This window comes from Astatotilapia calliptera, chromosome 22 (assembly GCF_964374335.1).
Source record: "Astatotilapia calliptera chromosome 22, fAstCal68.1, whole genome shotgun sequence".
In the NCBI taxonomy this organism is placed as follows: domain Eukaryota; kingdom Metazoa; phylum Chordata; class Actinopteri; order Cichliformes; family Cichlidae; genus Astatotilapia; species Astatotilapia calliptera.
In genome coordinates, this window is record NC_137442.1 from 32,632,863 (window position 1) to 32,870,496 (window position 237,634).

At 42.7% G+C, this 237,634-nt stretch overlaps 8 protein-coding genes and 2 long non-coding RNA genes across 12 annotated transcripts; 5 read left to right on the top strand and 5 right to left on the bottom strand.

Annotated features, from left to right (window-relative positions):
- Window positions 1-11,586: 11,586 nt before the first annotated feature.
- On the bottom strand, window positions 11,587-14,456 carry med10 (mediator complex subunit 10). The gene is made up of 4 exons (XM_026156167.2): window positions 14,157-14,456; window positions 13,986-14,069; window positions 12,704-12,806; window positions 11,587-12,295 (listed from the first exon to the last, which is right to left on the bottom strand). Exons 1-4 carry the CDS (start codon window positions 14,276-14,278, stop codon window positions 12,200-12,202), a joined length of 405 nt encoding a protein of 134 aa, XP_026011952.1. The 5' UTR covers window positions 14,279-14,456; the 3' UTR covers window positions 11,587-12,199.
- A 2,470-nt stretch (window positions 14,457-16,926) lies between these two features.
- Window positions 16,927-33,758, top strand: ube2ql1 (ubiquitin conjugating enzyme E2 QL1). The gene is made up of 3 exons (XM_026156968.2): window positions 16,927-17,176; window positions 17,918-18,881; window positions 30,303-33,758. The coding sequence occupies exons 2-3, from the start codon at window positions 18,135-18,137 to the stop codon at window positions 30,432-30,434; spliced, it is 879 nt and encodes a 292-aa protein (XP_026012753.1). The 5' UTR covers window positions 16,927-17,176; window positions 17,918-18,134; the 3' UTR covers window positions 30,435-33,758.
- Window positions 33,759-47,165: 13,407 nt separating this feature from the next.
- LOC145423715 (uncharacterized) lies at window positions 47,166-50,495 on the top strand. The gene is made up of 2 exons (XR_013904760.1): window positions 47,166-48,412; window positions 48,596-50,495. It is a non-coding gene; the product is annotated as an uncharacterized LOC145423715 (long non-coding RNA).
- A 6,747-nt stretch (window positions 50,496-57,242) lies between these two features.
- LOC145423707 (uncharacterized) lies at window positions 57,243-59,039 on the bottom strand. The gene has a single exon (XM_080296463.1). The coding sequence runs from the start codon at window positions 58,758-58,760 to the stop codon at window positions 57,243-57,245; it is 1,518 nt and encodes a 505-aa protein (XP_080152589.1). The 5' UTR covers window positions 58,761-59,039.
- Window positions 59,040-67,503: 8,464 nt separating this feature from the next.
- nsun2 (NOP2/Sun RNA methyltransferase 2) lies at window positions 67,504-81,671 on the bottom strand. The gene is made up of 19 exons (XM_026156967.2): window positions 81,447-81,671; window positions 80,859-81,016; window positions 80,545-80,649; window positions 80,360-80,465; window positions 80,160-80,231; window positions 77,674-77,758; window positions 77,369-77,561; window positions 76,746-76,820; window positions 76,453-76,583; window positions 74,812-74,885; window positions 74,583-74,713; window positions 73,964-74,060; window positions 73,602-73,819; window positions 73,360-73,452; window positions 73,139-73,274; window positions 69,589-69,669; window positions 69,028-69,166; window positions 68,341-68,380; window positions 67,504-68,232 (listed from the first exon to the last, which is right to left on the bottom strand). The coding sequence occupies exons 1-19, from the start codon at window positions 81,510-81,512 to the stop codon at window positions 67,911-67,913; spliced, it is 2,322 nt and encodes a 773-aa protein (XP_026012752.1). The 5' UTR covers window positions 81,513-81,671; the 3' UTR covers window positions 67,504-67,910.
- Window positions 81,672-85,044: 3,373 nt separating this feature from the next.
- On the top strand, window positions 85,045-96,673 carry srd5a1 (steroid-5-alpha-reductase, alpha polypeptide 1 (3-oxo-5 alpha-steroid delta 4-dehydrogenase alpha 1)). Its single transcript, XM_080295710.1, has 5 exons — window positions 85,045-86,098; window positions 86,328-86,494; window positions 88,645-88,746; window positions 96,261-96,411; window positions 96,540-96,673. Exons 1-5 carry the CDS (start codon window positions 85,788-85,790, stop codon window positions 96,604-96,606), a joined length of 798 nt encoding a protein of 265 aa, XP_080151836.1. The 5' UTR covers window positions 85,045-85,787; the 3' UTR covers window positions 96,607-96,673.
- A 5,533-nt stretch (window positions 96,674-102,206) lies between these two features.
- On the top strand, window positions 102,207-122,645 carry tent4a (terminal nucleotidyltransferase 4A). 2 transcript variants are annotated; one of them, XM_026156965.2, is made up of 13 exons: window positions 102,207-103,253; window positions 107,518-107,641; window positions 109,239-109,285; window positions 109,423-109,543; window positions 112,365-112,472; window positions 117,180-117,308; window positions 117,514-117,727; window positions 118,960-119,086; window positions 119,176-119,279; window positions 119,421-119,602; window positions 119,873-120,031; window positions 120,269-120,442; window positions 122,437-122,645. In XM_026156965.2, the coding sequence occupies exons 1-13, from the start codon at window positions 102,436-102,438 to the stop codon at window positions 122,581-122,583; spliced, it is 2,454 nt and encodes an 817-aa protein (XP_026012750.1). In that variant the 5' UTR covers window positions 102,207-102,435; the 3' UTR covers window positions 122,584-122,645. The 2 variants fall into 2 exon arrangements, with proteins under 2 accessions (XP_026012750.1, XP_026012751.1); XM_026156966.2 differs by having other exon boundaries at window positions 120,269-120,322.
- A 17,065-nt stretch (window positions 122,646-139,710) lies between these two features.
- Window positions 139,711-142,424, bottom strand: LOC145423714 (uncharacterized). Its single transcript, XR_013904759.1, has 2 exons — window positions 142,299-142,424; window positions 139,711-140,659 (listed from the first exon to the last, which is right to left on the bottom strand). It is a non-coding gene; the product is annotated as an uncharacterized LOC145423714 (long non-coding RNA).
- adcy2b (adenylate cyclase 2b (brain)) lies at window positions 141,193-223,728 on the top strand. 2 transcript variants are annotated; one of them, XM_026155644.2, is made up of 25 exons: window positions 141,193-142,930; window positions 157,227-157,424; window positions 168,172-168,336; window positions 169,169-169,318; window positions 174,348-174,496; window positions 177,442-177,553; window positions 178,333-178,460; window positions 180,140-180,298; window positions 180,890-181,022; window positions 189,992-190,168; window positions 190,244-190,287; window positions 190,415-190,495; window positions 191,656-191,725; window positions 192,207-192,304; window positions 192,947-193,031; window positions 197,737-197,877; window positions 211,463-211,582; window positions 211,946-212,130; window positions 216,114-216,198; window positions 218,204-218,362; window positions 220,676-220,822; window positions 221,064-221,171; window positions 222,372-222,486; window positions 222,586-222,710; window positions 222,799-223,728. In XM_026155644.2, exons 1-25 carry the CDS (start codon window positions 142,667-142,669, stop codon window positions 222,949-222,951), a joined length of 3,351 nt encoding a protein of 1,116 aa, XP_026011429.1. In that variant the 5' UTR covers window positions 141,193-142,666; the 3' UTR covers window positions 222,952-223,728. The 2 variants fall into 2 exon arrangements, with proteins under 2 accessions (XP_026011429.1, XP_080152599.1); XM_080296473.1 differs by having other exon boundaries at window positions 197,740-197,877.
- Window positions 223,729-224,710: 982 nt separating this feature from the next.
- cfap90 (cilia and flagella associated protein 90) lies at window positions 224,711-228,450 on the bottom strand. The gene is made up of 3 exons (XM_026155645.2): window positions 228,219-228,450; window positions 227,673-227,789; window positions 224,711-226,125 (listed from the first exon to the last, which is right to left on the bottom strand). Exons 1-3 carry the CDS (start codon window positions 228,333-228,335, stop codon window positions 225,946-225,948), a joined length of 414 nt encoding a protein of 137 aa, XP_026011430.1. The 5' UTR covers window positions 228,336-228,450; the 3' UTR covers window positions 224,711-225,945.
- Window positions 228,451-237,634: the final 9,184 nt, after the last annotated feature.

A 237,634-nucleotide genomic window follows, 5' to 3' on the forward strand; every position in this document is an offset into this window, starting at 1 on the left:
AATACAAACATACAAGGAAACTAAGAACACTGTGCCAACATGGCCCAGGACCATGACAGTACCCCCCCCTCAAGGGCTGGCTCCAGACAGCCCAAACACAGAAAAACAAAACCAAACAGAAAACAACCCAGGGCGGGCGGCGGGGGCCCAGGACGGAGGGCTCGGAACAGAAAACAAAAGAGGAGCACAGCAAACACCGGAGCCCAAGAAAACAACCCAAACACAGAGTAGTTCAGGGGGCCGACCGTGCGGAAGGCAACGGCGGCGACGAAGGAGACAACGGAGCAGTTCAGGGGGCCGACCGCGCGGAAGGCAGCGGCGGCGGCGAAGGAGACGACGGAGCAGTTCAGGGGGCCGACCGCGCGGAAGGCAGCGGCGGCGGCGAAGGAGACGGCGGAGCAGTTCAGGGGGCCGACCGCGCGGAAGGCAGCGGCGGCGGCGAAGGAGACGGCGGAGCAGTTCAGGGGGCCGACCGCGCGGAAGGCAGCGGCGGCGGCGAAGGAGACGGCGGAGCAGTTCAGGGGGCCGACCGCGCGGAAGGCAGCGGCGGCGGCGAAGGAGACGGCGGAGCAGTTCAGGGGGCCGACCGCGCGGAAGGCAGCGGCGGCGGCGGCCCTCCAGTCTCAGGCGTGCTGGCCATGGCCTGGTGGGCGCAGGGCCAGACGAGGCAGAAGCGGAGGCTGGACCAGACGAGGCAGCTGATGCGGAGGCTGGACCAGACGAAGCAGCTGATGCGGAGGCTGGACCAGACGAAGCAGCTGATGCGGAGGCTGGACCAGACGAAGCAGCTGATGCGGAGGCTGGACCAGACGAAGCAGCTGATGCGGAGGCTGGACCAGACGAAGCAGCTGATGCGGAGGCTGGACCAGACGAAGCAGCTGATGCGGAGGCTGGACCAGACGAAGCAGCTGATGCGGAGGCTGCAGCGGACGAAGCAGCTGATGCGGAGGCTGCAGCGGACGAAGCAGCTGATGCGGAGGCTGCAGCGGACGAAGCAGCTGATGAGGAGGCTGCAGCGGACGAAGCAGCTGATGAGGAGGCTGCAGCGGACGAAGCAGCTGATGAGGAGGCTGCAGCGGACGAAGCAGCTGATGAGGAGGCTGCAGCGGACGAAGCAGCTGATGAGGAGGCTGCAGCGGACGAAGCAGCTGATGAGGAGGCTGCAGCGGACGAAGCAGCTGATGAGGAGGCTGCGGCAGACGAAGCAGCTGATGAGGAGGCTGCAGCGGACGAAGGCTCTGAAGAGGAGGCTGCGGCAGACGAAGGCTCTGAAGAGGAGGCTGCGGCAGACGAAGGCTCTGAAGAGGAGGCTGCGGCAGACGAAGGCTCTGAAGAGGAGGCTGCGGCAGACGAAGGCTCTGAAGAGGAGGCTGCGGCAGACGAAGGCTCTGAAGAGGAGGCTGCGGCAGACGAAGGCTCTGAAGAGGAGGCTGCGGCAGACGAAGGCTCTGAAGAGGAGGCTGCGGCAGACGAAGGCTCTGAAGAGGAGGCTGCGGCAGACGAAGGCTCTGAAGAGGAGGCTGCGGCAGACGAAGGCTCTGAAGAGGAGGCTGCGGCAGACGAAGGCTCTGAAGAGGAGGCTGCGGCAGACGAAGGCTCTGAAGAGGAGGCTGCGGCAGACGAAGGCTCTGAAGAGGAGGCTGCGGCAGACGAAGGCTCGGAGGCCGGGCCAGGCGAGGTTGCAGAGGCTGAGGCCGGGCCAGGCGAGGTTGCAGAGGCTGAGGCCGGGCCAGGCGAGGTTGCAGAGGCTGAGGCCGGGCCAGGCGAGGTTGCAGAGGCTGAGGCCGGGCCAGGCGAGGTTGCAGAGGCTGAGGCCGGGCCAGGCGAGGTTGCAGGTGGCGGCTGAACGGGCCCCTCGGGCCCTCCAGCTGATGCGGCGTGAGGCTGAACGGGCCCCTCGGACCCTCCAGCTGATGCGGCGTGAGGCTGAACGGGCCCCTCGGACCCTCCAGCGGAGACAGGAGGCTGAACGGGCCCCTCGGACCCTCCAGCGGAGACAGGAGGCTGAACGGGCCCCTCGGACCCTCCAGCGGAGACAGGAGGCTGAACGGGCCCCTCGGACCCTCCAGCGGAGACAGGAGGCTGAACGGGCCTCTCGGACCCTCCAGCGGAGACAGGAGGCTGAACGGGCCTCTCGGACCCTCCAGCGGAGACAGGAGGCTGAACGGGCCTCTCGGACCCTCCAGCGGAGACAGGAGGCTGAACGGGCCTCTCGGACCCTCCAGCGGAGACAGGAGGCTGAACGGGCCTCTCGGACCCTTCAGCGGAGACGAGGAGGTGCTGGCCGGGCTCACTGGAACCCCCAGCGGACGAGGTAGATGGCGGCGTGGGAGCCGCGGAGTCCTGGATGAGCTCATCCGAGCTTCCAGCAGGAGCTGATGTAGAGCCAGAGAGGTTTGGGACCCCTGGCTGAATGTTAAGCCGAACAGAAGACCGTATTGCTATCGGGGACTGGGCCAATGGTTCAGGTGCGAGCTGAGCTACTGGAGATGCGGATGAGAGTGGGAGCTGAGCTACTGATGGTGGTGAAGTAGATAACTGCACGGGAGACTGAACTGAGGGTGTCCGCACTGGCACAGGGGACTGAACTGATGTCTGTTGTAACGGAGGTGGTGAGAGTGGAGTAGGTGGTGGAGTTAATGACTTCACAGGGGAACGAACTAGAGGTAGTGACGGTTGTGGTGCTGGTGGTTGAGTGGGTGACTGTGCTAAAGGAGGCTGCACTGGGGACACCGGAGACTGCACTGGGGACACCGGAGACTGCACTGGGGACACCGGAGACTGCACTGGGGACACCGGAGACTGCACTGGGGACACCGGAGACTGCACTGGGGACACCGGAGACTGCACTGGGGACACCGGAGACTGCACTGGGGACACTGGAGACTGCACTGGGGACACTGGAGACTGCACTGGGGACACTGGAGACTGCACTGGGGACACTGGAGACTGCACTGGGGACACTGGAGACTGCACTGGGGACACTGGAGACTGCACTGGGGACACTGGAGACTGCACTGATGGTTGTAGTGGAGGTGTAACGGGTGAAGGAGTGGCTGAAGTGGCTGTGGGTCGGACGGCTAGTGGCTCAGCTACAGGGTATGGCAACGGCAGGGCTATGGGTTGAATGACTGGCTGAGTAGCAGCCTGAGTGGCTGGGTGTAGTGACGGTTGTGGTGGAAGAGAAACAGGTGGCAGTGTGGATGATGGAGCTAAGGGCGACTGAGTGGCAGACCAAACTGATGACTGAAGCGATGGTAGAGGTGAAAATGGAGCTTGTGGTGGAGTTAATGGCTGAGCTAACGGGGACACAGGAGACTGAACTGAGGGTGGCTGCGAGGGAGCCAACGGAGCTGTGAAGGACTGCGAGGGAGCTAACGGAGCTGTGAAGGACTGCGAGGGAGCTAACGGAGCTGTGAAGGACTGCGAGGGAGCTAACGGAGCTGTGAAGGACTGCGAGGGAGCTAACGGAGCTGTGAAGGGCTGCGAGGGAGCTAACGGAGCTGTGAAGGGCTGCGAGGGAGCCGACTGAGCTTCTGGTAGCACAACAGGTGAATTAGAAGGCTGAATGTCCGGCTGTGGGGTGGCGCGTCGGCGGCGTGAATGCCGTTTTCTTCGGGAAGCCGGAGGTGCGGTGATGGAGGAAACCGGCAACGACGGAGAGATCGCGGCCGGCTCCTCATCCTCCGACCACATTGCTGCGAGAAAAGCAGCGGGTGAGTGACAGTCAGAGTGGAGGGTGGATGGAGAGGAGTCCAGTGGCAGCAGCGTGGAAACGTTTCCTGATTGTGGCGGTCGCTGTTGCGGTATGACGAGCTCGCGAATTTGTACTGTCTCCTTGGCTTTCTGCAGGTTGGACAGTAGGCCCGAAAATCCTGAGAGCTCGTGGAGATGGGGATTCCCTTTGAGAATAGCCTCGATGGCGTTTATCCCAATGGACATGGCTTTAATGTCCGAGGCGTGGGAAACTCGCTCCCACAGGCCGAAGATGCGGGCCAAATCGCTTTCCCGGGAGGAGCCTGCTGGGTCCATGTCTGGTGACGTCGTACTGTCACGGAGCGCTGTGCGGCAGGCAGGAGTAGGACCCAAAATGCAGGACTCACAGGCACGAGGGAATGAACTCAAAACTCAGCTTTATTCGCTGGCAGAACAGACATATAAACTAAACCAGACTGGGAAACCATAAACTAAGAACTCACAGAGAGACACACAGGGAGATCCACACAGCAAGAGGGACGACGTCACGCTGAACAGAGGGAGACGCAGACAGAAATACACAGAGGGTTAACGAGGGAAGTGGGAACACACGGGGAACACAGGTGACACTGATAATCATAACGAGACAGGGCGGGGTGAACTGAACATGACATGTACGGGCGTGAGAGTCACAAGGTAAACAGGAAGTGCACAGAGGTTCAGACAGGAGGAGAGAGAGCACGGGGAAAACACAGACATAACGGGCTGGGAAAACATGAAACAACCACAAAGGGAGACGAGGGCTCATAAATACATAGAGGGCACACAGGGGGGAAGAGAGAGCACGGGGAGAACTTAGACATAATGGGCAGGGGAAACATGGAATAAAACATAAGGAGAGACGAGGGCTCACAGATACACAGAGGGGCACACAGGGGGTAAAAGCCATGAAGGGAAAACACTTAGGGAACAACACAACAGGGCAACTCAGAAAACACAACAGGGCAACTCAGAAAACATGGCCTAAGCAAGGAACAAAATACAAACATACAAGGAAACTAAGAACACTGTGCCAACATGGCCCAGGACCATGACAAACACAGTGAAGAGCTCCGCATCAGTGACCTGCGCTAATCGAGATGACTGTACAACATCCACCTTTAATGGCCTTTAATGGCTTAAAAAACATGAATTGGGTCAGTTTGAATTTATTTTAGATTTTCTCTCATTTACGCAGTAATGAAATGAGAACGTTCTTCTTCTTATATCTTCACTGGGTTCCTTGGACTTACCTGTTCTTCTGAGTATTGGTTAATCCAGTTAGTGCTGTCAAACAAATCGAAGTTTTTCATGCTTACAGAGAGAAACTGCCAGTCGTAGTCAATCATGATCCCCTTGACCTATGATAGCCTTGACCTTGTCAAGTAAAGATAGTGTAGAACTCTCAGCACCACTTACTCTCAGTGTATGTGTATAGCTGAGCCTGTAGGTATAGTTTGACCCTGTGTGGATAATAAAAAATCTTAAATAAATTAAATCTTGTACACCAAATTCTTCTTTTTTAAAGTCATTAAAGATGTATGTGGTACGATCACTCTTCAAATAGATTATTAAAGGCTCTAAATTACTATGATATTCACGCTCATGATGAGTGCATATAAGCCTCCGACCACAGCTGCAGACTTTAAGAAATTGTTGCTTTATCTTGTGATGATCACTGACTCTGCGTCATTATTTAACACCTTACTTTGACCAACATTCAGATTTTCAAGGAACCAAGTTAAGTATTTACAGACTGCAAAGGCCACAGAGAATGTGATATGCCAAACACCCTAACAATGTGATACCTGCAGGACTAAATCAAAGGCACGGAGCACTGACCTCTTAGCTTTTCGAAGGCAGTTTGTTGAGCATCCTATTTACACCATGAAATTGGAGAGCTGAGGGCTCTTCCAGGAGACAAAATAAAATATCACAGGCAATCACACTATTTACTCCACCCAGAGTGCTACATGAGCAATGTCCTCAGTGTTAAAGTACCATTTCAGGCTGTGAGATGACACATGGTAACGGAGGAAGAGGATCCACCTCCACATGAATCATTTCAATAAACCCCTCTCATACTCTTAAGACACACAGCTGCTCCTCTGCTAATTCAGAAAGTCAAGCCATCAAAAATACAAAAACTAGTGTCCGCTGAAAAAGAGGGAAGACCTTTGCAGGAGAAGACCTTGATGCAAGAAAAAGGAGAAAAAGTCAATTCCAGTGAGTCATCCAACACACATCAGTATTTCACAGAGACATATTTACAGTACAATAGTCTCTGCCTCTGCTTTTCCCCTTTTCTGGTTAGTCAAGCATCACGACACGCATACGCTCACACAGTGTCACCCAATGAAAGAGATGTCAAGGTGCACAGACACAAACACAAACTGGATTTTTTTTTAAAAAAACATTTAATTTAGTTTCTCGTCTCTCCAAACTGCCTCGTTATTGGATTGAAAAGGTGCCCTTGACCGCAGCCACTGCAGTGAGGATGTTCGTCATCTGTGCACACAGAGAGTGGGGTGGGAAAAAAGAAGAAGAAGCCTGAAGCAAAGAGGGGAGGAACACAGGCAGCTGAAGGCTGTTCAGTGATGATCAGCGTGCTTTGAGTGACACAGTTTGAACATCATTAACGTGACGCACCTGAGGTTGTTGCACTTGACAGATAGAGTTATGGCTTTTCTGTCTGCTCTAGTGACTTTGAGCATAAATAGAATTAATCAATAAACACTATATAAGTAGTGCTCCGATTACCTTTATGAATACTTAATTTGATTTGATTTGATTTATTGATTTATTGATTAGCATTTAAATATCTCAGTGAATACAGAATAAAGATTACCACAAAGCAAGAAAGCACAAGACAAGGCTAATCAAAAGGTATTGGCTGAAGCATTTGCTTATTACGCTTTAACAAAACATCTTTTAGCATGTAGCTCCTGTACACAGGGCTCGAAGCAAAGCATAAAACAAAGCAAAGCAAAAACAAACAAACAAACAAAAACTTTCCACCTTAGATAAGTAACTACATCAAAGAAAAACAATCAAGAGTTCCAGTATTATTATTTTTGCTCTTTTCATTCTTGATTTATATATTTTTCTAATACTTTATTTTTAAACTTGTTTTTAAACAAGGAAAATGAACTCCACCTTTTTAAATCCCTGTCATAACTATTCCACAGGTTAACTCCTCTAACAGAAACACATCTCTGCTTTATATTTGTCCTTATCTTGTTTTTTTTTAAGAAATCTGTTCCCCTTAAGTCACATTGACTCTCTCTGACTTTAAACAGCTTCTGAGTACTGTGGCAAAGCAAGTTATTTTGTGCTTTACACATTATCTGTGCCATTTTATATTCAACTAAATCATAAAATTTCAGGGTATTCAGATTAATAAACAAAATGTTAGTTTGTTCTATATAGTTTGATTGGTTTATAATTCTTATAGCTCTTTTTTGTAACTTGAAAATAGGAACAGTATTTGTTTTATATGCATTAGCCCACATCTCCAGACAATAAGTCATACATGGAAGCAACAGAGAACAATAAAGTGTGTATAATGATTTCTTGTTCAGGACATGCTTTGTTTTGTAGAGAAAATCAATGGTTATTGACATTTTTGTTTTCACATGGTTTATATGAGACTTCCAACTCAGCTTATCATCAATTATCACTCCAAGAAATTTATTCTTGTACAGTCTTTCAATTTCAATTCCATTAACCCTTATTTTAGATACATTTTTCATTTGTCTAGTGCCAAAAATAATCAATTTTGTTTTCTTTATATTTAACGATAACTTATTTACATCAAACCAGGTTTTTAATATATTTAACTCCTTTTCCGCTGTAGTCAGAAGCTGTTCTAGGTTTTTACCTGAGCAGTACAGAGTGGTGTCATCAGCAAACAATACACATTTTAACAGTTTGGAAACATTACATATGTCATTTATCTATAATATGAATAATTTAGGGCCCAGCACAGAGCCCTGAGGAACACCACAAGCTACCTTCAACTGCTTAGATTTTACATTATTGAATTCGACATATTGATATCTGTCATCCAGGTAACTTTTCATCCACTTGTCTGCTATCCCTCTTATGCCATATCTCTCTAGTTTATTCATTAATATAGAATGATCAATTGTATCAAACGCCTTTTTTAAGTCTATAAAAACACCAACAGTATATTCCTTATTATCTATAGCATTAGATATCCCTTCTACAAGTTCCATCACTGCCATCGAAGTGGACCTTTTCACTCTAAAGCCATATTGGTTATCACTTAGGAGATTATGCTTCTCGATCAAGTCTATTAACAAATAACTTTTGGGAGTAGTGATATTGGCCTATAATTGGTAAACTGACATCTCTCTCCGTTTTTATGGATTGGAATAACTTTTGCTATTTTCATTTGTGAGGGAAACACACCAGTTTGAAAGGACAGATTACAAATGTATGTGAAAGGTTGCACTATATATATTCTATAATACTTTTAACTAATATCATGTCAATACCATAACAGTCAGTGGACTTTTTATTTTTAAATGTCTTCACAATGTTAATTATTTCTCTATGAGTTACAGCACCAATAAACATGGAGGACACATTCTGAGTAATATGTTTATTTAGATCGTTATTATTTCTTGACTCTGGAATTTCTTTTGCTAAATTAAAGCCAACATTTACAAAGAAATCATTAAATCCATTTGCAATGTCTTTAGCTTTATCAAGCACAATATCTTCATCTTTTTTAAAATAATCTGGATAATTCTTATTTTTTGAGCCCTTTTTGATTATCCTCCATGTTTCTTGTGTGTTACTTCTGCTTTGCTCCAATAATGTGTTAATATTCTTTCTTACTTGTTCTTATAATATTTACTAATCTATTTTTATATAACTTGTGCTTTATTTCAGCATCTTTTGTCCTCTGTTTTATGAATCTCTTAAATAGATTTTTTTTTTCTTTGTACATGCATCTTCTATCCCCTTTGTGATCCATGGCTTATTTGATCTGTGATGCTTTCTAGTGATTTTCATTAAAGGACATGTTTTTCATATAGTGAAATTACAGTTGATAGGAATGCATCATATGCACCATTTGAATCTTCATTTGCAAAAACCTCCTTCCAATTGTGTTCCTTTAAGTCCATCTGGAGGGCAGCAATGGCTCTTGTTGTTCTATGTCGTATCATATCAAATATTTGATTCTTTTGTTTCGTTTTGATCCCAAAATAATTTTGAAAAATTGCAAAAACAGGAAGAAACAGGAAGATGATCGCTTATATCAGTTACACACTTATATCAGTCCACCTACTATTTCATAGTCAATTTTATTTGTGAATATATTATCTATCAATGTAGCTGTATCAATTGTTATTCTACTTGGTTTTATAATTACAGGGAAAAGGGAGTTACTATACATTGTATTGATGAAATCTGTTGTTTTCTGATGTCCATTTGGGTTACTGAGACAAAGCCTGGGGGATAAGCCAGGTTTGGGCCAAATTTCATTTTTGTCTTATCCTAAAGAAATGCAGTTTATGAATAAGGTCTCTGTTATGAGGAAGCAGTGCATGATGTGCAGGAGTGACAGGAGTGTGTGACTCGTATTTCACCACAAGTGGTTACTGGTGCAAAGGGCTTACACAGCCTTTTCCTAATCAAGTAGTTATTGGTGCTAAAACCTCAGGAGAGAATGAAAGCCAAACTGAAAAGCAAGTGAAAATGAAACAAAGCAGCAGGTTGGGGGGGAAAGTGAAAGCAAACAGAAGTGACCCCGCCAGGACCATCTGACAAAACTGCATTATGTGACATCCGGGGATGAGAAGGTGTTGCCTCGTTAGGATAGGCTGGGTCCTAGGACTTGCTTTCAGCATATCTCATAATATGAGAACAAGCTGTGATCATGTGGTGAGAAATATTCATTATTGGGAAGAAGACAGTGTGAACTGTGGAGAGGGACACGTTTCAGCTGTTTGGGTCTTTGGCTGCTCGCTGATTGGTGGCGTTCAAGTGGACTGTGTTTTGAATCTGGGCCTGTTTGGATAAACTCAATAGATGAACACTTTATAATACGGCCCTGATGTGGGGTGTAATTCCCTTATAATTAAATCAAATTTCACTGATTTTATTTGAAATTAAAATTTAACTATATTTACCTACAAAAGTACAGTAGTAGTACAGTAGAATAAGTAGGTAACACTTCAGGTTTTTACAAGAAACAAAAATAAAATTATGCTATAAGTACATTTAAGTAAATTTACTTACTAAATGGGTACTATAAAGTAGTAACGAGACTACCATTAAAGTAACGAATGTTAAATAATGATGTAAATGTGCGAGATTCATATTGCGGCGTACTTACCAGGTAAGATGGGGAAATGTTGTTTGTTTTTTCTTCAAAAATAGAAGAAATCAAGAATTTGTGTCTCCTTTCCTGTTAAATATCTTAAGTTATGCAAAACGTACTACTTATGCATGTATAGTAACTTAGACATTACTTAAAATTTTAACTAATATTAGTGATATGGCTGAGAGCAACCGACCCGCGGCATTTTGTTGCATGTCTTCCCCTTTCTCTCTCTGCCCCTGCTTTCCTGTCCTCTCTCCACTGTATCTATCAAATAAAATTGACAAAGGTCAAAAAAAAAAAAAAAGCATGTGTAGGTGAATGTAATTATACTTAAATTGCAAATAAAATGCCTTGAAATTCCATTTAATTACATGGGAATTAAGCCCTTAGCCACATTTTTTCTTTTATTTAAATGTAAAAAGTAAAAAAATAAAAGACCTGTAATAACAGTTTCTAACCTTGGACACATTCATTTCTCAATTATAAGTGGATCTGTTTAACAACACAGTTTACTATGTTATCATCTGTCTACTGTTGTGTTAATACTGGCTAAACAAGGCATAAAGTGACTAATGCTTTCCTTTGTATTCTCGTCGTATGTTACTGTTTTTACAATATCCTCAGCAAACGTGTGTGATCCTGGTTCTTGCCAGACATTTCTTCCTGTTAAAAGGGAGTTTTTCCTTCCTACTGTTGCCAAGTGTTAGATCACAGAGTTGTTGTGCTTTGGTGTTATATAAATAAAACTGAACTGAACTGAATTAACAATGATTATTTGCGATGAGAAAATTGCATTTTGCATAGTCATTCTTACAGTAAATACAACAATCTTAAGCTGAGAAACCAAACAGAAATGGGTTCTCAGCATAACAATACTGTCTGCCCTGAAAAGGTGGAGGCTGAGTAAATGAGACACGTGTTGAAAAATCTGCAGGGATGGCTGGCGAAGAAAGAGGGCTGGCAGTATTACCCCGCAGCATATATCACAAACCAATAGCAGAGCTCATTTCACTCCTTCAGCCTCAGAGTATTGGCCTCCAGGGGCACAAGGGTGTGACGCTGTGGTTAAGCCCCAGCAGGAGGAGGCGTGTCGGGCTGCGACCTGCCACATGACACACCCCGTCTGCTTCTACAGCATGTCTACGTGTGTCAGACACTCCTATCCAGGCCATGTAGTTGCACAAGATGCTCTGGAAGTGATACTTGATATGACTCCAAAGACATCACTGATACTTTAACAGGTGCACACACGTGTCCCACTGACACAATTGCTCACATTTTAGTACTTTATTGCAGTCCCAGGATTTTAAGACAAATTCCACAAAGCTGATTGATTACAGATTAATGAGAAAATTTCAATTAAAAAAAATGTATTCATGACACTTAAATTTATCAATAAAGATGGCTTTATTTCAAAGATAAAAACATAATTTGCTCCAACATTTTATAACCCAAAATGTCTCAAACTAACAAAACAGACAAAAGACGAAAAATCCAAAAGGATCATTTATTTACAAATGTTATTATACAAAGTTACAAATACAGAGCAGACTCATTTCTGACCATCCTAAGTGATCAGGCATAGAATAACCTTGCATTTGCATTCAGTTATCACGGCCAGTAGAAACCTGAGCTTAATACAAATCATCATGAACTGTGTGTGGTACAAAGAGATGTTGAACAACGTTTAGGATGCATTGTAAAACATAGAGAGTTGGAGTATAAATAGACCATATGTACATCTGATGGGATAAATTCCCTAAAGCAGAGTCAGGCAGGAGGTTTGGAAGTGTGTTTTTCCTGGAAAAATATTAGGCTTGAGAATAAATGTGTACCTTTGCAGCAACTGATTCTTTTCCCCTTGCCTTTGATTTGTAATGTGAAGTTTAAATGTAAGGAAAGGACGGGGAATGGCTGAATCAAGGTGCCGAGCAAAAATTACACCCTCTCCTTCGGGATCGGTGACAGCATCACATCATACATAAAGTAACAATTAGCATTCATGCGGGCAGCCACATCCTGCATGTTAAATCTTCACTCCGGCTTTTCATCTCAACAGTCACAGGTCGGAGGTCGGAGGAGGGGGTTGGCATGGTACAGTAGTCACTAGGAGGGGGCATCTTCTCCATGTATAGCCTTATACTTGGCCATCTCCTCTGGAAAAACTTTGCTGAGCTCGGAAACCAAAAGGCTCTTGAACTTCTGTAATAAAACAGAAATATGACAGTGGACGTTGCTTTAGTGTTGATGTATAAATACTTTATGTATAAAGAATAACTAGTGAGTTACGACCCAACAAGTACTGTCCAAAGTAAATCTGTCTCGTGTCTTTTTATGTGAACAAATAACTGGGACAGAGTTTTTACTGAAGCAGAAAAAAAAAATCTTTTAAGCACTTTGTCCAAGGATATCATTTTATCACGATCAGCAAGGCTGCCTTAACAGACAGCAGTATAACAAGTACAGGGTTGTTTGTACAATGAAATGGGACCTTTATCTTTAAAACACTCTAAACACACTTGTTTAATCAGTGAAACGTGCTGATGACTCTGCTTATTCTTGAAAAGTCATTGGCCGAGGAATCTCACTGCCCCTGGAACTATCTCTTACCGTCAAAGTGTCTATCTTCCCTTTGACCTGCTCGTTCCTCGCCAAGGCTCTCTCCAGACACTCCTTTGTGTACAGCTGAGGGTTCCGACCTTGGTCAATGTATCTGCAAATACAAATACAATATATCAGCCTTCTTTGATAAAACTCCAGGAACTTGCCAAATAAATGTGACACATTTTTAATGACGCAATGAGATGTTTTTGTTTATGTATTTACTTTAGTAATCAAAAATTCCTCGTTATTAGAGCGGCATCAAAACAAATGCATAGAACTGAAACGCTATAAGGACAAAGGTACTGGCCCACCTACACATTACACCTACAGGAGCTTTTATGACATCTCATTCTAAATCCACAGGTATTAATATGGAGGTGGTGCCCCTTTGCAGCTATGGATGCTTCCATTCCTCTGGGAAGGCTTCCATCAGGATTTTGGAGTGTGTCAGATTTGGATATTAGATGAGAGGGCCTGGCTTTGTGCACTGGGGCACAGACATGCTGGAACAGAAAAGGGACTTCTCCAAAAAATTTCACAAAGCTGGAAATGGAGAATTGTCCACAATATGCTGGTAAACTGAAGCACTTTGATTTCCTGTCACTTGAGCTAAGGGGTCCAGGCCGATCCAAGAAAAACAACCGCACAATCTTATCCCTCCTCCACTACACTTTACAATTGGCACGAAACAATCAGGCTGGGTATTGTTTTTCCGGCATTCACCAAAATCAGGATGTCTATACGACTGCAAGAAAGAAGCATGATTTGTTCCACAGAACATGTTTCCACTGCTACAGTGGAGTCCAGTGGCTAAGTGCTGTACACCAATTCACCTGATGTTTGTTATTGTGTTTGCTGATGTAAGGCCTGCATGCACCTGCTTGACCACGGAGACGTTTAATCTATCTATCTATTGAGAATGACAAATTTGTTCACAAATGTTTGTAAAGGCAGATTGCACAGCTGGTGCTTGACTTTATACACCTGTGGCAATGGGTCTGAAAAAATAATTTAAAGATTATGCCGAATGTAAAAGGGGCTCTCATCAATAACGAATTACTCATATGAAGCATGTAAGGCAAACCAAAATACAACCAATTGATTACATTTTAAAAATCAAGGACTTTTTAAATAGGGTTTGGCCCAGTTACAAAAACGGCGATATTAAAGCTCGGTGGTCGGCACCTAGTATGCACTGCACCGTAAGTAACATAAATATAACGAAAATACAGATATTTACGTAACAGAAGGTGACATACACAATAATATAGGCACACATTATACTCACTCAAAGACCTCCAGGGGTACGTTGATCTCATGAAGCTGCTGACGGCACTTCTCGATGTCCTGGAGCCCAGATATCATGAAATTTCTGCAGAGAAAAACGTCCGGACACGTAAACACGGGGCTTATTTGCGAAATCTTAGCGGTGGAAGCAGCAAAGTGAAACACATCTCACAGTTTTTGGTTGAGTCCTGCCTGGCTGCTAGGCTGAAAGTCGCTCACGATGATTCCCAGCTGTCGAATATTCTCGATAAACTTCTCCAGGTGTTCTTCGAGGTTATCGAACTTTTCCGCCATTGTAATTAATCGTTACCAAACCACCAAAATGTCACATAAAATGCCTCCGCTTAAATTACTGTCTTTATTAGATAACCTCTGTTTACTGTTAGCTACAACTCTACAACATCCTCAACGCTGAAGTGCTTTACGGCTGTATTTCAGCCAATCGCTGCGGCTATTGCTCCGTTACCTAGGTAACAACCAATGGCAGACTGTCGTTTAATGACGCTCAAAGCGTCAAAGTGTCGCGAGACTAGCTTCTTTGTCGAGGAAAACCAGATGAATTATCTTAGTGGAGTTTAAACAGTTTATACACTACTAGGTAAACACAACATTTACTCGGTGCATGTAGTGCTGTGTATTCTGTGATGTTTAATGTCCTCTGTTCATACTGTACCTGCCCAGCTCAGTGTATACTGAAATTGCTGTAGATTTTCTCAAATAATCAGGTGTACTTTTGCTGTGTCATATCATTCTGGTACTGAAAGTAACAAAAAAGATGCACCTTTTTTAAAACAACAATAGCTGACCCAAAGTACTTTATATTCAGGCAAACATACCAAAATCCCAGGTATCCAAAAATACAAAGTAAATAAATAATAATAATCAAATCAATCTACATATATATGACTTAGTATTCACAGCACAGGCTGGAAAAAGCAATTTAGCTCACTACTTTAATAACAGAGAACCGTCTTTAGGAACAACAAACTCTTAAAACATTTCCTGTTACTGCATAGGAGAGTTCCTTAATGGTAAGAAAGACTCACACTCAATTTTGTGCATTCTATTCCACTGTAAAATAGCCTGACACAGCAGTTAGCAGTGCTGCCTCACAGCAAGCCTTTCCTGGAGTCAGCTGGGGCCTTTCTGTGTGGAGCTTTCTGTCCCTGTGAATGCATGTGTTCCCCTGGGTACTCCAGCTTGCTTCCAAAAACATGCTTGTTAGTGATTCGAACTTTGCTGTAGGTGTGAGTAGTTATCTGTGTCTTTGTGTTAGCCCCATAATAAGCATTTAAAAAATGGCTATTACTTCTTGCAGATCTTCCTGAGATAGCAAAGCAGTTCAAATCACAATGCTACCTCCGCTATGCGTCACAGTGGTGATGAGGTTTTGGGGTAGGTGTTTTTTTTCCATGCAAACAAAGGGCTGTGCATTTTTTTCCAAACAAATAAAAACAAACTTTTGTCTCATCTGTAAACGGAATATTGTCACAGAAATTCTGTGGTTTGAGCCGATTTTCTTTTAAGCCGATTAAGTCTTTTAATGTCTTCATTTATGATGCACCTATAAAATTCATACTTCTGACTCCTCACAGTGATCCCAATAGTGGAACTGGGGATAATAGGGGATAATTTTCTTTGGAAAACTGACATGGTTTTGTCATGTGCAGAGGAAGGATTGTGGATATACTGGAGAACGGATGTTGAATATGGAGCTGCCAGGCAAGAGGAAAAGAGGAAAACCACAGAGGAGGTTCGTGGATTCAGTGAAGGAGGACATGCAGAGGGGTGGTGTGACAAAAAAAAGATGGTTGGGATGAGGTGAGATGGAGCCACATGATCCTCTGTGGTGACACCTAAAGGGAGCAGCCAAAAGAAGAAGAAGAAGACAGTGATCCCAACACCATTAACACCATTGAAAACAGCTCTGTTCTGTTTCACTGTAATAGTCTTTAATTTCATTTTACACTTGAGCTTCTCAAAAAAGCTCATCTCATCTTTCTAACTGGAACACCTGAGTTCAAGTTGCCTTGGGAGAAATCATTAGCACAGAGGTTCACTAATTTTTTCCAGAATCAGCTGTCACTGATCACTCAGGCGGTTTGTCTAAAACTAACCCTTACATAAAGATCTGACCACATTCAACAAATCGATGCAGAATCTGTGGTCCTAAAACTTTTGCGAAAGAACAAGAATCTTCTTGACCTCACTATGACCTCATGATCCAGATATTCCACACACACAAAAAAAGGAAGACAGCGAAAGAAAGCTGTTTAAAAACTCTCGTCTTCTCTGATTACACTCAGAAATAATACTGAGCTCCGCTTAGGGCAATTTTACCCAGAGTAAAAGTACCCTGGCGCTGACTTAGCTGGGGACAAAAGGCATCCATAAAGTGAAAGTAAAGGCCAGTGACGCAGCGCGTTACACCATCCTGGCATCTTCCTTCTCCTTAACCTCTCCTCTCTCAGCACCAACACCAAGTTAGCCAGAATAAACCAGGAAGTAATCCATTTTCCATCAAAATAGAAGCAATATTGTGATAACAAATACGGCGCATTGCATAACAGTGGCTAAATTTGGAATATAATAATAAAAATATGAATATTTAGTAACTTGAAAACTGTCCTCAAACCCCACCCTATATTTTTGTAACGGATTGCCACACACACACACACACACACACACACACACACACACACACACACACACACACACACACACACACACACACACACACACCTTATTCCCTTGCTTTTGAATTCCCCATGAAAAGCAGATAAGCTGGACTATAAGAAATCGAGGTTGTTCATCGGATTTCTTGTGTTGCACCTGGCACTCGTCAGCTGGAACACGGTGCCTTTACCCCTTCATACATGATCACACACGGTTTGCTTCAAGCTGGGCTTTTATTTTGAAATGTAACGTCGCCGGTGCAGAGCAGACCGGCTGAAGAAGGATTACCGGGGGCTGGCTCGTCCTCGGCTGCATTAAAGCCGAAGCTACCGCAGCTGCACACACACATACACACACACACATCAAAGGCTCTCCTTCTCCTCCTCGCTGCAGCTCTCGCAGACAGCGGATCAGCTGGATGGTATAACCCTCTCTCCTTTTTTTTGGTATTTTTGTTTCTTCCGTTTTTTTACGCACACAGAGCGGGACATTAAACGGAAATTTCAGCAGACCACGGTAAGAACAGGCTGAATTTTTGTGTGTATGTGTGTGTGTGCAGTGTCGGGTTTGTCTGTGGGCAGGAGTACACACATAAAGGAAAATTCGTTTTATTATGCATAGTGCGGGACTTTAAGTGTGCCCAGGTTCGGCTTTATGGAGACCTGTATCTGGTTGACATGGTAATTAGCCTGAGGGGTAACATATTCCACAGTGTTTATACCAGCTTGTGTGTCCCTATAGCGAAAATGTTACGTCAACATATATATATATATATATATATATATATATATATATATATATTTACTTATGTGTGTGTGTGTGTGTGTGTGTGTGTGTGTGTGTGTGTGTGTGTGTGTGTGTGTGTGTGTTGATCTTCCACAGTCGCTATTCTATATCATGTCCTGTGGGGATCCAGTGTGTCCATTACATCAGGTTATAGCAACCTTGAAATGCAATGGCGTGTTTTTTCTTTCTACCTCTGCTCTCTGCGGCTTTTTGATTTTCCTTATACAGCCTCTTGCTTTTGACATGGTAATATGGATACTATGCAGCTTTCTCTTAAAATATCCCACACGATCACATCTGTGCTTCTGCGTAACGCATCGTCCTATCACCGAACAACTGCAGTCACAGACGTGATGTCCGTCCACTTGTGGGAAACATGACTGGATTCCTCTGGTCTGTGTGAGGAAAGCTGTTTTATTCGATTATCCATCTGGACTCATTTGTTGTCTCTCTGTTTTTCTTTGCTTTTAGTCGAAGATGAAGCACTGAGGAGAGAACTGCACAGGCTCCCCCCGGTTGTGTTCATCCTGAGGCTGCAGTGAACGGAGGAGGGGGGATTGCGGTATAAGAAGGTTAATAATCGGCATCAATAAAGGTCGTCTCTTTTAGCCCGGAACACAATCGAAAGGGTGAATCTCGCCCCTGTGCGGGGGGATCGGCGGAGCAACGTGAGTGTGTAAAAAAAATTATGGCCACCCTACTGCGAAAGATCGGTCTGATCCGTCTGCACGACCGAGACACCGAGGACCCAAAGCACCACCAGGGCTCGTTAAAGGGGAGCAAAGGAAACCAGAAAAACAACACCAGCAAACACTGTCAGACCGCCAACGAGACCAACATCCTGAGCACTCCGGAGATTAAAGCGAGGAAGCTGGACCAGCACGGCAAGGACAAGCCGTCCGGCAAGGATAAGCAGGTCAAGGATGCGAAGGAAAAGCAGCAGACGGGAGGAGGTGGTGGCGGCGGTGGAGGAGGAGGAGGAGGCGTAGGAGGAGGCGGCAGTAAAGCTACCAGTGCCTCCTCGATACCACCGCTGCCGCCTCATCGGCAACACTGCACCCAGGTCCGGACGCGACGGCTGATGAAGGAGCTGCAGGAGATCAGGAGGTTAGGAGACAACTTCATCACGGTGGAGCTGGTGGAGGACAACCTGTACGACTGGAACGTCAAGCTGCATCAGGTGGACAAGGACTCGGCGCTGTGGCAGGACATGAAGGAGACCAGCACAGAGTTCATACTGCTCAACGTCACCTTTCCCGATAATTTCCCCTTCTCGCCGCCGTTCATGCGGGTCCTGACGCCCCGGTTGGAGAACGGCTACGTGCTGGACGGCGGGGCCATATGCATGGAGCTGTTGACCCCCCGCGGATGGTCCAGTGCCTACACGGTGGAGGCCGTCATGAGACAATTTGCTGCCAGCCTCGTAAAAGGACAGGTGAGGAGAAGCAGGGGCTGCTGGGTGAGGGTCCTTGCTTGGAATATCATCAACCATCTGTAGCAGATCTATTACTATTACTGATGCTGATGTTTCGTGCGTAATTGTGGCACTTTTACACGCAGGTACAGCAGCTTTTAGACTTAGAGAGAGTTTAAAATCTGTGTTCTTGGCCATTCTTTGTTTTCTAACGTAAAACAGCCTCCGCTTCAGCTTCTCGAGGCATGTTTGTCACAAAAATTGCTGAATTAGCACATTTGTCTTTTAATTGCGTCGTGGAACTACATCCCACCGAACTACAATATAATTCTATTTAAAAATAGTGTTCATTCTCTACATCCGGCCTATTTATAGCATGTTCTGTCATTTTCTGTCAATGCATGGCTGTGATGTCTTAGATCCTCACACCCCTCCTCTCTGCTGTGAGCAAACCCCTCATTGTCAATATTATTCATCTTTATGTGATTTTCCTGCGGCCATTTCACGCAGTCTCTCCTTTATGCATCAGCTCTCCGTCTGCAGTTGCGCCGTGCTCTCCCTTTTTCCTTTTCCTTTTTTTTATCACCTCCGTGATAGCACCCTTTGACAACAAAGACCCGCTCCCATGCGATGGAAAAGTCTCTTTGCATGCTCTAACGCGGTCTAACTCAACTCTGTAGTCCTGTTAGGCTTTTCTAATCTATCGTTCGCGATGGTGGGCAGGAAGATAAGTGGATGAACAAAACAGAGACGGCAGGTTGCCTGCCTAGTAGACCTGAGTGACTTAGAGTGTCTGGATTATGTAATCCTGTCAAATCTGGGGTTTTTTTTACATCCTCAGTGCACCGCAGCAGCAGCTCTTCAATTCCAGCGGAAATGGCTGCTTCTCTAAACGCATCTGCCTGCTCTAACCGTTTAGTTTGAGTAGATATTCTGTTCTCCTCCCAGATAAGATTCGGTTTTTTCTTTAATGCGTTTCAGCTCTTTCATCTGTACACTCTACCCCCCCTTCTCGCTGACTCGGGCTGTTTTGGAATCAGCAGTGGGGCATTGCTGATGTATTAAACCTTATGTAAACTGTCACTGCATTGGCCTGCCCTAACCCCTTTTTGATGACATAACAAAACGTCATTCCTGAGTCATTTGTGGTCATTTAGAATCTGTCATGAAGAGAGGTCGTGAGGTCAAAAAAAGGCCTGCAGTGTGTGTGTGTGTGTGTGTGTGTGTGTGTGTACATCTTGATTTACTGCTTGATGAGAGGAGGTTGCAGCTCTGCAGTGTCTCCTAATTATGGTGCAGTGTCTTCCTTATCTGGCTTGCTAATGGAAACAATATTGATTAATTATTCCTGTGTGTGTGTGTGTGTGTGTGTGTGTGTGTGTGTGTGTGTGTGTGTGTGTGTGTGTGTGTGTGTGTGTGTGTGTTCTCCTCTTTTGTACATCTCCACAGGCACTCGCATGTACCCCGTCCTAGTTTTCAGAGAGGTGTAATGGTCTCTTACTCATGACAGACAGAACACACGCACACGTGTCTATAAATAACTAAACACACAGGATATATTTATTTGTCCTTGGCCACCGGTTCCCTGTAACAACAGTGATGAGGCCAGTTTAGAAGCTTCCTCCCTATTTTTAGTGTTAGAGGATACACGAATGACACGGTGCTGAGCTGAGAGTCAACAGAGATACATGTGTCTCCACCTGCAGACGTGAGGAAGCATAGACACACACACGCACACACCATCACACCAGCTGGGATGGGGGGAAATCGAGCTTAATATAGGTGTTTTTGTAATGACATCCAATTTTGTAAATGATATGTTGCTGTTTGTGTAGTAGAGTTCAGGCAGTATACCGATAGTACTATAATCCATTCTCTTGCAAGTTCTCAAAGCAGACATGCCTTTACTCTTAATTTGCAAGAAAATCTGCAGTTCCACCAAATTTTCTCTTTCTCTGGGTCACTGTGCAAAATGTAAAGAAAAACCAAATGCAGCACACACAAAAATAAAAAGAGAACTTTGGGGTTTTTTTTTTAAATATGTCTCTTTTTAAAGCAAGCAGTAAGTTTTGAAAAAGTTTTTGCATCATGTCTTCTTTTAAAGCTGTGTAAGTGTTTGGGAACTGGGGAGAACAACTGCTGTGGTTTTGACAGTGAACCGTTGTTTTCCCATTCTTGGTTAAAGTGAAGATGTCAGCTCCTCTGCAGTTCATGGCCTCCTTATTTTTTTGTTGTATAATAAGCCTTGTCCTTTCAGCTGCTCCTTTATTTCCCAAGTGGTCCCTACAGCCGATGGATTTGCATGTTTGATTTAGCACAGTTTTTATGGCAAATGCATTTCCCGATGAAACCCTGCCATTTATCAAGACTTGGGACTGGGACGAGTAGTACACTAACCTGTGACCTCTTGGGTGTTTCCTCCCATTATTTAAAAAGGGGGCCTTTTACGTGGAAGGCAAATGTGTTAACCAACTACACCTACAGGCGTGGATTGGAGGCACGTTTAACCTTTCCTGAAAAAGGATGTAATCTGGACAACAACACATATGCTCCAACACCTGATTTTGTTCCATTGTCTATCAAGGTATACTTATACTGCACTGGCAGTGTGTTTGGGTCATTGTCAGGCTGAAAACTGAAGTCACTGCCAATCAGATGAAAGCCTGGCCATTGCAACGCAAATCAAAATCTCATTTGACTTTTCCACATTCATAATTCCACCAATTTTGACAAGATTCCCAACACACACTGACTGAAATGCAGCCCCCAAACCACAACAGAGCCTCCACAATTACACATGGCTGTAGACTCATTGTTGTCTCTCCTGACCTCTGTACATGTTGATGATGATTTGAACCAACATAGGACCTGCTCTCACTGATTTTCAGAACTGTTTTTGTGTATCATTTTAAAAAACCTCAAGACAGCCTAAACCTTCCACTTGGACCATTTCTGACCAGGCTTCAGTGAAGAGCAGATGGATGAATTGAATCCTCGTGTCCTGTGTCAGGTCTTTGCTGGATTTTTTTTTTCCAGTTTCTAAGGACATGACTTTCAGATACAGTTCATCTGCTGTAGATAGTCTTTTAGGCCCGTCACTTCTTCTTTTGTCCTCTACTTACGCAGTTTTCACAAGTTTTTTTTAAGGACAATACAAACTTTGTCAAGTTTTCAGCTAATAGATCTTTGGGAATCACCTTGTTGGTACAAAAATAGCATTTTATGCCTCTCAATCTGTGCTACCATTGGTTTTTTTTAATAGCATTAACTAAAAAAAATTGGTACAAATTGCTGTGTTTTTAATAGCAGCAAAGTGCCTAAGGACACAATTTAAAACTGGTTCTAGACACAACGACGGTGCATTTATATCGGCCAGTGTTAGATGTCTTAACAAACAAAAAAACAAACATTCCTCTGAAAATGGTCGGATATAAGAAGTGGACTGAAAATAAGTGAAAAAGCGGCCGATGTTCAAAGAAAAGCTTTAAACGAACTTCAGAAATCCTAGAGAACTATTGCTCAACAGCTCTTTAAAAACTTATAAGAAATTCTGGCTCGTTGGAAACAAAATAAAAAGGAACAAGGGGAACAAGGGGTGTCACAGTACTGGTCATACGTACTGGATACATTTTTAAAAGTTTAGAGAATTTCTTTGTTATTTTTCACCCTGGTTTTTCAGTTGAATGAAGGATTTACCTTTACACAGTTTCCATGCTCTTGAAAAGAGGATTGGTTATTTTGCTGCCAAATTTAGTTTTAACCTGCATTATTTTAACTAAATCAGTCAAGGTTGGACAATTAATTAATTGGACTGAAGCATAATTGATAAATGATAAGAGTCTTCACTTGCAGACCTTGATTAAAGGACTATTCCAACGGTTTCACTGTTAATGTCATTTTACTAGAGATGTGGGAACCACAGGATTTTACAAAAATGTATAATTTATGAAAAAGAACTCTCCAAGCAAGAGATATTTTACTCCGCTGTCCGTGTTAAGCTTATACAACCCTCAGATAGCACAGGTGACATCGCCAGGTTGTTTGTTTAGCCCTCTGGAATCTGAAAATGCTGTTTTCACAGAATCCGTCATCATCGCCGTGATGACAAAGCGTAACTTTGTGTGTAAAATCAGGGGAATTCCCCTTTAAAACATCCCGTCTTCTGTGATTTGCGCTCTTCCACTGCTGCCTGCATTACGTAGTGTGTGATTCTGTGCAGATTGAGGAACCCAGACTGGTGAAACTAGCAATCATTTACCCTTTACTGACCTCGCCATCAGTCCCACTGGGCTCCCCTTTGAGGATGATGTTGATGGCACTGATCCCCATTTGTTTATCCCAACACTTTTTAGCACATGTCTGTGTTATGTAATCCCCCCCCCCAGGCCTCAAAGCTGCTTCCCAACATCACTGGGGCCTTCCCTGGTCTGCCCATTGACTGATCTCTATTACGCGGCAGCCACTCTACACAAGTGTGTCTCTCTCAATGAGCGAGTGCTTAGCTGAAATAGATAAACACTGACATGGCGCTGCATAGGCCCGGGGCACTCACCCAGACAGGCACACACCCATTTGATTGCCCACTGGTTCTCTCACGAGCTGACTTTTCTTTACTTCCTCTCTCCGTCCATCGTTGCCTGTGTCACACTGTGACTTTCTCCCAGATGACTGCAAGCACAATAGAGGTAATTGATACTCAATTTCCGTTTCATACTGGAGTCAAAAACCTTTAATACAGGCTTGTGCACCAGTGTACATTTCACAGTCTCCCATTCACAGACTTCCTCTTTGCGCTTTGAGTATTTCAGGCTGGCGGCTGCAGACTTTCTTTATTTCGTCTCGCACAGACACACAAAAGCAGCTCACTTGCTCACAAATTCTTCCACATAACATCCAAGCCAATCAGTCCACTTTGGGATAGCTTCTGCTCTGCCATCGATCTCCATGGTAATCTCACCTCTTTAACAATAGCCGGTTTCCTTTAACATATCCATCCAAGGAAGTAACCCGCCATTTTGATGTGGTGACAGCAACTATATGGCGGGACGCATGGATAATGAGTCTGCATGTGATTTCAAAGAGAATAACACCTCTCACCTCCCTGACAGAAGCCAACCGGAACATTATTTGTGCTTGTCAGCCTGGGTAATCTGTGTTCAGGCCTCTGGCAGCAGAGGGAAGCTGAGCAGGTTTCAGGGAGAGCTGATCAGGTGAAACCCTGTCGGTTTGTTTTACATTTTAAAGGATGTGTTGATCCATTGTCTGAGAAAAGAAGAGAATGTCCTTTAAAGTGTGTTTTTTAGTAAAAGAGAAACAGAAAACAAATCCCAAGGCAACATTGCGTATAATATCTCATCTGAGTGAGTCACCCGGTGAGTCATGCATTCAGTTCTTCAAAACAAGTGGAATGAAAAAAAATTCACCGTGATGGTAAAGTTTCTTCTACCAAAGCACTAATCAGCTTTAAAACTCACGATTGTCTTCAATCTTCAGATGAGATCAGCCGCATTCTCCTTGGTTCCAGCTGTCTGACTTCATTTCAAGTGTTTCAATATGAGATTAAATGACTTGTCATAATGGACATTTCTAATTGGGATCGATGTCAAGACTGATGAAAGTAATCGGACGAGGTTTTTTTAAACGTGTCTGCTGGAGAGACAGAGTGACAAACGTAGAGGCAGAGTGAGTGTCGCTAAGCCTCGCAGTGAAATGAGGCCACTGTTGCTACATGAATGGAAACTCTAACCCTAATCTCCAGATCATTCAGCGTTACCACCTCACCTCCTTTTAGCTATTCTTTATTGACCCAGAATAGCCGAGCAAGTATGCATGGCGCACGGTTACGGTTCACCAGATGTCAGGGGAGCTGAGAATTAATGTTGGATTTGCAATTTAGAAGTGTAGTCCTAAATTCAGCATCTTGTTTAAGGACATGACCGTTTTCACAGGTTCCAAAGGTCCATTAGGTCCCCTTTAAATTTAAATGCTGGTGATGAGGCAGAAAAAGTAGCACGACCTGATATCTTTTGGCTCCTTGAGTAAGACGGTGCTACATGGGAACACGATGTCGAATGCAAGCTCCAAAAATGAATGCTTATCTTTCTCAATGTTTTTTGCTAACACACAAATGGTAAATGGTAAATGGCCTGTATTTTATATAGCGCTTTACTAGTCCCTAAGGACCCCAAAGCGCTTTACATATCCAGTCATCCACCCATTCACACACACATTCACACACTGGTGATGGCAAGCTACATTGTAGCCACAGCCACCCTGGGGCGCACTGACAGAGGCGAGGCTGCCGGACACTGGCGCCACCGGGCCCTCTGACCACCACCAGTAGGCAACGGGTGAAGTGTCTTGCCCAAGGACACAACGACCGAGACTGTCCAAGCCGGGGCTCGAACCTGCAACCTTCCGATTACAAGGCGAACTCCCAACTCTTGAGCCACGATCGCCCCTAACACAAGTTAAAAAAGCACCACAAGTACTAATCATGTAACTCATATTAACTGAAGCAACTCATAGAGGGTTTGTGTGTGTTTGTGTAGGTAAATTACTATGAAGTGTTGGCATAGTATGGCCCAACTCCTAACATATTCCCTAACAAAAATGACTGTTTATTGCAAGTACTAACTTCTAACTTCTGGTAATTTATTGCTCAGACTGTCCTGTAGTTATTATATTCACATTTATAATATATTTTTATTGTTTATATGTTGTGTAGTATGACTGGCAACGGGGTTGGGTGGGCAAGAAAATACAATTTCAAAAATCTATGCACGTCACATTTTCTTAAGCTGTCCACTGGGCTGGATTGGAGTGCTCACCAGGCTGATTCTGCCTCCGGGCTTTATGTTTGACACCCCTGCTATTAATGTTTTGTACCAATTAAAAGGAAGATAATTGGTGAGTTTCTGAGGTCTTAAAGATGCATGTTAGCATGTTTCAGTGTTTGTGCTAAGCTAAACTAGCTAGCCACTAGCTGTTGCTTCACAAACTGTATGCAGAGAAGTATTAATCTTCTTTTTTTACTGTTGGAAAGAACTCAAACGAGCCCAATTCCCAAAACTATTCAATTAAGCAGCAGACTGAAAAAGGAATACTGAAAAAAAAAGATAACGGCCACTTTGTTCAGGCTCTCAGATGTCATGTTCCTACAACAATGACAACCGTCCTTAACTGCAGAAAACTGACTCCACAGAAGCGTAGTATACCTGACGGATTAATGTTCCGGCTATGGGTGTATAATTTTTCTGCACTGCACTGCAGCATTCAGAGGCGCTCACCAAGTGAGGGAATTGTGTTAGTATTGGTTTCAGTGGAAAGCCTCGGTGCCTCCCTGCCAAGAACAATGCTACGGGTAAAGGGAAGTGGTGCAGTGTGTCATAGTGTGTAGAGTACCCAGTATTTTCCTGTGAATCACCACAAAATTTAACCTACAGTTTGACCAGTGTACATAGAGCCACTGTGCAGTCAAATTTGTGGTTCTCCCGTGTTTCTCAGGTGATTGTATTACATTAAAAAAAAAGCTAGTGACACTGGTATGAGTCACACCTTTGTCCAGGCTGTGGTGTCATGGCATTGAATGTCTCCCTATATATTTGTTTTTCAGCATTAAGTGAGTTGTTTCTTTTTCCATTCATCCTCCTACACAGCTTTCTTCAGGGAAGACTTACTGCCAGTAACAGAAAAGGCAGCTTTATCATTTCAGTTGACGCCTACTCTTCTTTCCTCCATATCCTCCCTTACACACACACACACACACACACACACACACACACACACACACACACACACACACACACACACACACACATTTATTATTAGTCGTGTGAAGGAGGAAGGGCCTCAGCAGCATGGTGCCTGGTGAAAATCCTTAAGTCAGATATCACAGTGCTTTTCATTGTGCACGAGGCAGTTAAATGGCTCTTCTGACGTATATACACACTTTTTCATCATTTAGTGCCATAGGTGCTTCTGCTCCTCACTTATCTCCTCATTTCTCCGAGTACCAGAGGGTGTATTTTTACTTCTGATTGAACCTGACGTCTTAAAAGCTTTTTTTTTGCACGCCTTTAAACATTGATCTGTTGTTGGTCAACCTGCTTTCAGACTATCTGTCTTGTCAACATCCCTCCTGCGGCTGTGCATTCACCATCAACTTCATCCATGTGCATGTGTGGGCTGCGTTTCTGTCTTTCTGTGTATGGTTTGGAAAGATTTCAAAAAACTGTTTTCATAAAACGTTTGACAAGATTGCTGACAATTATGAACCTTTTGATCTGACGTTGAATATTCAGACCACAAAGTATTGATATGTGCTTCCTTTTGAAGTTTTGCAAAATTATATTCTGCTTTTTAAAAATCAAAATGAATGTGCACAGGCAAAAATTATACCATAAATCAAGGATTTTTTCATCTGCAATGAATTGGACTTGCGATAATACCACAAACAGCTGGAGGGAAATAAACTGAAAGGTTTACGTCAGTTTTCACATAGATTTTTGTTGATATTCCTAAAAGTCCTTTTTTTCCTATGTGTATTATTTATTAGATGTTGAGTTTAGTTTGCTGACATATTAAACTGTTGCATTCTGCTAATCGCGGCTTTTTTAAATTTTCTGTCATCATAAACTGAAAATCTTTTAGCTTTAAATCATTTTTTTCTTTTAACTTTGTCAAAAAAAATATGTAAATGTCTATTATGTTACAACAATCTTCTGAATTTTATCGTCAGTGTCATCAAGGCTGGTTTTGTGGCACTACACTTGGCTTGCGCATGCTTATTAAAAATGTAATGTAGAACTTTTGTCATAAAAAAAGAACATGAAAATATTTTATTTAAAAAAATAGCAGCTATCAAAATACATTGAAAGAAGAAAGCCTCTGTCTCCGTAAGTTTTATACTGCGGGAAAAAAATAGATTTGCCACCTAATGGCAAAGATCCTAGATTTAGATCATGGCTGACGTCTAATCAATAGCTTTATAGCTCTGGATCTATCCAATTTAGTGAAAAGGAATTCATAATTTGGGTGTTTCCTCTAGACAGAGAGCCAGTCAAACAAATGTACTGCATGAAAGTAGTGTCTTTGGCAGAGGCTGCACTTTAGCCATCAGAAAGTGAATACATGAGTGCAACCTTTGCCAGCAGCTTGTAAATCAATATCGCTATTTAAAAAAATCACCACACTGCCAAATTTATAATTTCTTTACATTTGAAGACACACCTTTTTAATAGTCTACATTTATGACAAAATAATATCAGAAGCACATCTTGGCAGGTACCAATAAATATTTACTTTTTGGCATTGAGTGTGAAACGGGACACAAAATAACACGAACACGTTAAATACAGTGTGAGGCTGCAGCTTAGTTTAATATAAAATATCAAACAAAACAGCAGCAAGCCTGTTTCTGTTCACAATTATGGCTAAAATATGGCTCATATATCTTGTATATTAATGTTCTCATTCTGTGACAGGAAATACTGCTGCTGGCATCACAGAGATACACAGTAGTTTTCTTTTGAAGAGCGCCAAAGGCAGAGTTACACGGAAGAGGATTAGGACCATGGGGAAAAAAACAAAGTTGGCATGTCTTTTTTTTCTTCTTTTCCAGAATTCTGAGAAAAAAGTCCGAATTCAGAATTTGACCCTTTTTTCTGACTTTAATCTCAGAATTCTGGAAAAGAAAAAAAAAGATGTGCCCACTTTTCTTTGTTTTTCCCAGAGGCCCAAATCCTCTTCCGTTGAGTTACTTTAATTAGAGGAATGGTGAAGTCACAACTTTGCCTTCATTTATTGATTAAATTAGGTTTCACATGTTGGTAACATGTAGGCATAAAAAACTGCTTGATTAGATTTAGGAAAATGTTGTGATTTGGGTTCAAAATATGTAGTTGTTTTAATATCTGTTTTGTCCAATAAGTTATTTGAGTTTTTTGATATAAAATGCGACAGACGTGCATACCAACACTGTCAGTAAAACACATCAAATGTTTAAGGAGCTTGCAAAGAAAAGCGTCTGGACTTCTTTAAGTTGCTTGAAGACGTTTCACCTCTCATCCGAGAAGCTTCTTCAGTTCTAAGGTCAAATGGTGGAGAGTCCCAGATTTAAACCTAGTGGGAGTATCCCCCGACAAAGGGACAAAAGGACCCCCTGATGATCCTCTAATCGCCTGAGCCAAGGTGTGAAACTGGGTGTGGGTCCCAATCAGCCAGAGTTTCGCCTTGTCTCAGGCGATTAGAGGATTATCAGGGGGTCCTTTTGTCCCTCTGTGGGGGGATACTCCCACTAGGTTTAAATCTGGGACTCTCCACCATTTGACCTTAGAACTGAAGAAGCTTCTCGGATGAGAGGTGAAACGTCTTCAAGTAACTTAAAGAAGTCCAGACGCTTTTCTTTGCAAGCTCCTTTGACTACGATGACCTGGATGACTGAGAACCTTCACAGACACATCAAATGTTTCCATAAATTGTTGAAAATCACATCTGTTGCTGTCTACATGGACTTGTTACATTTGCACTGAGCAACCATCTGTTCTATAGGAATATAGACAGAATACAATGAGGTAACAGCTACTCAAGTCCCCTCGGTTGTGCTTATTGACAAAGACTCATTCAGACTGATGGCAACACGTTGGCTATCTGTCTGCATTTGAAAATCAGACAGCAATTATTTGCAAACCTTTGACAGTCTCTCAGAGGGTAATTGTAGTCACTCCAAGTCAACTGATTGCAGAATGGTTGTTTCCAATCAGATGACCTCTGCAATCGCCTGAGATCAAAAGTGGTCATAAGTGTGCAACACCCTCAAGCTCTAGGCAACCATTTACTTGAAGCTGCAACTGATACCAAAATGTGAAAATGTTCAATAAAATCACCAGTAGCCACCGGTTTGCTATTTTTGGTTTTTGTTTGGTTTGTTTTTTTTTTTTTCAATAATGTTGCTTTCCTGTTTTACTTGTGTGACTGAGCAATTAGCTCTAAACTAGGAGGTAATGTTTAAGCTAAGTGTGTCCCGTTTGGATGCTTTTTCGGTTAATTTTATTTAAATTTGGTGCATGACATGAGCCCTTGTTAGTAGTGTTCCCAGCATATTTTCATTTATTTATTAAAATGTCGATATTTGGTGTCTCAGTATACAAAATAGCCACACAAAATACTGTGTTATTATGCTATATCAAGTTTTTTTCCCCCCAGCTCTAATACCAAGACAATTTAAAGTTTTGCTACACCACTATCATGGTGTCGCTCACTGAAATTAAATTACACAACACTAATGTCTGTGTCCATCATGCCTGAAACGACAAACGTCATGTGTTCAGACTCCTCATTAGTCGGCTGTTTAATTGCTTCTGTATTTTACTAATCTTTTACACATGGAGCTAACCTTGTCCCCCACCCTTTCCTTTTCCTTTGTTTCTTTATCTGTCGCAGGGCCGTATATGTAGGAAAGCCGGAAAATCTAAGAAAGCTTTCAGCCGCAAGGAAGCCGAGGCTACCTTCAAATCCCTGGTGAAGACCCACGAGAAGTACGGCTGGGTGTCTCCGCCCGTCTCTGACGGCTGAATGCCCCGGCACCGTCCCTCCGACCCCCGCGCTAGCCGGACAAACCCAGCTAGCCCCGACACGCAAAACGACACACCACGCTAACTCAACAATCTCTCATTTTCACCTTTTGCTGTTTCACTCAAGATTTTATTTTATTTTTCTGGTTTTATGTGTTATTTAATTATTTTTGTTATTTTGGATTTTGATCACCATCTCCAGAAGAGCTGACATCCATTCATCGCCGTCACTCCACCTACACCTAGAAAACAACTTTTGCTTCACCTCCCTCTCACCCAGGGATTCTTTCCCCTGTTTAGGAAAGACCTGAGAGGGCAGTGTTTGCTTGCGAGTGTGTGGGTGGGTAGGTGTGTGTGTGTGTGTGTGTGTGTGTGTGTGTGTGTGTGTGTGTGTGTGTGTGTGTGTATGTCGCTGCATTGGACATCCGCTGGGAGTGTGTGCACGTGCATCGGAGTGTGCTCTACTGTGGGTGGATTTTTTTTCTTTTTTGAAATGCACACGCATGCATGTGCAGTGGGACAAATCGGACAGTGTGGACTTTTCCACCCATGTGAAAGACTACTGAATGAAGGAGACTCATCTCCCTCTCCTGTCCTTGCAATCCCGCCCCCATTCTCCCCTCCCTTTTCCATCCCTCATTCCTTTCTTCTCTTGAACTGGCATTACGTCCCGCCATCTCTCTCTCTGTAGCTGTCGGGTCATTTACATATAAATGAAGCTGTTAATGTTTTATAGAAGGGCAGCGCACTGACGTTTAAACTCACTCATTCGCACCTTCATTTCCCCTTTCTTTTGACTGTGCCGTTGCTCACAGTTCAACGCAACATGAAGATTGTAATTTACATGGAGCTGTGCTCTCTCTTTCTCTCTCGCTCTCTCTATCTGTTTCTTTCTTTAGCTCGCTTTGTTTCCTTCTCTCCATCTCTTGTGGCTAAATTTAGAGCTCACTGTTGCGTAGATGGATATTGATTTTTAATGGAGAAAAAGAGTCACATGCTGCTTTATGCAGTAACTACTGTATGTATGATAAATAGAATGACACTCAGTCACCTCTCTCTCTCTCATGTTCTTGTTAGTGTGTGTGTGTGTGTGTGTGTGTAGGAGAGGAATGAAGACTATAATTCTCGCGATTTAGATACCAGATGGTACAGCTGAAGGCTAGACCTCAGTACGTGTGTGTATGTGTGCGCGTTTGAGTAAGGGAGACAACACTTAACAGAGAAAAATATGATTTACTGTGAATGACACTAAGACTTGAAGGGAGTGCTGGCTTTTTGCTAGATTACCTGCCTTCTTGTCCCGCCGTCGACGTCAGCTCCCGATTGTTATTAGCGTAAAACACGCGTGTAGCTGTGACCAAATATCTGCGCGCACACAGCCTCGTCTCTCTATTGGATGCACGCGATGGAGAAAAGGTCGGCAGAAAATACGCTTTGCCTCGCCCAGACGTTTTGCACAGCTCACACACTTGGAGCGTACACCTGCGGCCTTCGGCGGTAACACCTAGAAATGAAGACAGACAGGATGGCGTGCTGGGGTGGTGCTTTAAATTGAGAGCCCGCCGGATTGATGTCTGCTGAAAGCAAGAGACCGAAGGCAGGAGAACAGAGGGATGGGAGGCAATCGCGAGAGCTTTGATCACCGCCGCCTGCTTCTTGGAAATGTCAGGTGGATTGAAAATGTCCGAAGACGGCCGTGATTACTTAAGAGGCATAGAGCTCCAACCTTTTTAAAAGGACTTAGTATATATCTACTGTTAACTGTACGGCTGCAACAGCGTCGGTCTCAATCAGCTGAGGGGGCCCGCTAGCCGCAGACTAGCTATCTCTCCATTCTGTCCAGTGAGCTCTGTTTGTTTTGCTTGCCGCCAGTTAAATGTCAGAGGGAAGGCTGCTAATTGGTCTGACATTTCAGCAGAGCGTCATTAGAGGAGACCGCGAGGGCACATGGATGGACGATGTCAGAGCTCCCGCTCGGCTCTGACATTTTGTCATTTTCTTCTCCTGCCTTAATTTTTGGAGGGATGGGGGTTTGGCAAGGTGAAGGCAGGCAGGTGAGGGGTACTGGAGCCAGCTCCCAGCTCAGCGGTCCTCGACCATGGGATTTTCAAAAATCGCAGAGCCATCTGCGATTCGGATCAGGTCATATCTCGTCCCGACGCTCCCTTCGAGTCGCGGTCGACAGCAAGTCTGGGTTTGAGTGCACGTGTGAGCACATATGTGTGTCACACTCCCATCATGAAAAAAAAAAATTAATAAAGAAACAGAAACATCACCATCACCATCTGGTATGTGATCATGTACGAAAGCGCGTTAGTCCTCTTTTGAATTTGGCTAGTCATTTCAGGGTCGGTCGTATAGTGATCTCTCGGCTTTGTCAGCAGAGAAAACTGTAAACTGAATTATTATGACAAAATATCTCAAACAGCTGAGTGTTTGCTGGTTTCAAGAGAATACTTTTGTGATATAGTTTAGATCGGTAGTTTGCAGACACTAACTGGGTGAACTGATTATGTTGTAATATATCTGCATGTGATGTGATTGGTAGCTAGCTACTGTATCTCTTTTTTTTTTCAAGAAAAGTGAGGAAAAATATGGGGAAAAAAACAAAAAAATGCAAATGCTTCTCTTTTCTTGGTATATATTTTTTCTCTCTCTCTTTTTGGTTCTGTACTGTATGTATTTTTCTTTTCTTTCTAAGCGTCCTAAAAATGTCACATTGTGTTATATGAATGTTTGTGTTTTAATTTATTTGTGGTTTGCCAAAATGAAGATTTGAAGCATGTTGCAGGTACTGTCACAAGAAAACGAGAAGAAAAAAAAAACCTACTAAGAATGATAGCCTATGTATTTGTGTGATCAGAGATTTGGGGAGGGGGCTGGGGTGGAGGGTACAGGCAGCAAAGAAGGACAGAAGGCAGTGAAGCCTCGAGATTATAAAGGGAGTATTTTTGGGAGTGTGTCAAAGTGGAGTCAAGAAAGTGACATGGTGCTCCCTTGAATACTTTCTGGTGCCCTCCATGATGTCACTACTGTCCCTTTCCCCATTGATCCTGCTCTCTAAACAGCGATTTGGTTTGTGGGTAATGCAGTCAACACAAACATCTGAAGTCCCACGAGTCACAGATCGGAGCTCAGTGTGACCTCCCTATGCTTCAAATCAAACTTCTTAAGGGAATCTGACCTGTGATGAGTTACCCTGGGTCACTTCGTCCCACTTCTGACTTGAGTGTTTAGTCCAGACCGAGGTCTTACAAGTTCAAAAAGGTGAAAGGTCATTGCAAGACCAAACAGGAATGTGCAATAAAAGTTACAGCTTATTCAACCTCTGCTGATTTGTTGGTTTGTTTTTTGAGCTAATGTCACATCTGGGAGCTTTCTTAATGTCCCTGCTATGCTCTCAAACATCCTAAAGACACACTTCCATCTGCTGTGTCCTCAGCCTGGCCCCTGCATTGGCCTACTTTCATTTACTGCAGCTGACATTCATGGTAAGGACAGACTGTAATCACCCATCCTTGTCTCCTCGGCTAGTTCCTAGACACAGTGTTCCCTCTGTATGGCCAAGTGTGGTTACCCGCATATGGCAGGTAGTGGACATCTGTAGATGGATGTGTTAAAGACAGTGCAAAGTTTGTTTAAGGTGAGATGGTTAAAAAAAATCTTTTTATTTATTTACTTTTTACACTGGATCTCATTCCTGATCATTAGTTGTGATAATGATCAGAAATTGCACTTCTGGGCTTATGACAGTAAGACCATAAAGCAGAAGTGTTAGCCAAATTCAAATTAACCGTAAAATCAGACCTAATTCGCTTATCATTACAATTTTGCTGCCTGGGTTTGACCTCTTGTACTCTACCTATCGTAGCTGTGCAGCCACGTTTTCTTAGCAGTGATAAAATAATAGCATTCCTATCTTTGGTGTGTTCACGTTTACTTTCTCTTACAAAGAACGTAGAAAGCACAGCTAAGCAGAGCAAAGACATTAATTAAAAAGAGTGAGTTAAAACCCCATGTAAAACAGCTGATCTATTGCAATAATCAATAACTAATACAGCACAACTAGTTCAAACAAACAGGAAATGTTACTCATTTTAGCTGATTTCAACTCTTTTTCAAAATATTTATTCCACAAATTTTATATAAATATTCATGGTGTATTTCAATTCAGATACTTATTTCAGTAGATTTTATGTACTACACCATGTATGGTGTATTTTGACTATGTAGAGCTTCAAATCAAACATAGCAAATTTTGCAATTACCAGAACTTTGACTGTCATGCTAGTTAGTTGATTTTCGGGAAAATTTGCAACTTGCCAAGCCTTTAACTGCACATGATGCTCACTTTGTCCACAATGAAGATGATAATTTTAATACAAAAACACCCAACCCAGTGTAATGTGTGGTTGTACCTTCAATAACAGAAAACAGGCTTGTCACTGTTAGCTTGCTAGCTAGCTTCGGTACCAGATGCAGCAGGAAGATGTTTCTTTCTGCTGCATCTGAAAATTGGTTGGCGGTCTCTCTATTTCCACTACGTAGACAAGATAGTAGCAGCTGAGGTTACCATTAAAAGTGTATAGCCTTTCACGCTTGGCTTTTTTACTGCATATTGTAGTAATCATACAGAGAGTAGCCATAGTCGTTAGCATTTATACATTTAGAAATATTATCTTAACTATGGAAGTATGTGAGTTCACACAGCTAACTAAACTATGGCTGTATCCCAATTCAGGGTCTGCAGCCTCAAAGTATGCAGCCTCAACGATCCTCAAGGGCCAACTTTGCAGACATGTGGCGAACAGTAATGTTTTAATGTTCTTCGTTATTAAACATTTGCACATAAATAAATGACATAATATTCAGTACTTACTTAAAGTTTACTCTTCGGGTGCCCCTCTTCCACCGTTTTTTTCAGCAAAATTATCCACACCCACCGCTGCGCTATGCATTCTGGGATATGTTGGGCCACGAAGTCTACACCGCCACGTCCTTGAAATTCAGGGAAATGAAGGACGCATTTGAGGGCCGCATTTCGAGCAGCCTTCAAATTGGGACAGCCTTCGTTGCGTCGCTGTGACGTAATCGGTCTTAAAATGCGGCCTTTAAGGCTGCAGACTAGGGCTGGGTATCGTCACTGATTTCTAGAATCGATTCAATTCCGATTCACAAGGTCCCGAATCGATTCGATCCACGATTCGATTTAATTCGATTTAATTCGATTCGATTCGATTTAAATCTGGGAAATTTTGACAGTCAGAAATATTATAATTCAGATCAGTACATTTACATATTTTTGTATCAATAAAAAGGAAGCTGACACTCGCAAGACTTTATCAAAGGTGTGAGCGTCACAGCAGATGCTTTTGTGTCAAAGCAGCTGAGGATAAAACACAGAAAAACATGAAGGTGATTTTCCTGGCCTGGGATTTTATAAAAATATTCTGCAGTACATCAAAAACAAAAGAAAACCATTAATCAACATATGAACATTACCTCTGAAGTTACAGCGGTTTTATTAGAGACACGGTTAAGCGTTTTGCATTTTGAATAATTTTAAAAAGTTTAAATTTGTTCAGTATTGAACAGCAGAAATGAGGTTTTCTTTTCGGAAGAATGTAAAAGGGAAAAAAACAGCGGCTGACAGCGCTGTAAACAACAGTAGACTTGTCAGTGTGCCTCAGGGTGGCTGTGGCTACAATGTAGCTTACCATCACCAGTGTGTGAATGTGTGCGTGAATGGGTGGATGACTGGATATGTAAAGCGCTTTGGGGTCCTTAGGGACTAGAAAAGCGCTATATAAATACAGGCCATTTACCATTTACCATTTGTGTAACAAGCAAGCGAATAATGAAGAAAGGGAAACTGTTCTTGAAGTACAGAGAGAGAGAGAGAGAGAGAGAGCTGTGCATCGCGGTGGAAGCAAAACAGTAAAAGTCAGAGTGAATTCATGACGATGTTTATGTGAAGCGTTTGGATCTTCTTCTGCTGCTGGTTCGGTCAATATTGTTTGGAGAGAGATCAAACTAACAGCTTTAGAATCGGCTCATAAAGGGCGTGAACACAAAGCGCGGACCCGCCGACAGATCAGAATCAGCGAGCTGTCGGCTTTCAGCCCCGACCGTGAGAAAGGCGACATCTCACTGATTCTGATCCGCGGGTCGCGCTGTGTGTTTAAGTCTATGTGCAGAATCCCTGTACCTGCTCTCATTTACTGTCTTAACTGTTTGGTGGTTCTTGAAATTTTGTGAGATGTCACCAGAGATTCTGGCATTTCGGGCAAAATAAATTTATATTAAAAAAATCGATTCAGGATTTTAATGAATCGATTTTACGTTATCCAAGCCAGAATCGATTTTAATCGATGAATCGATTATAAAAACCCACCCCTACTGCAGACCCTGAATTGGGATACAGCCAAGGTGACTTTCTTTTGATGTACCTGCACTAACTTTTCTCATGACAGACAGACCAGAGAAAGCACAGGTGTAAAATGTATGATTGTTGAATTCAAGTTAGCTTTTTGAGTTTGAGGATTCTGGATTCTTATGATAGATATAAGTGGAATCAGTCATATCAGCCAGTTATTTATTCCATATTTAGCAGTGAGTCTGTCACGGCTGCCGAGGCGAGCCGTGTGGATTTAGAAGGAGGACCCAAGATGCAGGCAGTGGATGAGATACCGGTGGTTTTATTTACAGAGGTGTAGTGGCAAACAAACAGTGGGGCATAACAAACAACTAAAGACACCTAAACTGGGAGAACTAAAAATAACAGACCTGGGAGCATATGACAACGGATGATGAATAGCAGAGAGACGCAGACGAGGAACAGGACACCGTGGAACACAGGGTAACAGACTGACACGGAGTTACACAGACTGACACGGAGGAACACAGACTGACACGGAGGAACACAGACGAACCGGCAACAGGCAGGAGAATACACAGGGCTTAAATACACACACCAGTAATCAGGGGATGAGAGACAGGAGGGCAACACAGCTGGGAGGAATCTGGGCTGACGGGACAGGGGAAACATAAACTGAACACTCACATATGACACGGACCTTCACAATAAAACAGGAAACTCAGATACATGGAACCAGACAAGACATTGAACTAAACAGACAGATTCACAAACAGATGGGGAGACACCATAGACAGACAGATACAGACGCAGACTCAGAGGCAGATCGAAAATAACACAGAACTTAAACAATCATCTAGAAAATGATAACAAACTAAAAGCGCTGGGTCACCGACCCAGGACCATGACAGTACCCCCCCCCCCTCAAGGGCTGGCACCAGACAGCCCAGCAGAAACGAAAAAACGGACCAAAATAAAACAGAAAACAACCCGACCAGGGCGGGCGGAGGGGGCCCAGGACGGAGGGACAGAGTCCAAAAAGGCCCAGATGGTCAAGTTCAGGAGGCCGACCATGCGAATGGCAACGGGGCAGGTCCGGATGCCGGCCACGCAGTAGGCAGTGGCGTGGAAACAGTTCTGGGGGCCGACCGTGCGGACGGCAACGGCGGCGTGGAAACAGTTCTGGGGGCCGACCGTGCGGACGGCAACGGCGGCGTGGAAACAAGTCCGGAGGCCGGCCACGCGGAAGGCAGTGGCGGCGTTCAGGAGGGCGTCCACGGTGGCGGAGATGCCCAACAAGCAGCCTGGCAGATGACCGACGATGGGGAGGTGGTAGTAGGGGACCTGAAGGCTGCGTGGCCCCTGCAGCCCCAGGCGAAGCGGAGGCTGGACCAGACGGGGCGGAAGCGGAGGCTGGACCAGACGAAGCTGATGAGGACGCTGAAGCGGAAGCTGGACCAGGCGATGCTGATGCTGAAGCTGAAGTTGGACCAGGCGACGCTGAAGAGGATGAAGACATGGAGGCTTGACCAGACGAGGATGATGAGGATGCGGAGGCTGGACCAGACGAGGATGATGAGGATGCTGGAGCCGGACCAGGCGATGCTGAAGCAGAAGCCGGACCAGGCGATGCTGATGAGGATGCTGGAACCGGACCAGGCGAGGCCGAAGACTCTGAGGCCGCAGCAAGCGAGGATGATGAAGCTGCAGCAGGCGAGGGTGATGAGGCTGCAGCAGGCGAGGGTGATGAGGCTGCAGCAGGCGAGGGTGATGAGGCTGCAGCAGGCGAGGGTGATGAGGCTGCAGCAGGCGAGGGTGATGAGGCTGCAGGCGAGGGTGATGAGGCTGCAGCTGGTGATGAGACTGCAGCTGATGGCTGGACGGGCTCCTCGGGCCCCCCAGCTGACGAGGCAGATGGCTGGGCGGGCTCCTCGGGCCCCCCAGCTGACGAGGCAGAAGGCTGGGCGGGCTCCTCGGGCCCCCCAGCAAAAACAGTCTCAGAACCAGTGGGCACTGGAGCCCCTGGCACACACAGAACAGAACCAGCAGGCACCCGGGCCTCTGGCAGGAACGCAACAGAACCAGCAGGCACACGGGCCTCTGGCAGGAACGCAACAGGACCAGCAGGCACACGGGCCTCTGGCAGGAACGCAACAGGACCAGCAGGCACACGGGCCTCTGGCAGGAACGCAACAGGACCAGCAGGCACACGGGCCTCTGGCAAACACATAGCGGCCTGCAGCTGCGCAGAGCATTGACCCTGCTCAGGCAGCGACAGCTGGGTGCAGTCCTCAGCTGGCTTCTTAAACTCCAGGGGTCCAGAGTCTGATGGGGGCTGAAACCCAGCCTCTGGGGAGGCCCTGGAGTGCATCTCAGTCTCAGAACTGGCCAGCCTTTGAGGAATGTTGACATTGTTCTTGGGTTTGTCTCTCTGCTTAGAGTACGGAGTTGTTGAACTGTCCGTTATGGGTTGGACTGACATGGCTTGCTGTACAGGAGGAGTAGGTGAAGGTGATGGCTGAACAGGTGGTGGAGCAACTGACACAGGATGCAGGGCTGGTGACTGCTGAACAGGAGGCTGAACTGAGGATAAAGCTAATGATTCTTCTGCTAACCGGGCTACTGACTGGGCCATGGATTGTAACAGGGTTTGTAATAAGTCTGGCTGTGACTGTAATTGAGCTATGGATTGTGAGGCTGAATGTGGCGGAGGTGGCGACTGGGCTTCTGGCCGGGCGGCTAACTGAGCTTCTGGCCGGGCGGCTAACTGAGCTTCTGGCGATAAACAGTTTTTGTCCTGTGCCGTACAGAACATCACCCCTGAGTAAACGGTCCCCACAGTTCAGACCAATAATACTGTCCTGTCCACTCACCACAGCTGGCTGCTCGGAAATCCCCAGGTCCGACTGTGGCGAGGAGCGTCGGCAGCGTGAGCGCCGTTTCCCCCTCGAAGGCTGGGTTGACGGGCCGGGCAGAACATCCTCTGTCGGACTGGGCAGTGAAGCATGAGCTGCAGGGTGGGTGGTAGCAGCCGGGGGGTGAAGACGGAGTCCATTCAGAATGAAATTCTGTGCGAGCGGGTGAAGTGAGCTGAGCAGCCAGGGGAGACCAGAAACCAAGCGCTGTAGCCGATTAGCCACGGCTTGGCGAAATTCTCTCCCCTCGTGCTCCAGCCACGCGTTGATTAATTTGTCCACGGAGTAAACAATGTCCTCCCGGAGCTCCTTGGGCGGGTTGAATGCTGCTGGGTCCATAGTGGCCGGTTCGTACTGTCACGGCTGCCGAGGCGAGCCGTGTGGATTTAGAAGGAGGACCCAAGATGCAGGCAGTGGATGAGATACCGGTGGTTTTATTTACAGAGGTGTAGTGGCAAACAAACAGTGGGGCATAACAAACAACTAAAGACACCTAAACTGGGAGAACTAAAAATAACAGACCTGGGAGCATATGACAACGGATGATGAATAGCAGAGAGACGCAGACGAGGAACAGGACACCGTGGAACACAGGGTAACAGACTGACACGGAGTTACACAGACTGACACGGAGGAACACAGACGAACCGGCAACAGGCAGGAGAACACACAGGGCTTAAATACACACACCAGTAATCAGGGGATGAGAGACAGGAGGGCAACACAGCTGGGAGGAATCTGGGCTGACGGGACAGGGGAAACATAAACTGAACACTCACATATGACACGGACCTTCACAATAAAACAGGAAACTCAGATACATGGAACCAGACAAGACATTGAACTAAACAGACAGATTCACAAACAGATGGGGAGACACCATAGACAGACAGATACAGACGCAGACTCAGAGGCAGATCGAAAATAACACAGAACTTAAACAATCATCTAGAAAATGATAACAAACTAAAAGCGCTGGGTCACCGACCCAGGACCATGACAGAGTCAAACAAAACTTTGTCATGTCATTAAGTTACGTGTGAGCTATTTACGTCAAATGACATGTGAAACAAATGCTGTGAACTAAACATAGCATTTGCAGAGGGATGATGAAATTAATGAAACATATGAAAATCAAAACAATTGTGATTTATGAAATGAAAAGACTGATATTTAATTTTCCTGAAACTATCTTTTTTCATGCGTATCTATATGTTTTTGTGTACAAGAAAAAGAACAGAGAGGTATCTGAGGAAATGAGGAGTAAGTTCAAGCTGAAGTATAAAAGGCCATTTCACGGATCTTAGTGAACCTGGATATAGCCATAAAATTAAAACTGACCCCAGACTGAGCAGGGTGAGAATTTGATTGGTGGAAAAAGAAAAAAACAAAAGATACAAAATAACTTCCAAGATCATGTTACAAATGCTTTCTCAATAAAAGTGGACAGCATAGAGGAAAAATGCACATTGACAAACAATGATGCTTCCAGAAACCACAATGCATTCCTGTGCGTTGAACACGGTGCCCTGAATAACTGCAGAGCACACTAAAATTTGTACATTATCAAGGTGATCTGTAGTGAAATACCCTAGATCTGTCTCAGCTGCAGGCCAATTCTCCATCAACAGAATAATGACGTAAAGTATGAATTTATAAAAACGCAACATTAGATTTCGAGTCCTGATTGTAATCGGACCAAACGTGTATGAAAAAAACTGAAACTTTTTTTTTTCCTTATTTCTTTCCTGTTTTTAGTTGAAGCTTAGAGGTTAGCTCCAAAACCAAATTAGACCCCATAGCTCCCTTTTTAAAATGCCCAACTTTACAATATTGCAAAACATGTTTAGAGGCCTGACACAAGCAAGATTTCATTTTTTATAATGTCTAATTTCACCCTTTGTAACAACTGCATATGGGTGCATTTCATTAAAACTCAGTATCGTGTGTCTGGATCTTGATAAGGCTTATATTTAGGGCCACTTTGATTGGCACCCTTGCCAAACAGCTGTCTGCCGGGTCTCACCTCAGCTCATTGAAGTCACTAAAGTGGACCTCTTGGTACCTTCTGGAGCATTTTAATGCAAGGTAATATTGCCTTCAGACCGTTCCACACATTTTCACAGAATTCTGGTAGTACTTTGATGCCAAACACTAATTAGCATGGATGTTTGTCTGTGTGATCTTTTCATCCAAATATGGCCACTTCTGGCTACAAAACACCAACATAAATCCAGACATACAGGAAACCAACAATCCACTGCTTGACCTGCCAACATGGGGTTTGCATTACACAAAACCCAAAGTGTCAAATTGTCACATGATGTGCAAGAGCACAAAAAATGAAATCACACCTGCTGATTTATGCAAATTGACAAGAACTAAATGAGCACATATATGCCTTATACTCACACACTGCTATCATCGTTACTGACATATAGTGGTTAATTGATCCCTCAGCTCTCTTGTTTTTGTCTGGTTGATATTTCCCCACTGCTCATTAGTCTGAGGGAAACACATTGGAGCGCACAGATCAGAGAGAGCTCGCACAATATTGATGACACGATGCTGAATACTCTGAGGACACAGAGGCGAGCAAAGGAGCTTAATTTTCTGATTAGTTAACACCGCGAACGTCCAAAATGTACGTGTATGTGTTTGAGCGCACTCCTGCTTGAGTGACAAAAACAAAAAGACAAAAACATTCATTATTCAGCCGCGAGACAAGAAGACTGAATCCCCTGAAGGTTACCTTGACACAGAAAACATTCAAAACAACCTCAGCCAAGCTCGGAGACAAAACAAAAAGGAGAAAGAGAGAGAGGGGTGTTTGTGTTATTTGTAAAGGCAGCGTGCAACAAGCTAAAGTAACACCATGAAAATCTGGACGCTGCAGCTGTTTTCATGGTTTAACTCGTCTGAATGAGATTTTAATAGGAGGAAGGACACAGTGATAAGCTGTTTTATATGGGTGGTGTCACAGCTTTGTTTAGGCTTATGGGTGCAGTGCAATGCGGTCAGCTCTTCATCTTTGACTGTATCAGCCAGTTTAGTGCTGCCGTCTTCACCATCATTATGACCTTACGGCAAGCTTTCGCCATTCTTCTCTCGTTTCTCTCGTGATGGTAACACTGCTGAAACAGTCCAGCCACATACTAGTTTACCTTGCTTTTCTGTGTGAACATAAATCTTTATGATAAAGTGGGAGAAGAGGATATATCGCTGCAATAAGGATAGTGGAATATAGTTATGTTAGAAAAAAAAAGTTTGCTTCTCAGTATGAAGAAGGCTTTTATCTGTTTTATTTAAAGCTCTTTTATGTATACTTCATGTATAAGTGTAACCTAAATATATACACGAAATCAATTTCCAGGCCAGTATAGGAATAGAAGTAGCAGCTATGCAAACTAAGCACAAAAAGTAAGGAAATTTGTGTTTGGTTGATATTTTCTGTGTTGCAAAAATGCTTCCTGGAAATAATCTTAAATAGAACTACAATTATGATCTGCTGTATCAGTTGAGGGTTATGAATTATGTGACTAATTTGAGAGAAAGAAAAAAGAAAGAAGATTAAGATTAATCTGATAGTCAAAGGAGCTTGCAAAGAGAAGCGTCTGGACTTCTTTAAGTTGCTTGAAGACGTTTCACCTCCCATCCGAGAAGCTGCCTTTCCTGGACTGCGCTGTGCACATTGAAGAGAATGGCAACCTCAACATCGAAGTTTACCGGAAGCCCACACAGTGCAGCGAGGAATGCCCAGACCTCTACATTGGAGAGACCAAACAGCCACTTCACAAGCACATGGCACAACACAGAAGAGCCACCTCCACAGGACAAGACTCAGCAGTCCATCTGCATCTAAAGGTCAAAGGTCACTCTTTTGAGGATGCCAATGTTCACATTTTGGACAGAGAGGACAGATGGTTTGAAAGAGGAGTGAAAGAAGCCATCTATGTCCACTGTGAGCGACCATCTTTGAACAGAGGCGGGGGTTTACGACACCAACTCTCTGCCATCTATAATCCAGTTTTGAGATCCCTTCCCAGACGCCTTAACGCCCACTCACATCCTGGGCCATCTGACCTCAGGAAATCGCATGATAAGGTGGGGCCAGGTTTCACAATGAACACACCCAAAACTCTGGCTGATTGGGACCCACACCCAGTTTCACACCTTGGCTCAGGCGATTAGAGGATCATCAGGGGGTCCTTTTGTCCCTCTGTGGGGGGAAACTCCCACTAGGTTTATATCTGGGACTCTCCACCATTTGACCTTAGAACTGAAGAAGCTTCTCAGATGAGAGGTGAAACGTCTTCAAGCAACTTAAAGAAGTCCAGATGCTTTTCTTTGCAAGCTCCTTTGACTATGATGACCTGGATGACTGAGAACCTTCACAGACATTAATCTGATAACTTCACTCCCATTATTAATGATAGGTTTGTAGCTTGAACCTATTCGCTGGAACGTTGAAGACAATCTAATTACACAGCAAAGCAAGACACGAAGTAGGCAAAGTTCTTCATGTTTCTCGTGCACGGGAGAGAACCGGACAAACGCTGTTCCTTCACTTGACCCCAGTTGCTCTCGTCCGCTCCCCCGTAACACTGCTCTTTTATTGAGGTTACATGAATATGCATAGGTTCATTAACATACGACGTATACATACACACAAAGAGTACCTTGCCTGTGCGTTGGGTAAGTGTGTATGTGTGGGGTCAGAGTGTGACCCCATAAATGACTTCCCTAAACCTGCTGGTCTGGAAGTCCAGCAGTTCATCTAAACAAAAGGCACTTAGACTAAAACAGATATAGATACGTTTATCCTACCATAAAACAATAAGAGAAGGTACGACCTCTCCCATGCTCCCAGAGTGCTCTGGAATGCACAAAGTTTACAGACTATTAAGGATCAAACCTCTACCAATCTACAACTAATTATAAAACTCTAAGCCTATATAAGTAGATATTTCTAAGCATAAATGACAATCAACAATACAAAACCTAACAAGTACCAGTAGACACTCCTGATGGTGTAACTGAAGAGGCTGTGTATACTCAGTAAACTGCACTTTCCTCGATCTCACACAGTCCTGACTTAGCCATCCCATCTGGAACTCTATCTTATGCTTGGGGTTAGCATCTTGCCCAAGAATATTTGGCATGCAGACTATATCAAACCACCAACCTTCCCATTAGTAGATGACCTGCTCTATCTTTTTAAGATACTGTTCACTGCTGTAGATAGTTTTTTTAGGCCTGCTACTCATTCTTCTTCTTTAGTCCATCTGGCTGTAGTTCAGGAGATATAACCAGTCATCTACTAAATGCATGGTTGGTTGTGTGATCCCTGCCTCTCCAGTCTGCCTGCCAAAGTATCCTTAAGCAAGACAAACCTATGTTTGAACCCTGTGTTGCTCTCAGATGTGTTTGTGGGACTGTGAATGCTAGATAGAAAGCACATAGGTGTAGAAAAAATGTCTTGTATGACTATGGGTGAATGAGGCATGTCAAGTGTATAAAGTGCTTTGAGTGCTTGAGTAGAAGAGCGTTACATAAGAACCAGTCCATTTACCATTTACAGTTCAATTTCCCCAAATTTTTAACGGACACATCATACACACCATATTTCAAGTTTTCAGCTAATAGATTTTTGGGAATCATCCTGCTGGCACAAGAATACCTGTTATGTTTTGTATTTTTCAAAGATTCATCTAAAGAAAAGGAAATGATTCAACAAACAAACAAAAATATTCACCTGGAAATGATCAGGTACAAGGACTGGACTGAAAATGGGGGAAGAAGCAGCCCATGTCCAAAGAAATTCTTCAGACCTTCAAGTCTTCAAAAAGCCCGGAAAACCATTGTTAAAGACTGCTTGGAAGTTGAATATAAAAAAATGAGGGTAGACTCAGGACTTTTGCAGAGTGTTTTAAGTCACTCTGTGTGGTCTGCAACTAACCTGATACCACATATTAAATTATTTAAATTACACTCATATGAAGTATCTGGATCATCTATTAAACATTTTTTTATCACCAGTTTACTTTGATCAAAGTGTGTTTGCCTCTAACTTTAACAACTTGATGACTCGTGTATGGTTTTGTTTTTTGGTTTTGATGATTTTCCAAGTTGTTCTGACTTGAGGGAAGCCAACATATTTTTTCAATTTTTTTTGACAAATACTCCTGTTAACAAACCATTAAAACTCTAAAAGATTGATTCTGTTCATCTGGACGAAGCGTTTTCAGTGGGAGAAACGTTTCGTCACTCATCCAAGTGACTTCTTCAGTCTCAGCTGACTGCAGGTTTCTCCAATCTTATAAACAGTACATTTGCATAATGACTGAAACCAGCCCACTGAGGAACAATGGGCTGGGAGGTCACCTTCATCATAATTATGCAAATTCTCATGACCATTGATCAACAACCACTGATCAAAGACCACTAATCAATGGCCATGAGTACCATTCACAGAGAGTTGGGGAATGGCTGCAATCACAGCATTGTACGATGGTGACAGATGTACCCTTAGGCCCCCTCCTCGATTCAGGGATGGTCTTTCCCTTTTCACGTAAACCATTAAAACATCTCCCTTTGTATAATCTGTGAATCTCTCTGATCTATAATTAAAACAGGGATAAAAGCCGACTGATAGCACAGTTGTCTCTTTATCCCAAGTGTGGCAGCAACCTCACAAAGTGACGGGTTACAAAAGTCAAGAGGTGCATGACCTGCAGAGTTTGCAAAGTACCACACAGGGTTTATATAATGGCACTAAGCTCACACTTCAGCCTCTACCTGCACCAACTCTCTGCCTCGGGCAAACTTTTATAGTATTTTTCCAAATTATTCAGTGGTGGAGTCAAGCTAAGAACTGGGTTAAAGGTCAACTTTAATTCATGGTCCAATAAAATAAACAGACATGAAAACATTTTTTCTTTAACTAGACACACTGATTTTAGACTGATCCATACTATAGATGGTATAAAAGATAGGCCTGGCTTCTGGGTCTGAGTAATGAAGCCCACACATTTGTTTTCATGCCCACTAGGGGGGCGATAGCTGTGGTTGCAAAAAGACTTCCAGTTATTTAGAAGTCTATGGGGACGGCCCTCATTCTTGACCTCTGTGAACACTTTTCTGATGAGTTTATGGACTCAGTCACTCATTTTGGGTTACACTAAAAAAACACTAACTTTATTCTGTATATTTTGATTATTCAAAGTAACAGAAAAGAGGATTATCCAGGGCAAATGACATAATGGCATGATTTAAAAAGGGGGGGGGGGCTTGCAAACAAGAAAGGAAGTAAGAGATATAAGAGAAGATGGGATGGCTATGCTGTCCAACCAAACCTACCCTAATTCTTACAATCAGTCGCCGCAGTCCCTAAGGCTGATCCGATCTAGCTAAGCAGTGATCCAAGGGCACCCAGCCAGGAGTGTAGGGGTTTGGCTTCTCATCTCTATCTCAATTATATTAGCATCATTAGATGAAATATGATTTGTGCCTCTTCCACTTCCTCTGCTCCATCCTCAGACGCACAGTACTGAGTAAATTTCCCAGAATGTGAGAGAGAACACAAATACACCCTATTAGGCACATGGGCAGTACATCAAACTCTATCAGCGTGCACAAAAACACTTGCTGCTGAAGTAGTGATGGCATTATTGTCAAGAGGATCCAGAGAGGCAGGGAAGGGCCTGAAATTAGAAGAATGAAAAGAGAAGAAGAGGAGCAGAAATCTGCGGGGAGATGCCATCAAAAAGCCTGTTTTGAATTATAGATCACCTCTGCCTCAACATACGTGAGTCAATCCATGATTTCAAAAAGTATGAACTATTGGAAGTGCATCAATGATTTACAGATCAAACACTATATATTATCTGTTGATCATGTTTCCCACAGGGTGTAATGATCTCTTGGGGAAAAAAGATGAAGAAGGCGTCTCCTCCACAGCAGGAGGAAAAATAGCAGGAGGTACAGCGAGATTCAGTGATGCTCAGCTCCATCCATGAAGCTTTACAGTGCCGAGACACTGGAGATCGGATTTTATTTGATGCAGGCTGCACACATTATCCTTCCATGTCCAACACACTGGTGTTTCACTTGGTAATGTGGTGTTAAATAATGGATTTGTTTCCCCTGTCAGTGTATCAGATGTATGGATAGGATTCTGCATTCTGCAGCCTGATTGACAAATCTGCTCCGTGTCGTGTCTCCTGTGCTTGCCAAATTTTTCACGTTTGGTTTTGATAACCATCACGTCCAATAGAAAAAACAGCACAAAAACACCCATAACTATGAGCCTCATTCGGAAATACACACCTGCACCGCGAGGGAAAAAGGCGCACGAAAGTGGCGGGCAGATGAAGACAAACCGCGGCATAATAATACTTTTACGTTTTGCAATCTACAAAGGTTTGCACTTTGAGAATCAATTGTGAGAACTGTGACCAATGTTCATGTGTGTAGGGAAAAAAGTGTATAAAGTGTGTGGCCAGGGGCTAGTTATTCTGAGAACCCCTGCTGCAATAAATGAGGGACAACTGTCTACTCTACGATTATTATATTCAACCTGTTAACATTTAATACTGTATTGATAGAGCCAACTGATTCTGCAGCAGAGCATCCCCTGTTGCTTCTCCTGGCTCCCCAGTCCCTGAGCTCCTGCTGCTGCACCCACAGGTATGTACAGCAAGCACTGATACCTTTTTAGTCGGTGGGATTGCCTTGTGATCACCTTTACTAAATATCTACAACCAATCTGATTATATCCTGTTATTGTTTTTTTTTTGTTTTTTTTTCAATGTTGAAATTAAAATCTAGTAGCAGCCTTCTCATTTCTTTGTGTTTTGTGCTGTTTTACAGGCCCACAGGGGAGGATGGCTCCGAGGCAGATGAGGGACGGGTCCCAGGACGGTCCATCGGCGGTGGAGCTGGCCATCCTGGTGTCCCTGAAGAGGCCACACCAGTCTCCAATGGAGCATTTCCTCCTCAGCCTTGTTCCTGCTCTGGAGAGCAGCTGGGTCCTTTTTATTCCTGTCTTATTCCTCCCACATTTCCGGTTCACGCGCGTCAAAATATCATATTTTGACGCGCGATGGATTTTTCTTGGACACGCGTTGAGATGCGAATGTGCACGCGTCAAATTAGGGGCGTTTGGGGCGTTTTATTCGCGTCCATCGCATTCGGTGTGAACACACGTTTAGTCATGGCATAAATGTTGTCCAAACTGAGACCATCTGCACAGACTGACATTGACAAGCGCAGGAGACAGCCGATATCAGTGTCAATTGTTTTACATAATTATGGCAGAGTATGAGAAGGACATTAGCAGAGATTGGATTGTTCTGAACTGACATCTGAAAAACACTTTTAGTCATTGATTCAGCTATTTTTGGCTCTTTGAGGCAGAAAGTCTCGACTTCTTCATGTTGTGCTTGTTTGTTTGTTCTGAAATAATTCAATACTTTTTAATGGAGAAAAGGGTTTTCTACTGTAAAGCTTTCTAGCTGCATACTGGTCTTTTATTTTAGATGAATTCCAGCATGTCAGGTTTCTGACGAGTAATCTTTCATGAGGCATGGGAGCCCATTATTGTCCAGACAATAGACACACTTAAGTAGATTGGTGTAAATCGTCAGGTAATTTTGTAGTGTTCTACCTTTCCTACCTTTAATTACAGTTAAATATTATAATTGCACATGCATCTGGAAGAACAAAAATATTAACAGTAACAATTTGTACAATTTTATTGAATGAAATAGAACCTGAGGAGCACAAATTATACAGTTTTGTCCTGGTGAGCATTCTAAAGAGTGTAAATGTTTCATGTTCAAATAACTAATTTAATAGCTGAGGCTGGTTCACTGTGAGAGGCAAAGCATGTTGTGTACTAATCAGAAGGTCAGTGTTTCGATCCACATCATGCCAAAGTGTTCTTGGGCAAGTTTGGAGAAAACCAAACACATCAGCTGTCAAGCGCGGCGGTGGTGGAGTGATGATTTCAGCTTGCTTTGTAGCTTGGATCCAGTTTGGATCTTACAACTGGACATCAATCTCAAGCACAGCGGCAAATCTACAAAAGAAATACTGAAAAAGAAAAAAGAATCGAGGTGCTACGATATAGCAGTCAACGTCAGATTGGAGGACCTTAAGAGAACTGTGCACAAACTAACGCCCACAAACCTCGACGAACTGAAGCAATGTCGTAAAGAAGAGTGGGCTAGAATTCCTCCACAATGATGTGAGAGACTGATACAAATGAAAACTTAAGATGAGCTGTGCATCATTGAATGTCTGTAAATAGAAAATCATTTCTATTGTTGAGTTCTTGCTGTTAAAGGTGATTCTGCAAGTTATTGAAACATAGTTTGTGCATCATCATTTTGACAGATACAGACTTAGTAAATGAATATCTTTTAAAGTATGTTTTATGTATTATTTACAATATTTTACTCTGAATACTGCATTTGCATTCCAGTGTAAGAGCAGCATATTCTGCTGTGCAGGGCTACAAGCTAGGACCTGGATTTGATGTTATCCATATGTAACAATGTAAATAATGTAGTAATAAGATAAGATAAGATAGAACTTTATTAATCCCTCGGGTGGGTTCCTCTGGGAAATTCGACTTCCAAAAAAAAGCACAGCAACGACCGAAGTTACAGTTACAGAATTGTTATATATATATATATATATACACACACACACACACACACACACACACACACACACACACACACACACACACACACACACACACACACACATATATAAATACAGAGACAAATATAAATAAAATATACAAAGGGGATAAATAGAATAAATAGGAATAAAAATAAAAATACAAGTGAATTGCACATTTCAAGTATTGAGTCTATTGCACTGTTGACTATTTACAAAAAGTATTGCACAAGGTATTGTACAGTGAGGTGAAGAGGCACTACAGCTTAGTTGTTCCCCCCTCCTTTGTCCTCCTGTTTCCTGTTTCCCCTCCCTCTCCCCTCCAGAGAGGAGTTAAACAGTCTGATGGCGTGTGGGACAAAGGAGTTTTTAAGTCTGTTAGTTCTTGTCTAATGACAAAGTCCAAGTTATGATTTTGGATGCTTCTCATACACGTTTCTCTTCCCTTGTTATATTTGGCCTTGGGTGACGAATTACGCCCACATACTGTAAGCTTGGCAAAATCAGGACGTGCATAGTAGTGTATAAAAAGGGATCTGACAAGAATAGATTCCTGTAGAAACAGATAGTAGAATCAGTCCTCTGCCTTCCTGTCTGTCTTTTTCAGTCACTCTCTGTTTAAACAAGTGTGTGTGTGTGTGTGTGTGTGTGTGTGTGTGTGTGTGTGTGTGTGTGTGTGTGTGTGTGTGTGTGTGTGTGTGTGTGTGTGTGTGTGTGTGTGTGTGTGTGTGTGTGTGTTAAATACAGATAGAGAGGGTAAAGCCTCTACTCCTCTCTTTCAAACTGCAGTTAGCTCTTATGTAAGCTCTGGCGCCGAGATGGAAGCTACAGCGAGCTTTGGCAGCTCCTCCCTCTCTTTCTGTGTAGCATCTCTGCCATACTTAGCAGACTAGGACTCACTATAAATATTTTATATGGCACAGTGCATGTGGGAAAAATGTATTTTTAGCCTCTTTCGGCGTATTCACAAGAAGCCAGCTTTTTGTGGAGCCAGACAGCTTTTTGGTGTGGATTCGTTTGACTCTGCACGCGTACGTGTATTTGCATCAAGGTCGAGCCTTGATTAATTCAATCAATCCTGACTGCTTTCCACTGGCGGTGGTTACATTGATTTTCAATTATGTCTTTTAGGGCGGGATGTGCCTGTGTGAGCTTTAAAGCAGATAAAGTTTGCGTTTTAAGGAGCTGTGTTTCAATACTTCAGGGATTTAACACAGGATGATGCCTCTGTCTTCAAGAGGACAATCAGAAAGACAGAGAAATGATAGCACACTGTGCATTTTGCACATGTCTGCAGTGAGCGGTGGGATGTTAAAATGCAAAGCACACTCTTCCCCTGCCACCAAGACATGCATGCATGAACATGAGCAGCAGACGGCAGTCAGACAGTCATAGAGGATGTAGCCTTTCGCTACATCTGAAAGACTGAAGTAATATTTAAAAAGAAAAAAAAGGATATTCTCATTAGTAGTCCAGACATTAGACTTATCCCTGGATCATTAAGCACATCACGGCTGCAATTTGTGTGTTTCTGAGCGTGATTTTTCAATTTAGACATAATCAGGAAACTTCTTTCAAATATGTGGCCACATTTCTGTGTGTGTGTCTTTGTGTGTGTGTGTGTGTACATTAAACACATTATACCTGATCAGCTTCGATTACAAGGCTACAGGTAGCTAGACTGGTCAAACCCTGATAAATAATTTGAAAGAGCCATGATTGGATGGAAGATCCAACTGCACATCGATCAGTCTACTGAGCTGCTTTCCTCGCTCGTTTTATTAGGTCTCCAGTACCATGCAGAATATAAAACAGACTCATTAAGACGCATCGTGCTGGATAGATATGACGAGTGTTTGAACTGAAGAACACCCATCTGAAACGCTCTTTCAAACAGCAAAATGAGGAACAGAGCAACAAATGCTATGGCAACAACCTTGATGAATGTGTGTGTGTGTGTGTGTCTGTGTGTGTGTGTGTTTTACACTGCATTTTCTTTCCTCTCTGTCTGTTTCTCCTTAATTCTCTCCTCCTGCCTCTCCTTGCCCTCCTTTCCTCGTCTTCTTTCGTGACAGGAGGACAGCAGCCATCCTGACTGCTAATGAGGGATAGGGCTTTTGCTGTGACAGTGTCTAAGGGAGAAAAACACATACACACAGAGAGCGACTGTGTGTCTTTGTTTGTGTGCGTGCCTGTGTTGGGGTTTTGGAACAGACTAAGGCCAGGAGCAGAAACAGAAAGAATGAAGAAGATAAAGGGAGGTGTGCTCTCCAGCTCTTCCCTCGATCTGTTTCCTCTCTGTTACTAGGCAACACCTGCAGGCATGCACTAAATAAAGCCTTGTACCCACTATTCACCCACCCCCCACCACTCCCCCCCCCCCATCCACCCACCCACCACCCACTCCCCCTGCCTCCAACTCTCACTCTGTCTCTCTCTTCATCAACCTCATTCATCTTGCCTTCTCTCATTTATCCCTTAACTCACCAGAACCCCTAACTTCCATCCCATCATCCCAGCGCCGATATATTTCAGCCCTTCTTGCACATGCCATTCTTTCTTATGTCATCCTCTTCCTCCTACATCACCTCCTGACTGTACTGGAGTTTGGGCTTTTTTCACCCTCTCACTGTCTCTCTGTGTCCTTTTTATTTTGACATTGAGCAGGAACAACAGAACTCCATGTTTCAAAGAAAATGAATAAATAAAAAAAGGTTAAGGACACAGATTGCAAGGGAATTATATGACTGGTGCTGGTGCTAGATTTTAAGAAATCCTCTTTCAGTGTTGAAATTAAGTTACTCATTCTTCAGCTGCAGGTGGTTAATCAAGAGGAACAAAATAACTCACCTTGTAAAAAAAATGCTTCTAAGATAAAGTTTGCATTTCCTTATTAAGGATCATTAAGGACCTGTCCTGTCTTCCTTCTCTCACCAGTTGCAGCAGATGGCCCCGCCCCTCCCTGAGCCTGGTTCTGCCAGAAGTTTCTTCCTGTTGAAAGGGAGTTTTTCCTTCCCACTGTTGCTAGAGTGCTTGCTTATTGGTGGGTTTTTCTTTGTATGTATTATTGTAGGATCTACCTTACAATACAAAGCGCCTAGAGGCGACTGCTGTTGCTATATAAATAAAATTGAATTGATCAATTAAACAATCAAGATCATTGTTGTTTTTCAAGAGCAATCTCACAAAAATTGCAAAAAAAAAAAAAACCCTGCAGTTCCTTCAATGCCCACTGGAGGCTGGCTTGAAAAGTGACTTCTTAAAAAGGCCAATTTCACTGATAAAATAAACATGTTTACAGCCTTATGCAAAAATTAATTTTGGTCTCTATAGCTAGTGTCACACCACTATATACGAATGGATGATTTAGTCAATAGTCACCTTGTTGGATTTTGTTTAGTTTTAAAGCAGGGGGTGTGGCCCCTTTGATTGGCATGTGTGCTAGCACAGAAGGCTACAGGCAGCAGTTGCCTGCTAGGCCTCAACTCCACCACTGGCTACAAAACACTAGTGTTAAGACTTCAAAGGTGTCAAACTCTAGTCCTCGTGGGCCTGCATCCTGCTTGTTTTTGAGATATCCCTGCCCTACCTGCTACTGATTACTTGGATCAGGTGTGCTTTGCCAATAACAAGCTACAAGGGCAGGTTAGTTGGAAAACAAGCAGGACAGCGGCCCTCGATGCCTGGAGTCTGACACCTGTGAGATAAATCCTTGCTATGTTGTAGCTAGCAGTAGCACCATGTGCACTAATTAAACATATTGGCTACATTTGCTAAGAAAAAACAGCTTAATTTAATAAGTTAATCTTTGTAACGGTGGACCCAAGAAATACCAGCCGGAGCGACTTTTGACAGTGCAGAACTTTTTATTAAGCTCGGGGTTGTAGTGGACACATATACTCCGCGCTCTCTTTCTCTGCTGTCACGTCCGTCTCCGTCTGTCACTGCCAACACATAAAGAGACACAATCACTGTCAGATCCCAGCACACCTGTTCACCCCGCCCCTGCACCGCCCCGGGAGCTCACTGCGTCACGCCTCCTCTGCAGCTGGCCAAGGACCACACCCACGCCACACATCCCCACCGCCCGACTGAGGCCGGGGCCCATCCGGCCGAACCTACTCCCCCCCCCGCGAGCGAGAGAGGAAATTGGCCACGACCATCTGCGCGCCCGGCCTATGGATCACCTTGAACTTAAAGGGCTGCATGGCCAGATACCACCGAGTGATCCGGGCGTTGGCATCCTTCATGCGGTGGAGCCACTGCAGCGGGGCGTGGTCCGAGCAGAGGGTGAACGGGCGGCCCAGGAGGTAGTAGCGAAGGGAGTCGACCGCCCACCGGATCGCCAGGCACTCCTTCTCTACGGTGCTGTACCGTGACTCGCGGTCCGTGAGCTTCCGGCTGATGTAAGCGACCGGCCGGTCAACTCCCCCCACCTGCTGGGACAAAACGGCCCCCAGCCCTCTGCTCGAGGCGTCAGTCTGCAGACAGAAAGGGAGGGAGAAGTTAGGTGTGAACAGCAGCGGCTCTCCACAGAGAGCCCGTTTCACCTGCACAAACGCCGCCTGGCACCGCTCCGTCCACTGGACCAGATCTGGGGCACCCTTGCGGGTGAGATCAGTCAGGGGGCTGGTCAGGTCCGCGAACCCTGGGACGAACCGCCGGTAATAGCCGGCCAGCCCCAGAAACCGTCTCACCTCTTTTTTCGTCTTGGGACGCGGGCAGGATGCAATCGCCGCCGTCTTCTCCACTTGAGGTCGCACCTGCCTGCTCCCCAAGTGGTACCCCAAATACTGTACCTCCCTCCGTCCAACCGCACACTTCTTCGGGTTGGCCGTGAGCCCCGCCTGCCTCAGGGACTCCAGCACCGCGGCCACACACCGCACATGCCCCGCCCACGTGTCACTGTAAATGATGACGTCGTCTAGGTAGGCGGCAGCATAGGCAGCGTGGGGCCGCAGCACCCGGTCCATGAGGCGCTGAAAAGTGGCAGGGGCGCCGAACAAGCCGAACGGAAGCGTCACGAATTAGTACAACCCATACGGAGTGGAGAAGGCCGTCTTTTCCCGGGACTCTGTAGACAAGGGAATCTGCCAGTAGCCCTTGGTTAAATCCAGAGTCGTAAAAAAGCGAGCGGGGCCCAACCGGTCCAGGAGCTCGTCGACCCGGGGCATGGGATAAGCATCAAAACGTGACACCTCATTCACTCTGCGATAATCGACACAGAACCGTATAGACCCATCCTTCTTTGCTACAAGGACGATGGGGCTACACCAAGCACTGTGTGATTCTTCTATTACTCCCAGCCTCAGCATTTCCTTCAATTCCCGGAAAACAATTTGCCTTCTATGTTCCGGCAGCCTGTAGGGCCGTGAACGCACCGTCACGCCAGGCCGCGTCTCAAAATGGTGCTCTATGAGAGAAGTACGGCCGGGCAAGGGGGAGAACACGTCGGCAAAGCGCTGTTGCAATGCAGCAACATCCGCCTTCTGGGCCTGTGTGAGATGGTCACTGCAATGGAGGGAGGCGGGGATGCTAGACTTTGGCGCCTCCGGCCCCAACTCATCTCTCCCTCTTACCAAGCTCACTAGAGAAGCGGTCTCCGCCTCCCTCCAGGCTTTGAGGAGGTTGAGGTGGTAAATCTGCGTGGCCCCGCCCCTGTCCGACCGTACCACTTCATAATCAACGTCCCCCACTCGCTGTGTGACCACGAAGGGTCCTTGCCACTTGGCGAGTAATTTAGAGCTGGAAGAAGGAAGTAACACAAGCACCTTATCTCCCGGTGAAAATTGCCTGAGTCTAGCCCCTCTGTCATACAGGCGTCGCTGCCGCTGCTGGGCCTGGAGCAAATTCTCCCGCGAGAGCCTCCCCAGTGTGTGCAGCTTTGCTCGCAGGTCCAGCACGTACTGAATTTCACTTTTCGCAGGGCTCGGACCTTCCTCCCAGTTTTCCTTAATCAGGTCGAGCACCCCCCGCGGCTTCCTGCCGTATAACAGCTCGAAGGGAGAAAATCCCGTGGAGGCCTGGGGCACCTCCCGCACTGCAAACAACAGAGGGTCTAACCAGCGATCCCAATTGCGTTCATCCTCGCGAATGAACTTACGAATCATGGATTTTAAAGTCTTATTCAGCCTCTCCACCAACCCATCAGTCTGAGGGTGGTAGACGCTGGTCCGAATAGATTTAATACCCAGTAATTCATACAGTTCCCGCAATGTGCGCGACATGAACGACGTGCCCTGGTCAGTCAGTATTTCTTTCGGAATACCGACTCGGGAGATGACCTGAAACAGTGCCTGCGCCACGCTCTTCGCTGAAATGGTGCGTAGCGGCACTGCTTCCGGGTACCGCGTTGCGTAGTCCACCAGGACCAGCACAAAGCGATAGCCGCGTGCACTCCGGTGCAATGGCCCGATGAGATCCATGCCAATACGCTCAAACGGGATCTCCATCAGCGGTAATGGGCGCAACGGCGCCTTTGGCACGGCCGGCTGGTTAACCAGCTGGCATTCGGGGCACGACGCACACCAACGGCGCACGTCGGCCCAATAGAATCGGGCCATTATGCGCTCCAGAGTTTTCTCGCCACCCAAGTGCCCTGCCATGGGGTTCGAATGAGCCGCCTGGAAAATCATTTCCCGGCGGCTTCGCGGCACCAACAACTGTGTGCGGATTTCATTAGTGTGAGTGTCACGGCTCACTCTATAAAGCCGATCGTTCCGCAATTGGAAATGAGGGTACGTTCGCGCAGCGTCGGGGCGCACCGAGCGACCATCAATATCCATCACTTGGTCATAGGCTGAGCGTAGGGTGTCGTCCTGAGACTGCTCTAGTGGAAAATCTTCCGTGGGGTACACAACGGGAGGCGGCGGGGCTTCCGTGGAAGTCCCCGCCTCCTCCTCCCCCCAGAGTCAGCGTCGGTCGACCCCGCGTCACCGCCGAGCGCCGCGCAAACGTCACACGAATTTACAGACCGCGATCGCATCCCCGCGTACTGCCCCAGTAAGCTGTGGAACCCCGGCCAATTCGTACCCAAAATAAGGGGATGCGACAGGCGCGGGCTAACCGCCGCCTTCACTCTATGCGTTTTGCCCCTGAATTTCAGCAACAGTGACACTACTGGGTACTTGTGAATATCCCCGTGCCCACATTTAACCTCCACCCAGTCAGCCTCCAACAATGCCCCGGGGCGAACCAAACTTTGGTGGACCAGAGTCTGCGTGCAGCCCGTGTCCACCAAAGCATGGCGAATACCCCCTTGACACCTTACCGGCACGCGGTACGTCACTCCTGGACCGGGGGCGGGCGCTGGAGCGCCGGCAACGCGGAACACCTGCCCCACCTCCATGAGCGGACAGTCTCGGCGCAGGTGCCCCGGCCGCCCACACTTCCAACAGTCCGGCCCCGGCGTCTGTGCGGCTCCCCGTGGCTCCGGGGCAACCTCGGCGGCCGCCGGGGTTCCGGCGGGAAGCAGCGGCCGGAACGGGTTCCTGGGGCTCGACCCTGCTGCCTGCTCCGTTCCCGCAGGGCCGCCGCCTCTCCTCTGCGACGCCGCCGCCGGTGGCCTGGGCGGCGGAACACGGGCGCCCCGCCGCGGCTCCTCACGGCCCGGTACCGGGTCGGCCGCCAGATGGTCCTCTGCCAGCGTCACCGCCGCCGTCAAATCCGCCGGGCGGTGGCAGCGAACCCAACGAGCCGTCGCCTCGGGCAGGCCTCCCACGAACTGCTCGAGGACGACCATGGTCAGCATCCGCGTCTCCCCAGCCGAGGGGCCCGGTCGCAGCCACCTCGCTGCCGCATCCTCCAGCTGCCGAGCCCAGGCAAACGGCCGCTCCCCCCCCGACATCCTGCTGGCCCGGAACTGACGGCGGTAATCCTCCGGGGAGAGCCCCAAACGATCCAGCACCGCCCGGCACACGTCCTCGAACACCCCCCGCGAGCCGGGGGGCAGGCTCAGCGCCGCCGTCTGGGCCTCACCCGACAGAAGCGGCAGCAGCCGGGCGGCCCACTCCTCCTCCGGCCACCGACAGGCCATCGCCGTGGCCTGGAAAGCCTCGATGAAAACCAGCGGGTCCTCCCCATCCCGCATCCGGTGCAACGTCACCGACAGCGGAGGGGCGGGAGCCGGCGCGGCCGCATTCCCCAGCAGCTGCCCCAGAGCCGCGGTCTGCTGCTCCGATTGCAAGCGAAGCAACGCCAACTGTTGGTCCTGCGTGGCCGCCTGACGAGCCGCCATCGCCGCCATGTCCACCATCATCTGGCCCAAGATCTGCAGCGGCTGGGCGGGCGGTGGGGCGGGCGGCGGCGCCGCCGGGGGAGCAGGGGGAGCCGGCAGGGGACCGGACATCACGCGTGGGTTTCGGCACCAGTGTAACGGTGGATCCAAGAAATACCAGCCGGAGCGACTTTTGACAGTGCAGAACTTTTTATTAAGCTCGGGGTTGTAGTGGACACATATACTCCGCGCTCTCTTTCTCTGCTGTCACGTCCGTCTCCGTCTGTCACTGCCAACACATAAAGAGACACAATCACTGTCAGATCCCAGCACACCTGTTCACCCCGCCCCTGCGCCGCCCCGGGAGCTCACTGCGTCACGCCTCCTCTGCAGCTGGCCAAGGACCACACCCACGCCACAATCTTTTATAATAAAAAAAAAAAATATATATATATATATATATATATATATATATATTGTGAAAGGTTTGTCACTGGGTCATTTAGCAAAATATCACAGTTTAATAACCTGAGGTGTGCTGTAACATTATGAAATATTGAATCTTTTCACATCACTTTTCAATCACTTTATCTAACATTCATATTTAATTTCTTTGAGTCTTCATTTTAAACGGTCTTTTTGGCATTCTCTGGATATTGTATAAATCCTCCTGGTTATAAGTAGGTCATGTTTGAACATGGAAAAATGCAACTGGCGCCAGGTCGATTGGTTCTAATCAGTTCTGATAATAATAGACATGGAACCTCCATGAAGACTTAATGAAAATCCCACAGTCTGTGACTCACATACGCACATTTAGATTGCCTCTGAGACGCTGCAGGAAGTGCTTCAAGGCACTTTTAAAGAAAAGCCATGAAATGCTTTATTGAATGGCCCGCACCAAAGAAAAACGATAGTGGCTGCAGTCGCAGAGAAGCCAACTATGAGGAAAAGAGTGCTGAGGTGGGCTGATTTTGAATTAAAGCCTACAAGTTGATCATTTGTAACACAGTGGAGGCTTTTTCTTTTTTCTTTTCTTGAATGCATATTATTTGCATACAAAGTGCATCAGACTCTGCAATACATTCCCTCCACTGACATCAACAGAAATGCTCTCGAGCTTTCTCTCTTTTAGCTATATATAGCATTTCATGCATTCTTAAAGGATTAAGTGATGGCAAAAGGCTGTATGTGCCTCTTTTTGCAAAGTTAAGAGTAGAAAAGTTAAGCTGTACCTGTTAGGAAAGATTAATCTGAATGGAGGCGTTTCTGCTAATTTAATTCTGGAGGATCCCATGAGCATGCACGGATTAAAAAGCATGCAGTTCACAGGTTCCCTGACCCTCACCTGCATTTTAATTCACTTTAACTCAGGGGTGGGGAGTTAATTTTACCAAGAGACCACATGAAAAACTGGGACTGTTGTGGAGGGCCGTATCAATAAGCTTATAAAGAGATGTGCAGCCCTTCACACTAGTCCCAGTTTCTCATGTGGTCCCCTTGGTAAAATGAACTGCCCACCCGTGTTCTAACTTGAGATTATGAGCAGTTCTCTTTTGGCGATTTATCAGCAGAGACGGGATGACGGCTCTGGGGCTCTGGAGATGAAGCAGGCTCACTTCAGGGGGTACCGACAGGTAAAAATTAACCCCAAACTGTCATCTTGACGTACTACCCCATCTTTCTCGCTGTACTGCTGAGAAGGATAAATCTTGGCACCATGTATAAGATCAGTCAACCTGACAGGCTTAGAAAAGATTTTGTAAGAAATGACCCCTGTTCGATTGACTCTTGGTTAGTTTTAGGAGAAGACTGTGCTCTGTGTAAAGTATCCAACGTGGCGTCACTTATTGAATTTGGATAAGCATTCTGAAACTTTGACAACCATGGAAAAACACGAATAAATAAATAAATAAAAACGTATGTAAAAAGTGTAATACAATGTGCAGATAACATACGTATGATATCAACAACTTACATGTATTGTAACATGCATAATATAATGTAGCATATGCATAACGTCAAACGCATACATGTAACACAACCTACTTAATATATCTAACATATATGTAAGGTAATGTACACGTAACATCAGCGACGTAGACGTGATTTTGCTGTTCGAGATCAGCTTCTAAACGTAATTACATTTATATGTTTTAAGGATTTGAATGTTATAAAATAAAAAATAATCGACGTTAATAATCCTGGTACCCTAGTTTATATATGTTTCATACATACTGATCAACACGTTTTGGGGAACTTAGGGAACAGACATTTGATTTACATAACATTTGGTAATCATCAACACAACAAACACAAAACATGATATCGAAAATGTTAAATGCAAAGTCAACAGATTTTTATTTTTATTTTCTCTCATCGATGAAACATTATAAACTACATAAACCAATATATAATTCATAAGAATATTTAAAGCCACAAACTAATGACATAACATGCATAATAATTATCGATTATTAGTGCATGTTATTATCAATATATACTGCTAAAAAACACTTAAACAACACAATTTAACTCCAAGTGTTCCCTTTATTATTTTGAGCAGTATATTTCTGATTATTATAACATGGTATTGTCTAACATTTGACGTTTTTGTTGCTACTTTTAGGAGCCTTGTATAGTGTTAGAAACATTGCGTGTGGGCTCTATTTAGCTGCTGGTTCCAGTAATTGTGGGGAGGACTTAAGTTTTCCTGCTACCCTGTGCAATGTGGATTTAGGTGAGATGAATTTAAGGCGATGCAGGGTTTAAACTGATATGGCAGCATTAATCGTGCCATATCAGAAATGTGCATACAAGGACATGCCCACATGCCCGTATGGGACAGAAACAGAGGATGAGGGAAGAAAAAAATGAAAGGATTAAAACCTGTGAAAGCTGCAGCATCATGCACTGAAGAACAGAGTGTGTATCAGAGATAGAAAGAAAATAGCACGGGACGGGCTCTGCCTCGTGTGCATGTGTGGAGTGGGACGAGAGCCTGCTGTGAAATTGTTGTATTTTGAGTGTGCACGTGCACACATGGACACAGTCACACTCCGGCTTTGCACAATAGCACTATCAGGCAGAGCCAACAGCCATAACCAGAGATTTACCAGCGGATTTTAAAAGGGCGAGCAGTTGTGTGTGCATGTGTGTGTGAGTTTGTGAGCTGAGTGGGATTTGGTTAAGCCAAACATGAAACTATATTCCCTCAACACACCAGCCCTCCTCCTCCTCCACCTCCTCTCTGTCATTCTCTCTCCTTCTAAGTGTGTGTGTGTGTGTGTGTGTGTGTGTGTGTGTGTGTGTGTGTGTGTGTGTGTGTGTGTGTGTGTGTGTGTGTGTGTGTATTTGCCTCCCTCAGTCCCTTTTAGTGTTGCATAACAGCTTGATTATATAATCCCAAACATATATGCATGGCCACAAGGTTGAGCGCTAGAGGGCACGAAGCATGCAAGAGCATCGAAATGAAGTGAGGGTGACATGCAGGAGGAGGTGGAGGAGGAAAGACAGAAAAGAAAGAGGTGAAGGAGGGACACTGTGAGCATACTTCCCATCTGGATTAGATTCTGACACCATCCCACATTTACTCCTGTAAATCCCTTCATGTTGATGTAAGCTCTCACTACATGTTGGCAGAGGAGCCGCCATGTTTTAAATCATTCATTTCTTTAATTAGTACAAGGTGACATGCAAAGGATTGTGTAACAGCCAAATGATGCAATAACCTGTTACAGCATCCTTCAAAATAAAACAACCCTTCAATCACTAACCGTGCCCGTGGAACAGATATAGGATTTATTTGTCCAATACCGAAATTTGTTGATTTAAAAATATGATATTTTGATAGATCAGTCGATATTTTATTATATTCCTCAGATGTAGTTTGATTAAATCATAACTAATTTTCTTTTTTTTACATTTTCATATATCAGCTGTTATAAATGATACCATTTATTGACTTATAACATCAGCTGGGCTCTAGTTTCAAGTGATTCATTTTTCAGTGTTGGGTGTAATGCATTACTGTAATCACATTGCATTTTTCAGTTGCACAGTAATGTGTTAATTACATTACAGTTATGTCGTTACTTGTGATACAAAGTTTCTTCAGTTATCTGTGCAGCTCAAAAGTTTGGGTTTGGTTTTTTTTTCTTTTTTTGGGGGGGGGGGGGGGGGGGGCTTATTTGGACATTTTACAGAGTGGCCATCTTTTGATCTGCTGAGCAACTGAGATGCAGGAGCGAATGTGGCAAAGTTGAAATCCTGTGTGAGCAGTTAATGGGGTAGCATGCCTTCAGATATTTGCATCTGAAGCTGACACATTCAGATACCATCAGATTATTAGAGAGGGGTGAGTAAGATGGCCCAGTATGCCCATGTGTCCTGGAGACAGGATCTATAGCAACACACATTATAATTTGAGGACTTACGTTACTGGTAGAGTAGCCAAAAATTAGACTCAAGTAACAATAGCACTACCTCAACTCAGTTTTACTCAAGCAAAAGTAAAAAGTAGCCAAGAAATTACTCGAGTAGCAAAGTATTTAGTAAAAAATGCTACTTGAGTACTGAGTAACTGATCATAACATCTGATTTAATGTTTAAAAATGAGATAATCAGACAGACAAAAACAAAGTTTAGCGCCAATTTTGGTATTTTAAAGACTGAAAAACAAAACCATGATTACAAAATAATAAATCTAAGCAGAAGAAACACTTTTCCACATCATTATTAAACTAATATTTCGAGTACATACACATTACCTACCAGTTCTACTCTACATCTCCAAATGGCACAACAGGTTCAGTGGCTAGAATAACATAAAAACAACAAACCTCATGTTCAAACAAGAAGTCTCACTTTAAGATAAACTGTAGGTTTGTGTCTGTCGCATGCAGTTTTGGTTAAAACACGTTTTTTTTATTCATTCACTGAAGTTACTCACACTAAGTAGAGTATCCAGAATTTTTTCTCAAGTAAGAGTAGCGATACTTTTTTCTAAAAGGTTAGTCAGGTGATTGTAACTGATTACATGTAATTAGTTACTACCCACCTCTGCTGGCCACTCACAGAAAGCCAAAGCCTAATATTCAAGCTTCTTGTTACCTCTGATAAAAACTGAAACAGAACAATGTCTCTGTAGCTGCTACAACTTTTCACATCCGATGCACTGCTGGTGCAGTTTTTCCACCACTTATCCTGCTTTTTGTATGGTTAAGAAATGACATCATTAATAAAGGATGAAGGGTTTCTTTACTCCTATGAGGACATTTTACTAAACCTTTTAATCTGCACCACAGTGCAGAAGGGAAGGGTTCACAGAACTATTCTAAACTAAAATGCTCCCTGAAAATACAAAAACTGTGGAGGACGAGAAACATCAGTCAGACAGTTGTTTCAAACCTGGAACCATCGACCTCTCTGACACAGAAACATGAGACAAAAGGGAGAGACTGGCAGAAAACAACCACAGAACTCGAGTGTTGGGTTACATTAAAGTCATCGCTAGAAAATCTCAGTGAATCACACACAAAAAAAAAAAAAAAACAAAGCACAACAGCGCTCCAGTAAAATTGGCGTTCTCAGGGAAAACCAAGAGCAGCAGCTTAAACTGAGTTGACAGTATGAGAACATTTTAGAGTGTGAGCTTTTGGGAGGCCGCGAGTGTTTTTACAAAGCTCCTCTGAGGGAGAAAGATAATCAAAATGGAAAGACATGGTTAGTGGTATGAATAAGGTTTGAGACAAGGACTAAATGGAAATTTAACTGCAAAGTAAAAGGCAAACAGGGAACAGTGGGGAGCTACAGTAGGAGAGGAAGGAAAAGACGATGTAAAGTTAATGTGTGTCCCTGAGCACAGCTGATGTTATTACCAGCATTATTAAGCTGGCAGTAAACGTCACAGCTAAAAGGCATCCCTCAAGCTGCCAAAACGCACACACAGGACTGTGACTCAGTAACGGCTTTTGCCTCATCTCCAAACCTTTCGCTATCGCTCCGATTCAATTTATTCGTCGCCACCTTTTCTCTAAACCTCCATCCATGCTCCCATCTCTCGTCATCCTCTCAAGGCTCTTATCATTTCCAAACTCTTTCCAATTTCACGTGCCATCCTGCCTCGGCCTGAAGAAAATGAAGCATTTTTCCTTCCCTTCTTTCATCCTTGACTGATAGCATTTTAATGAATACAAACATCTAACGCATTAAATTAAATGTCAGCACTTTACCCACACACACTGTTAATACTGTAGATCTGTGTCTGTGAAACTACCATAAAACATTTCATGTCCAACACACTGTATATAAAGGATGGAAGTGCAACTAATGCGACACTCGCTGATTTCTACACTCCATTGTGAAGACAGTGTTAGCGATTTGGCTGCTGCAATTCTGGCTCTTTGGAAGCAGAAGTGACCATATTTAGATAAGGTGGTGATGTGCTCGATTTTCAGCTACCAAGCTAGCTAGCATTACTGGCTAACAATCCCATTATGTGTTATTGTCGGTGGCCATTTTGTTTATTATTATTATTCCTCTGCTAACTAGTTTCACACCAGTTGCCATTCGTGCACTGCGTGCTTTTCTTCAGATTTGTGAAATTTTGTACAGTTCCTGAAATATTCTACTTTTTCTGTCGGTAGGTTGACATTGACTTTGAATAGAGAGACCAGCCTCTCTCAATTTTCTGCTGTGGGAGTAAATTGGGCCGATGTTCTCCCACACTGCTGACCCTACAGACACCGATGTCACACATCTTTTTTATTTTTCACTGTACTTTCTACTTTTTCTGTTATTTTTACTCAAATCTACAACCCTACAACCATTATTTTAGCCTCAAAATGTAGCTACAGTTGCCTTCTTTCACACAAACACTTCCTCAGAAATGTATACTTTTTGAACAGAGCCATTTGTTTCAGAGGAATACCATCCTGTGCTCCCATTCACTCCCTGTTTAATTTTTCCAACCAGTTTTGGAGAGAAAGAAAATAAACTCAGTTTTGAAGTTGCGCTCCTGACCTCAACTGAAGCACTAGACACACCAAAATCCACAGATGTGTAGAGCATCTTGTCAGGATGCTCACACCTTTTAAAACCCACCAGAATCACGTTCTGTTTGTAATAGGAGTGGAAAGCGCTTTTCTCATATATAAGTATTATTTGTGGATTGGTCGGCCTGTGTCTGGCCATAGTCCTACTGATATGAGTGGCTCGGTGGGTAAACTGCTACTTCCCTTCTATTGAACTGAAGGTTGTAGATTCAAGTATAGCATGAGCTGTTTTTCTTTTACTCGACATCGCACAATGTTCAGCATTTAAAAAAAAAAAAAAAAAAAAAAAAAAAAAATCATACTGCTTTTGCAATGTCATCCATTTACATTTATTGGGTACACCTGTTCTGTTTCTCATTATGAAATTACCTTATGATTAACAGAAACACATCCAAGAAAATCACAGTCTGCAAGTAGCAACAATCCCACTGCAATTTCTCCAGCAACCGCAAATTCTAGTTAATAAACTAAATAAATATTAGAAGTTCACATAACAAACATTTCAAACTTATGAAGAAGAGCATCTGCGACTGCATATATTGAACCTTAAAGCAGATGAGCTACAGCAGCAGAAGAGCATACCAAATACCACCAGACCCAAATTTACTAAGCCTGGTCTGATGAGTCTCAATTTCTGGTGCAACATTTGAAAGAATTTGGCGTAAACAACATGGTCAGACACGTGCAATCCTTTAGGACCACAATGTACCAGATAACCAGTACAAGGCTAAACATGTCCATCACTGATGTTCGGTACTTGAAAACAGGAGTCTGTGGGGACTGTTTCGCTTTGGCTGCCAATCTCAGTCGGCTACCCAGGAACGTGAGTGCATCAGTGTTTAGTTCTTAACATCTAACACCAACTCCTATCCCATACTTGTCCCCTTTTACCACTGCAAACACTGTTATTACATACCCACAGCTTTAGGAAGTGACATGAAAGCTGCTTTCCTGATAGGTAATACCCAGCGCTCTGCACTTCAGAGGTCACAGATGAAAAAGAAGGGAAGAACGGATTAAGGACAGTTTGGAGCAGAAAACAAGAAGAGCGGAGGAGTGCAGGATGCTCTCCGTGGTCCCTCTGTTCTATCACCAGACAGAGGTAAGGGGGCTGGTTGTCATGCCAGCTGTTGTCATGGCAGCTGGACTGAGTAATAAACATAAGGCGGAAATGTCCAGCCAGCCAGTGAAGTGAAGGCGCCGTGGCAACCGCTGCCTGAAATGTGGTTTGACCTTCGCTTTAAGAAGTGGACTTGTTGTTGAAACTCAGCATTGTGATGCATCAGTGTTTAAATACTTTTCTCAAATAATATTGAGACACATCTACAGGAGGCTTTTTGGTCATGTCATACACACTTTGTTTTTTTAACCATTTTGGACCAGAGTGAAATCCCACCCCCACCTAACTTTTAATCTTATATAACCTTAAGGATTCTTTTCTCCACTCCATAAAATAAATGAATGTGTAGCTATCACCAAGCTTGCCAGTATCAGATTTAATTTGGCACAGCAGCCTGTAATCCAAATGTGGCTCCTTAAAACCGACAAGGTGGATGTGGCCATCTTTTATTTACAGTCTATGCCCCAGCCTCTGCGCCCTGTGTTCTACAACCAGCTGGAAACTTGTTACTTGTTCATTTTTATTGTCTTTGATAGCTGGAAACCACAAGCATGTCACTGAAAGTAACTTACCTGCAAGAGTTTATTTAATATCCAACCTTCACCATCTACTTCTAACCAATCCCTGCTCAAGCGCCCTTTTGCAGATCAGCAGGGCCGCATTAATCTTAAAGTGAAATCACTTGACTAGTGACACAGTGAACCTTTTAAGCATTTAATCAGCTTCGTACTTCTGCTTAATTACAGGTGTAAAAAATAAAACAGCAATTAATAGAAACCTCCTGAAATGTGAGCAATTGAATGAAATGGATCTGTTCCACTTATCGGTGGACTATATTTGTTAAAATGCAAAAAAAAAAAGTTTATAAAATAATATAAGCCATTTAACTAAAATGCTGACTCCTAGAGAGGCTCCAATAAATGAAAAATCCCACGGGAGTGCATCTCTGGGAGGGAATCCTTGTGCACTGGCAGTGTGGTGAGCAGAGGAAGCCGTAGCGGTGCGTTACCCTCCTGTACCACGGCGTGTGGTTGTGGACCTGGTCAACAGCTCTTAAAGCTCCGATACGTCAGTCAGTCCTTTCTCATTACAATCACCTTCACACTCTCAGCTACTCGTCTCTTTGTCACCACAGTCGGTCTTTGATTCTGATGATCCATTTTCATTGCCGTTCTCCAAATCCACCTCTTTGTCTGCTGCTCTTTCCTCTTCCTGCTCTTCGTCCTTCTCTGCCGCATCCTCTGCTTCCTCCTTTCCGTCCTTTTCTCCATCACTCCGTTTCTGCCCGAGGCCCTGTTTGTCTCTGAAGACCTCCACACCTAACATTCGGAGGTAATGAAACCTCTCGTTGCGGGGGACGAATGCTCGGATGGACGTCTTTCCCCTCCAGCCACACAGCTGGATGGGACACTGAGGTTCCCCCGGGTTACTGAAAAATAAAGGACGATGGTGGGTCGCACAGTTTAACCAAACAAAAAACAGGCTGTCACTTCAAAATGCAAACATCAGAAACACTAAAAACATGTTACACGCTTACTTTGGGTTTGGGATGTACTTCAGCACAATGCTTCCCATTCCTGTGGAGAGAAAACTAAAGTTTTACAGGAAGTAGAAAGTGATACAACCTACCGTGACGTTAGGTTATACGGCAGGAAAACGTACATAAAATATGACCACTGACAGGTGACATGAGTAACACTGTGGGTGGGTGGGATATATTAGAGTGGGAGTGGGAATTTGGTCAAAGTTGATCTGTAAAAATATTTTTTTGATGAGAATTACAGATTCCATTTTCACTTTCATTCGTTGTCACTTATCTGCTGCTTCCTAACTTACATCATTTCCATTGGGAAGGGGAAAAAAAATTACATCATAAAAATCATACTTAAAGGTCGACAGTAAAACTCAGTTGTGAACTCAACAGGGTCAAAATGAACCAGTGAATCACTGTTTTCCTGCTGGTGTCGCCTCCTGAATCGGAGCATGGATGGGATTCTCGAGCACGACCCTAAAACTTCAGCCACGGCGAGTGACTTAAAATGTGTCGAGGAACAAAAATAACTGCGTTCTCAGAGTGATCCGACCCACCCAAACTGAATGTCCCGTGATTTAATACGCTGACGCCATAAATGTATATCTAAGACAATTTAAAGACCAGTGTGCACCCTGGATATATTTTCCCCGAACACACACAGTTGGAGAGCATATCTATATTTGACTGTACCAATTTTCTGGGCCTGTGCATGTGCTTCATCCTCCAGCTTGCTGAGGTAGGGGTTCTCCTGGGTCAGCAGCACTTTGATGTCCTCCACACTCACCCTAATGATCCTGGAGCGTATATATGGCTGCAGAGTGTAAATACCCTGGTAGGACAGAAAGTACATGTGGCTGACAATCGGCACAAAGAAACTCTTTCCAGTTACACGCAGCATATAAAATGAATTCATTATCAACTCGTTTGAGTGTGAAATCGGCCGTCTGGCTCACTTGTTATTCGGCTACAGCTCTGCGTTGGCAACAGTAAAGACAGCAGGAAGGATTTCTTGCATATTTGAACATTAAATTAAATGTATTATAACCTCAAAGTATATTTAAGTTGATAAAATAATAGAACTATAAAGTTTTTGTGCATCACGTCACTGATGAATGACTGAACAGTCTCCAAATCATGCAACTTTTAGTCAAGATGATAGCCAAAGAACAAATGGAAACACAGATTTATATACAGGACTGAACTGTGACTGCCTGAAAACTGTGTGTGTGTGTGTGTGTGTGTGTGTGTTACCTCCTGAGCCAGTCTAAAGGCACAGCCAAACTCCTCTCCTTCACTATTGCGAGACCACACCTTCACCCCTGTGTTTATGACCTGAGAGACAAAAAACAGAGTGTAATGAACCACGTCCATATAAAAACACCACACTGAAATAAACAGAAAAAAAGAGACAGGTTATTTAAATTCCAATCAGTGACTAATTATGTTTCTTGTAGCTTTCCTGGTGATGCAATTGTAATTACACTGAACTCTCTTCCTCCAGGCAACGACTGTACAAGACATCGGCACACAGCCCAGCCAGTCTCTGGGGTCCCAGCAGGTGTGGGAGCAACTGTGTCAGTGATTTGCATAGTAAAAACTCTACCACACACATGCTGTTCTTTTTATAAGGGAACTAAAGTCAATTTAATGAGACTACTAAGGTCAAGGTGATCCGCAAGGCTTCAATCATCAGGCCTAGAGACTGGTCGGCAACCCCTTGGCAACTGATTGACGAGTGGTTGCTGGAGGTTGCAAAGATGCTGGCGCACCAAAAACCTCATCATTGCTTTGATCACTAGCAGACTGCTGCTGTCACCTGTAGTTTGCATGGAAGACGCCAACTTGTATGCAAACACTCATGTTTTACTCTCAGAGGTGACGTGAAACTTGAACAAAACTGGAAACAGAAAATGTTGCCAGTGTCTAGGCTTGTTTCACCAAGGTGCAATCAGCGCTCAGGTTTTCCTGTGGTGCTGTTTACATGTCAGGATTATTTTGGTGTGAGCTGAACATTATTGGAGATGCCTGCTGTAGAAATGTTTGCCTTCTCTTGAACATAATGGAGCCAGAGGCCTGTATAGTAAAGCGAGGCTGTGAAGGTGATTCACCTCTCAGCAGGATATATCACGACCGTAACTTTATGTTCCAGATAAGAGGGCTGCAAGTACAAAATAACCATCTACTCCCTAATCGGTCCTCTAGAAAATAGTCCCCTCATTCCTGGAAGACTCCTCAGACTTCTGTGTACAGTGAGCCTAAAAGCCTAAAGACCCGATGCCAACACAGGTCCTACTTACCAATTAGAAACATGTTCTGATGTTTATTTTTTAATTTCTCAGACCATTTAGCGCCCGCTGAAAGAATGAGGCTGAATTTCTTTCAGCTGGTCTTACACACCATTACAATGCACTGAGCATCTCATTAACTCAGTGAAACACACAGCTGTAATTTTAGTCGGATACTTTGTGTCTTAATGATGGTGCTCTGAAATCTTTACATACACTTTTTCTCTTGTTGCCAGATTTAATTCCTGGTTTTAAACAGATACTTTATAATCATGCTTTTCTAGTTTTACTGACCACTCAAAGCCTTAAGTATACAAACACTAATACATGCTTTTAAAATGAAATAGGCCTACAGATTATGCATGTTTTTTTCCTACCACACATACACAAATGGCCTGGTATTTATTAGAGATGGCACGATACCACTTTTTTATGTCCGATACCGATATCATAAATTTGGATATCTGCCGATACCGATATGAATCCGATATAGTGTTTTTTAATCAACAAAACTGTTTTTTAAATATCTTGCTGCATTTTGTATAAGTTCATACTCAAGTTTAAAACAACAACTACACTAAAGCTATTCTGTTATACCTGTATACATAAAAAATATTTCATAGTTCAGCAATACTGATCAATCTAATAAACTTAAACCTACACCATCCTCCCTATTCTGGTATTTTAAAGAGTACCTAGCGTAAATATTAAGCAACCTAACTAATAGGGTTCCAACTCCCAGCAACAAAAATAAATAAATAAAAAATAAGGAACCACCCCTCATGTTCCACCTCATGATGCTTAATCGACGTAATCAACCTCAATTTGATGCAGTGTGAAAAAAAATGCACAGAGCTCAATTATCTTTCAAGAAATATTAAATAGATTCAACATCTTTCTTCAACAAAATTGCAGACTGCACAGATGGTACCTTCCCAAAGGAAAAAGTACTATAGCTTACTAGGGTATATATTAGACTTAATAGTCACTATATACAGTAATGGACTTCTATTCATTTTACATCAAATTAAAACTTTGGGTGTCAGATAATTATTTATTAAAAGCTCGACATTTTAAATGAGAATAAGAAAGAAAAGTATGTCTTTGTGCCCCCTTTTCCCTGTTAATGCCCTATCGGCCCCCCTGGCTAAACTTTGCTAGATCCGCCCCTGGACAGTTACCAGCCGTCAGCTGCGTAGAAAAAGATCCTCGAGTAGAAAGTAATATTAAATACATTCTAACAACAGCTTATCAAGCTTAAACGTGCTGCTGTTGTTCAGCTGCTGGTTTCCTCTTTCTGGTGCAAAGTGGGCCAAAAGCAAACAAGAGACACGGACTCGCGACAGAAAAGCCGATCAGCTGATCATTAAGCAGTTTCATGATTGAAGTAGCAGCCTGAGAGCGAGAGGCAGTCGCTCGTTAAGCTTAAGGCAGGAATGCTTTACAAACATTCAGAGATGGACTTACACACTTGCTTTACTTCTCTCGGGGATAACTTTGTCGGAGATGAAATGCTGGGTTGCTAGCGAAGCTCCAAATGCTATCCAGACCACCGACAGGTCCCGCATGCCACAGCCGCTCTATCACGTGATGCATACTGCTCCGACGTGCTAACGTTCTGAGGCGAGTTACGGCGTGTTGCAAGTTTTGTGAGGTGCTTTCGTGATATTTAATGGATCGGATTACATTTTTTATTTTTCTCCGATATCCGATCCAGTAATTTAGGTCAGTATCGGACCGATACCGATACGTAATATCGGATCGGTCCATCTCTAGTATTTATACAGTGCGTTTATCCATCACATACACACCAACACACCTGGATATCTGAATGACAACAATCTGGGTTTCAGCATCTTGTCCGACAACATCTAACCCGGCCTTCACGAGACACATTGACACAGCAATCAACAGACACCCTCCGCATTTTCACTGGTCATATACTGCACTACATGACAGGTTAGGTGAAGGCACTCCACACCACACACGGACTGTCATTTACTCCCACTATGTTAATGTAGACGTTTCTGCACACGATCGCTCCAGAACTGAGCAACTCGTAACACATTTAAATGGATAAACAGGACAACAAACCAGAGGAAAAATATGAAAATTAAGATCTTGAAGTTTCCGGTTCCTTTAAGACAAAGTGACTAAAAATTGAGAAACAACAAACACCGGGGAGAACAAAGAGCCCGAGTCCCCACAATGCCACCTGTGCAGGTCCTGCAGGGTGGAGGACCAGAGGGATTTGGGAAAGGAGAGGCTCCCATCTGTTTAAGCTGCTTCCCTCACACAGAGACAAACGCACAAAAAGAACGGAAAAATAACAACAACACAACCAACCAAACAAACGAATCAATGTAAAGCCCATAAATCAGCACTTAGGTAAACATAATGCTTCTTCCTCCAGAGGATCGATACAATGTCTCCAGGACATAACTGATTATGGATTGGCTGTATCAATTTTCAAAAACACAAATGTTTCATCTTCATTATCAAACACGTGTGCCTACCTTCATGCGTTCGCTGTTATTGAGCAGGACATTACGGAGCTCTTTGGACACCATGTACAAGTTCCTTTTCTTGCCCTCATGGGTCCGAGTCAGGACGTTGAGTTTGGGGAAGTCGGGAGACAGATCATAGAAAGACCTAGAGGAAAACAAGAAACACGCATTTATGCTGCAGAAAAATGTTGAAAACACCTATTTTACATTGAAGACAAGGGTGCACTTACTGTATGGTGGTGAAGACGGGGTCATCATCACTTAAGAACACAAAGGGGTCTTCTTTATATCCAAACAGCCTCATCTTCTTTGAGGGTGGAGGCCTGAAAAAGGACAGATACAAAATGTTTACTTACATTTTAAAGAGCTTGTTTGTGGGTCCAGAACTGCTTTTGTTTTTTTTATCTGTATTTATAACCAGTTAAGAGTCATAAGTTTCCATTTATTAGTTCATGAGCTCAGTGCGACTCACCCACACATCCCCTCTGGTTTAGCACCGGCATCCTGACCCACAGAAGCTCCTTCGGGCGTCTCATCTGCCTCCTTGTCCACTTTTCCCTCTTGGCTGTTCCTCTCCACCTTCTCAGTGGAACCTTCAGGGGGGAGATGTGGAGTGTCTCCTGGTGACGGAGCCTCCTTGGAGCTGCTGGTTTGGGCAGCTGAGCTCGACAGCTTGGAGTCTTTCCTCAGCTGGAGATGGAAGAGGAGGAGAGTGAACGGACAAAGAAAAAACAGCTCCAGGTGTGGTTAATAACCTGACCAGGTGGGCGAGGTTAGGTGAGGTGAGGCACGTGGGGTGGGGGGCATCGTGTGTGAGTGTTTAAGATGAAGTACCTTAGGATATCTTTTGTTCCAAGGCATCGGGGCTTTCTTCACCAGCACAGCCACAAAGAAACCTCCAGTGTTCTGGTGATGTGGCAGAATCCTCATACTGCCATAAAACACACACACAGAAAAAAATTAATTTAAAATAAATAAATAAATCACAGCTTGGGGTTTGATAGAGCCCCTGCTGTGAAGACAGCATGTGGGAAAAGAAAAAGCGCCTTAATCAACATGTGACAACAGCTCCCTCTGCTGCCAATATCAAGTCATTGTGAGCACTGACGCTTAAACATGACATCATCCTCCGTAATGTGAGGTTGGCAGGTGCGCCTGCATCTACTGCACACTGGATGTAAGTTCAAAAAGCACAGTTTACGGTGGTGAGAGGTGACGGTGTAGGATGCTCTCTACTGTACTCCAATTCTGTAAAATGAAATTCTGTATTTTAACGATTCTTGAAAGAAATCAGCCAAAACAAAGCAGGCTAACAGAAACGTTTTAAGGACACTTGTCATGCCAAGATTGAACACTTTAATAAGCTATTTCACACTATTTTTAAGAGAACACCTTCAATTCTAAAACGCATTAGCATGGACCTGCATCTGTTTGTCTGGGACTGCTCACTTACCATCTCTCCAGATGAAAGCTTGCCAGTTTCTCTGAGTCTTTTTGCGGGAACATGGTTGGTCGGATCTGCGTATGACGACTACTCGGGACCTCGGACCAGTCCGTGTACCACTGGCCTTCTTTAGTCATCAGCTACAAAGAAACAGAAATAGTCTGGATACAGATCTACAATTCAAAAGTAACGACTGGCATTAAATAAATAAATAAATAAATAAAATAAAATCCAGTACCTTCCAGGAAGTGACCCCAGGCATCCACTTCAGCCCCGGCAGGTCAGCTGAGCAGTCAGCCAGCTCCAACGCTCCTGGTAACATGAAGCAAGAGAGCAGCCAGTCTTTATAAGACATGACATTTACACATAACTTTCATAAAACACAAAGTGAAATATTTAGCCTGTTGAAAATTGAAGAGCTGAGGTGTAGCTGCTGACACGGACGGATCATTTCCTGTGGATCTGACATGGATGAACTTTAGGGAATGTCCACGCTCATGTATCATCTCAGGTTATGACAGCATAATTACACATTACCATGTCCAACACACAACTGAATGCAAGGTATCCTGTCATGTCAGACTGAATGCAAGAGAAAAACGGTAGTTTGATTACAGACTTTATTAAATGATGGACAAGCCACGGTGAAAAATTTGGTTTGTGGAACTGCGAGTTTGCCACTAAACCATCCCATCTTGGTGTTTGGATGGAGATGATCTGACTATGAATTGCTCTTACAGTAGCAACCACAGATGCCACCAGAACTGATATCTCGAACAGCCACTTGTCAATAACAAGGTAAACATAGTCTAAATGATCTCCTGCTCTTAATCTAAATTTGTCAAGTAAACTTTTTCATCTCTGCTATATACAGTACAGTATATAGAGAGCCGAGACGACAAGGCTTCAGCTGCATTCAGTGGAAAAGAACAAGAAATATAGGAAGAGTAAGAATAAATATACACTTTAGGACTAAGATAAGGAGAGTAAATATACACTTTGAGGTAAAAAGGCTTAATAACAGTCTAAAATTTACAACTGAAATTTAAAGTGACCTTGAAGTGGTTTAAAATGACCAACATAGCAGCTTTACAGTTTACAGTATGAATAAATAAAAGAATTCCTCGGTCGGGAAACCAAATAAAACATCTACGCCGTAGAAAAAAGAAAGAAAAAAAAAAAAGAAAAAACACTATTTTGCTGGAGCGCTATCAGCCGCTGCCTGCTCATGGCACCGCCGGAAGTACCATTTGACTTTAATTTACAAGATTCAGTTTAGAAAAAGAAATTAAAAGAAAGGGGGGGGGGGGGGCACACTGGATTTACAAAAATGAAAAATGTGCCACCTTAAACTTGGTCAAAATTGTCAATGCTTTCTAATATTCAAGGAAATCTTAGAGATAACTTTGCAAGAGGGACTGTAGTCTAAATCTGACTGTGTGTGTGAGCGGCTGACTTGGGTTTCAGTGTCTAAACACAATTTACGATGAATATTTGTCAATTTTTCTGTCACAAACCTAAGTACAAGTCATTGAGCCTCATTTACTATAAAAGTGTGTAAACAAATGTCTGTATCCACCCAAATTATATCATCACCAATTTCTCTTCTTCACCTGGATGTAAACGTGTTTCCTTAGTACGCAAATTGTATGAAGATCCACAAGGTTGTTGTTTCATATCGACTCAAATTTTGTGCACGAACTCATTTTTTGTCCACAGTAAGAACGATTCCACACAAATATTAGTAAATGAGGCCATTGTTTTATTATCAAACCCTGCTCCACAGCAACAGGAGTTCAAAGTAAGAAGCATGAAACAGCTAAAACATTAATATGAATGCTGACCTCTTACTGTGTGACCCAGAATGTGTGTTTGTTACCTTCACTTTTCTCCAGCAGTGCTGCTATGACAGCCTCGTCCTCTATGGGGTTGAGTGAACAGGTGGAGTAGACCATCCTCCCTCCCACAGCCAGCTGTTCCACACCACGCACAGCGATACGCAGCTGGAGCCTGGTGAAAACACACGTGTGCGCTCTGTAATCCTGCCAACGTTTTAAATTAAGACCAAAAGCGACACACTCCATTCCCTTGCTGTTTAGTCAATTTGGTGTACCACACGACTGCATTCCTGTGTTGTAGCTTAGGTGTGAGCGCGCACTCTCCTCCACTCACCCGTGGAGATGCAGGCTGTTGCTGGTCGTCCATTTCTTCCACACGTCTATGTTCTTCCTCATGGTGCCATCCCCACTGCAGAGCACAGAGCAGCAACAGTCAGAACACCCACCTCGTCTTGGCCCGAGGCGGTGAAACCTCCACGGAGCCTTTTTTCAACTTGTCATGGGGCAAATAAAATGTCTGCGAAGCACAAACGGTCTGCTTCTGTCTTCATTACTGCTTTTCCTCCCCTCCACGCCTCTCCCCTCCCTATGTTGTTTTTGGCAGGAGACTCCTGGCTTCAGCACTACAGCTGCCCAAACTCAGGCAGCATTTGCAAACCGGGGCAGTTCTGCTTTGGCCACAAAATGATGCTAAATTTCGAGAGATGAAAGATGTGGACAAATGTTTTACCACCCTACTGAAACCTGAAGGTCGCAAAGACACTAACAGCAACGTATGAGGACGGTGCATTTGATGGAGAGTGTGGTACGTCATCTACATCTGCCTCATAAAATCTGCTTTCCTGTCAAACACCCACACATAAATCAGAGCTTACTGATCATTCACTGTTTTAGCAGCTTCATAACCCCAACTCTCTGCATGAGCGATGCAGACATGTAGCAGATACGTCTGCTGACCTGCAGGGCACATCACACAGGATGCGGTCATAGAAGAGGACGTCCTTCTTGCCATTGGAGTTGATCTCCAGGGTGGGGATGCAGGAGGCGTCGTGGTTCACCACCATGATACAGGGGCTGTTGAGCCGCTTGGCTTGGTGCACGAGCAAGTAGCACCGCTTATTGTCCACGTCATTTGCAATGACAAAGCCCTCTGAAAGGTGGAGATCAGGTTTGAACTTATATACACTATTAATGCAAGAGAATCTTGGGTTTTTTTTTTTTCAATTTAAAGACAAAACATGGATTTCTTCCAGTTTTCCTACCTGGAAACGGCACATCCATGTCAGCATGAAGCATCTCGATCAGCTGGGCTGTCTTCGACCCTGGAGCTGCACACATGTCCAGGATCTGCATAGAAACTCTTTTTAAACTTTGATGCCACTTTATTGTTACCAACACAGACTCCTGTGGGAGGACAATAAGTTCACGGTCGCTGAAGGACATTTGGCAGAGTGTAGTCTCTGCTAATCAGTTGTTCCTGTCCTGTGTTTTCCCATCTGACTGGCTCCCTAGCAAAACTGCTTTTGTGGCAGAACTCAACACAGACTTCAGCTGCCTCGTCCCACAGAGGAACCGACTCCAACTCAGTTGTCTTGCTTTTCTGCTGGTAACAGTCAGCCTTCTACTCTGGAGATCCCCTGTGAGCAAGAGGACCAATGTAACCAGAACCCGGAGTGGGTGGAGAACTGGTTCGTGTGCCGACACACTGAGCTAATCGAGACTGTGGAACAAGGACAGAACAGCTCGATCTGACTGAGGATGAGAAATAGCTAACTATGTTGCAGTTATCGTAACACAAATTAACTGGGATATAAAATATTTGTCAGGAATAAACTGTCCTTCATCTCAGGACTTCACACCTCTCACCTCCCAGCCATCACACACACCCCCGGCTTCTGTGGACTCCAACATACACACCCCTCCCCCAAAATCCACTCTTTCTATCTCAGCACTTCAAGTGAGGAACGAGCTTCGCAAGATCAAGGTGCAGAAGGCTGCAGGTCCAGATGGCGTCAGCTCCAGGCTCCTGAGATGCTGCGCAGATGAACTGTGTGGCATCCTAGGATATCAGTTCAACCTGAGCCTGTCACTGGGGAAAGTACCACAGCTGTGGAAGACCTCCCGTGTGGTACCGGTACCAAAGACCTCCCATTCCAAGGACCTCAGCAGCTACAGGCCGGTAGCCCTGACATCGCATCTGATGAAGACCCACGAGAGGTTGGTTCTGAACCATCTGCGCCCCCTGGTGAGGTCTTCATTGGATCTGCTGCAGTTTGCTTACCATCGGGGTGGAGGACGCCATCATCTACCTCCTGCACCGAGCTCTGACTCACCTGGAGAAGCCTGGAAGCACTGTGAGGATCATGTTCTTTGATTTCTCCAGTGCTTTCAACACCATCCAGCCACGACTTCTGAGGGACAAGCTGGAGATATCGGGAGTGGACCACCACATGTCCCAGTGGATACTGGACTACCTCACAGAACGTCCACAGTATGTGAGGACACAGGGCTGTATCTCTGACACACTGGTCTGCAGTACGGGGGCCCCACAGGGAACTGTGCTGGCACCGTTCCTCTTCACCCTCTACACTGCAGACTTCTCCATCCACTCCCCACGCTGCCACCTACAGAAGTTCTCTGACGACTCTGCCATAGTCGCCTCATCACAGGTGAGGACGACTCAGAGCACAGACAGTGGACTCTGGACTTTGTTGACTGGTGTCAGCAGAACCACCTGCTGATCAACGCCGGGAAAACCAAGGAGTTGGTGGTGGACTTCCGGAGACGCAGACCCACCACACTGACAGCGGTGAACATCCAGGGAGTGGACATTGAGATAGTGGACTCTTATAGGTACCTGGGTGTTCACCTGAATAATAAACTGGACTGGAGCCACAACACTGATGCTCTTTACAGGAAGGGTCAGAGCAGACTCTACCTGCTGAGGCGGCTGAGGTCATTTGGAGTCCAGGGAGCGCTTTTAAAGACCTTCTATGACTCTGTGATGGCATCTGTCATTTTTTTACAGTGTTGTACGTTGGAGCAGCAGTTTATTGGCAGCTGAGAGGAAGAGGTTGGATAAACTCATCAGGAAGGCCAGCTCTGTTCTGGGATGCACCCTAGACCCAGTGCAGGTGGTGGGAGACAGAAGGACTCTGGCCAAAATAACATCTGATGGACAGAGTCTCCAACCCCATGCATATAAATGTTGCTGAACTGCAGAGCTCCTTCAGTGACAGACTGCTGCATCCTCGATGCATGAAGGAGCGTTTCTGCAGGTCCTTCCTCCCTGCAGCTGTCAGACTGCACAATCAGAACTGCTCCCAACAAACACAGATGTTTACATCTCCGCTATAACTGCAATAAGTTAATTAACTGATTCGCACTACAACCTGCTTTGCCTCTTATCTGTAGTTATTTTTATTTAATTTATATATAATTGTATATAGTAACCACTGTCCTTGATGTAAATATGTAAGAAAAATTGTGTATGTTTCTGTTCCATGTCCTGTGTACTGTTTGTTTGTATATGTGTCTTTTTGGCTGCTGTTACAACCAAATTTCCCCTTGTGGGACAATTAATTAAAGGATTATTCTAAACTCGTAAGGACCTAAGATTTTATTTATGAAACCATGTTCATCTGATTTATGCACACACCCCTCACCAGCACAGAGGGTAAATTTGCACACGAGTTTAAAACAGAGAAAAAGTTCAATTGCATTAAGTATAATAAAACTGTGCTTTTACCTTGTGATGGGGCTCAATCTTCAGAAGTAGAGGAGGGATCATGCTGACAGCTTCTTGTCGGCTGATGTTGCCCTGCGAGGACAAACAAAAGGAATGTCAGTCTCTCCACTTCTTTACCAACTTCCTGACATGTTTTGGGGTTTTTTAACCCCCTTCCACTGGTAACACAAATGTGATCTTTGGGATTGTGACTGACTCACCGACTCTGTCTCGCTGACCAAAAACTGGTGGAACTTCTCCAGCAGGGGAGACTTCCTTATGATCTTCCTGCTCATGTTGGTGTGCCAGGCCTGCTCATCAGGGTACCTGAAGAGGACAGTCCACAATCTGGTTTTAATTTGAATCAGTGCATCTTTTTAGTCTTGGGGAAAACATGATATATTACCAGCTGAGAGGCTGCGGAGCTTCGATCTTCTGACCATCGATTTCCAGCTCCTGAATATCCTTGAAATATTTTTCCTTCAGACAATGAAGGATCTCCTTGGCATGGCTGGAAAAGGAAATTAGTAGCATTTACATTAGGGATCTAATATTTCTCCTTATGAATGTAATTAATGATTAAGCATTTTCACCTTGTAATTAAAAGTGGAATTTCCATGAAAAAGTTCAGAACAACCTACAAAGGGGCACATACGTTCCAATGACAACCTCCTACATGGCGTTAAGCATGAGCCCAAGTTGTAGATCTGTCCAGCTCACCTCTTGTATCCAGTGATGCGGATGGTTGCTGGCAGAGGTTCCCTCATTGCTTCCATGAACTGTTCAAACTCCCCCTCAGGTACCAGACCTAGCTCCTTATAGTAGTTCTCAAACAGCTTGTTCTCCTTGATAATGTCAGCATACCCAGCTCCCCAACCCTGGGACAAACAAATATGTTCATGCAAACTAACAGGAGACAAAATTGCTACACTGAATGTCGTTTGATAAAATCAAATTTAAACTTTACTTGCTTATGAGTAACAGCCTGAACAACATACCATACGATCTGTTACATTTAACTCTGGTGTCGTGCTGAATTTGGCCTATAGTACAACAAGCTGTTCACATATATAAAGATATACAGATCTTTGTTCAAAAAAAAGGGGGGGGGGAATGGTGGTCACACATGGCTTTGAAAACAGCACGGTAACCAGCAGCAGTTTATATCTGCTACTTTCAGTAAAGGTAACAGATATAAATTATCCCTGCAGTCGCTTCCTTTCTGCAGTTACTTTATTTAAACATTCATGTGCGGCGTGGCTAAACACAAACACTAGCTAGTTTGTCTGGAGCAGGAGTTTTACTTACAGCGGTGTCTCTGTTGTCCCTGCCAGCATTCTGGTTTTTCTGCCGCTGTCTGCTTCTTTTCCCCATGTTGGAATAGCAGACAACTCTGGAGAAAAGTCTGCGGAACAACGTGGTGACTGGACGCGAGCAAAACAGAGCTGTTGCTCAGCTAAAGTGTAAACGTGCAAGGCGCCTGATGATGGACAGGCTGTGTATCCACGGAACGTGCTGCTCTGACGCACGTGAATGAGGACCCCTTGAGGTGGCCGCAAAATCTGCCTGAAAGAAAGCAGAAACGCTTCAACGAGCCGGGTGATGTGCCAAAAAGTGATTGTCTGCCAAAAACTGATTTCCAATGTTTCTGTGTATTTTTTATGTGTAATATCTTTACGTATGTTCGTAAATAGACTTCGGTGAACAGGGTTTACAAAGGGGTTATATAGAGAATTAAAACAATATCTGTTTTTCAAGTATCTTTACAACTCTCTGCTATTGTACTTACATTATAACCAATCCGGTCCTTTATCCCCACTTAAAATATTTTTACAGAAATATTGTAATATTTGCTGCCATTTCTGCTGTCCTCTTGGCCAACTTACTCTTACAAAAGACATTTTTAATGTTAATGAGATTTTTTTTTTAACTGGATAAATAAAGGTTATATAAAAGTCACTGCCAAAAACTGATTGCGGCTTCTACCTTGTTACACGAATGTTGTTTGTGGCTCAAGATGACTTTATGTCATCCATGAGGGATGCATTTGACATATGTTTCACCTATTATAGCCCAACAAGTTACTTATAGCAGTTTAAATACGAGCAATCAGTTTTTGGCAAATACCGGAAATCAGTTTTTGGCAGACAATCACTTTTTGGCACTTTTTGGCACAACACCGGTCTGCACTTTTCTGAAATATTATTATTACAAAAATAAAGTTTAAATTGTTTACGTGAAACTTTGCAACCATAAAAATTGAATTATATAAAATACATTGTTCTAATTTCTTGTTTACTATATACATTCCAGCTTGAATGACGATGACCGAATTTGTATAAATGTATGTTTTCCTAAATTAATGCCATTAAAGTTGTGCAAATTAAATAACTAATGTGATATTATTCTGTTATTATATGTTACCTTATAGATGTAATCAAAATAGTTGAATTATGATATTGTTGTAGATCATATTATACCCTTTAAAATAGAGTGTGTGATCTGTATGTAGTTTAGTTCTCATTATACTTTTGAGTTAACAGAACATATTCACATATTAGTTCATTAGATAAATGTGCATCACTCTGTATCCTTGATCTGCTGGGAATGTGTTACACTGTTTTCTTGACATGCTTAATTGTTGAAGCATGAAGAGAAGGTTGTAAGCAGGAGACTCTGTGTCTAAAGACAGGGGAGATAGATAGACCACATTCCACACCCCCACCTTACAGAAAGCAGAGAAACAACTGGCGAGGTCATAACATAGGCGCTGTAACAGAGAAAAAATGTGATGTTTTGGCTTTTACGACTAGCTGGGGGCCACTAGAGACTATAAAAAGCTGAGCAACCCGTCACCATTTTGAGACATGTGCCTGACCCTCTGGTAGCATCTCTCCCGTCCGGACGTTGTAATGCTCTTATTGTTGAATTGTATGCAAATAAATGATTGTTGATTGAGCATTTATACACCGAGTATTGTCCTTCCTTCAGCCCAAAGATTCAAAGAACTGCGTGTTTTCAACAACTTGGTGCCGTGTGACCCGGATCTTTGGTGTGCTGAGGAGGTGTAGATTTGGCCTTTGGTGAGATCGTGAGGCGAGGTGAACAGAGGACCGGTCCAAAAATAAAAAGGTAAGCACAGCCTGTTGTATTATAAATACCAAATGTGCATATTGGGCTTTCCAAATTAATCTGTTCACTGAGTCACATGTATTTTCACAGTAAATTTGTCGGTGTCTGGTTTTTGGCGCAAGATACTAACAACATAAGTTGAGGCTGAATTCCAGTGTGTTAAATAAACTGCTTCTACCGAGAAACTAATAAGATACTACGTTGAGCTAGTTGCAGCCACTTTACCTTCCACATTTAATTTTGTCTAATACTGGCTTCTGTAGCAATAATACGTTAGAATTTATTCTGAAGACGCGGCCATTAGTTCAGTACATTGAAGTCGAGGTTTGAAGTTTGTTTATGATGTCGGTTACGTCCTGGCTCTTGCCGGCTGTGAAATAGAAGTTGATTTAAGGAAAAGCAGATGCTGGCTTCACGGTGCGGTTAAACACTGGCAACGCGAGAGCGAAACACGTCCGTAGGTTTGGTTTATGATACGGCGTGTTCCGGTGATATGCGGCCGTGAAGTGCAGTAGTGGTTGGTGCTAATTTTAGTACATTGAACAGAGGTTTGACGGTGGTTTGTGGCGTCAGTCGAGTTTTTTTTTTAAGGGCTGCGGTCATAAAACAAAGTAAAATTTTACTTGCCAAAGAAGTACATAGAGCATATTTATTGTCGAAATCACAAACTTCACTTTTTTACACATTATTTAAAAAGTGTCCCAACTCGGTTTTTTTTTAATATAATCGTAATATGTGCCATTGTGGGATTTTATGCAAATCATTGTCTATGAAAATAACAAAGACTCCCTTAACATACATGTGTTCGTTATTTGGCCCTGAATGTTATATTAATCCTACTTCATCAAATTTCTGTTTTAAAAATAAATAAATAAATAAATAAATAAATAATAACCAGTGATCCTACACGATCAGGAGTTGATCAACCAAACGGGTCCCTTAAAGGTCCTATATTATGAATCATCATACTGCCTAGTAACCACCCAACAACCCGTTAAATTGACCTATTTTAGCAATTATGCACTTTTTGCACCTTAAAATGTTGCATCTTTTTTATTTCATCACAGCAATTTTATACACACAAAACACTAGTTAAATATATTATCTTCACGTTGCATGGCAACCAGCAAGCAAAGAGGTAAAATGATCTGTTTTTCTTTTCTTTCTTTTTTTATCCACCAACAACCCCCTATGAAAGCATCTTATTCTTTTATTTCCATAACAATAACATGTAATTTATATGGACAAACGCTGTATTAAACACAATATCATTGCCTAGCAACCACCTAGCAATGACCCATTTTTTGCAATAAGCCACCTACATCTTATGAAAGCATTGTTTCATTATAACTTCATGGCCGACAGCATGAAGCACTATACAAGCAGTTTGCCAAACATATGTTAGGAATTCTTTTTGGCCTATAGGGGGCTGCATAATATACTTTTATCGCTGACATCTTATCATCTTAGATATGCAGACACATAACAGACACAAATCTGTTACTATTATTGTTATGATATCGTTTGGTCCTTTGGCCTTTCTTCTCTCACACTTTCCATAATCTTCGCCTGCTGGTTGGTGAAGATGATGGCCATGTCCCCAAGTTTAACACTTCATGTTAATTTTAAAATGTAGTAAGTGTGTAAACATGACTGAAAACACAGCCACTCTTTGTGAAAAATATTGATGAACTGAAAATGCTTGTATTCTATATGAAACATTCTTTGTCTCTTTTTGTGTGTGTTTATATGTTAACAGCAATGAAAAGTAAAAACAATGTTTTATATAACAGTATTAAAGTGACCGTACAAGTTGCTATTTTCCACATTACTCCACATTATAGTTCAATTTTGAGAACGAGTCATTAAGAAAGATCGACTAACCATTTGTCATTAAAACTGAACAGTAGTGGCAGCCTGGAAAGAAGGAAAATATAAAACTGTAGCATAACCCTGGCTTGAAGTAAATAACACAACGTCACATTAACCCAGCAGAAAGTTATTACCCAAGAGATGGGTTAAATAGGCAACCTCATCTGGGAATTGCTGTGATTACAACAATAAACTGCAGCAACAATTTGCGTATGTTAAACCGAGAGATGTTTAACCAAGCTGAGTTTTGCACAAAGCAGTCGATATAAATGTTAATGTATAAATTTGGCAAGTAGGGGATGAGGAGAAGGTTAAATGACTTTTCCCCGATTGGACTTTTTATAAGCATTTTCATACACGAACAGCCGGCTCTCCGGCTGGGTTATGATCTCGCGAGAGTTTAGTCTGACGACTTTATGAACTCAGAAACCTATCGGATCCAATCTAACATGCTGATGCAAAGACCGAGCGCTTTCATTGGCTGAAAGGATCGGTTGCGTAATCGTTCAAGAACTCTTAATTGGTCCGAATCGGTCGCGAGCGTATGCGCTGTCCAGGCTCTTGTCTGCAAGCTAGGGAATAACCGGTATGTATAGTTAGCTAATTGCGAACGTTTTAGTTTTAAATATTAGCCCTCAGGTCGAAATGGATGCTCTCCTCTCCCTGCTCTTCTCCTCAGAGGAAGAGGAGCTGTACATGTTGGACCGCATGGCTTACTTCATGTTTTTAATGGCAGCCTGCACTTTTATTACTTTGCTGTTTGAAAATGTTCCTTACGGGCGGTATGCTACAAGCAAGTATGGATTTCCAGTTAACGCCAGGTTCGCCTGGTTCGTCCAGGAGCTGCCAGCCTTACTGCTCCCTATGTGTCTGCTACTCTGGACATCTTCTTCCAAGACGTCTTTACTACCTAATCAGCTCCTCATTGCCATGTATTTCCTTCACTATGTCCAGAGGTAAGCAACCGTGGGCAGTCACGTTTATTTATTTATACAGTGTTATAAGCAGGCTTGCGCAAGGAGCAGTGCTTAAGTACCCCTTCAACTGGGCAAAGAAACGCCTGATTGATTATGCAACTCAGATACAGGAGATGTCAAAATGTGCACAGATGAATACATTTCAGTATAAACATGCCATTACTCAAAATAATGTGTTCTTGTTGTGTTTTTTCTTCTTCTTCTGCAGAGCCTGCATTTATCCATTTTTAATCAGAGGAGGGAAACCGACACCGTTCGCTTCATTCGCTCTGGCCTTTGTGTTCTGCTGCTATAATGGCTTCATGCAGATCAGGTACCTGAGCCATTATGCTGAGTACCCAGCATACTGGGTTACACATCCATGCTTCCTCATTGGTAGGTGTCCTGTTCCCTGACTGTTTGCAACAGGAATGTGAATTATTTTGTTGTGTGCAGAAGTTAAAATGTTGTACTGAGTGTAATTAGTATTTTATAAGTGTACATAGGGATGGGAATTGATAAGAATTGAGCTAATATCCATATCACTTATCAATTCCATCCCTTATTCATTCTCTTACCGATTCTCACTGGATCTTCCTTGAGAATCACCCCCATCGCTAAGCAGCATATCAAAGACATTAAAGTCATGCAAATTAATTGCATGTTGTCTGGTCAAATGTTTGTCCATGTTGGAGGTATTTCCCCCTCTTTGTTGTGATCAGTGTTGGGGTCGTTACTCTAAAAAAATAATTATCACACATATTACAAATAAAACATTTATTAAAAGTAATGCAGTACGTTGATTAATTACTCCCAGGATTCAGTAATTTGTCTGAAGCAGAATCAGAATACTTTATTAATCCCCAAGGAAAATTCTGTATTTAAGTTAAAAGTAAAGGACATAGAAATAAATAAGAAAAAAAGTTAAACTAAAGAGAAAAGACAGGAGCAACTATAACAGGCTGCATGCATGGTTGACGCATGCGCACTCAAGATGATTTGTTATCCTACTTGTTACATTACTTTCATGTTACTCTGTAAAATGACCCGTAACACATTGTTTCATAATTACCATTTAACAATATAAACCTGTAAGCTATAGTTTCACCGACAAAAACCCCTGTCCTAATGACAGGGGTTTTTGTCCTTGGTATTGCACAAAACAAAGATAAAAACCAACACAGCGACTTCAAAGCGATCTCCACTGTGATTTTACTGTAGAAACAGCGACTGCAGCCTGACTGCTCATCAATTTGTTACCGGTTGAAGTTCAAGGTCTGGTTGATGGGCTGGCGTCGGCATTCACTCAGCTTTCACTGTGGTTCTTGGCTAGCCAAGCGTCCTGGATGTAGTTTCCACTTTACAATTGCACTCTCATCCTCTTGTGCAATTAAAAAATAACCACGCTGTAGACTGCATCAGTTGGATTACATAGTATCAGTTTTAAGTAGGGGAAGGTGAGGCTCTGCTGATTGCATAGTCCTCTACATGCACTGTGCTGTGCTGAAAACTGTCCAGCAGAGCATCTGCTGGACAGTTTTCAAAAACCCATATAAAGCAACATATACACATGTGGCAGTATATCTGGGATAAGTCCAGCCATGTATCTATCCACCCATTTTCTGCTGCTTATCCGGGTCATGGAGGCAGCAGCCTAAGCAGACGAGCTAAGACCTGACTCACCCCTTCCTCCAGCTCATCTGGGAAGACTGGAGGCATTACTGAGCCAAAAAAAAATATCTGTGTTATCTAGTAGAATGGTTACGAGCTGTTCTGTTTCGGTATACACTGGAAGCCCAGATGTTCTTGTTTTACATGTTGAATGCCCATGTGGGCATTCTATGTGATCTGTGGGTATCAGGTGATTCGTCCACATGTATTTGAGTTTTTCTAAGTGAGTGAGAAAGATGTTATGTATAGTTGTTGGTGTTTGTACACACATAAAGGTTTTTGAAAGGTAGAATTATCAGATTTGTCAGTGGGGTGGCTGCATGCCAAATAACCCCAGGTTCAGTCATCAACTCATCAACGAGACTCAGAGATACAAGGTTACAAAGGTGCACTTTGCCCACAACAAAGTGACCTGTTGTGGGCACTTTGCCCTCTTTCTGTCTGAGAACCACAGCCGGAGTGTGAGCTATTTTTGAAAAGTCAGGAAATGATAGATGTGGGTGGATATTTGGAGAGCTGTACCTCACAGATGACAGTGATTACACAGTTTAATACGTTCGCCAATTTGTGCACATTGTCTAAAGCATCATGTATGTATGTATTTTATTTATAACAACAGTTTCTCAACGCAGTTTTTCTTTTAAAACCTTCCCTTTTGTCCTGTTACAACTGGGAAAATATCGAGTCTGTATGTGACCCTAAGTTGGATTAGCAGGAAAACTTAAAATATGATATTTTAAGGTTGCTTTCGGAAGGAAACCAGGAGTATTCATCAAAATGTGGAAATGCTAAAAGAAAAAGAAAAGCAAAGGTTTGCTCTCTGGCTTTTTGTCAGTACAGTCACTTGCTGAAACAGCTTTTGCTTTTGTCTCCAGGCTCGGTACTGTGGTTCGTCGGCTGGTTTATAAATGTACAATCTGACCACATCCTTAGGAACCTGAGAAAGCCCGGAGAGACTGGTTACAAGGTTCCCAAAGGTAAGAGCTTCAGTCAGACTCTGACATTTTATTTAGACTTGGGATTTTAAACTCATTTTAATCTCCAGTGGGTCAAACCAGTGAAACTCTTTCTGTCAGCGTAAAGGAGTTTAGGTACACATTTTGTCCCTGAGATAACTTCATAGGAAAAAGTGGTGTCGTTTCAAGGTTGTCTCAGTTCTTCTATCTGTTCTAGAAATGCTGCTGTGTTGAAGAAATAATCTGTCAGCACTACTCAAGCTCAGTTTAAGCTGTAAGACATAAATGTTTAAAATTACATAAAGTTTGTCACCCAGACTGTCCTGTAATTGTACAGCAGAAAGTTTTGTTAATTCGCAATAAAATAGCCTTTTAAAAATTGTGGACTTGTTGTTAAAAAACAACCAAAAAAGTGTAGCGTCTGTGTTGAGGGGGAGAAAAAAAATGAAAATGCAGTTCAAAATGTGTGCACTCCTTCATATTGTCCAAAACTGTCCATTGGGCCTAATTGGAGTCTGTGCCGGGCTGATTCTGGGCCCCAGGCCTAATGTTTGACACCTTTGATTTAGACTATTTAATTTTCTGTTCAGAAATAAATTCAACAGCAGGTGTCCAGTAATTAAGGATAAATCATTTCTGTAAGTGTAGTCTTAAGTTTTTGCATACTCAGCCTAAAGTAAGCAATGCAACATTTTTGTTAGTAATTTGATCATTAAACGACGAAAGAAAACAATATATAATGAAATCATTTCATTAGGTTTTCATTGTACTCTGTAAAGTAAGCTATAAAGAATGGGGCAATGTAATTTCTCTCAGTCCTGGGCGAACTGTACATCGATTGTGCTGGTAAACTTTATTTATTTATTTATTTATTTATTTATTTATTTATTTATTTAAGAGCTTAACTCAGAACACTGTCACACCAAGTTTACCTTTTATACGTTGTGTATGCATGTAAAAACTGGCATATGCATACAGAATGTAGAGGGGGAAACTGATCAAATCGATTACGTATTTGTGAAACATAGTTTCAGGCAGAGGAGTAACTGAGGGGCCATGCTAAGATTAGTATAAAATAAATAAGCATGGTTTCCAATAAAGCTATTCTAGCAAATTCCAAAAATAAAAGTATACAGCTTGAAATAAGCATAAAATACTTTCATGAAATTCTGAGAATTCTTCAATTTTAGGATACAGTCCTTCCTTGTAAACGGTGCCGTTTTTACATTGTGGCGCTACTTATTCTTAGGTTTAGACTCTGAATGTTTTTGTTGCAGCACACGTGATGAGTGAGAAGGAAGTCACAAAACCTGCAATCACATAATGGCCCTCGACGCTGCGGTCTCTGTGTGCTAGATGCTAATTTTCCAGTGTGGTCTCATGATTATACAGATCACGCTAAGCAGAATCACAGGTTGTCACTAGCTGTCTTTGCCTGGGCCTCCGTGAGCCCTTACATTACTGTATAAACAGCTCTTGCTGCACATCCTCTAATACGGTCCAACTTGTAGGACTTTTAGTGTGTTTGCTTTCACTGACACAAACATGGAAATCTTTTAAACCACATAGAGTTGACAGTAATTGTTAGACAGTTAGCCAGGCGTACAGTGGAAGATGTGTGTAAATGTGAAACCCTCACTTATTCAGTATTCAGGCTGTGTACATAATTCATCTTTATGAAGTGTTCATGTTATTTGAGACTAATGTGCTTTCAGATTGATGTATTTATAGTATTTGTTTACATTTTTAACATTGGAGTGTTTTAAGCACAGAAGGGTCAGTTGACAACACTACAAAAGCAAAACAAAAAATCACATTTCACATGGGATTTCTGAAACAAGCTGTTGGTGTTTTCACTTATTACTTTCAAGTCTCATTGAATATAACATGTTCATTTTGTAAACCACTGCCCCAGTTGGTTAGAAGGGAGGCTTAAATGCAGAGCATGCCTCAGGCTGGGTCAACCATGTGACTGAAAAGTCCGTAATGTAAGAACATATGATGACCTTTGGTTTCTCAGTCAGAGTTGCCTCTTGATCTGTGACAGACCAAGTTGCCAACAGCCAAAATATTCTGCACGGCTCTTCACTAACCACGATAAAGAGGCTGCAAAGGAGAAAACTGTTCACTTGTCATTCTGCAGCTTTTTGCCATTCACTCTGCAGCCCGTCACCTCCCTCAGCTCCTCAGGCCCGATTCAGCTACTCTGATCTAGGGCTGCTCAATTATGGCAAAAATGATAATCACGATTATTTTTACTGAAATTGAGATCTCGATTATTTGACGATATTTATTTAACCCTTTAAGACCTACTATAGAACCAAGTCCGCCAGAGCTTATATTATTTTTTTACATGTTGTAGTGCCATTTGTGGGAGCATTTCAAGTTGCTATACAACTGTTATAGCCCATAAACGGGCGATCGTGGCTTAAGAGTTGGGAGTTCGCCTTGTAATCGGAAGGTTGCCGGTTCGAGCCCCGGCTTGGACAGTCTCGGTCGTTGTGTCCTTGGGCAAGACACTTCACCCGTTGCCTACTGGTGGTGGTCAGAGGGCCCGGTGGCGCCAGTGTCCGGCAGCCTCGCCTCTGTCAGTGCGCCCCAGGGTGGCTGTGGCTACAATGTAGCTTGCCATCACCAGTGTGTGAATGTGTGTGTGAATGGGTGGATGACTGGATATGTAAAGCGCTTTGGGGTCCTTAGGGACTAGAAAAGCGCTATATAAATACAGGCCATTTACCATTTACCATATTTTAATAATATGTATGCATTAAGTCCATAGTAACTACATTAATTGCAAAAAAGTGCAATAAACTACAAAAAAATTGAAAATCGTTTTTGTTTTGTTTACATATATTTCTACTTGGAGAAATTTAAGAGGTTTATCCCTCAAAACTTTAAATACAAAAAAGTTGCAAAAAATAGTTTACAACAACAGGAAATTTATTTTGAGTGTCTTCATAGTTTTATTTTGGAGATACACCAATTTTTATTGCAGGAAAAACGAAAAAACAATCCTATGATGCAAATTTGCAAAGAAAACAGCAGGTGCATCAAAATAAACTATTTCCAGCAGTGCAACTCGAGTTCTAAGCATCCCAGCAACTATTCAGAAAAGTCAAACATGACCAGTATAGGCTTTTAAGGCCTACAAGTAAAAAACTACATTTCCGCGAAAATGACGTCAGTTCCGGTTTCAGCCAGGAAATGGCGGACATGTGATAGTTCGCGCTGACGTCTGTTTCAATGTGGGAAGTGTTACGAACAGCTGATCGGATCGGCAAAGCGTGTTTCTGGAATATTATGTTTTTCTTCCTGCAAGCGCTTTTTATGCAATTTTTGTAAAGCTTTATGTGGAAGGAAACCGTGACCGAGGACAAGCTGATGGCATAAGATGTAAGTACAACTCCTCCGGTTTCATATGCAAAACAAATTATTGCGCTAGCTTACACGGTTCAGGTTCTACAGGGATTTAAAAATAGTTACACAAAACGGAGCGTGCTGCTCTGACTGGCTTTAAAGGGTTAACAATGACAATGTATTGAATAATGACTTTGAAAAATAATATAAAATAGTGTGCAACACCACTGAAGATTTTTTTTTTTTTTTTACCTCTCTTTTCAACCAACGGCAGTCACTCTCCTCTCCAAATAACTTCTGCTTAGCTTTCCGAGCTTCCCTCGGGTCCTCTTAATCAGCGGTCTCCAACCTTTTTTGCGCCACGGACCGGTTTATGCCCGACAATATTTTCACGGACCGGCCTTTAAGGTGTCGCGGATAAATGAGGGAGGGGCTAATAATCGGCTCAGTCATTTTTAATGATCGTTGAAAGCCCAGATCGTAATCGTGATTAAAATTCGATTAATTGAGCAGCCCTACTCTGATCTGGACTTCACTCTTTACTTTCTACAGCAGGGGTAGGCAACCTTTCTGATGGCAAGTGCCATTTAAAATTTCCTCAGAGGTCAGTGTGCCATCCATATGATTGCATTAGCAATAAATTGAATAACGCGCTATATGAACAGTTACACACTATATAGAGCCACTTTATAGGATTATATTTGTTCGTAGATGTTGGCAGCTGTCAGCGAATAGTTTTCAGCTATTTTGAAACAAAAAAAGACTTTTTATCCATAACAGCAAATGAACTGAACAACAGAAAATACAAATGCTATTTATGGTCTCCTCACAACAATGATAAGAAAAATAAACTGGGCCAATATGGCATGTTTGTTAATACAGAGTCACACATGTTAATGTGATCTCTGGTCTCCCACTCAGAGACTCGGGTCTCCGAGGGTCCAGCATTCAGACCTGAGGACTCTCTTCATGTGAGAGAAAATCTGCTCACACAGATATGTAGAGCCAAATACTGTCAATAAGGCCTCTGCAATGTTCTGAGGACAGTTAAACTTGTCAGATAGTGACGTCCAGCAGGTGAAAATGCAGCTCCATGAACACACACAGCTGTGGATTCCAGCTGCTTCGATGTTGCATTAACTGGCATTAACTCAGTTAATGTGAGACAAATCGAGCTGCTCATTAAAGATTTCTGGTTTGATCAGAAAATAAAACATTGGTCCAAACACCTGAAAGTCCCAAAAACGCATTGTGTCTCAAGTCTATGGATGTATCCATGTATTTCCGTGATGCTGTGCTGAGCAGACAGCTCCAGAAACCTTTGAAGTGTCGGAATGTGGAAAGCCAACAGCGTCCCTCTCACCAGTAGGCTAAGTTATTTTTAGCCAATTACAAGTTGAATCTGGTAGTTGGGTTTTTAGCTAAGATACCGTCATTAAGAAGAGGCACAACTAATGTGTCTATGCGAGCTGATTTGCGATGTGCACTGGTGGCGCGACCATTTATTTTTTTTGATGCACCTTCTCAGATTAACTCACTGCGTGTCGTGCCCAGGGCTGGACTGGGACAAAAAATTGACCCGGGCATTTTGACTAGAGACCGGCCCCCCAGGTATTAAAGCCATAAAGCCTTTGAATGAAAACAAACGCTGTTGTGACAGTGATGTACAGTCTTGTTGGTATATGTATGATTTCTATACATTTTACATCAGATAAAAACTTTCATTGTAAGCTTCAGATAATTTAATAACAGCCAGACATTTTAAATGAGAATAAGAAAGTATTTCTTTGTGCCCCCCTTTCCCTGTTAATGTCCTACCTGCCCTCCTGGCAAAACTTTGCTAGACCCGCCCCTGCACAGTTACCAGCTGTCAGCTACTTAGAAAAGGATCCTGGTGTTATTTGTCTCTCAGAAACAGTTCATAACTTCCCTTCAACTCATCCATGTCACCTAAAAGGTAAACCTGTTTCTCCATCACCTGTTCAGCTCTGATGATTCAGTAAGGACATCTCCTGGTTTCATCTTCATGTTTCCCTCTCACCAGATATCCAAACAGACATCATGACCAGCAGCTTTACAGCTGTGGCTCCAGCAAACATCAGCTGATACTAGAAGTTAATATTAAATAAATTCTAACAACAGCTGATCAAGCTTAAACGTGCTGCTGTTGTTTAGCGCGACATCCGCTGGTTTCCTCTTTCTGGCGCAAAGTGGGCGATAAACAAACAAGAGAGACGATCAGCTGATCATTGATCAGTTTCATGATTGAAGTAGAAACAGGAGAGAGAGGGGGGAGAATGAGAGAAGAAGAGGCAGCTGTGCAGCAAAGACAGAATAAATCCAGCTTTGTGTCTTTTTCCATCCTAGACATCTCAGCTCAACACGAAACACGTAATAATGTCTCTGAATACGGGATGATTCCGTTTGTACGGGGCGGGTGGCAACTCTACTAGCTGACCTTATGGATAAAATAAAGTTCACTATCAGTAACATCATAGCACCACCCAGCTGTATAGAAACTCCGTCATGCTAGTTAGCACGCAGTACGAGTTATTGTAACTGACTGTAAAAAGTCAGCATAACGAAAATAAACTCCACCTAAACTTGGTTTATATCTGACCCAGATGGACTGCAGGTCGTAACTACTTACCTGAAGTTCAGTTCACCTGACACTCGGACTGGCGGCCGCCTCGGGTCTCTCCTCCTCCTGTCTCCCCTCTCCCTCATCCACCTGCTGGCCTCCACCACTTGTTAATTTTACTGAATCTGCGGAAGCTCCGCCATAGCCACCACCAAACAACTGAGTTATTTTTACACACCGACCAGTATCTAGCCAATCCACCACCTTTCATTGTTTATACTGTTCCAAAAAAAATAAATCATCGGCCCACCGAGCAAATGTCTGGTATGCCCGTCCAGCTATGGTGCCATCAGTTAACCCTGCCTAGGGTTGCCGACCCCTGTTCTACAGACTCGACTCTGTTTAGTTCAGCTATGGTTCACTTGCTGCTCTACACAGGCAGCAACTCGTCTAATTCTCCACACATCTGTTATCCAACACCCTGGATCAGAATTCCATCCCAGATCCATTCAAACCCTGTGATAATTACTAATCTTTTATCTAACGACAGTGCCTTATATATTGAGCTATCTAGCTAGATCTGGGTCATGCTATACAGCCTTCATGTTGTTAGGCAGTCAGGACTGCAGCATTTAACACTGAGTGTCAAAATGATGGTTGGTGGTTCTCCGTACAAATGGTCGATAAATGTTTTGTTTGTTTCGGTGTTTTTGGGAGGGGAATGCAACACATCAACGTTCTCTGATGAGTAAACCCATTTTAGGAAGAGTTTGCTGTGCAGCCCGCCCCAGCTTGGCTAAAACAGACCTAACAACTGAAACATGAGTGGATTTATGGTTTGGTTTTGGTTTTTTTAAGTGTGTGTGTGACCTTGTACTGCATTTAACTGGCTGAGCACTGTATAAGATGTGACATGTAAGGAGGGGGTTGGGTAAACAAGGCATTGGTTCACGTCCAAATTCCTTTTGCAAAACAGGCTGTACGGTGGGTACATGGAATCAAACTGTTTTCTCTGAAAAATCCAAACCATAAGTTGGCTTCTACCTCTGTTAAATAAATCTGTAATCATAACGGGTTCACAAAGTGAGCGGCTCCCCTGACTGGGAGCGTAGTCACAACAAAAGCACCTTGAGCCTGAACTTGCACTGAACCTGTTGAAACAATCCTTCCCTGAACCTTAAAGAAAATAGAGCAGAGAAGGCGAGGTGTGAGGAAGCTGTGAGCTTTGTTGCTCCAGATCAACCTACAGGCACGTCTGGAATCCCCTCAGCCAAGAATCTGCTATTTTCACATAAAGGGTAGCAGCACTGCTGAGCACATAGCCTGCAGTCGCATACTGAGTGCTCAGCCATGTATGTGTGGTATGAAGCCAGCTCTGTGAATGCCCTTTGCATTTTGTAACTGCATGTTGCCTCCAAATAAGATTCACAGGCAGTGGAAATGTCACCACTTCTTCAGCTTAGTATCAAATTGTATTCTGCAAAAAGTCACTGGATTTTATTTCCCTCAACATGAAAATGTTTGGGTTATTTTTGCATCAGTGAGCACATCAAAGGAGAAACCCACCTGCTCTAATGTCGCTGTCTTCCACCCACAGGCGGCATGTTCGAGTACGTGTCTGGGGCCAACTTCTTGGGCGAGATAACAGAGTGGGCTGGCTTCACTCTGGCTGGTCACTCTGTTCACAGTGCAGCCTTCGCCATCTTCACCGCAGTGGTCCTCGCTAGCAGAGCTGTGGCCCACCACAAGTAAGAACAAAAACAGGCAGCGTTCTCACACTCGGAGCAATTTTCCTGGAGTGTGCACACTGTACATTTTAAACAAAATTCAGAATTAACACAGGAAAATTTCTTGTTCCTTTGTTCTTGCTCTGCAGATGGTACCTTGCCAAGTTTGAGGACTACCCTAAAAGCAGGAAGGTGTTGATTCCCTTTCTGTTCTAGAAAGCTGGACACCTCGAAAGGTAATGTGTTCTCCTGCAACGGCGAAGAACATTCCTGTGATCATTTGCCTAATTTAGAAATTCTCTAATGTAGCAACAAACCTTGAACACAGCTTATTTTTTTTCCACTGAAAACAAGCGCACTCTTGGTGTGACGAAGCAATTGTTAAAAGTCACCATCTCAGAAAGGTTTTTATCATTTGTTACGTTGGTAATAACATCACAAAGCACCAAGGAACCTCAACAAGCATGGACTGAATGTGCTGGAGGTGTTGCGTTTGCAGGAGAGGCGGCATTCAGCTCTCCTCCAGAGGAAATAAAGGTTGTGAATGGAGTACCTCCATGGTAATATACGGGATTTATGACAGTCTACATCAGCAGTAAACAGCTTTAAGACTCTCCTCCTGCTCTGCATATTCTCCCAGTTGGAACATAAAGTTGGAAATGCAAAGCAGACATTTAAAATGGTCATTTTATCCTCAAGATTCAGCTGTTGCAAATCTTTTTAATGTCGATTCACATCAAATAGACGAGTTCTGAATCACGTAGAACGTGTTTTCTACTGGATTTTGCTCTGGGTGTCATCTACTGACCTCGTCATCTCAAAGTCCTGAAAGAGAAGCAACTTTGTGAATATCTGCATATCTGGACTCAAAAAAAGACTGGTCTGCAAAATTAGAATAGGAATGAAACATTATATAAAGTGGGAATCTGAATTATGTCAGAGGATGACTGGCGATCCGTTTGTCTCTCATAGCATAATTCCACCAGCTCTAGACGATGGAGAGAATATGGCTGGAAAAATGTGATTAGGTTCTTTATTACACCTTATATCAAAAGCAAGCAGCTGAAAACACCCCAACAATGCTGGAGATTATGTGGAGACTGGGACGCCAATCATTCTCATGTGTTTTGGAAGTGTAAAAATAGAAAACCTTACTGGGAAAGCATGTCATGTGAGGCACGAGTATTGTATTTTGGAATATGGGAAAATGTAAGAAAGGAGGACCATTACTTGTTTAAAATTTGTTGTTGTCAAGCAAAAAGATAATAACAAAAAACTGGCTGAAAAGTGACCCTTTAAAATTGGAAGAATGGACTGATGTAATTGAGGATAGATATAGATAGATCTCTAGAGATAGAGATGACCTACACTTTGAGACTGAAATCTGATAAACTGTGGACAAAATGGATAGCCTATAAGACTCACTCAACCCTATAAGGCAGGGACCTCTCCTCTGAGGGTTGTTTTTTTTTTTTTTTTTTTTTTTTTTTTTTTTTCCTCTTCTTAATTCAAATAGCTTTTGGTTCTTGGTCCTTTGAGGCATAGGCGGACGGCCAGGCCCTGAGAGAATGGGGTCCTGCTAATACCCGCTCCGGGTTCAAATATGTTATGATTGTGAATGGAACTGGACCTGTCGGGGAGAGGACCAGACTTCGGGCCCTGTCTGGCAGCCTTCATATGGATGTAAGAGTCTGGGTGGATGGTGTTTTTGGGACGGGATTGATAAGACAGTACTTCTCTATACATATGTGTATAATTATTCTTTGTTTTCTTCACCCCACAGATTAGGTGCGCTTTATTCCTTTTAGTTTGTTTCTTTTGTGTTCTTTTTTTCGTATTTTTTGTTTGCATGTACTACAAAGTTGGAAAAATGTACAAAGTTAAAAAAAAAAAGACTGAGACTTGCATCAGGCCTGTCCCCCACTCATGGACTGCGGGGACAGAGAATGAAGATCAAGCACAGGCGTCAATAAGTCACCCATGCCTGAAATTAGAAAATAAGAGTTGCCCCAAAACATGCCCCATGCTGGGAGTTTCTCAGAGAGATGGTGAAGAAGTGGAGAAGAAATTAGAGAAAAATATTGGCCTGGTGAAAGCAGGAGGACAACGCGTGCTGAATGAATAAAGCTGTGCGAGATGTGTTTTTGAAGGGACGGAGAAAAACTGGAAGTAAAGACAGGAACAGGAAATATTGGACTTGTCTCTTTCGCTCCATTACGGTTTCATTTTTGTTACTGTGAGTCATAATCTTGTCAGTGTAAGTTAAGACTTTTCTTAAATCATGTCATGGTTTGTTGGTACTCAGGTGCCCTTTTTTTGGGTGGGTTTTAAAAATGACTTTTTATTCAAAAGAAGTGCAGTTATCTTTAAAGTTTGCTCACTCATTTTCTGATGAAGTCCTTTTCCTGTCACAACTGAGGTCATGTCTTTAGGAATTTGATAAAGGGATTTTTACACTTTGTCACCAATAAATACTTTGACTGCTGCGTCTGAGTGTGATGATAAATGATGGCTGCTTTGCAGAGAGACGTCCTTCGTGCCCCCACCTTCTCTCTTTTTTCCAGGGTGTTTTTTTTTTTTTTTTTTTTCTAGTTGTGCATCCTCTGTCTGGGCTCCTTGTAATTGCATCACTATATTACACAGACACTATTTACAACTGAGTGTGCCATTTGCCTGTAATACCATTCATCTTCATGCACTGTGTAATGGCTTGTTGGTCCCAAACTTAGACACACAGGCTCTGGATACAAGTAATATTTAATATACGCATGCTATATAATTTAATGTAACGTGGAAAAGCAACAACTAAGCAGCATTAACAACCTTCAGCCTTTAAGACTGCTGCATGCGAACAAACACACGTCTGTGGTAGGAAAGTAAAATAACAAGCCACTGCTGCATGTTCTGCCCGTCTTGCAAGCCATAGACTGTATATAAAAGATGGACACCGCTTTCCGATGTGAAAAGTAAAGCCAGCCTGGAAATCTACTTTCAAGATTTATTGAAAACAATAAGATGTTCATTTTGTAAACTGTGGACCCAATAAGAGGGAAATAAGGATAAAGCATGAAATGTTTATGACTGGATCAACCTTGTGATTGACAAGTCACTATTGTCGCCTCTGTCAGTGCACCCCAGGGTGGCTGTGGCTACAATGTAGCTTGCCATCACCAGTGTGTGAATGGGTGGATGACTGAACGTGTAAAGCGCTATACAAATACAGGCCATTTATTGTATGAGTGGCCATTGGAAGCAACAGTGAAAATGACGAAGGGTTCAAAACAGTCAAGTCCAGTTGATAAGTTAGCGATCCACCCTCTTCTTCAAATATGGCCACTGCTGGCTATAAAAGGGGGAAAACCAACATGGCAACATGGAGTCCTAAGCCAGCCGGTAATGTGATAGCTGCTTTAGTTATTTATTTGTTTATTTATGGCTCCAGTCTTGCCTCCCATGGATAGGACTAGACTTTGTACAAAATATTATCTCAAAAAGTCTGAAATTAAAGGAAACATGAAGTCCTAGTCTTAGATTCCGTGTAAAATTTCTGTGTAACAGTGCAGGTGAACTTTATAATATATAAAGTTTCTGTTTTATGTCAAATTGTTTAACATTAACTTTAACAGAAATATTCAGTTTATTGTCATGCATGAAGAAAAACAGCGTACTTGGTGTTGCACTGATTTCTGCCCTGTCATAACTATCAGTATGATCTCTTGGTCTTCCTTTGTGTTTACTGAGGTCTTAAAATCCCTTGGTTATGATTTTGTAAATGGTGCAGGATCCCTCCTTTGCACCCAGAATGCAGGCGATGGACAGCAGTTTGAAGATGTTCTCTTTACCTGTAGATGGCGCATATTAACACACCTACACCTCCTAGGTTTAAACTCTTTTAACCCCCCCATCTTGCATTCAGGTGGTACAGTTTGGACTGTAGGTTCAGACCACAGACTGCATATAAAGTCGATGGCCCAGATTTGCAGTTTTGAACCTGCTCTGCGGTTAGATGATAATCAGTGGGTTCATTCTAATGATGTCCTTGTTATTACTGTACCTAACTGCACAGTGGGGGCAACGCACCACAGGCAATATGCTCACATGTAGAAACAGTGTAATGGCTGCCGACATTGTAAGCGCAGCTTCCCACTAATGTGGGTTAAATATCTGGAACATACTGCAGCCTCATTACTATTCAAGCCACATGCAGCCTCAGACAACTGCCTGCTTCCTTAATATTATCTCCTATTACTGTTCTGCCTGTGAGCATATTAGTGGCTTCTCCAGCTTCTCCTGTGTTGTTGTTTCTGTGCGTGTGTGTGTTCGTGTGCATCTTTTAGGTGTCTGTCAGCTACGGTCCAGTCGTCACCAATGTTGTAATCCCATAAAAGCTGACAATGAGGCAAACCAGCCTTGAAATGACACGCACGCTGAGACATAGTCTGTGTCGGCGCTCGGCTCGAGCTGAGTCCGTGACATGAGAGATGAGAGGAATAACCTATTCAGTGTGCTTTGTCAGTGCCCGTGTTTCATGCAGTATAAAATGGAAAAGATAGGAAGAAGAGATTGGCTTTCTGCAGGCGTACAGTGGGAGTAAGCATCTGTGTGTGTGCCCGAGTGTGTTTTATGGCGAGCTGCATATCCTAGCCGACACATAGTTTGCTCTAGGGGGGAGTTTCTTTGGCTATGTCACATGCTGCACGTGAGTAGCAGAGGTTGGGGGCAGGCATTATGCAAGATACTCTTTAAAAAGAAATACATACACATCCCAGAAGGTGCTGGTTATCCTGCCTGCCACTCCTTCACCGTAGTGTTTAATGGCTTGGGAAATTGCTGTTACCGGTGGGGCCTGGGCAGTACTGAGATACTGGGATGATGAACACCACCTGCTGTGCTTCACTTCAAAATGAACATTTGGAATCCAGGTCCGCAGTGTGCATCTGAAATAATAAACGGGGGAAAAGGAGGCCCTTTTAAGCTTAGACGGGGGGGGGGGGGGGACCATGTTACTGTGTTGTTGTACTTAGATCGTATGAAAAGCCTCTATGTCCTTATATACAGTCTGTGTTTGCACTGCAGTGTAGGCTTACTGCTGTGTGTATGTGAGCAGCATTTCAAGGGCCAGAGTTTGTGGCCTCGAGCAAGTGTTTGGGATGCCGACAGTCTCATGGCCTGATCTTCTTTTGAAGTAAATTATACTTTCCTTAAAAGTTACATGGTTCCAGTTTTTGTCTTTCAGAGGAAGCTGCGGATCCATAGCTAGATCACCCACGGAAAAGGTCAGGTATTCTGCAGGGCCAAATCTGTTAATGTCCCCGAACTCTAGTCTAATGAGTATATAACATATAAATTGGGGAAATCTATATATCTGATTTCTCTTTAATCCGTGAATATTTCAAGACATGCATTCGTGTCCAGGACGTTAATAGTCAATCATTTGTGCAACAATAAGCTTCTGTCCGGCCTCGTGTTGATGGGGATCCCCTCTGAACCCACCCATCCATTCCTCCACCCACTGGTGAAAGCGGGGAAGTTGAAACTGAGCGCACAAGGATCTGCGGACTGCCAGGCCCTGCTTTATTTAAAAAATAAAAAAAATAGAAAGACCCCAGGTCATTTTATTCATTATCGACGTTTACCGTGTACCTCATTTGTTGTCCAGTGAATTATTTATCAAATAAAAATTCTAATATTTATTCCCTGCAAATCATCAGTCTCCCGGCTGAGGAGCGATAAAGGAGTGGGCGGATGGGGGGGGGGGCGCAGTAATCATTTAAGAAATCCCTGGTAGGACGCATGCGTGTGGATTTTGAAGAGCATACGCCATATTGAATTCCCGTAGGAATCGGCTAGCAAATTTTCGAGCTAGCGGTGTAAAAGGGGGCCACTTTATCAATGGTCCTAATTCGGTTTAATGTTCAAACGTGTCTGTTCTCGTAACCCCGGACAGCGTAGCGACCTTTGAAAGGTCCGAGAAGCGGCGCAGGTTCATCACGGGCTCGGAAGTGTTAGGGACTTGTCGGGGGGGTTACCAGAGAAAGAAGTTGAATGGATCCGAGGGTAGCTTGGATTCAGCCCGAACAGAAAGGACCTGCGAACGCCTTATGGATGCACGTCTGGGAGACCTCTCAGGGAGTACGGACTCTCTCCGCTCAGCAGCAGCTCCACAATCAAAACCACAACCAGTGTGTGAATTACGCGGTTTTAAAAAATGTGGCGACCGCCGTGGCTTCGAGCAAGAGCATCTGCAGCAGCAACGGTAACGTTACAGGAAGCCTGAGCAACGGCAGCAGCCATCGTAGCATCACGAACGGCGCTGCACACAGTAGTAGCGGTAACGGCAATGCGATTCCTCCGCTGGGGAGAGCACTGTCCAACAGGAACGTACACAACTCTTTAACCCCGTCGAACATCAGCGAGCCAGGTGAGGGGAAAACTGCGTCCCATAAAACGGGATCTGCCTCGTCGTCTTCGCAGGAATCCGGGACGGACAGTCCCCCCTCCAGCTGCTCACTCGAGAGGACTATGGATAGAAATGTTACCGGGAGTATTAATAATAACGTCGGGGGTGCCAACCTGCTCTTCAACTTGAGAGACAGCATGGACAATAATGTCAACCTTTACCATCACCGTCACCCGCAGGAGCACCAGGCTTTCAAGTTACAGCAGATTTGCGTGAACCAGCATCAGGTTCACCCCTCTGTACCTATTAATCAACCACACAGTCACCACCCGGGCCGAAGGAAAAGTGACAACAAGGCGAGCACTTATGGGATGAATTATTCGATTTCTAACTGCACTAATGGCAATTATGCGAGCACTTGCACGCCCTGGAAGACGAGGGAGTACAGCCCAGGGGTACTCGGGTGAGTGACTTAACCGCATCGCTGATTTGTGGTGAAATAAGCTGTAATAAGTTGACAAACGTCTCCTGACGCTGTCGTCTGTTTGGCAATATAAACAGTATAGTTATATATTATACTCTTGTTTTGCAATGCAGTTGGATTATGGCGGTACACTGAGTACTGGAGAGTAAGCTGGACATTTTTCTTCTTGCCGTTGGCTGATTAGCTAACCGTTACAGCTGCGTAAAGGCAGCCGCAGACGGCCAGAAAAAGACCGGAAGTGCCGTGATTTGGTATTCAGAAGGTTAAACTGGGCCGTTACCGAACACGATAATTCCAGCAAGCTGTCGAGCCCAACTATTAAGTAAAGCAATAAAATGTATTCTGAAGTGTTGAATAATGTGTTGGCGTGAAGCGAGTTTGAGTAGATTTTCTTAATGGTTTATTTATTTAGAAGGTGCCGACCGGATACGCTGCTTTTAAATGTAGTCCGTTAGTTAGCCTAAACGAGGAGCCTAAAGCTAATTTACCCAACGGTTTCCTATGCAGGCTGGACTTAACGGGAAAAACTGTTTAAAACAGAATTACAACCTTTTTATTCCTCCAGTGAAATGTAATTACACAGAACTAGAAATTAAATATGATAATCTATTTACAACATTTTTTTTTGTTGACGAGGTTGAAACCAGCTTAATTTGAACGATATGGACAACTGCACTTAACCTGTTAGCAATCTGCTGTGGTGAATCCGAAAAGTAATCTGGCAATCTGACAGTGAGCGTGGGAGGTGAAACCTGCGAGATTAATTCTCAATATTGACTGTTTTAAACATAATTCGATACAATTTGTGGGGGAAAGGACTAGTTATGTGCAAGGTACGTGCTTTAGTTCAGAATTAATTACCTTTGTGCCCAAGTTAATTTGGGTTCACTCCCTATTTGCAGAGATCTGCCAATATGACATAACATACAGGGTGGATCCCAGAGTACTGAAGTATGATTAAAATCAGTTTCCAGGAACTCGCTTTAGCCACAGATTAGCTATATTTTCTTAGTATTGAGTTCACCTAAAATTAATGTCTATAAATGGTAAATAAGGGTTGTTTAAATTTGCAATATCTGCATTGTTGGTGTAATAAAAACACTAACTGAATAGCTTTTGATTTTCAAGTATAACTGAGCACTAACCGAAGCCCTCCTGAAACAAATGAGCGAAGAATTTCTGAATGTGTTGCAGGAATTTGTGATATTTGTAATGGCTGCTTGCACCCATCTGGGACTCTTCTGTAACAACGAAACAGTGTTTGTCACGAAAGCAGTTCCACATGCGTGATGCAGAGTTTCCCAATTGCAGTGAAATCTAAGTGAGCTGAGAAATTTGAAGTTGTTAATGAATGTTTTCTTCTGAAACCACAGTGAATTTCATCTTGTAATTCGTGGTTCTACAAGTTTTCTGACACAAGTTTCAGCGTGTGTGCCGACTAGTGTTTCTTTGGTTTGCCTTCAGGGGTGCCCTTTAAAGTTCTGCACAGAGAGGGAGTTTCACTACAAACTGGAACAGTGTGAACATAAAAATACTTGTATGTTGTGGTGGAGTGTTTACTGTAAGATTGCTTGTCAGGGATGGCTCTGGTAATAGCTATTATTCTAACTGTGGGCTGTGTGGAGTGTAATCGTTGGACGGTTAGCATGGATACATGCTGGACTGACTGGTTTGCTGACAGAGTTTTCACCAAGGAGTGGGCCCATGGGGCTGAGTGCATTTTCTTCAGGGCTCTGGTAATTGATTGTGACAGTCCCCCCCCCCCCCCCCCTTCTGTATTTCACACTGGCATCGTGGCATGCATTCCTAGGAGAAAAAAAAATGAATGGGTCAAACAGACTTCCTCTGTTCGAAGGCATTTAACTGGTCAGAAATCTGTACATTATGTGTGCCCTGCTGTCAAACACAAATCCATATCAACAACGGGCCTGGGAGACTCCCAGGCCTACTCTGGCCCTCCAGTGTTTTGCTTAAACCTTGGTCAATTTCCACTCAAAACCTCAGGTGTGTGTTGTGCCGTTGTCTTTCCGTAAGCCAAATGTATTCAGTGAAGATGAGTATTCTGCAAAGCATAGCTCCTCTGCACGTTGACCACTTTAGTTCAGGCTTATTTTTGGCCTGGTGGTTACAATATGGGGCAGGGCTACAGTTAGCCGAATCTATGATGGTTAAATTGGTACTGATCTAAGAGACTTCTCATAAAGGCATAGAAAAACTTATGTTTTGTCTTTTTAACAAAAACCAAATATATCAAATTATTTCAGTTTGACTGTTACTGAAGCAGGCAGGTTTAGTAACGTGGTTTTACAAAGTTGCAATTTCAAAATATATTTATGCATTTTCAGACTTCACAATTAGACCAGATTTCCTAATTGAGTTTTCCATTATCACAGTATTGGGAATCTTCCAGTCAAATCCAATATTTATCTCCATTTTCCCAAGAAATCTGTTTAATATGCTGAAATAACAGCTGTAGCTTCTTGATCAAACGAGGGCACCAGTTCAAAATAAGACTGTTTGAAGTTTGTTATTACTATGATCTGAAACAGGGATGCAATGATTTTGAAATGACAACAGATCAATAAAATAACAAAGTAACATCTACGCAGCTTTTTTTTTTTTAATTTTTTTTTTTAGTTTTTTTATTTAAAAGAAGGAATCTTAAAATTTTTGCGACACAGCCAATTACAGGTGGTCAGATCAGTCTAAATGACCCAACCCCAACACTGGTATTGGATTGATACTAGTGGAATAGGATTGATCGTTTGTTTGTATTCTCCGAGTTCAGTATGTAGCCCACTGAACTGTGTTAACGTTTTACTTTTGGGGGAAATGTAAGAAACCCCCTCAAAAATCTCAAACATCCACTATGAAAAATTAAAATGTTCAGTTTACAAATTATTGATAATTAATCTCATAAGTCATGACACAGTGTTCTCCACTGCATAAGCCGTTTGATGCACTAAACGTATCAGTGTCTGCAATATGGCTGCATTTCCTCGGTATTGGATCATAACAAAATTTGCAGTATCGCACAGCACCACAGCTGATGCATATGGGCCAGCGACACTGGTTAATGGCATTTTATTTTCCAGTATGTTGATATCAGTCAACAGGGTCACTGCTAGCTAATGGATTCCTAATTTAAAGTGGGCCCATGCTAGTCTAATGTGCCGTCAGCGATTTCAAATAAAATTTGCCTAGATGTCCAAAGAACATAATATGCAACTGTTAAATGTAACTCTTACTCCACTGGAATATTACCCATTTTAATCACTTTAACAATATAATATAAAACTTACTGTCTGAAAATACTTGGAGACCTAAAATTCTTTTCTCATTGTCTCACATATGTAATGCTTCAATGATAGAAACGTTAAACAAAGTTTGAGGTCAGTTTATGTACCTCTGTGATCTGAAAGCTTGGCCTCAGATGGTTTTAAACACACTATTTTTTTTCTACTCCTGGCTCTCTATGATGTCAGTGAGAGCAGATATCCCCAATATGGTCATCTCCCAGCCCTCCCACCTGCTGTTCAAACCTTCTGTTCACCCTTCACCAGAGCATGAACTGGGGACCAGTGTAAGATGATTAAGGATTATATTGATGTGTGAATTGTGAAAAGCTAATCTGGAGTCTGAGAATAAGAATACAAAGCTGGAACTGAGTATAAGTCCCCTTACATGGCAGCTTATTTGGGATAATGCGCTTTCTCAAATGACACTGTGGTGCAGAGAAGAAGCATTACTCGTGATCTGGTTTTACCGGGATGTTACAGAGTGATGCTTTTTTTGGGGGTGGGGGCTGTCATCAATCACTTGTAGAGTTGAGGTTCATTAGCAACAGCTGATACAATCCACCACCTGCCGCATTTGTCATATTAAACACTGAACATGACGATCAGTACCTGCTAAAATGAGAAGCCACTTCCTGAAGGTTTTGAACCCTGTGACACTCTTGCAAGTCGAAGTTCATTTTCATTAGGGAAGCTTTCATTAGTGCTGTAACACTACCAGGCTGAGGTGCATATTCATTACACCTTGAGATCTGCTTGTGGCATCGATTATGTTTTAATAAGCTGTTGCAGTGTTTCTCAGTTTGCAGTGTCCATGTAATCATGAGCTTTGTTAGTACATGTATACATCGGCAGTAGCAGTGTGAACCTTTCCAGAGCAGTGACCACGTAGTTGGATTATTTTTAGTTCATTCTTGTACTTAACCCTTATTTGTCCTTTTGTCCAGACTCCACGAAGAGGTGATGGATTTCTACAAATACATATCTCCTCGGCCGGAGGAGGCAGCTATGAGGAAGGAGGTGGTGAACCGGATAGAGGTGGTCATCAAGGAGCTGTGGCCTACTGTTGATGTATGTTACGCATGCACACGCACACATGTTTGTTTGGATCAGCATAAATCAGAGACTTCACTGATATCCTGTCAGTGTTCCTAAATCATAGCTGAAACTATCAAATGTTTCAATACAGTACAGTGTCTCTCCCCCCCCCCCCCCCCCCCCCCTTTTATTTTTTATTTTTATTTTTTTTAAATAATTATTATTTTATTTTTTCTTTCTCTGTCTGGGAAAAAGACGCTACCTTTGATCTTTTTGGGCCGCAGCTGGCAGTCTTTGAAACTAACCTGGATCCACAGCAGGTGGAGCACCAACTGTTTGTTTTTTAACTGTGCACATCTATGCATACCAGCCTTGCTCTCACTACACCCTCCTTTAACAGCTGTACATTTTAATTCAATGATTTTATTATTTAAAGGAACATGCTTAAATTTTGAAAATTCAGCTAGTGCTTTTTAAAAACTATTTATTTTTGACTGAATAATTTCATTAGGCTACAACCCTTAAAAATGAGCTTAAATTAGGCACAAACATTTCAAAAACTATAAAGACAAAATGTATTAATATGACATTTGAAATATCACTGGACAAGAGATGACATCAGTTATTGCGATCAGGAAGTGTGATTGGGCGTGAGAGATTAGTCAGCTCGGATGTTTTTTGGCCAGGTTTAGTGACTTAATTACCTGGCAGCGTCACAGGACCGTAGGTGTGCACGTCCAAGTTTCAGTCTGGCACATGTCACCCCTCCTCCTGTTAAACCGCAAGCTAACAAACAGACTCCTAGTTTTAATTTTCTAAATAACAGACAGACGTGAGATTGGCATCGATCTCTTTTGACCAAACTGTTCCTCTTTAACAAAAGTACTATGTGTCAGACCCAACAAAAACTGACCTCATACTACCACTGTTTTGTAGTTTCCTTAGAAGGAATGAGAACATAATTAACTAACTGGAAAGCAGTTATGAGACACTCTTTAAAACAGAAAAATTAGTGTCTGTACTCGCACTTGAGAGGTGTAGAAATGGTGATGGAGGATCTTGCAGCTGGTTGAGAAGAGTACAGCGAGGCGCGGTTGATGCACCGCCTCTCTCGTTGCTTAATCATGTAAAACACGCGCAGCAGTGATTTGTTGGCTGCCAGTCTTCACCACTTCTGCTGTGAGCCACATTGTCAGGTAAATGGATCAAGCCTCAGATTGTCCCAGCCTCCCTTTTCATTTCCATGTATTTACCCTGGCCTGTCGTGGTGCTTTTGCCTTGATGGAAAAGGAAATGACTCCGCTTCCTTTGGAGAGCATTCACTTGCAGCCCTCAAGCACAGCATTTTTGTTCTTTGCTATTGTGTACTTAATTTGGCAGCGTACTTAACTTGGCAGTGTTTACAGTCTCTGAAGTAGGGAGCCGGAAATGCCTAAGTCCTGGTCGTTTGCAAACATTTGAACTGGATATATACAGCACCACCGCAAATGAGCTAGAAGTGTAGTTGTTGCAAGTTGCCAAGCCCTTTATGGTTAAAATGTGATGTGAAGAGCTGTAACACGTCAGCTTGTATGCCATGAATGACAGTGATTTCGGTCATTTTCACACTTCTGTAACCATGTTTTACCAGGTCCAAATATATGGCAGCTTCAGCACAGGGCTGTACCTTCCAACAAGGTAAGAGCAGGATTTAAATTTATTCAGTTTTTAAATAGCCAACTTAATTTTGTTTCTGATTTGTTTTGCTGCGAGGTCATTTAAATTTTAGGACTAATGTTTGTTTAAATTAGTTCATGTATGTTTTTTGCCCTTAGTGATATTGACCTGATGGTGACTGGGAAGTGGGAGCGCCCGCCACTGCAAGAGCTTGAACAAGCTCTTCGCAAGCATGAAGTTGCCGACCCTAACTCCATTAAAGTGCTGGACAAGGCTACAGTAAGTAGAGACAAGCAGGTCGTGCTTCTCCACTCTGTGCCTGTGTGCACCTATAGCATGTCATTGCATTTGGGCCATCACACTGGAGCACAGCTGATTTATTGGTGGGACAATACTATCAGCCAATATTGGCTATTTTCTGCGTTCAAAGCGGCCAGCAACTGATCCTTTATTGCAGCTGGTTGAGAAGACTTTAACGAGTTATTGGCTGGTATTTCTTAAAAAAAACAAAACAAAGAAAAACTAACACTTGACGGTGAAAAATGCTTTCTAATATATTAGTCCAAACTATCCCATAGGTTTAGTTGGATACCTGTTAGTCGAGTCGCACTGATTTATTGTTGGACCATAGATTGGCGACTTGCAAATCTAACTGTATTGTAGGGCTGCTCAATTAATCGAATTTTAATCACGATTACGATCTGGGCTTTCAACGATCATTAAAAATGACTGAGCCGATTATTAGCCCCTCCCTCATTTATCCGCGACACCTTAAAGGCCGGTCCGTGAAAATATTGTCGGGCATAAACCGGTCCGTGGCGCAAAAAAGGTTGGAGACCGCTGATTAAGAGGACCCGAGGGAAGCTCGGAAAGCTAAGCAGAAGTTATTTGGAGAGTGACTGCCGTTGGTTGAAAAGAGAGTTTAAAAAAAAAAAAAACTTCAGTGGTGTTGCACACTATTTTATATTATTTTTTTAAAGTCATTGTTAACCCTTTAAAGCCGGTCAGAGCTGCATGCTCCGTTTTGCGTAACTATTTTTAAATCCCTGTAGAACCTGAACCGTGTAAGCTAGCGCAATAATTTGTTTTGCATATGAAACCGGAGGAGTTGTACTTACATCTGATGCCATCAGCTTGTCCTCGGTCACGGTTTCGTTCCACATATAGCTTTGCAAAAATTGCATAAAAAGCGCTTGCAGGAACAAAAACATAATATTCCAGAAACAGGCTTTGCCGTTCCTGTCAGCTGTTCGTAACACTTCCCACAGTGAAATGATGCACATGCTGTTTTCTTTGCAAATTTGCATCATAGGATTGTTTTTTGTTTTTCCTGCAGTATATAAAAATTGCTGTATCTCCAAAATAAAACTATGAAGACACTCAAAATAAATTACCTGTGGTGGGAAACTATTTTTTGCAACTTTATTGTATTTAAAGTTTTGAGGGATAAACCTCTTAAATTTCTCCAAGTAGAAATATATGTAAACAAAACAAAAGCGATTTTCAATTTTTTTTTGTAGTTTATTGCACTTTTTTGCAATTTATGTAATTACTATGCACTTAATGCATACATATTATTAAAATATGGGCTATAACAGTTGAATTGATGTATAGCAACTTGAAATAATATAAAAAATAATATAAGCTCTGGTGGACTTGGTTCTATAGTAGGTCTTAAAGGGTTAAATAAATATTGTCAAATAATCGTGATCTCAATTTCAGTGAAAATAATCGTGATTATCATTTTTGCCATAATCGAGCAGCCCTACTGTATTGCCATTCACAGTGGCTGCTAAATGAAAAGCATGGTTTGTTGACACGATATCTGCAATTTCCTGGTTAGCAACAGAGTCCAGAGTAGCATAAAAGAGTATTTGAAGAAAATGGAAAACATAAATGAAACTCATAATAAACTTGATGGAAATCTGTTTTGTGGGCCTCAAAAAAAATCAGTTGTCAAATACGTCACATTGTTAAATCACCTGCTGTATCAGCTGGGCTCTACATGACATCTGTATCTTTATAGCTCAGTATTTTCTACAAAAGAAACTTGTGAAATGTTTCTACAGAAACAGACGGATTAATAAAGACAATTCAGAAAATTAACATAAATGTCAAAATTAAAAACTGCTTATTTCTCAGTAAGGAACTACATGATAAATTTCCACCCTGTGTATAAAATAGTAATTGATTGCTTTGGCCTAATGATAAAATGATAGTTCTTCACACTAACTAATAAATGCTTGTAGCTCCAGTAAAGAGAAATCAAGAGGAGAGCTGGAAGAAATCCAGGCAAACAAAATTTGCCACCAAAAAGCTCTTGTGCACTTCCAGTGCCCAGAAGTATAAAGCTTTGACTTATTCCCTTTAATGTCCACTTTAACCTGTGAGACACCGTCAGTGTCGTCCATCTGTTTGCCTCACAGGTGACACATTTCCTGAGTTGTGGTGGACTTTCTGTCAATTTCTTTCTTGATTAATAGTCTGCTGTTTTTTGGAAACCACTATGATGCGAACGCTGAAGTGCGTACTTTGTCTGCTCTTGTTCACCCAAAATGAAAACTTGCCGTCATCTGTTCAGCCGAGGTCAGTCATACTTTACTTATCGACTCATTTCGGTTCCACAGCAACTTCCCTTCATTGTGTCAAAGCCATCACTCTGCAGCTCGGGCTAATGTGTGCACCTACTTCGGAGGTGTTTATAGCTCCTATCCTGCAGGGATACATTTGAAAACAGCAACTCAGTGGCCCGCACAGTCGTCGTGTGGGCTGTGCACACAACCAGGCAAGCGACCACAGGCTTCAGTGCCTTCTTGACTGACATGATAATAAGTAGTTAATGGCTGAGTTTTCATTTTTGGATTAGCTTTTATTTCTAAAAGCTTGTCATTTGGGACAGTTGTTCCTTTTTCCCCCCCTTTGTGTTCCAGGACACAGTGAGCATGTTTTTACAGAAAGATCAAATCAAATCACTTTTATTGTCACATCACATGTGCAGGTACACTGGCACAGCACATGCGAGTGAAATTCTTGTGTGCGAGCCCCACAAGCAACAGAGATGACTGTAGTGTTTGTTGAGCCATTTCACTTCATCTTTCAGGTGCCAATCATCAAGCTGACCGACCAGAGGACTGACGTCAAGGTGGACATCAGTTTTAACGTAGAGACTGGAGTCAAGGCTGCAAGCTTCATTAAAGGCTACATGAAGGTGAGAGGTGCCTTCAGCGCTGGAGATTTTACATGGTTGGCGATACAGACGGGGTATTACTTCATATATGTTTGTGTGTCAGAAAGATTACACACAAAACTAAGCCGTTTTTCATCAAATTTGACGGAGAGCTGGAAGTTAGAACCCATGCCATTTTGGTTTAAACCAGATCACTGTCCCTAAAACTGCAAATTAGATCAACGGCTTTGGTTGAAGATGCATTTGTGATTTGCGGACAGAGCTGGGATTCTGAAGCAAAAACACATGAAAGTCACTGGAAACTGTTTGACCTTTCTTTGATGATCACCCCTCCATCTTAAAGCACTCTCACAGGGCTTCGCTGGCTGTGGATGTTTCTCCTATTTTTGCAGTAGCACAAATAACTACCCCACTCACACACTTCACCAGTCTGCTGCCTGGTTGTGGGCGCTGGCTTTATGGAGCTAGGAGTGGCCATGTTTGGTGTAGTGATGGACTGACAAGTTGTTAGCTAAATGAATTAGCTCACAGCAAGGCATATTATTTGCTGTTTTTAACATGGGGACTTGCATTGCTGCTGCTTACTTATGAGCAATGTGTTAAATCGTACCAGGCACAGAGGGGGGGACTTAGTTATTTCCTATAATTTGTTGTCTAAAGTCAAACTTCATGGCTATGTGTAGTTCTGGTACTGCTTTCTTTGTTGACTTAGACCAGAAGGCAACAGTGCACAGTAGAAGGAGTACACTCAGATGGAGGAAGAGAGCAGGAAAAGGTCATGTTTTCATATTTGAATTAAAAAAAAAAACACTGGAGGAGTCACATAATTGCTGTCTTGCAGTGAGGTGGAAATTGGAAATTCCCTCTTTGAATATAGCTTACCCAGCAGTTTAAACCATTACTCTTTACTTCACTCCAATCTTGTACCGGCTCATCTCATGTCCAAAGTGAAGCTGGAACAGAACCAGCAACATCGCTCCGTCAAGCCCCCATTTAACTCTGTCAGAGTCTGTGTCCTGCTGAAGCTCTTGTTGCTAAATCTGCACAGCAGAGGTGAGTTTCGCACAGAAATTCCTGCTCGAGTTTGATCCATGCCCACTTTAGTCACAGTTTTAGGAACTAATGCGGGAAAGGAATTCCAGGTGCCGCTGCTGCCGCGAGCTATCAGATTTTGTTGGGGCTTTTGTTTGCTGCCGTGGTTGCATGTTGGAACGGCGATCGCTGGGAATGCACGTCACAGCGAGAAAGCCTGCTGTTGACAACCACAAACTACACCAACCCAGAGAGCTGATGTTGTGAACATGTGGGTGTGACAGACTCGGTGCAGTCTTGTCATTGAAAGGTCACCTCAGAGTTGATTTTCACATGGTGGCCAGTAGGGGTGCAACGATACTCGTATCGATATTGAACCGTTCGATACAGTGCTTTCGGTTTGGTACGCATATGTATCGAACAATACAAAATTTTTCATTTATTTTATCAACTTTCCTTCTGACGATGCTGTCTGTGTTGAGCGCTCAGTGGATCTGAGGGCTTGCAATATCGCTAGCCCGACGTCCCGGGGCTAGCGATTTTTTTTCTGTCGCGCTACCAAAATCTATCTCTGCCCTGCCCGTCGGCCTATCGTAGGAAGGAAAAATATATGTCAATGCTTTTGCATTCTTTCAGAAATGTAGCTGGGTAATTATGTCATTGGCATCGGTGAGCCACTGTCAATATGTGACATATTGAAATCGCGTTTGAATTTGCGCTTGTTTTTTGCTTTCACTTTGCAATCGCGCGAACTGTGTATAGAGAGCGACAGCACTGATTGGTGAGTGATGATAATTTGTGCACCAATTCCTCTGACATCGTCTTATTAATCGTTAGCTTACTATGCAAACATGACAAGTGAAATCTCCCGCAGCTTAAACATGTGAGAGGTTGATCGCGCAGAGAATCGCTGACTGTTATGTGAGTGCATGTGTAAAAGTAGCAGGATATATATTTTAGTTCTGCTGAGCCAAATAAGACAGGTCAGGGTGAAGAAGTGACATCCAAAGAAAAGCTTACCACAAAACGGAAAAGTTATGACAAATCAGACTATAAGGCAAAAAGAAAGTGCAGCTTTATGGTTTCATGGACAAAAGAATTTCTGTGGCTGCAATATGACGAGCTAAATAACCAGGGCTGCACATAAGTGGTCCGCAGGTGCGCATTCGCTGTCAAAATAAAAAACACGCACAAGATAAGAAGTTGCAACGCGTGCTTGCGTACATAAGATTTTCAGGAGGAGGACAGACATTTGTTTAGAACTCTTAAAGATGTCGAAGAAGCTCCTTTAAGCAATTACTGTGATGTTCCTCCACCCCCAAAGAAATGTCAGGAGTCCGAACCACAAAAGCGTATTCTCGGAAAAGTAGTTGCAGGAGGTGAGCTGGCTTCAAACAAATGATGAACGCACAGAGATGTGGTGCAGAATGTGCCGTGAAAATTTAATAAATGACAAATTAAAAAGGCATGAACGTTTTTTTGTTTTTTTTTGTTTTTTGTTTTTTTTGTATCGAAAAAATATCGAACCGAACCGTGAATTTTGTGTATCGTTGCACCCCTAGTGGCCAGGTGCCTCAGTGCATCCCGCAGTCTTGTTCTTACTCCTTAAAAGGATATTTGAAAAGTTGACAGCGCTCTGCTGCTCCACTGGCACAGATACACACATTCTGCCAGGAGCTTGTGCTGCCTTTTCAATTGGAAAATCAAAAAACAGGTCCCTCTGGATTATCACACGCAGCTCATATTGATAGCTTTTTAGAAAGTTTGGCCCAGTTGGCAGCTTGACAGTTGGAAGTCGGGGTTGTAACAATTCGTACATTGAACGACTGAAAGTTTCTGTATTTAGCTTCGTTGACTTGCTAATAAAACATTACTTTCAGTAGTAATTAGGGCTGCACAATTTTGCATAAAATGAGAATCACGATTTTTTTTTTTTTTTTTTTTTTTTTGGCTTAGAATTGAGATCACGATTTTCTCACGATTCTCTTTTCCAGTATAAATATTTATTGCACTTATTAACTGCACATCAACTTCGTAACAGTTGAGACTGAACATAAAAACAATAAATCAAGGTTCTTTATTTGTCACATGCATAGTTATACAAGTATAACACACAGTGAAATGTAGCCTGACACGCTCCTCGACATGTGCAAAAATTGGGGGGGTGGGGTGGGGGTGTAGAGGAAGAACTATATATATATATATATATATATATATATACATACACACATACATACACACACACACACACACACAGGGTGAATGTGCAGTAGTAGCAGCAAGCAGGTGAATTCTGTACATTAATATGAATAGACATCTGACTATTTTACAGGATAGACAATATAAGCATATTTAAAGTTAAAGGAATTGAAATGTGCATTGTGCCTTGGTTTAGAGTGTCTGGAAGAGAGTCCTGTCTCAGTCAATTATAGATGATGTGAGAGGGCGGGTGTGTGTGTTTAGGGCACGGATGGCTTGGGGATAGAAGCTCCTCTTGAGTCTCTCTGTCCTTGCCCGGAAGATGCGGAACCTTCTACCAGATTGCAGAAGTTGGAACAGTTTGTTGCCAGGATGGGACGGGTCCTTCAGTATCTGCGCTGCTCTAGTCCGGCATCTCCTGGTGTAGGTGTCCTGAAGCGGGGGGAGAGCAATCCTGCAGCAGCGTTCTGCTGTACGGATCACTCTCTGGAGAGCTTTTTGGTCCTTCACACAGCTGTTCCCGAACCACGATGTCATGTTCTGTGTGAGGATGCTCTCCACAGCGCCTGTATAGAAAATCCTGAGGATCTTTGGAGAGACCCTGAACTTCCTCAGTTGTCGTAGGTGATACAGGCGCTGCCTAGCCTACATCAAAATAAATCAAATAAACATAAAAACAAAAAATGCGGTACAGTCGTCGTCTTTTTTTCTTTTCTTTTTTCTTTTTTTTTTTCTTTTAAATCATTGTCATTTGGAAATGAGATCGCACATAAGTATGAATCGAGATCGAGATTTTTTTTTTTCCTAACGATTAATCATGCAGCCCTAGTAGTAATCGTCTCTGTGTGCCTGCAGTGACTGTATAAGGATATCTGCTATTCTCAAATCAAATCACTTGGATCACTCAAATCATACAAAGCCAAGAACAAAAACGGGAAATAAAAAATTGACCATCCAAATTTTTAACAATATTTATGATGAATATAAGGAAAAGCATTATATAAGACACTTCTTATTTAAAGTTGACTTATTGATTTGTTGGATTCATTTGGGCTTGTGTTCTAAGTGTTTTTTGTTTTTGTTTTTTTTGGGTGGTTTCTGAATCGAGTTAGTTTACAAGATTAAACTGCGTCACGTTCAAAGTTGTTCACCGTCGCTTTGGATCAAAGCACCAGCCTGTCCCTGAGTCATGAATTACGCTGTTCTTTAGACAAAGATTCACACCCTTAATGAGATAATGATTGACGTGCTAGTCAGCCGCATCATTTCATCTCTTTACTTATAATGTAGTCTAGTCTCGTTTCTGACTCACAGTTCTACATATATCTCATTAGAAACCCTCTTTCTCCTGAGTGATTTATGTAGCTGGAGCCCAAGTCAATTTGTTTTTATCTGCGTTTACTCTTAAGATGCTGCGCTCTGGTGTTTTCTTACTTAATCTATAGTTTGAATCAGGCATTTTCATTCCACATCTGTCCCTTTTGCTTTTGCTTTCAGAAGTATCCAGTGCTGCCTTACCTGATCTTCGTGCTGAAGCAGTTTCTGCTGCAGAGGGATCTAAACGAAGTCTTCACCGGGGGCATCAGCTCCTACAGTCTCATCCTCATGGTCATCAGTTTCCTACAGGTACAGGGATGTCATGTCACAACAGTTGAAGCGGCTTATGTTGTAGTAGTGCTGCTTGATAATATCGTGTGCGTATGTATGTATTTATAGTGGCATAAGCAGAAGTAGTTTATTAGCTGTTGTAGGACAACATAAAATCGAATCTTTATTAGTGAAGCAGTTGTCTCAAATACACCCTAATCCAGTCTCTTTCCTTTCTCTTCAGCTCCATCCTCGTATCGATCCCACCAACCCCAGTGAGAACCTGGGAGTGTTACTCATCGAGTTCTTTGAGTTGTATGGCCGTAATTTCAACTACTTGAAAACAGGGATTCGCATTAAAAATGGAGGCGCATACATAGCCAAAGAGGAGATTATGAAGGGCATGACAAATGGATACAGGCCATCCATGCTCTACATAGAGGACCCTCTACTTCCAGGTGTGTGTGAAATACCATCTGTCTCTAAACAAATAAGACTTTAAGCTACATTTTCAGGTTGGCATTTATGATCCAAAGAGAGGTCATCAGTGTGTCATACTATGTTTGATTTTAATTTTTAGTATCATTTGGTCTTCGTCTTAAGACTGGCACAGCAGCTAAATGTTTAAACCAATTACCGGTACTGTAAAGGTTTAAACCTGGATGATTTGTTTAAAACAATAAAATGATTTTTAAAGATGCTGTATATATGTAAAACGGACATAAAATACAAACATTTGGAAAACTTTTTGAATACTTTAAGATATTTTTGCTATTGAAAGCTACACTTAGCCAGTTGGCTTTAATTTAGCTATGCTATGTTACTCTGGTAGTAGTTTGCAGTGTTAGATGATAAAGTAGCTTGAAAATAAAATGTTAATTCACTATCCTGATCAGCCCAGGGAGTGTATTAACTGGCCTTATGTTACTAAGCTGGATAGCTCACAGTGTTGGAGCTTAGCTTATATCTGTGTTAGAAGGCATGCTAGCATTAACCAGAACAGAGCTAGCTTATAGTCTAATTATATTCTCCAAATGAAATGAAAGTCAGTCAAGAAAATACCCTGCTGATGTTATCCCAAGTTTGTCCTTGTCTTGAATCATCTACGCATTTGGCCAGAAGGGGCTTTTTTTTTTTTTTTTTTTTTTTTTTTCTGGTTAGCATTGGCTAACAGTATACTACTCGCTAATTTAGACAATTTGCTAAATACCCACTAAAGCAGCTAGCTAGTGTGTACTCTTTGGGGAGAGTGCCATCTATTTTCGGTTTTGTCTTGTGTTGAGAGCTGATATTTGCTGGCTTTAGTGATTAGTGTTCTCCTTTGGCTAACGTTAGCTTATTGGGCTGCAGGGAAGCTGAAGAAAAGCGTTGAGGCATTTAGTGTAGGGCCCAAATATCCCATTTCGCATTTCACTCACTGACGGTTTATTTTTTTTAAAGCTTGTATTATACAAAATGCTGCATAGTGCACTTTTAATCACATGTATTTTTATATAGCTCACTCCAATACTCTGTCCATTGTGTGTTGAATAATACATTTTAAGATCAGTCATGCTTTGCACATTTTGCAATTAAGTAACAAGTAGTCTAACAGCCACTAACAATTTTAGAAAATGTAAAACTTGGTTAAAACCGGTTAAATTGGTCTTTTTTTTAAATTTTCCTCTCTTGTTTCCCCTCCACCTTGTAGGTAATGACGTGGGAAGGGGTTCCTACGGTGCCATGCAAGTCAAGGAGGTGTTTAATTATGCTTTCATTGTCCTGAGTCATGCTGTCTCCCCGCTTGCACAGTCATATCCCAACAAAGACTGTGAAAGGTTAGAATCAAAGCTATTTAAAAGTAATACTGACACCTTAGATAAGAGAAGAGCTTTTTTATTTAAATGTTTCTATCTTGTCCCTGCAGCACATTGGGGAGGATAATCAGGTTGACCAAGGAAGTGATCGACTACAGGGAATGGATCGTTAAGAAGTGGGGGGGCAGAGATTTGGTGCGACCGGACAACAGAGGTACAAATCATTGGGTTTCAAAACAAAATAGATGCAGTTTTCCCATTGATGCTATTAAATTGTCTCATTAAGCATCAGCTTTTTTTTTTTTTTTTTTTTAAAGCATGATATATATTCTTACCACTAATCCTATTTCTTTAGTGTCGCCTCCCAAAAAGCCTGTGTCGGAGCAAGAGAACTGTGTGCTGGGAGGTGGTGTTGGGTCAGATGAGCAGCAAAGGGATTCGGTGTCACCCCACAGCGCGGACTCTCCCATGTCCATCTCCAGCCCCCAGCAGCACTCGTCCGCCTCATCAGTGTCCTCACTGTCTGGGTCTGATAACGTAAGAAACCCCATGCAGGACGAGTAACAATGCACACGCTGCTTGTATTTCTGATGTAGTTCTTGAAAAATACCAAACAGTTTCTTCTGATTATGCACTTGACATCCAGCATAAAAGGATAATGTTGCCACACACATGACATAACTACATGCCTCTTATCCTTCTCATGGTAGTACAGCTTAATTTACTGTCATTTTATTCTAGTATTCAGATGGAAATCTGTTGGTTTTTTTTGTTTTTTAAACAATGTCCTCTGCTTTGATCCATCAGGACTCTGATTCAGCGTTGCCATGTCCCCTCCCTCCACCAACCCTGCCAGCTTACCCGCCTTTCCCACCACTCGGCCTAGCTTTAACTCCAGGCCTCAACATGAGCACCGGCAAACCTGGCATGGGGGGACACCATCTGCTCATGCCTCCAGGTTCCCAGGTAGGCACGCAGCCGTGGCGACAAGCAGCAGTGATTGCCTGAATTAGCCTGAATTTTACATGTAAAATGGGATTATATGGTGGTTAAAATTTGGACTACAAATGAAGCATATTAAATCAGTAGGGTAGAGAACAAGACATAAAATGTGCAGGTTTTTGCAGATTTTTATTGCAGTATTCGATTAAAAAAAACTAAACTACTAGATTTCCAATTTAAATTCTGCCTCTCTTTCCCCAGGCTCGCGTCTCACTGCCCGGTGGTCTAGCAATGCACTCCATGCCTGGCAGACAGGTGTGTATAGACACCGGGCTCCCCCCCTTCTTCCACATGCACCCCCCAGCCCATGCTCATGCCCCTGCCCCTTCCAGCCCCCAGCCTCCGCCCAGTCCCCACTCCAGCCACACACATAAGGTAGGCGCTGGATGCCACAACCACACTCAAATGCACTACTGAGACAACCTTGTCTCCCACACAGGGTTTCCACTCTGTCATTTCATTTCTTGTCTCTCTTCAGCGTCTTCATCCTATGTCACGTTTGTTATTTCTCATTTTATGCTGTCATTATTCTGTACAGGTTACATAAAAAATTCAATTGCTATTTGCGTTCCAATAACTAATGACATTGCTGCAGCTGTGATAGTGCTTAAAAACTGGTGATTTTCTTGTGCCCGCCTTTATGCTAAACCAAGCTAGCTTTCACCCATATGCACCGCATTGGTCGCTGCTGTTTATTGTAATGATTGGTCAATGTGGCCGCTGCATTACCCAGAGGGAGCCACGCCTCCTAATGCATGCACCATGAAGAGGTTTGGTTTTGATACAAATGCCAGACATCTATTTATGGAAATTAGTTTTCCATACCACATGCATAATATATCTAAAAAATCTGCAGCTGGCTTTTCATATGTTTTGGTGACGTTTAAAAAGTGGTGAGTGCTTTAAAAAACCGACTGCGAAATGTAAAAACTGAAGAGTTTACTTCAGCATTGAAATGACTCGTCTGTCCAATCCTGTGAGTCTTTATCGTTTGGAAACGTTCAATCAAAGAAGAGCACAAATAATACTGTGCGCTTTTTTTTGTTTGTTTGTTTGTTTGTTTGTTTTGTTTTTTTATTTTGTTTTGGGGGTTTTTCCCCCATATTTGTCACACTTAAATGTTTCAGATAACTGGAGTATTAAAGGGGAAAAACCCATCCAAACCTACCTAACATTATGTGGAAAAATGAATTTAGTTTCACTAGCCACACTCAGGTCTGATTACTGCACGACCTGATGAATCAAGATATCACTTAAAACATATCCTGTGTAACAAAGTGAAGTAGGCTAAACGATCTTAACAGGCAACATATCATCATGCCGTGAACTAAAGAAACTCAAAGGATGAAACGTGGAGTCGTTGCCGTCTATTATTTTGGGAAAGGTCACAAAGACATTTCCAAAGCTTTGTGAATCCAGCCAATTAACTGTCGACAAATGAAGAGAACTTGAAACACTGAACTTTTCCAGAATTGGCTGGTGTGCCAAAAAATAGTCTAAGAGCCTCAAAAACTCATCTAGGAGGTCTCAAAAGAACCCAGAACAACAAATACAGAACTGCTGGCCTTACTTGCCTCAGTAAGAGTTCCTTAGGAAAAACAAACGCTGCCAACTAAAAAAACAAAAACGTTTGTCCCACATTTTTGAAAATATTCTGTGGACTGACGAGACAAAAGTTTAACTTTTTGTAAAGTTTGAGCCCATCAAACATCAGCTGTGGAACTAACACAGAATGTTATAGAAAAGATCATCATTGCAACAATCAAAACATGATGGTGCTAATGGTGTGATGGTCTGCAGCTGCTTTACAGCTTCAGGACCTGGATGACTTGTTTTAACTGAGCACCATGAACTCTAGAAAATCCAGAAAAATGTCCAACCATCAGTTTGTCTTCTGAAGCTTAAACACACTGGGGTTATAACCAGTTTTTTTTTTTTTTTTTTAATGGTTTTGGAGTGGACTAGTCTAAGTCCAGACTTCAGTCTGATTGAGATGCTTTAGCGTGTCCTTAAACAGGCCAGTCATGGTGGAAAACCCTCCAATATGTCTGAATTTAATCCTGGAAAGAAGAGTGGGCCAAATATTATGTTTCTGTCTAATAAAAAAATTTATTTGATCTGAATCATGTGCATGTGACAAATATGCAAAACAAAAGAAACCAAGAAGGGGGCAAAGACTTCTTCACAGCAGTGGCAGCTTGTATATCGGTTCCTGCCTTCTAGCTCCAGCGTGCATTTATTTCTGTGTTGTGGTTTTGCTCATGTTTAAACACAGAGCAACCACAAAGACAAGTCCGCACACAAATCTGTTGGGATCACAGCCTTGATCCTTTTCCCTCAGTCTTCTTCTCGTCTCCATCTCTCTTCAGAACGGAGCCAAGTTCAACGGGAAGGGCTTCCACAATCCGCCACTGGTCAACAACGCTGTTATGGCTAACCGTGGATACGCGCAGCATCACCGCAACACTTGGCGACGCAGGAAGAGGGACAGCCTGCCGGTTAGCCTGAGCAGATAGAAACCTCTCCTCGCCGTTTCCTCTGTCTCCTCTCCGACTGCATGCCGTGGCTCTTCGTTCGTCTTGAAGGAGGATGGACAGGCAGACAAGAGGACCAGAGACCAGCAGTTTTTACTCCGAGGGCTCCTCAACATGGAACAGCAGCCCTCAGCTCTGCATCTTCCTCCTCTCTGTACCTTCCCTCCCCTTTTTCTTTTCTTTTTTTTGCATGACTTTAATTCCATTTTTTTTCAGTATTGTCTTCCTTCTCTGCGTTCAGGTCGGTTTACTTTTTTGGAACTTGGCATTGACAGTATTGCTAAGCTCACTTGACCTCATCTCGACCCTTGCAGCCAAGCTGCCCACGGTTTCCTTTTTACAGTTAATACACTTAAAAACAAACGTTTTTTTCTCCATTTTGTGCAATAATGTTATTTTTCTTTTTGAAACTAAAGTAAGAGCTTATTTAATTTCGTGTGTGTGTATATGTAAAGGCATTTTTATACTGTTATTTTATTTTTGTAGAGTTTTAAATTTTGTTTACGAAACCTTTCCCCAGGCAGCATCTCTAAAGTGTGCGTGTGTGTGCGCATCTCTCCATCAGGTTGAGATGGACCCAGGTTGAAATGACCCCTCCCCCCTCTTCTTCTCTCCTCTTTAAATGTGGTCTGCTCAAGGGAAGCCGTATCAGAAAAGCATCATCTTGGCATTTCTGATCATTTCTCTTCACATGTTTTCTGAAAATGGGCGAGGTGGGCAACAAAAGGGGGAAAAAAATTCCCTATGGAAGTTTTGTTCCTCGCTCCAGTTTTTCTAAGGCATGCTGAGGGGAAGTTGAGGGAATGAAACTCTGCCCTGGGATATCCTTGAAGCACAGGGAGAGGCTCAAGTTTTGTGGCCACCTGAGGATTGTGTGACTGCGCGTATCTGTTTGCGTCTCTTACGGGAATGTGTCGTTGTCTCATTTTGTCGTTTGGGGAGAGAAGGCTGGCAAAAGAAGGCTGGCCTGATAGCTTTGTCTTGGCCATATCTCTCTCCGCCCGGAGGATTTTCAGCCTGTTTTGTTTAGGCTTTGTGTTCATTTTTTCTTTTAAAGTTGTTGTTGTTGTTAATATTTTTTGTAGGAGCATTGGGGGCCACGAAGGCAACAGCTTATCTGACTTGAATTAGAAGATCAAGAATGGCGGGCAGAAAGTCACTGAGCTGTGTCAGAGGGGGCGTGGCTGTGGAAAATCTGATCCCAGGGCTGAGGTCAGCTCTCGCCCGCAGCTGTAAATTAGCACAGACCAACACTTTAGATGCTCAGCGATAAGGTTTCTCTCCTTTTTTTGTGGTCCTGGACAAAGGAGGAGGGAGCGAGGGTGGGGGCGTGGGGGGTTTCTTCCTGAACCAAGGACCCTGAGTGAAGGGAATTATATTTTGATTCCATTAAGGAATCTTGTGTGTATTCGATTGCCAGGTACTTCCGCTAATTGTTTGCAATGCCTTTCTTTGTGTTTACTCGGGGTGTGTATGTGTGTGTGTACCACGTTTTCCTGCGAGCACACCGCGCCACACAAATACACACGCTGTCGAAGGCTGTGACTCGCCCAGAAACACTACACATGCCGGTGTTATTACTATGCAAGTGGATTCTTCTAATTATTGTGTCAATTCTTGTATTTTATTTTTGGGGTTATTTTTTTCCCATTGACAAAAAAAGCAAAAAAAAATGTATCCCAAAAAAAAAAAAAAAAAAAAACACTCACTGCTTGTTGGACTAGAGTGATGTTACTGACTGTCAGACTTCTCAAGCCAACACATGTAAACTCTAGCCCCCATCCCCTGACCCCCACCCGTGCCACAACTCCCTTGTGTTTGTATGAAGGCCATAATGTGTTTTAGACCCAGTATTTCTGCATCTTGTCAGTCAAATGTAAGGAACAAGGGGGATGTTAATGTCAGTGGTCGGGTCTGAGTCTGTGTAGTGTGTGACATAGTGAAACGTGTGTGAGAAAGACTCGTGACTCGCCACCACAGTTGAATTTTTCTTTTTCTTTGGTAATCGTACGCCCGACCGTTCACGAACGAGCGCCACCCACAGAGCGACTTGCTCTCTGCAGGTGCTCTTCGCAAAGGGCCAAAGTGTCCGTCAACAATTCCTGACTTTTTCTTACTTGCACGCATTCACTGCTGTTGCACTGTTTTGTTTTGGGGTTTTTTTTGTTTTGTTTTTTGTTGTTGAACCATGGCAGCTCGGATCTGTCGGTCAGAACTGCACAGCAGGTTTGCTGTTTTGGCCGATAGGTCACAGGGCAGAGCTGATTACGAGCTAATCATAACCTCCAGCTTACAAATTCCTTTCATACTTAATAAATTTGACCAGAAAAATCAAAATCATTGACCAATGGAAAGGGTGAGAAGTTCTTGATGTTTTCTGGCGTATACACTCTCACCCTATTATTCCCTATTACATTTTTTTTTTTTTTTTTCATAGATAATTTTCCGTCTGTAGGGTAATAATCAGAATTGAACATTCAGCACTGACTTTCATGCAGTTGTAGGCCAATAGTAATTTGATAACAAGAGGAATGACGTTACCCTTTCAAACTGAGATTCTTACAGCCGCGTTTTGCTTCTAGAGCTCAGAACCAGCAATGATTTGAGACAAAAAAAATTAAATTGGGGATCGAAAGCTGTTGGCTCTGTTAGAGTTGCCTGCAATCTTAACAGCAAAGACTGACATGCAGTATCCAAGGAAGTCTATGGAATAAAGAATTGTGCATCTCAGCGGTCCGGTGTAGCCAACTCACCCTGTCTACTTTCCTTTGTTCCTTTTTCCTCACCAGAGGGTCAAAACAATTAGGTCAAAGCTTCAGTTGCGCTCTTCCACATTGTCCTGACTTCTCCCGATGGTTTTAAAAGTGAGGCGGAAAAGGAAGCGAGGAGAGTTGGATACTTGACTTGGACCGCTGAGATTTTGCCATACACATGTACATGTAGATGCAATGTAATATTAACACCCCCCCTCTTCATTGCAATACAATGAGGGATTTTAAACTGGTGGCTGCTGTTCAGAGAAAGATGGCAGCCCCTCAGTGTCCTGGCTGATTCATGTGAGCAGTGACCCTCGAAATGGACACCAGTGGCCAGAGGGAACCACTGCCCAGCTTTTCTTTTTTTCTTTTTGTTCTTTTTGACATTTTTATGTAAATATTTTTTTTCTATTTTATTTTTTAATAAACATTTTAAAACTGCCAGTCTGTGTGTGGGTTTGTCTATTTGATTTAAGTGTGAGTGACGGAGTCACACAAGCCTAGGAACTGGTTTGCAACCACCAGTTGCTAAGAAAACATAAATATTCCTCGATTTCTGCGAGTTTTCGAGTGGTTGCTGGGAGAAATTGGTTGAAAAGGTCACGCCTGGATTGAGTGGAAGATGTCTGCAAACACTAAATAATTGCAAAGTGGTAGTGAACCTGAAAAGTGCTACGTACACAGTCTATAGTGACCATTTGCCTTCCAAGTAAAAGTTGCCCCTTTTGAAACTGGTTTCTGCTGTAAGGCATAATTTGATTTTGAAGTCAAAATAAGTTTCCTGTTTTGTACTTTAAGTTTCTCTCCCTCTTTGTTAGTGAGTATATGCAGACAGGTCATCAAGCGCCTCAATTTGCTATTGACCAAAGCAGTCACAAGGTTTTTGGTGTAGCATCCTCTTTGTAACAGATTTCAGTGACAGCCAGCAACCAGTCTCTAACTGGTGGAGAACGGGGATCTTTCCAGGACCTTCCCATGGTGTTCCTGACACATTTATAGACCTGTGCAACTGAGGCCTAAGGTGATGGTGTAAAGAGATTACTCCATGTTTCACAAGGTGGTAAGAGCTATCTACAAAGTAACCCATTTGTAGCACCGTGGCAACCGTACAGTCTTTGGTTTGTGACTTGTGATTGACAATGACTTATTAGCCAATAAGCGAATGATTTCATAGCACAGAATATGAAACATGGTATGACCTACATTTACTAAACAGACTTTATTTTCATTCAATATTCCTTCAAACGAATGACTGAGCCCCGAAGCTCAGCAGAATAATGTTTACAGAGATAAAGTTGGAAAGCCAATTTCCCATAAACTTGTACAGGACTGGAGGTTTTTTTAGCAACCATAGATCTCCATCTGGCACCCTTTAGGTAGAATGCAGATTTAACGTATTTCTGGATTAATTTCTCTAACCCAGAATGTACAGTTGAGGCCAAAAGTTGATATACACCCCACATGGGCATCGGAGTGAAAGTAATTTAGAGCTTTTAACAATTTCTGTGATCAGTTCTTTTTCCAGAGTGGAACAATTGTACAGCATACATCTTTGCTCATTTTAAAAATGAAGACTTGGGTCCACAAATTTGACTTTATTTTGATTTTCTCTAATCCACACGAGGTCCCGGCTCAAAAGCCACAACATAAATATGGAGACGAACACCAGAATGTCAACGCCAAGATGTTTTATCTTAAATTACATAGCAAGTGGGCTGAAATACCTGGTACACCAAGGCAAAGACTAGTGAGCCTCCCTGAAAGCCTGTCTCAGGTGTGCCTTTACCCACACCTGACTAGGTGTGGTCAGTTAGCAACAGCTGGACACTCTTGCACTGCCGCTGCAGAGGGGCGTAACACCTCCACCCTCGAAAGGGTTCCACTAGGACCCCTGAATGAATTAAAAGCCCCTCTGAAGCCTTCTGGTTCTTGATCCCCCAAACCTGAAAGAACAGTAAAAGCTAGCAGAAGCAGAGTGTGTCCAATTTGGAGGTAGTTGGCCTCCATTATTTCATCCCCTTTGTTTGATGTACCTCTACCACTCGCAGCAAAACAGACCCAGAGCATGGTACTGCCACCACCATGCTTGACAGCTGATAGTGTTCTTAGATTCGAACGCCTCACCTTAGTCCTCTACGGATTCTGAGGCCAGATAGAACTTTTGCTTGCATACAGTTATTTGATCTGATAATCTTACTCTGTAGTTGTTTAAAAATGTCTGAAACAGACCCTCTAAACTTGTTTAAATCTCTAATTCTCCTCCTTAGTTCCTCCCTAAGCTACTGTTCTCAGTATTAATCCAGTTAGAGCCGTCAGATCCTCTTCACAGAGGCAAAGAGAATTTACCATTTGTAGTAAGAAGTTAATAGTTCTGGCCTTTTCAAGTTCAGTCATTGTAGAACCTTATTAAAAGATTTACGTGAGTGTATGTATTTATAAATTTGTATGTATAAATTTCACTTTGTGTGGATTAAAGAAAATCAAAATAAATTCAAACTTGTGCACCTAGTTCTTGTCTTTTTAAAGTTATAAAAGATCTATGCTGAGCAATTGTTCCACATTTCAACCAAAGCATTAAAATACCAAATTACCGTGGCATTCATGCCCATGATGAGTGGGTTTAAACTTCTAACCACAGCTGTAAATTTGTGGTTCTGAGGGAGAAATGTCAGCTAGCTGCTGCTTGGGCTGAAGAAGTAGAGTGTAACGTGTTTAAAAGCCTCTGGTGCTCATACAACACTGATGAGACTGGGTCAGTTGACCTTACATGTGACCCTTTGTTGATATAAAAACAGATTAGTGCACCTTGCCGTGTATCTCTTCACTTGCAGTTCCTTTCATCAACACTGGGTGGAGCACACTTACTGTTGTTTTTCAGAACTGGATTAAGCGAAGGTCTCCGAGGCATGGCTGCTTTGTGCCTCAGCTCCCAGGAGTCTTCAACATGCTTAAGCCCCAAACCAAAGGAAGGAGTGTTGATGCCGTATTATCAGCTTTTGTCAGCTTCACAGGGCCTTCAATAGAAACGTGTGTTTTTGCTCTGGATTAGGTGCCCTGTCTGTATCCACAGCAGTGCTTCCAGAAACAGAAAATCAGCCCAGGCAAATCTGAAATGCCTGCCGAGGAATGTTTATGACATTTTCCTTAACCTCCCCCATATGACCTCGATGTAGTAATAAAGCTGAACATAAGAGGACGCTTGAAAATAATTGACTTTTGAGCTCTGGTTGAAGAAGGTGAAAGAGGTCAAAATGTAGGAGCATTTCAATTGTAAAGAGAGGAGGTGAGACACTGGATTTAGTGTTCAAAAGCCATGAACAGCACAGACAAGGCTGAACAGACAAAAGAAGTGGAGAGGAGGTTAGGACAGAGCGCCCTTAAAACGACAAAGAATATGCCTATGCAGCCTAGAAAAGGCTGCATTCTCACAGGAAATAAACAGAAAACATTAAGAAATAACTCGGGTTGCTGGATGTGGTATATTCATTGCCAGCCAGCCAGAAGCCAAGGGTCTGTCCTCAGCCAGAGCTGAATTAAAACACTTTGACTGGAAAAGCTTCTTGCATAGCTGAATGAACAAGTCTTTCACAAGTCAGTGATTAGCTGCTTCCACACTTAGCCTGATTTTTTTTTTTTCTTTTTGGACAGAAATAGCAGGATAGAGAGAGAGAGGCTGGAGCATAAATTCACGATAAAGTTTCTTTGCTGGCTGTAAAAAGGTGTTTATTTGTAGGAAAAAATACCATAAGTTTAAAAAAAAAAAATTATCCTGTAGACTAAATCTTTTAGAATATTGCTCAAAACAAAGCATGTCTACATGTAGCCCACATCTTAACCTATAAGAACTCAAGACTGCTATTATCAGTATTTATTACACTGGATCAAATGACGGTGAAGTTTTCCTCATAAGGAGCATTACAGCATCTTTACAGTTATCGTGTTAATTTGAAGGCCCCAATTTTTGCACTTCTCTTTGCAGCTTTGTTAGAAGCAGCGTAATATGGCTGCTTTTCAACCTGACTGCACTATGACCTAGCACTGCTAGCAGAGGGTGAGCAATGCTAGCTCCAAGCACAGTTTGCTGCTAGCTTGTGTACATGATGGAGCCATTAGCTGGTTATGAGTCAAGTATCTTTGTAGGACAATTTGGCTGGCATAAAACATCCATCTGTAAAAAGATGGATGTTGCTTCTGGGTCTGAAAAGTGCAGAAAGTGCAGAAGCTAGCCTGCTGAGTGTTATCCTGCTGCTAACTTGATCTGTGGCCTCAGTGTACACTTTTCTGGCGGGTTCATGGTCTTACTTGCCATTCTCAAGTTTTGTAAATCACAGTCCCCATTAGAGTCAAAGGTGATAGTAAAATGGGGTATGCTTTATGAATGATAAGTTCAGACTGTATAATAATACGGTTGGCTATTTTCTGAGTCAGAGCTAAGCCTAGTTTTTTTTTTTTTTTTACCTTTTTCAGATTACTCAGATCATTTTGGGCGGCCAAAATGCTCAGCTCAAGGTTTCAAAACATGATTGGGGAATGACGTGGTGGTCTGTCTTTTGTATACAGCCTATGTACACTGGTGACATGCCCATTTAAATTTCAAAAATCAGTCCATTCACATGAATCTAGGTCAGACTTTGTCCCCACTATTCATATCATGAACATAACAAAAGTGACCTCAGTTGGATTTTAATGGAATATCAGCAAGCTCTTGTTTATCTTACCTCCTCAGCTAAGTTTCACTCCATGATTTCCCCCCCTGCAGTGGCTCTGTGGGACACTGTGGGAAGTGTCCACAGACTGAGGGACTGGTGGTCTAAAACTGGTAGTAGATGAGTGGTTTATCTGTTCTTTCTGTGGTTATCTGTTGATGAACTGGTGACCTATGCAGGGTGTAGGACACCTCTCGCCCTAGAATAGGGTCCAGTCTTATTCAGGAACCTGATTTTTAAAAGAAGTTGAAGATATTTTATGTGTGTATGTAATATTTTATTTTAATACTGGCTCCTAAATCCCTGGCTGGGAAGGAAAATTGAAACGTAATTAGTGCAAATTGTACACAGCTTGATAACCTGTTAAATTATATCACATATGCAGTTGAATATGTTTATTTTTTTTTGTTTATTGGAGGCTTTCTGATTAACGTTGTGCTGTTTTGCATTGTGATGGTTTTCAAACATAAGAGTGAAGCTTACACACATTGTATTCACTGTTAACTGTTTCCTACAGAGAGATCCCCGCCTATAGCATTTAATGATGCTGTGAAGCTTCTGTATTTAAAGACTCCTGGGAGCCTTTAAACTCCAAAATTACTCCACTTCTCTACATTCTCTACAGTGGGAAACTGAGCCAAACTGCATTTTAACAAGCCTCGTAAGAAACCCCAGAACAATAGCAATCAAATGCAATTAAAAGCCTGATTAGTTCAGTATTTTGCCAATTCCCAGAAATGCCGTGCGCCTCTCAGAAAAAAAAGCCATTTTTGTCGAGGGGATCAAATGCAAAACAGACTGTACAGGGTGCTTTAAATTACCGTGTTTGATTGAGGAAAGACTTTAATTGAGAAAATTGCATACGTGTGTACTTAATGAAGCCCACGGTCGTCTATTCTCCCTCCCTCACTCCCCATCACTCTTCTTCCCCGCCACCTTCCTGACTTGATTGCTGCTTATCTAGGTCATCTCAGTGTGTTTTAATCACCGCTGGGTTGAGCTAGACCCAGTTAGGTGATGAAGCCCACTTTTTCTTTTCATCAAGGTGGGAAACTTGGTTTATTTCTAGCGCAACATCATTGTTTGTGCTGAGCTCCATCTGGGATGACATCCAGTTTTATCAATAATTCAACATCCATGGCCTAGATTGTTTTTTTGCCTTTGATACTTTCAGATGCTTTACAGGAGATACACGAGCCAATTCTGTTTTGAGCCCTTTATGAATATGTGCTTCAGTCCACATGACAGGATTGACCTCTATCACTGTTGATTTCCCATGTGTGACTCCATGCAAGAACAAGTCACATCTATGAATGGATGTGTGCTTTTGCTGTTCTGCTGCTCTGCTTACAGTAGTGCTGTTCTCCAATAAAATAATTAATTTATGGCAACTTATTTAGGGCTACATACTGAACTTATATAGACAGAAAAAAGTATTGATCCAATACTAATACCAACATGGCTATCATTATTATCGATATTTGGATTGATCTGTCCACCTCTAGTTTACAGCTGTTACACACATATCCTCTTTGTTCTTCCTGAGGTCACACTGCTCTCAGTTTTTAGACGTGCTTCAGATTTCTCTCGGCAGGCACACTGTCTTCACGCATCCTAATTTTTCATTTGATTGCGAAAGATAAGCTAAAAAAGAAGACCGAGGATGTGTCTCCAGACCACCAATTAAAACTGCACAATAAGGCATGAGACACTGGATACAAAATTACCCAGAGATGTATGGTCACATGTTGAGCCCGCATTGGTTTTGGATCTCCAAGAACCCCCCCCCCCCAAAATAAATCTACCCTATCATTAATGCTGCACAGAGGAGAATCACTTGTTGGCTGAGGAGTGGTGTGTGCTCTATCACAGCCGCACAGCGTAAACACAGACAGCGCCACAGGGGGGAACGGAACGACGAACCACGGGAGTGCGAAACTGATCAGGAACAAAGGGCTGCTTTCAAAAAGCAGCATAAATTGATATTTAACAGTGACATCTGACATATGAGTAATAGAATGAGGGGGTTTGTGATGAAAGAATTATTTTCCAAATCTGAAGTTCATAATATATATATATATATATATATATATATATATATATATATATATATATATATATATAAATTTTTTTTTCTTTCATACTTTGTTACTTTTCTTAAATGTTTTGGCCTGTGGTAGACTGGTGGTGTTTGGTTTATGGTTTATTCTCCTGCCTTGTGTGTTCACTGGCCTTTTCATTATGTTCAGTTATTCAGTTGTTTGGACCACAAACAGGGCATATCATGTATGGTGGCATCCACAGATATAAACTTGAGTGTTGCTGGCACATTCAGGTTTGGAATGATTTGGAAAGGTTTTTGTTCAACCAATAAAATTTATGTTGAGCAGGAGTTAACCACAGCAGTTTCTCTTTAAAAAAATATTTTTATTACTGTTTATTTATTTAAATAAATACAAGATACCAAAGATCAGGGTGTTTCACATTAAACATGGGAACAAACATATAAAACCTGTACAGTAAAAAGAATAAATGGGTTGTATGTACCAGTCACGATGTCTTAGCATCTTGTCACATTTTTGTTATATGTACATGGCAGGTAGGATAAGAGGAATCTGCTATGGATGTAACATGTAACACCTTTTTTTTGGAATGGGGTCAAATTGTTCTTAAAGGTTGATTAAATAAACAAATATTAAACATGCAAACCTACCTTATCTGAACAGCTGACAATGAGCTGGCTAAACAACAGCAACAGCTGGTTATAAGATAAGGTCATGCCAGCTAATGTTAGGCTCAAATGTCCTAAAAATTCACATTCTCTTTGATAAACAGTTGTGAGAAACATCATGTGAGAGTTTATCACAAAGTATCTAAGTCCTACAACATCAGATCCACTTCAAAGAAAGTTTCACCAATGCTAGCAAACAGCAGCTAACAGAGGCTAATAGTAGCTAACAGAGGCTAACAGCAGCTAACTGTAGCTAACAGAGACAAACAGCAGCTAACAGTGGAGAACTGCACCTCACAGAGACGAACAGCAGCTAACAGAGGCTAACAGTGCTTACTGACAGTTCAGCTTATCCTCAACAACTCACCGCAGTATCGCTGTCACCAGTCAGATGTGAGATTCTATAAATTATTGAATCCTTTCCAGAGTAAACACAGTTGGATGCTTGTCACCTGGCACTGACATCTGAGGTAAGAAGTGGACTGACAGCCTTCCGCAGACAGGGAGAAACTTCAGACCCAGTCCAAACAGTAGTAGAAACACGCTGGCTGTCTACAACTATCATGGGCACATGCTACATTTAATTTTTTTGATCTCTCTTGGATGACTAAGATGTGCTGATCCTACGTCAGCCATCATAGCTAGGATTATGCACTTGAATTGGAAGGGGTAAAAAAACAGAGCTCAGTGGATTGCAATTTTCAATCTACTGACAAATACAGGTGATTTAGCATCATGTTTTAGAAAATTGAGCCACTGATTTATTCATAATTCAGTCTTTCCAATTAAGTTTAAAAAAATTGTGGCTATCAAGATAAAAGTCTTGAGGTGTTTGGTTAGGGTTGGTGAGAATAAGTCACCTAGGAGTAAAGTACAATGCTGGGCATCCTCTGCACACGGCCATAATCAACCAGAGGAGTCTGTTCAGTGACAGGTTGTTTCTCCCAAAGTCAAGAATCAACAGACTTAAAAACTCCTTTGTCCCACACGCCATCAAACTGTTTAACTCCTCTCCTGAGGGGAGAGAGAGGGGGACAACTAAGCTGCAGTGCCTTTTCACTGTGCAATAATTTTTGTTAATATCCAACAGTGCAATAGACTTCAGTACTTGAAATGTGCAATTCCCTTGTATTCTTATTCCTATTTATTCTATTTGTCCCTTTTGTATACTCTGTATTTATATATGTGGATATATGGTATATTTCTGCTCACATTCTGTAACTTCTATCGGTGCTGTGCTATTGGAAACTGAATTTCCCGGAGTTTTATCTAATCTAATCTAAGCGATGGTCTGGTCCTCACACATGCCAACATGGTCCAAAGTTCCCAAAGAAACTTCACAAGTCAATGGTTTGTCAGGTGTTGTGTTATGACCCTGTTCCCATGCAACTTAAAAAAGATCATCTTTAATGCTATCTCTTTTTTCACCATCCCCGCCAGCTGCGTTAAACAAGTCCTTCGGACTTTAACGCGAGCCTCTCGGTGAGACTACTAGACGTACACGCTCATCTCATAGTGGCAATATCTCCCACAGCACATGAAGGCAGCCGAGCCCTTTCGTCCTTTCTCCATCTGCTTGTGTTGCCTCGTCTTCTGTCCTGCCGCTGTGCCTTTGTCTGTATGTGGGAGGGTGTTGATGCAGAATTAGTGTGTTAAGGCCACTCTTCCTCAGTGTGCTCTCATTCTGTCAATGCCTTTGGCGCTTGATGAGTGCGTGTATGTGTGCATGTCTATGTTTGTGTGGAGTGGGTAGCAGGTGGTGAGCACAGCCACACCTGTTGTTAATGTGATGGGGAATAAAACCTTATATAGAAGACTCCATTTATAGCACAACAAACACATGTGGATCATGATTGTGAGGCAGTTTTATGACACAGGAAAATCAAGGATCATAGTAACGTCTGTGACGTGGCTTACACTCATAACTGCTGTGTGTGTGTGTGCACGTGTGCTTGACTTCATGTGTGCTGTTGTTTCCTTACATTTCTCCTCTTCCTCTCACACTTCACAGTTTAGTTTCTCCGTGGCCGGGAAAATAAATGCGAATCCCTTATTTGAGTAACTTGCTTAAGGGCGCACATGGAAAAGAAAAAAGCAAAAAACACAAAGTTCAAGTTTGATAAAAGAAAATAACACACAGTGCAAGCTGTCTCTCACTTGCACAACTGCACACGCTCTCCCAAACTGTCATGGGGGTTGCGTGCGCATCAGCGTGCGTGAAGCTCAGCTCAGCTCATTAATCTTGTCTTTGTTGTGCCAAGGAAGACCTAATTAGATTACATTGCACAGCTTAGTATAAGGGAGCTGAACAGGAAGTCTATCATATGTTGCAATATGGCATGTGCACGCACAACACACACACACACACACACACACAGACGGGGATAAAACAGATATGTCGCAGAGCAGAGAACGACTTCTTCACACGTTTTCCAAATCCTTCTGTTTCCACCAGACGGGAGAGTTCATGTGACAATGAAACACAGATTCACACCAATTTCTCCAGAGTCAAAAAGGACTTCAGGACAGAAACTCAGTCAGAGGAGGCAGGATGAGCAACTCTGAACGGCTGCAAATGCATCACACTTCATGTCATAGAGATATTGGCTTGTCAGGGGAAATCTGGGTTATTGCAGTGCTTGAGTGCTGGAGACTCCTGTTACTAAAATAAATATTTGGGTTTGTACCGCTGCAGAAGAAGGCCCGATCTTCTGCAGCCGCAGTAGCGCCCTGTTTTACATTCGGGAGGTTACTGACACAGAGAGCCTGATCCGCTTCATCCGGTCATTCGCCGGAGCATCTGATCTTAATAAAGTCAATTTGCCCAATTCTGTCATTTCTCAGACCTGGGGTTGAAGTTGAACTGGGGTGCACGATGTTAAAGCTTCAGTGGCTGCACATTTTGGAGTTGGACTTGTCTCCTTTATCTTGTACTGATGCTATAAGTGTTCTTGAGTTGAATCTTCATGCTTTGACTGAATTTGCTAATCCAGCCATCTTCAAATGCCGATATTGTCAAAAGTATTCATTCATTATTCTTAATCCAGAGGGTTAAAGCAGTGGTGTCCAAATCCAGGCCTCGAGGGCCGCTCACCTGCAGGTTTTAGATGTGTCCTTGATCCATCACAGCTGATTCAAATGGCTAAATTACCTCCTCGACATGTCTTGAAGTTCTCCAGAGGCCTGGTAATGAACTTATTTTTTTGATTCAGGTGTGTTGAAACAGGGTGATATCTAAAACCTGTAGGACACGAGGCCTGGAGTTGGCCAAGCCTGGTTTAAGGTGATGTCAGCCCACCTTTGCAGCTACAGTGGGGCAAAAAAGTATTTAGTCAGCCACCGATTGTGCAAGTTCCCCCACCTAAAATGATGACAGAGGTCAGTAATTTGCTCCAGAGGTACACTTCAACTGTGAGAGACAGAATGTGAAAAAAAAATCCATGAATCCACATGGTAGGATTTGTAAAGAATTTATTCGTAAATCAGGGTGGAAAATAAGTATTTGGTCAATAACAAAAATACAACTCAATACTTTGTAACATAACCTTTGTTGGCAATAACAGAGGTCAAACGTTTACTATAGGCCTTTACCAGGTTTGCACACACAGTAGCTGGTATTTTGGCCCATTCCTCCATGCAGATCTTCTCGAGAGCAGTGATGTTTTGGGGCTGTCGCCGAGCAACACGGACTTTCAACTCCCGCCACAGATTTTCTATGGGGTTGAGGTCTGGAGACTGGCTAGGCCACTCCAGGACTTTCAAATGCTTCTTACGGAGCCACTCCTTTGTTGCCCGGGCGGTGTGTTTTGGATCATTGTCATGTTGGAAGACCCAGCCTCGTTTCATCTTCAAAGTTCTCACTGATGGAAGGAGGTTTTGGCTCAAAATCTCACGATACATGGCCTCATTCATTCTGTCCTTAACACGGATCAGTCGTCCTGTCCCCTTGGCAGAAAAACAGCCCCATAGCATGATGTTTCCACCCCCATGCTTCACAGTAGGTATGGTGTTCTTGGGATGCAACTCAGTATTCTTCATCCTCCAAACACGACGAGTTGAGTTTATACCAAAAAGTTCTACTTTGGTTTCATCTGACCACATGACATTCTCCCAATCCTCTGCTGTATCATCCATGTGCTCTCTGGCAAACTTCAGACGGGCCTGGACATGCACTGGCTTCAGCAGCGGAACACGTCTGGCACTGCGGGATTTGATTCCCTGCCGTTGTAGTGTGTTACTGATGGTGACCTTTGTTACTTTGGTCCCAGCTCTCTGCAGGTCATTCACCAGGTCCCCCCGTGTGGTTCTGGGATCTTTGCTCACCGTTCTCATGATCATTTTGACCCCACGGGATGAGATCTTGCGTGGAGCCCCAGATCGAGGGAGATTATCAGTGGTCTTGTATGTCTTCCATTTTCTGATGATTGCTCCCACAGTTGATTTTTTTCACACCAAGCTGCTTGCCTATTGTAGATTCACTCTTCCCAGTCTGGTGCAGGTCTACAATACTTTTCCTGGTGTCCTTCGAAAGCTCTTTGGTCTTGGCCATGGCGGAGTTTGGAGTCTGACTGTTTGAGGCTGTGGACAGGTGTCTTTTATACAGATGATGAGTTCAAACAGGTGCCATTCATACAGGTAACGAGTGGGGGACAGAAAAGCTTCTTACAGAAGACGTTACAGGTCTGTGAGAGCCAGAGATTTTCCTTGTTTGAGGTGACCAAATACTTATTTTCCACCCTAATTTACAAATAAATTCTTTACAAATCCTACCATGTGAATTCATGGATTTTTTTTTCACATTCTGTCTCTCACAGTTGAAGTGTACCTCTGGTGCAAATTACTGACCTCTGTCATCATTTTAAGTGGGGGAACTTGCACAATCGGTGGCTGACTAAATACTTTTTTGCCCCACTGTATAACAGCTTAACTCCTCTGGGAAGTTTTCCACAAGGTTTAGGGGTTTGTTTACCATACCATCATTTATTTATATAGCACTTTTAAAACAACACATGGCCGACCAAAGTGTTGTACAGCAGAAATATCAAAAGTACAATAAGAATAACAAATACCATAAATGAATAACAGTGTCAGTTACCCACTGAGTACAAGGCCAGCCAATAAAAATGAGTTTTTAACCTGGATTTAAAGACCACCACTGAAGTAGGTTGCCTACTGTGAAGAGGAAGATCATTCCAAAGCTTCGGGGCCACAAAAGAGAATGTTCGGTCTCCTCTAAGTTTCAGATTTAGGGTCTGAGAGCAGCAGCTGCTCAGATGACCCGAGTGAACAAGGGGGGACATAGGGTTTCAGCAGATCGGACAAATATTCAGGCACCAGACCATTTAAGGATTTAAAAACCAGTAAAAGGATTTTTAAAATAGAGCCTAAATTCAATTGGAAGCCAGTGTGGGAGGCCAGAATCTCGTTACACTGATTGTGGGAATCATAATAATAAACAACGCAGCATTTTAATCATGGTTAATCAAAAATACCTCACAGCCCTGCATGCACTAAAAGAATCAGTTTATCTCTGATACTAGAATGCGATCCATTGTATGTGGTACTGGCTATTTGACAGTCAGACAACTGCAGTCTCTTCTTCAGAGCTCTGTCAGCTTTGCCTGACTTATCTGTGTGAACAAGCTGGATATTTGCGGCTTATGTGCAGAAGGACATGTTAGCACGGGTATCATTGTCACTGTCATTACCATCAATGCCAAACTGGATAGCAATTTTCTATAGATTTCCCCCATGTTGCTTTCTCCAGAGTGACTGATTTCCTCGCTCCATACCCCCTGCTGAAAATTGCTATAGAAATATTTCTTTCCTTTTCTTTCCTTTTTTTCCTGCAGCACTGAAGACGTCCTGCATCATCCTCTGCTTTGTTTGAGACGGTGCTATCGATGCTACAGGCTCTGCAGACTCCCGGACCAAGAAGCTACAAAGAGTCTTTAGAATCATTCGTCTGCTTGTTTATTTCTGTTCCAGATTTCAAAGACTTTGTTAATCAGATTTAGAGAGAGCAACACTTCTCATAGTCACATAGCTGCATTTCAGGATTTTCAAAGTGCTTCCACCGGGTGAAACTGATTTTTGGGGTAATCTGAATAGCATGAACCTGTTTGTTAATCATTCATTTCGTACATGTTCTGACCAAGTGTGCAATCAGTCAAAACAGGACAACAAACACTGTAAGGAGATGCATCTTGAGAATACAAATATCTCTTCGGTCCCATTCCGGTGCCCTTCGTTTTGAAATCTCAAAATCTTCTGCAGCGCATCCAAGTCTTTAATCACAGCTCTGATTATCAGAAAAGCTTGAGATGAAGCATTTCCTCCTTTTTTTGATCTCCAGACAATTTTCTTGTTGAGGCTGATTTTCCATCAGTAGCTTGATTATCAAACAGCTTTTTGCTGCTATAGTGATGAAGTATAAGACAAATTCAGGATCAAAAATAGATCTGAAAACATAGAACTTTCTTGTAACACACTTGCAGTGCCTTCGAGACCCACCAGGGGGCTTCAGCTCACACACTGGGAGTTGCTGATCTATGTAAATGGGACTACATTTACCTATGTACTGTAAATTGGACTAATGGCTTAAGAGTAATGATTTGTCTTTTTCACCAACATCTGAGGACTGTTTCAGTGGTCCACATTTCAGTGGTGGGCATAATATACAGGCAGCATCTGCCAATCACTGGTGAATGTCCTGTAGCCCCTCCCATAGAGGACAGGTGTGTGTGTGAAGTAGGTTTCAGATCAGGCAGCAGCACTGCATCAGTAGAAGTAGGGCACTGCTGATTAAAGTGAACTGTGCTGTATATTAAAGACGTTTTGAACGTGGGACAGCTGAGTTGCATTTGGAACAAAGTGATAGTTTTGTGTTCACATTAATAAACATATTTAAAAACTGTTTATATTTCATTTCAGTCTTTATTAATTGTTGAGTGCACCACAGGACGTTTGTCCTTACATTGCATTGAAGCTGGTAGCGTGTCCAGAGGGGAGGCATGGTGTGGCACTGCACCCAACACGCCCCACCCAATAATTTATATCAAATGATACAAATCCAGTTCCAAAAAAGTTCAAATGTAAATTGAATGCAGTGATTTACAAAATTCATAAACTCATACTTTATTCACAATGCAATATATAAAAACATATGTTTAAACTGAGACACTTGGCTCATTTTCTATTTATGCCAGCAATATGTCTCAGAGAAGCTGGAACGGGGGAACAAAACACTGAAAAAGTAAGCAGTACTAAACAAGAAATAGGATTGCAGCTAATTAGATTAACTAATTAGCAACAAGTCAGTAGCATGACTCGGTATAAAAAGAGCAACTTAGAGAGTTTCTCAGAAGTAAAGATGGGCAAGGGCTTGAGAATCTGTAAAATATGGCATCAAATTTTGGAAGAATCTCACAATAATTTTCCTGAGAGTCAAACTGCAAAGACTTTGAACACCTCATCACCTACATTGGAGGCAAAGTTCCTAAATATACTGCTTTTCTCCTCTACTCAAGCAAGCACTTTGTTCTACATCTAAGAGCTATCAAACATACACATGCAGATAAACGCATCAGTGGCAACTCTTCGCCATGCAGACTGGAGCAGCGGGGATTGAGCTGACAACCTTCCAGTTAGTAGATGACCCGTTCTACCTTCCGATGCACAGCCATCCCACTGGTACATAACTTAATCAAACCGAGAATCTGGAGAAATCTCTGTGCGCAACGGACAAGCTGAAAATGAATAATACATGCCAATGATTTTTATGCCCTCAGACTGCACTGCATTGAAAAGAAGCACGGCTCTGTCTTGGAAATCCCTGCATAGGCTCAGAATCCAGAAATCACCGTCTGTGAACACAGTTCAACAATAAATGCAGGTTAAAGCTCCATCATGCAAAGAAAAAGCCACATGTGAGTATAACGCAGAAACACTACTGTCTTCTCTGGACCACAGCTCATTTAAAATGGACTGAGGAAAAGTCAACAGCTGTTCTCGGGTCACATGAATTAAAATTTTAATTCTTTTTTCATGTTCTCATTTAAGCCATCATGAAATGAAAAATACCCCAAAGAAGACCGGGGACTGTTGAGCAACTAGAATCCAACGTGCCGCTGCCGTCTAGGTCAAAACGAGCCAGTATTTTTCTGAAAACTATAAATTTAATTGGTTTATGCAGTCTATATGTTTTCTATGTTCTGGGCGGAATCAAGTAATTAAGTCATGAGTTTTTCAAATCAAAGTTACCTTGCATATACTGATAGACAGCCTATCAGCTCAGTCTAGCCAAGCTGCGTTCAGGACTGTGCAGCCTTTTCAGGTTGAATAAGTTGTTACCAGGTTTCCACTGGGTGGGTTTATAGTGGATGATTTATTTGTTGCTTTTGGGTTTCTTTTTTCATTCTGTTACTTTTGCTTTTTTTATGATTTCTAAAAATAGCCCTGAGTTCTGTGCACTGCTGGGCTTGTGTTATTATCAGAATCTGCTTACACATGCTCTTTCTGTTTCTGGAAGCTGTGGATTTGACACATTGAAAAAAACTGCATTTTTCTCACCTCGCATGAGGCTCGGAGAAGAGATTAAGAGAGAGGAGAGGAGAATATTGGGATTTTGGCTCGTCACATCTCATTTTTACTCCCACTGACACTCGCCCCTCTCAAAACTTTCACTCATTACCAGCCCTCCTACCCCTCCCTCCCATTTGAAGCACTGATCTCTCTCTCTCTTCCTCCCACACACTCTCTGTCTCATGAGGTTTTTCCTTCCTGACTTTGTTTCTTCTTCCCGTTCCTCCCCCATTCTTTCCCCCCTCCGAGTGTTTGTCTTGCCTGTCCTTTTTATCTCTGTCACTGGCTGCTGGATGGTATTTTGTGCTTGTTCTCTCAACACTCCATCTCCTTGGTTTTGCACAGCTGTTACAACCCTTCTCACTTTCTCTGTCTCTCTCTCTCTCACACACACACACACACACACACACACACACACACACACACACACACACACACACACACACACACACACACACACACACACGCTGACACACTGTTTTTCTTCTTCTGCCAACTTCACAGTGTCTTCTTTTTTTCCTCTTATGTAAATGTCTTAAGTCTCTTTCCTTTTCTGTACCTTGTAAACAAAGACACACACACACACACACACACACAGTCTTGAGTCATATACCACTTCCCTCCACATTATCTAATCTCACACATCACTATTCTCACACTGCTCTGGTAGGTACAGCACACACACTTTTAGCTCTCTCTCTATCACACGCGTTGGAACACCCTCTCTCTTTCTCTCCCTCCCTCCCAGTTACACCCCCCTCTCTCTCTCTCTCAGTTCCCATCCGCACCTCAGCAGAGTAACATGCTGCTTCGGCACAACTACATCTCTAAGCAGTGAGAAGAGACTGCTGCCAGCTCCCCATCAGACTGACCAGACACAAAGAGCAAAGCCCGGAGGAGAGGCAAGAGGTGAGAACCTACCTCCCCTCGAGTCTTCCCTCTCCGGAGCCTCTGACGGGAGGAGGAGGGATAGAGGAGAGCGCTCGGTTTCTCACTGTCCTGACTCAGTTTGGCACCTCGGGGCTGAAGGAGCGGCAGAGGATGCAGAGGAAGCTGCAGGAGCTGGAAAGTTGGCTCTGCTTCACTCGGCAGTCGATCTGTCACTCTGCAGCTTAGCAAACTTTAAAATAAATAAATAAATAAAGCAGAAGAGGAGGCGGTGGACGCTGGAGAGTGAGGAGGAGGAGGGAGAGAGAAAGAGAGGAAGAGAGGAAGAAAGCACCCTTTTCCTTGCGCACGTGTTTTTTGGCAACGAGGAGGCATCACTATCCATCCAGAGGAGGCTACCCATGTGGCAGGACGCTCTGTGGACCCGCGGACGCTACCTGCTGGAGAAGAGCGATGGAGGCGAGGGGCCTGAGGGGCCTGAGAGCCTGGGGGACGGGTGCCCGGGGTTCCAGGGTGACGTGTGCGCGGAGGGCGAGAAGCCCCAGGACTGGCTGTACGAGTCGTACTACCGAATGAGCCAGCAGCACCCGCTGATCGTGTTCCTGCTGCTGATCGTCATGGGAACCTGCCTCGCACTGCTGGCGGTGTTCTTTGCTTCGGGACTGGTGAGAGTGTGTGTGCATGTGTCTGTGAGTGTGTGTGTTAACAGGCTGTCTATGTGTGTGTCCTGGGGGAAGTGTTTTGACAGGATTTTAGAGGTGTGGTGAATAATCCACACAGCAGTCCGAGGTTAGTTTGAGTCTAAAAATAAACGCTTACAGAGCGAAAATGTTGTCATTGTTGTGTTTGAACAATAGACACACGAGCACGTGCTCTGTGTTATCAGCACAAATTCCTGCTTTTGAGGGTTTTTTAGTCACCACAAGGACAGATTGCTTATTAACGGAGTAATTTCAGCCTTTAGCCTTCTTTTTAATAATGAAATGAGAAGATCCATACCACTCTTGCACACTTGCCGCTTATTATTTCTGCCATGTGGGAAAATGTTTCTCATGTCAAGTGAAAGACTGTTTCAATCAGCCATGGTGGCGATATGAGTCATTTAGTAAAAATATACTGAATAAATATTTCATATTATTGTGTTCAGAGAAACAAGCGGCAGCAGCAGAGGGTCAACGAAAAAGAGACAGGACAGACCGGAGGGTCCTCCCTGTCTGAGTAAAGTTGCGTAGAGCAGAGTTAGTTTTATTTCAGCATTTCCCTTTTGTTTCTCTCTCTCTTTTTTGCATTAGTGTGTTATTTCGATGGTAGGGTGGGTCCTGTGTTTGAATCCACCGGCTGAGCGGGAATTTTGTGTGTGGAGTGTATGTTCTTCCCGAGAGGAAAGGGCTCTCTCCAGGTACCCAAGCATCCTCCAAAGGTCTAGAGACATTCTTGTTAGGTTATCTGGCTATTCTAAGTTAGAAGTAACTATGGATGGCTGTTTCTGTGTGTTAGCCTTGCAGCAGACCGGTGAAGTGTGTGGGGTTTGCCACACTTTTAGCCCCATGAGAGCTCACAGCAGCCCCACTGTCAGTCTGAAGTGGATGAGCAGAAGAAGATTAATGGATGATTAGATTTTTTTTGCCTTTATTAGACATGACGGTACAGAGTAGGCGGATAGATCCAAGTATCGATAGTATCAATACCAATGTTGATATTGATATTGGATCAATACTTGATGATGATGATGACTCGTCTCATAAATCATGACAAACCGCTCTTCCCCTAGTAATGGTATCTGCATTACACAATACTGTAATTACTTAGTATTCGATCGATAACAGATAAGGTCAGTATCACACAGCATGAGGAAATCAGGAAACTGTTTTGAGACAGACTCGCACTCGGGCTCATTCAGTACCCCTCTCAAAGTGTGTCACCTGCTCAACCAGCGAGGTGCCCTTCCAGACCCAGTTTTGCTGCTGACTTCTTCACGTTTTCTTTCAAAATCTTCACACATCTTTCTTCCTTCATGATTCCTTCCACAGGTCCAGACACATTGAAGCGTCCGCACAGCAAAATACTTCCACCACCGTGTTTCACTGAGGGTACGGAGTTCTTTAGGTTATACACCTTCTTTACGCAAATATAAGCAGCATCTCTGTGGCTAAATAGTTCTATTTTCATCTCATCTGACCAAACTATGCGCTTCCAGTGTATTCCACTGTCGCATAATCTTTCTCCAGGTTGTATTTAGCTCACTTCAGTCTGGCTTGAAGGCGTTTCTTCTGCAGAAGTGAAGTTTTTCTTGTTCTGCAGCCTCGCAGGCCATTCCCGTCTTCTTCGAGATTACAATTCCCAACTTGGTTAAGTTGTTCACTCGTGTCTTGCCAGTTGTTCTGGGTTTTTAGGCAAATCTCTCACTAGTTTTGAGTCTTTGAAATCCTTCACTTCCTGCCTCTGCCAGGTTTGTCCTGCACGTCGTGGCTTTCTTTGAATTTCTTGATGTTACAGTTGGATATCCAGCTCCTGCTTTGTCAGCATCAATTATTGTTTTTCTCAAGTCCAAACTGATTTCTTTTGTTTTTAGCATGATGCTTTCACAAGTGACAGCTCAGACCCTTACTAAAGTATTTATACTGTTTGTTAATTGGAAGATAACAGTTTCTTTTCAATTTATTTGACAAGTTTTCACAATTACAAAGTTAAAGCACATCAAAGCACAGCAGTGCTTTGTGCTATGGGCCAATAAAAAGATCAGATTTTCAGAGGGGGTAATGATAGTAAAAACAACTGGTAGTTTTTGTTTTTTGTGCAAACAGAAATATTTTATCATGACTCTTGGTTTATTTGCACATAAGCTGACATCGTTATTTCAAACTTTAACCATGTTTAATATGGTCACCTACCACTGTAACAGTACATATACATATAGGGGAAAAATGTAGGAAACACATAAAAGGTCCCATTCAGGTGTGAAATTCATAGAATTTTAACATAAATTCAACTGAAAAATCAAATGTAGCTTGAGCTAAAGCTGCCACAAAAAAACACAGCAGTCCTGTTCTTCCTCTCCTCGCCCCCAACCGATTGTGGCTGAGCCTGGTTCTGCTGGAGGTTTCTTCCTGTTAAAAGGGAGTTGTGCTCACAGGGGCTCATCTGATTGTTGGGCTTTTCTCTACATTACTGTAGAGTCTTTACCTTATAATACAAAGCACCTTAAACAGACTGTTGTTGTGACTTGGCGCTGTATAAATAAAACTGCTGTATTTATAGAACAAGACACATCATTTCATCTTAATTATCTTGATATCATAATTGTTGAAATCAGAATGAAAATGCTATCACATTCCAAGTTCTAAGTCATTTATAATAAGAATAAAGAGTACCGTGGACTTTGGATTTCATTATGTTTCTCATTATCAAGAATCAGAAAGAAGCTTTATTCTCGGGATCATCGAAGAGCGCTGTGATCAGAAGAAGAGTTTTAGTTTTGGCATGAAACTGAATGAGACTGAGGTGGGGAGATGGGGAGCTGTGTGTGTGTGTGTGTGTGTGTGTGTGTGTGTGTGTGTGTGTGCGTGTGTGTGTGTGTGTGTGCGTGTGTGTGTGTGTGTGTGTGTGTGTGTGCGTGTGTGTGTGTGTGTGTGTGTGTGTGTGTGTGCGTGCGTGTGTGTGTGTGTATGATTACGTGTGGCAGCATAAGAGGCCGTGAAGCGGCACTTTAAATCTCAACGCTGGGTTTGCAGAGCGGATCAAGAGCACGATGACAGTTTAGTTCGCGGCTATGTGGGTGTTGGTGATTTTGTCAAGTGAAAAGTGTTGTTTTGGCCACAAACACTCAACCATAAACACAAGCTATTGTTTCGCCAGCGCTGCCTTTGTGTTTCATGGAATAGCCGTACAAAAGCAAGCCCACTCATTGCTATTGCTGTTGTTGTTTGATAAAGATTGTTTTGCTCTCATATGCCCAGGACGGTCTTTAGACATTTGTTTTGCTCTCTAAGTAGCACCTCGACTCAATAATTGTGGGGGTCATTCTCAGTAGCACCTCCACCTTTATTGATGCCTTCTATTTAAAACAAATCAATAGAATTTATTGCACTCCCCGCTGGTCGATCTAATCCTCCAAGTTTCCTTTCCTTCTTAGGCTCTGTGCTTCACTGGTTAAATTACAATCCCGCAGGTAATTTCCCATCATTCTCAATGCAAATTGAAATCATTCATTTCTTTCCCCCCAAGTTTGCTCCTATTAAATAACATCCAAGCCTGTCTATAGTGATGAAGCGGTTGCTCAGCGAGGCGTGTGTATTTATTACTGCTGGAGCAAGAAGAATGGCAGGAATAAATAGAGGCTGGGTCTGAAGCTAAGAGGCTGGGCAGCAGAGAGAGGGGAGGATGTTGTTGTAAGTGCCGAGGCTTTATCAGTGAGCCGACAGAAACCCAACCAAAGCAGCGTTAATGCTCCCAAAATTGCTGCCCACTTTTATCTGTCGCCACACATCATGGCTGGAGTGGCTCAAAGTGCTGTTTTAAGAAGCCGGCCCCTCCACCCAGTTTGCGCAGTACGTGTGTGTGTGCTGGTATGTGCATATCAGCGATTGTGCTGTTTGGGTGTGTTTGTCTGAGGAAGTCTTTTTTAATTTCTGTCCGAGTAATTTTGAGAGGAAAATCATTCTTGTTCTTTCTGCCTTGAGGTTGTATTTTCTGTGGTGTGTGTCCTCCGTGTTAACCTAAGGTCATTCAAAACATAATTTGACAGTTTAATCAAAATCAATATTCCGTCTGATTATAGAAGATTGGTAATCTGTGAACTGTAACCGCTCTCATTGCTGCCTTGGTGCTCATCACTGATTCCAGCACTGTTTCTGCCGGCTCGTGAGCAGTCTGTTGATATTTTAAGTAAAGCAACAACACAGATTTAGTTTCCTTCTCGTTGACAGTTTGATCGATGGGAGGCAGTGAGGGAAGGGTGTTTTTGTAATGATGGATCACCAGCTGTTACTGGGAGAGAAGTAAGGTGACCGAGTGGAATGAAATAGATGTTGTGACGTCACTGACTAGGTGTGGTTGGAGCTACACAGGGTAAAAATAATCCACTAGACACAGAGACCTCAAGCAACAATGCTGCGAAAAATTGACCTTTTCTGAACTATATTCAATTGCTTGTATATTCTTGATTAAAGTGCCTTAAAAAAGATATAATCACAGTTAGATATAATTACACAGTCGTGGTAAAAAAAAGAAAAGAAAAAAAAGGAAAACATGTCCCCCAGTCAGTTCTAAGGTTTTAAGTACCAAGACATCATAAAAACAATCTGGTCTTCAAATTAGGGAAATTAGATCTCCCAACAAAGTGAGTTCACATAAACTTAAAATAAATCCATTTGGTTTGTAGAAGCCACCATGTTCCCAGGCTATCTTGAATACAGTGACCGAGATAGATATCGCCATTCTGACTAATCATGTTTTATGTGTGTGGTTAGAGACCAGCTAAGTAGTATGCCAAAGGTGGAAGAGAAGAGAACTCATAGGCAATTGCATGGTGTTGTGTGTGCACTATCAGACGCTGATCATACCTACCCTTTATCTTCTCCTTTATCTTACCTTCACCAAAGAAGCAAAGACAAGAAGGAAAGAGACAATGTGCCCAACATCTGGATAAAATATCACCTTCTTCCTCCTCACTTTAAGCTGAATCTCCTGAGCTGAAGTCAGGGCTCTAATACACGAAAATATGCTTATTTATTTCAGATATTTCCGCAGTTACTTCTTGTCAGCAGATTAGACATGGAGGTCTTAGAAGTGAGAAGACCCTCCCATCTTCCAGCAGCTGGTGGCAAACTGGCTATACAACAAGAACAGCTGGTTATAAGCTAATATTACACCAGCTAATGTTAGGCTCAAGTATTCTAAAAATCACACTTTCCCTCTGATAAAGTTTGATTACATTCTCACATCGTATTAGAGTTTGTTGAGTGTCTGAGTCTAACAATGTTAGATCTGCAGTGGATGACAATAGCCAACACTAGCTAACAGTAGCTAACAGAGGCTAACAATATCTAACGGTGCGTTCACACCGAACGTGATAGACGCGACCAGAGCGTCAGGTTTACATGTAAAGTCAATGGAGGAGCGCGATGAAGCGCGACTGAGGATCCCGCGAAAATTCAGATTTGCATCACGGAAACGTGAAATCACGAAAATGCACCAGTTGCGCGACTGACGCGTTTGAAGCACGAATAAAAATACGCACGGCAGTTTGTGTGGTGCATTTTGCGCATTCGTGCGTATCGCGTCTACCACTCAAGTTGGAAAAATCTGAACTCAGCGTCAAGTCGCGCCGCGACAACCAATCAGGAGCCTGGTTACATGAGGAGCTTCTTCCCGCAGGCGATACGGTCTCTCAATCACACCACCACACAGTACTGACCCACACATACAGTTCTTACACACACACTGGACTTTCTGGACTTTGGTTTTGCACAACACTGGTCACTATATTCTTCATTTCCGGTTAATACTTGTACAGCTGCTGTTATTGTGTATATATTTATTTATATTTAGATTTCTTCATACATTCTTATATAGTTCTATATTGTGTATTGTGTATTTTGTTGTACAGTTATTTTATTTTCAACTTTAATTTATATATTTATCTTTATCTTATTCTTCCCAGTTAAATTTACCCTTCATTCTAATTTGTGTTGTACAGTTATTTCATTTTTAACCTTAATTTATATTCTATTCCTTCCTAGTTAAATTTACCCTTTTTAATTTTTCATATTTATTTCCTATCTTATTCATAGCCTTTTCCTTTTTTGTTCTCTTTAGGTCACGAGCAGTTGTCCAAGCATTTCACTACATATCGTACTGTGTATGACTGTGTACGTGACAAATAAAATTTGAATTTGAATTTGAAATTTGAATTTGATGCTCTGGCCTAGTTCAAATTGGCAGGTCCAGTCAAAGCCCCTCATTCTTCATTCAATATGGAGGAAAGGCTCATCAACGCCGTAGCAAACCACCCGGAGCTGTACAACACCAGCTGCTTTCTCTACCAAGAATTTTAATATTATTTCAAATAAATTTTTGTAATGACTAATGTCTCAGTTCTACTACACAGCAAATATTGGCACACAACTTGACACATGTAGAATTTATTTCATATTATACCAATGAAAAAATATACTACTATATAGGAACATAGTGAAGCCCAATTATTTAAGAGAGGTTAGTTTATTTTGGAGGCAAGCTCCATTTATTAAGAAATTTTTTAAAAAGGCAGGAACGCTTTTTAGAGGTTTGTGGGTGGCGGGAAGTCACTGGGACTTCAAATGAGCATATATTAGCACAGGTATCGATAAAGGACTACCATATTAAACACTTTTGCTAACCGCAGGCAGACGGACAGGCGCTCTGCAGGTGGGATTGAGCGCCTGTAGTTGGTGTTTAGGTGGGCAATGCTTGGACCGACGCGGGACAGCAGCTCCTCAAACTGGACGAGGGAAAGTCGGCGGTACCGCTGAAAGCAGCCGTCATCCAGACGCAGCTCCTGGAGCAAGTGGTGAAACTCACCAAACTGCTCACGTGTCTGGAGGACCTGATGGACCCAGGTATGGCAAGGACGTCCTTTACGCCGCTGCTCTGCTCTCCACAGTAAATAGAGAAAGGAGACTCTCTCTTCAAACGCTAGATCAACAGCTGCCATCTTGCAAACATACCATCTGGCACTACTTCATCCCACATGTCCGCTTCACGCGCGTGAAAATTGCAAATTGGTCGCGCGTTGAGGTGCGAATGTGCACGTGACCAGCTATGGGCGTCTGGTACTTTTTGGTCGCGTCTATCGCGTTCGGTGTGAACGCACCGTAAGAGAGGGTAGCAGTAGCTAAAAGAGGCTAACCACAGCTAATAGAAGGACAAAAAAAGAAAAAGAGCGATACTGATAGAAAAGTTCAGGATATCCCCAACAGCTAGGATTATGCACTTGAATTGGAAGGAAACAAAATTCAGTTGACTAGGATATGCAGTCTCCTGATATCTAGTGGTGAAATTTTTGATGCTGTACCCTTAACAAAAAAGTCAAAATGCACAAGCACTGTGTAAAAACCAACTAAACTATTAATGCTTGAGTGTGGGAAATATTCAAGACAGCTGCTATTATTCCTAGGAGAAGACAAAAGTGAGTGAATTCCCATAGACTTCCTCATCTAACTCGAGTTACTGACTGTGTTAGGGAAAATGTTCTAAAACACTTCTTCAGTAAAGACTCAGAGAAGAGAAACACACAGAACTTCTTGCTAGCAAGGGCAGCCTCCACTCTAAGAGACTCCAGTGAGAGAACTGCCCCGGTCTTTATTTTATACTCCATTGAGCGTATGTGTGTGTATGTGTGTGTGTGTGTGTGTGTGTGGGGTCAGAGTGTGGCCCCATAAACAACTTCCCTTAACCTGCTGGTCTGGAAAGTCCAACAGTTCATCTATATGTAAAGAAGCACTTAAACTAAAACAGACATAGCTACGTTAATCCTACCGTAAAGCAATAAGACAAGGTACGAGCTCTCATGCTCCCAGGATGTGGGGGTGCATTCCTGGGGTGCACACATCCTGTCACTACACAATTAATTATATGCTTCTAAGTATACATGGTTAAACATTTCCTAATACAAATAACTACAAACAGCATCCTACCATAAGCAAACTTATATCACTAAAAGATTATACTGACTACTAAATACAATTTTCCATTGACAGACTGACTGAACCTCTCCCCTGTGTTGTAGTGTTTGGCCCCTTTTTTCTGTCTTATTAGTGGAATTCTCTGATGCGACCTGCCATATAGCACAGATCGTCCAGAAGGCTATTAGGCTATTACTAAGCACTGATTAGCAAGTATGTGTGTCTGTGTGTTGTTTATGGATGTAGGTTGTTGGTGTTAGCTGACAGTGCTCCATCTTCAACTCTTGTTACTTCTGTCTCAAAATGACATCCACCCGACATGTCTCCCTCGTGATTGTGATAAATAAAGGAGTAATTCAGTTTGAGATACGATCTAGTCCTCATTAGCCCCTTGAGCCTTTAAACTAACATTAAATTTATCAGATTTATTTGAAATTCATAGTTCATCCATTTCCAGAGTTAAAGCAGAAATGCGACCAAGATTACCATTTCTTCATGGCTCATCTTTAAATAAGTGATCTTTTTTTACTCAGCTGCTGGGCCTCTTGAATCTGCAGAAGCATTTCAAACTGGTTTGATCCACTGAGCAGCACCGTCTCCCTGCTGTGGGCATCAGGCTTCTTTTTATTCTGCTGGCAAAATGACCATTTCTTCACTCGCCTCCGATGAATTCCTTCACCATGGTGCTGTGATGAACGGATGTAAGATCACACAGTTGAAGTAACGCAATCTCTGAAGATGAAATGAAAACAGTCATGACAGTTAAACACAACAAAAGCTGCTAAAGCGCCCATAAAACATCATTGCAGTGAGTTAGTGTCCTTTTCGTGATGGTAGGTCCTCCATTAAAGTGACTGTGACTTCACTCCAAACTAGCTTTAATAATGTGAACCATAAACTTTTAGGTTCAGCGCTGGATGTTCTGCAACCTTTGACCTGTTTGTGGAGAGCGCGTTAACATTTCTCTGTGCCGCAGATGGGCCTTCAAGGGAAAGGGTTGTTGATTATTGATGAATTTCATTACCAGGCTGAGAGCAAATTGAAGGAATATGCCACCAGTGCTGCTTCATCAGACAGTATAAATATTCAGCAGGCACAAGCACGTGGAAAGAACATACGCTGCCGCGATCGCAACACACCCTCTCTGGCCCCCATTTCTCCTCAGTTTCTTTATTTGGTGCGTTTTTGTCATTTTGCTGCTGAATAATTAGATTTTTGAATCTTTGCGTCTCTTTCTGCCAATGTTATGTCTCCCCATACCCCTCCCCAGCCTTTTTCCCCTCCCAGTATAATAGCTGGATGAGACAGACTGGGTTAAAAAAGGAAATTATTGTTCTGGGTGACAATGCTGCACAATATAGCAGGCAGACACACCCCACTCCCTCTGTGCTATGTCAAGGGAAAACGCTTTAACCAGTTTCAAAGGGGTTTTAACAGGATTAGATGGCCTACGATCAGAAATGTGCAAAGTGCAGATGCTTCTTTCTGTCGATGTGAACAGCTGCTTCACTCCAAATGCGCATGTAGCGAGAAAGGAGGTCCCTCCCTTTTCTTTCTCTGTATGTCTCTGACTTGTGTGCGCATGTGTGTTTTGCGTGTGTTTCTAACGCTAAAAGAACCTCTGCTGTTGTAAGAGTTTGTAGTCTTGCTTACATTCTCATTAGGATTCAATCTGTGCTCCGGGCTGACTGTATAGCTGCCGTGGCGTCAGCAGCTGGATCCCATGGGATCCCTTCACCAGACCCTGACTCATGCTACCGCTGCTGCACCATGTTGCCACATTAATGCTGCTATCTTGGATTTGTTCTGACCGAATAGCTTCTGCTGTATTTTAACAAGCAGCTCGAGTCAATAAACTGTCAAAACATCCCGTTACTGAAGGTTGAGGCTGTGACATCTTGTTTTTTCCTTCTCTCACAGAAATTGAATTGGACGCGGAGAGGATCCAATGCGTTTCTTTGCCCACACCGGCGTGCCTTTTACTGTAAAATGGCTGACAAGTTATCACAGAGAGTCTCGCTCAATTATCATGCCGGACCTGTCAGTGTAATCATGACTCGACTAGAATAAGTTTAAATGGTTTATGTGGGCACTGGCTTTAGGATGGAGCCTGTGAGGTGTTTCACATCCTGCTCTTTGGGTGAATGATGGTTATTTTGTTGCCTGTTTTCCCCTCAGAGTGTATAAATTCTGAAAAGATGTTGCGGAGTGCTTTATTTGCACATTAGTTGCAGAGTGCACAGGCGGATTAGTAGAATGAGCTCTAGGAGGCTATGCACTCCTTTTTTTGTGGACGTTCACTCAGCACAATCAGACCTGCTGAAAACACTACTGTCATTATTTCTTGGTGCAGAGGCTCAGCAGCTAATCAGATCATAAGTGGCAAGTGAAATTTTTAGCAAAATATTAACTTAATTAGTCATACCTCTTCTGTAGGTCCAGGCCAAATTAGCCAGTGATTTTTTACAGCTAGGAATCCGTGATACATCCAGCAGGGAAAAGGGACAACAATCTAACAACTGTCTCTTGGCTGTCATCAGTCTTTAATTAGCATGACTGTGGAATTGGTATTAAAGTGGGCCATACACTTAGTCAAATAATGAATTAAGTGTATGTGCAAGTAATCTCTATGAGCCAAAAGCACAGGCTCTGTATGATTTCAAAGAGAGGGGGAAACCTAAATCTGGTCATCTCATTCAACTATTAGCAATTCAATTTAAGCCTTCTGTTTGTGAGAGACAGCCAATCAGAAACATCCATCCATCAATTTCCGGATCACGGAGGCTGCAGCCTAAGCAGAGAAGCACAGACCTCCATCTCCCCGGCCTCTTCCTCCAGCTTGTCCAGGGGAAAACCAAAGCATTCCCTGGCCACCTGAGAGATATAATTCCTCCACCGTGTTCTGGGTCTGCCCTGGGGCCTTGTTCTGGTGGGACATGCCCGGAACACCTCACCCAGGAGGTCCCCAGCAGGCATCCTTGTCAGATGCCCAAACCACCTCAACTGGCTCCTTTCGATGTGGAGGAGTAGAGGCTCTACTCTGAGCCCCTCCTGGATGGCCGAACTCCTCACCCTATCCTATCTCTATAGGAGATGCCAGCCACCCTTCAGACAAATATAATTTCTACCACTTGTATCCGTGATCTCGTTCTTTCTTCACCCAAAGCTTGTGACCATAGGTGAGGGTAGGGATGATCGACCGGTAAATCAAGAGCTGTGCTTATGCAGCACCAATTCGTCTGTTGACCTCCCACTCTGCCACCCCCCACTAACCAGAAACATAATGATATAAAAGGAGGGTGACTTTAAAGGAACTTTATATCATGCAAAGTTACTGTAGTTCAAGTCCAGTCCTCTAGAGGCCATTTTCTTTCATCCATCTATCCATATCCATTGCAGTAAAGTTCGGAGCTGGACCACTGCTGTGTCACTGAGGACTTCTTAAAAGATGATAAAATGCAGGAAGTGAGCTCTGGCAGGTTGGCAGTGGATGGTGCAGCCAGTTACTATGTGGAGCTGGATGACTAGGTTGTGGATGTAGCAGCTGGAGGGTCAAGGGAGGCTAGTTCGTCATCCTCTGGTTGTGGTTGTTGGCCAGGTAGGTAGCAGGAACAAGTGACTGGAAATTGGATGAAGCAGATGGATTTAAGGAGTTAAGGAGACTCAGATACTACTTACATCTGAGCAACTGCAGTCATCTTTCCGCTTTGCAGTTATTGGGAAAACTGTCCGAACTTGTGGGAGACTGAAGGAATTGTGGATGTTTGTTGATCTCCCACCCACAGGGTTTTAATGTTTGTGGATCCAAGAATCCAGGTGGAAATCTTACAGCACCACACAAACTCGTCTTTAAGCTCCCCAGAATGTACATCAACGTCGGCTGGGTCCATCATTCTGTCATGTTTGAGGGAAATGTGGACCCAAAAGCAGACCTTTGAGGCAAAGTAAAAACAAACAAACAAACAAAAAAACAAAAGTCCATAGAGGTCCAAACAGGTAAACACTCTGGGAGACAGACGTGACAAGGTACTAAGGCAAGTTGCAGCTTTAAATACACTAAAGGCTAATTAGAAACACAAGAAATGATTGAAGGAAACAAGGTACTAGTGAAACTAATCACTGAGAATGAGACAGGAGATTAAAAGTAAGAAAGTCTGAGAATATAACATGAAAAAAACAAGCAGGAAGTATCTTGATTTTCTGTATAAGTGGGTCAAAGTGCTGGGACCATGACATCACTATCTTGCTGCAGGATTCAAACCCAGGATGTTCATGCTGTGAGAAGACAGAGCTGACCACCAGGCTGGCCCTTCTAGAGTGCAAGGGAAAAAAATATGGAGCAGGAAAATGAACATCATGAGTTCATCATCATGTTCATCACGTATTATTCTCCAAATAATGAATATTGTTGCAAAAAAAAGTGCACTTTTTTCCCCTGAACTCGTATGTAGAAGCCTCAATATAAGCAGCAAGTAGGTTTGGTGAACCCTGCAGACTCGTTCCATTACAGTTTTTGTTGGATTTGTTCTAGTCTGCTCATGTTAACAATTATAAAAATGATAAATAAGACGATTATGAATCTACCTTGAATCCCATAACTGCATTCGGGGTTTTTTGAGTCTCCATGCTGAGAACATTTGACCAGAAAGGTAAAGATTGCATAAAGAATAAGCAAAAGCTGCATAAGCTTTAATGAGTCTCATATGAAGCCATTTTTCTTGAACCAGTTGTATATATCTGGCAGTTATATGAGCTCATTTGCACTTGATTTCACAAGTTTCTACAAAGAAGAATCAATATATTAATAAGGCATGTAATTGCACAAAGCTAAATGAGAGAAAAAAGCTGAACCACTGTGTGGGGGAGAAACAAAAGAAATTACGACTTGACGGGATGGACAGTTTTTGTTGCCTTTAACGTCTTGACCTGCATATATGCCAAATGAGGACGAGAGAGTGTTCTGTCTGTGTGGTGACAGCTTCTAAATGCTGACTTTGATAGTGTGAGCGTGGAAGTGATGCTGTAGCACATTCCCTGGGCTCAGACTGTCTGCCTGCCGATCTGTGCCGTCTGCTCGTCTGTTTGTGCGTGCACGCTGTGTAGTACCGCCATCCTTTTGAGGACCTAACATCATCACTAGCAAAAAAAAAAAATGAGCAAACATTTTGTCAATTTGGAGTTAAGGTTGAAGCTTTTAGACATGAGTGTCTAAAACAATATCAGAACTCATCTGTGTGGTCTGGCAGGTGCTTCTTTGCCTTCAGGCTGTGCTCTGGTTAAGGGACATGAATTGAGAGGATGCCCCAATTTAGAACGGGTGCAAAATGGTTTCGGCCTCGAAGGTGAATTATTCCTTTTTCAGTACTGGCCGTTTTCAAGTATGTTTTCGGGTGGCTCATATTTTTTTGTGCGTTCCCACAGCAGAGACCTCCCATGTGAGACAGATCAACCCTGAGCCCATTTTTGTTTTCTGAGGTTAGGCAGGACAATGTTTGCAGATGATCTCTGTACCGAGATATAGGGACCAGGTGGAAGAGAGTGTGGAGAGGTGGAGGTACGCATTGGCGAGAAGAGGAATGAAGCTCAGTTGAAAGTGTGAATGAGAGGGAGGCTGATGGAAAAGTGAAAATGCAAAGAGCAGAGATAGCGAAGACAGATGAGTCCTGTGGTCAACCATCCAAAGCAATGGACAGTTTTAAAGAGAGGTGAAGAAGACATTGTAGGTATTATGGGGTGAGCATCAGGGATTAGGAAGAAGCTGAAAATTAGATTCAGTAACATTTTCTTAAATCAAAATCCGTCCATAATTGTGCTTACACATTAGTCAGAGTGCATGGTTTTGACCTATAGAAGAAGCAAACACACCGAGATCTGGTCATCAGGTCCCCTTCTCTTTAACGGAAGTGGTACCTCCTTAGCATCATTTTCCGATGTGCAGATATAATCCTATATTAAGAATCAGGTGGGGAGATGATATCAGATGAGTCACAGTACAATCAAGAGTTTGCCTCCTTAATCTTACTTTTGTTTCCTACCCTGCCTTATCTCTCTGTGTTTAATTTCGGCCGTTCCATTATGTGGTTTGGTGTAGAGAGAAAGAACTACTCTTTGCACATGTAAATCTCTGGCATTTTATCTGCATTGAGAACGGGGTTAGGTGAGATACTGACAGAAGTGGTCGCATTCTGATGCCACGGGAGAGCCAATTAGAGGTGATTGGTTAACCCAGGGCCAAAGCATGAATGTGTTCAATTTCACCAAACTCACCTCACCTCCAACCATCTCTGTCTCTCTCCAGAATACAGAAGACCACTTGACGTTCTTGATCACAGTGCCCACTGCGCTCTTCCTCTTCCTGTCCATCTTCATCCTCGTCTGCATCGAATCTGTCTTCAAGCGGATGCTTCGCCTGTTCTCACTGCTAATATGGGCCTGTCTGGTCACCATGGGTTACCTCTTCATGTTCTCTGGAGGGAGACTCAGCCCCTGGGACCAGGTAGATCGTTTTCTTTATTTTCTGTGTGAGTGTTCGGGTTGATCAACAAGAGTTCAGCAGATGGCTTTAAAATGTTTACAGCTGTCCAATTTGGAATTGAGAATCTTGTAAAAGTGACTTGAAGGGGACCCTATCATGCTCAACTTTATTTTGTATTGTGACTGTATTTTGTGATTTGTGATGATGATAATGCCTGAAATTGTAACTTGACTACTGAAGTTAGTACAGTAATGCATTACATTACTGCATTTCTGAAAAATGCAATGTGATTACAGTAAAGTGTTGTTTTGTAATGCATTACACCCAGCACTGGTTGACAGTCACAACAATGGTGGAACAATCATTATACTGGTAAAAATCATGAAAGGAAAGATAATAACACAGCCAGGTGTTTGAGCCCTGCAAAGAAAATGCATCAGCTTGAAGTCATATTTGGCAGATACGTTTTCATACTTTTATAAAGCTGAAGGATTCACACACTTCAGATTAAAACTTCAATATGAAATGGAAGCAGCAAAGCTTTTCTGCAGACTCTGAAAGACTTAATCAGATGCTACCTTCCTGTGAAGTAAACTAACTGGATATAAAAGATGGACATAGCTTGTACACTTAAAGGGGGTTTAAGTCCAAAATTCACACTTTAGCTCATTTAATTACATGTAGATTTTTCATGTAGATTAGTCACATAAGTACCATGAAAAACTTTAAATCTAATGGAATCTGATAAAATGTAAATGAAATGTACTTTCATGATTAGTTTACACCAAGCACATTTTCCTTAATGATTAATCAGTTGATTCAGTGTAAAGTTGATCATATATATTTCAATTTATTATTATTTTTATCCGGTCTTTAAGCCGTTTCGGGTCCAAACTTCACTTCTGGCCCCAAATTCAAAGGAACACTACGGCATCACTGAAAGTTAAAAACTGTCTAAATTCTTTAATCTTTAATAAAATCATCGGTGTGCCTGCTCTACCAGGTGTAACAATTAAGTTTAACATCCAGGCATCCATGATTATTACAATTTATTAAATTTAATGGAGTTAGACGTTAGCGGGGAGTTAGCTAGCTAGTTTCCACCCAAACATAATTTATTATGCTCTGGCTGAGAGATTTCTGAAAAAATTAAAACGTACAGCTCTGCTATCACTTCCAACATAAATGAAAACAAAAACCTAAACAGAAGTGATGTTTGTAGGGTTACTGAAGTTGGACTAGCTGGTAATGATGTGCTACGTGGTGGCTAGCTACAGAGCTATGTTAGCATAACATAAACACAGTAAAGATGGAGGATGAACGCTAACTTTTTTCCACTCAATTAAAGTTAACATGATTGCTCCCGAGAGGTTAGGGATAAATGTAATTGCATGGCACGATGCTGTAAACGGACTCAACTTTAGTCAGGAGAACAACTGAGATAATCCATCCACAATACGAGGTTAGTCGTTAATATACTGCTGCATGAGCTGGGCTCCCGTTACATCGTAAGGTTTTAAAAACTGAGCTTTAAAATGAATAGTGGTAATAAAAACTGAGAGAGGCCGACAGTGATCACTGACTTTTTTTTAAGGGCTTGTTCAGATTGAATAGAAGAAACAAAGCATTAAAACAAGTTAAAAACACAACAGCCTTAATAAACACAGAGTAGTTTGGACCCGGAAGCCAGGTTCATATGTCATCACTTAAGATTGGATAGCTTCAATGTTATTGAGGGTGAAGAATTATTGGGGTGAAGCCTATGTAAATGAGCCTTAAAGCTACATTTTTTTCAGATAGCCAGCAGGGGGCGACTAAGGGGGCCTCAAAGTCTGCGACAAACAAAAACACAGCTTTATGACTCCCATGATCCATACTCTCAGTAAACACTCTCTCTTCATGAGTCATCTTCTAGTTTCAGAGCATAATGAATGCGTCACGATGTTTATTGTTTAATATACGATTTCCATGGGAGTGAAAAAGGAGGATAATACAGGGCGCGCTTGTGATTGACAAGACTTTTATCTACAGTCTACAAAAACAAACAATTAATAAATATGTGACTTAAGCTGTTTGGTCACACATTCTTTCTAGCCCAGATACTCTGCTGCCTTAAGATAGTGTGCAGGAGACAGGACGCAGGATGACCACTAGCCGCAGCAGACTTTTATCTCCACTGATTCCACACTGATGCAAATCAGTGCCACAGGACATCACACAGACTTTGTAGTAGGGAGCTGGCAGGTTAAAGGCCATTTAATGCCAAGCCAACTGTGTCAGAGATTTGCATGCGTCTCCCACTGTTACACGTAGAAACGTTCAGCGCTGCAGTACGTGCGTGAAAATGGCTTACGATTACCCGAACCTGATAATTTGGCCTTTCGACACGTAGCCGTGCATTCAAGAGTCTTCTCAGGATTTCATGTGACAAAGAATTTGCTTCCGCACACACACCTGTCATTTAGTTTAAATGTGTATTTTTTGAATGCATACATGGCTGTGTGTGTGTGACTGTGTGCGTTTGAGGCTGTGTGTGAGTGCAGAATTAATTTGACGTGTTAATGAGCCCTGATGAGAGCTGGAGGTGAGCAGATCAGCAGACAGACACATTAGTTTTCAGCGCCAGGCTCCTTCTTTCTCCATTTCAGGACTCCTATTTTCTCATGCTAGCACCCTGTCTCCATCTATTCATCAAATCCCATTTTTCTCCCTTGGTTTCTCCACCTGCCTCCTTTTATCCTTTTAACCTCCACCCACGACCCACTCCCCACCTCTCTTTCTCCGTCTTACCTTCGTTTTACTTCTTCGATTCCACGGTGGGGTTGGGGATATTTTTAACATCGGCCACCTGTGAGAGCATAATCATTCTGCATTATTAATTATGCTATTTTGCTCCCATGACTCTTCCTCTATCTATCTATCTATCTATCTATCTATCTATCTATCTATCTATCTATCTATCTATCTATCTATCTATCTATCTATCTATCTATCTAGATAGATAGATAGATATGAGAGCATAATATGAGAGCATAATCATTCTGCATTATTAATTATGCTATTTTGCTCCCATGACTCTTCCTCTATCTATCTATCTATCTAGATAGATAGATAGATAGATAGATAGATAGATAGATAGATAGATAGATAGATAGATAGATAGATAGATAGATAGAATGACAGAATGAAAAACAGAAAGACAGAAATAAATAAGTTAACAAAAGAAGGACAGAAGAAAGGGAAAGAAATATTTAAGAAAAGAAAGAAGGAGAAAAAAGAAGAAAAAGGAAAGCGGAAAGAAAAAAGGAGAAAAATGGGAAGAGAAATAAAAAAATAAAGGAGAAAGACAAGGAAGCAGGAAAGAATTAGGTAAGGAAAGAAACACTTAATCAATGAAGGAAAATGGAAAAGAAGGAAAAAGGTGGGAAATAAAAGCATTAGGAAAGAAAGCAACAAGAAAGGAAAACAAGGAAAGAAAGGAGGATAGCGAAAAGAAAAAATGAGAAAAGGAAGGCAGGAAAGGAGTGAGAAAAGGAAAAAAGGTAATAACAAACAGGGTAAAGAAAGAAAGAAAGAAAGAAAGAAAGAAAGAAAGAAAGAAAGAAAGAAAGAAAGAAAGAAAGAAAGAAAGAAAGAAAGAAAGAAAGAAAGATGCAGGGGAGCAGAAATCCTGTGAGAGGAGAACAGTTGGAGCTGCTGCCTGCTCTCGGTGGGCTGGATTGATTGTGATTACTGAGAGAACAGCATGTCTGATGGAGCACACGGAGCTAATAACAGTAAGGGTCTGACAGAAAGAGAAAGAAAGGCCACAAAGACAGAGGCCGGGAGAAGCTGCTTCTCTCTTCAGCCATTCACTTTGGACCCCCTCTCTCCCACTCCCACCCTCCACCACTCTCAACCACCCCATTCTGAGCTGGCTCACCTGCTTTTGTTGTAAACACAGACGCACGCACGCACACACACAGACGCACACAGAAATATATCTTTAGCCATGTGTGGCACTATCTAGCCGCAGTAGCCTGTTAGTCTGCTCTTTATTTAATTTCTCTGAAGGCCACGGCTCTTTCCAGAAGGCAGATGGAACATAGCTGTCACACCTGGTGCCAAATAATCAAGATATAGTCACTTTTACCTGTGCGTGTTAGTACGTACCTGCCCAAAAAAACCAAACAAACCAAAAAAAACAGGGTGTTGCTTCTTAGGAGGGGAGAGCAAAACCTTTTTAAATGGGAGTATTCATGCATCTGTGCATCTGTCTGTGTTTGCATTAGGAGGCGGGTAAGCATGCATTGCTTATGCTTGAAGCACACAGAGCAGGGCAGAGGGAGAAAAAGTCATGGAAGGTGCTGAAGTGATATGATGGCTGCAGGACTCATGTCGGAGTGTTTGAGGCTGTATTAGGATTCAGGATAGAAAGCCGTGGAGACGGTGTCTGCCTGCCTGTCTGTGTGGCACACAGAAGCAGGTGACGCACCTGAAATTGGACTGCCATTCTCAATTCCACGCAGCCACCTGAACACACCCAGTGTCACACACTCCGACTAACCACATACCCCTTTAGTCACCCCCCTCCCCGATGCTGAGGTGAGAGTTCAGGGTAAGGAGTTGAAGGTTATGGCAAAAATATACACGGCCTTCAAAACGCTACATCTGCTCCGACGTCAGCATCCTTCCCTTTGTTGGTTCCCTTAGTAACAGAAGGTCTAAGCCTACACAAAAACACCTCAGTGTGTGTGTGTGCGCTCGCTGCATTCAGGTCAACCAAACAATTACTTATATCCAATGTTCTAGCTGTGATTTGGCTTGATAAAACACTGCATGCTAGCGAGAGAAGAAATCTCTGTAACCCGTTGCTGCAAATTATGTCCGCAGCGTTGATTTTGACTATCTGTTTTTTTTCTCAAGCGGAACAGAGCGCAGGGTTTCTACAGCTCTCACAAAGTCACTCTAAAGATGGATTTTTTTAGCCCAAGACATCTGTGGTACACATAAGAATACATAGTCACACTAAAGCCATGTCCTGTGCTAAAAATTCTGACAAATTCTAAAGCCAGGGTTTTCAAAGTGCAACTAAATTAAATTAGAAATGATTGTAAATTTCAATCAATTGTTGACTTCACTGCAGGAAAGCAGAACAAAGTTAATTTACACTTCCAGTGAGAACTTCATAGACAGGAAGTTTGGGACCCACCCAACAAAAAGACCTTGAAAAGATATTAAGAATGACGTTGCCAAACAAGAACACTCCTCTTGTTATGAGGAGATATGTTGTAAAAAGCTCCTTTTATGACATAGATGACATAAGAACCAGCCCATTTACTGTTTTTGGACTATTTAGTTTTTATCTAGAAATCTATTTTACTTTGACTTTTTAAGCAATTTGAACCCAATTTTAGCATCTAGCATTGGAGGGTATGTACCGATTAAACATATTTTAGACCTCCAATCAAGAAAAAATTACTCAGTAGCTAAACATTAATTCAAAATTTAATTAGAGTTTTGCTAATCCTCTGAAAAGTTGCCTTATCACCTTGGCTCAGAAATCTATTTCCATGGACATCAGGTGCTTGGAAGAGGAAGTCTAAACGGATTTAGCTGTTTTTATTGTGATGGATGTTTAATAATTCAGTTTCATGTGAGGTTTCATGCTGTTTCAACCAACTCTTCAAATCTGACTGCTAAAATGGTTGTATGTTATGCTTCATTAAATTCTGAAATGCACTGTGCCGGCTGAAATTTGTATATAAAAATTTAAAGTAAGTTAAGTGAATTCAGTTAAAAAATATATATACATTATGTACAAGTTTTGACAGTGAAATACTGTGTGGGTGTGTGTTGTTTTTTATGACACAGGGTCTACTAAAACAAGTCCATATTTTTCTTCAGCCCGGGCGACTCAAGAAAGACTTTCTCAACTATAATGATCAGTCCATTATTACTGGATCATAAAAAAGATAAACTCTATTATTTTGATGCTTTTCCAGTTTCATTAATTACCTGAACAATCTTGAACCGCTGTAGCTTTCACCAGATTAGCGCGCTTTAGCCACTGACAGCTCTACATGGCTAACTAGCATAAGTGGTATATAGAAAAAGTGGACATTTTCCATTTTCAAACCATCACACTCCAAGCAAACACGTACAGGTAGTGTGCATATGATGGTATATATGAGTGAAAGTGCTGTAAGTGACTGACAGGCCTCATACTAGCACAGTTTCAAAATTGGCTATTAGCTTAGCTAGCTTAAACAAATGAGACGTGTAATTTTAGCCTACTTGAAAATTTCCAACAGTTGCTCACCATTTACAGTGGGGCAAAAAAGTATTTAGTCAGCCACCGATTGTGCAAGTTCCCCCACTTAAAATGATGACAGAGGTCAGTAATTTGCACCAGAGGTACACTTCAACTGTGAGAGACAGAATGTGAAAAAAAAATCCATGAATCCACATGGTAGGATTTGTAAAGAATTTATTCGTAAATCAGGGTGGAAAATAAGTATTTGGTCAATAACAAAAATACAACTCAATACTTTGTAACATAACCTTTGTTGGCAATAACAGAGGTCAAACGTTTACTATAGGTCTTTACCAGGTTTGCACACACAGTAGCTGGTATTTTGGCCCATTCCTCCATGCAGATCTTCTCGAGAGCAGTGATGTTTTGGGGCTGTCGCCGAGCAACACGGACTTTCAACTCCCGCCACAGATTTTCTATGGGGTTGAGGTCTGGAGACTGGCTAGGCCACTCCAGGACTTTCAAATGCATCTTACGGAGCCACTCCTTTGTTGCCCGGGCGGTGTGTTTTGGATCATTGTCATGTTGGAAGACCCAGCCTCGTTTCATCTTCAAAGTTCTCACTGATGGAAGGAGGTTTTGGCTCAAAGTCTCACGATACATGGCCCCATTCATTCTGTCCTTAACACGGATCAGTCGTCCTGTCCCCTTGGCAGAAAAACAGCCCCATAGCATGATGTTTCCACCCCCATGCTTCACAGTAGGTATGGTGTTCTTGGGTTGCAACTCAGTATTCTTCTTCCTCCAAACACGACGAGTTGAGTTTATACCAAAAAGTTCTACTTTGGTTTCATCTGACCACATGACATTCTCCCAATCCTCTGCTGTATCATCCATGTGCTCTCTGGCAAACTTCAGACGGGCCTGGACATGCACTGGCTTCAGCAGCGGAACACGTCTGGCACTGCGGGATTTGATTCCCTGCCGTTGTAGTGTGTTACTGATGGTGACCTTTGTTACTTTGGTCCCAGCTCTCTGCAGGTCATTCACCAGGTCCCCCCGTGTGGTTCTGGGATCTTTGCTCACCGTTCTCATGATCATTTTGACCCCACGGGATGAGATCTTGCGTGGAGCCCCAGATCGAGGGAGATTATCAGTGGTCTTGTATGTCTTCCATTTTCTGATGATTGCTCCCACAGTTGATTTTTTTCACACCAAGCTGCTTGCCTATTGTAGATTCACTCTTCCCAGTCTGGTGCAGGTCTACAATACTTTTCCTGGTGTCCTTCGAAAGCTCTTTGGTCTTGGCCATGGCGGAGTTTGGAGTCTGACTGTTTGAGGCTGTGGACAGGTGTCTTTTATACAGATGATGAGTTCAAACAGGTGCCATTCATACAGGTAACGAGTGGGGGACAGAAAAGCTTCTTGCAGAAGACGTTACAGGTCTGTGAGAGCCAGAGATTTTCCTTGTTTGAGGTGACCAAATACTTATTTTCCACCCTGATTTACGAATAAATTCTTTACAAATCCTACCATGTGAATTCATGGATTTTTTTTTTTCACATTCTGTCTCTCACAGTTGCAGTGTACCTCTGGTGCAAATTACTGACCTCTGTCATCATTTTAAGTGGGGGAACTTGCACAATCGGTGGCTGACTAAATACTTTTTTGCCCCACTGTAAATGACTCCATCAGTTACTGAAGCATCACTGAGGATTTGGTCCTCATTTGAACCCTGATTTATATTTTTAAAGCCAATGTTTCTTAAAACAGCAACCTCCTGGCATGCTGTCCTGTCCCACCCACTGTTCCATTAGTAGTGATGTGCGGATCGATCCTGAAATATCGATTCCTCCGATACCAATCATTTATGTTCTAGAATCGATTCTCACATTAAAATATCGATATTTTAGTAATTTAGGGTAAATTTGTAGTTTATCATTAAAATGAACGCAGTGGAAAGAAACTATAACATTCGGATTGTCTACTTTCAAAGGAACTACTTCCTCTTCCGCCTTTCATAGTCATGTGCGAAATACGGCTGTATAAATGTCTTGCAGCCCCCTGGCGTGCGCATTCACAACAATGGCTGAGCGTAACTGGAGTCATGTGTGAACGTATTTTACCTCCACAAACAGCTGAGATGTGGTTTGCGATACATGTGGCAAAAAAGTGAGGTCTTGTAGCCATACTTGCCAACCTTGAGACCTCAGAATTAGGGAGACATTCAAAAGGGCTGTTGGGGGGGTGATAGATACATTTTACAGGGTTTATTTATCGGGTAAAATACGTTAAATGTCACCGTTATTATTGGCCGGCTCAGAAACAGCGGGGGTGTCCAAATTCAGAGGCTGCTTCTACCTGAGGACCCGGCCTTCGCGGTCTAAAGAAAGCCGGGTAGCACGTCACGAGCTCCCTCAGTGGAGTGAAACTGCCGTCTTCTCCTTGCTATCTAAAATATAACCGGGCGCTGACGTAAACTCTTCTGTTTGATCATTTTCTGTTTGATGTTTATTCAGCTGTGTGAAAACCCTGGAGGAACCCTCCCGAGGGATTAATAAAGTTACATTTAATTTAATGTAAACTTTAATCTCAGCCAAACCGATTTACTCACGAACAAATAAACCACTGAAAAAGTCAAACAATAACATTTTTAAGTTATCAAAGTGACTTATATATCATGTTTAACCCGAGTAGTGAAAGACCGCGGGGGTTTGAAAACGATGTGTAGGTCAGCTCAGATATTTGAAGTTTACACAGTTACATTCTCACCTGAAAATATGTTAAAAGGTTTTTTTGCGACCCAGAAAGAGAAATAGGAGTAATATTAAAACTAAGACGCTGCCGCCATTGTTGGAAACTGGAATTGGCTGGCCGCGCTATGAATTCTGCGATATGGTTTTTCAATTTTGTTGTCCGGGTGGAAAATTGGGAGAAATTCGGGACAATGGTGGCTCCGGGAGATTTCCGGGAGGGGCACTGAAATTCGTGATTCTCCCGGAAAAATCAGCAGGGTTGGCATGTATGGTTGTGGCAACATCACTAACCTTGTCAAACACCTCAGAGTAAATCACATCACAGAACATGACGAGCGTATGTTCAGGCGAACTGAAGTGGAGGAGAGGGACAGGTGCTGCTAGGGCGAGACAGACGTCTCCCACGGAGTACTTTAGTGCTGCAGGCAGGCAAGCTGTTCAAATAGCACACAACTTCAGTTTTTTTTTTAATTTCTATATGATGAATCCTGCGTTATTAAGTGATAAGAACAAGTAATCTGATGTCCTGTAATCATTATGACGCTATAATTTGAGATACAATAAATAAAATAAGTTTTTGTACAGAGTATCGTATCGGATCAGTATCGTCGATATCACCCTGGATATTACTTGGTATCGGATCGGAAAGGAAATCAGTGGTATCGCACATCACTATCATTAGAGAGCACCGCTCATACTTTAACCACACATTTACAGACTGTGTGTTAAGTGAGGCTCAAAGAGAAATGTTTTCCCAAAAGCAAGCTTTTCATTTAGTCTTATTAAAAAAGCTAATAAATTTCTAGCAGTTTCAAACACTTTATCCAAAACCCAAGGACTCAAAGGATTTCCAAGCATCCATATAAACCCTGAAATAACTGAGAAATGCAGGCCATAGTGTATTTAAAGCTTAAAGTTTACATGCATAATAAGGTAAGACACAAATCGAGGTCTAGGAATTATCGGTTTCTTTTCAGGAGAAACCATCCACTCAGAGCTGTCACCTGTAGTGAAGTACTGTTTGCAGTCTGACTTTCTGAACCTGATAGGCACAGGAAATAAACAGACAGGCAGGAAGGTCAAAGTTGATCTGGTGTCCTAGTTGAAGCTGTGACCTCATCACGCTGGTTGCCACCACAGCCACCATAACAGGAAGAGGTGGAGTGAGAGCAGGGGAAGTGCACAGAGACGAAGTGGGAGGTTAAGGCATGAGGTATCAGTGAAAAATATGCTGATGCGCACGCACAGCACACAGAAACATGCATGCGCACATCCACAGCAGGAGCTGATAAGCAATCGGAGTAAAAATGTCTCATGGAAATCAAAAAAAGAGGTACAACTGATCACAGAAATCAAGCAACAAACTCCTCGTGTAATTGTTACAATATGTTATTCCCACATGTAAAGACATATTTGAGCAGTCATTTAATAACTTGATGCTCTGATTTGTTGTATTCTTGTTTTCTGGACAATTTAGCAGAGGATTTTTGTGAAAACTAAGTGAGCAGCCCACTCATCTCTAATGATTTATCACAGGATCAGCAGTTTATCGTTGGATCTCTTAGCAAAGAAGCACTGGCAGCCCACTCAGCTGTGTTCTGTATTTAGGCAAACAGCAGACAAAGTGGGAACACGTACAGCAGAGATCTCTGCTGGGATTCAGCTGCAAGCATATTTCTACATTTGGGAACTTCTTGTCAAAGCTGTTTGTATTAATGCGTGTGGTTTAATTTAGAAAAATTTGCACCTTCACCTGCTCTTGCTTTCCCGTTTCCAGGTCTCCTTCTTCCTCTTTATCGTGTTTGTTGTCTACACCATGCTTCCCTTCTCCATGAGAGGGGCCATTATCGCCAGTGGAATCACCTGCTTCTCACACACTATCACTCTCAGTGTCTGTCTGACCACCCGCGACACAGACCTGGAGGATCCTTTAGTCTGGCAGGTAAACCTGAACACACAGCCACGCTGTTGGAATCTGCCGATATATTTTCCATGACTTCCTGCTTGTGCTGCATATGTAATTTCTTCTCCATATTAGCTGCAGCATGAAAACTTGTTCTCTAATGTTTTTCCAAGCATGATTAAAAATGATGAGGTGCAGCGTCTGGGTTGTAAAACAATGAACCTATCCTGTATAATCGAACACATTCAGCAGGGCCTCCAGAGTAATGTGAAGGGCCTTTTACCGCACTCAGGGAACAGCCCTTCAAAACTGGCTCTAACTGAATGGACTGTTGATACAGTAAAACAAAGAGAGTCTCGCCGCAGACCGATAAGAGAAAAATATTATCCATAAACGTCAATAAGCGTGCAGAAACATGAAGTGAACTAGAATTGATTTGGCATCAGAGCCATTTCTGCTGCTGCTGGCACACACGCACACACAAACACACACACACTCCAATCAACCATCAGAGTAAAAACACTGTAATCACAACAGCCTTCAATAGCTTTCTTCGCTCTCACACACTCACACATGCAGAGTGGAAAAGTACTCTACCAATAAACCAGTGTTCAAAGGCAAAGCATGATCTTGGATACGGCACCAAGGACAACTTATTCATATGCAGGTCCACACTGTAAAGAGCTTGTGGTTGACACGGTGGTGGAAAGCACTGCAAAAGTGTGTGTTCTCGCCTGGTTTTACAAGGTAATAACAGAGGCTTAAGTGGAAAGGTCGTATAGTGGAAAAATGACTGGCACAATCATATTTGCAATATAGGTCAGCTCTTAATTGCTTATTTCTTCCATATTTGTGTGCCTGTGTGTGGCAGATCTTAGCCAATGTGATAATCTTCACCTGTGGAAACTTGGCTGGGGCATATCACAAGCATCTGATGGACCTGGCACTCAAACAGACCTATCAGGACACCTGCAACTGCATCAAGTCTCCCATCAAGCTGGAGTTTGAAAAGCACCAACAGGTACACACTTTGAGAGCCATACTTTAGTTCTTGAAGTTACTTCTTGGTTATTATCCTGCTTTTGCTTCTTCTGTCCTCTAGTTTGACTGTCTGCAAATCCAACAGTCATGCTAACTCTACTCTGGGGCTCAAACATTATGTGTACTGGGGGCTGGCTAATGTTTGTCAGCTTTAGTTTTGTTGCTAACTCGGACAATTCATTAGCTACCAAAATAGCAGCTATGGGGCTAACTTGCTAACTAGCTTGATTCCTTCCCAACGTTCCAGCCACTTTCCATCATTTTGTTCCATCGCTAACAAAATACTATCTGAAACTACAACAGCTTTTGGTTCTCAAGCAGAGTTTGTGTTGAAACTTTGTGCATGACAAGCGTCATATCCTATGTATTTTTGCCTAGAATCCATCCATCCACGGTTCCCTTAGAAATTACTCCACAAGCTGTTAAGAGTTGGAGAAGTTCCCATTTTGAAGTTACAAAACAGGCCTGTCAAATTTTGGCACTAAAAAAAGAATTAAATACATTCAAAAATAGCTACGCTAATTGGATAGATTGCAGTGAATTTGGTAGAGAGTCATTATCTTTGACTTCTTTTCTTGCTCCATTCATCCACTCATTAGTAAACATATCAATCCATTGACCACATATCTGATTCAGGGATCTCTTTCAGGTGTCCTGAGATTAGTTACACTCACCCACTGACATCAACTAATGGTACCCAACTAATCTTCATTAGTTACACCTTGCTAGGACTGAGTTGGTCTCCCTTTTTCCTTCAGACCCGCTTTAATTCTTCATGGCATGGATTCAACAAGGTGCTGGAAACATTGCTCAGAGCTTTTGGTCCATGTTGACATGAAAACATCACACAATTGCTGCAGATTTTGTCAATCAATCATCTGAATCTCGAATTCCACCACATCCCACCGGTGCTCTACTGGACTGAGATCTGGTGACTGCAGAAGCCATTTGAGTACAGTTAACTCACTGTTTTGTTCAAAAAACAGTTTGAGATTTGTGATATAGTCCAAAATGTCACTCCCATTATGTCCATTTAAATGATACTCAACTACTAATGGGCCCAAACTGTGCCAAGAAAATATCCTCTCACACCATTACATCACCATCTCCAGCCTGAACCGCCGATACAAAGCAGGATGGATCCATGCTTTCATGCTGTTTATACCAAATTCTGATGAATTCTTGAGACTCATCAAATCAGGCAACCGTTTTCCAATCTTATAATGTCCAATTTAGGCAAGCTAGTGCGAATTATGGTCTCAGATTCCTGTTCTTAGCTCACAGAGTGTCTTTTGCTGCTGTAAATGATCTGCTGCAAAGTTCAAAATGTTGTTGGTGCAGAGATGGTTTTTCTGCATACCTTGGTTGTAATGATTGGATATTTGAGTGAATATATCTCTGTAAACCCTAAAGATGGTCCTGGGTTAGATGGATTCTAATCCAGGATTTGATGTCTTGCGTGATCTCTACCAAGCACTGTAATCAATCAAAATGTATTACCTTTACAAACACACAGATGTAATATTTCTATTTAGCCTTGACTATACTTAGTGTTTACTGCTAAGTGGCAAAGGCAAGCATCCTATTTGCATGCTGATTTTTATAATTAGCTCAAGGCCTTGCTGGCCTCTGCCTTGTCCTAAGCCTCGTTATTGCTATCTGTCTCTTAATATGAGTGCCCACATTAAATTCAAACCGCCTCTGTTTTAATTGCCAAAATATTTCACTTCTTAGTTTTGTCAGGGATGAGGAGTTGGTAAGTCCGTCATGTCTAAGTGGCATTATGCGGTGACATTTGCTTGACATTAGCGTCTTTGCCCTGACATTAGCCATTCTTTCCAACCAGGGAAATGACATATGAACGTGCACACTAATAACCTGCAGTGTACGCACTTGGCATTGACTATGAGTTTTTAAATCATTTTTTAACTTGCTAAGTTTGTAAAAAGTTGCTTACTTACTACAGGAATCTTTTTTGTAAAAACGCTGAATTTAGGTGTAGTTACCATTTCTTGTTATTTCTTGTTAAGTTATTTACATGTTTTATTTGTGAACATAGGTCAGCAGAGTCTATCTGTTGATCTATGTTTTATAACTAAGCTGGCATCTGTTCCTCAGCACCAGTATCTGCATCACTGTGTGAGGACGCACACAAATGCCACTGCATAAAACAAATCTCATTCAGCGACTGAACACACAACTTTAGTTGATTAATCAAACACATGATTAATAACACTACATCTCCCCAGGCTATTATACCTATTGTGCATGCTCACAGTGGAGTGTTCATATTGCTCCGGCGCTGAATAAGTAAATAAGAGCAAGTGTTGCTATTGGTTTCTATTTTTAGAGCCCCTGGTCCCTCTCTCGACTTAATTTGCTGCTGTGTTTTAGGAAATGAGCCCGTGGTGTGTGAACAATGTAATGACCCTCTCTGCTGTGAGCTGCATTTATGAGTCACACCCCCTCAGGCAGCTATTCACTCTCTCTAACATGCACACACACCCACACACATGCCCACACGCTTGCACATGCACGCCAAAATCACCCTCTATGCAAGTGTGTATGGTGCTAAATTAAAGCAAAAACTTCTGGTTACACAACAGCGAAGGGTGATGGATCTTACATCTCTGGTTCTGCATTTTTCTCCTCACTGTATAATGACATGACTTTTCCAAAGCGTAGGTAAACTTTCTAAAAAATCACCAGCAGCTGTCAGAGTCGTTTGTATAGTCGTATTTGTGCAACAATAATGTAGCCTTCAAAAATCAGAGAAGAGATGAATCCTCGGAAGCAAAATGTGATAAACAGACCCAGATCACTGCCAACAGCCACCTGTGTGCTTTTGTTGACTTCAGCCATGAGGCATTTCAGTTTCTGAGATATTCCAGCAAATGCAGCTGCACAGCAGTGTTCATCAGATGCTTAAGATGCTTTTTGGGAAATGTAGAAAAACCTACAAAATGAGAAAGAAATCAATGATTTGGACTAGGGACTATAATAGGTCAAATAAATTTTACATCACTGCAAAGGTACATCTATATGGCATCTACATTTTCATTATGACTGTATATAAAAAATGGATGTACATGATTCAGTTTCACAGTTTGGGTCATTCACTTATTTTCATTCTTTGTAGTCGTTTTAGTTCCCTATGTGTTTCCCCGTCTGTTCCGTCCTCTGTCTCATCTTTATCTTTTGCCTGTTCCCTTGTCTGCTTTCATGTTTAGCACGGACCTTCTCGCTGCATTTTTTATTTTGCATTTCATGAACTTGCTGTACAACTTTGTAGGTTACCTATTGTAGTTTTACTTCATGTCTGTCTCCCATCAATTCTCTGATTGTTTCCACCTCCCTTTGGACTTGGTTCATATTTGACTTGTGATCAGCTAGCTAACATGCATTTCGGTCCTCATCAATCCTCATTGTGACAACTGGCGCATCATACAGATGCAAGTAGCGCCTAAGTGCCTACATATACATACTGAAATAAAATAATATAAAACTTGAGCTCATTTTTTGTTTGGACTGTTAATACAATAATAAACCTCTCAGCAAGTCATCAGTTGTCACCCCAAAACACACTCAGGGATCCAGTTCACTGACTAAAAACCGGCTTGAGGTGATGTTTAGCAGATAGCTAGCTGTTACAATAATAGAACAACATATACCTGTCACCCATTAGGGATAGGACTACCATTTGGTTGTATTTTAGCCTTATGCTAAAGAATCACATTTTTCAGAAACTAAAGTTTCAACAGTGCATTTTGCTATGCAGCTCTTCTTTCATTAGCATTTCCATTTAGTTATGCACAACAACCCAAAAATTTGATAAAAACAGATGGATCCTAATGGAGTAGACAGGTGATTTGGTGGATGTTAAATGGGTAATACAATTTGAATGGGTGGTTATAAAAAAAATTCCCAGTGGGGCTATTTAACTATTTTTTAATGGTGGAAGCTCACATAGTCAGCAACGTCAAGCTCACCTCAGCTGCAATCCCAGCAAATCTCCTGATTCAATGCTGACAAAAAAGCTGACAGCCAAAACTCATATGCCTGGTTCAGTCTCAAGAGAAAACACAAATGCCTTTGGGATTATGGCAGGTAGGGTTTCTCCTACAAAAATCTACCAAATCAAACATGCAGAGCTACCTGCTTCGAGGACCCCATGTAAATAAGGGAGTGGCTGAAAGCGGCTTAAAAAAATGCTTTTGTCTGCAAGCCACTTTGCAACCCACCTGGACCGCATCTTATGCTTTCTTGCTCTTTCTGAATTAGTGTCAGCTCTGTTGTCACTGATAACTTCTCTGCCGATCTTTTCAGCAGTGGCTGTTAGCGCCCAAGCAGCGCCACAACTCCAAATATAAATTACTGTTATTATCTATAGTACCGCTGACTGAACTGCAATTTTTGCACTTCCACATTAATTTTGACACCACTGGAGGTTACCAAGTGCATTTACCTTAATGTTCCATTCAATCACTCATTTAACCGGCAGCCTAAAAATGCGCAGAACCTGGTTTCCCATGACACACTGCATATTTGAAAATGTGCCTCGAGAGATTTTCAGTGCTTGACTTTGGCTTCCTGTGCTCAGTGCTTGAAAAATTAGCCCCAATGAGCCATCATTAAGGGATGTAAAAATAGGTTAAATATTAGCTGTGGATGACAACAGAAGAGAATAGAGTAGAACAGACTTAATTATGCACTACTCCTTGTCAGACACTACATGTGATCCTTTAGGTCTCCTAGAAAAGGAGCTCAGCTTTCAGTTTCAGGGAGCAAATTATTTAAACCAGTTTGAATGGGAATTAAGATTTTTGTACTCGTGGAGCCTTTCTGTTTGATTGGTGGAAACAAAACCGATTATTTCCATATCATAGTATATCAGAAAGACAAAGTCTCTTTATCAACCTGCCATTGTTATTCACTGTTAACATTTAAACTACGTTAACCGCCTGCCTTGCCTGCCTTGCATTCCTCCCCCCACATCTCCCTCCCTGTAGGAGCGCTTGCTGTTATCCCTACTGCCTGCTCACATAGCCAGAGTGATGAAAGCTGAGATCATCCAGAGGCTTCAGGGACCGAATTTCGGTCGAACTGAGAGCACCAACAACTTCCACAACCTCTACGTGCAGCGGCACACCAATGTCAGGTAAGTGTCCCTCTCCTTTCTCTGTACCTCCACATGATAAAGATGATTACTTTCTGCTCTCATCTTAGCTCCTGATTGCTCGTATGCTATCCTATCCTCCTGCTCACACTTCACCCACCTTTGTCCTCCACCCTCCACCAGCTCTTATAGGTGGATCTCTCCTACTGTATATTACTGCAATCTTCACATCTTCTGTCATGTCCTGTAATTTCATTTCTTTTCCTCAAACCACTCTTTTTGGGCCATCCTCTTTACATCCCATTTTCTTCTTTCCTTTCATGACTGAATTCACCTCAGAGTTAATCCACCTCTATTGTCCTCTGAGGTCACTTTGCGAAATGAGCAGGAGCCTCTGTCCTTGTTTCCCGATGACATCCTCCTCTGTACTGAGGGGGTTCATAGTAACAGAGTACACAAACCCAGGCTTACTATGAGAGCCTCTTCACCAAATGCCCTCTAAAAATCTGTTTTTACCCTCATCATGGAGCTTCACAGGAGAAATAGCACCGTGCCTCATTTAAGCAGGCCTCAGGTGTGTGTGTGTGTGTGGATGAATGTGTGTGTCTCATGTTGATCTGCCTATTATCTCTCCAATAATAACAAAATCTCACATGGTCCAGCTCACAGTGATGGCCGAGACAAGGGAAATCTTTCCAGAACAAAGAACAGGTGCAGGTGGAAATGCAGTTTTGCTGGGATCCTCTTAAATGAATCAGCTAGCAGAGAGCCAAACAGGTACTACCCCATTATCAGTTCTCCAGCTGCAGTAATAGGCTTGGCTGAAGATCATACCATTCTTTCTCTTTTGGGAGATGGTCACATACTAAACGCTGGCACATCGCGAGATAGATAGCTGGAAATGTAACGTGTGAATATGGTTGCTTTAAAGTGCACACACCTTTCCTATTTTTAAAAAAATACATTTTAACCATTAAAAATTGTATATAAGTATAGAACATGCAGTTTATGCTGCTATATAAGAGTTACAATGATGAGAAACTACAGCCTCCAAAAGTTGAATCAGCAGCACAGGTGTTAGAGAGCTGTTGTCATTATAGAGTTACATAAAGGCTGATGCAGCAACCGTTACGTCACTTATTGGTTTGTGAACTCTGGACTCCAATCCCACGAGTTCTCCAGCGTTTTGTATCAACTTACCAACGTTACTCGCTGCTAATATGTAAATCATAACATTGCCTGGGTATCCTAGTTTCCACTGTAAAGCCTCAGTGGCGGTATATTGCCAACTGCAGTGCTAATTTTTTGAAGCTATATTTGAACCAGATGGTGGAGCGCTAAAGTTATAAGCTCATCTTTATCTCTAAACTTTACAGACGCCGTGCACACTCACAGATACCTGCTGGCTTAGCGATAGATTAATAAAATCCTTGAATTTCATCCAACAAAACTGAAACACAACTTCTTGGATTTCTTGGCCCACAGAAGCTTCATTATTTGTCAGATAATTCCATTAAAAATGCTCCCAGACAGCACAGAAAAACACAGTTGGCACAATTCAGTATATACAAGTCAATATTTGGTATGGCCACCTTTTTCTTCATAACAGTCTGAACTCTGTTAGACAGTTTTCTCATCATTTCAAGTAGTCTTCAAGCATAATTCTCCAGGCTTCCTAAAGGACATTCAAAGCTCTTCTTTGGATGTTTGCTGTCGACATGATCCCAAATTGCTTAAGTATATAAGGTAAAAACAAAATTTGAACAGTTCTAATGGCTTTCCTTCTTCAACACAGCCTGAACTCCAAAGGAAAGCTTTCATGTAATTTCTTTAAGGAGTCCTTAGGAGTAGTACTCCAGGCTTCTTGAAGGACATTAACAGCTCTTCTTTGGATGTGGACTGCCTTTTGATCTACTCTTTGTCACGATGATCCGACACTGCTTCAATAATGTTGAGTTCTGGGTTTTGGGGAGGCCAATCCATGACTTATTGTTTTCCAATCCAGATATGCTTTTACTGCACTGGGAGTGTTTGGGATGATTGTCATTGTGAAAAATTAAACCATTCAGATACTTCCTAGGTGGTATTTAGTAGTGGCTCAAAATCTAATGGTGGTTTTCTGTGTTCTTAACTCTTATCAATGAATAAAATTGTCACGGTCTGTATGGCAGACCGTGGGGAGGCGGGGAAGGAGGACCCAAAATGCAGGACTCTACAATGACAGCAGTGCATTTATTTACAGTGCAGTAAATAATCACACACAAATAAATCCCTGCGCGCCCCAGACTCCGGTGCCGTGTTTTCTCTGTGTCCTCGCTTCCAAGTGTCCACGCACCCCATGCTTGTTGCCCTCTCATTTCCACGCTCCTCCTGGGAAATGACAGAGGCAGACGTTAGCCACTCTCAAACTGCAGCAGGCTTACTCTCACTGAGAACGCTCCACCACACTCCTAAGTAGCTCCTCCGACGAGGCTTGATCAGCTGCAGGTGTGTGATCATTTCCTCAGGTGTGGCCAGCTACCTGGCAGGGACACACCCACCAGACCTGAAGGTGGGTGTCCCTGCCAGGTACAGCCACACACACACACGCCCGCAAGCAGGGAAACAGGGACAGCAGCATAATATACACACACATCAACAACAAGTAAACAAGTCCACTGACTGCTCAAACCTTGGGGTCCCACAGACCCAGGTCCTGACAAAAAGTTTGGTGTTGGCATTTTTGCATCTTGCTGCTGATAACAAAGTACTTAAAGATATCATTTAAAATTGATCCTTTGTCAGTAAAAGGACTGGACTGAAAATGAGTGAAAGAGCAACAAATGACTGAAGAAAAACTTTGAAATTGCTTCAAAAAGTCTGGAAAACTGCTGCTCGAGACCACTTTAAAAGTACATGGAAGCAAAATATAAAGAAGGACTTTTGCACTGCACTACATTACACAATGGTTTTCCTTTTAACAGTGTTCTTTATCTTTGTTTTTACAGCATTCTCTATGCAGACATCGTGGGCTTCACCAGGCTGGCCAGTGACTGCTCCCCAGGCGAGCTCGTGCACATGCTGAACGAACTCTTCGGCAAGTTTGACCAGATCGCGAAGGTAAACCGAAAAGACACTCTCAACTGAATTTACTGTACGTATACCCACTCTGTATGATTAAAATAGACACAGTCATATGCATCATGCAGTAAGAGCCTCCATAAATCAAAGCAGCAAATGGCATTTTAATCAGAAATTCATTTGAATTTAATGAGGAAATAATGGAAGACATGAAACAGTTGGTCTTGGTTCACATGTAGTGCTTTCAGGGTAATGTCATCTGAAGCTTGAATTAATGTACTAAATTAGAACGGCTTAATTAGAAAGTAACCAAGATGAGAGAACGAGGTCTGTCTGGTGTTGTCTACCAGATGAAACGTGGCCTCGAAATACATTTTTTCTCGGTCCTGCGGCCTCTGTCAGCCTTCCTGCCGCGCTTTCCCGGAGCGCCCTGCGTGCGTGCGTGGGCTGGTCAGAGTGTATCTCGCGGTCTTGGGGGTTCTCAGCTACGTGGGTCTCAACAGTTTAGTCAGGCTCTCTTTGCTTTGTGTCCAGCAGCTCTGTCCTCCCGTCTGACAAAGCTGCTGTTACATAAACCCAGTCCAACGATGAGCTGTTACACTTCCCACATGTGGAATAAGAGCTAATATGCTTTACGTGTGGGTGTATGATTTTGGGCTTGATGGATGTGACTCTGTGCATGAGGGTTAGATGGAGGTAAGGAAGGAATAAAATAGTTGAGGATTAATAAAGATGATAATAATTTTGGACAGATTTGGATATGAAAGAGTTTGATAATGGCTGCAATTCGCTTCCTTCTCTCTTTCTGCTTTTTAAAGGAAAATGAGTGCATGCGAATCAAGATCCTGGGAGACTGTTACTACTGTGTGTCTGGCCTGCCCGAATCGCTGCCTGACCACGCCAGGAACTGCGTGAAGATGGGCCTGGATATGTGTGAGGCCATCAAGTAAAACACCAGATCTTTACTTCTCTTTTCACCCGTATTTTTTTTTTCGCTCTCTCTCACACAAAGGGAAACGCAAACACAAACAAACACACAGCTGTCAAACAGACTGAGCAGAAGGAATGCCAGACTCGATTCCAGCTCTGTTTGAACTCTGGAGTAAACACAGTGTGAACGCAATACGATAAGCCTCCAGAATGGACAAATAAAATATTCAAACAAACGACAAAATATATTAGCCTGGTTTCTCCCTCTTCTGCTATCTGTCTGTGTGTCTCCATTCACGCGTGAACACACGCGCATTCGTTTCATAGGCTAATATATTAGCTTTTCAACACTGACCTTTAATCACAATCAGATTAAAGATGGCCACCTGTGACATGCTGAGACAGAGTGTGGTTGGTTGGTTAGACACTTTCAATTCAGTTTTATTTATCTAGCACAAAATCACAATAACAGTCACCTCAAGGTTCTTTATTTATAACGTAAAGACCCTATAATAATACAGAAAAAAACTCAACAATTTTCTTGTTTTCTGATTCTAAATGCAGCCATAATTTGCAAAATAAACTAGTGCTGTCAAAATGAACGCGTTAACGCAAATTAATCCACCATCACGGTCAACACGATTAAAATTTTTCACGCAATTAACGCATCTGGAGTGCAGAATGACTCAAAATCCCTGAAATGTTTCCATCAAAGTATTTCGGGCAGTTTGTCCAAGTAGAGTTACCTTCGCACATGTGCAAATGGGCAGTTGATCTGGTAGTGACGGGCAGCTGAACCAATCAGCTCAATATGGAAGATGATAAACGCAGATTGGCCCCCTCGATGGGAAATTTGAGTATTAAAAGACTAACAAGACGGAACAGTCGACCGACATAAAGTCTTATGCACATTGTGCAAGAAGGAATTCTCTTTTCACCGAAGCACTTCCAGCTTAAAATGTCACATTAACGCGAAGCACACGTGAGTCGGGGATGCTGCTAGCACTTTGGCTAACGTGTCACCCTCACTAGCTTCTGATGCACACCCAGTCATTTTGTTCTATAGGCAGGTCTGAAATATGACAGAAACTGCTCAGCTTGAAGGATTACTGCTGGTAGGCTTGCAAGGGGGTAAAGAGTTAAAGCAGTTACACATTGTTGATAGCAGATCTTTTATATAGTCTGCGGTTCATAGCTTTTCACCCTCTGATTTAACCAGGCTAGCTATTTCCTTTTACTCCCAGATTTATGCTAAAGGTGAACCGCAACATTGCTACACTTTGTGATTTGTTTTAAACATGTTATGCTTTTCCTTATTTTCTTTCATTTATGTGCTTTTAATAATGGTGGGCGTTTTAAAAGCGGATGGATGGAAATGCTTTATGCTGCGAGCCAAAATCTCAGATTTCAGGCTACTCTGAATTTTTTTCTATGCTTGGATTTGAACAATGCCAGTGATAGCTGGTATCCCTAATGTCATCACAGCCACACAGCTCCACCCACCCACTGTTCAAATTTTGTTTGCAAAGGATAGCCAATAAGACCAAATCAGGGTGTGAACTATGCAAAGCTATTCCACAGTCCTGGAATAAAAATATTAATCTTGAATTTGGCGTAACAAGTCATCTTTAAGTTTTTGATCTTGTTTACAGAAAGTGAGCACAATACATCAGGGCGTTTCTGTACTGTCCACAGGAAGGTCAGAGACGCCACTGGAGTCGACATCAACATGCGTGTTGGCGTTCATTCTGGAAATGTCCTCTGTGGCGTGATTGGCCTCCGGAAGTGGCAATATGATGTGTGGTCACATGATGTAACGCTAGCAAATCACATGGAGGCTGGAGGTGTGCCTGGGTAAGATTAATGAAACGAAGAATGCTTTACTTCATCTCACTGCTGGTGCAAAGCTACTTTGCAATTAGTGTTTGACTTCCCTGCTCCATTGTTGAGATGTTTTACATCATAATAATGGTAACATTTTGAGACATTTTTGGACATGGGATCCGTCTCCTCTAATTCTACCTGTTATGAGCATTTTTGTCAATTATAGCTACTTCATTTGACAAGCAGCTCTGCATTTGTTCTGTGGCCATTAGGGCTGCCATCCCAGCACTGTAGCAAGCTCCAGAAAATTGGCCGGTGGTTATGTGTATGCTACTCTGGAAATAAGCTCTCCAATGCCACAGTGTTGTCTCACTGGGCTGCTAATAGTTTGTCTCCTGTTATGCCTGCTGAAAGCTATCTGAAAAATATGCCAGATGAAAAAAAACCAAAACATATTTCCATCTCTGTTTGCAGGGCAACCGAGCTGAAAAGCAAGAATTACAGGGTAGTGTAGTTACAAAGCTCGAGCAGAAAAAAAAGTTCAATTGAGCCGTCGGTGGTGCAGTGATGCAAGCTCTTCAGTCTTCAACTGATTTCGTCTATCCACTTACTCTTTTCCAGGAGGGTCCATATCTCTTCAGTAACACTGGAGCATTTGAAAGGCTCATACAAGGTAGAGCCTGGAGATGGACAGACCAGAGATTCCTACCTAAAAGAACATAACGTGGTCACCTACCTGGTCATCAACCCCAAGGTCAGATACCATGACAGCTCTTGTAGTCTCAGTCAGAAAGCAGCAGAGGAGTTTTTCTTGTTAGCTAAAATTTACAGATGTGCCCTAAACGCATCACATGGTAGTTATAAAGTTACTGTCTTGAAAAGAGGACAGCTGTAAGAATACGCTCACTGAATGTTTTTGTGTCCATGTGTGTGTGATGAGTTAAGATAAAGCATGTCCATGTATCTTTATGATGACCCGTTCTAGTTTTGGACAATCAGAGTTATTACATTTTGCAAACGTCATTTTTTCACAACCTTCCAACAGCCTTTTGTAAAGACTCGAGTTCAGGGTTAAAGTTAGAAAGAGGTTTAGGTTATAGTTAGTTCTGAAGGCTAAACTTACTGCTGGGAATGCATTAATGTATGTGGGTGACAGCCAAACGAGCATGCCTGTGCGTGCCCCTCTCTCCCCCTACATACGGAGTGGAGCAGGCAGCAGTCACTGCAGCAGAAACTTTTAGCCTAAATATGCGTGGTCAGCTATAGCATAGTAGCATGCTAGCATGTATATTTGCTAATGATAAACACAAATGAGGCTGACGGAGAATGCTTTTATTGTTGTCTAAAGGCAAAGAAAGATGCCCAACGGATTTACTTTACCAAATTGACCATCCCAGCCTTGCCGTAATGGTCCATTTGATTCACCTTTTATTGTTTATTTTATTTTCACTTACTGAATACGGGACAGACTTGACTGGGGGAAAGAAGAGGAGAAAGAAAGAGGGAAAGAGAAACAGCTGAGAAGAGGGACGGGGGAGAAGGGCAAAAGACAAAAACCAACAGAATGAGCAGGAAAAAAAAGAAAAAAAAATGCATATATCAATCACCTGGGTCACCTGCTGAGAAAGAAAAAAGAAAGCAAGCAGAAGAGAACAAGAGTAATAGAATAAACAACATCACAATGATATATGGGAATATGACAGTAAATACTAAATGTTAAACATTATTGTGCAGCACATAAGATCAACAGAACACAGTGTGCTTTGAGGTAGGAGCCAAAAAGGGTGTAGTTTGTGGGTGTGATCACCCGTGTGTACACCTGTGAGCATGGACGCGCTTGTTTTTAAAAGGTTCCTTCATGTAATGATCTGCTAGAGGGTGTGTGGGGTGGGGGGGGGGGGGGGGCACAGCCCCGTCCTCCAGGGCATGAAGCAGGTATGGAGGAGATCAAAACTCCAGACATCCAGAGGCCCCCAGAACACAAGAGACCAAGGAAGACCAACAGAGGGGCAGCTGCGCCACTGTCCCAGAAAGAGCTGAGGAGAGTCCCAGATGAGGGCTCACTCAGCAGCCGCGGAGCAGAAGCCAGGGGGAGTTGCAATGACGCGCCCGTGAGCTCCGCCGGCAGCCAGCTGTGCCTGAGTGACCGAGCCCCAGGCCGAGAGGCCGGGGGCACCCCACCTCCGAAGTGGCCCGAGCGAGCCCCAGGCTCCAGGCCCCGATAAGCGGCTGCCAAGGAGTGAGCCGGTGTGTACCTGGACGCCCACCCCCGGACACAAAGAACCACCAACGCACCGATGTCTGAGGGAGTCCGCCACCGGCAGGGGAAGTGGTGGTGGGGGGAGATAGGCCTCCAAACCTTGGAGGGCCTGAGATGTCCCCAGAGAGGTGGCGCCTGACACCCAACCTGACATATAGACACAGAAATACAGACACACACATATACAAACATCCATTCCCACCCTCATGCTCTCATATGCACTTACTCCACACTCAACCAACGTGGAGACAGACATAAAGAGACGCTGTACACACGATCACACTCCCCAAGCGTACTCTACAAACCGGGTCTAGGTACCCTTGCCCCTGGAGGGGGGAACTGCACCCAGACCAAGGTGGTGTTACCCTTTTCCCTGCGGTGGGGAGAGGCAGACCGCCCCGACTCCGCAGCAGCAGGAAGGCCCCACACTCCAGACCGCAGTCGGACGGCCAACTCCTCCTCCTAGCCCCCCCGCTCCAGCAGGTCGCAGAGAACGGGGGTGAGAGAAGACTCCAAACCTCCCTCCACCCGCTCATTGTAATGTTGATGCATGTGTGTTCTAAGGTGCAATTAAAACCCAGGAGGGCATGGAGCTACCTGCCAGAGAGCAGCAGGTAAGCGCATGGTCCCTCCTGCTAGCCCTCAATGTCTACGTGTATTTAAAATTGAGAGGTGGGCAACGACGCCAGGGGTGAGGTATACACCCTGATGGTACTTTGGATTCCGTGTATCATGCCCACCCCCAAGATCCTATATGTATGTGTAATGAGAGTGTGAGTAATGTGAATGTCTAAGTTGTGGGATAAAATTGAGGCAGAGGCAGCCAGAAGGGGACAGGGGGGGGGGGGGGGGGGTAGCCTCCTCTGCACCCTGGTGACATACCCCTACTCCAAGGCCCTGCATGTGTGAGTGGTTGTGGTGGAGCGGGAAGAGGGAGGCAGCTGGAGATGGGGAGGGAAGGAAGGGAGGGGCAGGTGACCCCTCCCTGGGGCCAGCTCCCCCGCTGACCCCAGTAGGCACCCCCATACTCCGCGACCTGCCAGGGAAAGGGGGCCCAGGCCCATCCAGACCGGGGCCCAGCGCAGCAGCGCCTCCCGGCCCCACAGAGCCCGGGACAGTCCACCCAACCCCACCACAGAGAAAACTGCACCCACCCCACCATCCAGTCATCTTCCAGACTACATAAGACAATAAACACCCAGGCTGAGATCTTCCTCCACCTCTCCTGTATCTCCCCCTCCTGCAGAGAGAGCCCCTGAGGAGAGGAAAGCTCCTGCAAGATGTGACAATCTTCCCCACCAGTTGAAGAGCCCGCCCAGGTGGCTCGATGCACCGGCGGCACCCTGCTCCCGGGCTGGGCCCCCATGCACCCACCCGCCCACAACCCTGGCAACACACCAACCAGGACCCAAGCCCCCGAGGCCCGGCCTGGGCCCCAGCCCAGAGACGGAGCGCCCCCAGAACCTCACGCCCATCCCGGACCCACCCAGGGGCAGCCAGGCTATCAGGTCAGTAACCCACGTCCGTCAGCACAGACCCTCCCCTAGCCCCGCTGCACGCAGCCGCGAGGAAACAGTCACCCGAGAGCTAAAAGAGCCCCCACCCGGACATGACCGCTACCCCGGGTTGAGCCCCCCAAGGAAAATGCCTCCGGGGAACCCCCCGACGCCCTAAGCCTGTCCCTACCCCCACACCAATCACAACAGTGAAGGCGGGACCAAACTATGACCCCCCACCCCCACTAGGTGATGGAGCTGATCAAAGGAGCCCAGAGCAATTGATCTGATGTGGTGGCAGAGGCTGTATCAAGACTAATGTAATCTAATAGATAATTTCTATATTGGTTAGAATTAAGATTATTTTTATTTTTCCAGTTCATGAGGACAGTTTTCTTGGCTATACATAGGGCAGTGAAAACCATATGGGCGATATTCTTTTCTGAAGTGACATTATCTAAGCTGCCCAACAAACACACTAAGGGGGAAGTTGGAATGTTACATTTCATTTCAATTCAATTCAATTTTATTTATATAGCGCCAAATCACAACAAAAGTCACCTCAAGGCGCTTCATAGATACAGAGAAAAACCCAACAATCATATGACCCCCTATGAGCAAGCACTTTGGCGACAGTGGGAAGGAAAAACTCCCTTTTAACAGGAAGAAACCTCCGGCAGAACCAGGCTCAGGGAGGGGCGGGGCCATCTGCTGCGACCGGTTGGGGTGAGAGAAGGAAGACAGGATAAAGACATGCTGTGGAAGAGAGACAGAGGTTAATAACAGATATGATTCAATGCAGAGAGGTCTGTTAACACATAGTGAGCGAGAAAGGTGACTGGAAAGGAAAAACTCAATGCATCATGGGAATCCCCCGGCAGCCTATGTCTATTGCAGCATAACTAAGGGAGGATTCAGGGTCACCTGGTCCAGCCCTAACTATATGCTTTAGCAAAAAGGAAAGTTTTAAGCCTAATCTTGAAAGTAGAAATAGTGTCTGTCTCCCGAATCCAAACTGGAAGCTGGTTCCACAGAAGAGGGGCCTGAAAACTGAAGGCTCTCCCTAACATTCTACTTTTAAATACTCTAGGAACAAGAAGCAGGCCTGCAGAGCGAGAGCGAAGTGCTCTAATAGGGTGATATGGTACTACAAGGTCATTAAGATAAGGTGGGGCCTGATTATTTAAGACCTTGTATGTGAGGAGCAGGATTTTGAATTCAATTCTGGATTTAACAGGAAGCCAATGAAGGGAAGCCAAAACAGGAGAAATATGCTCTCTCTTTCTAGTCCCTGTCAGGACTCTTGCTGCAGCATTTTGGATCAGCTGAAGGCTTTTCAGTGGGTTTTTTGGACATCCTGATAACAATGAATTACAGTCGTCCAGCCTGGAAGTAATAAATGCATGAACTAGTTTTTCAGCGTCACTCTGAGACAGGATATTTCTAATTTTAGAGATGTTGCACAAATGGAAGAACGCAGTCTTACATATTTGTTTAATATGTGCGTTGAAGGACATGTCCTGGTCAAAAATGACTCCAAGGTTCCTCACAGTGTTACTGGAGGCCAAGGTAATGCCATCCAGAGTAAGAATCTGCTTAGATACCATATTTCTAAGATTTTCAGGGCCGAGTACAATAACCTCAGTTTTATCTGAATTAAGAAGCAGAAAGTTAGCGGCCATCCAGGTCTTTATGTCTTTAAGACATTCCTGCAGTTTAACTAATTGGTGTGTGTTATCTGGCTTCATGGACAGATAGAGCTGGGTGTCATCTGCATAGCAGTGAAAATGTATGCTATGTCTTCTAATGATGCTGCCTAAGGGAAGCATGTATAATGTAAACAGAATTGGTCCTAGCACTGAACCCTGTGGAACTCCATAATTAACCTCAGTGTGTGAAGAGGACTCTCCATTTACATGAACAAACTGGAGTCTATTAGATAGATATGATACAAACCACTGCAGCACAGTCCCTGTAATACCTACAGCATGTTCTAATCGCTCTAATAGGATATTATGGTCAACAGTATCGAACGCTGCTGTGATGGAGTAATGCTTTGACTACTAGGCTAGTGAGAAAACTATATAGCCACTACTAGAGCCAGCTGATCAGTCATAGGGAAACTGCTAAATGGCCAAAGACAGTATACCTGTTTCATATCAAGCTCGGCTTGGGTGTATCTTCTGCTGCTGGCAGACAGCTGGAGCAACAAAGCTGTGACAGGATACGTCTGTAGTTGGGGTAAAAAATAAAAAAACAAAACTTTTACAGTAATTTATCAAAAAAATTCCACCAGAAAGGAGATTTATCTAGGAAAGCCACTGATTCCCTGATTTCTAAAAAATCTCTTTTATTGATCAAACCCGTCAAACCTTGACCACAGTATCTACTTACATTTTATATATTTTGGGTAATGACTTAAGCTTTTATGTAACTTCTTGTAGATGTAAAGAGGCAGTCCACAAACACATGGGAAATCTATTTTCAACACCATGGACAATGCCGCTGCTTCATAATCATTTGGATGCTGGTCAGGCTGACACGAAAAATGCACTGAAATACATCATCCCCTCTTCATCCTGCTAAAGCGAGCAGCTAGTCAATACTGGCAATGTCAAGAAGAGGAAAATAATGCAGTGCGCCCACAGTTTGTTATCAAATGACAACATTTGAGTACGAGCCAGGTTAGTCTGGAAGCTCGAGGCATTGCGAGTGGTTTGTGACACCGCACGGCTCCTCCTGTCCACACAGGGCATGGAGGGCTGATTAAGGGCATTTAAGAGATCGGCCTCCTCTGTGAACTGTGTTGAGACTATTTCTGTATAGAATATGCTGCTGGCATTCAGACTGGGCTCAGAGTTTTTAGCTTGGCAAATGAAAACCCGTGCTTAACAGTCCTCTTCCTTCCTAATCCCCCCCCCCCCATAACTTGGCTACATCACACCCACTCCCCAAAATATCCCTACTCCAGGCATCTTCTGCTCACTGTCTGCACCGGGCTCAGTTCTCGGTGCAACGCCGGCATGTGTTATCAAAAGAAATTTGGTTTTTGTGTTTCTCCCCACATCTTTTCAAATCAAATATGCTTGTGTGTTTTCTTCTTCTATTTAGAGCTTTACCAAGAATCTTTAGCTTTATTTTTTTCTGCATGAGAAAAACAATGTCTTATTTTTCCTGCACGACACTAACACTCACTCCAGTGAATTCAAAGAACGTTTCGCCAAACCCTGAGAGCATGCTTTCGATGGTTTCATCTTTATCTGCTGGCGTCTTCAGCTCAATAAAAATCTGGCAAATTTGCATGCAAGATCATAGATTTTCAGTTTGGAGTGAAGCCGGTGCAATCTGGAATCTCGACTGCTGCAGTTTCATTAATGGAGCAATGCACTCCACCTGTCAGTATTTATACACGGTGCTCAAGAGGCTCCCGATGGCTCAAACAGAGAGTCATGCCGAGCAGCAGAGAGTAAAAGTCTCCACTTAAATTCCTGAAGCATTTCTCTTCATCATTAACTGGTCACACTTCAGTAACTCAGCTCTGAACTAATCTGAGCTGCCTGACCAAGACTAACTTCAAACTCGGTCAGGCTTTTTGCAGTCATTAGCTGCTGGAACGGCATTCAGATGTCTGATGACTTGGTCTGCAAACCTGAGAAAAAAACAAACTTGGAGAGTTTTTGTGCTTAAAATAAGAAATAAGAATTCAGTATAAAATGCTGGATTGTATTTTACATTACAAATACTCGTATGGGATTACAGCAGCCCTATTTTTTAATGTACAGGACACTGTTAGCAAGTTTGTTTGGCAAGCAAAAGGTCGATTGGTTCACTTCCTGCCAGAGATACAAATACCCTGAAGGGTGTTAGTGTGTAAAAACATCCAAGGCCCCCCACTGGGTGACCCCCCCTAAATTCAGACTTCATGTTATGCTCACTTCATGCAGAATTCTAACATTTCTTACACTTTAATTTGTTGCCCCCAAAGCTGCGTCTACACAGGGCCCAATTCACTCGTCATGCACGACTTTGAAGCTAGTTCACTGGTGAACTTTCCACGCTCATGTGGAAAACATTTTTAAACCTTTTGAGCTACTCATTTCTCAAACAGGAAGTGAGGAGCCCTGGTCCTTCCTCATGTTTTCCTACCAGCTGAGTTGCTGGTGAGGTCACTGTTATGATGATCTTTTCCATCATTCAGCCGTTTGAGTCTTTCATTCCACCTAAGTAGGGACGGCTCAACTTCACTGATGGAGCCACTAACTTTTAAATTACACCAGCGAACTCTAAAGCGCAATATCAGAACATCGATTTGTGAACCGAATCCCAGCAGAAACCAGCTCATGCAGCTCGTGAGCGGGACACACGCTGGCCCACCAAAGAAAGTTAATGTTTTGGAACGGCTGAGTCAAACCTGAAGGTTCGCACAGAGCTTGCGTGAGGAAATCCACCAATATTCCAGCTGAATGTAGAAATCAATACCTATTATCCATTAACTACTTCTACAAAAGTTTCTATAAGAAGTACAACACCATTCCCTTCAAAATAAACACTACCCACAGAGTGAGCTGCCTTGGTGGAGGATTGTGCTCTCCTGCCTCTCTCGTGCTTTTGTTTAGCCTGTGTCCAGTCTTTAGACTTGTATTCAGGGTTCAGAGTTTATGTTATATTCATGCAAAAAGCGTAAATGTTCACCAGCACCCTCTGTTCTCTCCAGTAGATTGGTACATTTTATGGGAGATTGGCACTCATCGTGTTGATTTCTTAGATTTTTTTATGAAAGTTTTTTTTCATTATTTTCTCCTAGTATCCTATTTATAAATGCAGAGTGACACTTGAGTAGAGAGACCTAAATTACTTTTGCTGAATGCAGCGCTACAGTAATTACAAAAACAGCAGTTTTAGACCTAACCCAAGCCTCTGGGTGTTTAAACTGTGGTACTTACCTTCTTACAAAATACAGTAGTGTTATGATCTTACACGAGTGTCTCTCAAGATGCCACTCTGTAGCCCTTATTATTTATTAGAGATGGCTTTTTGATTTCCTATCAGATATTGTGAAAAGGCTGCAGGTCTCTGTCATGTTCAAGGAGCCTTAAAATGGATCAAGGCCGAACGTGGAGCATCGATCACAAGAGGTGTCATCTCTGCCTTCGCTTTCATTGATTGTCACTGTCAGAGCTGTTTGGGTACACCCTCAGGAAATGAACACAGTCATCGTGGACCGTGTGTGTGTGTGTGTGTGTGTGTGTGTGTGTGTGTGTGTGTGTGTGTGTGTGTGTGTGTGTGTGCGGTGTGGTCGTCACAAGCATGTGTGCGCATGTTTAGTCCCTCGCAATACCTGTCTTTGTGAGTAATTAAAATATACCACCAGAGATGTGGCATTTGTCATCCTCCCAGATTGTCAGCGTTTCGGGCGGTGCTAAAGTGGTACGTTTTTTTTGTCAGGGAAAAAGCACTCATCACAAAATTTGGATTTAAAAAAAACAGACAGAGAGAGATAGAGATGCATTATTCTTGACTGAAAGTGTTTAAGTAGCTCAAAAAGATTGACGGGCAGGTCGGAGACACCAAGAGCTGTCAAATGACCACTGTTCTCAAAGCAGCCGGTCCTTTTCACTTCACACCCACTCGGTTTGAGCACATTTTATGTGTCAAAGTCTGGATTACACAGGCACAACTGATGGATCACAGTCAGCTGTCCTTTCGCGTGCTAGCTTTTTACTATTATGGGGTTTGAATGTCCTCTTTTACCATTTTGAACACTACACCATTGCAGTGAGAGTACAACAATGAGGTTTTTACTCTGGACCTGATGCTAATATTGGATATTTGCAGTAAAATATCCACAGCAGCCTTGACTGTTGACATGCATAACCAATCAAAGTGACGAGGACTACCCTGCTGGCCCTGCTCTAGCGTCCACTCATTCTGAGGTCTGTTTTTCTCTGTTCCCGATGCTTTTCCCAGACCGACAGGCACAGCCCGCTGCTAGGCGTACGCTCTCGTCCCTCTCTGGACAGCGGGAAGATGAGAGCATCAGTCAGGATGACCCGATACCTGGAGTCCTGGGGAGCTGCCAAACCTTTCGCCAATCTCCACCATCGAGACAGCATGACCACAGACAACGGCAAAATCAACACCAGAGTGAGTGTTGCTCTTTCTCAGATGCGAACACAAAGGTTCAGATATGACTTACTCATGGTCCGATTCTTCTTTCAGGACGTTCCGATGGGCCAGTACCACTTCCAGATGAGACGAGAAAGGTTAGCAAGCGGCATATTTATGACACGTGATCGCTCCGCCCTCAGGACAGTTTATTCAAGCAGTTACACAGAACCACTTTTATCCTGCTTATGTATCAGTTCTTTCTGTCACTCACTTTAAACCCAGGTCCAAATCCCAGAGGAGGAGGTTTGAAGAAGAACTCAATGAACGGATGATTCGCACCATTGACGGCATTAACTCACAAAAGTAAGTAAGCGCTGTGTCCGCTGCATTATCTAGTTCTGCTTCACATTTCTGAAGTCAGTCTGCAGTCAAAGAACGTCATCGGATTCAGGGCCGAAGTGACAGATGCAGATGAAGGTCTGTTTTTTTTAGTCATGTTTTATGATTTAAATATGATGAAGCAGTCTTTAATGCACTGATGAATAATTTTAAGTAATATATGATGAAGGAAAAAGGAGACGATTACAGCACTAAGCAGATAAATCTAAAGTAAAGTAAGCATTTATAAGAAAAAGCACCTTTGGGATATTGTTTCAAGCAAGTAAAAAGACCCTCCCATGAGAGGTATAACAATAGAAATACTGTATAATACAGTGCAGTGAAAAAGTATTTTCCTTTTCCCAATTTCTTTGTTTTTGCTCAAAGATAACCTGAGTAAATACAAAAATTAATTTTTCTTCTTGAAGGGAAAACAAAGCTATCCAAATGTACTTTGCTCCGTGTGGAAAAAAATACCCTATGTGTATTCTCGAGAAGTGGAGTGGGTGTCCTCAGAGTGTCCTCAGAGAGTCATTCTCAAAAATGAACCCTGTCTTCAGCATGTTCTCCAGCGCTGTATACATGTGTGTGCAGTTGGTGAAAGTGGCTCTGGTGTATCACAGGGATAGAAAAGCTCTTTATAAATGGAGTTCTTTTCCCATAGTAGTACACAATTGTGTAGTTGTCACTACATTCACCGTACAGGTGAAAGATCCTCAGTTCAAGACTCAGAGGAGACACAAATCCGGCCTCAGGGGAGTCATGAGCTGGTGTACTCTTAGTGCTGGTCATACCTCGCCCAGGAGGGCTGAATCAGGAAGGACATCCAGCGTAAAACTGTGCCAAATCAAACATGCGGACCCATCCACTGTGCCCACCCCTTGGGAAATAAAGGAAGTGGGCTGCACCCCTAACTTCTGACCTCAGCAATATCAAAATGGATGAGTTGTAAAACCGAAGCTCACACACTCTTCAGCTGTTATGTGGTTGGGACGTGCATTATTGTTCTATACATAGCCGTTGGCACATTGTGACGTGTAATATTGTTTTTCCGCGCCAGCTGATTTTATCTCTCACTGAGGATACAGCGACCATTAGTCATCCGGGGAATGACTTCTGGACTTTGTCTCACTTGTTGTCTCCAGACAGTGGCTGAAGTCTGAAGACATCCAGAGGATCTCATTGTTCTTTCACAACAAAGCCCTGGAGAAAGAGGTAGGCGACTGCATACAAAACAGCAGCCGGCATCGCTCGCTGGGAGAAACAAATCAATGCAACTGTGTGGGTATCGGTGGAAAAGAAGTTGTTATGCAGGCTATATAAGGCTTATAGAACACAGGGGTGTCCACTAAATATTCTATACTACACCTCTGACTTCAAATTTCCATGCTCGTCTCATCATTTGGAGATTACCACTATATTACACTAGTACACTATAGCTAGAGTGTCCTTTCCATTAAAACTGATTGTTGTTACTTCTTTTGTTTTACGCTACCTAAATTTAGAGTATCATTAGAAACCAGTATAAACTTGTAGGTGCTGAAAGTTGAACCCTGAATTCACAGCAATTACATGGTAAATGTTAAGCACTATCATTTTTTTCACACATGAACAATTCTAACTTGTTTGCAATGCATGTTTAGTGCTCGTTCTGACTCTGATTTCTGCACTCATGGTCTCGATCTTCTCTCTGCAGTACAGATCCACCACATTACCTGCCTTCAAGTACTACGTCACCTGCGCCTGCCTCATATTCTCCTGTATATTCATAGTGCAGGTCCTCGTCTTGCCCAAGTAAGTCTGTGCCAGTCTTACAGGGTTTACGCGAACTCCAGCTGTGACAGCAGGGCTGATGTGAAAAAGCCATTTGACGCCAGCTGTCTCATCAACGGGCACCGCGCTGAAATGAAAGAGGCAGGGGAGCAAGAGGCGGAATGTTAAAAAAGGCGATGGAGATGAAAGGGCAGCGTGTCTGCTAGTGATTATAGATCAGGTGACTCAAAGTGTGGCGTCTCTTTAATAGCGGGGAGAGAGAGATTCGCGGTCATGCTAATTTACTGCTTCTGGGAGCCAAAAGTGTAATTCAGCATCTGAGAGGCCATTGATTTTCTAATTCAGCCGTCTCACCCTCTTTACCTTTGCTCTGTTTGCTGCAGCATCGCGTCGCACATTTTAGACGTGACATCATCAGTTTTATGGCAGGCGTCCTTAAATCAGCCGTTACCGTGTTACTCCACAGGAAAACTGAAACATGAGCAAACCTGTTTTTGAGCCACACGATCCATGTTATTCTGCCTTAGTGTAAACGAACTGCAGGTCTGAGGCAGAGTACATTAAAAGTTCTGTGATATTTATTGGCCTGGATGGCACTTTAAAAGGCTGAGAGGTGCCAAGAGACTAAAGAGTAATGTGTGTGTGTCTGTGTGTGTGTTGCAGAACTGCTGTGCTCGGGATCTCCTTTGGGATGGCATTCCTGTTATTGGCTTTGATCCTGCTACTTTGCTTCGCTGGTCACATTCTGGTAGGTTCAAATACACACAGAAAAGCATGTGCAGACTCAAAGAAACCCCAGTTTTAATAAACATATGCACAACATAACCCTAAGATGGCCTGTTTAATAAGTCTGTGCCCCAGTTTTGATGAGTTAACTTCTAGTATGTCATTAGTCTGTTACTTAGCACTAATTAGCCAGTATCGCTGTCTGTATATGGCGTCAATACAGCTTCGCGATGTGTCTTATTAACCTAGTTTGCTAGTGGTACCTGATAACGCTCCACCAGAATCATAGACTGTATGTAAATGATGAACACAGTGGTTTTACCATTGGTTTCTCAACCCTACAACTTGAAGCTACTATTTATATTTTTGTGGAGCCAGAAATACCCATTTTCAGATGACAGTTGGGTGGTGTGGTAGGTTATTAGCAAGCTGGGTTAAAATGCTTCATTCTTAAACTATGCATGCCTTCTAAAAAGTGCTCAATAACACTAATAAATACTAGACTTGTTTTTAGTGTACGGCAAACTTCTTGGACAGGCTGTACCTCAGAACATGTTCGGTTTAAATGTTCAAATAGGGACCAATCAGACTGTGAACTTGTTCATTTCATAGCTGAAGTTGTGGTGAGAGTCTGTGGGTATGAGCTCACTTTTACAGTTAGCCCCAAGTGGCCATTTAAGGAATTGCAGCTTTTGGGATCTCAACATTGGCCAGAGGTTGATGTTTGGTGTAAAGCTCTAACTATGCTATATAAATTTACGAGCCAACTTTGATTAGGTACCCCAGTTCAGCTTCTCATTAACACAAATCCTGAATATGTCAATCAAATGGCAGCAACTCAGTGCGCTTAGGCTTGTAGACATGGTCAAGACGGACTGCTGAAAAATGATTTGCTTGTGCCAGAGGTCAGAGGAAGGAAATAGTAACTCAAATAACCACTCATTACAATCAAGATATGCAGAAGAGTATCTCTGAATACACAAGATATCAAACCTTGAAGCCCGTCTGGTCTGATGAGTCTCGATTTCTGCTGTGAGATTCAGATAGTAGGGTCAAATTTGTCATAAACAACATGATAGCTTGGATCCATCCTACCTTGTATCAGTGGTTCAGGCTGTTGGTAGTGTAGTGGTGTGGGGGATTTTCTTGGCACACTGAGCATTGACTGAGTATTGTTACTGACCAATGACTCCTCCCAGCAGAGTAACGCACCATGTCTCAAAGCTCATATCATCTCAAATTGGTTTCTTCAACATGGCAATAAGTGCATTGTACTCAAACGGTCTTTCGGTTTAACAGATTCCTTTGGGAATTAGTGGAACAGGACATTCTGCTCATGAATGTACAGCTGACAAATCTGCAGCAGCTGTGTGATGCTATCATGTCAATATGGGCTAAACTCTCAGAGGAATGTTTCCAGCAACTGATTGAATTAGTGCCACGAGGAATTAACCAGCCTGGTCCTACCCACACGTGACTATGTTTTATATATACAGTAAAACGACAATGTTTTTTGCACTTACTACCTCCTACATAAAATGTATCTCTATAAATAACAGTGTAATTAGATCCTTTATACTTGAGAGATGGTTGATTATGAGAAAAGATTAACAGATGTTCAGCAGAGGAACAGCTGCTATCATTACATGTGAGGAGTATACGAGCTAATCCACTCTTTTGTTCTCCTTCATAAATTAGCGCATGCATGAATTCCCTGCTACAGCTAGCTTTCCAACATAAGTATTGGTTTGGGTATTGTTTTCAGTCAGCCACAAGAAGCTGACACAGGATTTATGGACAATCAATAATGGTTTCTCCCTTAAGAACCCATTTCCTTGTCCTCCTTTCTCTAGAGAGTATTATCACACAATAGACGTGGGTCACTTCTAGTTAGTGGGGAGATATCAATAACTGTGGGTCTCTCCTGACCTAGATATTCAAAAAGGAAAAATAAGGAGAGCTTAAGTTTGATGAGTTTGCACTAACCGTGATTTTAACAGTCAATATGTTCCCAGTTAAAGCTGCAGTGGTCACGCATGTGACTAATGAGAAACCTTGCATGCTCTGTGTGCTTTGGTTCCGTGCGCCCGGTTGGGTTTGTGTAAGTCATTATTAATGGGGCATATAATAGCTAAAGGACATGTTCCATTCATCTGTGAAAGAGTGCATTACACGGTTATTGTGATCAAACACATTTCTTGGAAAATGTCTTTTCAAGTCAGATGAGCTAAGCTCACCATTTCAGCCAGAGTAGGTGTTTTTTTTGTTTGTTTGTCACTGCTGTAGTGTCGCAAAATACAAGGACACAAAACAAAGCATGTGTGAACATACCGTCCGGAAGGGTGACAAATCAGAAACTAGCCGGCAAGCTAATATACACTTATATAACTTACTTTAGATCATATATCTGCCTGAGGTAAATTGCCAAATTTCTTTTATTTGTCAGCTTAAATGTATCATTTGATATATGCTGAAAGTGTCCCGAGGACACGGAACTATAGTAGTGTGGTTAAATTGAGCACAGAAAAAGCACAAAATAATGTTTCTCTGACAAAAGCTACAATTTGAAAAGACCTGAAAAGTTGGGGGTTTTTTTTCTTAAGAGGAGACGATAATTGTGTTGGATTTATTCTAGTATAAGCATCACTGCTTTGTCAAACAGATGCCCCATTGTCAAAATCCCCCTCTCTCCTCCTGGTATTGAATCCTCCATCTGAACAGGCCTCAGAGAAATCAATGTTACTCTGTATGGCAGCCAGGGAGGACAATGTTCTTGAGTAGCTTTCTTTTTCCCCTGCCAGGCTTGTTGAGAAGTTCAAATTATTATGTTATTATCCACATCAGTCTTGATTTTTCTTGGGTCTATAGGGCAAAGAATAGACTTAATAGTATCCTACCTGGGTTAAATAATTCCATATCTAGCCACGCTGATTAAGGATCATTATTAATCCTCTTAACTATTTAATAAAACTGCTAGACCTCTCTCTTTTTGTAGCTTATCCTTTTATTAATGCTAGTTTCTGCTTGTTCTAAAGAAATAAACCAACTGATTGGTTTTCTGCTCTTGTTACGAATCAGGTTTGGGGTTGCCATTTGAAAACGAAGCCTTAGTAGAGCTTTCGTTGCATGTAAAAGCAAGCCCAACGTAGCCAATGGCAGCATTATTCCCTGTGTATGTACATGGGGATGACAGTTGGTCATTAGTGGGCACTCCAGGCTCTGCTTGCATAACCCTCTAATGTACTGTGTGCCAGAGCAGAGTGGATAGAAGTCTTTCAAAGGCCTTTACTGCATCTAAACTTATTATTAGACATGCACTGATCAATAAGCCGGTGATTGGAACAGGCTGGTGTCCAGTCGGCCTCTAATTTACACACATCTGTTCCAAAACTGCCACAGTTTGAAATGCACCAACCTAGAAGGTGATAGTGTTAGAACAGCATGAATGAGTATGTGTGAAGGCAACACTGGCCTCAGTGAGGGATCTGGCAAAGGGAGCCTTTATCAGAGGAATCATAACACATCTCCAGATAAGGAGGTCTTTCTCTCTCCCCCATCCCCAACTGTTCGTGGTAGATGTGTGCGTCTGCCTGAGCCTGCTTGTGCCAGAGGTTTCTTATTGTTTAAAGGGAGTTTTTCTTTCCACTGTCGCCAAGTTCTTGCTCTTGTGTTTGTCTGATTGTTGGGATTTCTCTGTATTATTGTAATGTCTTTACCAGACAGTATTATGCACCTTGAGGTGACCGTTGTTGTGATATGGTGCTATACAGATAGAACTGAATTGACCAATAAGTTCTGACTATAAAATCAAATCCCATATGTTTGGATCTATTGCTGTTTATCATTTAGCTCAGGTCACTGGTAAAACTCATTATTAATACCATTTAGTTGTTTTTTGCATGCATTAAGATGTCTGTGAGTCTTGCCTCCTGTTTACTTGTCTCATAATATATTTACATTGCATATTACCGTATATTACAGTATTACTGCACTCTACTGCCGGGGTCCAACCCCTGGGCCTTGGACCAGTACCGGTCCGTGAGTCATTTGGTACCGGGCCGCGATAGTTGAGGTTTGGCCGTGAAATTTATGGTTTTCAGGGTTTCATCGTGATTTTTTATCGTTTTTATCGTTAACTCGGTTTCCAGTGTGTTATGAATAAATCTCCTTTTTTTGGGTACCGGTACTGGTTTTATTTTGTTATATTTATTCGTGACACCTTAAAGACCGGTCCTTGAAAATACTGTCGGCAAAAAAGGTTGGGGACCACTGCTCTACTGTATATTACATTCTACCACATATGCAAATTTAATACACTGCTCAGCCTTCTAAGTAAAAGAGAGTCCAAAGATGGTCCTGCTGCCAGCATTACCTTCATATTAACAACAGATGGATGTGTAGCATGCAACTTTTCCAGTTCAGAGATCTTTCTGTTTTCTTTGAATTCCGCACACTAATTATTCCTATATCACAAGACACCACATGGGAATGAATGACCTTCTTGAACTTGTGCCATGTGCTTGCTGTAGCTATATCTTTATGCCTTAGGAATCATCTACCCTGGACTGTATATAAATAAAATAAATGTGATGTTTTAAATATACTGTTTTCCAGCTTACAGTATCATTTTTAATTAATCCCCAGAGGAAAGCAGTGTTTCTGTTTAGCACTCCCACTCCCTGTTTCCTCACCTTCATGTCATTCCCTCTGTTTCTTTGTATCCACAGCAGGGAAGGAAGGGGTCCTTCTGCTCTCTTACATGGTTTCCGACTTCTTCTCGTATCATCGTCACCAATAACCCCTGGCTGCGATTGGTCCTCACCATGACGACCACTGCTCTCGTGCTGGTCATGGCTGTCTTTAACATGGTGAGAAGCCAGTTTTAAATGTTGTGAATGTGGTTTGACTGCTGGTTCTTGGAAGTGCTGCTGAAGCGTCAGATAACTGTGCCATGCATTTTCTGATAAAAGCTGCAGTAGCACAGCGGATATTTATATGATTTGGTTTGAATAGACTGCACCAATACTGGCTTAAACTTTAACTTTTTTTTTTTTATAATGCTGTTTATTCTCACAATTGGTTACATTGATAAAGTGTACAAATCAGTGAGCAGCAAACGGAAGCAGACACATCCATCAGTGGGAAATGGAAAGTGTATATATATATGTGTGTGTGTGTGTGTGTGTGTGTGTGTGTGTGTGTGTGTGTGTGTGTGTGTGTGTGTGTGTGTGTGTGTGTGTGTGCGCGCAAGACTGACAAGAGATGCAAGGAGTCCACTGCTGCTACAATCTTCCTCCTCACCCTCCGGTCAGCGGTTCAGACGGAGCAGTGGACTCCCAGCTCTCGGTACACTGTACAAGGTGAAGATATAGGCCATAACCTGCTGTGTTCTGCAAAGCGGAGCTTGTTGTAGCGTTGTGACTTAACCGGGGACTGAGACGATGACAGCCATGAGACTTTACTTGCCCCAACTAATAAAAATCAGTATATACCTTTTATAAAATAGAATCTCTCTCTCTCTCTCTCTCTCTCTCTCTCTCTCTCTCTCTCTCTCTCTCTCTCTCTCTCTCTCTCTCTCTCTCTCTCTCTCTCTCTCTCTCTCTCTCTCTCTCTCTCAGCCATCCCAGAGCATGCGAGGCTTTTCATGACTTTCCATTTCTCCAGATCAAAAGAATGCATAGATAATTGCTAAGTTAAATTCAGCATCAACTTAACTGCCAACTGTGAGCGCTTCCGATCGCCTCCGTGTTCATTATTTGCTCTCGTATTTTTCTTTATGTACAATGTATATCAGTATTTTACACTTTGGCCATTTGGTGAATTTTGAATTTTCAAAAAATAGAAAAGAAAAAAAGGCACTTCATTAGTGGAAAATAACAATAATACATTTAAAAAAAGAAAAACATAGCTTATAACGATGATTAATGCCAAATGTTACATGAAATCGGTATTATGTACACAAAGTTTTTGTCATCTCGTTCACATTTCAGCATCCTTGTGACAAAAGAAGAAATCATCTCCGTTACTAAAATAGCTTCTTTAGGTTCCCCCGTGGAGCCAACAGACGAAGTGCAAGACAACATGCTGACCGTTAGCTAAGCCCCCCCCCCCCCCAAGTTACTGCCTCAGCCCCTGTCAAGCATTTCTTTGTTTTTTAGGGCAGCAGCCACTTATTTATCACAGAAATGCGACGCAGCACATACAAAAACAACAAAACAAAAACAGGCAAAGACGAAGCCCGGGAATCTCACAAGTCTCACCGGTGACTTCCACTCAGCCTCCTAGTAGATGTACCTAGTTTGAAACTCCTATGTCGCCTCGTTCTCAAGTTATCGCATTTACAAGATTTCCTGACCTTGAGGTCAGAGGTTAACATTTTTATGTTGTTTTTTGTGCACTGCAGACTATGTCAAGTTGAAATAAATCAGTGCTGCAGACAGAACAGCAGAAAAACAGTTGCCACGGGGTTGCAATCAAACCTTCTTAATAGTAACAATAATTTTAACCACTTGCTACAACTGACGTTTACCAGTGTGTGTTTTTATAAATGAAGCTTTTGGGGAACTTTATAACTACATTGAATTTTCTTCAGTAATCCAGATACAAGTCTTGTCTCAAAATCAAAGGTCAGAAAAATGTCCTTACACCTTAAAAGGCAAGTAGATCAATGGAAGTTTAAAACTTATAAGTGGGAGAAACAGGAATACTTCTCTAAGAGCAATCAGAGGTTTTGAAATGAGGTTAATGCCCTTCCTGTGGAAAGGTGTTTTAAGGAAACTGGTGAACCTGATCATGTGGTCGACATAATGGATTCTATGAATACCCAGATTGTTTCGAAGAGGGAAATGGTGCCCACAGAGCATAAACTGAACCTTAATGGTCATTCCTGAAAGACAATCGTGCGTAACATAAACATAAGCCAACCCAAAGTCATCCCCCACCAAGGTCTTCAAGGTCAACTTAATGATTTAGTGGTTGAAAATTGAACAATTGATCAACATATCTAAAGTATCTTACAATATGGTATCTTAAATATCATGTCACATTTGATCACTAACCTCTTCTTCAAGGTCAATAGATTGATCCGAAGGTCAGAGTGATAATAATACGACACAGAGCTATTTAAAACTATGTTTCTTACTGCCATTGTTTGTATTGACAACATATGGGCATATAGGGAATGTGAATATGTGGGGATTCTAAATATCACATCACTTTGAACCTTTGACCTCGTCTTCAAGGTCAAATAAGGCCAAACTTTGATAAAATGCCTTTAATTTTTAAAACTGTGATTAAAACTCTTCTGCCTTTGTTTGTGTTGGCAACATTTAGGATACGATACTCATTATGGGAATTATTCCATTAAAGTAATGCATTAAAGTCTGCATCCAAATATCATGTCACGTTTGACCTCTGACCTCACTTTTACATGTCACACCAGCCATTCTTTCAAGTTGACCCAAAAATGTGTTTTTACTGCACTACAAATGTCTTAAATTATGTTTAGAAGGGACAACGAAAACAAAATGAGTATGCACAAAAGGCAGCACTATACTGCCCAGAGCATGGCAGAGGTTGGCACTCTCTGAGGTTTCCTTCCAAGGAATAAGACTTTACTGTAAATCTTTGACATTTTTCTTTGAACACTGGATGCTTTTTCACTCCCTTTCAGTCCAGTCCTTGTATGTCCTGGTGTTTTCTTATTGTTAAGTCTCCGTCTGTGTTAGGTGTTCTCATGTTTGGTCATTTCCTGTGTTATTTTGGTACTCTCTGTCTCATGTGGCTGTTCAGTTTTCTTTCCCCGAGTCTTGTTTCCCCCGTTTGTCTGCACCTGTGTGTTCCCTACAGCTGCCTCTAGTTCCCATTATTCCCTACTGTGTGTGCATATGAGCCCAATCAGGCCTTTCTCTTTTATCAGTAAATCTCTTTACCCCTCGCAGGGTGTGTCCAGTCTGCCTTAGATCCTGTTATTTACACTTGTAATATTTTCAGTCACTTTTAGTTTGGTTTTCCCTTCTTAAGCATTTTCAGTTAGTTCTGTTCCTGCTCTCCTTTCTTCCCCTAAATTTGTTACCCTTTATTTTTAGACTGTTTCAGCTGCCATTCAATAAAGGTATGCTTTAATTTCCATCTCACCTGCCTATGCTAAGTCTGCATTCAGGGTCCTGATCCACAACTCGTGTCAATAAGCTTGTTAGACTTGTCTAAACTATAACCTGTATTTCAATAACAGAGAGATCACTTGGAAGAATTTGACATGATGTATTGAGATAGAAATTAATGTATTTAGTAATTAGACTCCAACCCAACATGTTAGAACAGAATCCCAACGGTGATAGGATTTAGGACAGGACCTCCCAGAGTCTAGACACTAGTGGTGGTGAAGAAAGTCTCAGAGAAAGAAAGTCTGAACACAAAGTGGAGGCTGATAGGCTCAAAGTAGGCAGGCGAGAAGATGATTGGAATAGAGTAATGATGTCATTATTTAGATTGACAGCGTGGGAACGCGGTACATAATGTCAACAGAAAAGCAGCCGAAGACCAATGAAAGCAGGCAGATGACTGATCACAGATCTTCCTTATTGAACGTACCCATGAGCTTCATTTCCATGTATGTTTGCACATGTCTCAATAAAGTTTCCTAGCAAAACATTAAGAAACTGGGGTTTCACAAGACTTTTTCACATCACTGTACACAAACATTAAAATGTGAGTACACAAATATATATATACACGTGAGCCTTTCACACTGTTACTCTTCTGCCCTCAGCTGAATGTCTCTATCCAGCTTATGCAGTGAGCTAAACATTAAATGGCTTCAGTAAACACTCAGGAGACCGCGTGCCATTCTTCGGAGCTTTACTGATCCTTATTTTCCTTTTTTGTAAAACTGTAATAACAGAAACAGAATACAGTGTATTCACTCTCCATACAAATACACAAAGATTACATTAAATATTGTTGACTTATGTAAACAGTCACTACACAATCAAGAGATACAGAGATGGTAAGAGATACGGCTAACACCACATGCTGGTATGCTTCATGTTAGCAGGCTAAACAAAGGGCTAACAGCTAGCTTGTGCTAGTAATGTAACAAACTCGCTAAACACACAAGAAGCTCATTACTTTGCTGAACAAGGTACTAATAAGTGGGAACAATAAACCGTTTTGCCACACTTACAGATTATGCCTTTTCAAGGGCGTCAGACGCAGGAATTTACAGAGACACAGCCAAATGGACCTTCCCTGTCGAGCGCTGGGAGAAAACCACTGCTTGCGCTCTAACATGGTGCTACCCTGTCAACCCACTAGATGGCAGGCTTTGCCCAGACAAGATCAGGAATAAACATATTTTCTGACATGTTGCAACAGTTAATTACAGAACGAATGATTATGACCCGCCATATAACAAACTTATAAAAAACATGCCTTAGAAATAACAGGAGGGACAGAATACTCCCCGCCTGACGTCTGCAGGACGTCACACCAACTAAAGCTGAATCCCACTATTACAAAGGATATTAAGAGTCTTTCAGACTTAGCTCTTAGGTACCAACAAGACGACTTCACTGATGGGTCTCAGGTACACTCTACATTCGCCACTGCGGATGATCTTGACTTCAATCTTCCTTACTCTGCCATCTTGACTGGGGAAGGTCTTTGTGACTAGCCCTAGTGGCCAGTCAATCCTGTTTTCTTGTCCCTCTTTGAGCAGGACCACATCTCCAATTTGTAGATTGGGCTTTGATGCCCTCCACTTGCGACGACCCTGTAGTCCGCTGAGGTACTCTCTCCTCCATCGTCCCCAGAAGATGTTGGCTAGGTACTGTACACGTCTCCATTGCGCTCTAAACAGGTCCTGATCGTGGAACTGACCTGGTGGTACTGGGGGCGCACCAACCTTTTGTGTGAGTAGCATGGCAGGAGTGAGAATCTCAGGATGCTCTGAGTCAGCAGAAACTGTGGTAAGTGGCCTTGAGTTGACTATTGCAGTGACCTCCGACATGAATGTCACTAACACCTCATGTGTGAGCTTTGCATTTCCGTGCTGCAGCAGCATTACGTCAAGGATCCGCCGACTGACGCCAATCATGCGCTCCCAAGATCCAGCCATGTGCGATGCATGTGGAGGGTTAAATTGCCACTCACAGCTTCTGTCTCCAAGATACTTGTTGATTTTGTCATTATGACAACCCTTCTTGTCGATTTGGAGTTCTCTGCAAGCACTCACAAAGTTTGTGCCGCAGTCGGATCTGAGTAGTTTAACAGCACCTCGCATGGCAACGAAACGGCGCAGAGCATTAATGAAAGATGAAGTGTCCATTGCTTCTATCACTTCGATATGTATGGCACGAGTGCTCATACACGTAAAGATCACTGCCCATCTCTTGGCCTCTGCTTGACCTCCTCGTGTCTTTCTGACTGTAACAGGCCACGGACCAAAAACATCTAGGCCCACACACGTGAAAGGAGGGTCTGTACACATTCTGTCTTCTGGTAGATCTGACATGATCTGCTCTTGTTGCTTGCCCCTTAATCTGCGGCATATGACACAGTTGAAGATGACACTACTGACGGCTCTTTTCCCACCCACAATCCAAAAACCTGCAGCTCTGATTGCACCTTCGGTGAAGTGTCTGCCCTGATGACATACTTGTGCGTGAAAGTGTCTGATTATGAGCTGGGTTATGTGGTGTTTACTGGGAATGAGCATGGGGTGTGTCTCATCTGTTGACAGTTGAGCTCTTGCGAGCCGGCCACCGACCCTAAGGACTGCATCAGCGTCTATGTAAGGACTCAGCTTGCTAAGTGGACTTTGTGTGCGAATGGACTCACTCTGCTCCATGCGCTTGATGTCATCCGCATACACCTCTTTTTGAACTGCACGAATGATAGTAACCTTGGCCTGCTGGAGCTGTTCTTCTGTAGCATAGTTGTTGCACTTGTGCCATCCACGACATGTGCTCTCTGTTTCACCTTTAAACGACTCGGCAATGTGCAGCAGTCTGGCAATAGTTTTTAGCAGACGACTCCAATTTGAGAATCTCTCGAACCTTGTGGTCCCGAGCTCTTTTTTTGACAGAAAGGTGGCACAGGATACGATATCTGGGCGCAGCTCAGTGTCGTTTTCAGGGCAAACAAGGTCAAAAGGTTCTTTCTGTATTTGTCGTTGGCCTGAATCTGTAAGGAAGGCAGGTCCGCTAAGCCATGTAGAGTGAGACAGATGCTCAGCGGGCAGTGCTCGTGTGGCATGGTCAGCTGGGTTTAGCTGTGTGGGTACGTAATGCCATTGGTGGGTCTGGGTAGAACGCCTAATGCGCTCCACACGGTTATGCACATACACATAAAAGCGTCTTTTTTCATTGAAAATATATCCAAGGACCACCTTCGAGTCGGTGTAGAAGTTCACCTCATCGATAGTAGTGTGAAGCTCCTGCTGGACCATTTCCGCCACTTCTACAGCCAGCACAGCAGCACAAAGTTCCAGTCTTGGAATTGTGATGTCTGGTTTTGGAGCCAGCCTGGCCTTTCCAAGAAGAAACCCAACTTCACTGAGCCCATTGCCTGCTGTGAGTTTCAGGTAAGCGACGGCTCCAACAGCTTTTGTGGATGCATCACAAAAAACATGCATTTCTTTTCTCTGAGATTCAGATAGTGAGATGGATGTATACATGCGGGAGATCTTGAGCTGTTGTAAGTGCTTTAGGGAATCTTTCCATTGTTGCCACTTGTCCTGTTTCTCCCTCGGCAGCGGTGCATCCCATTCGCTAATGTCCATAGAGATCTCTCTCAGAATGGAGCGGCCTTCGATGCTGACTGGCACAGCGAAGCCGAGTGGGTCATACAAACTGTTGATGACTGACAATACACCACGTTTGGTGAAAGGCCTGTCATTGATTTCAACTTGAAATGACAATTGGTCTGTCGACAGGTCCCAGCCTAACCCAAGGCTGCGTTGCATGAGTGGGGCGTGTTGTCCACGTTGGAGTTCCTGCGGGCCTGTGGCTAGATCTTCACTTGGGAAGGCACTGACGACTACAGGGCTGTTGGATGAGATCTTGTGAAGGCGGATGTTAGACTGAGCCAGCATCCTTTGTGTTCTGTGAAGGACGTCAATCGCCTGGGTCTCAGAGGGAAATGACTTTAGCCCATCATCTACATAAAAATGGCGCTCAATAAATTCCCTTACATCACTGCCATATTCTTTCTCTCCTTCCACAGCAGTCTTCTTGAGTCCATAGATGGCAACTGAGGGGGACGGGCAATTCCCAAAAACATGGACTGTCATGTGAAACTCGTCCACTTCTCCATCGAGGTCGTGATCGCGGAACCACAGGAAACGCAGATAATCACGATGGTCCTCTCTGACCGTGAAGTTGTGAAACATCTGCTCCACGTCAGCCATCACAGCATGTGGGTCACCTCGGAATCTGAGAAGCACGCCCACAAGGCTGTTATTGAGATCTGGGCCTTTACACAGTACTTGATTCAGAGACACATTTTCGAACTGGGCGCTTGAATCGAAGACTATTCTGATTTTTGCTGGCTTTTGGGGGTGGTAAACACCAAAGTGTGGGAGATACCAGCATTCTTGGTGGGGTTTGAGAGGGGGTGCCCTTTCTGCATGACCTTTGTCGAAGATCCTTTTCATAAACTCCACATAATGATCTTTCATCTCCGTCTTTCTCTTTAATGTCTTCCGTAGGGACATGAGGCGGTTGAGAGCCTGCTCTCTGTTGTTGGGTAAGCGACGTCGGGGATGACGAAAGGGCAGGGGGGCGACCCAGTTATTTGCATCATCTTTAGCAAACTCTTTGTGCATAATGTTCAGAAACGTCTTATCTTCTGCAGAGAGTGCCATTTTGTCATCATCAGTAGTTTGTTGAAAGATGTGTTTGCCCAGTTCATCTTTGACCTGTGTGCTCTCAAAAAGGGGGCATTCTTCTGTGATCTTCACTTTTGTGTAGATTCTGTTGCCACAGGGAGAGAGAAAACTGGGGCGGCCATTATCCAGTATGTTAGTCTTGTAGGAGTTCAATGTGGGTCTGTGAGCTCCCGAGAGGCAAACATCCCCAACAATTACCCATCCAAGATCAAGCTTTTGGGCATAAGGTGCTTCATTGGGCCCATTTGCCTGGCGTCGAACCTTGTGAGCCTGAATTACATCACGGCCTAAGAGGAGGAGAATATCTGCCTCTGGATCAAGAGGGGGTATTTGTGCAGCTATGTGAGCTAGGTGATGATGAGCAGCTGCAGCTTCTGGGGTGGGTATCTCACTCCTGTTGTCAGGAATCTGATTACACTCTGTCAGTGTTGGTAGTGGTATGGACACTTTTCCGTCCACACCCTCAATGACAAAGCCGTGAGCTCTACGGCCTGTTTTGTTCGTTGTGCCAGAGCATGTTTTCATTGTGTATGGAAAGGCTTCACCATGTACATTAAACATGTCAAAAAAGGGAGAACGAGCCAGTGACACATTACTTTGGTCGTCTAAAATTGCGTACATTTTCGTTTTCATTTGAGGGGCTGTGCTGTGATATACTTTCACCATGCAAATTTTAGAACAAGACCGTCCTTGTTGTCCCTGTCCACATACCTCAGTGCAGTTAGATGTAGTCACTGTGGAGCTCGGGATGTCTGGCTCCCCGCCGTGTGCCTCTGGTGTAGAATCAAAGCTCCCACTTCTCCAAGGGGGTGGCCCGGCATGCATGGCGGAGATGTGGGTATCGCTTTTGCACTCCAGACAACGAATATCAGCTTTACAGTCTTTGGCCCTGTGTTCTGTTGATGAGAGACACTTGTAACAGATCGAAAGCCCTTTGAGCAGACTTTTCCGCTCATCCAGTGTTTTCATCCTAAACCCTCTACATTTTGCAAGTGAATGGGGCTTCATGTGTACTGGACACCGTTTGTCGGGATCAAGAGAGTGAGTGTTAGATTTGTTGCTGGGTGTGCCAACCTGTGTTTTGTTTGCTGTTAGCGGGGCTCTAAAATGTGATTGTCTCACCAGCGGCCTTTCTATCCTCATGTGCCCAGTGCTGTAATTTTGTAGGATAAAGCTGGGGTCAGTTTTCATTTCAGCATTGCTATTTACGAACTGGACAAAGTAGGAGAAAGGCGGATAGTGCACTCTGTGTTCTTTCTTATACTTGGACCCCTGTTTGATCCATGACTCTTGCAGGGTATGTGGGAGTTTTTCCACAATTGGGTTTATGCCTCTTGGAGTGTCAAGAAAGCTGAGGCCTGGCAGATATCCTTCGTTTTTTGCTGCTTCAAGTTCCAGGAGGAGATCTGCAAGTTCCTGTAGAAGGTGATTGTCTCTCGGAGTAACTCTGGGAAAGCTCTCTAGGCGTTTGAACAGAGAAGCTTCAATAACTTCTGATGAGCCATAAATCCTGTCTAGCCTTTGCCATAAACGCTGAAGACCTGTTTCTGGATTGTTAACATGGACAGCCCTGATTCTCAGAGCATGCTGGAGAGACTCCCCACTAAGCCACTTAGTGAGCAGATCGAGTTCTTCACTGCACTTTAGGTTTAAATCTTCAGTGGCATTGTGAAACGTAGATCTCCATGCTAGATAAGTCTCTGGCTTGTTATCAAACACTGTCAGTCCTGCTGTCAGTAGGTCACGACGCGAGAGGAGGGCAGCGAGGTCTGATACATCTGCTTGTCGTTGTGGTTTGGCTGCTCCAACATAGTTGGACCAATGGGGAGGTGGAAGTTTGGGCTGCCAAACAGGTGGAGAACTGGGGGGGTACCCACGCGCAGCTGCTGCTGATATGTCCGGCCCTGTAGTGTGGGTGTTGTCTAAGTCACATTTTTGCTCTCTACTGTGTTTTGACTCACCTTCCATATTAGTGTTATTGTGGAAGTGGGTATCTACATACTCTTGAGTGCGGCTGACAGCCGCAGCTATTGTGGCAGGAATGTCTGGTGGCTTCACAGACTCTGCTTGGTCCAGAACTGCAGCCTCTAGGACCCTTGCAGCTGCAAGTGCTGCTTCTGCTTCTCCCTCCTGCTTCAGAGCGTTTAGCGCTGCCTCCATCCGGGCCTTTTCGACCTCCATGTCTATTTGGCGTTTGGCATATTCTGCTCTTGCTCGAGCAGCTTCGGCTTCAGCTCGTGCTCGTGCTGCAGCAAGGCTTGCTGCTGAGCTGTTTGACCGGCGTGAAGCTGCTGAGCTGTTTGACCGGCGTGAAGCTGCTGATCTGCATTCCGACCTGACTTCCAGCTGTGAAAGCTGCGAGGTGTCCCCGTGGTTGGACATGATTGCTGTCGCTGGAGTGTCTCAGGATCCTGGCAGTGCACTTGATGCGTGGACAATCTTTTTACTCTTCTGCCCTCAGCTGAATGTCTCTATCCAGCTTATGCAGTGAGCTAAACATTAAATGGCTTCAGTAAACACTCAGGAGACCGCGTGCCATTCTTCGGAGCTTTACTGATCCTTATTTTCCTTTTTTGTAAAACTGTAATAACAGAAACAGAATACAGTGTATTCACTCTCCATACAAATACACAAAGATTACATTAAATATTGTTGACTTATGTAAACAGTCACTACACAATCAAGAGATACAGAGATGGTAAGAGATACGGCTAACACCACATGCTGGTATGCTTCATGTTAGCAGGCTAAACAAAGGGCTAACAGCTAGCTTGTGCTAGTAATGTAACAAACTCGCTAAACACACAAGAAGCTCATTACTTTGCTGAACAAGGTACTAATAAGTGGGAACAATAAACCGTTTTGCCACACTTACAGATTATGCCTTTTCAAGGGCGTCAGACGCAGGAATTTACAGAGACACAGCCAAATGGACCTTCCCTGTCGAGCGCTGGGAGAAAACCACTGCTTGCGCTCTAACATGGTGCTACCCTGTCAACCCACTAGATGGCAGGCTTTGCCCAGACAAGATCAGGAATAAACATATTTTCTGACATGTTGCAACAGTTAATTACAGAACGAATGATTATGACCCGCCATATAACAAACTTATAAAAAACATGCCTTAGAAATAACAGGAGGGACAGAATAGTTACGATGGCCCAAAACAACCCACACAGGAGTAATGCACAAAGAAATAAAAATAACATAAAACAAGTCTGTGAAGAATAGCTTTTTCTCCCCCAAATTACACCTGAAACCTTCAACTCCTGGCAGCTAAATGTCATGTAGCTGCAGGCAATGTGAGTAATTAGAGAGCAAGAATACAGTTCCCGTGGCACACACAAAAAACTTGCTGTTTTATATCACTGGTGCACACTTTCTGCAAAAAAACAGGGACCGTCATTAAAATCTGGGTTTGTACTGTTCCACACAAAACTGGACTATTTCAGGAATTTCCCTTTAGTTAGTGCATTCAGCCTGTGTCAGTCAGCTGCTGTTCCTTTGAAAATTGTAGAAGAAATACACAAGATCAAAAATACACATTCATTATTTACTGTTTCTATTCTATTTTTACCCACTTGATTACACCACAGCAGCTGTGGAGGTCAATTGTACCACTGCTGAGGTTTTTCTCCCAAAAGCGATGGTTGTATTTTTTTAGCGTTGTGGTTTTCCATACAATATGTTGTCCAGGTCAAGCATGAGAGTCCCTGCTTATGGTGATTAAATGGGGGATTTCTTTCAAATGTTAAATAGACACGCTGTCAGTGTGAACAGCATCATTTGGCATGCAGCAGGAAACAGGCGTGAAATGTGTCACAGAATATGCGCATTACACATGTATGTTATACAATAACGATAAAGGTGAAATCTTTAAAGAATTTTACTGCCAAAGTGTAAAAGAATATTTCAAAAGCTTGAAATGTTTCTCTTAGAATGACTTCTGTTCAATGATGGAAACAGGAAATTCACTCCCAAGGCTACAATGTTTCACCGAATTAGAGATTAACTCTTGGAACTGATCCAGATTCACGCCTATAACGAAGAATGGAGATGTTTCAGAATGTGATGCTCATACATCAGATATGTTCACATATACTTATGAAACTGGAGGCTTTGCCTTTATTTTCTAAAGGAACTTTCATAAACTAATAGTCTTATTTTTGTGCATCTCTGGACTCAATTCGTGCATGATGTTGAGGTATGCAGGTGTCATACCATAGCAAAGTATTACACAGATCTTTGGTTAAAAATGTAGCTTACTTCAAGTTACAGTAATCTAATCCATTTATAATCATAATCAGGTTTGTGGGCTTGGTTCTATTTCTCATCATAAGAGAGTTTCTTTAAAAATGAATAGCTTCAAATAGCAATCAAAGTTGTTATCAGTATCTTTTTTTGGAATCACCTTTTTCGTGGTAAAATGCTATTTTATTCCTGTCAAAATGTGTGTAACCTTTGGCATTGCCATATTCATAGATTCAGCTAAAGTAATGGGAACAAATTATGTGTTTTTGTGACAGGCTGCTAAAAACATAGTGCCTAAAGATACAAATTAAATTGGTTCTTTGCTCAGTTGTCAGTTATGTGTAGAGAAAATAGAGCTTCATTTCTTGAGTTTGGCACGTTTTTATGCTTGAGTGATTCACTGGTCAGTGTTAAGTGCTCAAACACATCCCTCTGAAAATGGTCTGGCACCGGACTGGAGTGAAAAAGCAGCCAGTGACCAAAGAAAACCTTGGAAAGAGCTTTAGAAAGGCTAGAGACCCATGTGATGTGACTGACTGTCAAGGTCTGCGGAGGCAGACCGTGCGGAAAGGTGTGTGGTGGACCCAGGTGCGAACACAAACGAGGATGCAGGGGTGGATTCCAACAAAAACGAGCCTTTTATTATGGCTGAAAAACTCATAGAAAAGAACAACAAAGTAACTGAGGGAAAACCTGAACATAGACTGGGAAACTATGACTCTAATGAGATTTAGACAGCAAAATGCAAACTATGGCTGGGATACTACGACAAGGGGTAGGGGAGACAACACAGACGACGCGAGACAGACTGTATGAAACACAGAGACTAAATACACATGAGGGATGATCAGGGGAAGTGGCCACACATGGGAACACAGCTGACACACATGAACTTAACGACAGGACAGAAGGAGTGAAACTGAATACATTGACCGTGAATACAGACTTTCAAAGTAAAACAGGAAACATGGAGATTAGACAAGACACATGAACCGGGGAGACGTAGTACAGGGGAGATGACATAACCACACGAAGGGCAAGGGAGACTTAATACACGGGTAGTATGTACAAATGGCTGGACTGCCTTAGTGACCCTAAACAAAGAATAAACATCAAAATAGGCTAACACAAAACACTGGGTCGCACGACCCAGGACCATGACACTGACAGAAACTAATTTAGAAAAAAACTGATGTATTTGTTGATTGATATTTTTATATGGATTTGTATTGACAATGACATTGACGAAATGTCAACGCCTGACATGTTTTATTTTCTGTGTATTCTGCTTGGATCTCTTTTGGTTTTGTTAGTTTTTTGTGGAGGATCCTGGAGGACCTGTGGATGACATCCTGCCAACTGTGAATCTAACCAATAACAGCCAGCTGGACTACATGGTGGACAACACAGGCAAAAACAAGTTTTACCTGCCAGTAAGTACAGCAGTGAGAGGTCAGCAACATGACCTGCAGAGAAAGTACTGCGGCCATCTAAAATGACATCTAAACAAGCAAAATGAGACATCTGTGTCTCTGTGTTGTGTTGTGTTGTGTTCGTGTCCAGCTCTGTATCTTTTCTTGGACTCTAGTAGAACAGGTGAGCCTTGGTGCAGCCCCTCAGTTCATTGTCTATCAGAAACGAGCTGTTTTAGCTGTGCTCCCTTTAAGGCAGCATTTGGGCCTCACAAAACTAAAAGTATCCCACATTTTTATCAAAGTATGCAATATAACTTATCAGTCACACAGCACATGCCATATTGGGTCATCTGTTGTTGATGTTCCTTTACTCTCTTTCAGTACTTTATCTACTGCTGTATACTGGGCTTGGTGTCATGCTCCGTGTTCTTGAGGATCAACTACGAGCTGAAGATGGTGGTGATGCTGGTCGCCGTGGTAATCTACAACATCATCATCCTGCAGACACATGCAACTCTACTGGATGGATTTAACAAAGCCTTATACCGCACAGATAAACCAGACAGGTACCTGCATGCACTCGTTCTCCCTTCTTCCTCCACACATCCTTTGTGCTTCATTATTTAGGAAATGATGAAATCATTTTTAGGCCAACTTTAGGTTAATATTATCTGTTTGAAACCCTCCATCACGCTGACCCTGCAGCCTGCTCACATCAGTAGAAAAGAGCTTATTAAAATGACTAATGAGACCGGACCACGGGGGAAGACTGATGCTGAGGCAGCGATATCCCATGTGACTGTCGATCAAGTGTAACCCCTGGAGATGGGGATGATGAATGGCAGCAGTTTGTGTTGATGGAGCTCAATTCACTTTTGACTGACAGCTAGAGTCTCACTGCTGACAAAATCCCATTATGCAAAAAGTTTCCAGGGCACCTAGAGAGACTGCGGAAAGAAAAAGTTTTTTTCTCAAGCTCATATTTCTCCTTTTGTTTGGCTTCTTCACCTCAGCTGTTATTAGCATGAAGACAATACTGCTTTTGCCAGAGCACGGAGGCAAGTAAATAAGAATAGCAATGAAGTGGAAAAACAAAAAAGAAACAGACCAGGGCTGACAAATAGTAATTTCCACTTTAGTATCTTGAAGGAGAACTTTAGTTGTACTGTCTGTGTTATAACAGGCACAGGATTACATATCCACAGGCTGTTGAGCTAGAAGCTACAGCTACTAATCATTGAAGTAAGTTGATAAATTTATAGTTCATGTATTAAAAATATAGAGGAGTGGGTGCAGGCTTTCTGCCGTTTTTAAATACAGTGGCCAGGAAGGATATCTCCCTTCTGACCAAATAGATTTTAATTATATGACTACACATCAGCCACATACAAAGTACGTTAGGAGAAGAGAGGGGAGGAGAAGGGAAGTTTTAGGCCTGGGCATGCTGTGGAGGCACATTTCAATTCATGCCTGCCCTTTTAAACTGCAGACATGAAATATTATACCTGTATTTTATCATCGGAGAAAGGGTCCCCTTTACCAAAAAAAGAAAGAGACAAGCAGTATTGATAAAATGTCATCTTGTTCCTAACCTCAAGCCTGACCTCCTGAACCAAAGTCAAGGCTCTAACACGTGAGCATTTGCATAAACATGCTCATTTATTCCTCAAGTTGTCACAGTTACCTATTGTCAACAGATTAGACATCCAACAGCAGCTAACAAAAGCAAAAACAGCAGAAGTTATGAATAGAAAAGATCGGGGTATCCTCAACAACTCAGTCAAAAGTGAGCTTCGCTGACTCATCAACTCGTTCGTTTCAGAGTCCCTTCACAAAGTTTTACAGCTTCCTCCAGAATATAAAAAGTGGATGTTTCTCACCCAACACTGACAGCTGAGGTAAACAGCTGACTCAATAGGGAAAAACTTAGAGGTCAAGAGTCACTTTGCTGTCTGAGTACACTTCCTACAGATGAACCACAGCCAGGGGTCCAAATATAAAACACTGCATAATGTTTAATTGACCTCATCTGTTTTCTGGACCCCATAGCCATGACTGCTATGGGTTTCAGTCTAACCTTAATGTTTTTTCTCTCTTTTGGCTAACTAAAATGTGTTTGTCCTTTATCATCTACCATTACTAGGATTATGAACTTAAATTAGGAGGGGCAGTAAAACCAGAATTAGGCTGACCACAATCTACTGGTGAAAATTTACACAAGGTTCAAATGGGATAATAAGGGAAGTTTTCAAAAAATGAATAGATACAAAAGAGAAGAATCTAGCAGTGCTTGTTCATAGTTATGCCAATTTATAAAAACTGTGGACACTGATTTTTTGGGGGCTAATTGTTTCCCAAATTCTTTTCTGTTTCTTCAAAACTAGAGTCTTAAAAAAATAAAACTCAATCGAATTACTGTTTCTTAACCAAAACAAAAAGCTTATCAACTCAAGTAATATCAAGTATTCTAGAGACAAAGGTAAGACCATCTTACTGACAGCTGAAGCTTAGCCCAAACTGAGTGATGCAGGACAATTATCTTAAGACAAGCAGCAAAAAGAAAAGAATCACAGTGCTGCGATGGCCCAATCAGTCCAGACCTCAACCTGACTGAAGTAGTAAATAGTAAGATCTTAAAAGAGCTGTGCATAAACGAATGCCTGCAGATTTTAATGAAATGAAGCAACACTGTAAAGAAGAGTGGACTAAAATCCCTCCACATCGATGTGAGAGAAGCCGTACAGCAAACAGTTACAAAGAAAAGGCCAAACCTAGCAGTCAATCAGTCCTCTCTCAGACATACAGTCCTTGACAGCATCTGAATGTGTCAGCTTCGTGACTTAAGCACCCTGTGCACTTTTCTGTGAAAGATCTGCAAATGTCTGATCAGCTTTTATTATTTCCAGTAAGATTTGCACATTCATCTAACAACTAGGCAGCTGCAGCAGCACCTTAGCACCCAGCGACACACAAACACACTCACTTTGCCACTTTACTTAGTGACAATAGCAGAGAAAACTACACGCTGAAAAGTGTGGTTACACGTAACTAGAGCTGATGCTGAGAATACTCATTTCCACAAGTGCGACAAGTGTTTTCTCTCTGTCTCTGCTGTTGGTACGTTTAACATACAGATGCATGTTGTATCATAGACACAGATGAAGCAATGTCACAAACCCTGTGTCTAGGCCAATATTGCCAAAGGTATTCACTCACCACCTATCTAAATCACTTCTATGGCCACAATTATATAAAAGCAAGGGAAAAAATGCTCCTGCAAACATTTGTGAAAGAATGTGTTGCCGGTGTGGTACATTGATAGGATGCCACCTAAGCAGTCGTGAAATTTCCGCACTACTAAGTATTCCACAGTCAACTGTTAGTGGGATTATAACAAAGTGGAAGTGAGTGGGAACAACAGTAACTCAGCTATGAAGTGATATGCCACGTAAAATCAGATTCGGGTCAATAGATGCTGAGGTGCATAGTCCAGAGAAGTCCCCAACTTTCTGCAGAGCCAATTGCTACAGACCTCCAAATGGGCTTCAGATTTGATCAAGAACAGTGCATAGAGAGTTTCAAGGAATAGGCTTCCATGGCCGAGCAGCTGCATCCAAGCCTTACACCTCCAAGTGCAATGCAAAGTGTCAGATGCAATGGTGTAAAGCACACTGCCACGGGGCTCTAGAGCAGTAAAGACATGTTCTCCAGATTGACGAATCGCACTTCTTCATCTGGATATCCAGTGGGTTTGGCGGTTGCCAGGAAAACGGCATAAAGCGTAAAGTTTGCTGGAAAAGGGATTATGGTGGGGGTTCATTTTTCAGGAGTTGGACTGGGACCCTTAGTTCTATGAAAGAAACTCTTGAAACGGTTTGGAGCTGGCCGCTTCCTGTTACAACACAACAGGGATGAGCGAGTTTGTTGTGGATGTACTTGACCGGCCTGCACAGAGCCCTGACCTCAACCTGACAGAACATCTTTGGGTAGAATTAGAGCAGAGTCTTTGAGCCAGGACCAAGGTCCAATATCAGCGTCCGACCTCACAAATGCACTTCAGGAAGTGGTCAAAAAATCCCATAGACACACTCCTAAAACCTTTAGGAAAGCATTCCGAAAAGAGTGGAAGCCATTATAGCTACAAGGGTGGGCTGACATCATCTTAAACTATGAATGAAGAATGGGATGTCATTCAAGTTCATATGAAGGCAGATAACTTAATACATTTGGCAATATACTGTTTATGTATATATGTTAAAACTTATTTATTTATGGCCTTAGTTTAAAAGGGGCTCAGTGATTTCTAAAATAACAGTCGGTATCCATACTTTTACCAAATGTTACTGAAGCAGGAGGAAAAATTGCATTTTATGGGCTTTCATGTGGATTCATGCACAAACCTGGTTTACCAGTAGCTGTTTCCAGCAGTAGGATGGAGTGTATGTGTGATGGAATAATGTAAACCACAGTTTGTGTGTGAGAGCATTAAGCTTTTGAATTTTCAGAATAAAATGCTGAATGTTGTTATAGCATTTTCCTCTCCTTACAGACCGGGAGTCCTAAAGGATCTAAAGACCATGGGTTCTGTATCTCTGTTCATCTTCTTCATTACGCTACTGGTCTTAGCCAGGCAGGTGAGCAGCTTCCTCAAAGTGGTCTCGTGTAATTTTTTCCCTTTGAACGCTACGATTCTTTTCAGGTCATTCAGCACAATCGCAGAATCAGCGACTGACTCAGTGGAGCAGAGATGTTTTTGGGAAATTTAGCCCCGGTCGTTCTGGAACGACTTTTATGACTTTGTAGAAATTATTCTGGAACAGATGAAAGACAGTTAAACAGTGTTGGAGGACTTGGCTCATTATAAAGAAAGATCAAAATATCTTTGGAGCATTAGATCTGCCAGTTTGGCCCACTGCCTCCATCTCCTCTGTGCCCACCATCCTCACTTCATAAGACCCAAACTCATCTGACACACATTGGGTGTTTGTGTTTTATCTTCTTTTTTTTTTTGTGAGGTATACCATCCATCATCTCTGACCTCAAAGCTGATGTTCGGGACAGAAGGACAGCCACAAGAGCTTTAGTACCCAAACTGGGGCTCCTCTGAGAGGCACAGTTGGTCCAAACTAGCTCCCTGTGTTGTTCTCATTCTGGGTCACTCTCAGCAGAAAAGAGGGGGGACTTTGTTATGGAAACACAACTTTGCTGAGTGAAACTCTTTGTCACGTACAGATCATGAGGTAATTGGGTTTTTTTTTTTTTAACAATGCTTTTGGGTTATTGAGAAATATCATTTCTAAAACAGGTCAAAAGGTCTTTCGAGCCCACATTTTCCACTGGAGTTGGCTGTATATGCTTTAGGCTGCTATTAAGAAATTTGCCTTACAAATTCTTCATCTTTAGCTCTAATGAGGCTTTTCCCAGGCATTTAGTCAAAGAGAGGGGAAAGCAGGTTACTGTAAACAAGGCATCTGTAATTCATCCCTGAAGAACAGCTGCGCAATGGAGCAAAACTCATTTACAGGCTTTTTAGCTGGTTTCTAAACAGCATCTGATATGAGCTCTACTTCTTTCGGCCTACTTTTTCAGCCTAAAAGAGGTACTGGAATTTATTGTGCCACAAAACTGCACATACTCATACTGTGCATAGGCGCATATATACATGTGCACGAACAAGTGGTGTCACAGTTCTTCTCTTTTTCCTTTTTTCACACGGCTCTTCTCACTCGCCGTGACAAGTGGTTCAGACTTGCTGTCCTCAGAGGGCAAGAAGCTCCTCTGTATTTGCATTTCAGCCTCAGGCTATCAACACTATAGCGCAAGATCTCAGCGCTGTTAGTCTTCTAAATAGGCATCATACTTTAATCTCAGGGGAAACTTATTTAGTGCACACATACATCATCCAGACTACGAACCACACACATGAAGTACATCTCGAAGGACACTAAAAATGCTCCCACGCACACGCAAACACACACACCGTAGGGGCCAGCCCACAAGAAGCCTGCAGCGTTCACATACATGAGAGCATAATGATGGTGCGTTCAGGGGATGCTGCCTGATGCACACACACACACTCCTGGGATGTTTTGACCTCCCTATATGAATCTTCCTGACATATTTAGACGGTTCAAAACTACCTCAAGCTTGAAAAAGCAAAGAGCAGAAAAAACAAAAAAAAGCAGTGGCTATCTTTTATGCAAAACAGCCCTGTCTGTTCTCGATTTCCTTGAGCCATCATAGCGGAGCTTCACGCATTGTTTCATTGTTGTATTATTGGAGCTTTAATTTTCTATGAATACCAAGCATGCCCTTTAGTTTCAGTCGGTGAGGTTGCTCGAGATAGCCTATGAAGTTTCCGTTCAGTGGCGATGATTAGAATGGGATACGGGCAGCCGGTCGCTGAGAAATGCTCCCATATCGTGGACGAATATATGGAAGATGTTTTTACAGCATCCTGTCTGTGATTAGATTTGTGTTATAAAAAATGAATATTTGCAATTAACTCTAATTTAAAATTCGCTTTCTTCTCTGTGTATTAGTTGTTTTTTTCCCCTGTTTTTGGTTCAAGTTTCTACTGAGAGAGTGCTGGGTGTGAATGACGCTGGTGTCTCTTTACTCTGTGTCCTCCTGTAACAGAATGAATATTACTGTAGGTTAGACTTCCTGTGGAGGGATAAGTTCAAGAGGGAGTGTGAGGAGATCGAAACCATGGAGAACCTCAACCGGGTTCTGCTGGAGAACGTCCTACCAGCTCACGTGGCTGAACACTTCCTGGGGAGAAACTGGAAAAATGAGGTAGAGTGCTGTATTGTTATGCATTCCTGTTCAAGTGTACCCATTTTTAGCACTAGTACTATAGAAGGTAAAGCCTTCCGCAGTTTTTTAGCAGATTTATGGACATTTAATTACAATAACCAGCAGTGAACCTAAAATTAGGATACACATTACTGTGTGCTGAGACTCGAATGAGTTATGACTCAATAAATGAGAATGAGATTTAATGCACCCATCTTTTCACCTCGAGTAACATCCCTGCGTCATTTGTTCTTTTCCCGACCCTTTTTTCAGGAGGTGAAAGGCTTTAATAAAAAAAAAAGAAAAGAAAAGAGTAAAGAATAGCACATTGTGAGTGTTATGTTCTGAAATCAGCAGTTTCCCCAGGAAATTACTGAATTGGGCCAAAAAACACTGGCTTCCCAGAAATATTAAGTACTGAAATGAGATTTAGTACTTAGAAAAGAACCTGTTTCCCGCTGTTTTAAATCTTCTTGCTTAAGCTAATATAGTTGTTTTTATTTCATATATACCATGCAGAAAAATACAAAATATCAAACTAATTGTGTAAAGAGGTAGTTCAGGTAGCTCAGCCGTTATCCCAGAAGATACGTTGATCCTGATGTCCGCCCCATCACCATAGATACAGCTGATACCCTTCTAAAGACCCAATGAGCAAATTTCACATAGGCCCCCATCTCACAGGCCTAGAGACCAGTCAGAGACTGTTTGGGAAACACTTGTTGCTAGGGAAAACTAAGTATGGCCCAGTCGGTTGGTGGGTAGTTGTGGAAGGTTTCTGGCTGTCGCTATGTGAAACTGGCCACGGCTAATATATGGAAATGGGAACTGTTCACCTAAACCTTGCAGCAGTAAGATGCAACTTTTACTCTGAAGGTGAACATTCCTTGTTCCCATTTTGCATTCCACTTTTTTAAGTTTCAGTAGTTTTTTTGCAAACAAGTTGGCATCTTCCATACAAGCTAGAGGTGATGATGGCAATCTGCTGGCAACAGAAGTCATCGCAAGGAGGTTTTCAGTGCAGCACCACATTGTGACCGATATCAACCTGTGACAGCCAGCAACCACTTGCCAACTGGTCAGGAAGGTTATATTTTCTCCCAGCAACCAGTGGTTGGTCTCGAATCCTCTGTGAATGAGGTCTACGCTTTCATAGTCTTCCCACCAATGCTGTGCACCTGCAAGCCACTTTGCAACCCACCTCCACCTGATTACCCACCTCCACCTGGGACAAACATAAAGCAGAGATGTGTTTCTGTTAGAGGAGATAACTTGTGGAATAGTTATGACAGTGATTTAAAAAGGTGGAGTTCATTTTCCTTGTTTAAAAACAAGTTTAAAAATAAAGTATTAGAAAAATATATAAATCAAGAATGAAAAGAGCAAAAATAATAATACTGGAACTCTTGGTTGTTTTGCTTTGATGTAGTTACTTATCTAAGGTGGAAAGTTTTTGTTTGTTTGTTTGTTTGTTTGTTTTTGCTTTGTTTTAAGCTTTGCTTCGAGCCCTGTGTACAGGAGCTGCATGCTAAATGATCTTTTGTTAAAAGGGTTGGCGTAATAAGCATATGCTTCAGCCAATACCTTTGTCTACCCTTGTCTCGCGCTTTCTTGCTTTGTGGTAATCTTTATTCTGTATTCACTGAGATATTTGAATGCTAATCAATAAATCAAAAAAATATCAAAAATAAAATAAATTACCTCCTAATGCTATATTTGACTTAATTAGGGTCATATCTGTCGTCACTAATGTTTCCTCTGTTTCGTGGTTGGCATCTTCATGATAATCTACTAGAATAGCACACACCACCAAGCATAAATCAGTGCAGATGGAAATAATCTTCTTTTGACTATCGTGGTACTGACTGAAAAATACATGATAAAAACTGCATATTTTATATGTGCTGTTAACACATATCCTTTATAATGATATTCCTTATCTGTCACATATTGTTCAAATCATTTTCTTTCCCAGTGGAGTTTAATAAACACATTCCCTTTTGATTTCTGTTATTTCACTCTTTCCACAGACGCTGTATTAGACGTGGCCTACTTGCTTAACATACTTTCCGTTCCCGTGCTTCACCTCAGTTGCTCTGCTCTTACTTCTGTCTGTCTTGTAATGAACGCTGTTACTATTTTGCTCCTGCAAACACCCAGAGTCCCCCCGCAGACATGATTAAAGCTTCTTCGTATTTATTTAAAGAGTCGGTGTCATTGTTCAGCACGAGCTATTCAGCTCATAGATTTCCTTCACCTGTGCCAGATCAATACAACCCATAGAGCCGTTATCTTCTTCTCGCTCGTTACCAGGACCTTTATCATCAGTCGTACGAGTCGGTGTGTGTGATGTTCGCCTCCATCCCAGACTTCAAAGAGTTTTATACTGAGTCTGATGTCAATAAGGAGGGACTGGAGTGTCTCCGTCTTCTCAACGAGATCATAGCAGACTTTGATGAGGTAAACTCCTCTCATATTGATAATCCTTGCTGTCTCAGTCACAATGGAAAAAGGAAAAAACGAAAAAGAAAAAAATAACCTTCCCCTGCTGCTTTTTTTTGAGAAGCAATCACACTTGGTTATTATGCTCTAAAGTAGCAGGGAAAGCAGAAGAAAATGCCAGCGTTTGGCTGAAAGCCACCGCTATTTCCTGCTTCTTGTAGATGTAATATAATGGGCTCTTTTCCTCCTGCGCCCGCAGCTGCTGTCCAAGCCAAAATTCAGCGGAGTGGAGAAGATTAAGACCATCGGTTCTACCTACATGGCTGCGACTGGACTCAACGTGACGCCAGGACCAGATTGTGCACAGGCAAGTTTCTACACACGTCTGCATTCACAAAGAGCCACACAGTGTTTACTGCTGCTCCAGACAATCTGCATATCATTCAAGCACCAGTGATTCATTACTGCACTTTGAATACATCAGTGTAAGCAAATTAGATCATCGTTCAGAAATGTGGCAGCACTGTGCTTTGTTTAAAAGAAAAAAAACCTTCCTGATTGGTGGAAATGTGCTTAATTGACATTTGCAAAGCCCCCACCAGCCACCCAAACCCCCAGTCACTGTTGCTGCACCTGCATCTTCTAGCAGAGCACATAATGTAGTCTGCAGGGATAAGAGCGCTCTGCACTCAGAATCCTTGGTAATTTTTATAACAATGCGTAGCTGATTTCACACAGGGGCAGACAGAAGCAGGCGTCTCTTTGATGGCTGATTTGCTGGACTGCTGCAGGCTGATTGTATCAGCTGTTGCCAACTCTGTCACTTTTTAATGTTTCCAGCTTGCTGATAAAGAAGCATGTAAAGCTAAAAAAAAAAAAAACACTTGATCGCACAATACTGTACATGACATCAGTAAATAACATGGGGGGATTAGCTTTGTTTTGAATCAAGTGTTTTTGTTCCAGTATTATAAATGAAAATGGAATGAGAGCAGATCAGTCACAGCCCTGGCTAGATCATTTGTTCTGTGTAGAGAACCAGGATTTATCTTCTTTAAATGCTTTGCCTTACATCTGGGCATGAAAAGGTTTTGAGGATTTTAGCATTAACTCATTAAGCAGCAAGTTTGGGAAACTAGCTTACTCCTAACCCCTTTTTGTGGTGTTACAGAGACAAGTATTCCCCAGATACTAGGGATATGCGTAGTTATTAAATTAGACAATTAAATTAAAAGCCTTAACCCTTGCGAGGCAGAAATATTACTCAGTTAAGCTATGCGACAACAAATAAGGGGAACATCTTGTAAGAGCATTGAGATTTGGAAGTATTTTCATGTAGGAAATGCTGGCTAGGTGTAATAAACTATAAATTTAACATTTTATTATGGCCCAACCGTAACCGGCTTAGCAACCTGTTTCTGTTGCTATCCAGCTGTGCTGCTGTAAACTTCATCTCCAAAGCGTTTACTGCCCAGTGTAAAACCAAGCTACTATCACTTTAAAAACATAAACAGTCACAATCTCGCACTAGTGTCCCCTGTGACTGTTTTCTCTTCATTACCCTCAGGAACACGACAGACAGTACATGCACATTGGCACAATGGTGGAGTTTGCATTTGCTCTCGTTGGGAAGCTGGATGTCATCAACAAGCACTCTTTTAATGACTTCAGACTGCGGATCGGTGAGAGCTCTTCCTCGTAGCATGAACACGGCACAGATTTCACTTTACATAAAGGTGTGTAATCATTCTGAAATGTTAACTGCTTTGTCTATTTGTAAGGCATAAACCATGGGCCAGTGATTGCAGGAGTAATTGGGGCCCAGAAGCCTCAGTATGACATCTGGGGAAACAGTGTGAATGTGGCCAGTAGGATGGAAACCACTGGGTTACTGGGAAAAATACAGGTGGGATGTCTTCCAAAGCACTCTTGTATTTCTTGCCAAATTTTATTGAATTTTTTTTTTTTTAATCACATCTCGTCCTTCTGTGCAGGTAACAGAGGAGACACGTGAAATCTTAACAAAATTAGGGTACATGTGTTCATGTCGCGGCATCATCAATGTGAAGGGTAAAGGAGAGCTGAAGACCTACTTTGTTCACACAGAGATGACCAGATCTCTGTCACAAGGGACCGTGATGCCTTGAGCACGCCACGCTAACCGAACAAATAGACTTGACGACACAATTGCGCACACAAAGTGGCCGTAGAAGTGATTTGTCATTCTCTGTTAAGTAAAACCCATTACCAGAAGCCAGCAGCACGACGGATAGATGATTGTAAAGAACCACTTTTGTCCTTAGCAGCACAGTGTAAGCTGGAGCCAAGGTGCACCGCCGCAGTCCTTCAAGGCTGCACTTAAGATGGTTTTCACATCTCAAGTGTAACAAGGACTTCACTCTGAGGGGTCACTTGACTGTCTAAAGGAGTGCCTGACTCAAAGGGAGGTTTGCTAAATTAGTGCAGCTCTCAAGGACCGCAGTCACCCGTCTGTACAATAGTAGCGGTGTGGAGCTAATTACCCATGCCAGTGTTGCTGTGCTTCAGAGCCTTACACTCGAGCAAACTGAGCCGCCTGCCGAGCTGTGGTTTTTTGTTTTTTGTTTTTTCCCTATCTACGCTTGGTTGGCAATGTGAGCCGGTTTGTTCCATTTTATTGCAAATGGATGTTACAATAGTTTATTGTCATTTAGAGCTATTGTTGCCAACAAAATGCCAGCGTGATGGTTAGTTTGCCAGAACCTGTGATTTGTATTTATAACTACAGAGCCGCGTTTGTGTCCCACTCGAGCAGGTGGACTCAGGCGCGGGCTCAAAAGTAGAGGTTTCTTTTTTATAATCCATCTGGAACCAAACCAACCGCATGTGTGTAAATGTCCACTGCCATTCTTTTGTTATTCATTAAACATTTGTATATAAACTGACGTGCTTTGTCTGTCTTTGGTTTAGTGCTCTAAACAGAAGAGCACGATAAAAGATCTGTCACACTGTAAACACACGAAGTATTCACTGGAGTCAGTAGCTCATTAGTTTCATTAGCTTTAAAGTTGTGATGCTCATTTCCAGTTCTGTATCTTTAGTCTTACGCTGCTTGAATCACAGTTCAAAATAACCCTTAGAGTGTTTACCTGCTCAGAGCTATGGTGAAGCTCAGTATTTCACTCTGCCATTCACCTTCCTTTGAGCTAGCTTTCTCTTGATTGGCTGCCCCTCATAAACAGAAGGTTTCAACTTACATATATTAGGAACTTTTTACCTCTTTGACATGGCACAGAGCCAAGAGTCAAAACCCTGATAACCAACAGCTAATCTCAATGTCATTACAAGCTTGATAGTGATTATTTGAACATCTGTTCATGTTTATTTTGAGCATCTTTTGCTATAAATATATGTACTATATATGTACAGGTTCATAAAAAGGTAACCGTTCATATACTCTATATTCATTGCTCACGATTGCAAAGATTTTAAATCTTTTAGAAAATATCATTGTGGTTTATGGCTCCTGAGATTTAGAAATTCAATACACAATAGATGAAAATCAAAACTGCTTTACAATATAGAAATGACCAACTTCTGAAAAATATATATATTTCTACACTCAGTGCTTGGTTGAGGCTCGTTTATCATTAATTCCAGGATCAATGCAGCGCTCTTATGGCTTATGGCACAGCTAAAATGTTCTTGATCATAGCCTTCACCTCGTCTGTTTCCTGTCTTCCTTTTGTAGTAGTTTAATAATACACCACAGTGTGAGGTACAGATCAGGTGAGTTGACTGGTCAATCATGTACAGTAATAACATGGACAGTAAAACCATTCGGTAGTACTCTAAGTGCTGTGGGCAGGTGTGCTGAGTGCTGCTGGAAAAGCAAGTGAGCATGTCCATAAAGACTGTCAACAGATGAAAGCATGAAGTTCATTTTAATTCATTTCAATTTAATTGTATTTATACTGCATTAAATCACAACACTTGTATCAGCCTGTATTGCCAGGTTAAGACCCTAAAATAATAGTGAAAACCCCAACAATCAGACCATTCCCTATGAACAAGCACTTGGTGACAGTGGGAAGGAATAACTTCCTTTTAACGGGAAGAAACATGCAGCAGAACCAGGCTCAGAAAGGGGCAGCTATGGACTGTTTGAGGTTGGGGGAGACAGACAGGACAAAAGACATAATACGGACAAGAGCCTGGTAGAGTTGTGGTAGATGGCTAATAGACTTTGGACTTCATAAATTGGACTAACACCAGGAAATATTATGGGGCGGGGTATTTCTTGTCACTGTAACCTTGAAACACCAACTCCTCTAACAGCTCCCTAACATCACTGCAGTTCTAGCACCACATACATTTAAATCTTGTCAAGTTTCTAAGAATAAGAGCTCTATTTCAGCCACAGTACAAAGGCAGAAGCAAATGAGAGCTGTCTGCACTCAAAAATAATCTTATCGTGTAGGAGGCTGATCTCTGTTGCGTGGGTTTAGTATTTATACACAAAAAGAATCTGAGAACTTAGTGAACCGAGGAGGTTAGTGAGGTAAAAAAAATGCATTTATGTAAGGCGAGGTGAACTAAAAAAAAACAGTAAGAAAAAAACAGATCAAATGCAGGGAGTGCAGCGTACACTGATGTAGAAGCTAATTTAAAAAGAATGGGTTGTTCAAATGATCAGTACCTGAGAGAAACTGGCCAGCTACTCCAACGCTGGCTTCAACCTTTCAAATTTGCTCCATACAAAATCCCATTACAAAAATTCACATTATTCCTGACACCCAGAGTGTAAAAACAAACATCACACAAGAAGGCAGTCAGAAAACAAAATCTAATCTTTGAGCCATACAGAGAATTCACCTACTAAATCTGGGAAATACGTTATGATTCACTTCAGTCTCGACTGAAACATTATATTCATGCTGATTGAAGAAGAAAATGTAGGTGGACTTTCGTAGAAAATAAAGGTCTTTTCTAGTCATTAAGAATAAAAATCTGTCTTGCTACTACAGTCAACAGTTATGTCAGTGGGTTAAATGTTTACACTTGCATTCTTTTACTAAACAATCTACAGAGCACAACATTGTTTATTATTAGAGTTTCCACAGTGAGAAAAAAACGCCTTCATGCACTGATACGTCAGACTTTTAAGAAGGTCTCACTGATCCGTATCCTTCTTCCACACTCCATAAGATCCCATTTTTCATGTAGATTTCAGATTTAATGCAGGCTACACGCGCATACTGCCTCTCTGTGAAGTAGAGTGTGGGAGCGGGACGACGGCCATACTCTGACGAGGACAGCACCGGCACAGTTCTGGACCTCTCCTGGAAGGGAGCAGCATGGCCACATGGAAGAAGTGTTAAAGCTGCGCTAGCTGTGATGCATGTGTTGGACTTCTCTTTCCACAAAGTTGCATATTTTAAAAAGAGGAAGTTTAGGGAAACATGAAGCAGGAGGTTTCCACAGCAATTATGTTCATATGACAAAGTTACATTGAGGTAATGTCACACACACACACACACACAGATATACATATACATATAAAATAACCCCATCACTGATCATTTAGATTTAGTTATTTTTTTTCTGGCACCAGGCAGCCTTTTTTTAAACAACATTATCTCCTGCTGAAGTTGATTTTTTTTTTCTTGCTAATTGTTACACACATAGCTGGTTTTGTGTCTTACATTTCATAAGGACCACAGTGTAACTGTACCTGATTTTCAGGTGAACAGAGACATTAATTTGAGCGGTAAAAAGAAATGTGGAGGCGTTGCACAGAAGGAATGTGTCTGTGGCATGAATACTGAACTGCTAGCTGTTGGAACGTGTCCGTATTACTTGCTGAAAGGATTCATCATTCCTGTTGCTGTTTGAATCAGCACGCCAGAGCTGTTACAGATGTAGCTAATGGATTCCTCCATCAGCTGCTGCAGACACAGTTTATGGATTTCTCCATCAGTTAAGACAGAATTCATTGAAAAAAATGACTGTAGCTGTGGTTAGTGACCACACACTTCACCACTCACTGGACATACAGCTGAACACCTTGTATAACATATTTCTGAGCTGCTGCTACCAGGACAGCTTTATCACCTCAATATAACTATTTCCTATAATACAGCTATATTTCCACCTTTTATTACAAGATGCAAATTAAGTAAAATTGTGGCTCTTTGCTATTAAAAACATCACATCTAGGGTGTGTCCATTAGATAACAATGCTATAACAACAACTAACTGTTAACTGTTTAAACCCCAAAACCAGACCAGTGAATCTGTTGCTTTGAAGTGTACAGCTTCAGGTCGATAACTAAACCTGCTACTGTTCTGATCAGTAAGACGGTTGAAGTAAAGGTATTTTTGCACTTAATGAAACTATCGTGGTTTGCTCCTCTGATTAGATTCGATTTAGTCTCTTTCTTATTGCTACGTCCCACACTGACAGAAATGAAAGCTGCCCTCCAAAATTGTATGAGCTATCCCCTGTTGTCTTTGGGAAAACTGAAATACACATGCTGCTCATTATTATCGAGGGCACTAAGGTGTCTCTGGGTGGGCTTTTTCAATAGCTCTGTTAACACCAGGAACCTCTGACTTCAGAAAGGTCAGGCAGTATGTGCTTCTGGCTCTGGTAGGTCTATATTTTTACAATTACATTCAGTGGAAACAGAAGAAGAAAAATAGAACACTGTCATCATGCTCTAATGAGAAAAAAAATGAAACATTTTTAAATTATTATTCTCATTTTTAACTCCATATTTTTTGTCCTTGGAGTCTGCGGCAGTTGTTTAATGCAATTAATGTTTGTTAAATGCCCCGTATTTCTGCATCCGTAAGAGGTGTATGCACTACATTACGTGACCATTACCTCTTTATTTATGTCAAGTCCTCTTCCTTTCCAGTGTTTTCTGTCATCCCGGGGGAGCCACATATCAAAACCCTCAACATGGTTGTGTAATCGGTCATACATGGACACATCTGAGACCTAAATGTGGAGAAGAAAGAGTCCAGCATTCAAAGTATTTCCTGTTGTGGAAGGAGATGCTTTTTTTTGTCACTTTGGGCAATGAGAAGTAGGTGTTAATAGTAGAGGGGAACGCAAGAGTGCTAGCAAATACATAATACATGTATAAATATACAAAGGGTGAGTGGTGAACCGTTTTTATATAGTTTATCATTCAAAAGGAGTTCAAAAGCACCAACGCAACTTTATTAAGAAAGGAGTTTTAAGTAGGTACAATTTAATCTATTAACCCGCGTTAATATTCCCAATTTTGTTAACTGGAGATTTTGTTAATTGTTATAGTTATAGATACAAACTATAACTATAACTATAACTATAACTGAGCGTTATCCTAAATAACACTCAGTAATAAATATAACTGGCTAGGTTCTGTTAGCTAACCAGTGTTACCTTCGCTTCGTTGTTAAAGTAGGACATTTGTTTGGGCTCATTTCTTCGCGGTGTGACGTAGCTGAAGGCTGACAGTGTAGCCAGCGGTTTGGTTTTTGCCTCGAGTGAAACGTCCATCGTTCTAGCTCAAAACCTGTCTCAAAACCCCAGAAAAGTCCAGTCAAACTGTCCAGTCAGACCGCAGGCGTCTGGGGTTGCTAAGATACCAACCTAGCAACTTGATGTGCTGCCTTCACATGCTTTTGGAGTTTCGTGTACTTCCGAGTCTCTTGCTGCTGAAGATTTTAAATCAAGTGTTTTCAAAGCAGGTGTGTTAAACCTAAAAATCAGGTTAGAGACTCCAATCTCGCCCACTGGACTTCCATGGAAAATATGAAGGAGGGCGCACATTTTGGAATTCTAACTGTGTTTTCATAACGTTTACAGCTTTTCCTAATGAGAAATACCTCTGCAACATTCTTCACAGTACACCAAAGTAATAGATAAACATTAAATGACAGAAAAGTTTGGGTTTTTTTCACTATCTATGTCACGATCCTGGGTCTTTTGACCCAGCGTTTTGAGTTTTAGTTTATTTTGATGTTCATGGTATGTTTAAGTTCATTAGGCTATCTAAGTTCATTTGCTTATTAGTTTCCCCTTGTGTTTTTAACCCCTGTTAAGTCTCCCTTGCCCTTCATGTGTTTCATGTTTGTGTGTCTTGTGTTGTCAAGTTCATGTTCTCATGTCTGCATCTCATTATGTTACCTGTTTTATTTTGAAGAAGTCCTGTGTTCCTGTGTTCTGTGTTTAGTTTTAGTTTAGTTTTCAGTCATTCCTTGTCAGGTCGTCTGCTCGTCACGTCGCATCTTCAGGTATCCATGTCAGTTCACCATGTTTCGGGTTTTTTCATGTTTTAGTTTTAGTTCACCCAGTTTAGGTTATTATTTAGTTTCACCCATGCCCTTTGTTTGTATTTATTTTGCCAGCCTTAATAAACTGCTTGTTTTCTGTTAATCCACGTCACGTTTCATAGTTTTGGTCTGCACTTGAGTCCTTTTTAGCAACACAGCCAGACTGTGACAATCTACTATAGAAATTTCTGTCTTTTTACAATATGCTCATGCTAAAATAATTAATAAAATAGGACCTTATTGTGAATTAACAATAACTTTGCCTTCTTTTTAGTTACAGTACAGTCTGTGGTGTGAGCTACTAAAACCTTTTCTGTAATTTGACAGGTATACCTTTAACAATTAAGCCCCAAAGAGTCGTGCAGACAGATTTCCTTCATGAAATAGAGCCACATGTCTCTATCATGAAGTAAAACGTGAGATGTGCTGTTGAAGTTCCTCCTTTTTCTTATATTGAGATTTTTGCAGGAAGTCAGTGTGGAGTTAAACCTCTGAAAAATGAGTTTGACATCCCTGTTTTACACAGTTAACTCAACTGAGTTTGTTCTCTCTCTCTCTCTGTGTGTGTGTGTGTGTGTGTGTGTGTGTGTGTGTGTGTGTGTGTGTGTGTGTGTGTGTGTGTGTGTGTGTGTGTGTGTGTGTGTGTGTGTGTTATTAGTACAAGATCCCAACGCGCAATAAATCATTGTGACACATAGATGTATGTTGGTACCAAACTATCAGCTGCGAGGGGATATTTCCATTGGCTGCTTTTGGCCTTTGGACACATTTTGAAAGTCACACTCTGTTAAACGACCTCTTGGGGAAATCGCTACTGGTGTCTAATTTTCTGACTTCTCAGCTATTGTGACTGGAAGAAGATACCAAACCACGGGGGCTTTTCTTATTAACTGTCACAGCTGCATTAATGTAGCCATTAATTATCAACAATTCTATAATTGCTCATTTGCAACTCGTGGAGAGGCCAGTACAATCTTGTGATTTCATTTGTTTATGAAACTGGTTTATGGTGCACCATATTTTCTAACTAAAGTTAAAGACAGGAAGGTCTACTGACCCAAATTCTATAAATGACTGAAAGCCTGCTGTTCTCAGCCGGTACACAGTTGAATTACTGCTACAAGGTTGTTAAGAGTCAGCGGTGGAAAATCAAATGATGGCACATCTTTGCACAGCTGCATCACTGTCTTCCTTTATGCTAATAACACTTGTCCCTCGGAGGCCCTTCAGAAGGTCTCTCACTGCATCTGCTGTGTGAGTCTGGCAGCAGAATTAGTTTATAACAGCGGACAGATTACGCCTCAAGCGCGGTGTGGTGTATGCGGTTATGTTACGGCTGACAAGGAAGCCCAATTTGCTGGGGCTTCAGATTAAGTATAAATAACCTCTCAGTCCCTCAGCACTGCATAAAGATACAGATGGTGCACCTCGAGTTCATCGTGGCAGACTGATTTCAGCGGCTAAACCGAGAAAGCTGCTAGAAATACAAGACTTCAAACATAGTTTTTGAAGGTCTCAACCCTGAAGATGGATTTTCAGAAAAGCTACAGTTAGTGTGCAACGGGGACTAACTCTCCCTGAACCTTTAGTTCTAGTGTCAAAATGACATTTGTTCAATCACACGGGACAGCAGTCATAGCCCTGAACAGACCAACACATAAACTGTCAGTACCAAAATAACACATTCGGTGAAAACGAAACAAAGCATTGCCTACTCTATGCAATACTATATCACATACAACAGGACATACATACAATACAACAGTGCTGTGGATTAGTGGACATCCAGGCCCTCTAGTTTGATCACAGATCCTCTTCAGTGCTATTCTTTGCATTCCTTAGGGAGGAAGAGCTGGAGAGTGCACCACAACTATCTTCTGTGCCTTCTTGTGTTCTGTTGTCTTTCACATCCTCACTCCTCTTCTACAGGCAGGAAGAGGACAAGGCGTGCCCCCTAAACTGTTTATGAAAACTGTCTGTTACTTGTGTACGTGGAATAAAAAGAATCTTTCACTTCTCTCATTTTAGGACATTCTGGCACAAACGAAGTCTGGAAGGAATAAGTGGGTAATATTTCAATCTGCTGAATAGTTCTCCTCTCCAAAATATGTTGGCATTGTTTATTATTTAAGTGTGAGTGCAGAGTGGAGTCCATCTAGTCTTCAAAGTCGAGTCACTTATGCGAGTCTCGTAAAACATATTCATACAGCATTACTGCAACGGCACCTCAACAGCTGGTTTACAGCGAAACATTGCGGGGTCTGCTCAGGTGAACAGCAGCTACCCATCCAGGAGGAAGCCCAATTAGGTACACCTGTTGAACTCATTATTAATGTTAATATCTGATCAGTTAACCACATGGCAGGACCCCATGGTTTCCCTAGTAAACCAATGGGGTCGGCTCTGACCCCATGGGTTCTCCAGGGTTAATGCATTTATCCATCTGGTGAAGTTTAAATTGAGCATCAGAAAGGAGAAAAAAGGTCATTAAAGTGACTTTGAATGTATTATTGTTGCTGTTGCCAGATGAGCTGGTCTGAGGATTTCAGAAGCTGCTGATCTACTGGGATTTTCACACTTTAGGCCTCTTTGTACCAACTGAGCCTCATTTAAACATCACAGCCTCTCTGAGTATTGATGCTGACCATCTTTGGATGGCTGCTTCCAAATAATCATCTCAAACTGGTTTCCTGAACACGACAGTGTTCAGGAAACCAGTTTGAGACGGCCTCCTCCTACTGTGGAGGCCGTTTGAGGCTGTACTCAAACGACCTCCACAGTAGAGCATCTTTGGGTTGAGCTGGAGTGGGGGACTCAGATCGTGGATGTGCAGCTGTAAAATCTGCATTAAAACATGAAAAGGGGGTCCAGCCTAGTATTTGCAAGGTATACCTAATAAATTGGTCACTTAGTCAGTTTAGTAAGGAGAAGGAAAGAGAATAGAAGATACAGAAGAGTGCAGAGGATGGATGTGTGTGCTGTGGGTGGAGGGGGCTGTTTATTATAATTTATTGAACTGTGACCATTGGATGAAAGATATTTTTCCTCGGGTGTCAGTTTGGCTCACTGGTCGAGGAGCGAACCTGCTGCCAGCTGCCGATCAGCCCCGATCTGAGGCCGTCTGCTGTATGCCTCCGCCTGCCCTCCCTTTCTATCTGCTCATCACTGCTCAACTGTCAGTTAAAAGCAAAATTCAAACATAAATATTTAAAAAAGGCAAATATTTTTCCTCTCAGTTTATGCAAACATAAGTGCTCTTTTTTCTAAATATAGCAACATGCTGTGGAAATCAGCATCTTAAGAGTATTCCCTCTGATCCACGACAGAGGTTAGTTTTATTTAGAAATGTCCTCGTTTAAAGACAGCACACTCGGTGTCAGTGAAGGAGCACTCTTCCAGATTCCTTCTCAAACATTTTGATCACCCCGGGTTATATGTTGTCAAAATGTGCTGTCATTTTGGAGGAAACGGTTTATTCAGTGACTCAAAAACATGGAGGAAAGATTCTGGGCGAGTTACAGCCTTTCCCAGGTTAATGCTGGTGTTTTGTTGAATCTCCTGCATGCTGCTGTTGTATTTTATACCACTGGCCCCTGCAGATTTTGACAGTTATACAGAGAAATGTCAGCACATATTGGAACGCTGTCTGTTTTCTTCAGCGACCGATATTGGTCCATCCAAATTGTAGACAACTCAGTCACCTGTCTACATTTCCTAAAACATTTGCACGTGCTACCAAAGCAGTCTCTTTATGATGGGACAAAACACTAACTTTTGCACAGAAATGACCACAAAAGGAGCTTCTCGCACATGCACGCTTTAATCTATCAGTGTGCAGAGTGTGCACGTGTGTGTCTTGCACAGTAATAGTCAACTGAAATAAAGCTTTTTGTTAGAGACATGACAGTCCAGTTAACCTCTCAGCCTTTTTCCATTTAGCAGCCGTGATGCACTGACACACCTTCTGTTTCTGTGGCTGTGCCAGTCTCACCCACCCTTTTGTCTTTCTCTCCTTCCACGTAACTGTTACGGAGGAGCAGGAGACGGCCAATGAGAGGACACCGTTCTGCTGTTAGCTGGCCCTGACTGCAGCAGATCTGGGGAGCCCGGGTTCTGACGCAGAGGTTCGGTGGCACAGTTCAATAGGCGTGACGTAGAGGAAAGTCGGGGATGTGCAAACAAAAGGTGGGGGGGGGGGGGGGACAGACAGAGCCCCATCACTTCCCGCTTCCTTTCATTTCATTTCAGAGGTTGTCTCAGAGCACAGGAGTAATTACTGCTGACATTTCAGAGGGATATATTGCTATTTGGCAGGGGTTACTGTGGGAATGAAACAACCTGAAGGAAGGAGTCAGCCGTTTGGTGGTTCCGAGTTATTAAATAGAGATCACCACCACAGAGCCGCGTTCTCATCTGTATAGTTTCATCCCATCTCTTCACATCGTGTTTTATTAATGCGGAATGAAATGTGGCATATCCACCTGGTTTATGTCATTCAGAGCAGCGTTGGGTATTTGAAGTCCTCATCTGTGCGAGGCCGGATGCACAGCTTCAGCTGATGATGAGGGGTTTTTCTTGCAGAAGCGTTGTACAGAATGATAACTCACCTGAGCAGCAAATGACTCATGAAATGCTAATTAGAAACGATACAGGCATCACTTTAAATTCTAATCCAAACTGATTTAAAGTACTAACGAAATCAACTTTGGACTCACAATTAAAGGCCTTCAAAATTGTTTTTCTCATTCAGTATCAATACAAAAGCAGTTTGGTTCACGCTGAAAACAAGATTTTAGCGAAAGTTGCAACCTTTAACTGACTGGTCACATATCTCTCCAGGCATGATGTCTTTATTGGTGTAGTTTCTTGTTCAAAGAAGAGACAAAAAGGTTATATGAGAAGAATTTTGCAAGAGATTTCGAGCTCTTTTAAAAAAAAAAAAAAATTTAAATCATTAATAACAGCCGCTTAATTTAAAAGCAAGTACCTCCTCTCTCAGTTAAGTTTGAAAGTTTTAGTCTCTCCCATTGTTGTGGAGGGATTTTGGCCTACTCTTCTTTACAGTGTTGCTTCACTTCAATGAGGTTTGCAAGCATTTGTTTATCCACAGCTCTCTTAAGGTCCTGCTACATTAACGGGGTTAAAGTGTGGACTTTGATTGTGCCATTGCAACACCTTGATTCTTGTCTTTTCCAGCCATGCTGCTGTAGAACGGCTGCTCGGCCAAGTGTTAGCTTTAAGAGAGATGGCCTCACACATTTGACTCTAGAATACTTTGGTATACAAAGTGTCTGTGAAAGTTCTCAGTCATCCAGGTCATCATAGTCTAAGGAGCTTGGAAAGAAAAGTATCTGGACTTTAAGTTTCTTCCTTTCATCTGAGAACTTGAAGAAACTTAAAGAAGTCCAGACACTTTTCTTTCCAAGCTCCTTGGACTTTGGTACACAGAGGACATCATGGCCGACTCAGTGACGGCACAGTGTCCAGGTCCCGTGGCTGTGTTTGTGCTGATATGGCATGTTTGTTTCTTTGCAAACACGACTCTGTGCATTATCGCCAAGCATTGAGAAGATTCAGAAGTCTTAGGGTTTGTTCGGATGCAACTTTGCAAACCTAAGCTGCGCTGCCATGTTCTTTTTAGAGAAAAGAGGCTTTTTCCTGGAAACCTTTCAAATCAGACCATACATGTTCAGTCTCTTTCTAACTGTACTGTCATGAAATCTAACATTTAACATAACTGAGGCCTGTAGAGTCTTGGGTTTTTTGTAGTTTCTCTGAGCACTGGCTGGTCTGACCTTGGGGTGAATTCACCGAGACATCCACTGCTGGGAAGGTTGGCAACAAGCTTTAATGTTCACCGCTCCTGAATAATCTCTTTCTGTTCAGAATGTTTGGAAAAGGTCTTCTGTAGATGAGCCAGACAGCTTCCTTAAGGTCATTGATGATATTTTTCCACCTTAATCAGTTTATCAAATGCAGTTGATTAGCAGCACTTGGATGCCACTCACCCTCATTTTAAGGCCCGCTAAGAACCACATGATGTTTATTATATCCTGATATGTAAAACCTTACATACCCATGTGGAAGAAGACCAGTCAGTCACTAGTGTCAGCCTGCCCCCTTCTGGATGTTTCACAAGCAACACATGAGCGCCTGCATAAGAAGGCAAAGTAGGTAATAAATGAGCTTCACTTGCTGATTTAAAATGCCAACATACTTTATTTAAATCAGCTGTTGGTGAGCGAAGAAGATCATTTATTTCTTATGATATCAGCACAGAGGTCTGTGATGTTTAACACAAACTCCGACATGGTCTTTGTCTTACTGGGTTTACAGGTAAGAGGCTGGGAATGACATCAGCTGTAGTGGATGCACATTAAGCCACTGACACTCATCATCTGCTTTAAAGCACAGGTGTCAACCTAATTTCACTTTGCTCTTAAGTGGGCTAGAGCCAATGTAAATGTCATAAATGTCTGTACTAGATTGTGGAAAAACAGAAACTCCCTGTTAGTTAATTGTTTATGTATTACTTATTACCACTGGTGAAGTGTGAGCACCCATGGAGGAAGTCTTTATCATTAATAAAAGCTTTAAAACCTAGGAAAATACAGTCTCAAATGTCTGCCCTCCTGCATGTTTTCCGAAGTCGTCCAGCGGACCAGATTGGAGTCTCTGGTGGGCTATTTCTGACCCCAAGACCTGATGTTTGACACACCTGTTTTAAAGTGAGACAAGGAACAAGAATAGTTCTCATTTCAGAGGGATTTTTTTTTTTTTTACTTTTTGTTAATGAATGAATGGGCAGAAAAAATAAACTCGGTCCAAAGTTGAATTCTACACGTAAAAGGCCGTAAACTGTGAGCACATGCATCATAGTTTGTTTTTGTTTTGTTGTTTTTTTTCTCATTTTGCAAACACAGGTAAAAATGCATCTTTACTTGTAGATCTGCATTTGAAATCATGTTGTTAACAGCTGCTTCAGAGGAAAGACTGCAGAGCATCTCCAGTCCTGAACCTAGTGCAGCGAATACATTACAGCTAAAGGTCACTTTCATGCTGAACTCCAGTCAGGAGTACATTATAATGTCATCCCACTGATAAATCAATTTTGCTGTGGGACACTACACCTCCTCAGACGTCAATATAACTGTTTTCACTTGCTCAATTATTTGATAGCATGCTGCGTATATGGGTGTAGGAGGTAAGGGTCTGTTTGTGTATTACTTTCACAGGTTACACAGAAATGTTCATGTTATAGAAAACAAACTGGTCCTCCTTGTGTAAGCAAGCATAAAAACACAACAACAACACTTCCTAGAGACAGGAAGAACCAGCCTCTGGCTCGACAGACGTCCGACTTAACCGGTTAGAGTGAAAGGAAAGAGAGAAGATGAGCTTAGAAACCATACAAACAATGAACACCTAGGTTAGTGTGAGTCACAGTAGCCACACCCAGCTGCTGTTCAAGGCTTTGGCCTGTGAGAGGCCAATCAGAAGAAAGCGAGCTCAAAGGAAGGGCAAAGGGAGCAAAACCAGTCTACTTTAAACTGAAACATCAGCTGTGTGAAGCTGGAAGACCTCTGCTTGATGAGCTCAAGCTATGTTCTCGGTCAGGCCTGCTGTCCCTCGCAGAGTCAAGTGATGGCTCAGTCTTATAAGACCTTATGTCATCCATTTGTTCATCTGGATGTATCTGAATGTTTTACATTACTTCATCAATCTTCATTTCACAAAAATGCACATGAATCCTGCCTTTACTGCAGCTCAAATCTTCATTTGACACCAGTGCCCCTCACCACAGTTACAGCTCAGCTTTCATAGCTTCCTGCTATTTTGTTGCTTGTCATCAAAAAACAATGAACCATGACTCTTATTCACAAATATAGTGCAGACATGATTAAGTTATCCCTCCACATGACCCACTGTGAGATTATTAGAAAAACATGGATTTCTCCCAGCCAATCAGCAAAGATCAGGTTGTGCGACAGATAGTGACATATTTGCATCTGACCAATCAATAATGGCCTGGAGCATTTCAAACTTCAGTGTTTTTACTGAATTTGGGAAATTTGAGTTTTTTGCTCCTAACCTGCTCCCACACTTGTGGTCGTCACATCAAAGCTACCAGTGGTAAGCTGATGAAAACCACGCATTACATAGTTTAAACGTTATTCTATGGGTGAGCCATACTTGTGTTATTTCTAAAAAACAAACAAACAACTTATTATAAACATAGAATAAGTGGTATGTTGGATGTGTTTTGGTTGTTTTATTTGTTTTATGAGCTTACTTAATAATTTAGTAATTCTATGTTTGTAATTCATTTTGTTTTGATTGAATTTCATATAAGGAAAATAAGGAATACCATCAGTTATAATGCTACTTTTTAGTTCTTGTTATGTATTTACAATTTATCTGTCACTGTACATTGTTTTCTGCAGCTCTATACTTCACTGTTGTTGTTTTCCATCAAATTTGGCTGGATATTGACTCAAAAATGCACTTTTTTTCTTTTGCAGC

Excerpts from the sequence above, each read along its gene's own strand:
- med10 (XM_026156167.2), bottom strand. The coding sequence starts at position 14,278 with ATGGCGGAAAAGTTCGATAACCTCGAAGAACACCTGGAGAAGTTTATC. Across the intron at positions 12,807-13,985 it reads GTACCCCTGGAGGTCTTTGA|ATACATTGACCAAGGTCGGA; the intron begins GTGAGTATAATG and ends TTGTATTTGCAG. Across the intron at positions 12,296-12,703 it reads GGAAGATAGACACTTTGACG|AAGTTCAAGAGCCTTTTGGT; the intron begins GTAAGAGATAGT and ends GTTTTATTACAG.
- ube2ql1 (XM_026156968.2), top strand. The coding sequence starts at position 18,135 with ATGGCCACCCTACTGCGAAAGATCGGTCTGATCCGTCTGCACGACCGA. Across the intron at positions 18,882-30,302 it reads CCAGCCTCGTAAAAGGACAG|GGCCGTATATGTAGGAAAGC; the intron begins GTGAGGAGAAGC and ends TATCTGTCGCAG.
- LOC145423707 (XM_080296463.1), bottom strand. The coding sequence starts at position 58,760 with ATGTCCGGTCCCCTGCCGGCTCCCCCTGCTCCCCCGGCGGCGCCGCCG.
- nsun2 (XM_026156967.2), bottom strand. The coding sequence starts at position 81,512 with ATGGGGAAAAGAAGCAGACAGCGGCAGAAAAACCAGAATGCTGGCAGG. Across the intron at positions 80,232-80,359 it reads TGGTCAGCGAGACAGAGTCG|GGCAACATCAGCCGACAAGA; the intron begins GTGAGTCAGTCA and ends TTGTCCTCGCAG. Across the intron at positions 69,167-69,588 it reads CCTTTAGACTGGCTCAGGAG|GGTATTTACACTCTGCAGCC; the intron begins GTAACACACACA and ends CTGTCCTACCAG.
- srd5a1 (XM_080295710.1), top strand. The coding sequence starts at position 85,788 with ATGGATGCTCTCCTCTCCCTGCTCTTCTCCTCAGAGGAAGAGGAGCTG. Across the intron at positions 86,495-88,644 it reads ACATCCATGCTTCCTCATTG|GCTCGGTACTGTGGTTCGTC; the intron begins GTAGGTGTCCTG and ends TTTTGTCTCCAG. Across the intron at positions 88,747-96,260 it reads TGGTTACAAGGTTCCCAAAG|GCGGCATGTTCGAGTACGTG; the intron begins GTAAGAGCTTCA and ends TTCCACCCACAG.
- tent4a (XM_026156965.2), top strand. The coding sequence starts at position 102,436 with ATGGATCCGAGGGTAGCTTGGATTCAGCCCGAACAGAAAGGACCTGCG. Across the intron at positions 117,309-117,513 it reads TGGTCATCAGTTTCCTACAG|CTCCATCCTCGTATCGATCC; the intron begins GTACAGGGATGT and ends CTTTCTCTTCAG. Across the intron at positions 119,087-119,175 it reads CCCAACAAAGACTGTGAAAG|CACATTGGGGAGGATAATCA; the intron begins GTTAGAATCAAA and ends TTGTCCCTGCAG.
- adcy2b (XM_026155644.2), top strand. The coding sequence starts at position 142,667 with ATGTGGCAGGACGCTCTGTGGACCCGCGGACGCTACCTGCTGGAGAAG. Across the intron at positions 192,305-192,946 it reads CAGGTCCTCGTCTTGCCCAA|AACTGCTGTGCTCGGGATCT; the intron begins GTAAGTCTGTGC and ends TGTGTGTTGCAG. Across the intron at positions 216,199-218,203 it reads TACTGGTCTTAGCCAGGCAG|AATGAATATTACTGTAGGTT; the intron begins GTGAGCAGCTTC and ends CTCCTGTAACAG.
- cfap90 (XM_026155645.2), bottom strand. The coding sequence starts at position 228,335 with ATGGACGTTTCACTCGAGGCAAAAACCAAACCGCTGGCTACACTGTCA. Across the intron at positions 227,790-228,218 it reads ACTTTAACAACGAAGCGAAG|GTCTCAGATGTGTCCATGTA; the intron begins GTAACACTGGTT and ends CTCCACATTTAG. Across the intron at positions 226,126-227,672 it reads GACTTGACATAAATAAAGAG|GAGAGGTCCAGAACTGTGCC; the intron begins GTAATGGTCACG and ends GCTCCCTTCCAG.